Below are 288,358 nucleotides of genomic sequence, written 5' to 3' on the forward strand. Positions count from 1 at the left end.
TGCCATTTAGTCCCAAATAAACACACAGAGGCTTATATTAATTATAAGCTGTTTGGCCTATTGCTCAGGCTTATTGCTAACAAACCCTTACAACTTAAATTAACTCACAATTCTTATCTATGTTTAGCTTGGTACCTTTTCTCAGTAAGGCATTCTTATCTTGCTTCCTCTACATCTAGCTGTTGACTGTGTCTCCGGACCTTCCTCTTCCCAGAAATCTCCTAGTCTGCTAGCCCCACCCACTCCCATATACTTCTTGCCTGGTTACTGGCCTGTCAGCATTTATTGAACCAATGCAAGTGACAAGTCTTTACAGTGTACAAGAGCATTATCCAACATCAGTTATATATGTGTTTACATACATGTAAAGTACATGCATACTGGAATAGACATTGTATCTCAAAGATAAAATATTAAATACATTAAATGGCTACAAATGTCAAATATCAAAAATAATATGTTAGTGGGGATTTTGACAAGAATAAACCTATATCCTTTGTTGGTAGAAATAGAATAAGGGGCTGGAGAAATGGCTCAGGGATTAATAGCATTTATTGCTCTTGCCAATGACCTGAGTTTGGTACCAGCACCCACATTGTATCTCACAACTACCTGTACTCCAGTTCCAGGGGATCCAATGCCCTCTTCTGATTTCCATAGCATCAGACACACATGAAGGTAAAGCACTCTTATATGTGAAATAAAATAAATAAACATTTTTAAAATAATTACAATCGTAATAAAAATCAGCTGTAATGATAACTCTTTCTGCCAGCTGCCTGGGTTCTGTTGCCTCCTTAAGGCCCCCAAATAACACACAGAGATAAATATTAGTTACAATGCTGCTGGCCAATGACTAGGGTTTCTTATTTGCTAGTTCGGTCTTAATTATCAACCATAACTACTAATCTATATAATTTATAAAGACTTATCTTACTGAGGACACCAGCAGCATGTGTCCTCTCTTGTCGGTATGGCTACTCTCCTCTTTACTACATTTACTACATTTCCCAGAATCCTCCTCCTCTCCTAGTCCCTCCTATCATGCTTCTCTATTGGCCAACAGTGCTTTATTTATCAACCAATAAGACAAACATATACACAGAAGGACTTCCCCCATCAATCAGCAAAGAGAGATTCCTCAAAGATTAAAATTATAGTTGGTTTCATGCTTAGATTTTAAAGAACTTTTATACTTTTTTTTTCCAAAACACTGGTTTTAATTAAGATTCCAATCAGCAGTGACCAATGGGAGCTTTCCTTTAGACCACAATCTCACTGACACTGATCTCTTGATTTTTTAATAGACATTTTAACAAAAGTGAAATGATCCCTCATTGTGAATATGCACGTGCATTCGTACGGGAGCATGTGGATGAGCACAAACATGCCTGTGTGCCATATGCATATGTTTATACATGGATACACATGCAATGAGGCCGCAAGAGGTCATTGGGTGTTCTACTCCATCACTCTCTATTTTATTCCCTTGAAATAGGGTCTCTCACTGAATCTGGAGCTAGGCTAGTGGCCAGTAAGCCCCAGTGATCTTCCTGTCTCCACACCACACAGCACTGGGTTATAGAATTGCATATCCATACCCAGCTTTTTATGTAGGTATTAGGGATTTGAACTCAGGTCTTCATGCTTGCATAGGAAACACTCTTGCGCAATGAACTGTCTCCCCAGCTTCCTCATTGTGATTCATGATTTCCATAATGTTTAATATCTTTTTAATATACTGGTTGGCCATTTTATGCCTTCTTTAAAATATGCCTCTTCAAATCCTTTGCCATTTCTTAATTTGGCTATTTGGGTCGCTGTTCCATTATTTGAGTTTCTTGCAAGCTTTGGATATTATCCCCTTGTCTGATACACCATTTGTGAACTTTTTTTTCCAAAGCATGGGCTATTTTTTTTTTTTGTCTTATTGTTTCCTTTGCAATAACTGTTGGTTTACTGTGTTCCCACTAGATTTCTGCCTCTGCTTCTCATCTGGCTATAGTGTTAAGACCAATGTTAGGAACTTCCCACATATTTTCTTCCAGGAGTTTCATGGTACACAATATGAATATAATCTTAGTTAAGCCTTTCATCTATTTTGGGTTGATTTTTTGTGGATACTGTCAGGTAAAGGTCCAGTTCCTTGGGCTTTACCTCTCTCCAATTTAGATGATCTCTGTCATAAAAGGCATTTGATTCCTAATTATCACAGAAGTTCTCTTCTATTGGCTTCTCAAGAAAAAGATACAGGGTAAAGATAATTTTTGATGTTCATATGTCTGAAAATGACTTTAATTTGAATAATTAATTTTCCTATGTTTGGTAAGCTATAAAATTCTAGGTGGGACTTAGTTTTCTTAAGGAATATGAGGCCATTGGTCTTTAACCTTCTGGAACTACATGATGCAGTTAAGAAACCTGGTTGTGGTCTGCATTTCAGCTGTGGTCTGCTGTTTCCCTCCAGGAGGCTGTCCTCTCCAACCTTGGTGTTCTCAACATTTTCAACACCAGTTGCTGCTATGAGTCTGTCTCTGTCTGCTTTGTCTGGTATTCATGGAGTTCTTCCACTCTGAAACCTCATGTTCTAGAAAACACTTTAGAATCATGGGCTGAATTGTGTCCTTTTTCTCTCTCTTTTCTTTCTAAAGCTCCATTTGGATGTTGGACCACCAAGAGGATATAGCCTTTGGTTATCCTGGTTCATGTAATTCTTATCACTTCTTTCTCTCATGCAAGACTGCCTCAGTTTACTTTGCCAACTTTATTGATTTCAACATTTCTGTTACCTTACACTTTATTTCTCATGGATCTTTTCTAATCTTTCTTCTTCTACCCCCTCTTGCCTTTCCTACCCCTCCTTCTCCTTTGCACAGTCCTTTCCTCTCATCTTCCTTCTCTTCCTCCTGATGGGGATGGGACCTAGGGTCTTGCACATACTAGAAAAGGATTCTACTACCATGCCACATATCAGCTTCTTGGATATTCTTCCTCTCTCTCTCTCTCTCTCTCTCTCTCTCTCTCTCTCTCTCTCTCTCTTTCTCTCTCTCTCTCCTCTCTCTCTCTCTCTCTCTCTGTGTGTGTGTGTGTGTGTGTGTGTGTGTGTGTGTGTGTGTGTGTGTGTTGGAGAGCACTGTTGTTACTTTCTTCTAGTTTCATGACTGTGGTGTTTTCTCTTGGTTCTCTTGGGAATGTTAGTGAGAGTTATTTTGATTTTTCTCAATATTTGCCTCGGTCTACTGTTACTCTTTGTTTGACTTCTGTATGTCTTCATGGAGGCTTTCCTTAAACTCCCAATTGTGTTTAATTGTAAGCTTATAGTCAAGTTGATTCATAAGTAAGGACCATGCTTTTTTACTCTGGGTGGTCAGGTTGAGTACCATTCAGGAAATGCCTCAGGTCTAAGAATTTCAGAAAATCCCCCTTCAGACTGGTCAGAACTCTTAGTGAAGGTGAGTCTAGGCTCTTGCCTTAATAATCTAGATGAAGTTGACTGTTCTTTGGGCCTTGATGGGGAGCTTGGGTAAAAGAAGTGGAAGTGGGTATCATAGCACTTGATGTATAAATGGCTTACCTAGCCTGCTGAATTCCATCCCTTTACATTCCATAGGCCCTCTCTTGTAGTTCATAGTCTGTTCATTTTGCTAGCTGGTGTGTGTGTGTGTGTGTGTGTGTGTGTGTGGTGTGTGCATGCCTCTTACACTAATTTGTAGTCAATCCACATTTTATTTTTTTATTATTTATTTATTTATTTATTGTTTTTTGTTTGTTCAAGACAATGTTTCTCTGTGTAGCTTTGGAGCCTATCCTGGCACTTGCTCTGGAGACCAGGCTGGCCTCAAACTCACAGAGATCTGCCTGCCCCTGTCTCCTGAGTGCTGGGATTAAAGGCGTGCGCCATTAACGCCTGACCTCAATCCACATTTTAAAACTTTACTTTCACTTATATAATTCTGAAGTATCACCAGAGTAGGGTAGGGTGGGATGAGTCACGTTTGCTATGAATTGAGCTGTTTCCATGCCCCCCACTCCACCCCACCCTGGCTGGTAACTTTAAATCCAGCTTTCTGAAGTCTATTAAGTCAGTTACCAATGGCCTAATTTTCTCTCCTTTTCTTATTACTTTCCTTCTATGTCCTTAAGAATGTATACTTAAAATTTTTCTTTACTGGTATTTTGCTTTCATATCTATAGGAAGCAAAACTAAATTTTTCTGTTAAGTCAGATATTTGTCCAGTCATTATACTCTTTTGTGTATACACGAGATAATTTTCTTAATAACAAGGATTCTGTCTTTTGTGCTCACTGCTTCATCCATTGTCTCCAGTACCTGGCATATACTAGATACATATTAAGTATTTACTGAGTCCTACTTGGCAGGCCAGCTAACTGATTTGATTGGTAAGACTTCTGGATGCTATAGAAATTTTGACAAGGACATTGTAGATATTTCTACAAAGAAGAGTTTCAGACAGGAAGAAGTTGTATTCTTGATTATATCTTCATTCCATAGTGTATCTATTTCATTCTTTAATTACTGTGTGTGTGTGTGTGTGTGTGTGTGTGTGTGTGTATGTGTGTGTGTGTGTAATTGTGTGCATGTCGGACATCCTCAGTTCACCTGGCACTGGAGTTACAGCAGCTGTGAGCTGCCTGATACATATTCTGGGAACTGAACCTCTGCCCGCTACAAGAGTAGCAAGCACTTTGAGTCACTGCACCACTTCTCTGTCTCCTCACCGTTTTAATTCTTCTGGATTGTTTTCATTAGGAGCTTACAAGGAAATGAACTGCTACTAGGATACTAGGAGGTTTAGGAAGGCAGCGGTAGTTAGAATTAGCATGCAGATTTTGATAGCTTTTTGAAAATGAACTTAAATCTGTTGTTCTTATTTTGTTTTCCACTCTCACTCAGATAATACGCCAAATGCAGTGACTTTGCAATGACTTAATTTTCTTGGTCATCCATTCCTTATTGTTTGGATGACAAATTCCTAGTGTAGTTGAAATGAACCACTTTGTTCCTTAGAAATTTCTGAGTTCTGGTTTTGAATATGAACATAAGTGATGATAATGCCCTAACCAATGCAGCTTTTGAGTCTCCATAAGTGAAGGGTAAAGTATAACAGTGTGTGTGTGTGGGGGGGTGGTGGCTTGATGTAAAGGAAGTTCAGAGAAATGATTTTTGCTTTTTCAAACTAGGATTATGTTCCAGCGAGTAGCATTGTGTACTTGTTTTAATTCACTTAAGTGGCATTTGTTGAGCACCTATTATCCACATCAAGCTGTACTAAATCCTGAAAACACAACACAAGTCCTCTCTAGGCCTTCATTCCCATGCTGTTTTGGTAGGGGATGGGATCTAACCTTGCAATCATCGAACCTATTGTTAGCTAGGTTAAAGGTTATAAATTGTAATAGGTGATCAGTAACAAAAGGCAAAGAGAAAACCTACTTCTATCTTTAGGGTTTTTGTTTTAGTGTAGTAAGGACCCTTGAGTATAGAATACAAGTTATTAATTCTGTGCAGTTTAGGAAAAAAAAGAGGTTGAAACAGTAGTAGACATGACAAGAACGTGGCAAGACAGGATGGAAGGCAGGGCTCTTCTTCTGCTTCAGAGATTCGTGAGTGTAAAGTACCTCACTGAGATTTTTTTTTTCCTTTTTTGTGTGTAGGTCATTAAGAGTCATGAGCAACAGTCAGTATTAGAGGCTGGGGACTGACTCTAAGTTCCTCCTCTTTAAGAGTCTTCATTAATTAATTATGAATGGACTTATTTCTGGGGAGTGAAGTCATCTGTATTTGTTTTCATTTTTAGATTTATCAGATATAACTCCTCACAAACAAGATGGAGACAACAGTGATGGATTTTCCATTTAAAATGTATAACATCCACATATCTATGTACATTATCTTTTCTTCTTAGACTGTCTAATCTAAGGGACTGGGGTGTGTTTGTGCAGTTTTGATCATTGCCCTAAATCCCTTCTTTCTGGGTCTGTTTCACCTTCTCTTTGGCCCCCTCCCTTCCCCCTTCACCTCCATGTTGGTCCCCTCCTCCATCCCCCCTTCAGCTCCTCCTTTGCCCCCTCCTCCTGCTTGGCCCCCTCCAGCCCCTGGCTGGCAGGGCAGACCATCCTCTCAGGCAAGGACAGGAAGGAAAGTGAACTGCCCTCCCAGGAGGCCTGGCTAATGGGGGTTGTGTGGATCTTTCAGCAGGGCTTGTCAATGAGATCAGGCACTAGAGGGCTCTTCCACTGGCACTCTGACCTCTTGGTAAACTATTTGTTTTTCCTTGTATTGATTAAAAAAACAAGCCACCAGCGCTAACTCCCTGTCAACCAGAGCCTTATTTTTAAGACTCTTCACATTTTCAACTACACTACTCCAAAGGTCACAGGTACTCCATGTTGTTTAATTTCTGAAATTCAGGTAAGCTAGGCTACTAATACCCTCTTATAAAAAATTCGAAATACCTCAAAGAAGCAACCTGAACCACAAATTTGAATCATCAGAGAATACTTCCACTAGGAAGTTGTGGGGATCTAAAGACTGAAAAAAACATTTCATCTTATTCACACATTAGTTCTGGAGGGCTCTCTCCTCATTAGAGCTGATGCCAGTGATTGTTTTTCTTAGGCAGTAATGTGGAGTCCGCCTTTTCCTCCTTCTGTCCCAGCATGCTAAAGTAAAATTCAAGACCCTCAGGCAACTTGATCCTTGCCCATATGAATGCAGCTAAACTTTACAGTTGACAGAAACCTCCAGGTTGTGTACCTATGGGCGTTACTTAATAAAAACTAGCTAGAACCATGGTGCTTCTGGCTGTGTTTCCAATAGCTATGTGATTGCTGCACTGGATTGAGTTACCAGCCCTTTGAATGGTGACCTTCTGTCTGAAAAAGCTTCAGAGGTTGCCCTTTATTTTCCTCGCATTTGGGAGAGTAGGGAAGGGGGAGTGAATGCAGCTTGAAGGGAAAGGCAGCTCTATGGGTTGTTTTCTGCCATACCTGGAAACTTTTTTATAAAATAGTCAGAATTTCTTGATTTTTGAAGACTTAAAATCAACCTTCATGTGCCTCGGGTAGGGAGGAGTACAGTTTAATGTAATTATTTCCACAGTGAACAAATCAAGTATTTATCTTGTAGTAGCTACTAGAGTCAAAGCACACCCCATTGGATAACTGAAATTAAGGCAGGAAAAGGGGAAGAGACCCACAGTGGTAAAACAAGGGATCCATAGGGTTGCCAGGTGCTGGGCTTTTCCTTTCGACTTCAGAAAAGTTTTGAGGAAGTAGATAATCCCTACTTGAGGAGGGTAATTCACCTCTTTTAATACGTGGTGCCAGACACACCCATGCTTCCTGATTTGCTGATTTAATTTTAAGGAGTCTTCATATTTTTCCCCATTAACCATATTTTTGTGTTTTAACCAGTGAGCTAGTTTACAGTATGTCTTTATGAATAATCTGATGCTATAAAGTGAAGTTGTATGTTATGTATAACTACTCCCTAGACATATATGTATAACTGAAATCATACACACACACACACACACACACACACACACACACACACACACACCCCTATATAATTTTAGTATAACATGCATCTCTCTGGATCTATTAACTTTATTGCATTTTTACCTTGTTCCAGAATGATGACACCACCAGAAGCCAGCAATGTCTCAGTGCTCCATCTACTGTTTAGACGTGACTTTGATCAGCTACAAAAATGAGGCAAATTCCCAAACAAATAGTATGGGGAGGTAAAACACCCATCTTAATAAAAATCAGGATTCAGGCAGACATGAGGTCTCCAGTACAGTGCCCGACACACACTCAGTGCTTGGTTACTGGTCTTGCCCTTCCTCTTTCTATGAGCTGCTCATTGTTACTGAAGAATTTAAAAACTGGGAACTCAGCTGTAGTGAAACCTAGAAAACCCAAAGCAAATTTGCAGATCTTCTTACATGTTATGGGAGGTGCTGACAAGATTGGTTTTACCCATGGCTTAGAGAGAAAAAAAAAATGTTAAAGAGGAGACACCCCCAGCTTCCTAGGTTGCTTCATGTCAACAGAGATACATTCTACAGTGTGGAAAGGCAAAAAAGCTTGTTGCTGAGATTAAACATGTGCTTCCAAGAACAATTATTTACATATTTTTGACAGAATAAGAAAAACTAACTCTGTTTGCCATTTTGGGGAATCAGTTGATTTTGGAAGAGAAAATCTATTGTGTCATATTTTCTTAAAGTGCCTATAACACCCATACTCTTTCTTGAAGAAAAAAATAATAATTGCCACTGCCCATGCTTTCTTTATCAATACCAGAAGTGCTATTCAAAGTTCATATTAAGAGTAACAATTTTTTAAAAAAACATCCTATAGGCAGTCATTACTACATAGGATAACAAGTTTTCCTCTTTAAATAAATAAATGGTTATGATTCATACGTAAAAACCAACATGTTTATTATGAGGTCAGGAAATGGGTTCTATTTTCATATTGTGTTGGTATGAAGACTATAATATTTATGAAAATAATTTTCCATGGTACAGCTAATAGTTAGTAATTGCCTCCGTAAATTTACTGTTAAAAGCTATTCATGTTGGAGTTTGAATGGAAAGCATTTAGCAAATGTTGGTAGACATTTTGCTTGGTAGATTTAATATCATTTTTAAAATAAATAAAGGATGTTTTTCTTGGTTGTGTTTCAACTGAAGGGTACTTGGGAGCAAGACCCTCATTGTAGATTTCATCCCAGTGGGGAAAGCACATGGCATGGAAGGGGCCAGCCCACAGACCAGCAAGCATCACCACTTCAACTACTCAGCTACTACCCCAAAAGGTTCCACACAAAAAACTACCACTGTAGTGCTATAGTGTGGAGTAGAAGAAAGAGAAACATAACAGAAAGCAGGAAAATTTGAAGTATGGTATTTTGGAATATTTTCTTTCCCATTCTACTCCCAACAGTTTGAATTGTGAAACATTCTCAGATAGTGTTGATTTTAATCACATGCGAGGAGTAATGACAGGGACTTTGCTTTGGGAGAAAAGTGCTAATTATATTGTGAAACTCACTAACATTATTCTTGAGAAACAATCATCTCTTAAGAATTGTAGGTGCAGAGAAATCAGTAAAAGAACTATCCCTGAATGACAAGGATACTTAATCCATTCAGGGCAAAGAGGAATAGAAGGAAAACACATCTTTTATTGGAAAATTCAAAGCACTCATCACTCCTGGAATGGAAAAGAGAGTCACTTAGTATGCCTTGGCCTTTATTTTCTCACCATTTCTCATGTTGATATATTCAATCAACTGTTTACTCCTGTAGGTTGAAAAGCTTCACCTTTGTATTGTTCCAAGGACTCTCTTGCATTTGACCTTGTCTAAGGTCTTTTGTTGATTTTTGTGAGCACATCTTTAGTTAAAATTCTCTCCTAATCTAAAAGTACTGGAAACATTTATGGAAATGATAGACTTCTGTCTAACTGAGAGCATATCCAGGCAAGAGCTGCCCTGGCAGATAAAACCTGCTTGGTTTAAAAGCTCTCTGCATCTCTGTTAGGCTGTTCAAATGTCCCACTCAGGCCCAACTTTTCAGCCAGTTCCCTGCAACTATTTTGTAATCTGTATGGCTGACTTAGGAAACAGTCTAGTTCTTTGTGGTATGTGCTCAAGTTATATAATTATAGTTGATGAAAATTTCATAGCAATATCTTTTGGTTGTTTAGCATAGACTAACTTATTTTGGATTCAAGTTGTATATGAAGTAATTACTACATATTTGGAATATGGAGTTAGTAACCAGACAGAATTTATAGGTAAACATGTGATTGTTTTAATACATCTAGTTTTGTTTTAGAAAAAGGAAACTATTTAAAAGTGGTAAATATACACATGGCTATTTCTTTTAACCAGTAACTAAGTTGTGTATCACATAATTATGAGGTATGAGCTATATTATATCCATTAGTGGTCACATTAAATTCATCATATCTTTTCTAATTTTGTTCATAATTACATGCATCACTTCATTGAAGGCATTTTGTTTGGTTATTTAAATTAAAATCATTGAATTTCAATATAAAAGTACATGTAATATGATAAATTTGACTGTAACATAGGCAAGTAACTTTTATGTAAAACTGACATGGTATTTCTACTGCTTTGACTCCATGTAATTTGCATATTCTAGATTTTCCAATATAATCTTGAATGGATAAGCTGAATTTTAACAATGCACATCCAAAATAATTTTTAAACTATGGGAAGCATGAATGCATTAGCTGATTGTAAAATTTCAACCAGGGTTAAATTTTATGTTTTAGGAAGCTTAGTAAAAAATCTGAGTGCAAAAGAAGTTACTGTCTGGGTGTCTGATGTCATAAATAGAATTAATGTAGCACTAGATTTTACCTAACTACAATAGAAAACTCCATTAAAGACAGTTTTGGTTTCTGCATGTGTACTTTGGTATGTTGAATAACTGATACTTCTGGTCCAGGAAGAGTGGAGTGCCATAGGTGGTAACATAACTCTGTTTCTGGTGCATATATGAACAGATCCAATGGCAATCAACTGTTTTCTGGCCTGGCTTCCCAAATATGGTAGATGCCTAGCCCATGATTCCTTGCTGGTACTCCACAAGATGAAGTCCTAGGTGAGCTAGCACTTTAAGCTGTCTCTTAGGTTTGACAAAGTGCTCTTTGCAAGCAATCTAGACTAACATCCTTTCACCAGGAGAAGAGAGAACGCCTGCATGGAATTTTGGTCCTCAGCAGCCTTTAGTTGGGTTTTGTTTGCATCATCAGAATGGTGCTATCATTTACAAATTGGCAGAGCTAAGGTAAGACCCTGTCTAACTGCTCTATTAGTTGATGTGAAGTTATTGTAATTTTTAATTTTTTTTCATACTAAGGTAAGACTTTACAAGAAGGGGTGCACTTTCTTAAATAAAAAGAGCAAATATTGGTAATGACAAAATGCCTTTTTAAAATGAGTACACAAACTCTATTTTAGAGTGAATACTAGTTTGGATGCATTTGCACTTAAACTGTGGTATAGGAATGACAAGGTCTGTCCATACAAGAAGGGGCATTCTTTTAAGATTCCAAGTCAGCATAATGACTGAGGCCCTGACTTGGAAGTGGAGTGATGTGTGTGCATAAAACATGGTTTGTGCATAAAACATGGTTTCTTAACTGATGCTCAACTCCTAGGTGAATGTAACAGCTTATCACTCAGGTTCTGAACTGATTAACGCTAGATTTTTTTTTAAGGCTAAGTTGCAAAGCCAGTTCCAGACTAGACGAATCTCTCCTCAAGACTCATTGAAAAATGTTAATGGTGAAATATTATCTGGGTCCTATCCAAAGAACTGAAGCCTTTGCCCTCCTAGCAATCCTTGCAGAATCGTGTCAGCCAAGCTTTCATTGTTAAGCTGCTAATAGCTAACACGTTTGCCCATTCTCTCTCTACTTCATAGAAACAACTTTAATATATATATATATATATATATATATATATATATATATTATATATATATATATTATCTTCTCCAGACCTGTTAGTAGGTAGGTACTAGGAAGAAGTGTAAAAAGTATCCGGTTCCCTAAGTTTTGGGATCTCAAAGAAACAACAAAAAGTATGGGAAAAGTGTAAAAGATAACGTGAAAGTACTCCCCAAAGATCTTAATTGGGAGCTACTGGCGCTGGAGGATGTGTGTGTGTTGACAGAGGTTCCCACAAGTTCTTCCCCCACAGCTGTTTATTCAGATAGCATGGGGCGCGTCATTTACATAATAAATTTTTTTTTTAAGCAGCAAGGTTGAGTCAGTCCAAGCTCTGCTCCTCTCAATTGTTGCATTTAAACCAATAAGGTTAGGACAAGAGAATAGCTGTGGTTTGCGTTGCAAAAACAAAACAAAACAAAAAGCCCCGAGGCTTCGTGGGCAGACCTACAAGGCTGCGCAAACAAATCGGGGGATGAGATTGTGCCTTTTCTTTGTCTAGGCGTCTCAGATGCTATCTGCCGCTGCCGTTCGCTGGGGCGCAAAGCCGTTCCCAAACAGACCGCGGCGAGCTGATGGCTCCGAGCTTGCGGCGAGGTAGCGAGTGTGCAGGGCCACTTCCGACTGGAAACCTTCCTGTGGCGGTGCGCGGTAGCAGGGTCCTTCCTGGGGAAGGCGATCTAGCTCAGTCGTTCGGCAGCCCGAGACTGCAGCAGCTCCCGGGTGCTGTCCCCCGGAGCCGGGCAATCCCTGGTCTCCGTACTCTGCTGCCGGCCGCTCCGCAGCGCTGCTGAGAGTGCCTGGGTTCCCGCGTTCCTGCCCAGCAGCCAAACTATGTCAGGAATGGAGGTCTGCTAACACAGAAAACTCCAAGGAGCACACTAAACCGGTGGAGACAGCAGATGTGAGCGCTGTAAGTACAAGCTGGGTGTTTGAAAAATTGTAGTGACCGAGAACAGCTGTCCGGTGGGCAAAGCCTGAGATAACAGGAGCGCTTTTATTGGTGTTTTGATTTGTTTCCGAAGAAAAGGCATTATGGCTTGGGGAAAATGATGACACTTTGTTCCTGGGACTTTAGTAGCCACGGGCTTCAGTCATAAAAGTGAAATCCTTATTCCCTCCAAATGATCGGAGCCATTAGGATCATTAAGGATCATTGCAAATTAACTACTTTTGTTATGATCTTTATAAATAAGTAGGATACTGGATAATGTTCTCTGAGGGAGATTATTTCATATCTTTTCTCTCTTGCTCCACTAGCCTCGGGATATTATCGTGTGGTATTGAGCAGAGTGTTGTATCTGTACTTAGATGTATAGATACTTAAAGTATACATAGTGGCATATATTACTTAGATAGCTTTTCCTACCACTAGGTTGATAAATGACAATAGGTTCCTGATGGAAAACACAGCAGATGAACAACAAATAACAACCATGTTTTCAAGAAAAAAAAGCCTTTTTGTTCCATAACCGACATACTGAGCACCATATTAAACAAGCTATATTAAACACTATAATAAACAGGCTTATCTTCAGAAAGTGATGCAGTAAACCTTTGCCACCCCACCCCCGTTAATAATGTATTTGTGCCTCTCTGCCCCTTTATGTGATCTGAGCACACTTGGGAGTTAAACTCCAGATTTTGAAACTTTTGGATATCTGTGAAAAGGATTGCCCTTCCAAATCAGTATGTGAATCGCTAATGAGTCTCAGGTTTATACTTCTTGGGAGGAGTTTTGAACATCCAAATACAGAATCTGCAAGAATTCAGCACATTCTGAGCTGTCATTGAGTTTAGACAAGTGTTTTAAAGTTTCATTTCTTAAGATGGTCAGTGGTAGCTGGGAACCACGGTGTAGTTGTATGGGTTTGCAGTTGGTTCTCTAATGCGTCCTTCGGAGAAGGTTTTATTTCACGCTTGTGTGAATCTTTTTCCTCACTGTTTAGGGTTTGGGAACATGCACACATGAATAGTCATGCCTCTATACGATCAAACATTTGATATTTGACTTTCTCAATGCTTGAGTTCTCCTAAGGCCCAAAGTGTTTAGTAAGTAAGCAAGCAGCCGTAGACTTTCAGCTTTGAAAGCTCTTTGTGGTGACAGACGCAGAAGTCTAATTGAGCCACCGTTCAGCTTGAAAGTGCCAAGGGAAGTCAACCGCTCTGTGAGCTTCACAGGCATGATAGATGATTTTTGAAAAAGAAAATTTCCGTGGGAGTGTGAAAATGTATTTCCTAAGAGTCAATGGGAAGAAAAGAGAGATTTGCAGCAGCAGCAAAGTCTCTTTTATCAGATAATCAGAAGCATTTTGGTCAACATTGACAATAAATGCTAACTCCCAAAACAGCCCTTTCTCTCCAAAGCTGAAGACAGGAATGTTGTGTTTCTAATACTTGTTTGTTTTTGGTTTCACAAGGATTGTGTTTTCTCATTTTCTTTAAAGGAGATAATGCAAAAAGCAATATGGGATATTACATTAAGATAATCATCACCAGCATTTGAGCATTTAGTTTATTGGAAGCTCTGATAAGGAAATACAGTGCTAACATTTGACAAACATCTACTTCTCTCTAGAAGCTCTTTCCCACTTTAGGGTGAGGTTTTTGTTTTTAAGACTTGAGGTTTGTATTACAGCACTGAGAGCTGGAAATGTGCATGGAGGAGAAAGTAGCAAGACTATATTCTGTTTAAGAAGCAGTCTTATGAAGGCACTGCCCCCCCCCCATAAAATACATTCTGATTAGAAAATTACCATTGTCTTTCAAATTGGGGAGCACACAGGTTGATCTGTGTCAGACAAAACCAGCTTGCCTGCCAGCTCTACTTAGATCTAAGTTCAGAACTTTCACTTTGAAAATTTCTTTTCAGTTTGAGAAGAAAAAAAGTTTTAAATTATAGTCATTTTATAAAAATTGCTTCTAGCAAGCGAAAAAGCCCACGGAAAACCCATAATTTAGACAAGTACCTACATTTTATTTGCTCTGTGCTGCTGAGATTTAGAACCCCTTTCCATTTACAGTTTACTTTTCACAGAACATTATTAACTTTTTGGCTTCATACATGATCTTCTGTCAGATGCTTTTGATTGGTAATTTAGCAAAGTATAATAAACAGTGCAAAAGTCATGAATTTTGCTCTGTATCCTGAGCTCTGTGGTAGGGAAAATGTGATAAAATGTGTACCTTAAGTCTTGTTTGATGATCTCTCAAAGCACGTTTGCCTTCTGGAAATAATTTCTGGGGTTGAAGAGCATGGTATTAACAGATTTAATGTGGCTATTCAATGGATTGACGAAGTACTATGTGAGGTTTAACAAAATGAGAGAGACAAATTGAACATCAACAAAAGTTACATCTGTGAAGAATTATAAATTTAATTAGAAAAAAGGCAAAGTTAAAAGACCTCATTAACTAATCAGAAGTCATAGTTACTAGTGTAGGAGTCTTGAATTTAAATTCTAAGGAACTCTGTTATCTTTTTCCTTTTTCTTTTCAGAAGTCTGACAATATGCTACAACTGTGTGTATTCTCCGCAGAGTTTTTAAAAGGCATTAAAATGAATGACTCTGTTGTACTATGAGATGATCATTCATAATACAATGGGTGCTAATTTTGTACCTCTGAGAGTATTGGAATTAAAATAGCAGATTAGAATTATATTAAATTTACAGATAAAGCGAATAAGCAAACATACTGCTGCCTAACAGAAAGTTTTTAGAAGCCATGAACTCCTGCTTCTTTTAAATGAAAATACCCTTCATTAATTATTTTTGAAATGCACTGTGGTTTTAGAGCTTTAACACACACACACACACACACACACACAAAACTTCCATAGACATTGTCAAACATGAGAGGAAATTGCCAGCCATCAGGAATAGGTGTCCTTTTTAGATAAGCCAGTGAGGGAGTAAGGATGTCTCCCTACTGCACTGTAATCTTGCACTGCACATAAAAAACTAAAAGCATGTGAAGTGTAGCATTTTGTAAACTGTAACTAATTTCACTCACATCTGTGTCTAATTGTTGTCTGCATTCGCATTCTTGAGAGTAGATTTATTTTTCCTGGACCACGATGTGGGTTCAGCTGACCAGCCTAAGTGAGGATTAGTTGTTTTAAAGTTATTTTGATTAAAGAGTCATTTTTAAATACAGTAACACACAACACATGGTTTAAATAATCCTTCAGACACAAAAGAATATATCTGAAGTACACTTAATGAAAGGAAGATCGTGGGTACGGACTTGCAAAAACTGCTCTCTGAAAGTACAGTAGAAACTGGGCTGCCAGCAGAAAGGAAATACATTGCTAAATGGCATATATTTTTTCAATAAGGAAATACATTAGAATAATTCTTATTTGTAGGTTCTTTTTATTATTACTACCAAGTTTGATTTAAAAAACAAAACAAAACTGAGAAACGGCAGGTTTTAAACTTCAAATATAAAGACAATGAGGCTTTCAAAGTATAGAATGAAATACAAATTCTGTTTCTGAGATGATCTTTTTTAGCTGACTTTAAACGGGGATGTATTTTAGCATTGCACAGTAAGTATGCTTTAACGTACTCTTATGTAATTAAGCCAAGAGAGTTCTTAAAATGAAGTCCGTTCTCACCTATAATTTATTCCAGGTGTATAAAAGTAGGGGAATTTTATCCTTGAGATATATTGCTGCAGTTTCTAAAGGAAACTATTTAATCTTTTGTGAGAACATTAATTTAAAAAAAAACTGCAGAAACCTGTTATCAAATAATGGACATCTGCAGGCTTTAAAGTTAGTAACTTCAGTTACTCAAATGTCTTAAAAATTGTGTTTGTCCTGCACGTAAAAAAAAAAAAAATCCATACCTAGAAGTTCCACGTAACATTATCCCAAGACGTTTAAACAGAAATGATGCTTTATTCTTGCTCGAAAGGTCGTGTTTCTTAATTTCATAAATCATAATTAAAAACCAGCAGGACTCAACAGAAGATGTTTAGGTGGATAACTTTAATGTCATTTGAGACGCTTCAGCTCTCATCTTTGTTCTGCAGCCCTAATTGATGTCAGTTCAGGTTGAATGAAAATGCACATCAAAGATTTGGAATTCGGTGCCATTTTAAAAGTTAGACAGAGTGCTCCTTCCTGCCTGTCCAAACGTTGGTGGGAGCTTGCAAGCTGGCAGGAGCCAGGCTCACCTGAACCTCATTACCTGCTGTTGGCCCTTCCAACTGCCTCTGAAGGGCAATGGCTAGTACAAATTCGAACTAGTGAAGCTGTGTGTGAAGTTCCCCAATTCAAGTTTATCTGGAAACAAACTAACATGCAGGCTGCCTGGGCTGGTGAATTAGAGTACTTAAATATGCGTTCTATTTCACTCTAAAATATCACACACACACACACACACACACACACACACACACACACACACACACACACACACAGAGTTTCTTTCATATCGTCCAGCATAGCTGTATATAAATACTCATTAGGTTTTCACTTGGCATAGTTAAACAAGTACAGTGCTCAGCGGTGGGACTTTGGATATGAAAACCTGCCTTTGCCTTGTTTCTTGAGCACAGCATTGCCTGAAGCTGTTTCATTGAATCTTAAGTGTCAAATAGTAAGGGGCGAAAACCATCCCGATAAGGCTAGGGAATGGTCAGGAGGCTAAGGGGGTGGGCGGGCGCTCTAGTTCAGCTGGCTAGAACAGAAGATGAAAGATCTGAGGATGCTGAGAGATTATTGCCTCAACTGCTGCTGCTGTTAAACATACTCATTTGTTAATAGCTATCTTTTTTTTTTTTTTTTTTTTTCTTCTTCCCAAGCATCTTTTCCAAGCTCTGGGGCGAGACTGCTTTGCATGTTGATTGGGGGAGGGGTAATCCCGTTTGCAGCTGTCATAGGCTAGTGATGAATCACTAGCCCGTCATTTGACTGCCTTCCCCTCCTGACAAGGGGAGGAGGAGGACAGACCTGCAGGAAGAAACAACAGTTGAGCCCTCCACTTAAAGACACTATGCCTTTCCCGGCTGTCCTAGCCTCGTTTTTCTCTTTTGGTTAAAAGTGAGCACTGTGGGGTTCAGCCATGTGCTCTATATAATTAAGAGCTGACCCTGAAGCACAGTTAACAACCACTTCTGATTTTCTACCCCTGGCTACAGGTGCAAACATCTCACACCAGTTCCAGTTCCGATGTTGCTCTTTCCTCAAGTTGCAGGTAAGGATTTCGTTGATATTCAACATTTTTGTAGCTTACCTTTCTGTGACCCGGATCTATTTTTGTCTAGTATTTCTTAATTATTTCTATTAATAGAAACAGCCAGGGTTGGAAATGACTTAACAATTTGTGTGTGTGTGTGTGTGTGTGTGTGTGTGTGTGTGTGTGTGTGTATTGTGTATGCACGTGTACATGAGTGCACTTGTAAAAAATAATTAAGTATGTGGGAAAGGCATAAGAGACTTGGTGTGAGGTAATTGCTGTCTGTTGTTAGGAAAACTGTATGTGGGGTGATAATTAGGAATAACTGGATTTGAAATCATTTCTTGTTTGAATTCAGATACTCAAGGAAGTAAAATGGCTCATGAGGAACTATTCTACAACTGATAGCCAACAGTCAATTTCAGCGTAGCATATAAATTAAAATGACCCTAGGTAAGGCCAGGAGCATATATGAACATTCTATATGTAAATTAAACCCATTATTAGTTTTTAGACAAACATAATTTCTAAAACACAGTGAATACGCACTAGGCTTTAACATTTGTGCAGTCAGATTAAGCAGTATCTAAGCATCTAATTAGTGACTTTAAATAAGTCCTCTGTTCAGGAATAAGAGTAGTAAATATAAGCAGTGTCTAGTTCTGCTGTTGTCACTATGAGTCGTGGCTGTTGTGCCTTCTACAGCAGAAGTAACTGGCGAACCTAAGGCCATCTAGGAGGCATTGAACTGCTTTTTATACGGGGAAAAATGCAAAATTACAGCATTGCATAGAATTTTCTTTCTTTCCTTAAGTGACAGCTGAGGTACTCTGAGGGCTAATGGTCCCATAGACCCTCTGTGTGTTGGCCTTATCCTCTTTCAATTGGCTACGGTGTATGTAATCCACAAAGCAAACAAGTGGGCCGACACCATAATGTTTTAATGCTGCATTTGTTTCAAGGGAAACAGAGGAACAATTAAGTAGTATGCCAGAGTAAACATATGCATCAGGACAATCTCATTCCCTGTCACTGGACTGGAGGTTTCAAATGCTGTATTTGGTTTGGAACCCATTAAATAACAATTGGGTGTTAAATTATAAAGGGAGTCTCCAGTGCTAATTTATTAGATGAAACAGATTGCACAGAATAGCGATTTATTTCTATTACACGTGTTTCTGTATTTGCCTTTTCTTTTAGGAAAATCATACTCTAAGGGGATTGTTTTAATATAAAAACAGCTGCATGTTTTCTTCTGAATGTTAGAGTAGATGCCATTGTCCGACATTAACTTATGACTTTAATTATACAAGAAGGGGGAAGATTTTAAAAACTGCAGGTGAACTTTGGCCACCTAGGACGAGTGATGCCTTTTAGTAATACATGTGATGAAAGGACTGAAGACAGATGCAAGGTGAACTATTTCCAGTCGAAGAGAATAGATACAATGGGACTTTTGTGTGTGTTTGTTTCAAAGAAGGTGTTAAGTCGTTAGCACATTAAATAGTGCTCTTATGAATTTGGTACATCTGTCAAACGGAAGGCTTCTTGTCTTTAGGTCTATGGAAATGCAGGATCTAACCAGCCCGCATAACCGACTGAGTGGTAGTAGCGAATCCCCCAGTGGTCCCAAACTCGATAGTTCTCATATAAATAACACTTCCATGACTCCCAATGGCACGGAAGGTGAGTGTCATCAGTCTCTCTTACTCTGCCCTTGTTTCTTCATCACTGTGTGCCTCTTGACTGCTTGTGAACTCTGCAATCAGAGTCACCAAACTGTTCCTCTGTTTCTCAGTAATTTGACTTAATCCATGTTCCCCATTAATTGGGAGTTGCATATTACTGGATTTTCCCATACCATAGACTGGTCTTATTTTGTATAATAGTGTGTGTGTGTGTGTGTGTGTGTGTGTGTGTGTGTGTGTGTGTGTGTGTGTGTGTTTGTACTGAAGTATATGCATGTGGATACACAAAATACTTTTTAACTTAGAATATATTTCTTTGTATTGATCTAAATGTCCCCACCACCGTATTATTTTCCATCATTTTTCTATATAACTACTGAAAAATTTGGAATGATTTCATTTTATTTTCCATTTTCTTAGCAAATACAACCAAATTTTGAAAAATGTCAACCTCGAACTGGATTACATCGGATCAGCAAAGCAGTTTTTGAGTCTAGTATTCCTGTGGCTTTGGCCACTATAGTATAAACAAGAAGAACCTAAAACTTAATACCTATAAAGTATGCAAGCCTATTTGGAAAGTATGCATAACATTTATTCACTGTCTTGAAGATTGAGTAGTATACTTTAAGCATAGCATCATAATTATTTTAATATAATTAGTACATATGAATGTTTATGTGAATTGTATGAAAATAGAAACATCTACTTCAATCCATGCATATTTCAGTCTAAGCACAGAAGGCTATATGTACACATTACTGTCTATTATGCACAGCTACTTAGGTGCTATGCATATTTTTATAACTCAGCTATATGGAAGGATATATTGCATGTTGCTTTGCATTTATTTCAACTGGAGTCTATGGAAAAATCTTCACTGATATTGTTGCTTATTTACTTGTTAAGAAGCCATAAGGTGTTGATGGATTCCTGAAAGAAGTTTTATTAGAAGTTCAGTAGATTATTCATGCTATAATTCCATTCATAGACAAACCCTTATCCATCAATTCTCCAATCATAATGATTTTTTATCTCAGGTTTTTTAGAATAAGCATAATTAAATTATGTATAATTATTTTCATTTTGGTGTGGTATTTGAATATGTATCTGGGAAAGCCTTTTAAAACTTGTAAAGCTATAAAATTTATAACAGGTAAAGCCCAAAATTAGTTATCTTAGATATAATGTGTTTTAAGGTGTCTTGATTTTTCTACCATAGTAATTATTTTTATATACAACTGTTCTGTAGCTTTCCTTACAAGTAAATATATTCCTGCACAGTGTTTGTGGAGAATGACTGTTGTCAAAAGTAGAAACTTTGTGCTGATTTAGTAACATGGTTAATCTCTGGATAAAGCAGCTTTCCACTGGAAACTTGTAGTCACATCAATCATTCATCAAGCTGAAATTTACACAAAAGCAATTTTAATGTCTAAGTAGAGTGTATAGAGCTTGAACAGTGAAAACAAGTAATCAGTCCTCTTTTCCCTCTTGTTTGAATGTCTTCAGGTGGAAGCCTGTTAGCACAGATAAGGTCTGGAGACATTTATATGGCCCATCACAGGATCCTCCTCAACTGGGCCCAGGGGATTGTCAGGGTGCTGGGCAGCCAGTGAGAGGCCAAACAAACCCATCACTGTCAAGCTAAAAAAGAAAGCCACTTAAATAAGGAAGACTAAGTCCATTAAACTATTTTAATTAATAAACTTTACCAATATACATGAGGAGGAAGGATTATAAAATAATAACATTTTGAATATGATATAGTGAAATAGGAGTAAGACATTTTCATCTTTTCAACATGTTACTGACATGCCATCTCCCCCTCTCCAAATAAGAACCACCTACTGTTTAAGCAGAGTGTCTATATGTGTGAGGTGCTCCCTTAGATGGTTTTGTGTGAATGAGATGTCGCTTGATTTTAAAGAAAATGTGGAGCACCAACATATTTCTAAATATTTAGATTTCATCCCTTGCATTACATCTATAGTCATGAATATATTGCATTTTATAGTATTTGTATACAATTAAAATTACCTTGAAATAATTAAATATTCTAGAAATTTTTTATAATTGCTCGAAGAATTCAGTCTGTGAGCACTTAGAAAGTAATTTCTTTCTTTCTTCATCCCTCCCTCCTTCTCTCCCTTCCTTTTTCCCTCCCTCCAATTTTTATTTCTTTGGTTTTCAGAGACAGGGTTTCACCATGTAGCTTTAGCTGTTCAGGAAGTCACTATGTAGACCAGGCTGGCCTTGACTCAGCGATAATTCTGCTTCTTTGCCTCCTTCATTTGCTGGAATTGAAGGCATGAATCACTACCCCTGGTTCTTAGAACTAATTTCTTATCCTTAAAAAAAGAAAGTTAATTGTGCAGATGCTGATGAGACACTACAACCCCAGTACTATGAAGTTGGAGACAGGAGTTCAAAGCCATCTTCAGCCATGGAAGTGAGTTCAAGGCTAGCAAGGACTACAGGGGATTGTGTCTCAATGACAAAAACACCACAAAAATTTGATGGTGTTAGGTCTTGGAAATGAACTTTCAAGGTCCAATTTTATAGGTGTACATAACTATCCCTGGCATCCTCTTTTTGGGTTTTCTTTATCAGTGTGCTTACAAAGGCTATGGTGGGATGCAATAGGATAAGAAGCAAAGCTAGAGGGTTTCACTCTAAATTATTTAGAGCCCCAAAGGAATATATTTGTCAGTTTTCTGGAAAATTTAGAGCACCTTTTAGCATAAAGCTTAATATTATAGACCTGAATTTTCCTCCTGAGCTATGTTATATGACTTTAGATCCAGACATATAAAAAGTTCTAGATTACTGTGTGTGAGTCAAATGATCACGTTCCTTTTCTGTTCCATCATATTCTTGTTCATTTCTCTCAGCCACCACCACAGGAATTGTGGTTAAAATTAGTAAATTTATTAACATCTGGCAAGATTCCCTGGGACATAGTCACATGGATTTTCCTATTCCTCCTTTGAGATATGACTTAGTTTGAAACCTGAAGTGTTTATTAATGAATTAGAGGATAGGGAAGGAAAGAAAGAAATTCATTAAAACTAGCCACTAAAATAACACCTCCCTTCAATCCATAGCAAATACTTCAGCTCTCTGCACACACACACACACACACACACACACACACACACCATGATAGATATTTAAGTGACTTCCCAGCAGCCAATTGAAAATAATCTCAGCTCAATTTAAATTCATTAAATGACCAGCAAAACTTACATATAGTTTATAGTTGGCTTTGGCCGAATTTACTGAATTTGGTTTGGAGCTCAATTGGGTTGTCTTCTCTCACTCAGAGACAACTATTAAACTTCTTGCCACCACTTGTCTATATCATGAGACTAAAAAAACAGAAAATCTCCTTTGGAAAAAAAAAACCCATAGCTTCATCTTAAGAACAAACAAGGAGGGAATATAATGGAGAGGCAGAGAATATTAAGTTTCTTCTGAAGTGTGCTGCCAAATTTTTTCTAAGACTCTATGCTTATAGGTTCTACATTCATAGACTAGTGCCTGTTTTCATGGTTCATCACAGGGATAGAGACAGAAACACACCAAGCTCTGGCCAAGAACTGTGCTTTTTAGCTTTCCAAACACAGTGTTCTTAAGTTATAAGAACTGAATATTTGAATGCTTGAAAACGTTTAGCTCTTTGTATTTTTTTTAATGCTAACATCTCTGGTTCTTGTTGCAAGTTTGCAAGTTACTGCTGGTGTTGTCCAGTTTATAAGCCACCTTTGACATGTAGAATACAAGTAGGTAAAGTAGTTAATTAGTGGCACCAGTGAATACTTGACTGGCAGTGGGAAAGCTCTGTTGGGAGAGATGGATTTCCAATGGCATCAATGAATATTTCAGTTAGTGTTGAACAGGCTCATTCAGGAGACACAACCTATGTATGGTCCTGAACATTCTCCTCTAGTCTTTTGAATCATCTTCTAAGGTACAGTAGATTAGAAATTTCCTTTCAGGGGCATTAAAATATAATCTCACCTCCCTTCACTCTATAGCAAATACTCAGTTCTCTGTAAATGTGTAAGCGCGCGCGCGCGCGCACACACACACACACACACACACACACACACACACATGCACACACGCACACACACTCATGGAATTTAAGTGCAGTAATCCCAGCTCAACTGAAATTAAATGACCAGCAAAACTTCCATGCAGTTAGCAGTTGGCCGTAGCTGAATTTACATGGCTGGTCTGTTGTTATGTTAGAGCATAATTTTGAAGAAATAGTCTTTTGGGTAAAGTTAGCTGGATATCACAGTGTCCAGTGTGAAAGAAAGGGAGGCTTTCTGGTGTGGGCATGTGCCCTGGCTTGTGTTGTGAAAGCCTTGTGTTGTAGCCATTGTGTGAAAGTCATGGCAAACTATTCTTTTGAAGGATTCAGAGCCATAGTAGTAAAAAGGATTTTTATTTACACACCTAATTAGGGCCTTGTTTGCAAAGCACTGATTTTTTGCCATCATTTTTTTTGATTGTCTTAAATTCACAAGAGCTTGTGATTGATGAGTTCTATACTGCCAATTTGAGTGTTTATTTTTGGTTGTGTGGGGATGGGGAAGGAAAAAAAGAAAGAAAGAAAGAAAGAAAGAAAGAAAGAAGGAAGGAAGGAAGGAAGGAAGGAAGGAAGGAAGGAAGGAAGGAAGGCAGGCCAGGAGTGAGGCTCAGACCTGAAATCCAGTTTTCTCCATTGTACTGTACATTCAGATTCCAGCACAGGAAGCTTCTCCTGAAACAGACGAATGTGTTTAAATGATGTAAAAGCAGATGGAGCTGGAATTCTCACCCCCATTCATTTCAGGAATTCCTACAGTAATTCAAATAGTAATTTTGAATTTATGTATTAGGTTTCCAAGATTATGATCTTGAATTAGGTGGCTAAATTGCCTGCATTTAAAATTTATTCAATTGTGTTTTGCATATTTTAAGGTGGAGAGTTAATTCAATTACCCACATCTATATTACCAGAATCTATTTTAAAGCAGTCATTTCTATGTTTTGTCATTTCTACAAAGCTTGGAACACTGGAAAATTACTAGAATTACTTTTCTTCTCTCTATATATTTGAGTAAAATATAGTTCTGGCTGATGAGAATATCTTAAGCAATCTTGTTTACAGGAAGTCTTCTAAAGTGAGAGTGTAGAGTTAGAGTTGGAAGCTGCTCCTCATAGGAAGTAGTTGTGTATCTGTGCTCAAATATTCTGGGGTGAATAGAAACATGATAATCTAATTTCACCCCTGTTTACGTTCCACACTTAATTCAGTTTCTGTGAGATTAAGAGACACTATGAGGAAAGGCATTCCTAAAAACATTTTTGAGTTTTGTTGATGGCCACAGCATTGGCTTCTTAGAAATTACTCTAAAGCAAAAAATATGAAGAATTAAAATAATGAGTTAGAATTTAATATTTGCTACATGTTACATACATGAAAAATTCTCACATGTCTGTTAATAATAAAAAATAGCTGTTTAAGACTATTTTGTTGGTCATTTGCCACATTTTGGTTTTGTAAATCTTTAGAAAATTCCTGGAGCTGGCCAGGAGGATGGCTAAGAGTGTGGGTTTGACTCCCAGCTGCATAGTGTGCCAGCTGTAGGAACTGGGACAGATGAACTACCATGACTCAGTTCCCTCACCAGTCAAATGAGGAAAGCAACAGATCTCACATTAGGCTTTCCATGAGCATGTAATGCAAACCTTGTGGCATATTTGGAACTTACTAAGCAAGAACTTACTGTATCTATTAATATTAACTGCTAGGCCATATGTAAATAATAGTCACTTCTATGGTATGATTCCTGTTTTACAATGAAAGCTGTAAAAAGTTAAGTGCCAAGTTTCAAGGCACACAGCTTGTAATGGGCACCACTGGAATCTGTTCTTGTATTTTAAGAACTGTTGGCAAAACCTAATGCCCAGGCTTGGGATCATTGAGTTTTTCTCTGAAGACAATATATGATCTTTCTCATTACCTTCATCAATACCTTTCTCAATACCTTCATCTGGAGTGTTGGAGCCCCAGCCATGCTAGTGCCTTCAGCATGGAGGATACCCTTCAGTAGTGAACAGCAGACTACACACAAGTTGAAGGTTGGGACTTTTGATGGAAAATGGACTTCATGATAAAGATGATTACCTAGGATACTTGTGTCTGCCATCTTATATGAGACTGTGGGGATTTATTCTGTGTCCACACATGTCTAGCATGTTGCTTCAATTGCTTAACTTTGGGGGAATGGTCTCTAACTAGTTTTCAAAGCTACCGACTTAATTACAATTCTGTCAGCCAGCCTCTGCTTGCTTTAAGCCTCTTTGAGATGAAAAGGAGATGGGAAACTGACACTGCTTTTCATTACAATAGCCATTATTATATGCACATTTGTGAAACTCAAAAAACATTTTTGCTACTGCTCAGAGTAAATACCTTCTACTTCAGGAAATATTTTTCAGGGGAGAGTGAAGTGGATGTTCCCATGTCTTTTGGCTTTGAGAATCAGGTGTGTCGAGGATGCCACAGGAACAACTAGAAGCAACATGTGGTTGGAAGAGAGAAAGTGGCTGAGTTCAGAGGACTCATTCTCTCAATGGTGGCATGTGTGGACCAGTTGGGGGACAGTCTGTTTCACCTATCACCTGTTAATAAACCAGCTCTATTCTAGTAAGCCAGGAATCTAGATGCTTGTGAGGAGTAGGCCTGGGGTTTTCTAGTACCTAGGCTTCTTGTAGTGAGTAGATTCCAATTGTGTAGATTCCAATTGTGTAGATTCCCATTAAGTCCAGTTCTTCAGTTGCTATTAGAGAATCAGAGCTCTCTGCCTTGGTGGTGAGAAGCATGTACAAAATATGTACACATGTGTGAATCATGGAGAAAAGGCCAGGAATAATTAATTTTCCTCTCACTGACTACACAAATATAATACAAAAGAGAACAACCTATACAAAACTTTCCCATTTTGCCGTTTTTATTTTGGGAAGGGATAAAGGTAACCTCTCTTCTAATTCTACTTGGTGACTGGCAGAGCCCACTTTTATGAAGAGAGAATCTAAGCTAGGCAAAGCTAGCTAAGGGTTTATATGCAGTTTTAAGACCTCAAATGCTTATAAGTGAAAACTTAATATGGTAATGTTGGTGGATAAATAATGCTGGATTTTCAAGGTTTGTTTTTTTTTTTTTTAGTTTTATTTTGTGCCTCCACTATCCATTACACACACACACACACACACACACACACACACACACACACACACACACACACACGCACGCAGGAACATGCCCATACATGGAATGCCTAGCTAGCATTCCATCTTGAAGTAAGTACTCTCCACAATAGATATTAGAAATATATTTTCCTGTAATATGAAACAAAATTTGAATTCTTTACCAATGTATGTCTATTAATAATAAGGGAGATTTTGAGAGGAAAAATTATGAACTGAATGGGCTGAGTCCTTAACACTATGGGACCATTATGATACACTCTATGTGTTTAGTCATTTCATCCTCCAAATACATTTTAAGAAGAGCTTTATGCAACTCGTGTTAAAGCAGTTGAGTGATGGATCTGCTCTCACACAGCACATGGGCCGCATTAGGGAGAAGATGCATAGGCAATACTGTGATTGTCTCAGACCCTACGTCCATATTCTCTAATATGTGGGCTTTCCCACAGCACTGCTCCAGTTCTTGCTGAAATTCTTTACCTGCCTGAAAAATTTGTTTTTATATCACCTTGCCTAAGACTATGACCAAGATGAAAGGGTTTTAATTCCACATATCCAGTGGAGACTCTGAGCTCCTTGAAGGCAGGACAGACTTATTCACTGTCCTTGGCATCTGGCAGCTTTGACAACAGGTATCTGTTGAATGAATGCCCTTGTTACTAAGTAAGTCATGCAAATGAGGCATTACAGGAGCTGGGCATCCATTCATATTAATTAGAGGAGCAGACATCCATTCATATTACTTATAGCACATTAACTATTCAAGAATGATTTAAAGCTTCACTTTCAGTTCTTTGGAAAGTACTCGTCACAGACCAATTCACAAAGTAGTCGTATGCTCTCCATCCTGCAAACAGCCACAGTGAGCATCCATGGCAACTTTTGACATGTGCTACAGTAGCCAAACTGCATTTGACCTAAAAGAACTTACTGTTTCACAAGTAGAACTAGTGGACTTTGAATTTAACAGTGATGAAACAACTCCCACATAGTATGACAAAATTGAGTGACATAAAAATAAGGCTGTTGGTAAGCATAGGTTTAGCATCTTTAAAATATGGCAAAAATAATTTTAAGGTAGGGAACAACTAAAGGATAACTAATACACCCACACTTCAATCAGGTAAAGAGTGTGCGATGTGTACTGTCTCTTGTGTGCAATTGTGTATGTGTCTGTGTGTCTGTATGTTTGTATGTGTGGGCACAGAATACAGAGCATAGAGAGAGCAGGTGATACAGGCTCTGGGTACTGAGTTCAGAACTTGTGCAGGTAAATAGAAGAGAGTTGTGATTGGCTGTATGTTTTAAGCTATACACTTAAGCAGTATGAGCAGTCAGAAAGGACTCTGGTGGAGAAGTAGTGATGGTAATTTACTTGATGCCCCGGCACTTATTTATGTAGGATTGTCTAAGCATCAGAAGTAAGTGGGACAAGAGTAATACTAAAATTGCAGGGAAGTGGCATTGCATGATGTGAGAGCATATCAACGGAGCTCAGATTCTCAGTTCAGCTGTTTATGTTCCATGTTACAAAGTAGGTTTTCAGAGGCACAGCACAGCAGGCTGAAGGGGCCTTGAGGCCAGGCTGCCTCCACTGGAAGCTGGTCTCAGTCAGTCTCCAGCAAGCTAATGCAATACCTCCTGGCCTTTGATTCAGGCCTGTGAACTGAGATGAAAATGGTACCTACACAGAGAGAGTGCCTTTAGGATGGATCAGTAGATCAAAGACAGTCTTCTGTCTCTTTAGCAGTGCTTCTGTTCATTGGCTATGCTTGTTGCCTTCAAGCCTTCATTGTTCACTGGGGATTACTCATGTATTCTTGGTGATAGGACAATTAGTCTATCCAAAGTCCTGAGAACAATTACTGGCATCTGTTACATGCTCAAGACATAGTAGCTGCTTTGAAACAATGATGAATGTTCTATTTTAAGGAAGCATGTCCTTTGGAACTGGTATACTAGTGTCTCCAGAGGAGGTAGGCTTATTTGCTCCTACTCTGGGCGCTTGACATCACTAGACAGCTTATGTAGGTACTCATAGTGCTTGATGAACTCAATAGCACGTAGTTAATACTGAATAGGGGTGAGGTGAATGTCTGGGTGTTCCTGGGTCTTAGCAAAAGACAGGAAAGTGGTACTAATCATTTGGTGGGTTGATTGCATTTTGGGCAAATAAACCATTTTTCCATATTGATATGATTGAGGTTCTGAATCCCAGCCAGCTCATCTGCTTCCAATCTTCAAACACTGGTTGATTTTACCATCTGCTAATTTGCAATATATACTGATACACTTCTCCTTCGTGCCCTGCTATTCACAGACCAGCCTGTTTAGTGCCACTCTCTGATTATCTCAGTCTATACAGATGAGAAAACTCTACTTGGGGAGCATCTGACTCTTCAGAAGATTTATGAAAGAGAAATTAATTGCAACAGTGAGAAGCTAGCTTTGTCATCTCAGCTGTCACTTAACATCTTTAGGCTGCGAATTCCATATCTTTGAAAGGAAACAAGTAAAATACCTGCTCTTTAAGCCTACCACGGGGAGTAAAGGAGCTGTTGCTTGCTTGTAAAGTGTTTAATATGTACTAACCACACCAGAGGTGCTTAACACATAGAAATGTAATAAATTATCACTCCCCCATTCTAAAAGCTACACAATGCATTATTTATGTCAGAAATGGAGACTGGTATATCACTAAATTCTTAGAATGGGTTTTCTTTTTCTTTTTTTTAACCTTTTTATTAGCCATTGTGCCATGTTTCCCTTATAGCAAGATGAAAATATTTAGCTTCCACTGTGATTTCTAAAGGCTAGTATCTATTAGAAACCATCAAGTGGCATGAGTAAAGCCTGAAACCTTCAATATGGATAATTTTACTGAAAAGAAGGAAGAGGCATAAACACACATGGATGAGAATGACAAGAAATGTTTAGAAGAAATCTTTTACATATGCCACTTATTTGAGGATGGATAAAAAATGAGGTTTTTTTTGGTTTTGGAGTGTTTTTGTTTTTGTTTTATTTTGAGGACAGATATAGAAAAGCACAACAGTCTCCTATCTAAGTCACAACAGCACAGCAGTAAAATATTAATTACTGCCCCCAAATGGTAGGTTTATAGTGATTCATCTGATGGTCCTCCCAGCTTTTCTGCACTCTGATTAACGCCATCATACAATATTGAAACAGAAGGGGAACAAAATAAACAAAATAAATATTTGTTACCCTTCTGTCCCAATATTGCACAAAGTACTCTGAAGGAGGGTAGAAGTTGGATCATGAAGGATGCCAGTTGACCCCCTGCCTTAAGGAGCTCAAGGTCTGATTGAGGGAGATACAACTTCCAACTTTTTGGCAAAAGTAAATAAATAAATAAATAAATAAATAATAAATAAATTTTGGAGACTAGGACCTTCAGCCTATGACTCCAAGTTCCCTAGGAGCAGGAGAGTGAGTGATGAAGTTGAGAAAATGGTTTTGTGTATAAAGTTTTGTGTATTTGATGAGCACATTAGCATGTCATATGTGTACCTCTTTCATATGTGACCATCTGTTATATTTGCTCAAATACAAAGCTTTGTCATTTACTTCACAGTAGGGTTTGCCACTACTGTGTACTTTCCATATCAACAGATTAGAAAGAAGCTATCATTGGATTCTGAAATATTTTGGTGTCAGAAAAAAGGGCTTCATTCTCCAGCAGGTTAGAAGCCACTGATGCAAACAAAAGTGCTCTCAGGGTTCAGAAGAAAGGGCTCTTCAGCTTGCGAGGCCCTGGCCAAGCTTCAAGGAGGAGGTGGAATCTGAGCTGACTTAGGAAATGGGTAGAGTTTGAATAGGGGGACAAGAGCTGGAATGCATGTGAAATGAGGAGCACTATGAACAAAGGTAGGATAGTTTGGGGGACTGAGGAAGCCAGGCGAGATGAAGAAGCAATTGATAGGAGATAAGGTGAGGGAGTCAACTGGAGCCAAACTGTGGAGGACCTTGCGCATCAGGCTGAGGAATTTGGACTTCCTGGACTGGTAGGAGAAGCCAGTGAATATTTTGAGAAAGGGACTGGACCGATACTGTGAGGGTGTTTCAGGTATTAGTCTGGCACCATGTCTGGGGAGTGTTTGGACTGAGAGGAGGTGAGCTCCAGTATAGTCTCAATCTGTTCAGATATGATGTGTGGGGAACCTGAGTCAGTGCAACAGAAATGACACCCGCCCGTAAAAAAAGCCAGAGTTGTGAGCAACCTTTCAAGGGAATCTACATTTACTATTTCTTACTTCTTTTCTAAAAGAGGGCTACTAGCCTCAGCCTCTGCACAAGTTACTGTACAATGCACAATGACATGATAACATGCTCTATTTCCTGTGAATAACAGGTTTTGAAATTCCTTGCCATTCTTCTTGACTAGGTGTGTTGGTTAGGTTTTTCATTACTATTACTAAATGCCTGTCACAACTAGCTGAAAGGGAGGGAGAGCATATTTTGGCTTATAGTTTCAAAGGTTTCATTTTGTGGTCAGCTGGCTGCATGAACCTAAACCTGAGATGAGAGACAGCACCGTTGTGGAAGGGCATGCCTCAGCAAAGTTATTCAGTTCATGGTGGCCAGGAAGCAGAGGAAAGGGCCAGTGACAAGAAGTATCTTTCCAGAGCTGACTCCCACTTTCCTTATTCATCCATCTAGGCCCACATCCTACCTTCCACCACCTTCCAATGATGCTGTAATATTATAAGTCTATCAAGGAACCAACTAATGTGCTGATTGGTGTGAGTTCTCAGAAGGAAATCTTTACCCAGAAGCCTATCTGCTAGCATACAAGTACCCAATCCATGAGCCAATGGGAGACATTGTATACCATTCATACTCTTAAGTTCAAGTTTGGTCAACATGGTTTAGTTTTTACATAGCTGTATAAGCTGCTTTTGAAGAATTAATATTGTTCTTCCCTCTTGGGAGACAGAGAATATGACTTTAATATTTTGAGGATATCAAGTTGTAGTCCCAATACAAACAAAGGGACACCTCATCTTCTAAGTGAGGATTAACTGAAAGCAAAGCATTGGGTTTGTAGGTATATATACTTTTTGGTAAAGAAAAATAACATGGCAAGTTAATGTAATTCAATGATGTGTTTTTAAAGTCAGGCATATAAAAATGTACATTTAGGAATATTTTCCACTTTCATTTACCATGTACCAATTTTATTCATTTTTCACCACTTTCCCCATTTGCTGTAAATTGTTTCTTTTCTTTTTTTTTCTTTGAGACAGGGTTTCTCTGTGTAGCTTTGGAGCCTATCCTGGCACTCGCTATGGAGACCAGGCTGGCCTCAAACTCACAGAGATCCACCTGCCTCTGCCTCCCGAGTGCTGGGATCAAAGGTGTGCACCACCAATGCCTGGCATCTTTTGGAATCATTTGGTACTGTTTTTTTAAAAAAAAAAAAAACATGCATTTTCACTTTAGCGTATGGTTTAAGAAAAAGACTCCTTAAATGGATTAGTGATGTTGTCATTGAACCTGAGCCATTACACGGTTGTCCTTTTCCTTTTTGATCTCTACAGCATAATACTACCAAAGCTATGACAATTCATTTACCTGTCCCCGTATGAAGTCAGGAAGGGCACTCTCTAACAAATACCCAAATACCTTATTATTTGATGATAAGAAAATAGTATTCATTTGACAAATGAATTAAAAATGACACAAGTGTTTTATGTGTGTCCCACCCATGGGATACTTTGGTGAAAGAAGTTGTATCTAAGCTCCTGGAATAATAATTTGGGGGGGGGCTAAAATGGTCTGAGATTCAGTGGCATTTATATTTGCCTGAGCCATGTTTTTAATTGGTGTAAGTTCATTGAAACTGGTCTTCAGGTAGCATGCATCCCTCACCTTCATCTATTCCTTCTACAAGTACTGGTTCTATGAGCCAAGTACTGGCTTAAGTTGTGTAAAGACAGAAGAATTAAAAAATACTTCTTCTGTGAAAATAGTTATCATACATCAAGATGGATACGACTATGAAATATGAAGTAGGATAGAAGAGGATACATATGGGGATAAATAAATACATTAATATATTCTAAAGATATATACTGTGTATTCCATATATCATATACAATATATCTCATATAGTGTATGTTGTATATTCTATATACTCTATATTCTATACACATATACATATATTCTAAAGGTGGTGCAGACAAAGGTTTTGAAATTCAAGGGGAAACAATTATGCCTCAGTAGTAGATTAAGGGCAATATAGTAGGATTTGTAAATGAAAGTTGAAGTATATAATTCAGCTTGGAAAACTTATATAATACTTAATGTGAGTAAGAGACTGGCAAAAGTGGAGCTGGAAGGAAACACTGGCTACTGTAGTTTAAGTGTCTGTACATAGCGGCAGGTGGTACCTTTTTGAGAGCACATAGATTGTAGTGTCTCAGAGTCACTACAGATGAAGTTGTATGTTTTATAAGAGTTTAATGTATGATGACTAGGGAATAGAAACTTCATTCATGCCTATTAAATACTCACTGAAGACAGTGATATTGCCAGTATATTATACAAATCTAGGCCACCAAAATATAAAGTTTTCTACAGCTGAAGAGTGGAGCTAATGGTCTAATATCCCCAGTTTTATACCAGTTAGAAGGTAGTTAGGAAAGATGACAGTGGTAGAATTTACTATGCATGACTTGTTAGCTTTCTGTCACTGTAACAACTATCTGAGGTTACTAGATTATAAAGAACAAAGGTATGTTGACTATGTTTTCTGAGTCCATTATCAGGTAGACTCAATATCCCACCCCATCCCCATTATTGGAGGTAGAAGCCAGGATATTATGCATGTTAGGGAAGTGCTCTGACAGTGTTCCAGTGAGATGTATCATGGCTTTTCTCTGCCAGCGTACCAGTGGGCTAAATCATGGCTTTTCTCTTTCTACCAGTGTACCAGTGGGCTATATCATGGCTTTTCTTTTTCTACCAGTTTACCAGTGGGCTACATCATGGCTTTTCTCTTTCTACCAGTGTACCAGTGGGCTATATCATGGCTTTTCTTTTTCTACCAGTGTACCAGTGGGCTACATCATGGCTTTTCTCTTTCTACCAGTGTACCAGTGGGCTATATCATGGCTTTTCTTTTTCTACCAGTGTACCAGTGGGCTAAATCATGGCTTTTCTTTTTCTACCAGTGTACCAGTGGGCTATATCATGGCTTTTCTTTTTCTACTAGTGTACCAGTGGACTATATCATGGCTTTTCTCTCCCTACCAATGTACCAGTGGGATATATCATGGCTTTTCTCTAACAGTGTACCAGTGGGCTACATCATGTTTTTCAGATTCTGGTTAGGGTAAAGACATTTCATCAGGGTTGGAACATGTGTGCACAGGAAAATCATCCATCTCATGGCTGGATCATGAAAAGAGATGAAGAATAACAAAAATAAATGTTTCCTAACCTCCAGTAATGTCACAATGGGAGGGGGACCATATCTCTACACAAGCCTCTGAGGCATGCTTAAAATCCAAGCTACAGTGCCTGGTAGTAAATGTAAGAAATGAGGAAGCAGAAGGGAAACATCCAGTCTTTGTGACTAAAAATATTTTTATAAAACCTAAATCCTTCAGAGGGATGCGGTAGTGATATGTGTATGTGTACACACATGGATAGAGATTAAGAAGTCTATATAAAAATCATTTTCAAAGTCATGGTAAGGAAAATTATTGTGAAGGAAAATGTAGACAGGTGAGAAGGGAATGGAATTATGGATAGATAAAGGCAAATGATCTGGGGGTGGGGGAAGAAAGACAATACAGCAGAAAAAAAGGAACTGTTGTTATTGTTGAGTAATTAATGATTTAAAAAAACTTTCAAGGAAAAAGGTTTATTTAGAAGAGTTAAAGAAAGGTAAAACTGAGAGAAGGTTGAGCTAGGAAGTTGGAAGGGGCCATTAATGGAAACAGCAGATATGGAGAATGATATTGGGATTAGAGAGTGAGTCCATGATGAGGATATACAAAGAAATGCCCTGGAAACTGAAGTTCAAGAAGACAGCTTGAGAAGAGCCATCATTGAGAGACAATTCTCAAACATTTAAACAATTAGGAGAGGGGATAGGGACAGAGTACATGGTAGTTTAGACTTCTGTGCTTAGTTCTGAGCCCTACAAACAAAACGTTCAGGGAGTCCTGTCCACATCCCTGGGTACCAGAAAAGCAGTTTGGTGGAAGTGAAGATGCTGCAAAACAAAGCAATGGGGTATCACTACAAAGGAACCCTGGGAGAGATGTGGGGAATGAGGTAAAAGGAAACCCTGAAACTTTAAATTAGTCTGAGGACATACTGCAGGAAGAGGAGAAATTAATGCAGTTTCAATCTCTATAGAATATCTGGTGAGGGCATGCAGAAGGGAAATGAGTGAGATATGGTTTGGGAACTGAAGAAAGTGGGAAAGATTCAATGAAGCTATTTCAGACATCTGACAACTGGAAAACAGAGACTGCCCCATGATGGGATGGCTCCAGAGATGAAAAGGGGAAGACTCTGTTTAAGTGGAACTCATCAACATGGTAACTGGTTCAGGGCTGTCATGCTCACTATGCAGAGCAGCTGTGAAGTGTAGGCATTGAGAAGCTGCCCATCCTGTGATTACAGATGACTAGAAAAGGCACCTGGGAACATGAGACCACACAGCCCATGGAATAGAGACGAGACATGGTAGGCACTGGATTCCACACTGGCCACAGGAGGCTGATGAAGTTGGATTGGGAGAATAGACAGGAGTTTGGAAAGAGGTTCTAATGAGCATTAAGGGAGGGAGAAGGGAACTGGGATTGTCATGTAATTCAATCTTGCTTGTAATTCAAATAAAAAAATAAAATAAAATAAAAGAGTGATTCTAGCAGAAGTGAGTAAATGAGAGAAACGTGATGGTTCTTGGAGGCAATGCAGTTTTAGGCAGTGGTATAACAGGATCACCTCATAGGCAAACTTGAATGAATATAATTGAGAGAAAGGCATCCTGGGAAGAAGCAGTGCCTGTGTGTCTGAGCTTCTGCCAACCAAAAAAACTGTGAGATGAGCTTAGATACTGGCCCTGGAGTGGGGAGGGGACTGACTGCTACTCACCCAGCCTGCTGCCATTCCATGTCCATGTGCCTCTCTGGGCAAATTCTTCATAATGCACACTGGCTCTCAGTTTAGCAAGCAGACCTACAATTTGGGACTGAACCTGATTTGGATTTTATTAATACATGGGAAAAGTATCACTCATCAAATGGATTGAGCACTTCTCTGATTGCCTTCTAAGTTTGGAGATGTGTTTTCATGACCATAACATTTAAGTTCATCCAGAAGTTGATGAACATGGAATTATGGTGCCAGGGGCTAATTGGCTGATTGTCATAGCGGATCTCCCCAGGCTAAAGTGGTCTGATAGGCAAGTCTCCATTTACAGTAGAGAAAGAGGTTTTCTTGTTTTCATGGATCAGCTTACTGTAAAGAATGCTAGAACTTCTATGTGTATTTGGAAATTTCTGGTCACTGTTGCCTCGTTCCTCTGCTGACCTGCTCCTTCAGAAAAAGCATACACTGATGATGGTAATAGCCGAGGCACTAGTTGTCTTAATGTAATCATGATTGAGTCCCACCTTCTTGAGTTGTTCCCAAGATACCTTGCTTGATTTGATTTTGGCTTTTCTTAGGTAAGGCTTCAATGGTTGATCGTTTTAGATCCTTTCATTTCTTTTGGAAGGGTAAGCTTGACTTTAATGTGGGACTTCTGATAGATTTTTAACATTGTTATCTGTACCTTAAAAATGATTTTGGAGCCAGGGATATAGTTCAGTGGCCGAGTATTTTCCCAGCACGCAACTCAACCAGTGGAAAAGAAATTCTGATTTCTCATGCTTCCCGAGATACTGTAAAAAGAGGATGAGTGATTATAAAAGCATGGGCTCTGGATCTAGTGCATGGCTGAAATGGTGGGCTCTGGACCTAACACACAGCTGAAATGGTTATAATCTTTATTTATTTTTTTATTCTCATCTGAGTATAAAATACCCAGTAACAGATGAGAAAGCTGAGATAACCAAAACTGAGTGCCTTATTCTAGGTTTACATTTTTGGCAGTAAAGCTAGATTGAGGCACCATTAGTAATAAGTTGTGACTTTTAACTCTGAATACTGCTGCTGGTGCTATCAGGGATGGCAATGAACACTGTCTCAACTCCTTCTTGGTACCAGATCTTTCACATAACATGCTGTGAACCTCTGTTACATTTCAGTGACATATATAATTTAAAAAATCATGTAAAAAGATGATCAGAGCCAAAGAATTAAACTGTAGGAAGTCCAGCAGCAGGGGATTAGGTCCTCTGACCTCAACAGTGATGCTCAAAGGCATTAGAAGGTGGAAGTTTGTGGAACATCTAAGACCAGCAATGGTCCAGGATGGCTGAGGTCTGGAGTGTGTGGTTGCATGAAGAAGTTTCTGAGTGTCTTAAAGAACATCTATGAGAGACAGTTGGCCAGGATCAGATGGCAGGCCAGAACCTGAAGCAGGGGGAAAGAAGAGATGCAGGAGAGTCAATAAAAAAAAAAAAAAAAAAAAAAAAACAGCTACTTTGTAGTAAACTGAGGTCATATAACAAACAGAATAGTACGGGGCACATAATCCTATAGTTAGAAAACATTATTTATAGATTTTTGCAGTCTAGTCAGGAAGTTTAGATAGCAGAGCTGTCCTCAAATGTCACAGTATCTTTCAGAAGAAAAGTTAGCATGTGTAACTTAAAAATGTAAAGCTTGGGAAAGATGTATAGTGATGTCATTTGCAGCCTATTGGCTGCATGTGATCATACAAGTAAGATGAAGTGGGTCGGATTCTGGTGGGCACATATTGCTTTTGTCTTTTGAATTCTTCAGGCAGTGTATAGTTGGCCATAACAAAGCCAGAATTAATTAGACCTTTTTGGAGAGAAAGTTTTCCCTCAAGAGTGTATGTGTGTTTATATGTGTGTGCGTGCACACACACACACACACACACACACACACACACACACACACACACACACACACACACACACACACTGGTTATCTTCTCCTATCATTCTCTCCACCTTGCTTTTTGAGGCAGTCTCTTATTAAGCCAGAAGTCCCCTTTTTAGGCTAGATGGGCTGTCTAGAGAGCCCTTGGGTTCATCCTGTCTTCTCCCTCCTCCAGCACTGATGTTATAGGTGTATGCCACCACGACCAGTTTATGTGTGTCGTGGAGATATGAACTCAGGTATTCATACCTATACAACAAGCCCCTTATCCAGTGAACCATCTCCCAAGCCCCTCAGAGACTATCTTACATCACAATAAATCATTAGGCCTCTGTTGATCAAAGTATTTGATTACAGGACTGATATAATCATGCACATCCTGGTAGTTACTTTGTGGGTATCATCTCCCCTTTAACAGAGAGCCTTTTCAGAAACCGGATTCAGTGGGACTCTTTAGTTCTTAGTGTATAGATGGCTGTATTTGAACAACAGCAAAAGGCAATGATCTTGGGACCTAAAAGAGAGTATCGTCTTCCTTTCCTTTCTTTTTTGCCTAGTTTTAATGGATTTCAAGAACAATTGAAGTTCCTGGTTGGGAGTGAGAGTTGCACTTGATTGAGCTTGATCATGCAGTGATGTACATTTTAGGGGACTAGAGATAGAGGGGATTTTGTTGTAGGTAAACTTTCTCAGAGTAATTGTATAGTTCAAGCTATAGCATCATTGACCTTAGATTTGGCAGACTTAGAAGCAATTTGAACCAAAAGGCCAGGCAGTGGAAGAGTTCTTTCTTCATCCTCTCTCATCCTTTCTTGACATCAGGACAGGGAATTTCTGCTTGGGATCATCCGGTAAGCTCAGTGGTCTGGAAGCTCCAAGGGCAGAACTGGCAGAGTCATACTTTGTCATCAAACCACAGCTGGTGGCACCAAGCTGCCGCTGCCTTCTTCTAGCTCTAACTTTTGCAAAGTGCTACTTACTTTTTACCATTTCATCAAGCTTGGTCATGGGCCTGGAAAAAAAGGAGCTCCCTAAATGAAATCCCATTTTGGATGCTTCCTGACCTCTTAAGTTTCAGTTTTTACATCTGAGAGAGACAACAAGGTAATGCCTGACTAAGGAATTTCAGAGACCTTGCAGAGTTCCCCACATGATGATAACATCCATGAAGAAGCCCACCCATAGTATGTGTTTTACATGGTCACTTTCCATTTTACCTTGTTCTACCCACCACCTTGGCATGTGGTGTTTGATTTGGAGTTCAGCATCCTACTAGTGCACAGTATATAAAGTGGACTAGAGCAATTGGGTGATCTGCTGGGGGCATTGTGTCAGGTCTTTAAAGGAACATGAAGTATAATGTGGACATCTTGAACATGAAAGCCCCTAGTAGTTACTGTTGGCTTCTCTAGAGCTGTGGCAATGTAGTGTTTATGAAGAGCAAGAGCGTTAGGTGGCTGGTGGCATGGGGGGAGAAGGGAACCATCAGACTTCTGTCAGAATGAATTAGCATCAGCTAAGACTTCTAACCCAAAACAACTGGCAGAAAAGTGAAAACTTGAGTCAGAACTTGAGTCTCACTGCTGTGTGGTCTACATGAAAACAATCAGGCAGAATGATTTCCATTTGTCTCCATGGTTTTTCTTTTTTTCTTTTCTCCATAACTTTGTTTAGAAGCCATCTAAGTAATTAATTTTTTTAAATGACAGTGTGACCCATCTACTTATATCACTCATGGGAAAACCATTCATCATATGTTTGCAAAACGCTTAGGGCCAGGGATTGAGCTGGATGAGTCCTCTGCCTGGTATTTTTGACAAACTGGTGACATAGAGACAGAAGAGCTAGAAGAGCTGTTTTCTCCATCTTCTCTCCCATTCCAGAATGTTCTAACTTTGAGGGAGGAGCCTCTCTCCCTGAATACTCTCACTTCAGGGGACAGAGAGTTTCAGGTTGACTTTAGAATGTTAGTGTTACCCCCACCCCCGCCGGCCCCTTAAAAACCTGAAAATAGATAATAAGTCACCTCCATACACAGGTTAGAAGCATGCCAGTAATGGCATTCCACAAAAGGGATTATAAAACTAGGGAGGGAAAAGGCAGATGCTCTGAGTTCTGAAAGAGTATGGCTCTATCTGGTGGTATATGGGATTCTGTCATTCTGTTGGAAGTAGATTTAGTGGACATCCTATGGCCTATATCATAATGGTACTTCTCAATCCTTAGGAACTTTGTCAAAGGTTATATAAAAATATATATTATGTTTATATATTTTTTCCTCCTTACACTATCTTCTATTAATAGTATTTTTAAATAGAAAAATTCCTCTTTTCTTCATTGTGCAAAAATTATTGTTCAATTGGTCATATCAAATGCCTTAGTAATAGGAGTTCATTGGCTTATGGTTGTGTCTGCACCATATTAAATATCTAAGGAAGTGTGTGTGTGTGTGTGTGTGTGTGTGTGTGTGTGTGTGTGTGCGTGTAATATGTGCATATGCACATACTTGTTCTCAATCACCATGGAATCAGTTGGTCTTAAGGATGGCCATTTATTCTCCACTTCTTGAAACCCTTTTAAATTTTCCTTCTGATTGCCTGGCTAAATAACAGATTTTTGACAAACACCAAGAAATAATTTCACATTGTATATTGTAAGTAATGTTTTTACTAATAAGCAAATTAGTAGGTAGATACTGAAAATGAATTTAATTAATTTTTAAATTCTTCCTTTAAAGCAGTTGTCAGGCCTGTGGGTCCAGGTACCATATCAAATATCCTGCAAATCAGATATTTACCATACAATTCATAATAGTAGCAAAATTACAGCTATGAAGAGTAGCAACAAAATAATAATAATAATGAGGAACTGTATTAAAGGGTCACAGCATTAATGTTGAGAACCATGGCTTTAAAGGGTAATTTGTAACAGAAGAAGGACTTTCTTATAGAAAAGAAATTTAACATGAGAATTTTTCCAAAAGAGAATCTAGTAGTAACATTATTTAGGATGTTATATTTTCTCTCCCACACCTTTATAAATGACTACTAATTGAGTATGTGATGTGTGTTTACTTTTGTAGTTAAAACAGAGCCAATGAGCAGCAGTGAAATAGCTTCAACAGCAGCAGACGGGTCTTTAGACAGTTTCTCAGGTTCAGGTAAGGAACGAAAATTAGATTTTTCAATTCACACTAAACATTGTATTTCCTAGTTTATTATATAAGTGTATGTGTTCATGTAGCTGTATGAGCATTCACAGATACAAATGTAATTATAGCTCTCCTCCAAATTGCAAATTAACAATTCCCATGTTTGTAGTCTCTGTGAAGTGTTTACAAATAACGTCGGTGTCCAAGGAAGATAAAAGGACTTTTGTTCTCCATTCTTCAACCAAATTATCTTTATTTGTGAATGATGCTTCTCCTTTTATTATCTGTATTGTTTTTCCAATCATGCAAGTTTGCATGGGCAAAATTCAACTCCTCAAGACATCCTAAATGGACATAGTTCCCTCAAAGCTGACTCTCATCTGAACAAGGTCTATGCTGGGGTGATTCTGTTCAGCAGTGTTATATTCATAGGTTTATATCACTCTCACATTAGCAAAGCCTCTAGTAAACAGTACACATATTGTGTCTGTAGCAATCAAAACACTCAGAAGAATTTAACAGTGGCAGTACTTACTGTGAGACCCTTGCCATACACTTGTCAAAGCTACCCAGAATGTATTACTTTATTAAAAAATGATTTTCTATCAGAGACAATTCTTAAATTGTATGCCCTTATCATGTGCCTTCATAGATTTATGATTGATGGTCTTGTTCTTGGACTCACATATTTATAGTTCACCACAATGAAATCATATGCAGATACAAAATTAAGTATACATGTACAACTTTGGCACTAATAATATTAGGTGGAAGCAATAAGTAAACAACAGAGCACATTTTATCAATTTATTATTTCACAAAACATTAAATGCAATTTGGCTCATCCAGGCAATGTACTTTATGCCGCTATAAATTCATAGATGCATGAAAATGGTCCCAGTTCAGAACTTAATGGGATGAACAAATGAAACATTATCCCAGTATAATTTGACAACAGCACAGGGAAGACCAAAGATTGCAAGAGCACCCAGGCAGGGATCTAGTAGAGATCAGGCTAAGGTAGACTTTTAGGAAAGATGTCCCAGGCTAACACTCAGATTTAGGAGACAAATAGCAAAAGTTCACATGGGACCACGGAGGAGGACACTGTCAGACTGCCTACTCTATGTGAGGGGACCATAGTGCAGAGGGCATGGAAATGTGGGAGTTGACATTGTTCTGATATTCCTAATGGGTTCTGTGTGAGAAATGTGGATGTGCTAGAGAGGGATGGGTTCAGAAGCCAAGGAGGCCAGCAAGTTCTGCCTGGAGGTTATTTTGGTTTTGGTTTTGGTTTTGCTTTTGCTTTTGGTTTTGGTTTTCTGCCTCTGTGCAATGGGAGACAGCAAAGAACAGGCTGAAGCTTAGGTTTATGATTCATTCATGGATGCTGGGGCAATGTATTTGGGGACACCTAAGTTCAAGTGAGAGACCAATTTAAAAGTTTTGCATTAATTTGATTAAGAAATATTGAAGAGCAGGGTGGAGAGATGTCTCAACTGTTAAAGAGCACTGGCTGCTCATCTAGAGGACCTGGGTTTAATTCCCATCACCCACATGGTAGTTCACAACCGTCTGCAACAGTTGTGTCAGTGTAGCTGTAAGTTCTAGGGTATCTGACACCCTCACACAAATATACATGCAGGCAAAACACTGGCATACATAAAATAAAAATAAATTATTTTAAAAAGAAATATTGAAGAATTCTGGCAAAATTCTGGGAGAATGGGAAAATGAGGCATTCTTTACATTTATGGAGCTGAAGTCATCCATGACCCATGGTCATTGCATCAGTCAAGCAAGACAGAGAGGAGGAGAGCACGGCATATGTGGAGCATATCTGCTGCTTTGATGTGGGGTACTTTGAATGAGAGGTATGAACTATCAGAAGATGTCACAGATATTAAGCACCATAGCTCATAAAGTTTGCAGATGGGAAGTTTGGAAGTATACAGGGTGGTAAAGTTAGTGGAATTTATTAAAGTTGAAGACAGAAGATAGAATACCTCCATATATGAATGAGCTGAATAGGTAATCCTGTGGCAACAGAGATAATCAGAGATGTAACGATGAAGTGAGAATATTGAATTGGAAGTGAAAGCAGAGGATTTAAAAGAAGCACTCTCTATATGGCAGATTCATTCATACGCAGCCATCTTCTATGTGTGTATGTATACCCATGCAGAAATACTTATATGCAGTGAATATGTAGACAAACAAATCTTAGTTTTATGAAGTGAAAGGGTAGGCTATATAAAAGTAATATCTTGGAAACCTATGGTAATGCACAGCCTTAGTCCCAACACTCAGAGACAAAAGCAGGCAGATCTCTGAGTTTGAGGTCAACCTGATCTACAGACTGAGTTCCAGGTCAGCCAGGGTTACACAGAGAAACCCTGCCTGAAAAAAGCCAAAATAAAATAAAATAAAAAATAAAAGAGTAGAATCTTTATTATAATACATATTTTCATACATTTCTTTGTATGAATATATTTCTGTATGTATGGGGACAAAAATCATATTTGTGTCTAGGTAGTAGGATAAATTTTGAATTTCATTTTTTTCTTTTTCTGCTATTGTGTATTTTCCAAAATTTCCTTATTGGGCACATATATAGCACTTATAAATTGGAAAAAGTATTATTTTAAGACATAAGTTAGATAGCATGTGCTACAAGAAGGTAACAAAATTTGAAGGGATTCTGTCCCTTGTTAACCTTGTATTCTTGACACTTACAGTAGGCCATTCATCTTTGAACAGTGAAGTAACACATGGATAAGCCAGTAGTGAATGCAGTCTACCTTTTACCCTGAAGTGTCTCAAACAGGAGATTAGTGACAGGCTTGTGAATGTGTGGAGCTGGAGGAGACTGATGGAGATGCTCTGCCGAATAGGAAAGTATGACGAGGGGGCTTCCAAATGTCCAAGTGGATAGACAGTGCAGTCACATGTCCAAGCAAAACTGGAGCTCTTGAACTTGGAATATATACACACAGAGTGATTTTGCCCTTTAAAACAATGGTTCTCAAACCGTAGGTCGTGACCCCCACAGGAGTCATGACTCCAGCAGGGGTCACATATCAGATATTTATATTACCATTCACAACAGTAGCAAAATTACAGTTATGAAATAAGGAAATAATTTTATAGTTGGGTTCACTACATCATGAGGAATTTTTTAAAGGGTCGTAGCATTAGGAAGGTTGAGAACCATGGATCCAGAGTTATGAACTTGGCAGATAGGATGCAAGAGATAAGAGAATTGAGACTGTTTAAAAAGTAATTATTCGTGTCTCCAACTGCCTTAATGGAGAAGATACAGCCCAACATGGACAGGAGACAAAGATGGAGGGAAAGCTGCATCTCATGATGACACTGGAAGAGATGTGAAATGAGAACAAGAGAATGAAAATTCTGGAAAGAAAAGAGTCCCCCAACCAACAATCTCCAAGCCAGTGAGATACCACCACACAGCTCTATAGTTAGTTCTCCATACTTCCATGCTTAGCTTTCATCAGTACTTGAAAGATTGTTTTTCATTGTCTTCTTGTTTACTGTGTAGGCCTATGAGACCAGGGTGTCTTGGTATTATCCATACTTACATGCCAGTAGCCATGATAATACTGACTGTATTAGAGCTGCTTGAGATATGTTGCCTAAATGTAGGAATGAAATGCCCAATGTTATGTGGTTTGAGACATGAAATGAGGAAATAAAAAGTGTGGACTGTAGTCTTGAGCCAGAGTGAAGATCCAGACAGAAGGAGGATGATTATATTGGAACCCATTGGGAGATACTGTCAAATTCTAGTGCTTCTGCTCAGTACAAGGAAGTGACTAGGAGGTTGTCATCATCACATGGATGCTAGAGATTTCAGAGCCCCAGACAATGAGAGGTATTCAGAACAGCAGAAAACACATGCTTTGATGAGGCAATTTGCTGGGATTGTTGTATTATCAAGAATCTCAGGTATTTGGCAGCTGCTGCTTTGAAAAGACAAAGAGGAAAAACAAGGACCTAGAAAAGGGCTTGGGTGAAGACTTTAGGGACACCTTGCTGAATCTAGAAAAGATCTAAGTTTCTGCCGAGTTTCCCTTTGAGGGAAAAGAGGAAAGAAGTGGATGAGCTAGGGAGCACACATGGTGAGGTGTGAGAAGCAGAGCTCTGTGGAGACAAAGCTCTTTCATTCTGTTAGAAATCAGTCAACAGAGAGAAAAGGGCTAGGGGCCACTCTGGGGGTGGTGGCATTGTCACCTCTGTCTCATGAGGGGGGTTCTTTAGTGTCTTCCCTCCTGCCCTAAGTGTGGGGACATTAGAGGAGACTGCTCAGTTTGCCAAGGCATGTACTTGAAAATTGTAAGGTTGCTTACTGTGGTTTGAAACCATTGTGATGTTTCTCTCAATTACTCCTTACAGTACAGAGTGATTAATTGGTGCACATGTACAATTAATTAATTGTGTGTACTCATACATGTATGCACAAACATATGCCATGGTATGATGAAGGTCTGAGAAAAACTATCAAGAGTCTATTCTCTTCTTCCACCATGGTGATCCCAGGGGGCAGACTCAAGTCTTTAAGCTTAGCAGCAAGCACCTTTGTCTGCTAGCTCCCTCTGGCACAATTATTTTAGTCATTTGAAATTTTAAGGACCATAGGGATTGTAAACAATGTGTTTGTAAGGCCTCTGACTAACCTTCCAGTCCCCCCAATCTAAATTTGTTACTAGTTGTTAGTTAAATCCCTGTTGATGGCATCAATCAAACACAGTCTAGTATATCAGCAAATAGAAACAACTCAATAGAAGAGGAAAACATCATGAATGATCAGTGTGGTTTACTTATTAACTGGTTATGAAAAGATGCCACTTTGAAGGTCTGACTCTCAAGCAAAGAAAGATGATAAAAAATAGTAGAAGAGTCATTGATGTTCTTCTTTTAGAGTGAGGCTCCTGTGGAGGGGCATCTGAACACAGACCCTGGTGAATGAAGGGATGAGTTTTGGTTGGGGAACTTGGTGCTTTGGTTGGTACCTCAGGTTTTTGCATGATCTAGTTTTCATCCTTAAGGGGTCCCTTTTGGGCTGAAGAGACAGCCTAGTGGTAAGGTCTTTGTCCCACAAGCTGAAGAACCTGAATTAGATTTTCTGTACCCATGTAAAACTTCAGGCATGCAATCTCAAAACGTAATTTGGAGAAATGACTGAGGAAGACCCAGTGTTGGCCTCTAGCCTCCCCACATAAGTATGTGCACATAAGTATGTGCATTCTCTCTCTCTCTCTCTCTCTCTCTCTCTCTCTCTCTCTCTCTCTGTCTCTCTCTCTCTCTCTCTCTCTCCTCTCCCTCCCTCCCTCCCTCCCTCCTCCCTCCCTCCTCTGTCTCTGTCTCTGTCTCTGTCTCTGTCTCTCTCCCTTTCTCCCTCCCTCTCTCTCTCTCTCTCTCTCTCTCTCTCTCTCTCTCTCTCTCTCTCACACACACACACACACACACACACACACCATTGATTGTGTAGAAAAGGCTTTATGGGAACATGTTAGAATCAGGGAGTTCATTATTTCCCTGACTCCAAAGAAAGTTGACTGGTTTCTCACATCGTCCCAGAAAAGCCAACAGATCAGGAGTCACGTGCCAGGATCTTATTAGGGGGAAATCGTGGAGAAGAGAAGGAAGGAAAGACAGGCTAGGTGGAGCTGATCTAGGCTGTCTTCTAGTCTAATGCATTTCAGCAAGGCCACTGGGGGACTCATAGCCCTCCCAGACCTGCTGTCCTTCAAGAGCATTGTCACTGGCCAGGAGGAGCCATTGAAACAGAGGCATCACTGAGTCTATGCAGATGGAATTCTGAACCTGGCTGCACATCCCTTGTTAGATTATGTCTCTTCAGTAGAGACATGGTAGGTGCCCTCTCTCTTTGCCATGTCAGAGATTAGAGCCCAGCAATGAGGGAGTGGAACTGAGAAACTGTCAGCTTTGAGTGTTTTGAAGAAGGAGCTGACTGTAATTACAATTAAAGAGTATGTGAGTATGAAGGACAGAGAAGAGGAAGAGGGAAAACTCATGTCTGTGCCTTTCATCTGATTGGAGGAAGAATGTTGCCAGTTCTAATAGGGCTGGCTGGAGACAGGAGACCTCTGAGTGTCCTCAATCTGCTCAGTGGATTCTCACCTTTGAGATTGCTTTTGGCTGAATTCTCCCCCACTTCAAAACCTAAATTATGTGGTAGAAGGAAGAGAAAGACTAGAATAATCACAAGTGTGCTGACTAGGAGGTATGGATTGTCTGTGTGTGTCCAGGACTCTCTGATTCCTGTCATTTGGAGTTGATGAATGGAGAATGTGACTGTTGTACTTACTCTAATAACATAATCTTCAGTAATCCTCTTGCTCTGGGTTATTCTGGTCCTGGGACAGTAAAATCAATTGGGATTCCTGGATTACTGTTGTAAAAGTAGTTCAGGCAATTAAGGGAAGGGCACTTGAGGTATAACATGGTAGACACTAAACTATAGGCTACCAGAGATCTCAGGGGTTTAGATTAGGGGACATGTATATGGTATGTTATATGGCAGTTTGAAATATGTAGTGATTTTAGGTGCACACAGATATGGGAATAGCAGCAAGACTTCATGGTTCTTTGCTAGGTCATAGATGATACTGTTTTCTCCAATTTACAGATCAGCAATAAACCCAAATCGGGCTTGTTATGTATAGCCTAGAATATCAAATCCACCCTTAATTTCAGGTTTTAAAACCCACCTTGCTTATGACTACAATTTCATCTTATTTGTTAAAGTTTGTGTGAGGGGATATGTATGTACATATGTATGTATGAGGCCACACTTGTGCCATATGTGCATATGAAGACCAGAGGACAATTTGCTGGAGTCATTCTCCTTCCATCATGTGGATTTCAGGGATTGAACTCAGGTCATTGGTTTTGGTATCCACAGTTTACCCACTTAACTATTTCACAGGTCCATGATCCCATTCTTATTATGCAAGTATTACTAACTGATTATTTGCCATGTGCTAGATAGATCCTATCAGGTGCTGAGGAAACAGACATGGGAAGTCTCCAGCACCCAAAGTTCATAGTTTCCAGAGAAAAGTCATAGCTACACATGGAATTGTGCTAACCAGAATGCAATGCACCTAATGGTGCAATGTTCCAAGAAAGTGCAGAGAGAGAAGGTAGAGTGAAGAAATGTGAAGGTGTAGTGTCTATGGCAGTAGGTTTGTCAAACAGGGGCATGAAGAGCATGATAAAGAAGGGGTCCTATCTTGAAGAACATGCAAGACAAATGTAAAATGGACAATGCATATAGGAGTCCTGAAATCCAGGCAGGTTGCATTGTACCAGAAACAAAAGGGTATGGAAGCCTCAGCCTCCTGTATCCTCTTCCAAATAATCTATCAGTCATTCCTAGAATCATGTGAGTGGCTACGAGATTGCGAGCTATAGGATGGACTTCATTGAGACAGAATCTCTGTGGTGGCAATAGGGAGGGAGAGAAGTTGGGACATAATGCAAGAGTCCTCATGGCTACTGTGGCCATTGCAGTGTGACATGATGAGGACTTGAAGCAGGGCTGGAGTCCTGAATGAGGAATGGATGTGAGGATGAGGGCCAGAGCAGCAGGCTGCTTTAGGATTTGGGGTAAGGGAATGGAAGAGGGAACCAAGATGGTGACCGGGGTTTCTAGTTTCTGTGTAGGATGTAAGTAGAATGTATATATTTTGATGGAAAAGACAACAGGACATAGGTTAAAAGGTCAGTGTAGTTGTGTTGCCCACTCCTCTGTCTTCAAAGATGTTAGTTCTATCTATCCTGAACACCACATGTGTAAAATATGGATCAAAAATTCTACCAGTAAGCATTTTTCTGAACAGATAGTAATGCTGTTTATTGTGTAGAATTAAAAAACAAACAAACAAACAAGCAAACAGAAGAGAGGATAGGGAGATAGCTCATTCAGTAAAGTACTCTCATGCAAGATTGAAGATTTGAGTTTGGTCTTGCAACCCATGGAAAATTCTAGCCACCATGGCCTGTGCTAGTAACCTTAATTTTGGAGAGGTGGAGTTAAGCTGACCCCTGGGACTCACTGGTCAGCTTGCCTAATCCAATCAGTGAGTTCTGAGCAAATCAGAGACCCTGTCTCACAAAATAAGGTTCTGAAAAAGAACGCCCAAGATTAACATCTAGCCTTTGCCCCCCCCACACACTATCACACATATATACACCTGCATACACATAAATATGCACACATGTATACACACATACCACAGGAATCCAGAAAGAAGGGACAAACATGGTGAGAATCAGAGAAAGTCATTTATTATTTATGTAAGCACTATATGAATCACTTCAAATGAATTATCTTACTTAGTCTTCACAAGGCTCATATGTAGCCTAGAAGCAAGCATTGTTGCATCATTATATGGAAGCTAGGAGTGAATGACTTGAGACCATGTGACTTGACTTTCCACACCCTGTAAGCCCCCAGTTCTTATTACTTTCCTGTGTATACACACATACAGTGCAGATGCTTTGAACTCCAGTTCCATTAACTTATAGTGTGATAGAAAATCCTAACACCTCTCTTTATTTTCTTTGAAAAAAAATTGTTGGGTGCGACTTACTGAGATGATGATCTTTTCAAGAATTATGACTCAGGAGTTGAAAAGCAGATCTAGAAAAGAACAAAGGAGGGTCTTGTGGCTTCTCTCATCAGGTGGCATACCCTTTAGAAACACTCATTTTTGATGGTGATTTCCAGGGAGATAATTCCTTCTGCAGATAATTGTCTGCTTTGACCTTGGCCTCTTTTTATGCTTAGAGAAGGGGTGTGGAAGAGCTTGTCCCCAGAGGTGACCTGGAGAAGCGTCAGGCAACCTTCATAGTCTAAGTGTATTCTCAGCAATACCTCCGTGTTAGAAACTGAAGCATTTAACAAATCTCCCCACAGGTAGGATAGGGCTTGTCTTTTCCATGACTGCTCCTGCAGCATCTGCCAAGGGGCTTGGGACCAAGAAGGTATTCAGTAAGTGCCCAGAGTTTGGGGGACATGAGCCATGTGGTACTTCCATCTCTTTCATGTGGATTCTGTCCCTCCTAATGTGACACCAGCCGTGGAAACCTGGCAGTGTGAAAGGCCAGATGTCCCCATACCTTTTGGCAGTCCTTGGATTAGGTCTCATTTATTTGAATAGAGAAAGATGGCCCATATCTTCTGAGATTCTAATCAAAATTTCCCACTCTTATCCCAAGTACCCACTGGGACATGAAGTGTGACAAGCAGAAATGCATTACATGACAAATGAGAAAAGACATGACTCTCTGAGTGCATGGGACTTGACATAAGAGTAGGGGAGAAATACAGAGACTATGTGGCAGAGCCTGCAAACACACTGAGGTTAGTTACATTCTATAATAATTGCACCCAAACATTGCATTTTAGCCAGGGAAAGATTGGAAAGTTTGAGGGGGAAATATGTATTCATAAACAAATGTATATTGTTACATGTAGGTAAATTGTCCTATTGAAAATGTTTTTTTTTTTTTAATTTGAATGAGAGTCAAAAGAACATTTTATAGAAGCCTGGTGAATTTCTGAAATTCAGAAATCAGAGTCAAGAAAATCTGATTAAAAGGAATTAAGTTTTGCTTGATTACTGAACTGTTTCTTTAAGGGGGAAAAACCTGTTGGCTTGAGCATCCAAGTTGAATACATACATCTAAGAGAACAGAACACAGAACAAACAGGCTAGGCTTGCAACCTGAGACACTAAAGATAGCTGCAGGAATGCAGTTTTACTAAACAACATTGTTAGATCATCGACATAGGCAAATGTGGATCACTCCCATTTCCCTCACAGGAGAGATTAAAACACATTTCTTGTTAATTCCGTTTGAGCTTTGTGTGTTCCTGATGCATATACAGAGACCCTTTGAATTTTCTACTTCCCTTTCAACCTGGCTTTCCTGAAGGGGACAGCACTCCTCGCTGTCAAAGCACTCTGACAAGTATTCATGGCTGTATTTATATTTGCGGCTGTATCTTTGATTTTTAAGAGGCTATTTAAAATTAGAACCACTCAATCAGTGGCTATGAGTACCCCTTTTAAAGGTTTCATTTTATTTCATGTGTATGGGTGTGTTGCCTGCACATGTCTATATACCACATGTGTACATTGCCTGGGATAATCATAATGAGGCATTGGACCCCCTAGAAACTGAGGTTACAGATGGTTGTTAGCCAACCTGTGGGTGGGTGCTGGGGACCAAACCGAGGTCCTCTGGAAGAGCAGTCGATGCTCTTATTGCATGAGCCATCTCTCCAGCCCTTTTTTACTTCCTAGTAGAAAGACAGTACGAAATCACTATGTCTGTAGATCACAGAGGTCAAATGCCTGCAGTTATCTGTGGTGATGCCATAGTTTGTGACATCCAATGTTTTTCTCATGTTTAGTGTTCTTCTTGGGTTCCTATGCATCACTGTGTTTTCTTTTTCCTCAGCTCTCGGGAGCAGCAGCTTTAGTCCAAGACCAGCTCACCCATTCTCTCCACCACAGATTTATCCTTCCAAGTAAGATATATTTTCTCTTAATCAATACATGACTTTTCTAAGTAGACTTTACTCTGTTCCAAGTCATGTCTGTGCCCATGTTACATCTTAATTTAAGTGAAAGGAATTTTGTAGACGCTTAATTACATACATATATATATATATGGAAATGTATCTTAAGCACTACCTAGTAGCACTGAAGTACTTTGAAGTGCTTTGTCAATTTCTAGTGGAAAGTTGGACTGTAAGATACACTCTTTAGCTGGAATTTGTTATGTAGTTGTTCATTTTGACCTTGCATGTTTCCATCTAATGCATGGGCTTTCTATTTTCTGTCATTCCTGACAAATAGCAGACCATACCCACATATTCTCCCTACCCCTTCCTCACAAACTATGGCTGCATATGGGCAAACACAGTTTACCACAGGAATGCAACAAGCCACAGCCTACGCCACGTACCCACAGCCGGGACAGCCCTATGGAATTTCCTCCTATGGTGAGTCATTGAACCATTATTCTTGTGGTGTATTCTGGTGGGGCCATGTTGTGTGCTTTAGTACTACTTCCAGAGTGTTGCTGGTGGTCCACTTCAAAAATTGTTGTTACCCTGCTTGCTTTGTATTCTGTGTAATTCCTGCTAGTGAGCTTTGTAAAGACAGTGAACTCTTAACTTGAGGTCAGAGGTGGTGAGCAGGTTGCCTGGGTATTAGGCCCCTTGCTCTCCTTTCTCTCTACTTATATCTGAATTGGGCATCGGAGCACTTGACTCTGGAATCCAAAGTATTTTTGTGCATATTTGTGATAAAACTTCTATGAATGAAGTCTTTTGGGGTAAAGATCCATTTCCTGTTTATCAGATGCCTAGCTATGATTAGGGAAATACATGTAGAATTCAGCAAACTGTTGCCCTAAATGTTGGGGTGGTTACATGATCAAATTTCAGCATTATCACCCATTAGGAAAACTGATCTATATATCACCTCCTGGACTGCGCTTTGAAGACTTGGATCAGGAAGCATTCAAAGCTCACATGCTGTTTGTTCCTTCCCACCTGGAGATTATCTTTATCTTGGTGTAATTTAACTCAATTGTGATGGGGTCAATACCTGTAAATTAAAAATAAATCCAGCCAAATCCCAAAGTTCTATTTACAAAAGACTACAAATTTCAAAATACATTTTCTTCAATTTGAGTTGTGATTGCAGTTTTTCAACCAATTAAAGTACACTAATATGGGACATTTTATTGAGGAAAGAAAAACACAGAGAATGACAAATAAACAAGTATGAGTATTTGTAGAAAAAGACTAGACTAGGTCCTTCTGAAGGTAATAGCATTTTGGCAGCTGTTACATTAGTCTTTGTTGGTGTAGTTTTTGTGTTGCATACTTTCCAGCAAACACTGAAAACATTGCTATTCTGTCGAAGTTTTTCACCACTCAGTAGAAGTTGGGCAACTTTCTTCCATTTACTGCTGTCTCTTGACATCAAGGAATTTGACTCTCTATTAGTTTATGTTAAAATATATGGAAATAAAGTCTAACTCACATGTAACTCCAGTTTTTGTAGTTTCATCTCAAAACCATCAGAACTAAATGTTACTTTCTCTAAGGGCCTGTGACCCCCAAGATTTCTATATAGTACTGTGAAAATAAGAAAAAAAGAAAACCAAAAGATAGGCATAGATTTTCATAGTGAGAATAGCAGAGAGGACAAAAAAACAAATTTGTTACAACTTAGATTAGACCCATCTCTCATCTGCTCATAGGTTTCTAAGAAAATGAGTTTTCTCCCTGTGGGTAGAGGTTTGGGGGATAGGTATGGCTCTTGGTGTTTTCCACCTCTTCTTGCTTTTCCAGATCTGTTTTCATCACAGCATGATGAAAACATCCTGAGCTTCTGAGGTTGTCCAGTGAGGGCGGGAGGGAGAGCAGGATGCCCTTGGTTGGGAGGAGATACAAGGGGGAACGTCCCTACTGGTGACACATGGAAATAAAGGGAGTTTCTAGAACTGTCCAGCCACCCGTCTAGGGCAGGTATGTTTCCAGGAATCATTTACAAGTTTGAGTTGTTCAGGGGTGAGATTATCTGTACATAGCACATCACATTTGTTTTGACATGTTAAGCTTGTACTAAGTTTTCAATGTTAAGGTCATTGTGAAGTATTCAGAAATACCCAAGAAGTTAAAGTAGGATCTCTCAGCCAAATCAGATTCATCTGCTGCCTTAGGATAATTACCTAACTTCATTCTACCCATGAAATTCCCCTAAAATGGAAATAAACAGCAAGACTACTGTGTATTCTAGATCCTAAAGATATGATTTATCTTCAGTGAAAACCAAGATTATTGAAAAATGTGAATTCTCTTGGCAGGAATGTTTCTGTCTTCCCTCTGTGGGAGTGAGGGTCATTTTATGACTGCCTTTAACTACAGTTGAGAGCAGTGGCCTACCTCAGTGTTGCCATGTCCCAGTCTGGAATTAGTGTACCAGCCTGGTGCTTTGAAAAGTAATTGAGAACCACAAATAATTTTCTATAATTCTATAAAACATAAACTTGTATTTACATGATAATATAACTTCAAATGTACTTTTGCCTGCATTTAGAAGGCTCACACTTGAATACTTGAAAACAAGTAAGGACAAACAGCATGCTACTGGCCACTTGCAGGAATATATAGATCACTCTGATGTTTTAGAGGTTCAGTTCCTTGACATTCTGGTTTCTTAATGCTGCTTTACCAGAAAGATCTAGATCCTCAGGAGAAGAAAAGAAAGAAGCAGAAACTTTATTTGCCTAGAAACCTATGAGCAGATGAGTGGTGGGTCTAATCTAAGATATAACAAATTCTTTTTGAATCCTCTCTGCTAGTCTCACTATGAAAATCTATGCCTATCTTTTTTCCCTTTTCCTTATTTTCACCATTCTATGAAGAAATCTTAGGGTCACATGCCCTTAGAGAAAGTGGCATTTAGTTCTGATGGGTTTGATCTAGATGGGTTCCCCACTTGTTCATATCCTGTGTTGCTTCCTTTGGCATCAAAGTGTCCTGTGCACTAGCATCAGAGTTGGGAAAAAAGATGAAAATCCTAGAGACTCTGAGAAATCATATCTCAGGGAAAAGGAGACTTAGTGGCTTGGGAACAGTGTGTCTTATCTCTTGTTATGATTATTTCTGACTATGGCAGGATGACCTACTCTGGTAAAATAACAAAATGAACTGTGGAAACAATACCTCCCGAGTTCTACTTTCTAGAAAGTTGAATGCAGGAAAATCAGAGAGAATCATATGAATGAACATTCAAATCTAGACTTTTTAAAAGAAGAATTGAGCTTGTGGTTTATGGCATTCAACTGTAAACATTCATGCTCTGAATTCCTGCAGAGGAGTCGGGGGGGCAGTTGTGATTGGGCAGTTGTGGGAGTGTGGGCTTGTCTATATTCACCAGCTTCTGAAAACGAACAGATAGATCAGCTGTCACTAACTGATTTAGGTGCATTGTGGGCAGGCATCAAGACGGAAGGTGGCTTGTCACAGTCTCAGTCACCTGGACAGACGGGATTTCTCAGCTATGGCACAAGCTTTGGTACCCCTCAACCTGGACAGGCACCGTACAGCTACCAGATGCAAGGTCTGTATACAGCCTCTCTTTGCTGCTTTCCTCCAACTGTTGGCTGTTAATTTCTAAAGCAAATATGATGTTCTCATAACTGCAACTTGATGAGGCTAGTGGACTGGGCACAGAGGCAGGACAGCAACACATTTCAAATTAGATTCTTCACCTGCTGCCGTCTGGATCAGGATATCCATACTTATGTGAAGGAATCAGATGGAATGATGTATAAAAGTGACATTTCAAATGTTCTAGTTGTATTTTTAGTGCTCAAGTTTCTATTTTTGTTGTCTGCTACCAGTTACGAAAAGAGAATGGAAAGAAAGCAAAGTCAGCTACATAAGAGTCTTTAGTATGGTGTGCAGGAGCCCCGGATGTGGTGTAACCAGATAGCTTTCCTAAGAGGGATGTTTGGCTTCTTCATTGTAGTGATGGGTGGTGTTGGGCGACAATATGCTCTGCTCTACAAATAGAGTATGTGATGTATATTGTCTCAATGATCTACCAAAGACCAAATAAAATTTACACATAGCCAGCTGTAGCTACCCCACAGAGCCTCAGGTTAACTTTTCTAAGGACCAGAACTACAAACAAAACATGGCATAGGTGCAATTCAGGTGGAATGACAGCTCAGAGTGGGGTCATCAGAGCCTTTTTCAGACTATGCAGATAGCACTTGTAATTAGCAGATTGTTATCAGGCAAATGCATCTGTAAAGTTCTGGGAAATAAGTTTCACATAATTAAATATTTTTCTAGGACCTTTTTTTTCTCCCACCGAAATCAGCTTCACACATTATTTTAGGTTTTCTAACATGCAAAACAGTTGAATTGACTCCTCTGTCCTGCTTCCTAGCTGAAGGGATTCTTTTTGTGAGTTTCACTTTTCATGTTTATTATGTGGTTATTGTGTTATTTGTTGAGAATGAATTAGAAAACAGAGATGCATAAAAATAATTTCAATTATACGTGCCATACAATTCTTACTATTCTTTCCTATATACATATACCGCAAGCAGTTATACTACATAATATTGTTTTGTCATGTGTCGATTTTAACTAAGGAATATGTTTTAAAAATCTTTTTACATCAGTAAGTTATTTTTAAAATATCATTGTAGTGGCTGTCTGGTATTCAGGGGTACTGTCTTTAACTACTCCCTGTTTGTTATTGGACATTTATAACAATGCTATGCATATCTTATCTGTACTTACAATTGTTTATCCTGACAAATGCAAGTGTGGGATTTCTAGGCAAATTATTTTATGCTTTCTGAGAATTTGTTATATATTTACATGTGTAAGGATGCATTGTAGGGGAGTACATATGTTGGTGTTTGATAATAACTTTGATATTTTTATGTGTATTCTTTAAAACTAGAGATAAAATTGTTTTCTTCTCACTGGCATTATTCATATTTCTTCAATTATTTATTATATTGAGGTTCTTAATGTTTTATATCATTTCATAAGCATATTTTTAGTTTATGACTTTTTGTTTAGTTTTTACCATATATCAAGTTAAAATTCTATTGGTCAAGATCCACTAATTTTTCACATTTGTTTTTTGCATTTGGTATAAAATGGGCTTGATTTATAAAGTTTTGATATATTTAATGGCTACAAAATAAAACAGTCTTACAGCAGACAGGATTTATTGGTAGAAGGAAGCTTCTTATATGCTAGACTCCAAACCTTTTAAGCTATCTTGGAACAGGTTTTACACATACTGAATTTCAATTGAGTACAGACATAGGAGAAACAAGAGGTGATGGAGACATTTCATTGATGAGTTTTACAGACCTGGAGCAATGGAAGACATCATACAGTGAAGGCGAGGGTGTAATGATTTCACTAGATCCAAGATAAATGATAAATGGATCTTTATTGGGGAACACTTACACAGATAATAATAAAGAACTATGGGAGCACTTCTCTGCCCTTCCTATTGGATTGGCTGACCCAAGAGAGAGAGAGAGAGAGAGAGAGAGAGAGAGAGAGAGAGAGAGAGAGAGAGAGAGACAGCAAGCCAGAGACCATGCCTCACACTTTTCTTTTCCACTTCAGTTTGCCTGAACCCATGCCCAAGGGGGTGTGGCCACAGTGACAGGTTCACAGGCTACAATACAGTAAAAATCTATTTGCTCTCAGGATCTTGTCAAAGAGAGAAACAACCAAATACATTAAGCCACTGTAGATGCCTCCAGACTATGAGGGAAATAGAAAGTTACTATAGGGGTTCCATTGCCTACTGGGCCTCTGAGCCTGATGGAGCAGAAGCAATGCCAAAAGAGAGGAGACAAATGAAATGCCTTCTGAGCAGAGAAAGCCAATGCAGGCTTCTAGCAAAATTTATGTTACGACAAAATTTTCTTTGAAAACATATTTTATTGTATATGTGTGGGTGTTTTGCCTGCATTACATGCATGCTGGTGCCCATGGGGGTCAGCAGAAAAGTGTTAGGTCCCCCTGGAACTGTAGTTCTAGATAGTTGTGAGTCACTATGCGGGTACCTGGGTCCTCTAGCAGAGTAACAAGTGCTCTCAACTGCCGATCCATATCTTCAGCCTCAGACAAATGGTTCTAAAAAAAAAATGAATCTTTACATTCTGTTTTATTTCACTCTTTTATTCATGTCATATGGCCATGTTTTCCTGTCCATAGATCTATATGCTTTGAGAAATAGAAATTGGACATTTTTTACCAACATCTTGAGGATGAAATATTTGCACTGTCAGATGCTTTTGGATTTTAGGACATTTACATACACACACAAGTAGAGAAATTGATGTTAAGGATGAGGAACCACACATTTAGACATGAAACTTAGCGTGTTTACATGCCTGTCTCTATCGCCAAAAGTACTGGTATTTTTCAATGTCTGGATGCTTTTACACAAGTGTAAGGGATCTCAACTCAGGTCTGCATGCTTCTACAGCAAGCATTTTAGCAACCAGGCCATTTCAACCACTTCCAAATGAAATGCAGTGTGAAAACTGTCATTATCCCATTACTTTGTAAGGTTACTTGTGGAATCTCTTGACTTTGAAACATCTTTTCTGGATTCTTTCTTTCTTTTTTTGGTTTTGTTTTGAAATACAGTCTTACCATGTAGCCCAGGCTAGCCTCAGACTTGCCATGTAGCCAGGCTAGTCCCGAATTCCTATCCTCAGACTGCCTCAGCCTGACAAGTGCTGGGTATACAGACATGTGCCACCAGAACAAGCCTAAATATCTTCTCAATACATTTTTTAAGATTAAAAAATTATTTATGTGTCTAGGTGTATGTCTCTGTGAAGGTACATGTATGTGTGTGTGTGTGAGAGGGTAATGTCTGTATGATATGTATGATGGTATGCATGTATGTGGAGGGGGCTAATGTCTATGTGAGGGTATGTAAGTATGTGGGGGGGTAATGCCTGTGTGAGGGTATGTATGTATGTATGTATGTATGTATGTATGTATGTGTGTGTGTGTGTGTGTCAAGGGCTAATGTGTGTGTGTTAAAATATATAAATATGTGTTCGGAGGTAATCCTGTGTCAGACTTTGCATGTATCATGGGGGGGGGGGGTTTCTAATGTATGTTTCAGGGCATGTAAGTATTTGTGTTGGGGGTAATGCCTGTGTGAAGGTATGTATGTATGTGTGGGGGTACCTATGGAGTCCAGCTGGAGTTAGAGGTGGTTGGGGGCTTCCTAACATGGGTGCTGGGAACTGAACTCTAGTCATCTCCAGGAGGCGTGATCATTCTTAACCACTGAGTTTTCTCTCCAGTTGTCAGTACATGTCTTACAGGGGTTTTTTTGTTGTTGTTGTTGTTTGTCATCTATAAAATAACCTCCAAAATTCCTCAAATTGTATTAATTTATAATGAATAATATTGCTCCTTTGCTTAATTTCTTCTTGGGTTGTGGTATAGACTGGATGCTTGCCCAGTGCATGCAAGAACCCAGGTTTAGTTCCCAAATGAAACAAAATGTATCTGACAGCTAGACAATGGGTCAGAGAGTAGTTTAGCAATCTATGGTACTTTTTTAAATTTTCTTATCAGGAGGAACTTTTCAGTCTTTAAAATATAGGATGGGTACTCAGAGTTAGCTGCTAGGGTGTCATTGTCAGCAGGTACAACACTTTAGTAGTTTAGGTGACTCAAGCAAGCTGAAGTGTAGTGCATTCAATGAACTGGAAGAGACCAGCTGTCTGTCACCTCTCCCAACACTTTCAGACTCAGAGGGGTAGTGTAAAGATGCTAGAGCTTTGACTGTGGGTACAGAATATGGCTCCACAGCTAGACAGCCCCTCATGGATAGGACCCTCCTCCTGACTCCATTCCTTATCTCAGGCGCATAAGAGATGGCACCTCCCATGGACACAAAGTGAGGTAGCATTAAGATTTTATGCACAAATTACTCTGATCCATATGGAGTTTATTGTGAGAAGTCCTGTGGTGATTTCATACTTACTATTTCTTCTGTAGCGGTGTGGTAATTCAGTGATCAATGTTCATCATTATTATTATTATTATTATTATTATTATTATTATTATTGTTATCCAAATTTTGTGATAACTCCAGTTTAGGAAGCATCACCTATCTCATTTTCCAAAGGGGTAAGGGGTATATATGTGTGTTTGTATGTGTAATATATTTTATGTGGTATGTATTTCTATGTGCACATGTATATGAAGTATGATTAATGTTTATTGTATATAATAAAATATATTTCAATCTTTTTAACCAACAACCAAAAACCACAGAAAAGAAAGGAATATAAAAACAAAACCAGAGCTAAATCTAAGTAATGTTTTAACAGGAAGGGAAAATTACTACTAAGAAGAATCAGGGTTTTTTTTTTTTGTGCATGATGCAAAAGGGGTACAGGGAGTGAGCAGGTGGATAAAAGTAACCAAGAGCAACAAGAAGCAACTTGTAATAGAAGAAAGGTTGCACTGGCGACAGTGGTGATGGGTGTTGGTGAGTGAGAACAGCAGGAAGCAGAGGAGCCATTAGCAAAGAAATAACCATACTTCCTGTTACCCTTGAAATCACATTTCTACTTTGAGAGCACGAAATAAGTGGAAGGGAAAAAAAGAGAAGGTGGAAGTCATTTACACATCAAATTGTTTGTAATTCAGAAGTTGGGGGACATGGGGTATGGTGGAGTGTGCTTATAGTCCTAAGACTCAGCTGCTGAGGCAAGAGGATTGTTTTTCATCCTAGGTTAAAAAGTACTAAGGTTCGGCCAGGAGTTGGTGGTGCACGTCTTTAATCCCAGCACTCGGTAGGCAGAGACAGGTGGATCTCTGTGAGTTTGAGGCCAGCCTGGTCTCCAGAGCGAGTGCCAGGATAGGCTCCAAAGCTACACAGAAAAACTGTCTCGAAAAAATAACAGCAAAAAACATACTAAGGTTCATTTTGTCATATCATATCAAGACTCACTGTAAAGTAGATAAGGGGAAAAAGAGTTCAGGAAGAAAGTGGGGATGTAAAATGCTCTGCTATGTGGAAAACTTTAATGCCCCCACACACAATTGCTGGGACATTCATTGAGCCCTTTAGAATATCAAGGGCTGTTCTGATTATTTCACATATACCATCTTAACTTTTCCAACAACACTGAACAACATCTTGCAGAATGAAGACTGAAAACCTGAAGAATGTGTTAGCAATTCATTTAATTAGTATTTTATGAGTAGCTTCTCAAGGATAGCTACTTAAGGAGAACGGTGTAGTATTGTCCAATCCTGCCATGTTGTACACATCGGAGGGGGGGAGGCTTTTTTAGCCACAGGACCTTAGATATAGCTGCCAGAACTGCCTGTGTCTTCTGAAGGGCAGAAATGATCCTGGAAGCATGCCCACGTGTTGCACATAACTAACCATAAAGCCAGTTGGTTTTCTGCTTAGAATTCTCAAGATATGTTTTTAGAGAATTCATTTGTGAACCCTGTCTGTGTTTGAAACCTCCAGAGCTCCAGAATAACACTCATTCGGCAGTTCTTGGCTTTTATGTGCTGAGGGGCGTGGCATGCTGGGATGGCCTTTCTAAGTGCCCTCATTTAGTCCATATGCTCCTTCCTTGATGCCTGTGCCCTGATATTTGGCTCTTTTGTCATGGCAGCAGATTTCTGGGACTCTAACACTTGCCATATCTAGCTACCAGATCATTGTTTTCTATGCACTTCCCTTAAATTCCATGAAATAATATCCCTGCAAATGGAAGAATCTGGTTCTTTTACCTTTTCTATAAGATCACTAGGCAATTCTTTTCCCATCTTAACTATTTCCCTTGTGATTTTAGTGAGAGATTAGAAACTCAAGTTCAATTGAGGAAGACAATAATGTTCATACTTACTCTCAGTCACTATATAGAGTTCACCCTGAGAAAAGGACATCTTTGACTGTTCCTTCTGACCTGTTTCTGTTCCCTAGTGTTCCTTTATGTTTCTGGATGAATGTCTTGAATGGTCTGAAGAGACTTTTCTTACACACAAACCTTTTATAGATGAACAGGCTTGGCTGGGCATCCACCAGGGGCTGGAGGCTGGAGAATCTTCTGTTCACTGATTGGCTGTTTGCCTTCTGTTCACCGATTGGCTTCCCAGACTGTATGTTACCTATGTCATAAACCTTTCTATGCTTTTTATGTAAAAGAGACAGCTGAATTGCAATGAAGCTTTCACTGTATCTGTATTTAAAACAATTACAGAACTATTGCTGCCATTGTTGTCCACTTACACCTCATAGATCACAGAGATTATTGATTGCATTTAGCACAGAATTCCCAAAGTTCTATTGTGGGGAAAGTGAAATTTCTCTCAGTTGAGAGAAGGAAGCATAGAGTTGACTCACCAACAATTTTCAGACACACACAAAAACAATGAAAATTAAAAATGTGTCACTTAACTGATGGAGGCTCAAATGTGAGGGAATCTACTCTTTCACAGCAGCTTAGTTCTGTGGATCATAGACTGTTGAAGGCAGTAACATCTTTATTCATATTTTTATCCCCAGTGTCTAGCATTAGTATGTCTAAAATAACCACATTTTTGTTGGTGGTAGAGAGATCTGTAGCTCAGTGAAAGCTAGAAGGCAATATCCATATACTCTGATGATCATCATTTGGGGGAAATGAATTTGGGACTTCACATAGTAAATTTTCATTTAATTTATCACCATAGTATGCATTTAAAGTAACCTCTGTCCTTATTAGGACATGGATTTTCCTGGAAGGATGTCAGGATTATCATGGTAGAGGCATAGAATGCCTCCCTGGGATTTCATTCCTCCCCAGAAGCAGCAATGTTATGGGATATTCCTGTCATTCTATTCTTAGGGAAGGTGTTAGGATTTGCCATGAGACATGGAATAGGCTACAATGAAGAAAACACTAAATGCAGAGTTTGCAGAAACTGTTTCTTTTCTTTGGATGCCCATGCTTTAATAAAGAATTTTAAGTCCTCCTTTGTGGATGGTGCTTTTTCCACTAAAGAGACTGAGATTCAAACTAATGAGGGGAAACAATAAATCAAGGCAGAGGCATCCTAAAGGCACATAAAAGGGTGGACAGCCCACCATTCTCCATTCGTCCTGTGTGCAGGAATGTGTAGGGTGGGGTGAGAATGGTGTAAGACATCTCTGTTGTTTTCCTTTTCGTTCCTATCTAGAGCTCTTCAGAGGTATGCATGAATTGTTGCAGTGTACTAGTCACTTAGTAACTCAGAGGTGCCTTGCTAAACCCTTACATTTCAAGTTATTTGTTCTAAAAATGGTATTTTCCAAGAGAAATTCTTATCACAGATACAGTTTTAGGAAGATATATAGTAAATCCTTAAAAAGAAAAATCTATTAAAGTTTTTAAGAACTGTGCTTCCTGGCTCAGTAACACAATAAGGTTATGGTTGGAACAGAGCCTTATTTTTAATTTTCCCCTTAATTGCTTTAATTTCTTTGCCTGTCACCTCATACTTATTTTTAAGTTCTTGGCCTTTTTACATCTTTTTTTTCTAAGTTGCTTTTTTTAAAAAGTAACATTCCATTTCAGCTCTTTTGGCATCTTGTGTTATTTCAAGTGTTGAAAATTATACGGAAATCCCTTGAAATCTAGGTTTAGCAATAATTTGTGACCTTTACCAATTTTATTGTCTGTATGAGTTGTTTTTAGTTAAAATATATAGAAATATATCAGGAAAGATGAATGGATTACAGCCTTTATTACCTAAGTAAAAACTTTTCTTTGAAAATAAACTGGAAGAAAAAGGGAAACTTGGCCCATTAAGATCTGTCTTCTATGAAGGAGGCAGCCTGGTTTTTCAATAGCCCATCTGGCTCGATGAGGTTTCCCCCATGGACCTGCGCTAACTTCTGCCATAGAAATTGTGCCTGATGATGGACGTAGCCCATGGCAAAAAGGCCAGAGAAGGAAAGCAAATGGACTTCTGTGAAAAACCACGAGGGACAGCCGGCGTCCTGCTTGCTGAATAAATGCTAGAAAACACTTTAAAATGTGGGCAGTACAGACAGGCCCCAGCAGGTTCCAGCATTCTTATGTTGCCTGGGATTCCGGTTTTTAATGTGAGCCCTTGTTCTCTGTGAAGCAGACCTTTGACCTATATGTTACTTTTTTTTTCTTTTTTAAAGCTTTTTGAAGTTAGAGATGGCCAAAATTCTCCAGGTGAAATCACACACCAAACAGAAATAAATATAGGCTGTGTTCTTGCTAACTAAGAGAAAGTAATAGAGATATTTTAATGCAAGTTTCTTTGAGGGAATGGTGTGTTTTAAAAGTATAATTTCTTTGCACCTATGGAACTGGGGGACCCAGACAGGGTCTCCCAGAAGGACTGTTTCTTGTTGGCTATGGTTGACAGAGCTCCACCCATTCTCTGTAGGAACCTCTGACAATGGCAAGAAGGAACCAGAGCCTTGTGATATACTATCCCTGGGTGACTTCTGTTGTTTGCCAGCCTAATAAAACAGTGACAGTGAACTCTTTTAGAAATGAATCAGTTTGATTTCAAACTTATGTATTAAATTTCTTATGTGTCATTTTCTTTGCTCTGGTTTTTTGTGTAAACCAGAATTAATCCTAATATTTTGAATATCTGAGACCCTGTCACTGTTATTGATTCAGAAAATCTGGAAGAGTTTGCCTGGTTAATTAGAAAACAGAAAACTAGAACATAGCAATAATGGTTATTCTCCATCCTCTCTGTACTTGCTGTGTGAAGATGAGTATCCTACACATTTGGTAACTTTGGAAATAACTCAGGACAAAAGGAGGAACTATGGAAATATAAACACACTATAAAAATAGAGAACATGGGGGAAGGGTAGTCTTAAGCAAAATCAAGCAAGGCTGGAAGACATCACACTACCTGACTTAAGAATATACTGAAGAGTTATAGTGACCAGGACAGCATGGTATTGGCATCAAGGCAAACACCAGTGAAGCGAAACAAAAGTAAACAATTAACTAATTTTCAGCAAATGTGGTAAGAATACATGGTAAAAAAAAAAAAAAGGATAGCCTTTTTTAGTAAGTGCTATGAGAGAAACTGGCCATTCACATGCAAAAGAATGAAGCTATGGTCCCTTCTCTCTCACTACATACAACAATAAAGAAAACAAAATACAAACATAGGTTGCTATGGCATTCTGGATTTGAAGCCTTTCATATGCAAGCAAAACATATTTTCATCAACACACTTGTGATATGCCATCAGCATCTAACTTAACAGAGGGGATAACTTCTCAGGCATTTGTCTGCACCATGAGGCTGAAGTTCTGCTATGCTGCCAATAGCTGATACTGCAAACTCAGGCCTTCACATGCTCATGCACTCACACAAGCTCCCACACACAATTTGAGCATGCATGTGCATTACACATAGATATACAAGCAAAAGAAAAATAGCAAATGAATTTAAGGAATCAGCCCCATGGTGCAAAGACTGGGAAGAATGTGCTCTAACTTGCTCTAGGTAAGAGGTAAACTATGATTAAGTGAGCCAGAGTTCCCAGAACATAGTCAACACACACAGAATAGTCAAGGAAGGTGACCAGAAAGACAAGGATTGTCTAGACCTTGAAGAATGGGGAAAACAAATGATGGGGAGAGGTGTTAATTGAGGGGAACAGGGCCACACTAAGTTTTCAGAACAGCTTTGACCACATTCTTGATAATTAACATAATGGGCCCTGCATAGAGAACCTTGAGCAGTATCTTAGATAAGTGTTAGTGTCCTAATGCTTCATCCCAACTCTATACGCTAAACTCCATAACCTAAAGCCCAGCCTTCATTTCCAGGCCGAGATACACGTCTACCCTTACATTTATCATAGCTCCTTCACTCTTCCCCATCTTTGGAAGGAGAACTGTAACATTTCATGGGGCCTGCTTTACCAATATTGGCATGTTGAACACTAGGATTCTAGAATTTTCCCAAAGCCATTTCTTTTCCTTTGTTTTTTTTTCTTTTCTTTTCTCTTCTTTTCTTTAAGAAATAACCAAGGAACTCTAATAATTCACCTTCAGCTTCCCTTCTACTTCTCTATAAAGCTTTCTTTGTCTCTCAGATCTTCCATGGATGGTAAAATATAGTGCTGTGCTCCTGTTCCAGTCTGCTTGGTGGCTTCAAGCCTGAGGTGAGGCAGCCCCCTATCCAGGTTTCTCCTGTCTCCTCTAGCAATACTAACCAATGCTTTGCTATGACAGCTCAGCTCAGGGACAGCTCAGCTTAGTATAGCCTGGTCCGGTGGCTCAGCCAGTGCCCATGCTTCCTGCCAGCCCTGTCCTGTGTTATATACCTGGGATCCACCTGGCAGCAGACGACCAGTTCCTGCAAGCTGGACCTCCATGTGTGCACTGTGGCACTCAGGCACATATACATACATAAATGTGAAAAAAGTTGAAAAGAACCTCCAGTGCCCATACAGGCTCTGCCAATGCTTAGACTATGATTGCTCGCTTTGTGCCTAAAGACAGCTTATCTTGGTTACATGTTTTTGAAGCAGTTCCTAGAATATCTGGTGAATTTGCTGCTGAAACACGGTAGTAAAACTCAGGCTCTGTGGGGTTTTGGTAACATGTAGGCTTTGAAGTTATATAATAACCTTTTACCTCCACTGCCGGGATTCCTGAATCTGGGGAGGGTCTCAGATGGGCACCTTCCACCAGAGCCTCTTCATCACTCAGAGGTCATTAATCAACTGCATTTTGATTGTATGGGTTCAAATATATAAGAAAACATCCTTGCTACTCTGATAGTCAATGCACTATGGACAAGAATGGCTTCATGTCTAAAACTGAATGGCTTGATGAGATGGAGTCACACCTCTGCCACACTTGTCTTTTTTTATGATGAAGAAGGGGTTTATTTGGCTTACACTTTCACAGCAATACTCATCATTGAAGGAAGTCAGGACAGGATCCCAGAGGCAGGTGCTGATGCAGAAGCCATAGAGGGATGCTGGCTACTGACCTACTCACATGGCTCGCTCAGCCTGCTTTCTTATGGAACCTAAAACCACCAGCCCAGGGATGACACCACCATGGGCTGAACCCTCCCCCATCAATCACTGAGAAAATGTCTTACATCTGGATCTTATAGAGAAATGTTCTCAATTAAGGTTCCTCCTTTCAGATATCTCAAGTTGACATAAAGCTAGCCAGGACAATTGACCTGTTGACAACTTACACACAAACATATCACTGTTTAGCCATAACCATTCCTTTCTTGTTCACCCCCAAGATCACGCATTAACATCAACATTGCAACATAAAACATTATATAAACTTTAAAAGTCCCACAGTCTTTAAAAATCAAACACCTTAAAGTTTAGTCTCTCAGTGCTGGAGAGACAGCTCAATAATTATTAAGAGTAGTTTCTACTCTCCCAGAGGACCTGGGTTCAGTTCCCAGCACCCACATAATGGCTCACAACCATTTACAACTCCAGTTCCAGGGGATCCACACCCTCTTCTCTGTACCCCCACACCCAGAGAACATTGCATGCATTTGGTATACAGATATAATTATAGGCAAAACATCCATACACATAAAATAAAAATAAATCTCAATAAAAATTCAGTTTTTCAACCATGGGCTCCTATAAATTAAAGGGTAAACTAAATATTTCCTTACTTTAAGAGGGAATAACCAGGGCACAGTCACAATATGAACAAATCAAATATCAAACTCCAACAGTACACATAACTCACTGTCCAATTTCTAGGATCCACTCATGGTCTTCTAGGCTTCTCCAAGAGACTTGGGTCACTTCTGCTTTATCCTCTGTAACACACAGAGCTTATCTTCTAAGCTCAAGCTGATTCCACACCACTGCCGTTGCTGTTCTTTGCAGTCATCCCATGGTACTGGAATCTCCAATATTCTGAGTTCTGCTGCAACTGGACTGGCTGCACTTTCACCAATAGCCTCTCCTGGGCTCACTTCATGGTGCCAAGCCTCAAATTCTCTGCATGACCCCTTCTGTCTTGGCCCTTGAGCTGCGACTAAGACTGCACCTTCACATTGGCTTCTCCTGGCCTCTCATAGTTCCCAGCCTCAGCTGTTCTCCGTTACCTCTTCATGCCCTCAAAACCAGTACCACCTGGGTGCCTCTCATACTAACAAGCTCAGCTGCCAGCACAAGGTACAACCTTGACTGCCTCGGTAACACAGCTTCTGTGTGCCGACTCTCAGGAAACACTTCCCAGAAGATTTCACTGGGATAGATCAATAGATCAATGATGCTGATCTATTGGTTTATTTTTCCTTTAAAAAAAATTAAATTAGAAACAAGCTTGTTTTACATGTCAATCCCAATTCCCTCTCCCTCCCCTGCCCCCCACTGACCTCTGTATCCCATCCCCTTTTTGCTCCCCAGGGAGGGTAAGGTCTTCCATGGGGGAATCTTCCAAGTCTGTCCTATCATTTGGACCAGGGCCTAGACCCTCCCCCATGTGTCTAGGCTTCGAATATCCCTTTATGTTTAGTGGGCTTCCAAAAGTCCGTTCCTGTACTAGGGATAAATGCTGATCCACTACCCGAGGCCCCATAGATTGCACAGACCTCCAAACTTACATCCACTTTCAGGAGATCTAGATCAGTCCTATGCTGGTTTCCCAGCTACCAGTCTGGGATCCATGAGCTCCCCCTTGTTCAGGTCAGCTGTTTCTGTGGGATTCTCCAGCCTTGTCTTGAGCCCTTTGTTCATCACTCCTTCCTCTCTGCAACTGGATTCCAGAGTTCAGCTTAGTGTTTAGCTATGGGTGTCTGCTTCTGTTCCATCAGCTGCTGGATGAAGGCTCTAGGATGGCATATAAGGTAGTCATCAATCTCAGTATCAGGGAAGGGCATTTAAGGTAGCCTCTCCACTGTTGCTTAGATCATTAGTTGGTGTCATCCTTGTAGATCTCTGGCCATTTCCCTAGTGCCAGATTTCTCTTTAGACCTATAATCTGTCACACATCTTGTAACTCTGGGTGTTATCTGAACGTGTAAAAGGAAATGCTACTACCTCCCTCATGGGATGTATCTGACGGGGTGAGCTGAACAGATACTTGATTTGGGCAAGTGCAGGATGAGCGCCTGAGGATGTGAAGTCCCACATTTGTTTTTGTCACTTATATGGGACACTATGAGACATGTTCTGTGAATTTCCAACTCTTCATAAATCCAGACAAAAAAGAGGCAGGAGAGCAGTGAGTATACTTTAAAACCAAGTAAGCTTCTGTTTGACAGTCACTTTGATCCCATGAAAGCTGTAGTACCTTATCCTATCATTGTTTTATGTGAAATTAAATTATTAACCCTGCCTAGGATATCAAGTTGTAGGCTAGAAAGATGGGTCAGCAGTAAAGGCATTTGCTGCCAAGCTTGACAACCTGATTCAATTCCTGGGTTCCACAAAGTGGAAGGAGAGAACAGACCCTCACAAATTGTTCACTGGTCTACACACACACACACACACACACACACACACACACACACACACACACACTGTAATATTAAGTTGTGGCATATAATTCATGGAGAAGATGAGATTGTATCTAACATGGTACAGAATGGGAGTTACCATTTTTTTAAATATTATTGTATCTCTATATATGTTACTATCTGCCTGTTTTATATGTGGGGTAGAGATACTCCTGTTTTTCATAAACTCAAACATGTGCATAACCTTTTATATACTCCCATCTCACAAGTAGAGGATAGTAAGTATAATTATTTGTTTGTTTACTGGTGAATTGGTAGACATGATGGGATCATACATATATAAATTTATACATGTTACAAAGACAAATTCATTAATAGGTAAAAAAGATAGATAAATGATAGACAGAATGATTCAGCTTATGCAAACAGAGGCAGGAGGAGAACTAGAGAGGGGCTTTCTGAGGAAGGAGGTTTCTAGACCGTGTGCAATTGTTTCGTAGAAGTTAGCCAGTATTTGACCACGGAAAGGAGGAGCAGTGCAGATGGCATGCAGAGAACAACATGCTGGCTCATTAGGTAGGCTGGAAAGGTATCTGGGGCGTGGAGCTGGGGCTGCTAGGAAGAGATCAAACAAGTGTAGAAGATAAATAGGGACCAGAGCAGCTAAGGTCTAATAAATAAGCCCCATAAGGAGCTTGACTTTATCCTGGGGGCAACAGGGAGCCACTAACAGTTACTTTTCAAGTGGGGGTGGTGATGATCTGTCATGCTCATTAGAGGAAGAGTCTGCTGCTTCCACAGGACAGCAGGGAAGGGAGCTAGCAAAAACAGACCGTGGCTGACAGCAAATATTAGCAGCCTGGACTAGTTCTATGAGACTAGTTATGGGAAGCCAGGTAGAACAGCCCTGAGACCTTGCTTCTAGTAAAGCTAATATGGCCCAAGCCCCAGTCTCTAGGAGGTATACCTCTCCCTGAAGCAAGTGAGATCCTTTTGGAAGTTGCATTAAGTCCCTGAGGCCACTGGGGTGCCATTAAAGTCCTGCTTCGGCACACTGAGTGGAATGGAATCTTACCCTGTAAATGAGTATAACTGATGTTGGCTTCTAGCTAGTGCATAGTCCTAGAAATAGCATATGTCTGGAAAGTCACTTGGGTACCATTTGGAGTAGTGAACTGTGATTTACTTGGCCCTACCCTAGTGGCCTGTATGTGCCAATATAGCTTCCATGGTCTTTTCTACTTTGTTCCAGCGTATAACTTATGGAATGAAAATATCCATTTAAAAATATATTTTCTATATCTTATTCATTTTCTTGGTGAGTGGGGATTATGGGGTTTAGTATTTATTGCCCAAAAATGTGTCATTTAACTGAAAGTAGCAAGTCATAACCCAAAAATGAACAGTTTAAATTAAAGTTAGAGGTCATAACCCAAAGCATTTTTTCTTATCGACTATATATAATAGCTGAAGTTGAGAAAAGTGTACTTTTATACAGAAGAAATTTAGATTAGGTTCAGAAGGAATTTTTAAGTGCCTAATATTTTTATCTTTCTTTGTATATCACTATCATCATTAATTACTTGTTCTCTGATGTACAAATATAGAAGGAATCCAACCCATGGGATTCGGTGTTTAAAAAAACAAAATAAGATGGGTGTAATGGTGCACACTTTAATCCTAGCATTTGAGAGGCAGAAACAGGCAGATTTATAAGTCTGAGGCCATCCTGGTATGCATAGTAAGTTCCAGGCCAGCCAGGGCTATATAGAGAGGCCCTGTGTCAGGAACAAAAAAAAAGCAAAATAAAACTGACATCATCATATTAAGTCCTGTGTGGCCACAGTCTATGTGACAACCATCCTTTTATTCCCACAGAATCATCAGTTATGAACCCAACACTTGCTATTTAATGAGTATATGATTATCCTATGCAAATGAACAGTAATGTTGGTGGTTGTTTCTTGAAACAACATTGTTTGGAGGATTAATAGTGTGAAAAAGTTCCTTAGCCAAGAGTGGTTTTCTGGAGACTTGGAAGAATGGCTGTTTCTAAAATGTGCAATAGAAGGAACCTCAAACATTAGTCTGTGTGATGAGTCCATTTGGAGCTACCCTAGGAAATATTTTCCTCAGTTAATAAAAACAAACAAAATAATTGAATCTAGCTTTTAAAGTTCATCCTTAATAACTAAGAAAAGAATTTCCAATATGCAAAGAGATTAAGTATTTTTCTCATTTGGAAAACTAAAAAGAGGGAAAGATGCATAAATACATTGGAAAATTTTGTAAGTGTGTGATGGGATAAGCACTAATAATGCCTACCTTCTCTATGTATGGGAGGCGGGTCATTGTACTTTCTGAAATACTACTTCACACTATTTTTAAGAGCCCCTTTAAGCAGGATTTCAAGATGAGGAAATTATATTTTAGAGTAGTTAGGCGACCTAATCAGAGTCCAGGCAGCTCTTGATTTATGCATCAAAAACACTAACCTGGCCTGGGAGGTGGCTCTGTCCAACACTCCTAGCAAGCATGAGCTCCCAAATTTGAATCCCCAGAACCCAGGTAAAACATCAGCAAGGTGGTATGCTCTTGTCATCCCAGTGATGATGAGTTTGGAAGCCAAGACAGGGGACCCTCCAGCTTGCTCCGCAACTAGCCTGGCCTAACTGGCAAAGTTCCACCACAACCCTGCCTCAAGCCAAGGTTGTGAGATGCCTGAGGAACGACACTTGAGGTCATTCTCTGACCTCTGTGTACATACCTGTCTGCCTGCACATCCCTAAATAACACCCATACAACTGTGTTTTCTGATTGTTAAACCAATATTTAAATTTTTAGTGCTAAGTATATAATTGGAGAAGCAACCCCTGTGTGTTAGTCATGCATCTACTTGTAAGCAGTGAGCTTTCTCACATTGAAGACTCTCCTTGATCAGCCTGCACATTTTTTTGTTTAGCCACTAATTTGTTATACAATATATTCTCCCAAAATTGCTTTTGTTTTTTATCCTATAAATAAGACAGTACAAAATTTAGAAATGTACATTGGCTTCATAGATATACCATGACAGTGATTAAATGCTTCAGAGATAACATCCTTTTTTTCTCCATTTTTTAAAATTTAAATTAGAAACAAGATTGTTTTACATGTCAATCCCAGTTCCCCATCCCTCTCCTACACCCCTGTCCCCTCATTAACACCCTACCTATCCCAATACCATTTCTGCTCCCCAGGGAGAGTGAGGTCTTCCTTAGGGGGTCTTTAGAGTCTGTCATATCCTTTGGGATAGGCCCTAGGCCCTCCCCCATGTGTCTAGGCTGAAGGAGTATCCCTCTATGTGAAATTGGATCCCAAAGTCCATTCTTATGCTAGGGATAAGTACTGATCTACTACAAGAGGCCCCATAGATTTCTGAGGCCGCCTCACTGACACCCACATTCATGGGTTCTGGATCAGTTCCATGTTGGTTTCCCAGTGATCAGTCTGGGGGCCAAGAGCTCCCACTTGTTCAGGTCAGCTGTTTCTGTGGGTTTCACTAGCCTGGTCTTGACCCCTTTGCTCCTCCTTCTCTGCAACTGGAATCCAGATCACTTCAGTGTTTAGCTGTGACTCTTTGCTTCTACTTCCATCAGCTGATGGATGAAGGATCTAGGATGGCATATAAGTCAGTCATCAATCTCATTATCAGGGGTGGGCATTTAAGGTAGCCTCTCCTCTGTTGCTTAGATGGTTAGTTGGTGTCATCCTTGTAGATCTCTGGCCAATTCCCTATTGTCTGATTTGTCTTTAAACCTATACTGGCTCCCTCTCCGATGGTATATCTTATTTTGCTCTCCTCTATTCCTCCTACCCAACCTTCCTGATTCTTTATGTCCTCTTAAACTTTTTTTAAAAATAGTTATAATATGTGTATGTGTGTGGATGGATGTGAACCACAGCCCACATGAGGAAGTAAAATGACAAATCACCTAAGTCAGGTCTATCTTTTACCATGTGGTCAGGGGGACCGAACTCTGGTCAATAGGCTTGGCAGCAAGTGCCTTTACCTGCTGAGTCACCTCGACAGCCCAGTTTTGTACTCATTGACATGCTTATGCTTTCTAAAGTATTTAAACACAGAATAATTAAAAGTATTTTTGTTGTTTCATTTTGTACTTTTATAAAACAACATGAAAGAAATCTCATGTGGACAATACCACTAACCATCTTTAGTCAGTTGCATGGAGGCCCACTTGAAGGGTGGGGATGCTCTGTTTCCTTGTTAGAAGCACCTGTGATGAGTGTCTTTGCTAATGAGCTCCCTAAATAAACTCCTCATTTTTTCCCTAGAGTAAGTTCTTGGCAGTAAAGTTCTGTGTATTGCAGTGTATAACACATATTTTAAAACACACAGTTGTTCATTTCTGAGCTTGATCATTCTAGAAATTTAGAAATGCCTGCTAGTGAGATCTTCTAAAGTTGTGTTTTTGTTTGGCACAGCTCAGCAGCGGCATAGTGGATGATGTAAGGGAGGGATTCTGGTGTGACTGCACAGTGCCTACTGTTTATTGTGGAACAATGTGGGCAGCCAACACAGACAGGGCTGCTGTCCACCACACCTGTGACACATAATTCTTCCTCTTTAATCTTGGTAGTAAGAATCGAAAGTGCTGCCATTTATTCTCCCATGAAATAAAATGAGAGCCAACTCAAACCCCATCATAATAGCCTCCATAAATAAGGACATCAGGCAGCATTTTAAGTCCTTGGAAGTAGCAATACCGTTTCTGAACTATCAAGAACCTTAATGTTCAGCTAATACAATCACTTTATTTTATTGTAAGGAGGGAGAACAGATGTTTGTAAAAATTCAGTAAGGAAAAGAACTAGTGGGGGTGGAAAAGGATCCAGGGAAGAAAATACTCCAATTATGTTTTGCATATTTCTTGAAAAGACATGAAGAGAGTGTGTTTTGTAGACTAACATGGGAAAACTCATTGGCTGGTATTTTCACACAAATGCATACCTTTGACGTTAGTTTTTTCCTACATTATTCATGCACTCTGAAATTTCATCTTCTTTACTATAACATAGTACAAATTGAAATGATGGTTAACTATTTTTTGAATATTTAATTTTTAAGTTTGTACGGTGTATTGTATGTGAGTGTGTGTGTGTGTGTGTGTGTGTGTGTGTGTGTGTGTGTGTGTGTGTGTGTGTGTGCTGCTTCCAGAGGAGACCAGAAGTTTTGGATCCCCTGAAGCTGAGTTACTGATGTGGGTGCTGGAAACTGAATTTGGGTACTATGGAAGAGCAGCAAATACTTAACCATTTCTCCATCCCCTAAAATGGTCAAATAAGATGTTATTCATGAAGGTGGGTTCCAATATAAAAGATTATGCTGACTCCATCACTGCCTTATGGAAATGACATTCTCCTATGTCACTGCGTATGTCACTGAGCCAGCTGTCTTTCCACTCTGTTCCAGGTAGCAGTTTTACTACATCATCAGGATTATATGCAGGAAATAATTCGCTCACCAATTCCTCTGGATTTAACAGTTCACAGCAGGTAATTTAATTAGGGAATTCAATTTCTGAAACATTTCAGAAAACAGCATGACTTTATATAAAGAAAGAATTGTTTGTGTTAAACCGTGAGAGCTTTCTTAAGCTTTTTAATCATTTCTTTATACAATCTCTATAGCTGTCATTTATGGTGAGTCTACGGTTGTCAGATGGTTTTGTTTTGTTTATAGAATGTCTATGCCATTCTGTGGCATAGAATGGAAGCTCTGAAAAATACCTACATCCTTGCCTAGCATTTGCTTGCAAGTCTAAGCTCATGAGTGAATACACACTTGCTTATATGAGTTCAAGAAGGACATATAAACAAGCATTTATTATTCTGCAATGCAGGAAGTGAACAGCAATGCTTTCCCTGACAATGCTTTCTCCTGTGCTTTGATTTGGTAGGACTATCCATCTTATCCCGGCTTTGGCCAGGGTCAGTATGCCCAGTATTATAACAGCTCCCCGTATCCAGCACACTACATGACAAGCAGTAACGCTAGCCCAACGACACCATCGACCAATGCCACTTACCAGCTCCAAGAACCACCTTCTGGCATCACGAGTCAGGCAGTCACAGACCCCACAGCAGGTAATTGTGTGTTTTACTTGGTTCTGCTCGATTCTTAAGCTTAACTGCATTTTCCTGAGGTCATTAACTCAGGCAGTGGGTTGCACCCTTTCGGTAAATTTTCATAACTACTTAACTACTTTGGACTGCACAATTGTTGCACCCCTTTTATTATTGTTTATTTGTTTGAAAATTTTAATATAAGATGTAAACTTCTCAAACACATGAGAGATTTATTAATTTATTTGACAATATTCTCAGTTTTCATGGTCTAGTGTACATAGTCCACAGCCTTTAGGAATATACTTAGAAATAAGATTATTATTATTGATAAATAGACATAAGACTAATTTAATACCATATATGGAATATCCAAATGAATTATAATATTTAGAATTTAATAGTTTTATCATTGCAGTTTTTTCAATGATAGCAGCGCATTATTGACAGTTAAAAAAAAAAGAAGAAGAAAAAGAAGAAGAAAATTTTCAAATAATACCAAAGGGGAATTGTCCAGACCAAAAGCCCGGCCCATCCTTCCCCTCCCATGACATATTGGGGATTGTGTAACAGTGTGTCTGTTGTGGACATTTTTCATACTTCTGCCCAAGGCCTTGCATACAAGTGCTTCTCCATCTGTGGATATTTTCTACACTGTCTTTTTACTTTCTTTGCCTCCACAGGTTTGCTCTTTTGGGGACAAATAACCCTCATGTATTATATGTTTACCTGTCTCAATTAATCTTCTATTTCTTGCATTTTCTCTCAAACCTCTAAGCCCACTGACTTAACTTTAGAGATTGTAGCCCTTCATTTCATGGCTTATGAGCCCAGCTGTTATTCTCACATAGTAAGAGATTTTCCTGCTGCCTACAGAAGGAATTCAAAGAGTCCCTTCAGTGTTTGGGGGCAGTAACTTGCCTCTCTTCCTACCCTGAATGAAAAAAGGAACTTTAATGGTAAAAATTCATAAACATTAAATGAAAGAATTAGAATAGCTTATGAAATATTATCTGGTGGCTTTGAGAAAGAAATAAGTATTGACATTAACAAAGGTATACGTTTATCAAAATCATTTCAGGTGTTCTTTCCTTCTAAATTATATAGTCTACTGGGTTAAAGTCAGCATTCTGTAATCCTGGAAAGCTATATATAGTGTAGCTTCTACCTGGTGTTGTATGTCACTAGACCTTTCTATATTATTACATGCATGTGGTCCTCCTCACAACCAACATATCTGTTTTTGCCTTGTTCGTTGAAATTTTGTTGGACTGAAAACAGAAAGATAACTGGCACGGTTTCTTTTTTAGTAGGGGGAATTTATAGTGGCCAATTTATTTTACACTATGCATTTAATAATATTTTTATTCTTTGAAAATCTCACAATATGCTGTTATTGTATTCACCCCAACCCTTCTCAGATCCATCTCCATCTCTCCACCCACCCAACCTCATGTTCTCTAACTCTGCCATCTCTACCTTTCCCTGTATTTCTCTCTCTTTAAGCCCTGCAAGCACAGTTTGTATTCCCCAAATACTCTTGGGGGTAGCCTGGAGCATGGTGGACCTACTAGAAGTCAGAGCTTTAAATGAAGCTGATTCTCCCTCTCCAGCAGCTATCCAATGTTAATAGCTCCTTAGCTAAGGGTGAGGCTTTGTGCCCACTTCTCTCAGCTCCAGGGTAGTATTTGGTTTAGCTTGACATTGTTCAGGTATTGTGAATATTGTCACAATTGCTGTGAATTCATCTGTTGTGTGCCCTGTTGTGTCTGGAAAATACTATTTCCTTGTAGTCATCCATTGCTTCTGGCTTTTACTATCTTTCTGCCTCTTCTTCTGAAGTGACCCCTATGTCTGTAGGAGATGGATGTGATACAATTGTCCCATTTAGAGCTGAATACTCTGCAGCCACTTATTCCCTATACATTGACAATCTGGGGATACAAGTGTTTGCATATTTCCAGTCATTTGGGGTAAATACTTAGAAGTATGATTCTGGATTATATGCAAAATTTGTGGTAAGTTTTGGTAGAAAACATGAAAATGCTTTCCAAGATAGCTACAATTTTTCCATTCTCACCAATGGCATTCCAGTTGCTCCACATTTAAGTCAACATTCCATGTTGTTGGTATTTTTGGAGCCATGATCATAGATTTGCAGTGGTAGCTTGTTTTCATTTGCTATTCCCTATTGGTATATGTTCCTGTGTGAAACATGTTTTCATATGACTGATCAGTGCTGTTGTCTGCTTTTAAATCATGTTGTTTTCCTACTGTTTAAATAATTCTTTATATATTTTAGTTCCAAGATTGATGGCACATACATATTTTACTAATGATTTTGTATAGTACATGGATTTCTAGTGACAATATTTTTCACAGAGACAGTTTCACTTTTTAATGAAATCTGCCTTATCAGATTTTCATAAATCACCTTTGACATTGTATCAAAAATTCATTGCCAATACCAACATGGTTAAGAATGCCGCATGTGTTATTGCCCATGCACTTTGGAGCTCCATATTAATACACTCTGAATTAGTTTTTGTGCAAGACATAGGTGAGACTGCAGATTCATTTTCCTTTACATGTAGAGATCCAGTTGTCCTGGTATCACTTATGAAAAGACTTTTCTCTGTTATCCGGCATCTGCTCCTTAGACAGACATTAGTTGACCATACTGATATGCATTTCCAGGCTCTGTACTCTCCCCTGATCCTGATTTACTCTCCAGTGTATGTTGTCTTGATTACTGTTGTTCAGCACTAAGTCCTAATGCCAGAACATGTCAGTTTTGTGATTTTACTCTTCTCCAAAATTATGTTGTCTTTTCAAAGCTTTTTGTCTTATTTAAACCTTAGAATCAGTTTGTCAATATTCATAAAGTAAATGTCTAGAGCAGTGGTTCTCAATTTCTCCAATGCTGAGAACCTTTAATACATTTCCTCATATTATGGTGACCCCAAAACATAAAATTGTTTCCATTGCTATTCCATAACTGTAATGTGCTACTGTTATGAATTGTAATGTCAATATCTGTGTTTTCTGATGGACTTAGACTACTCCTGTAAAAAGGTCATTTGACCCCCAGAGGAGTCACAAGCCACAGTTTAAGAACTGATAGTCTAGTATTTTACTTGGAATTTTGTTGAATTTCTAGATCAACCTGGTACAAACTAGTATGTTTACATTACTGAATCTTTCTATCCATGGGCCTGGAATATCTTGGTTTTCTTTCACCTGAATGTTGTACTTTCCCTCATGCTTTTCTTCTAAATGTTTTATCTTCCCCTCTTTTCCTTCTACCTCTCTCCTGCTGACATACATGATGGTATATAAGAAAGCAATAATCTTATTTCTGTTACTTTTTATGTTTTAACCCTTTTATGATCAGCTATTTTAGAAGTTTTACTTTCCCCTCTTTATTGAAGAGGGTCATTCTTCAGTATTGACTAGGGGAATAGTTGTCATTTGTAAACTAATAGTTCATTTCTTCCATTACAACCTGTGTGTTCCTGGGTTTGCTTTGGAATAGTTAGGCTTTCCAGTAGAGCGTTGAATAGAGGTTGGAAAGGAGTTGACTTTTTCCTGTCCTTATTGTAGGAAGAAAGCATCTAGTTTTTCACTCTTTAGGTGTGAGGTTGATTGTATAATAGTATCATTTAAAAATACATTTTATAAATTCTTTAACATATTTTATTCATATTTAACCCCAGCTAACTTCTCTCCCATTTCCAACCATGGGCTTTCACCTCTCCCTGCCCCAACTATGTATTTCTTTTTAAAAAATAATCTATCAGCTTCAATTTGTGCTGTCCATATACTCCTTGCTGTGAGGCCACCCAGTGGAACGTGGGCACTATTGGTGTCTTTAGATGGCTGTTAGCAAGGAAAGAACCTTCCCTTTGATTCTACTTTTTCATGAGCGGGGCTATTGGATTTTGTCAAGTGCTTTTTCCACATCTGTTGGAATGTTTGTAACTTTTCTTCTTTAGCATATTTATGTGATGGATTGCACTTATTCCATTTTCCAGTGTTAAACCAATAACCTATAATACTCCCACTTGGTCACATTGTATAATTCTTTATATATATTCTTGGACCCAGTTGCCGATGAGAATCTTTGCATTTATATTCATGAGAGATCCTTGTCTAGAGTTTTCATATCCTGTGATGTCCTTGTCTGGTTTTAGTATTAACATAATGCTGACCTCATTGCCTAAATAGGAGCATCCATTCCCTCTGTATGCATTTTCTAGATGAGTACAGAGAATTCAAATAGTTTGTTCATTAACTATTTGATGAAATTTACTAGTGAATTGATCTGGATCTAGGGATTTCTCTTTGGATCTGTAATTAATTCACATATGTGGGTCTGTTTAAGTTATTGTCTTTATGGGAGTTTTGGCAGATTGTTTCTCTGCCAGATTGGTCCATTTCACCTAGTATACTTAATTTGTAAGCATGGGATTATTTATAATATTGTGTATTGTTTTGTTTACTTTTTTGAGACATGTAGCCCAACTGACTCCAAACTTTTGACCCCTGCCTCAACCTTAAGGGCAGTAACCATAGACATATGTGCCCTTGACTCATGATAATTTTATTGTTACTTTAATAGCTGTAAAATTTCTAGTGATGATTTTCTTCCATTTGTAGTATTAGCAGTCTTTACATCTTTGCTTTTCATCAGGGTTAGCTGGGCTGTGTGGCCAAATTGTTAACTGATCTTGTTTTAGAAAAGGAGAGGCTCTTTTGTTTCTTTCCTTCTCTTCATCTTTTTTTATAAATTTCATAGACTTCTTTAAATTTTGTTACTTTCTTATTTTTTTAATGTACTTTTGATTTGATTGGTGCTTGTATTACTGATCTCAGGCCTTCTTTCCTGGTTAGGTTTCCATATAAGTTCTGTTTTTTGATGCACCATTAAATTTCACAGGTTCTTTTTTATATTTACTCCAAAATATGTCCACATAATTTTTCATTGAAAACCTTTCAGTGAATTTATAAGAAAGAAAAATCTGAGAACATTGATGGTATATAATACTTTCACTAGCTACAATCCCTCAATTATTCCTCTCTTAACAATTAAATGGCTTCCTAGTATTTGAGAAAGTACTTTGCTTCTATGAAGAAGGGCATTTATTAAAAAAATTAGAATTCCACTATCTATTAAAAAAACTGGACCAAAATTAGCTCTATAGTTTCCTGTGCAATCCCAGGCAGAAAATAGTATCAGAATCAAATCATGATTTTGTTAACTTTAAAATGATAGACAGCACTTGCTTTCATTTTCTTTTAAAAAGACTTTTTTTAATAACTCAAATTTTTTCTTCAGTGTTTAAGATGTAGAAGGATGAGAAAAGAAATTTTGGGAAGCTTCATCTTTTGCTAATAGCCAAATTAACATACTATCTCATAGGCTTTTGGGTATAAATTGTAGTCTTATACGAAACTCTTAAATTACTGTAACCAAATGTATGTTTTCAAAAGAATGTATAAAATTAATTTAAAAACTTGAAAGTATTATCACAAAGGAGTTTTTAAAATAAACTGACTTTTCTCAAAGGAGAACCTAAGCCATTCTTAAAAAATAATATTTTAACCACATTAATCACACATACAAGCAGAATATGGGTGCTCACTTGAAACTCAGCTACTATTCCTTGTTAAGTAGATGGTTTTTAAAATATAATTCTTGTCCCAAATCCCCCAGAATAGTTCTTACTAATTATGTAAGTATCATCTTTATAATAATACATAATCAAATATACTCAAATGTAATTCAAGAGCTTAGAGTTATAAGTTCATTATTACACACCACAGCCCAAAGGTCCATTCTACTTGTCTCCATCTTACATGTTTGCCTAATGTTTTGATGAGTTCACCAGAAGTCAGAAGGTGCTAGAGAGTTGATTTTAGTACATTGAATTGGAAAGGCACATAGCTATTTAATGTTCAATTAATATTAGGTATTAAGCTAAGAATTTTGTGGCTGAATTCTTATGAAAGAAATCTTTACTTACAAGTCTTGTAATTTTTCTTTTCTTTTCTTCCTTTTTTTCTGCTATAAAGCAAATCAGAGTAACAGAAAAGGGCGTGTATTGAAAAACACATTTGAAGCTGACGTGAAATAAAAGCCAATTGTTTTTTATTAAGGGAGAATTTTAGTATGAATACCATAGAAATGTAAATTTTTCAAAAAGAAATGAGTTGGATTCTTCCATTAGCACTCACTGACCAAATGCAGACAAGTTAGTAGCTAAGGTGATGTGCAGGAACCTTGCCAATATTGAATTTCAAGTGACAGAGGAAAAATCAGTGTAAGAGGGAATTCAATATGCATGGGAAACCATTTGTTCCCTCTGCTTCTTTGATCCCTGCCAAGGCACAAGAAAGTAGAGCAAAGGACTTGAAAAATGGGACAGATCTTGTGCAAAGCCCAGAACTCTGCGCTCTTGCAGGAACTCGGTGTGACAGAATGAAAAGCTAAACTGCCAGACATCTCCCCATAAACGCAGGAGATATGGGTCTGGTATCTAGGTCTGAGCATGGCTGGGATTTCTTACTGCAGAAATGATACTGAGGTTTGCAATAGCATGCACCCCACTCCCTGCATGCTGGCGTGGCCTGAATGGTTGGAAAATCTGCAGGCCATACTAGCTCATTTTCACAGATGTCTGTAGACGTTGGAGAAGTTTGCAATTTGTTCAGCTCAAGAATAAACCATTTCAGTGAAACAATCTCCACTAACTTTTTTGGAAACATTTGTCAGCAAAACAAATGTTTGTATCTAAAATAGCCAGGCTATTAAGATGTGAGAAAGGGAAACAGATGTTTGTTAGGGGTTGTTGGACTTGTGTGTCTTGATGGCATTTGTTTTCTTCCTTTCTGTTTCCCCAGAGGACAGGCAGCGTTACCCTTAATGAGACTATAAACTACATGGAAATAAAGTCCACTTTTTATTTTATGATGTCAAAATATAATAAAAATGGACTTTATCATTTGGAAATTTTCCATTTGTTTCCAATTAAATATAGAAGGGAGGTGGCTAGCAACCACCTGTTTAGGTGTGCAATTTAAGAATGCATTATAAGGCTGGAACAGTGGTGGCATACGCCTTCAATCCCAGCACTTGGGAGGCACAGGCAGGCAGATCTCAGTGAGCTGGAGGTCAGCCTGGTCTACAGAGTGAGTTCTGGGACAGCAAGGACTGTTACACAGAGAACTCCCGTGTCGAAAAACAAAACAAACAAACAAATAAAAAAGAATACAATATAAGAAGTACAAATTCAGACTTAGAGAAATTGTCTATTTCATGACTCACTTTGATTTGTCTGAGTTCTTTGATGAGTTCAAAATATTCAGGACAGCTTACTGAGTCACTTTAGTGCACTGGAGTCCAGGGTGTTATCCTCAGCATGTAATATGTAATCTATATCTTGTACATCCATAATCAAAATAAAATCATACATTATTAATCTGATTAAGCTAACCACCCAAACACTCATTATTTCAGCTTCCTTCATAATGGATTCCTTATTTGAAACGTCATAAATTGCTAAACATCCTGTTGGACCAGCACAAATCCATGTAAAGTGGGATTGGTTGGTCAGAGGACATATGGTTATTTGTGTTCAGCATCCTTCCACTTCATTTAACTAGAATCAGATAGTTTAATAATGGGCTTGTTTGTTTTTTGAAGGGATAACAATCAAACCAAGGGCCTCTTGCATGCTAAGCAAAAATGTTCTACCATCCAACTAACCCCCATCCCAGTAAGTGGGTTTTGGATTAAGTGTTAAAGGTATGATTGGTAAGTTGAGATCTAAACTTGTAAATTCAGTTTGATGAATATTTTTAATTACTGAGCATTAACAATGCATTAACATAGTACAAAATGAGGAAGACTCAGCCATGTTTACAGAGAAGAATGAGTCTCCCCTTATCTTCTGGGACCAGGTCCTAAGTTGCTCTCACCTAATATAGAAGTTCTTTATCTACCACCCATCTACATGCAATTGTTTTATTTTTCTCTAAACATATTAACTTAATGAACTCTCACTCAGCTACATAAAATATGGGCAGTGTGGACACTAATCCAAGCTTCACAGATGAGAAAGCTAAGATGAAGTCAACATCAGTGCCCCAAACCAGCTCTAGACCCTTGGCATCAAGCTTGTCTTCTCAATCAATAAAGCATGCTGCTTCAGAGAGCAGCCTGGTCTAATCACTCACATGGGCAGAAAATCGAGAATACAAAGGAAGAGTCCTAAAAGGCTGCAGATATGTTATAGTTTCTTATGTCACTCACAGCATTCATCTGCAATCGGGTATTCTGTTAAGTAGGTGCCCAAGGTTTGAATGAGCAGCCACCCCCACAGGACAAGGCAGTCTTTATGTTCTTTAAGTATTTTAGAGTCTCAGAGTTCTAAAATTACTTGTGTGGATCACTTGAGGCTTCTTCCACTTTCTCAAGTGTGTCCCATTCCCTACTTCTTACGCTACCCACCATGTTTTGCTTAGGAAACAATTAGTCATCTTTCTATTATTTTCTTCCTTTTCCCTTCATCCTCAAGAGCCCATTCTCGGCCTTGCCCAACTACATTTTTACATTTTAAAATTTGATTTCTTCAGGTCATGGTTGATAAGCACTAAGTGCAGGTATAGCAATGAATTAATTGTTTCAAGTAAGATGGAAGCCATCCATTTTAGGGTGAAAGTGGAAATCTTAGCATCCTAGATTACTTTCTAACACTTTCAGAAGTATTTACAATGCCTTCTGAAATGTTATCAAGGATCTCTTCCAAAAATTAAAATCAAGTTTCTTTAGGACCATTATCTAAGAAATTTTGCTGCCTCTCAGTTCATACCACTGCTGCTATTTAGGGATTCACTTTTCTACTATTTTATATTGTGTGTACAGTTTCTCACCTGGATTATAGGTTGACTTTGTGATCATAGATTGATTTGGAAATCCCATCTACCATTGTTTTATGAGAAAATAGATGCTGAGTTTCAAACTGATTGAAAAAATGTCCATAACACACTTGTATTATAAATCAACAACCTTCTTATTATCTATAAACCCACTTTACACATCTCACATGAGTTGGGCAACTATTAACTATAAACCCAGGACTGCCTTTTGTCACCTTTTTGAATACGTAAAAGGATTCTAGAAGGATTAAATTTTTCAAAGAATCTCAGCCTATCCTCAGCAGAGTCTCCTGATGAGTGCTGAAATGGCTGCCTTGGCAAACAGAAAGGTATGGCGTGACATTTCCCACACTGCTCAGCCTTCCAGCAATGAAGATGGGTATTCTGTTGTTTTTGCAAAATCCCAAGGTAGAATAAGTTAGGGACATGGATTGTAAGGGCTTGTTACAAAGATCTTTCTACTTTTCCGGTTTCCTTCTAACTCTCTGACATGATGATGACTCTGGGAATGAATATAATAAACCTTGCTTCCATGACTACAATTATCTGGGTACCACTACCTACCCAACACCTCAGCCAGGGAATATCTCCGAATACCTCTTGGGAGTTCAATGTAGAGAAACTGAGATGGTAGGTGGGGACTTGGAGTTGATCTAACTGTCCCTGGGTTTGAATTCTGATTCTGCCATTTGTTCTTGGCAGACTATGAGCAGGAGATCTCTTTGAGTTAAAACTAGTGTAGTTTAAGCATCCCTTACATGAAGTTATAGAATCCAGAGGTGTTACATACTTGACTTTTCAAAATGTTGAAATGGCTTCATGTACATAATGCAAACCCATGGAGGTAGAACATGTCTAAATTGGTTTAATACATTCCTTGTATACCACTTCTGAAAGTGTTTTTAAGTAATGTTTTGGTGTGCTGAAATCCATCACATGAGGTTATAGGTAGTATTTTCCATTTTGGGATCATATTAAAATTAAAATATCTTAAATATGTGGAGCATTTTTAATCTTTTCATTAACATTCTCAACTTAGGTGCTTTTGTTTATGATGAAAGGTGACTGCCCAGGTTTAATGGATGGCCTACCAAAGTATCAAAGTATCTGGCATGTTCTAGAGCCTCAGGTGCTCCCTTCCTTTCATATGTTCACAGAGGATTTGTTAATGCTTGTCTGACAGATACCATGATCAGTGCTAGGGCTAAAGATGTGACAAAAAAAATCTGATCTCAGGTCACCAATGGGTTCTTCTTGCTTGAAGTTCATTAATACTGTGCATTGTGCTCTGTGGTTGTGTGAGGGAAACCCACCACCTGTTACCTGTTTTCTACACATAGAATAACAGCTGGGACTTGAAGCCAGCATCTGAATTATGTGAAGAGAATAAGGGACCTTTTGATCTTATCAACAGAGTATTAGATAGCAATGAACACACTACAGAGAAGATGGTACTTTGTTTAGTCAACAGGATGACTGGGGCATTCATTTACCTAGAAGACCTCAACTAGTGCCTGTGTGAAAGGGGTATCACAGTCACAGAATACATGGAATTCAAGGCAGTCCTCCACAATTAATTCAACCAGCATTGATTGATCCTGGACTGCTGGTTTACTATCTAATACCAGCCAAGAAATTGATGTGCCATTAGTTGATTTCATGCAAGAGTTTATGGGAAGATTCTGCTTCTGACAATGCAAGTTATCAAAATTCTTTAAGTCTTCTATCTTTTCATTCTGTTTTGTGCAGTAATGGGAGTGCATGCATAGGGGTGTGGGGTGTGGGGGTGGTATTTGCACAAACATATATATGAGTACATGTGTGGAGGCTAGAGAAGGACATTGGGTGTTCTGTTCTATACTATCCACTTCATTCCCTTGAAATAGTTCCTGGACAATGATCCTGAACCTAGACTCATGACCAGTGATCACCATGGCCTACCCTCCCATAGCATGACTAGCAGAGGTTTTTATACGGATGCTGGGGTCTAAAATCAGCTCCTCATGCTTGGACAATAAACACTCCTACCACCGACCCATCTCTCCAGTCTCAAGTCTTACATTTTTTTGTAAGGTAATATTCACGGAGAATCTAAAAAGCAAAAAGAAAAAAATTGAATGTAATCAAAGCTTTATTGAAGTCCTTTTTCTTTTTTAATTTGCATATTTCTTCTTTCCTGTTTGCCAGGATCTGATAAAAGGGAAACAAAAGGGTGAGGGCTCCATGTACATATGTTCCTGGGAATACTGTCGTGGGTAACTGTAAAAGTTGATGACCTCTTACTCTGGCATCCCTGTGAATCTCAAATGCCTTTTGAGGAGTATCACAGGCTCTTTTAGGCCTCTGGCCTTCTTCCTGGGTCTTGGCAGTACCTTGTAGTTTTCCTAAGAGAATATAATTTTTCTCTCTTCATGGCTAACTTTAATGTCTCACTCAACCCAGAAACTAATAACTTCCAGTGACATAACTCAGTGAATAAAGATACCTGCAGCCAAGATTAATAATCTGAGTTCAGTAACTAAGATCCACATTGTGGGAAGACAGAACTGACTCCTTCAAGTTGTCCTCTGGCCTCACACGAGCCATTGTCTAGTAGTGACCACAAATCCTGGGGCACAGAAACCTGTGTGTGCCATGTCCCCTGACATCCTTTCCCTTTCCTGAAAAAGTGGGTGGGGGTGTGTGGAGATGGCTCTGTCAGTAAAGTGCATAGCATCCAAATATGAGGACTTGGATTTGATCTTCCAGAATCCAAGTAAAAAGCTGAGTATGGTGATGTACACTGAGGCAATAGCCCTGGGGATGTGGGAGCAGGAAAATCCCTGGGGCTCTTACCATGTGGATAGCTCTGAGGACTGAAGCCTGGGCTTGACCTCAGGCTTTCATATGCATACACACTTGGAACACACATTCATGTGAAAACACACACAGTCTAATATTTAGTAGGTAGGTTATTGTCAACCTTTCTTTGAAAAGTAGGGTGTAAATCATTCAAAAAATAAAATTAAAAAATAAGGTGTTTTATTCAACAGTCATTGCATTCTCTGGAAGCACTTGTGTTTGTATATTGAGTCACAGCTCTGGGACTGAATAATGTCACCTCTTTGGATAATATGCACATAGACCAGTTTGAGCATTGCTGTATGTTAGCCAGCTTCCTGATACTGTAATGGGCTACCTGGAAAAATCAATGTACAAAGGAAAATGTTTATTTGGGCCCATGGCTTCAGCAGTTGTCATCTATGATGTGTTGGCTACATTGCTTTGGGCCTGTGGAGAGGGTCACATTTTGGGTGGGATGTATGGCAGACCTAAAACACTCTCAGGAAGCAAAAGAAAGGAGAAGAGGGATGCAGTCCCAGAGTCTTCTTTGAAGGTGACTCCCAGTGACCAAGACTCTATCCCTGGAAGGTTTCAGTGATGCTGCAGATGTGGCTCAGAGGTAGAAGCAAAAACAGTTTTCACTACTTCACAGTAGTGTGACCCTAGGGACCAAGTCTTTAGCAAATGAGACCCAGACAACACTCAGTATTCAAACCATAGCATCATTTAGTTGTAGCTTCCCAAGAACAGACACTATTCCATCTTTTCTTCTTTACAGTCAGAGTCCCAAACCTCCTTAATTCAAATACTTTATTTTTAATAGGGCATTGTCTATGGCAGAATAAATCCCAAATGTAAAAACTGAAGGATTTGCAATACATATTTGCTTTATGTGTTACCCTACACTACCCCTCCTTCCTTAGTGCATTGTGAGGACTGCAAGATTTGCATGGGGTTGTTTCCTCCCCAGACTCCTTTAGGGTTTTCCCTACAGCACTCATTTCAGAAGCTATTCATCTAATGACCTCCTCAGATTTAGCTTCTGAGATAGGTAACAGTTACAACAGAAGACTATATTTCCCTTGAGATATATTTATTATGCTATTATATTGCAGTGCTCTGTTCCCTAGTCCCAGAGAATGTAGAAAGCACTATTTCTTCTATGGACACACTTGAGGATTTGAAGATGTACTTCAAGGGGCCTGAGGATGCTGCTCAGAGATAGAACACTGGCCTAGCATGTGTGACATCTCAGTTTAATTGCTAGTACCTTCCTCACCCAAATAAAGGGGAGAGAGAGAGACTGAGACAGACAGAGACAGAGAGAGATAGAAAAAGAGAATATATATATATATATATATATATATATATATATATATATATACACACACACTTGAGCTAGTCAATTGTCCATGTTCTGCCCTGGGTTTGTGTCCTGGCTGTGATTCATGCTTGCCGGCACCTTCTCCTTTTACTATATGAGGATACTAACACATTCCTGACCAGTCTAATTGAAGTAATCCTAAAGTCCACAGAGAGTCCTATTCTCTCTACTCCTCCAGTTCCCAACTCCACCACAACCTCAAGGTCTCCATCTAGCTCTATACTGTTGGAATCTGCTGAAGCAACAGGGTGGAAATGAACCATGTTTGATGTCTCCTGTCATAGCCTCCTCAAATAAAATGAAGATAAATCAAGGAACATTTACCTGGGACATACCTCCCAAGAAAATGGTTAAATAGACTCTGTGTGTGTGTGTGTGTGTGTGTGTGTGTGTGTGTGTGTGTGTGTGTGTGTTGGTGGTTATCAATGATCGGGTGTATTTTGTTGTGTGAACCATGGACTGCGCCCCCCCCACAGGTTGTTAAAAGAATGTGTTTTGAACCTCAATAGCTTCCAGGCACAATTCTGGACATGAGAGACTTGGCAGTATGCAAAATGGAGTAATGGTTCTTGGGAGCTTATGTTGGCTGTTGGTGCAGGAAGTATGAGTATACGATGGGCTGTGATCATCAGGGTCTGGAAAGATAAGCATCTGGATAAGGAATGTAGAATCAGGGCAGCCAACCAGTTTTCGAAGACTTACCTGGTAAGGTGACTTTAGCCAAAAGGTGAAGTTGGAGAAGAAGGAGCCACATTAGTTACTCTGGAAGACTGTTCTGGGGAAAGACAACAGCATGGATCAAGGCCTGGAAACAAGACTGCATTTGGTGGATTCAGAAAGTGTCTGGAAGGCCAGGATGAATGGGGAGAAAAGCAGGGGTGAGGATAGGGATATAGGAGTTCATTATAGAGTAGTAGGAGTGAGGATAGGGAGGTAGTGTGTTCATTATAAAGAAGCAGGGGTGAGGATAGGGAGATAGTGAGTACATTATAAAGAAGCAGGGGTGAGGATAGGGAGGTAGAGAGTTCATTATGGGAAGCATTTGGGAGAAGTTATCTTCCAGATGAGCAGAGATGGAGACATGGGAACCTAAACAGCTAATCTAAACAGCTAGAAGGAAAACACATCAGCAATATGTAGAATCCTTTAGAGCCAAAGCATCCACTAGTTATTCCCTTAAGTCAGAACACTAAGGAAGAGGATAGAGAAGAGAACCGGTAAACTGAGCAGTGTCAGGCATTGGGGTCCATTGCCAGCACAGAGGGGATACTAACCACCATCTAGAAAAAAAACAGATGAGGATTTAACTCAATGAGAAAGTATATATTTGGCATGCATGAGGCTCTGAGTTCAGTACCCACCAAGTACTCACAGGCACAAGCACAACATGGGGAAACCATTTCTTTCCATTTTCCAAATTCCAAGAGCTACAGTTAGTACAGCTGCTTCAGACTGATTTGTTTCCAAGATTGTTTTTACAAAAGAGTTTTATATTAAGGCCCTTTAAAAGAAACATTTCAACATTGTTCCACTTTTATTAATTAAAAAAAGCAGGGGACCTGATGGAATGTGTGTATATGCATTTGTGCTCCACTGACAGCATTTGGCTTCTATGGTATTGAGTCACAAGAGAATTCAAGTATGGAGTGTAGGTCACTGCTGACATTTCTTTGGGGATTTTAAGAGTGATGGCAACTTCAGGTTTCAATTCTGACAGTCTCCGGCCACAGAGCATGAATCCAGACAGCCTTTCCCCCACCTGCTTTGTGGGAAGGGATGACTATTTCATGTAATGGCTAGCTATGAGGGGCATCTGTCAGATTCAACAGTGAGAGCTCTTTTGAAGTCACAGAAAAGTTCTCAGTGTGTAGCCTCCAGCTTCTTTTCCCAGCTGTCTCTTCACCCTGGTTTTCTACTTTCCTAATAGAGTGAGCAAGACTCTTGGCCCCAAGGTTTGCTTTTCTGGGAAATGATTCACTCATTACCTGGTGGCACTGGTATGCTTATCTGCTCCTTTGGTCTGTGCTTGTGCCAAAGACATGGATGGCTACAACAATGGGGTTAGGCCCAAGAATAGTATCCATCTTGCATCAGAGACATTAGGCATGGGCTGTGGACATGGCTATTCAGGAGATATGAGAAAACAAACTCACTTGTAAGATGAATGTCTGATGCCTTTGTTAGCCCCAGTTGTATGTGTGTGATCTTCTATGTTGACTGCTACAATGGAGGCAGTGAGAGTAGTTGTAAAAGGGAATATGTGAGGAGGAAGCCTGAGATGTTTACCATCTGACTGTGTTAAGGAAAAATTGACTGACCCCTGTTTAGAACATTAAAAACAAAGAGGGTAGGGGAAAGAATGAAAATCATAATTAAATTGTATGAAAAAAAATTGTTTCTGCTGTAATTTGGATTAAGTACCCCATTGAAGGCCCACATACTGAAAACTTGCTTTGGTTGTTAGAGTTGCTCCAGTTGTCCTAGATGAAGAGTCTAATGAAGACAGTCAGATCACTGGAAATGTGCTTTGAATGGGGATCGTAGTCTCTAGTCCTATCCTGTTTCTTCTCTGCTGCTCAGTCACCTTTAGGTAAATAGGTCTCTCCCATGGCATGGTTCCACAACCTGAGCCATCATAAGCACAAAACAATAGGACCAAGACTTGTGAATAGAAACTCCTTATCAGTCAAATTGATCTTTTCCTTTACCAAGTTGATTACATCATGTATTTTGTAATAGTGCCATGGAGATAACTGATAGTCTCCATGTCCTGCAGTGGCCCCTACCTGGCTGTCCCAGGGGATAATTTCATTACTATTAAGTGAATTTTTGTATAATTTTTAAAATCACAGGTAGGTTTTGACAGTGCATCCCTGAAATCAGTTCCAATATCACTTACTGTAATGTAATAAAGCTTACTCCACAGAACAATGTTAAATTTAAACAGAAACATGTCCAAAATCCTAATATGATTCTTCTGTCCAGTATCATCTTCATTTCTGTGAGAACCAAGGGACCTGTGATGTTCCTTCCTATGAATTAGAGTTCACAGCCCCTGCCTTCTTTCTTTCAGCCTTTCTTGTGAGCTTGGTTACCATCTGTTGGATGATATTTTTGCATATAGTTAAGTTGATTTTGAGAGTCTTGAAGTTCAAGGCTACCTCTCTGTCAACCACTGTCTGGAACCTACTTCATTTTCAGTGATGTGATATATGTTTCAAGGTCCCAGACTCAAGCCTGGTTTAGGAAAGTGGTATATTATGTTCTTTTTTGGGGGGGAGGGGTTTCGAGACAGGGTTTCCCTGTGGTTTTGGAGGCTGTCCTGGAACTAGCTCTTATAGACTAGGCTGGTCTCAAACTCACAGAGATCCTGCCTCTACCTCCTGAGTGCTGGGATTAAAGGCGTGTGCCACTACCACCCAGCAATATTATGTTCTTGTAATCTAAGACCCATGTTAGCCACAACTACAACACAATTATCAATAACCATGCCGTGTTCCCTGAATTCAGAAAGTCTTCCTAAGAATTTTACAGGAAGTTCTTCACTTTATCCAGTGAGCTGTCTCATCTTAGCACAGGGCCTCTGGACACAGCCCAGTGTCATTGTCCTTGTGACAAGAGCTTCCTCAAGTCATCACTGTGTTCTGCTTAGGGAGCAGTCTTTCCCCTCACTCAGACCAGAAATGAGCAAGAATGAGGGTCTTCCATCCTCCCTGAACACAGAAGCCTTCAGGAACCTACATTTCTGCTTTTACAACTCCAGTCCCCAGAGTATCAGATTACAGCAGAGAGCCCCTGCTTTTGTGGAATATATGTGAACACTTATCCCTAAATTTCCAGGGAGCCAACCAGGCCTTCCTGCTGAGCAGCAAGATACCATGCAAATAAAGAACTCTGTGAAGTAAAATATAATAAGGAAATCTCAGACTTGGAAGAATCCCTTCAAGTATGAAAAGAGTTATGTTAATCAATAAAAGGTTGTTTATGAATTGGGTTTGTATAGTTCATGGAAGAAAGGAAATTTTAAACAAATATTTACACATGCATAATGCCCAAATAGTAATGCCTTCTTTAAAGTATGGAAACCTATGTGCATGAATAATCTTACAATAAAACTAACTTCACCTAAATTAATGTAAGCCTTCTGAAAATAATGTGGCACTGTGTGTGAGCTACAGATGGCAAGTTGAGGACGGCATGATGTATTTGGCCAGAATGTAGCAGGAAATAAACTGGGAGGCTATACTTCCCCCAGGAGACTCTTTTATTTTTATGTTGACTACACTATTGCAGGGGAGACCAAGAGCTTACTGTTAGGAAAGTTTTACCACTGCACATCCAAAGATAAGAGAACTTTAAAGCTCAACACCCCAGGCTGTGTCCTCAGTTTGATAAGGAAGGAGACTAAGATCTGGGAAAACTGGAAACCACATTCCTAAAATTCAAGTAGAACTACGGGCCAAGCTGGACTCTTTTGAGTTCTAGGCCTCCTGTTTTTCTTTTCAAAGTTGAAAACTTAATGGAAAGCTTCTGCAGTGTTTTGGCAAATGATGAATTCTATTGGTCCTATATCAGGTTTTGGTATTAAATAACTATATAGGTGAACATTAGCTTTTAAGTGAGCTCTTAAAGAAGATGAGACCTTTCCTTCGTGTGATTTGCCTAGCTGATAGAAATAGTGGGGTAACCTGCTCCATGGTAGTAAAGAAAGAGTTAGACATGAGAAGCACCTGTGTATATCAAATAGTGGGCCCACTAGACTTCATCAGATAATTCCAGACCTATATTTACACTGGAAGTCCTTAGGGTCACAAAAAAAGGGGGGAAAAAGAGGCATGGATACAGAAAAGAAATTTGTAGGGAGTTGGTGGTTACTTGGATAGACAGGAAGAAAGAAATGTCAGGAGTAAGAGTAAACATGACATATAACACAAATGAAAATGCTAAAGAACAGTTTCAATCACTAAAATTATGATGAGTTGGTCAACAATGTAGCAGAGAGGGGAGATAAGTTGGCAGAGCTTAGGAAGAAGTATAGAGCTACCAGTAACCATAGGATCTTTCCTCCTGTTTAATTTTCTACCCTCTCAAGCCTACATGGTTAGCATTTTTATTCAATATCTCTTACTCTAAGGCTATGCTCCTGTTGGGTTCCATCTTTATTTTCTTGTCTCTCAACTTATCTGAGTCCTCTCCTTCCTCACAAACTGCTTCCTCTCCATTCCCCTTAGTTTCTCTTTTCCCAACCCCACCACCTCTCCCTACCCATCTCTTCTATGCAGGCTGCATTTCTTCCCATTCCTTCCTTTAAGTTGGTGTCAGTTTTTCAAACTTAAACCCTGTCTACACTTCTCTCCTGAGCTTTAGTAGCCTTACCAAACATTATATGGATGATCATAACCTCTTCAAACTCATTATTTCCAAGCTAATCTTGAGGTTCTCCTCTCCTTGGCAATCCGTTCATCCTCAGTGTTCCAGTTTACCCAGTTGGAAAATCACAGTCACATGTATCATCCTTGACTTCTTTTGTATCCACTTAGTTACTGATTGTGCCTTCTGATGGTGACTCAGATCGATCACCACCCATATGGCAACACCTGTGTCCAGACCACACTCCTCCCTCTTGTGAACTCCTAAATTATCTGCTCCTTTATCTCCTACTCTTGGGTATAACTTGTCTTTAGTCTCCTGCCATCAAAGAGCTAACGCTTCCCTCTCCTTGGCTGAATTCTTCACTGGTTACTCCAGCTGCCTTGTTATACACTCTGTAGACCCAGATCATACCATTTTTGTTGGTTTGTTTTGTCTTTTCTTTTTCTTTTCCTTGACATGCCCCTATCCAGAGCACATTTCACTTCTTTCTCTCCTGGTGCATCTGTCCTGATTAGAGTTATGTGGATGTCCTTCATGGTCTGAAGAATTCCACCTCTCCTGTATTGTAACCATTCCCTTTGATTTTATCCCCTTGTGTTTATTTATGAGTCAGTGAATTTTCAGCCCTTAAAGGCAGAACTTTGGTCTAGGCCTGTGAGCACCACATGGAACCAGTGTTTCTTAAAGGACATGAATGTTCTTCACAATATTTTCACACCCACATCTCACTGTGGGTAAAACTAAACAATTGGAGAGGGTTTAGGGAAACATGAGTAGTGGGTGGATTAGAAGATTAAATTAGCTGAGTTGTTTTGCACAAGTAGCAGGAAGAAGACATTAGAATCAGTAAAGCTGGTTTCCAGTTAGAAGCATTTAATTCTACTCCATAGAACACAAAGGAAGAGATGTTTATAAAACTAGCTTGTATCAGTTTTATTGTCATCTCCCTCCTAATAAAGAGAGGTTTCTAGGTTGTGAAAATATATGTTTTAATATTAAAACATGTCAAACTGTTAATCTTTTAAAATCATTTTTCCTCTGCAAGGAAAAATAACAGCATAATTTTTCTTGTTTTGCTCAATGAACTCAATTAACTATATTTAACTATAGTTTATTTCCAAAAAAATTATGGCAATATTTTTTAACTTTAATTTGTATTTTAAAGACAAATATACATGAAAAAGATAAAGTGGTAGACAGTAACAAAATTTATGGCGATAAAATCTAAGTTTGATATTTGTGGACAAAGTAAAGCAATCTGGAAATCCATACAGATGTCACTACTTGACAAGATACAGCACTAGATGTCTTCAGCTCCTCTCAGATAGGCTCTTCACAAGCTGGGGAGAGTCCCCAGCTTATGGTAGATCTTACAGTGAAGAACTTAGATTACAAAGTGCATCTGATGCCAACTCTGCACAATGAATGCTTCATGTTGAAGCCATGGTAGTGATGTCCATATGTCCAATGTTACATGAGGGCCACCCATATTCCACATTGTATAATATTTCTTAAAGTGCAAGGATAAGACATTTTCTTCAAAAGTATAACTTTAAATCAGTTTGACCACTAAAATATATTCATTTGGAGCCCACTATTCTCTCTAAAATACAGAAAGGAAACACTTGCTTAGAATGCCTTAAAGAGAGGGTACTTGTGCCTTGCCAGTCCGTCTTTGCAATAAAACAATGTTAATGTTGGTTTAGGGGATGATTAGCTACATATTACCTCTCTCTCTCCCTCCCTCTCTCTCTCTCTCTCTCTCTCTCTCTCTCTCTCTCTCTCTCTCTGTATGTGTGTACATATATACATATATGTGTACTTGCTCATCCTCCTTCATCTTTGTCCCCGTCTTCACAATGAATACACCCTTTGTGCTTTCACATCACAAGTTTTTAATCCGAGTTTTGAATATGACAGAAAATATACAAAATTTTGTCTTTCTAAATCCAGACTAGTTCTCATGACTTGATAATCTCCAGTTTTGTCAATTTTCCTGAGAATGACCTAATCTTATTCTTCTTTATGTTTGAGTCTAACATTTCTGTGAAATGAGTTAGCTCAAAAATTGAATTCTAGCAATTTCGTACTTTCTGATGAAAACAAGAGAATAACTTGCTTGTCCATCTTCCTGGTTATTTCTGGGTGTGAGTCCCATGGCCAGTTTATATGAGGATGTTTACCATTTTCTTGTGATGGAAGAAGACATGCAATGCCCTCTCCTGAGATCTGGGCATCTGCTGAGTTACTAAGATTTAACAAGAATTGCAGAGCATGTTCAGGAGAGTTAGAAATGGAAATGACTTGTGGACGTCTTCTGTCCTGTATCGTCTTTCACAAAGCTTCAGAGCAGCATTTCTGGGTTTGGAAGTAATGGTAGCATCCATGTTTTTATCTCGGAGAACCTGGTGTAGAGTTAGGCCTGAGGATGAGATAGAGTTAAGACTGAGGATGAGGTAGAGATGGGCCTGAGGATCTACTAGTAAAGGCTTCCATGCATTCAATTGCCCTTCATAGTTTTTGTCTAGTAAAGTATGATCACCAAGATTACAGTTAGAAAGATTACAGTTAATATTCATATTAAATAGATTCCCATCCCTATCTAGTAAAGGAATGTGGCTCAAAGCCTTGTGGGTTGAGCCATCCCAGGGCCATCTGAAACTTGGGTAGAGTAGAGATTATCTGATGGGAATAGGGAATATAGTAAGAGGTGAAAGTGAGTGGGTTTTGTTCATTCTGGACTCAGGATAAAAATCTTCTACAAAATCTAGAACTGTTCAATTCTTCCTTCCAGCCTTTTTGGAGTTGTTCTTTATTAGTTGTGGTTTCTATGTAATTTTTCCAGTGGTTTCTTTGAATCAGCCAGATGAATGATTTTAATGTTATGCCTGATGTTGGATGTTTGTTTCAAAGAGATTAAGACACAAGAAGGGCCCAGGTGGGTACTAGACCAAGGTGGGCTTTGTCTAAAAGTCTATTCCCCTTGTCAGGTCAAACTTGTATTCTCATATAAAATGAGGGAAAAAGTGGTGATTTTAAATTTTGGAAAGAAAAATCTGTCCTGTGACTCAGATTTCCCTGCCCTGGGGCTGGTTGTCTTTTAATCTCTCCCCATGAACCAGAATCCTGTTTGTAACTAGGGGAGCCACAGCTGAATCAAATATCAGGCTCCCCGGGTGGCCAGGGCCATTTATGGAATCAGATAGAAGTGGTACAGACCATTGGGAAGGAGCAGTGGAGACCATTGGAGAAGGAGCAGTGGAAACCATTGTGGAAGGAAAAGTGGAGACCATTGGGGAAGGAGCAGTGGAGACCATTGGGAAAGTGAGCAATGGAGACCACTAGGGAAGGAGCAGTGGAGACCATTGGGAAAGGAGCAGCGGAGACCATTGGGAAAGTGAGCAGTGGAGACCATTGGGAAAGTGAGCAATGGAGACCACTAGGGAAGGAACAACATCTTATCACGGGATGCCAGGAAAATAGAGGCAATGCAGTACAGCCTGCTGTGTCACACTCTTAGTTAAAGTTGAATGGCTTCTGACCACACTGCACTTTCAAAACAAGTCTTAGATTCTCATATCTCTTAAGCTGTTTCCAAATGCAAATAGACAATAATGTAGGATTTAAACTAAGTGGAATGAGCTTTGCTTTTTAAGCTTCCCTGTGAATTAAAACAGGGCTCTTCTTGGCACCATGGTGGTGGGACTTGAAAGTTCCTCTTATGTTTTTACAGAGTACAGTACGATCCACAGCCCTTCAACACCCATTAAAGATTCGGATTCAGATCGTCTGCGTCGAGGTTCTGATGGGAAGTCGCGTGGCCGAGGCAGGAGAAATAATAATCCCTCACCTCCCCCAGATTCTGATCTTGAGGTATGTCATTGTCCATATTCAAATAAGGAATGAGGTGACACATTGCTCACTAGTGGGTCAACAGAATTGGCCTGTGAACATCAGCAAATACCCCAAAACTTTGGTCATTGCTTGTTGTTCCTATTAACAAAGTAAAACAATTTTTCCTCTTTCATACATAGTTTTCATAGTTGATACACTTTCCTAGTGGCTATTTCTGCTGTTGTTCTATAGCACAGGGGATGGAACACAAGACCTCAAACAACCTGCATACGTGCTGTACCATTGAGTGTCTTCCTGGATTTATTGTAATTTTTTACTTCTGTATTTCTTTCATAATTGTCTATACAATACAGCATCTATTTCCTTTTTTCTCAAGAAATATAGTAGCCAGATGTGGTGATATACACCCATATTCCTAGCACATAGGAGATAAATGTAGAAGGATCAAAAGTTCAAGGTCATTCTTGGCTCATGGTGTGTCTGAGACCAGCCTAGGCTACATGGCATTCTGTCTCACTCAGAACAAAACACAAATCTAAACAAACTTTGCAGCTCTGCTTGAACAAAACTGTACCACACCGCTGTGTATAACTGCCATTTCAATTAAGTAAGTGCCATCTGAAAAGAGCTTTTCTAAGCTGTGTACATTGAGAAAGGGAAATCTGGAATGTTCTAAACTGAAATGATAATCAGCTACTGAGACATGTTTTGGTGTAGTTCAAAAGCAAGAGGATTAAGCAAGAACTGACAAGGTGGCAGATTTCATTGCCTTTGAAACCATTGCAATTAAGCTTCTGCTTTTTGCAGAAGTAAAATACGATGGTGGAAAACTTCATTATTTTGGCTGAAAAGATGAACATTTTCCAGCAGCGTGTATGTACATGAACATGTGTGGGTTCGAGGAGGAATAGGTAGGAGAGAAGTAAGATAGGAAGACTTTGTAATATCTCAAAGGACTTTTTGAAAATGAACTCCAAATCCAGCTCAAAATACTGCCCCCTTGATTATATAAGAGTATTATGACTTGGCTGCTTAATTTTGAAGACTGAAAACACCCAATGAAAAATATATAGTTGCCCCTCAGTATCCACAGGGGATAGGCTCAAGGACCCTCCTGTTGATACCCAAGTTCACCAGTGCTCAAGTCCCCCATATGCAATGAGCTGTTCACACATGCCCTATGCAGTCTCCCTGTTGTTTGCTGCATATCTTGGAAGCTGAAGCCAAGGCCTGACTAATGCTAGGCAAGCTGTCTACCTCTGAGCAGTATCTCACATCTCCCAACAGTTTTAACCTTGTCTGGACTACTTATAATACAAATTAAATATAAATTATATGTAGAAGGCTTTGTCCTGGACTGTTTATAGAATAATAAGTATAAACATGTTCAGTTGAGATACAGTTTGTTTTTCTAAGTATCTCCACTGCTGGATGCAGAACTCATACATACTTAGAACCAATCGTATAACCCATCCTTCTGATAACTGTCTAACCACTCACATAAGGTGAATGAACTAGGTAAAGCTTCAAATTCTGTATGAAATATTTACTCTTTTAATCAATTAGAGTAAATCACAACAGTTATTTTTAATTCTTCTCATCTTCTGAGGTAAGGTCTCTTTTGAATGGCTTTCAATTCTGGATCCTTCTCTCTCTCTCAAAACTAAGAAACATTCTAGTTTCAAGTCACCATTCATCTCCTGGGAACTGAACTGGAGAATTAATACAGGATAGAAAAGACATACATATTCTATCCCCTTTCTATGATTATATTGACTTTATGAATACACTGCTCCTCTTGTGCCTCTTCCGAGATTAGACGTGAAAAGCTGGATGACACCATCAGGAAGAGTTGTGTTTGAAAAAAGCATAAGTTCTGATTTTTCTTTTGTATGTCCTTTCACTACTGTGTCATGTCCAAATCAAGTGACAGCAGTGTTCCCAACAAGAACAAAGATGCATTTACCCGGTTCTTCCCTTGTAGAGAGTGTTCATCTGGGACTTGGATGAGACGATCATTGTTTTCCATTCCTTGCTCACGGGGTCCTACGCCAACAGATACGGGAGGGTGAGTACCGCTTTGAATTGCTGTAGAGCAAGTGTGCTAGAATTTACTTATTTACTTTTGTCCAATGAATGGCATTTAACTTTAAGCAATACATTTAAGTTTTAAAAAGAAGCATGACTTATTTGTGTAGACAAATACACACGTAAGACAAAAACCCATAAATGAAGAAACAGAAAGATTATTTTCAAGTCTTAAAAATGAGATAGTTTTTGTTCAGTTCATGCTTACTTCAGATTTTAGTGAGGAAAGTGATGGGATGATATTTAAAATATATAAGAAGATAAGACCCTTTGGTTGTTCTTTTTCTACAGGCCTTGTCCTTTATTATTAAAATATTAAGTGGGGTAAGTGTTGCTTGCTGTTGTCTGCCATGATTAGGAGGGTTGGTATTCTGCTTTTAAAATATCTACTATGAATACTTTTATGTGACGGTTGGGTGTTGGGACTAAATTAATGTAAATAGTATGTGACACTAAGATCCTGAATGGCAGTAGCAACAATGCACATGTATTTGAGTTGTTTAATGTGTATAGTATGATATTTATTTTGGTGAGTTGGTAAAGAACAATGTCTCAGCTCACCTCCTATGAGTGCACTGGTACTTGGGTTTCTCAAAACCTTAGAAATTGTTTGCAGTGTGTTGCTTGCTGGTTTTAAAAATACTTTTCCCAGCAAAACCATGCTATTTGGACTGGACATTAGGCATTTTCTAAAATGACCATGTGTATATTGTTTTTCATTTTTTAATGGCTAAGGAAATAATGAGCCTTAGGTCCTTGAAGCTAAGATTAGTTTAGATCCCAAGAAAACAAATTCAAATATCAGTGAAACAAGAGATTTATCAACATCAAAGCTGACACTATAAAAATAAGCTTTCATTATAAATATAACCATGTATTCATTTTTCAAGATACTTACTTCAATAACTACACATTTAATCCCTAATGTTGACTTAAGTCTGGAGGTAAAGTGTAACATTGTCCCTTAAGCTTCAGTGTCCACCTTTCCTAATTATTAACAATAGATTGAATCACAAAAATTATTGGAGTGCTTGTGCATAAACATGTGCACACATATTCTTATAAGGTCTGGACTATCGCATCATTTGAGTTTGTATTCAGTGGAATTTGTTAAGTTCTCTATGAGAAGACAAGGAAAATTATGTCAATGATCCCATGAGTCAAAAAATTTAAAACAGCCTCTGCTAGGAAGTGAACACAGGAAGGATTCTCTGAATTCTTGCAGGGTTATTATTGATAGTGTTCATTTTTGTATTAGTATTATGCTTATATCAATCTCCATTTGAAAAGCTAAAACATAAAGGCTAATTATAATCTACTAGTAGTTAGTAGAGCCTTGGTGATCATCTTATCTAAGACACAGGATGTCCCTACACTTAAAGAGGAAAGATGGCAGTTCCTAGAACTCACACTGAAGTGTGGAGAAGAACAACTGTTTACATGTATGGCTTTTGGAAACCACACAGATAAGCACAAGTTCCCACTAAACCACACTGATGCACAGAGAAAGTGGCCACTATTCTCAGAGCCACCAACAGGGCCAACTTAGAATAAAGTTGTGACACCACACACCCTAGTGACCTCCTGGAAGCCTGTGGCCATTAATTATTGGTTTGCATATGGAGTTTCCACCAAGCTTGGGACCATTGGCTTAAATTGTTTCCTTAAGATTCTCAGCAATCTAGAGGCAAAAGGCTCTCTCAGTAATTCCCTATTTGTCAAAAGGTTATTTTTTTAAAGTGTCAGCCATTTGTATTTTGAGACTTAATCAAATAGGATTCCATCTGTTATTTACTGTTATTGTAGTAGGGCACATGATTAGTTTGGTTTTTGTTGTTGTTTTTCTATCATATATCTTTCAAAAGTCACATGCATACAGTTTGTAGACTAGGGCTCTGATTGGTTCCTCCATAACTCTACTCTTCATTGACACATTGATGGGGCTTAACAAGAACTTCAGGAAGCCCATTTTGTTTTTCAATTTTAGCTTTTATTTATTGTCTGTGTGTACATGGGCATGAATGTGAAGGTCATAGGACAACTCGTGGGAGTCAGTGACAAAGTACATGGGGAACCTTAGCGAATTCCATGTGGGGCTCAAGGGTGAGAGAGGCAGAGGGACAAACATGCCAGGCCGACAGAGCTTAAGTGAGAAGTTTTATTAGAAAGGGAAAGGGGGGAAGGAAAGTTAAAAGAGATAAAGAGACACAGAGACAGAGGGAGGACAGACAGAAGAGGGAGCCAGAAGTCCTGTATGCCCTAGGGGAACAGCATGAAAGGGAGCAGGAAAGAGTGCTAAGCAGGCAAGTCTTTCTTTTAAAGGGGTCCTTTGCACCTGCTTGCAGACTAGTACTCATGGAACCCTGGGCTGACCAGAGTACTGCCTGAGTGCATTCTGCTAGGTGATGGGGCAGGACTGCATAAATGTCTGAATCCTTATAGTCAGTTCTCTCTGTCCACCGAATGGGATCCAACGACAGAACTCAGGACTCTAGACTGGTTTCCAAATGTCTTTTTCTTGTAATCTCACAGACACCAGGCAGCCTGTTTGAGGAGAAACTCCCTGCATATAACTTTGCATCTGAAGCCAGAATGGCCTCAGGTCACTGTGACCATCAGAAGAAATTGTTTTAAGCAGAAGAAACACCAAATGCAAGGGTTTGCTATTTGAGGGATAAAGGTGCTTGAGTGACAGTGGGGTGGTGGAGATAGAGCCTTTCTACAGATGTGACCAGGGATGCCAACTGAGTTCACAGGGCCTCCCAGACATCTGCATGAAGGCTTTCACTGTAGGAAACAAAGGAAGTCATGGGATATCTCAAGGGAGAAGGTGATTTACAGCCTTTATATCACTTTGCACAGGCATGGAGCGTTAATGGCAGGGAAAGAAAGATAACTGGGTTTACTATCAGTCCAGAGAGAATGGTTGTATTTGGGGTTGTTTTGTGAGTTGAGAATAGGATGTAGAAGTGACTTAGATTTGGGCAGAGATGGTATATAACACGTAAGAGAGAAAGGTGATTCCTAGGTGGTGTCCTGAGCAATGAACAGAATAATAGTGTGTATTTTGGGAAAAGGATGAACTGATTGTCAGGAAAACCTGAGGATTTGGGCTATCTTAGATAGTTTTGACACCTTTGCTTGACAAGCAAGAAGGCAGCTGGCAGGTAAAGCCAATGTTCTGGGAGAACTGGGCAGAACTGGGGTACCAGCTTTAACATAAACATTGTGAAGCTTAGGACCAGAAGCACCTCAGGCCCTTGACTGATTTCCTCCCAAACATTTACCCAGCATCTTCTCTGTGTTGGATGTTACTATCAACCTGCAGTCCTTGCCTGGTGATGGAGTTCCTGGTCAGAGATGCTCAGGGAGTGAATTGCTAAGGCCATTGGGAGGCAGCCAGAACTGTTCAAGAGAACTTCTTACTATACTTATTAAGGGACACTAGAATTGGGCAGAAGTTGTTCTCAAATTAGATAATCAATCCTTGAAAAAATATGAGGTTTGTTCAGAATTCCTCTAAACAATGAGAATAACCAAGCTGACTGGAATGGCTTGCATCCCTTTTGTTCCTCAGTCTGGAGGTAGCTTAGTGGCAATCTGCCTCTTTTTGGAGTGCAGATTTACTTATGTTCTTGACCATTGTCAGGGAAGTATGTGGCTCCACCTTCCTCTACATGCATAGAAAGAAATAAATGCCTGACAATGTGGTGGCTGTTCTGTCTCTATGGGAACCAGATACTTGAGAAGTAGCTTAGTCACAGTAGCTTAGGCAACTCAATGAGTGGGTCATTCAGTAAGGGGATACAGGATCTGGTAGATATAATGCAAAATTAGGGCATGTTATAGCAATATATAACCCCCTCCAAAGGATTGAGACTATCCCACCTTCTGTGTAATCCTAGCTGTGGGAAGAAGGCATGCTGGGTATTATAGGGAAGTGTTGTTTTGTAACAAAGGTGGTGGGGACAAAAAAGAGGGTGCTCTGTACAGCCCAGCTAAGGCAGAAAAAAGAAAGTACACATTAGCAGGAATTAGAGTCTGTGGGTGTTAACTGTCATTAGGGTGTTTCTAGCAATCTGTATTCTAGCTGCTTTTGTTTAATGCATTTTAAAAACACTTTTTCCCAAGTATACCCAAATTCCTAAATTTCACTAGGTTTTTTTCCCCCATAGAATGTTCTCCTTAAAACAGACAATATAATTAAATTTTCAATATTGAATTATAAACCCCAAACTTAACAATATTTAACTTACTATTGTGTCAATGACTCAAGCAGGGTCCTTGCTCATGAGAAATTTCCGGAAGTATCTTTACCCAAGTGCCTGGTCCCTTCAACACTTCTTTTTACTTCCTTAGTGGCCCTCTCTCCTGGAATTTTGGCTAGTGCAGATATTAAGAGTCTTACAACTCATTCATCATGTTATGAAAAAGCCAAAGCATAAATACTTAAAATAGGAGAACATGGCAGTTATCTTCGCAGGTTTAACTGTGGGCCCTGTTCAAACTTCTTAACTGTCTGATATTCATTGAGTTCAAAATGATGCCATGAAGCTCCCTTACTGGACCACTGGGCTGTATAATCTGGTTTTCATGTTTGTTTGTTTTGTTAGCTTGGTTGTATTGTTGTTTGAAATAGAGTCTTATGTAGCCCAGGTTGGCCTAAAACTACCTGTGAATCCAAGGAAGTACCTTGAACACCTTGATCATCTTGCTTTCACCTCCCAAGTGCTGGGATGATAGGCATGCACCCCTATTCCTGGCTTGCTTCCAGGGTAATTTCTAGGTTATGAATTGACAGGATTTGAGGTCACACATAGAAAATATTTAAAACAGAATATTATGTCTAGCTTAAATTATTTGATAAGTATGTATATTTGAATGTAGATGAGACTTTATTGTCAAAAAACTAACTACAACAGCAGCAAACCCATTGATTTAATTGTCAGCAACAAAATTCTTGTATCCTGGCAAGGTTGCCAGTGAGTGATAGAGTGGCAGTGGTTTCAACCTTATGAACTGACAGTGTGGCATGTCCTGTAGTGTGATGGAAATTGGAGATTTAAATTCAAGTATATCTGTCTCAGTTCCAAGCTCTTGACCTTGGACAGATTGTTTATGACAATTGAGAGTCAGCTGCTCACCCACAGAGTCAATTGCTTGGCTTGTAGGATTGCTCCACCACTTGCATTAAAGCTTGAATTCAAAATCATTCAGACCAATAGTAAGTAAAGCGTGTCACCTGCTGAACTTATAGCTGCCCTTAGAGTATTTGTTGTAGAACATGCCCAAGTTCTAAGAGGCTCTTACTTTGACCTTACGCTGTCCTGTCTTAGCCTCTCTAGTGGGTGTGATCATTTAGTACATGGAGCAGGAGATGTGAGAGCAGTTCTTCTAGCCCACTACATCTGGATAGACTAGTTGCCCAGTGGTGATAGTTGTTCCTTCCTCTGTTTGAGGGGACAATGTTGAACTCCCAACGGGTCTAATTGCTGCTCTTCTTTGAAGCTAGAGGAGGCTACAACCAGGTTGTAACTACTGCACTCTGTCCTGACACAGATGGGAATGGTGTGGAAACAAACAAACATGGCAGTGTTCCAAGGAAGCCAGATATGTACTTTCAGAATTTGAATTTCATGCAATTACCATGTCTCACAGTTTTTTCAACATCTAGACCAGAGACTGATAGATCCTACTCTGTAGGCCAAATTTGTTCCACTGCCTGCTTTTTGGAAGATCTTTAAGCCAAGAGGATCATTCATTTTTGTAAAGTATTGTTTTTAAAACCTAAAACATAAAAACATGTGCCAGAGATGATATCAGTCTAAAATATTTATTTTTGTCCCTAAAGAGAAAGGTGGTCCCCACTTTATCCTCTACTCTGAACTTTGAGCTGATTCCTCTTCCTCCTGCCTTTGGGTATGGGGATCGTGGCAGCATTGTGGCTGACTGTGCAATCAAGCCTTGTAAGTACCGGCTATATCAATTTTCAGCCCTGAGGAAGCTTGGGTTAGCAAAATCATTAGAGAAGTTGCAATTTGACTTAGCAAATGGGTGTAATATAATGGTACAAACAAATTCAATTTTTGTCTCCAAAACATGGTCTTAGGTAGCCCAGGCTGGCCTCAAACTCATTGTATAGTTGAAGATGACCTTAAGCCTCTGATCCTTCTGCCTCCTCCTCCTCCTGAGTTGTGGAATCAGAGACTAGGGCAATGATATAGACCCAACCCATGGCCTCCTGTATGCTTAGCAAGAATCCTACCTACTTGCCGCATCCCAGCTCTGTGATATATTTCTTACTCAGCACACTGTTGAGTGTATATTCCCAGCTTTGTTTAAGCAAGGTTTGGCTATGCAGAGTTCAGTGTATAGAGATTTCTGGGATCTTTGTCATTGTCAATCATCAGTCAATAGGGAGAAAAAGCAGAGTTACATGAGTGAGATATTGTAGACAAGGCTAGAAGTAGTACCCAGCTCTGCTATGACATCTCTCACTGGACACAAAAGAAAGAGACCATGGGTTTAGTGAACAGATAGCAGTCACAGCAGCTGTTCTCAACTCTGACCAAAGTGTGAACCGAAAAGTCATTTCCACATCCCCTGGGGGCCCTAATTACCCTAGCAGAGAGCACCAACCCTGTGTCTGGGGAGCTGGAAGGAGATGAATATCTTATAGGAAGATGTTCTGATTTTGTTTTTTATTTTTATGTTAATGTTAAATCGGGTTAGAGTGAGAAGATATTGTATGGCTCCAAATACACCCTCTGGATGCTATGTAATGACACACATTATAAAAACCTCAACACAGAGGAATGAAAAACATCATTTTTTGAATATCAAAGACATATACTACAGCTGAATGAGCCTTCTTTTCCTTCGTCTTCACTTTTGTCCTGAAGCCACTCTCTCTCCCTTTGTCTTCACTCAGAACTGTAGGACACACAAAGTGGCTGCCTTAATCAGTATATACAGCCTTGCTTTTATTGTTAACCACTGTGAAATGGAAGGCAACTTATGAATAAGAATCACCATAGCTTCCCCACCATTGTTCAGACCTGCCACCACTGACCATTTCACTTTCCCTGAGGCTTTTCAAAAAACACTTTGGATCTCAGTTACTTTGCTCCCTTAATAATCCCATCTAGAATGTGAAAGCAATCCTGGAGATTGCTGGAGAGCAATGCAAAGCTCCCAGAAATATACTAATGGGCACTTCATGTCTGAGATCTGTTATTTATTTTTGGGGTCCAGTGGATGGGGATGGAAGGCCATGTATATTTTGTTGGAACAACAAAAATATATGCACGAAAAAATCACATCTGTAAAGCATGGAGGATCAGCCTTGGAGAAAATGAATAACAGCAAAGTGTCAATATGGTAATAAAACTAGTGCAACTTCAACCAACTTCTAGAGTTTATGCTGCTCTCATACTTTTTATTCATCTACTTACTTCATTTTTCAATGAAGAAATTTGGAAGGGAAAAATAATTCACCCAGGGAAGTACATCTTTTACCAGACAATACCAAGAATATAACATAGTCTTCAAATTGGCCCATTGCCATCAAAGATGAGCTGTGGACAAAATTTAGTGCCAGGACCTTACACTGTGAGAAGTGGAATGCCACAAGCAATGTCACACACTGTACTGACATGATGGATATGTGCAGATGAGATTAACATGATAGCAAAGAAAACCATTGTGTATTGCTTAGGGTAGGAAGGAATTAAGGTCTAAACAGTGGCTGTAACACTAGAAAGGAGAAAGAGATAGGAGAGTGGTCACAAATGAGATCTTGATAGGTCCTTTGATTGGATTTAATGGTGAGTCTTGCCCTTGGCATCTTGTGGGCCCAACTGTGGAGGCCAATTGGCTGGATCTACACTAGTGTTCTTCTTTTCCCTTCTTATTAATTCCACATCTTGGCAATTGTCCTAAGTTTGGGATTCATTGGGTTTTCTCCACAATTAAAATTAATCTTTGCAAAGGCAAAGGTCTTTCTCTTAATTCTCTAGTAGTATATTATTTCCATGATGTCTAAAGGGCATCACTTAAGTAAGGAGAAAATGAACACAGGCTAGGGTCAGGTAAAATCAGTAAAATGACCTGATTAACACCATCATGGGGTTAGCTTTTCTGTGTTCAACTCAATCAGGCAATAGTTCAACCATGATTTGCTTTTCAAAAGTGTCCAAATTCTCATGGATTATTTCCTCATTGACAGCAAAATAAACAGCATTTCACCCTAGATGCCAATGAGAGGTCCTTCCCACCCCAATCACAGCCACCATTCCCTGGGTGCCTCTCAGGTAGAAAGAGAGACTTTGGTGGAGACTTGAGTCTTAGAAGTAGAACATCCTACTTGAATAACATTTTTATGAGGAATCCTCAGAAATCTATGGGACCTCCTGTAGAAGCCCAGAATTTATACCTAGCATAGGTGTGGACTTTGGGAGCCCATTCCACATAGAGGAATACTCCCTGAGCCAAGACACACAGGGGTGGGCCTAGGCCCTATCCCAAAGGATACGAAAGACTCTGATGACAACCTATGGAAGACCTCACCGTCCAGGGGGAGCAGAAAAGATATGTGGCAGATAAGGTTTTAGTTGGGGGGGGGGTAGGGGAAGACAGGTGGGAGAAGGGAACTGGGATTGTCATGTAAAACAATCCTGTTTCTAATTCAAATTTAAAAAGTTGGAAAAAATGACATTTTTATAATGTTTTGTAAGAGAAATAACATTTCACAACATTTTTCTCTCTTCTCAGATAAGTGAACAATTTACAAAGCTTATCCTCAGTCCCTGCCCTGTGAACAACTAGCCTTAAAAATAAACCACTTTGGTACTCAAAGTGCCCATTCCTGTTCTTCAGCCTCTTTTTCTTCCAAAACAAAAGCTCCTGAATAGGGAGAATTTTTAAATGACAGCCAGGCCCTGTTTGTGGATGTAATATTAGCATTCTAAATAAGGGATTGTTTAAGGGGCTTAAACATTTTTTTCTTTCATTTGATTGATATTCCCCCAAAGGTTTGTGCTTGATTTGAGCATACTTAGCAAGATTTTCACATTGAACAACAAATCCTCATAAACCTGCTTTCATTGTTTGCTTCATGCCTCACTGGGCCTGTCAGTAATTGCTGCCTACCCAGCTTTGCTGCCCACATAGAACCAGTACAGATAACATTAAACAGACTTAAACTCACTTGCATGAATTCAAGATATAAGTATTTATACAGATGACCTGCTTGGGATTTCGGCAGAAGTTGAACTGTGTTGTAGAAGCTCTTTTTTAACCTAAGATGAATAAATAGCAACTTAAAAGCTGTGATATAATTTATTTTGTGGTCCAAAGCAACACAGCAATTTCTAGGAATTGGCATAGACTTGATCTGAAGGAATAATAGTAGGATACACACATAGGAATAAGCTATACAACAGACATCATATATTTAAAAATTAGTTGTATATTGAAAATTGGAACATGATAATAATGTGAAAAGCAAAACTCAGCTTTTTTTGTTTTAATTAACTTATCATTTACTGGGTAAGTTATTCTGGTTTTCAATTAGACATGGCTTATAAGCCATCATCAGAACTGGATCAGTTTGTCAGACTACCCAAGCAATGAAAACTCTCTAGCAGCATTTTGGTGCTATCTAAAGATAGTAAGTTTCTTATAATAAAGATAATAAAGATCTTTATAATAAAACTGAAATGACTTTTAGACTGCATAAATCTACTGTGATGTTGTTTGGCTTTATTTATTAAAATCAAACCTAAAAATCCTGGGGTACACGTTTTAGAATGCAGTTGCATGCAAAGCTGTGATCATCTGCCAGAGAAATGCCTAGTTTTAAGCTTTGTAGACAAAGGAGAAAAGATATTTTGCTTCTATCTATGGAAACATTCAGGATCCCATCTGTAACAGCCAAAGAGAAAAAGAGAGTTTCCTTCAAGTTTCTGTCTTTAGTTGGGTCTTGAGGAGTGACAAGCACTGAGCCAAGAGTTGATTTTTTTTTTTGAGAAAATGAATAATTTTCTGAAGCAGCCTCAGTTCTGTGGGGTTTGTGCTTACCACTGAACACAGATGTCATGTCACCTAAAGCTGGCTGGTGAGGAGCGTTACATTCTTCTTGCCTTCGCTGTTTGTGACCACTCTATTCAGTGTGCAGCTTTCTCATCTCCAGCAACATAAAGGACAGGCACAAGCTTTGCTGAGACATCCCTTTTTTTGTGGGTTATTCGCCACACTGTGCCTGATGGGTGCGCCTCCACTGTGATGGACATGTAGAAAGTTCCACCAGTGAGAACCCAAACTGATCCAAGACTAGTGGAAAAGAGAGTGGGGGGCAGTGAGCCCTCAGGAGGTGCTCTGATTGTTAAGCAGTGTGTTGGGACATGTGGTGTAAACTATGATCTGCCAGGATGGTTCAGTTGGTTCTGGATAGAACTCAGGGTCATTGAGATGAAGCCGTTGAATTTATTGGAAAATTATGTTTACTTATGCAAGACTATCAGTAAACAAAGTGTGTGGCTCCTTGGTGATTTCTCTTAAAAGCATTGAAATCCATTTTCTGATTGCTTCACCAAGTTGTGCTCCTTATAGAGTGACTAATCAACTCTGTACTATCATAGCTCAGATGTCCAGTCAACACAATTAGAGAATTCCTGTTGGTTCTTTCCCTAGGTGTGTAAAAGCTAATCTTATGGCTGTGACATACAATAGGCTGTGACTTACTAATGAAGGCAAGATAATTGGGGATGAAGGCCTAGCATCTTCAAACAGCACTCATTGACACAATAGCTAAGCTAAGTTCAAACAATATGTGCAAACACTGGATTTCAGTAAAGATATTCCTGAAACCACGGTCCATATAAATGAGCAAAAATGTAAGACAGAAGCAGGGACTCCAACTAGTCATCAGAATCAAGCAAGTCCTAAGTAACCATGAACCTAATATCCTTTCTGCCTCAGAGCTCCAGGAGTTTCAGGTTTCATTTCTGTGTGCCATCCACTGCTAATATCCTATTGGGACTACCTAACTTTAATACTCCAGAATTTGTCTGACTAGAAATAGTGGATGTACCCAATATTTAGCTCTGTATCATAGAGTACCTCCTCTATGGTTTGTTATCATTAAAACATGCCTGAAGTAAATCAGAAAGTTGGACTGCATATAAGTGACTTGCTCAAGGGCATATATAAAACCTTCAGGGCTGTAGCCACTCTGATACCCAGAACACACACGTCCCCATGCCACCATTTCAAATGAACCTAGTCTGAGATACTAATGTCCTGTGTGTTATAGGCACATAGCTACAACTTTTACCCACAAGGAACGTCTTAGAGACATTGCTGAGTGATGAATAAAGCTTCAAGAGATTGTCAATGGTGTAAGATGAAACCAGTGTCACTTCACACAACTAATAATGAAGCTGCACAGTATCTGCAGGACTAACAATGGTGAAGAGGCATCCTGTGTCCCTAAATTGGCCATGAGAGGTGCTTCCTAGAAGCTACAAATGTGTGCAGAGTGAGAAATCCCTTGCAATGGAGGTCAAATGATGACTCTGGTATTGGGGGCATTGGGGAAGGCATTCAGGATCTTTGGGAGCCTCACATAAAAACCTAAATGCCAGAGGCCCAAGTGAGGCTCTCTAGTGTTACTGAAATTCCTGAATGACACTACGGTTTATCCTCTTCAGCTAGTTGCCATTGCAGCATGATACTAGCATCATAAATGAATGATATGGAGATGCTGTGGCTTGAGTTGAGTCTCGGGCTTTCCTCTGTCTCCAGGGAAGAACAGTGTATGGTGAAACAAGCCAAGTTAGCACAGGCAGAGCAAACATTTAGCTCCTGGGTTATGCTAAGGCTCTCTCTTCTGGAACAGATTAACCAAGTCCTGGCATGCTGGTTTTCATGTGGGTTTTTTAAATCTTTGTAAAATAGTTTAGGTGTGATTTAACATTTTAAAAGTTCTTTTCAATACAATTTGCCTCCACCTAAGGAAAAACAATACTGTCCCACATTCTGGCTGTTATCATTCTTAGAATTATAGACATTTTTCTAGACATCATGGGTATTAACCTGTTAGCAGGTATAAGAATTCTATGTTTTTTTTTTTCTCATTTCAGGAATTGCCTTTTCAATTCAGTTGATTGTGCCATTAAATACATATAAGGTTTTAGTTTTAAGGATGCCAAATCTGTCTGTTTTCTTTTGTTTCCTGATTGGTGTCACATCAAGAAATCATTGCTATATCCAACAACTCAAAGGTTTTCTTCTTAACAACTTAAGATTTAGGTCTCATATTTAGGGCTTTGATTTATTTTGAGTTGATATCTGTGTATGTGTTGAAGACCCAACTTCATTATATTGCATGTGGCTGTGCATTTGTAGAGAAAACTATTGAATAGACTTAACACCCCTGCCACAAATAATTTAGCTGTATGCAAAAAGATTTATTTCTGATCTTTTCTATTCCACTAGTGTTAAATTTTGAAAATACATTGCTTTGTTTTCAAGATGTTTGCTTTGTTTCTAAGATTTTTTCTGACCTCTTAATTTCCCTTTAAGGGTCCTTGTTCATTTTAGGATGGTTTTGGTTTTTTATTTCTACAAAAATAATGATTGATAGGGAGTGTACTAAATCTATAAATCACTGGGTATTAACATCTTGATAGTGTGTCTTATATCTATGAACATGGGATATCTTTCTATGTATTTCTATCTTTTTTGCTTAATTTTTTCTTTTAATAATAATTTCATTTTATACTCCACAAATATTAAGTGTTTTTTTTCCTTGGTTTCTTCATAGCTACATGCTTACTTCTGTAGTTGTAATTGTAAATGAGATTGTTTTAATTTCTGTTCCAGATTAAGTATTAGAGAATAGAAACACTACTAGTTTGTGAATCTTAAAACTATGCTTTTATTATTTATTGTATTTTTCAGTCTTTTGGGCTATTCTACCTATAAAACCACATCACGGCAAATGGGTCTTTTTGCTTCTTCCTTTACAATTTTGATGTCTTTCATTTGTCCTGTTGATTTGCTCTGCTGAGGAATTCTAGTACTCTGTTACATGGATGTGACCAAAGCAGTCCTTCCCCTATTGTTGATCCTAGAAGGTTTCCAGACATCAAACATTGAATGTAATATCAGCTGTGGACATGAAGTGTGTCACCGTCAATTTCAGGTCATTCTCTTCTACACTTAGTTTGTGGAGTCTTTGTTAAATGTTTTCATTCATTTATTTCTATAGTTTATCCAATTTGTTTTTCAATCTGGGTGTTCTTATTGAATCCTTTTTTTAAATTTTTCTTTTAATATCATGATTGCTTCTGTTGAAGTAACTAGATCATCTGTCTTCTAAGTTTGGGTTTTCTTGATTCCATGTCTGTGGTACACGATCCTTCACCTCACATATTTCTATAAACTGCTAGCTAGAATTAGAAGCTTAATCAGATTTGACTTATTTCATTTTTCCTTTCCTTCCTCTCTCTCCTCTTCCTTGTCCTTCCTTTCTTCTTCCTTTAGGAATTCGATGTTGTTTGTTTAGGTGTATCTCTCCAGTAAGAAATGCATATGTCTGTTTGTTCTGTTGAAGTCAGTTTTTGGCTTAGACAGACTCTGCCAACAGTCAATTATGGGATGTTCTTCCTTACCTTTTCTAATAACTCTCTTAATAGACCCTTTAATAACTGACCAACCTGCATGGGCTCATAGATGCCACATTCCTTTATGTCTTTCCAATAAGAATAGTTTACCAGCAATATTTTCAAGGAGCAACTGTGCCTACTCTTTAAGTATGCCTGATACCTGGGAGCTACTTAGGAAGGTCTAGCTAATGACCCATCATAGTTGAGTCTGACCACAGGCATTTCTCTAGAGGTATTTTCTTCGCAAGTCCCAATGTGAATAAAGGTATCCAGCAAAGATTTAAGTGGATCTACACACTTATCCTGATCAGGAAGTGACTGTGTACATTAGGGGAAATCATAAACGTTCCTGTGAGAGTTGGGGGATGGGATAACTTCATCTGTACTCACTTGGCTGCAACAACTAAAACTGCTATTTGTGGGAAAAAGCATATGCTTTATGTTTTTGAATAATTTCCCAAAGATGTTAACACACTCACCCTTTGGTGAAGCTCCCCAGACCAAATCACATGGCCTTCCACTGAGTGTCAGAACACTAGATACTTGATATAAATGCCCTGAGCTGACTCTAGAAGATCTCTTGTTATTTTGCTCATATTTTGGTAATATATTGGTATACTTACAGAGACTCTGAAAACTTTTGTTTTGATCCACCAATAAGACTTACAGAATCATGCATTACTAATAATCTACAATGAAAGATTCATTTTGAAACTGTTCAAAAATTTTCAAGGGTTCTACATTGAGAGTCCCTCAGTAAGTGGAGTCAACTAAGAGGCATAAAACACCATTATAAAGGAGCCATGCTACTTGGCTATGCAAGCAAACCTTTTGTTGTTGTTGTTACTTTCCTTTTAAACTTAATTTTCTAAATCAGCAAAATCTGTGTTAGATGTTTTTGTGATATTTTCAAGAAAAATGTGTTGTGATCACCTTTTCACTACATCTCCCACCCCATTAGCCCTGTTCCTTCCATTTAGCAATCCCAAGTACTTTTCCTCTTTTGCCTCTCAAATTTCCTTTTGCCCACACCCCCACTCTTTATTACCTAATATTGCCCTCTCTTAGTCTCCTTGAAGAACTATTTTTAGATTTTACCTACATGTCTGTATACCTCTTTTTTGATGAACCCTTTTAGATTTCATTGACAAAACTTCTATTCCAAAGTTTCTAGATCTTCAGGGTATTGGGCACCATTGCCAGCATCTTGGAGTTGTGTCATCTTCATGCTGATAAATACCTGTGTGCCCTCAAGTTTGGCTGGCACCTTTTGGGAGAACTCATGAAAGTTCCTCCTAAGAGTGGTCATGCTGGATGTTCTCAACTTAGCTTCCACCAAAACCAGCATTCTCTTGACTAGGCTCTTTAAAACACGGTAGTCTCAAAGAAACTGGCCTTAAAAGTTGGTAGAAAGTGCCTGGTGTAATAACTACAATAGAATTGAATTCATGATTCCCTAAACATTCGCATTGGCACTGATAGATGATCACATTTCTCAGCACTCTAACATTGTAACAAGGCTTACAGTTTTGGAAACAGTCATCTAAGCACTGTTTGGGTAGGGCAGCACATTGTGGTAGGAAAATTTGACAAAGCCAAGCTAGTCCTCATATGGCTGGGAAACTAAAGAGAAGGCCTCACTATCTACTTTGGATACATAACCAACATGACTTGAAAACCTCCCAGTGAGGCCAACCTCTTGAAAGTCCCACTGTCTTCCAACATACTATCCATAATGGTCAAGATTTGACCATATAACCTTAGAGAGCCTTCAAGATCCAAACTATAGAAATGATTCCTTAGCTTTTGTCTAACAAAATTTAGAAGATGGGTTTTCTTGGGGCATCTATTACTTTTAAAAAGCCTGGAAGTCACATCCAGACTGAATGTATAATATTGATGTATCTCTTGTAACCATGGCCTGGAGTCTGGGGTTGGACTACCACACACAGCTATGGCTATGATATCAGTGATAGAAATAACATTTTAGTGGGAACAGCCTCAGCTGCTTACACTTTGTCAGATACTGGCCTATAACTTCACCTGTACTTCCAAATCTAATTGGCAAATAAAATGGTTTTACTCCCACATTACTAGAGAGCCTAGAGGGGAAAAACAAATAGGAGATGTTGATGCAGACCTGGAGGAAACAGTGTCAGGGTGGGTAAGAACATATGGATTGGTCAGAAAAAACAATGTAATGTGGAAAACCTCTGGGGATAGGTCATTTGATAGCAGTTCCTTTGCCTCAGTCATATGGTAAAAATTTATCTAAACACATAATACATTCAAAATTACATACCACTTGTTCATTTGAATTTATATTTATTGGGATTGTTGTATTTAAGTTATATTTAAAGAAAAGATTAACTATCGCTATTACAACACATAAATATAGCCATAATACAGTAGGTATTAGTCTTCTCACTAGGTATCTTCTGAAGAAAGTATTTTGTGACAGAGACCACAAAAAGGACATACATTGGAGAAAAAAATGAGATATGTATTGGTCTTTTGTTTGGGATATAATGTGTGGGTATTTGGTTAAAAGAAGTGGGACAAGAGTGGCTTAGGAGATAGACCCCAGTGATGGACACAATTGGAAAGATCCATGGCTGGAGAAAAAAACACAAAGAAGTGGGAAAAGGTAAGGAGGATGGATCTTCTCCAGGATGAAGAGTCAGGATGCTGTGACTGGCTTGTTGTAAGGATAAAGAGGCTGTTTATCAAAATGCCACAGTTTGAGATTGCTAGGGTATCACTCTTGTGAAGAAGGGATACATCAGGTTTTGGAGAATATGATGAACTTGATTTAACATACGTTGAGTTTCGGATGCTTTATGGTTATCCCAGGTGAAGTGAACAATAGCTGATAGATTTATGATCCTATAGTCAAGATCTCAAATCTGATATGATTGGGGACAGGAGGTATTTGGGTCTCACTGTCGCCTGAACTGACTGTAGAACAGATGAGACCAGAGTCCTAAGGATGATTACAACATGATGGGTGATCAGATTCTAAGAGGATGCCAGGAAAGATTGATGATGTCCTTGATACCATAAGAGGAGAAATGTCAAGAGAGTAGACAGCAGTGGTGAGTGCCCATGACGGTCATATGGGATGAAGGAAACATTTGGAAATTAAGTTTTCTTAAAAGGAGATGTTACTTTGAAAAGAGAACAGAGCTCTAACATTCTCACAAGTGATGTGAGGGAAAGCAGTGCTTCAGAAATGCCAAGAAGAGAGTAGACAGTGGTGGCAAATACCCCAGAAGGTCACGTGGAACAATGGAAACATTTGGTAATAAGTTTTTCTTAAAATGAGATATTACTTTGAAGAGGGCAGAACTCTCAATTTTTCATAGCTGCAGCCCTGGAATCTGTTATTGCAAGAATAGACATATTTCAAGAAAAGTGAAATTAAGCCAAAGGCATGGTGATTTCCACGTCTCACTTTTGGTCCAAGAATGTAGAGAGTTTGTTTGTTTTGTTTCTTCTTCTGAATTTTCCAAAATAAGCCCTCAAGCCAAGACTAACTTACTAATTGTCCAGGATTAACTTTCTTCACATTTTATTTACATCAGGCATGTTTGAAAAATATAAAGGTATTAAAATAATATTTAGTATGATAGGAAAATAAGATTGGTTATAATTCTGGCTGCTCGAATTGTGTAGGCAAATCCATGCAGGCTGGCTGCCTACTCTTTTGCTAATCCCCCTGGGGTGAAACAGCTAGTGTGAGGTGTCTTTGCACTTGACAGGTCAGTTTCCATGCATAAATCCAACACTTACGGATGTCAGGGACGGATCTCCTAGGGATCTGCTTTGCATACTATAAAGTGAACATGGAAAACATCAGAGGATGCTCCAGGTAGCAAGAAATGTGTTTTGCCAAACTTGTATTTCATTTTTGTATTTCTGCATTTCTGTAACAGTTGAGAGGGTCTAAATGTGTGTGGAAGGGTAGGGAGAAAAGAACTAGGTCATGGTTTTGTTTGTTTCTTTAGTGTGATTCTTCTTAAAACATGTCCATAAATACTACTATCCACAGACCTCCTTCCTAGTTTAAATTTCTCCCCTCTGCTAACTGCCAAAGTGTGTGTGTGTGTGTGTGTGTGTGTGTGTGTGTGTGTGTGTGTGTGTGTGTTTTCTGTAGGAAATGTTTCTGAAACAGCACCATGAGGTAGCAGGTATAAAAACCGTAAAAGAACGATAATAACAACCATCAAACTGTTTCTGTAGTTTATGAAGAAAAGTTAAATCACACCACATATTAATAGACAATAGAGTGATTCTTTTGATGCCCATGTAAATAAGCAACCATATCAAGAAGAAATAAGGCTTTTTAACAGCAGCAGTATTGTGGTACATGTATTTCACGGTTGGCAATTAAAGAGATGTGGTAAGTCTCTACCCTCACCACATGAAAAGACTTGCTGGCAGCATTCTATGGCAAGTCAGGGTGTTTGCTTTGGCTTGAAGTCTCTAGGGCAGTGATTCTCAACCTGTGGGTCGCATCCCTTTCACAACGGTCATATATCAGATATCCTGCATACCAGATATTTACATTACAACTCATCACAGAAACAAAATTACAGTTATGAAGTAGCAGTGAAATAATTTTATGGCTGGGGGTCACCACAACATGCGGAACTGTATAAAAGGGTTGCAGCATTAGGAAGGTTGAAAACATGGTTCTGGGGCCTCTGTACACCATAGTCTGGTGTTCTGTTTTAGAAACAACTGTTCGAACTGCCCTCACTGATCAATCCTATTCTGGATATTTGAGTGTTAGCTTCATCCACTACATTTATTGACAAAGTCCTTGTGAACAATTTCCTCTAAAACTAGAGTAAGTGGGTTAGTTGTTCATTTGTTTTACTTATTTGTAAACTGTATTTAAATTCTTGTGCAACATGAGAATTTTCTAAGATACTAGGAGGTATTAAGGACAGGGTAACCAGTCAGAATGACTTGACATGGAGTGTATGGACATTGGTCTCATTTCTCCAACTCTTGACTCTACCATCTTCTGGCCCTTTTCCACTGTCAATTAGCAGGACAATGGAGAGGCTAAGTTGTCATCCTTCCTTATTTCCAGGTCATCTTCCCTTCCATGTCTAAAAAGGTAGGAATTAGGTGGTGTTGGGGTGGAGCTAACAATGTGGGTGGAGCTAGTGAAGTGGGTAGAGCTGCTCGCAGCTCTGCTCACCTGGTTGGCATGAGAGGAATGCAGAATTTGCTTTCCACCCCTCTATCCCAGTTTCCTTCTCTCTGCTTGGTGTATAGAGATGGTGTGATTGTAGCAAGCTGAGAGACAAGATTTTTATTATTATCATTACTCTGTTATTCAATGAGAGAGCAAAGTTAGGCCTTGGCTGGTTGGTCCAGGGCTCATCTTCTATACTTGTTAGAGCCTCCCAAGTCAAGGATTGCTGAGTCCTGTGGTGGACACTCCAGGACATGCTTTGCTGAACACATGGGCAGTGGTCAAAGTTGTGAGCAAGTCTTGAGATCTACCATAGAACAAGAAAACCATACAGGAAGTGTGCATCATCCATGTTTGGCAGGAGTGATAGAGGGGAATATTGTTTTCTTTGAATTTTATTTTTTGAGTCAAGACTCTGATGAAACACAAGTTCCATTAACCCTGCCAGATAGAATAATTTGTCTATTTACAATTCTCCCATTAGGTATATTTACTCCAAAAGTTTGATAACAAAATATATTAAAGAATATTATAAGAAATTATTATTATTTGGAAAAAGTTAAAATACTATACATATAAAGTGGTTATCAGGGTGCCAATAAATGCTCTAGAATCTGATTTTATATATTCCTTGTATAGTTCCTAATTGGGGATTTTTTTTATCTTCTTAGCATAAATGATTGCATCCAGAAAGCATAGTGGTTCCTGAATTTCATATATTTAAAATGCAGTATTTTCATAAAGAACAAAACTATCCCCCCAAGGTCATCAATACCACTGGATGTTGTTAAGACCTAGGCATTGAGGAACAAATGGACTGGACATGACTTGAAGCATTATAAAGAAGCTACTGATCCTCTTGGCTTAGTGCTTCCTTCTGGGTAGCATTATTTGGTGGCTGGTTATGTCACAGCATCAGCCCCTAGTAGTCAGCTCAGCCAACTTTCCCTTGTTGAGAAAACTTGAATGTGGTAGGCAGTCTGAATACATGCAAAAAGACAGCAACTTACCATCTAGAGTAAGATTTCTGCTTGTTGCCTCTCTGAACTTAATCTAGACTGTATGTTCTGGTATTTAGACAGTAAGTGCAGATACTGTTCATGGATAGTGGCATAAATTCCCTCTACTTCGCATATCTAAGAACTTTATACCTTATTTTTTTAATACTTGGGTACAAGCTATTTCTTTATGATACTTGGTAACTTATGGATCACCTTTCATCCAGGAGGTCACTGAAGACCACACATGGAATACATGACAGTACAGGCAGCTGACTTCCAGCTCTCCTGGGGTGGCATGTGTTCCCCACCTTTCCTGTCACTGCGTCCCTTTAAAATGGGACTGCCTTCCTCACAACCTGGAGATCATACCAATTCCTTACCTGTAAAATTTTCCTTTTAGGATCCACCCACTTCAGTTTCCCTTGGACTGCGAATGGAAGAGATGATCTTCAACTTGGCAGACACACATCTATTTTTCAACGACCTAGAAGTAAGTTATAATTGTTTTACACATACTTTGTGGAACATATTTGAATATAAGTGGCTGATTCTGGAATAATGATTGGCTATTGCTCTTCTCAACATATAACTGGAATACTGAGACAAAGTGCTTGTAAGGCAGTGTGTTTCCCCTTTGTGGTATTTATTACACTTTAAAGTTGGATCCTATGATTAAAATTTGGTGACACGATTCCTAAGTGCGATCCCCGGAAGCTTTGTGCATCATTATTGCAGCCGCCTGTGCTGCCCCTATCCAACTCTTCCATTGCTTTTCTGTCCAATCTGATTGTTTGGAGCTGGTTTGAATGAGCCTTTACTGTCTGCGAGGCTAGCGACCTCTCATGTCTTAACTGTAGCTGGTTTTATTGGGGGAAACATCTCTAAGGTGGCTGGCTGACTGAATGGACGGCAGCAGGCATGATCTTAGCTGCATTCTTAACAAAGAAGGGCATTGTTTTCACCTATCTACATTATGACAAAACATGACTATAACTCCACTGCCCTCCTCCTTCACAGGGATGGTTGTTTATTTAACTCTCACTGCTAAGCAAGCTTGTGGTAGGGCTGCCAACAGGCATTAATCATCAAGTTGTTGCTTTGCTAGGTTTTATAAACGTATGTTATTTCAGACAGGAGAAGAATCTCAAAGATTCAAATAGAACTTTTACTGATCAAAGTTAATTGGCAGCAATTGGCCTTTAAATATTTCCTGATGTTTCCCTTCTCAAAATCAAGCAAAATGCACCTTATTTAATAGAGGAGCCAAAATCACTTGAAAAATGCCAGTGTGTGACAGAACCTAAATGCGGTTTGTTCAACATCTGTCCTGTATTTTGATTTCTTTTCATCTGCAATGAAACAACTCACAGGCGAATTGGCAGCTTCCAGTGCAATAAAATGATTTAAATGCACTTGATTTTTTTTCTCATTCCTCAGAGAGATAGTTATTTTTATATTTAGAAGTGAAGTGCAATTTTTATTTTTTTTCATTTTTAAGTGTTTGCTTTCCTCAAGGACATGCAAGGCATTATGATTTTTCATGGGGGAAATTCTCTCTGAGTGACAGCTTCAGCATTACCTTTGTCAAAGCTTCATCATCAACACTTATTTTCAAAACTTGCTTCTGACTTGTGATTGTGTTTCACTTTGCAAGAAGGTGACACAAAAATTCCATATTTTACTTGCCTGTTAAGATTCTTTACCCAGATTTCCATTTATCTCTAAAGACACAGACAGACTAGGCAAGTATTTTACATTTAGTGCAAACTTGTCCTTCTTATTGTTGCCCATCAGTATCTGTACCTCCATCAAGACTTGACAAGGAATACTTTGGAATTGATTAAAATCTGGCTTGTTGAAAAATGTCAAATGGTATGCAAAAAGTGAGAAGTTAAGCAAAATAATAATTTATGATTTAATTTATTTTGGTTCTTATGAAAGCTTCCAAACTCAGCTTTGATTTAATACAGTTTTTGTTTGTTTAATTTACATTATTTCCACTAAAATACAAAGAGAGAGAGAAATGGCACTCAAATACCTTAAAAGTACATACTAGAGATTCTTATGTATTCTTATTATTCTTTTTGTTTGTTTTTTGTTTTTTTTTTAAATGGAGTGTGCTGTGACACAGGGTTTTAAGGAGTTTGACAATCTCTTATTGGGCATGGAATATCATCCCTGAACTCTGGTTGGTGACATTTGCCTTTACTTCTTTGTAAGGTCTTAGCTTTTTGACAGCTTCCCCTTTGCATGTTCTGTTTAGCTCATATTTGCTTAATAAAACAAAAGGTTTGGGGCTTCCAGTGACATGTGTGGTACCCTCAAATTATGTGTATGCCATGACTATTAGACTATGATTTTAAAGACTTAGGGTGCAACTTTTAAAGGAATTCAGAAATATCATCATGAACTCTAAAAAGTAAAGTAAATAATAGCCCTATTTAGTTTTTAAAGTCTTGACATCTCAGTGACTTTTTATTTAAAGTATCAAAATTCACTTTAATTCCATTGGTACATTAGAAAAGTAAATTTAAAAGAAAAAGTTTTGTTTCTTTGTGTCATTAAAATTGTCCAATTGTTGAGGAACAAGAACGATAAGGAGACATAACTATCATGGGATATAATAATTTCCGCAGTAGAGATGGGCTGAAATATTAGTTACAAAGCATACCTCTGACTCCCTGCTTCCTACCCTGACAGACGTCCCACATATCACTTTACAGAAAGCCCCTGCTTGTGATCTAATGATGCTTATATGGAAGTCTTTTTTTTTTCTTTTTTCTTTTGTAAATGACACTATGGAACCAGAACGTTTTTCAGATTTTTTTTCAATGTGTGAGTTTATAACTGAATAGAGAAAAGAAGGTTTTGGGTTTGTTTTTTTTTTTTTCTGTTGGATTTGTTCTCAAAAGTAGCTATCTGCAAACAGTGACAGCAGTAACATTGGGTCTAAGCCACATCCTGCAGGTTCCCCTCCTGGAACTTTCCACATTTAAAAGGAAATACTTGGTGCAGATGTTTATGTCTAAATAGAAACAAGGCATTCAGTTTGTCTTGAGCTTTCTCTTAGCACTGAATAATACTCATTGTCATGGTGGCTGTCATGCTAATGCATGCACTCCATATGGTGGCTATGAGGAGTAGGCAGAAACTGTGTTCATATGTTACCCATGGAGAAATGAAGGCCAGGAGATCATGGAAACACTCCCTGTGTCTGTGGACACAGCATATGAGGCCATTGCCCATGCTACTCATCTAGGCAAGTTCTCTAGTGCATTGTTTAGTTGGGTGTCCTGGTTAGAATTTTTGTCAACCTGAGTAAGCCAGAGCTAAGAAGAAAAAACTTAATTTAGAAAATGCCTCCAGAATATTGTTTCAAGGGCAATGAAAGATCCCAGTTCACTGGCGATGGTGCCATCCCTGGGCAGGTAGTCCTGGGTTGTATAGCAAAGCAGATACAGCAAGCCATTGAGAGCAGGCCAATAAGCAGCATTCGTCCATGGTCTCTGATTCAGCTTCTGCCTTGAGTTCCTGCCATGATTTCCCTCAATGATGGAGTATGACCCAAGAGTTCTAAGTTCTGAGAAATAAACCTTTTCTCCCTCCAAGCAATAGAAATGTACCTAGGACAGATGTGACAATCCGTTTGAGTTTCTGCTGTATACAGTCCTAGCACAAATTGACTCTTGCCTAAGCCAGTTTGTCTAGAGTCTGTTTTCTGTTTTGTTTGGTTTTTTAATACCTATACTTATAGGCCTGCTGTCACTCCCCTTTTTAACTAAGAGAAAGAATAGAGGACCTGGCTTCACTAGGGTCTGGGTTTGACAAATCCAAGGTCAATGTGAGGAACTTGTGGACAGTATCTGGTTAACACCAGAAGGGACCGTGGAGATTTGTCTTGTAAAGAAATGTGTGTGTGCCTTGGTTTAACTCAGTCTTTAAGTGTGGTGTAAGTTTTATTATTTTAAAATTCAGGTTAGGTAGCAATTATCTTAATATATCTTATTTAGACATCTATTTTTATCTGGGAAAAATATCTTTCTTCAAACTGTCAGTCAGGCCAGTGTTGAGTGATTCCTAGTGATGCGTGGTTTACTGGCCTACTAGCATGTGCTTCCAAAAGCATAAAACACTGAATTCACAAGTTGATTTTTTTTGAGTTTAAGAAATATGATTCACCTAGAAAGTACTTTTTGTCCTATAAATAGAGGCTCTGGTGCCCAGCAACCAGCCTTGTGGATGATGGGAGCCTTGGTTTTCAGCAGCCAGAGAAAAGGGTTGCTTGGGTGCTAATGAGGAAGACATGTAGAAAAGAGCCAAGCTAGTTTCTGTGTTAAGTCACATCCATCAGCCCAAAGTAAGTGTACAAAAATGTGTGGGCAGGTCAACTGATAAAGCCCAAACATATATGTCCCACTGAATTGCACACAAACACAGTCATACAACTTGTCATTTTTCAGCTCTGTACATAGATTTTGGTGTCTGCAGACAAATGTAAGGAACTAAAACCTTCATGATAGCTTTGTACATACTGATCATTAAAGTTTTGTTAGGTTGAATTCGTGTGCGTTTTCTTAGAGTGAAGCACTGATTCTTGCTTCCTTCCCCAGAGAGATTAATTGGTCTAGCCCGTGTCTCTAGTTAAGAGTGACATAAATACTCTCAGTTTAGGGAAGAATATGTTTTGTAATCAACAAATGATTGCTAACACAATGAATTGTATTGAATTTGTTTTACCTATTTTACAACTATTGTACAGTAAGAAGCTTTTATGTTATCCATTATTCTTACTAAAATATCATTGTTCTTTTTATTTTGGTTTTGGATTTGAAGACAGGGTTTTTTGTGTAGCCTTGCATGTCCTGAAACTTCCTCTGTAGACCAGGCTGGCCTCAAACTCACAGAGGTCCACCTGTCTCTGCTTCCCAAGTGTTGGGATTAAAGGCATGTGCCACCACCAGCAAGCATTATTTTATTGTTCTTATTCATTCATAATTTATTGTAAGATTGTTGTCATTATTTTACCTCAAATTTAGCATGGAAATATAATGCTATATCCAAATGCTTGATATTTTGATGTTTATAAAAAAATTAAGAGTCAACATGAGTAGTGGTTAACATAAGAGATGTTTACTGGACTAAAGACACAGAGTGCTTGCCTGGCATGTATGAGTCCATTGGGTCCAGCCCCAGCACTTCAGAGAGGGAGGGGGTGTGAGGGGAGGGAGAGGGAATGGGGTGGTAACATTTGTGGGAGGGAAACCCAGAAAGTGAATTGAGAAGCAGCTGCAATTGTCAGGTGAGAAACCATTCTGAGAGAAGAATGGCAAACACAGTGGCCTTGTGGCAGGAATGAGCAAGACAACCACATGGTTAGGGCAGACAGACAGAGTCCGCAAGGGCCACTGGAGACTTTTAAACATGGACTTGACAAAATAGCATATTTTTAAAAAGTAAAAATCAGCCTTCCTATCAAGTGAGGAATGAAGGTAGAGTGCAGTGGAACCAATTAGAAACATTTGCAGCCAAAGGGGATGGTAACCAGGGGAAAGGCTGTCACAGTTCTGACCCACTGGGGAGTCCCAAGATTTATAATTCATCTTGGTGGAGGTGCTGGTGGGAGTTACTAGTGGAGAGAGGACAAAAATCTCCAAGGACTGCTAGGCTGTTGGTTTGTTTTGTTTTTAAACCTGAATCTTAGTACTATGGGTCTGTATCTGAGGAAGAGGAAGACTAGGTCTGGATGGTAAGGGGTGTGAAGTGTGTGTCAGGGTGGGGTAAAGTCATGTCTTCTGTGGAAGTTTAACTACCTAGTCAGCACTCATGTCAAGAGAAGGAAGAGAGAAACTTACAAGTTTCTCAGCAGAGAGACACAAATTTGAAGGTATAGTTTGGGAAATTATAAAAGTCATGAGGACCAGGTGATATGTCCCATAGGGGAAAAAGTGTAAATTGAGAAATGTGTCAAAGACTGAGTCTTAGGCACACTGCCAGTTAGAAACAGGAGCTCCAAAGAAAACTGAAAGGAATGACCAGTGAGACATGCAGGAACATAAAAAGACATCAAAAGACCTTTGGAATTAGAATTCAAGATCTTTCTATAAGAAGGGGTGTTACTATGTCACATGCTGCCTGGAGTATAAGATGAACACAGAGTGGTCCTGGTGTGACTCAGAGGTGAGCTTCTGGTGTCATGTGCTGTCTGGGGTGTAAGATGAACTGAGCAGTCCTGGTGTGACTGGGATGTTGGCCGTTAGTGTGTCTGATAAGCACCATTTCAGTGAAACAGGAGGACATGAACCTAACCTGAAAGGTTCAGGAGAAGAGGACAGGAAGTCATGAAACAATATGCAGAGATGGTGGAACATGTAGGAGATCATAACATCAAGAAATGGCTGCATAGGGTTTTTCTTTCTGTTTTTATTTTGAGTATGTTTATGTGCTTTGCATATTAGTACACACATATGTGTGCATATGGATGTGGAAGCCAGAGGTTGATGACGAGTTTCTTCCACAGTCATTCTCTTTGTGACATGTTGAGACAGGATCTCTTCTCACCCATCAGTTCAGCCAGTCTACATAACCATACTGCAAACCCTCCAGGGTTGGTTCTTCCTCTGCCTCTCACCTGCTTGATTTAGATGTGAACCATCCAGCCCAGCACACTGCTCAGCTTCTACATGGGTGCAGAGGATTGCCCTCTAATTCTCACAAGTGGGTGTCAGGTGTTTTTACCCACTGTGCCATCTCCTCATCCTCCAACCTGGGTTGTAAGTAGAAGATAGTTAGGACTACTTGGGTCTTCATGGGAATGATTCAGGTGAAAGGAAAACATGTAGCAAAGGAAGGGAGGAATATGTCCTGAACACAAGTCCCAGGACCCATCTTAGGGAAGGAACAGTTAAGTCCCCACAGGTACAACTGGAAGCAGGATTCAGTAAAGGTAGGAGAGGGCCTTCCTTGCTACAGAAATTATGACACTAATCTATGATTTTTATTTTTGTGTCCTCTATCACCCAGTAGGAAATCTCTTGAGACCAGAGACCGTTGACTATCTACTTGAACTCTAAGGTGTTTATCCAAGATTCATTACATAGAAGGCTCTCTTTATTTTCCTTGTTTTCTTCCAAACATTTTCAAATTGGTTTATAATGAGGACTAGTAGTATGTATGTGTGGTACCAGGAACTCATGGTGTCAGGCATGTTAGGCAAGCTGCCTACAGTTTAACCTCATCCCAGCACCACTCTCTATAATCTGAAAAGCTAAATTTTAAAAGCAAATTAAGATTCATCACACTCTTAAGAACAATTAACACTATCCAAAATCTTTTCAAAGTCACATCACAAAATCTTAATTTACATAGGGAGAGGAATAATATCAAATGTAACCACTATGGTTCTAGTTTAGGGTTTAAAAAAGAAGGTGTGCACATAAAAAAATAGGGTAAAAGGATTTCACTCATTAAAATGTGAGAGATAAATAATTTCTATAATAACTTGTTTGTTTCTGGATATTGGAAATGACAGATTGTTTGCTTTTTAAATTTTATTTCCTATAGTAAATAGTTTTTATTATTAATAGATTAATAGAACGCATTCATAGAATTCATTAGATATTTACATACATACATACAACATCAATAAACATATCCAACATCCATTCTTTTTTAGACTCCAACTTCTCCCCCTAACACTGCAATATTTCCTGAGATAATATTGAATATAATCATGACTCTATTCACTTTTACTGAAAGACCTTACTCATAAACCTATGGTTTATCTTATAGCTTTAGAGGCCCAAAGCTTGAACTTACTCAATTATGAGGTCATACTGTACCTCACCTTCCTACCTATCAGCCTGAATGGAGATACACTTCTTAAGGTCCATGTGAGGTCTTTATGAATTAACGCCTACAAAGCACATTCTGGGCCTTAGTATACAGGAAACACTAAGGATGTCATAAGTGCTATTGTTGTCTCTTTTTTTTTTCATGAAGACCACTGGGCTGCACTGTTAAGGCTAAGAGGGAGAAATAGAAGTTATTGAAGAAGGGGCTAGAAATGAAGGATGTGAGGCATACATGCTTTGCTGCCCCTCCCCAAAAAATCATATAGAATTCTAAACCATACCGGATCTACCAAAACCATGGCCAATGGTTAGTCTGCAAGGACCACTTATGCTAGGCACACCGCTGAGTCATTCTCTTGTTCTAGCCACATAGATATCCTCCATCAGCAATTGTATGGGGAGGCTGATGTACTGTTAGCAATTAGATAGCTACTATAGCCAGTCATCACCATAATGAAGATCTTGTCTTTATGGGAAAGGGTGTGTCTTTGTTTAGAGCTGACAAGTTTCTCATTACATGTTATCTTCAGAATTCACATCTTGAAGGGTGGCTTGTGGAACTTATTGGCAGTGTTACAGTAGGGAGAAGAGCCTTGTGGTAAATGAAGTCACTTGGTCAGGCAGAGAGCCCTCCCTGTGGAGGTAGTGCAAGGACAGCAGGTCCAGTGGGCTGATTGGCTCAAGCTGCCAATGAAATAGACAGGATGGAGGACATCAGACTTCAGGGAGTGCCTCTCCAGTATCTCAAATAGCATTGACTTTGACTCTCCAACAAAACTATGAATTCAAACTTCTTAGTATCTGCAGTATACATGTGGATGATTGAAGCGGCATGGATTTGCCCAAAATCACTTGCTTAAGTAAAAGGAAAGCTGGCATGGAACTCCAGATTTCTTTTTCAAATAGGTTTGCACCAAACTTGTACAGTTCTGTCTCAGAACCTGGCTCATCGTCTTGAGCACAATACAAATTGAATGTATGCCCTCTCAGTGCTGCCACAGAATGATGGAGAAAAGAGCCCCAGTCCCTGGTCGGTGCTCCCTCCAAGATGGTTTTGAAAGCAATGCTTGCTCTGTCTTCCAAATTGACAAACCTAAGTCAATCAAGCAATCTTGTTTCTATTTTGGATTTACTAGGAACAGCTCAGTAGACAGACACATCCACATTCCTATTGTTGAATATGGAAAACCATTATTTTAGGAGCTTCTGCATTACTGATAAAGAGGTACTTCCCTCTGACTGGTGTTGACTCCATTCTGCATATTAGCCAGGCATCCAGGAAACAAAGTCCATTCAATATGCAGGGTCACAGAAACACTGTGTACTTGCTAATTTTCTCATGGCTGGGACAAAATACCTGACAAAGACCACTGAAGGGAGGACTTTTACTTTTGTTCACAGTTGAAAGCATGATCCATCTTTGCAGGGGAGGTACAACACAGGAACTTGTGGCAGCCAGTCACATTCCATCTGCCATCAGGAAGCAAAGGGAACGAATGCTGGTGCTTAGTTGCTTCTCTGTATTCAGTCAGGGATGTCAGTTCCTGGAAAGGTTGCACCCCCATTTAGGGGTGGGTACTTTTTCCTCAGTTACCCAGGCTGTAAACTCTTCCACAGTTCTGTTCAGAAGTTTGTCTCCTTTGCTGGGCGGTGGTGGCACATGCCTTTAATCCCAGGACTTGGGAAGCAAAGGCAGGCAGATTTCTGTGAATTTGAGGCCAGCCTGATCTACAGGGTGAGTTCCAGGACAGCCACAGCTGCTACACAGAGAAACCCTGTCTAGAACCACCCCCTAGCCACCCAAGAAGTTTGTCTCCTAAATGACAGATGGTAAAGGGACACAATCAGATTTGGTGGTGACAGTGGCAAAGACATGTGTGGGAGCTTGTGGAGTCCAGTCTAGGTGAGAGGGCTGGAGAAATAGCCCCTCTGGAAAGTGACACAGCATTATGGCATGGCTTTGGGGAGCAGAGTTTGAGTGGGTGCAGATGACCTCTCAGAGGTCAGAGGATGGGAAAGAAGAGAAGGTTCTGGGCAGGGCTTTGGGGAAGCTGGTGGTGTCATGTGAGCCAAAGGTTAAAAGAGAAGTTACAGATATTTTTTATGGGTATGGAAGTGAACTATGTAGTCAGAGGGATCAGTCATGTAAGTGGGAGAGGGTTACCTCAATGGAAGAGAAAACAAGGCAGGTTAGACAGCTGTTTGGAAGTCAGCTGTAGCATTTATAGATACATGCAGCCCAGGAAGTAGGAATCCAAAGTACTAGCCCGACTGAGCAATGGTTCAGAGAATCCAGGAAAATGAGCTATCCTAGGAAGGATGGTCCTGCATTTAAATTGGCAGTTTGGGATATGCAAGGCATTCCTGACATGCTCAGAAAGTATTTTGATGCAGAGATCTGAAGCTCAACAGAGAACACCATGCAGGAAGTATCACCCATGAGGTTGTTTGCAGTGTCCCAGAAATGACACGTTGGAGGGAAAGGATAGGTATCTCAGGGGAAGGTGCCTGCCCACAATGCTAGTTTGGCAAAACAGAATCTGAATGTATTCAGATTTAGGAACTAGAATGGCATAATAAGCTGACTGGTCACTGTATCTGTAAGTTTATGAGACTATAGCTAAGCTGTCAGTGAGAGTCTAGCTCTACTATGCACTGCTTGTCATTATGTAACATGGGGCCACAGAAGGTGAAAATCTGAGTACAAAGAGAATGCTCAGAGATGGAGATGCAGCTGTAGCTCTTCCTCTCCACTGTGTTACCTTCAGACTGTAGACTGACAAGACCCAAGAGAGCAACAGGGATGGGGTGGAGTTCCACACTCCTGACTGGGCACCCAGCATAGGACAGTACTCCTAAAGAGGAGAGTTCTGACTGCTCTTGAAGAGAAAGATGACTTTTTCATTAGTAGGCTGTGCGAAGGTCAGCTTGTTTCAAAATTCTGCAAAATTGTCCTATTAGTGTTTTCTATGTCCACTTTCTAGTTTAGACCTTTGATTCTAACAGGTGATGAATCTCCATCAGTCTCAGAGGAGCATGGGCACTTTGGAGAACCAGAGTGATGCCAGTGCCCCCCTAGGGAGATGGAGTAATAGAGAAAGGAACTCAGGCATCTCTCCTCTCTCTCTCTCTCTCTCTCTCTCTCTCTAGGAGCGTGGGCACTTTGGAGAACCAGAGTGATGCCAGTGCCCCCCTAGGGAGATGGAGTAATAGAGAAAGGAACTCAGGCATCTCTCCTCTCTCTCTCTCTCTCTCTCTCTCTCTCTCTCTCTCTCTCTCTCTCTCTCTCTCTCTCTCTCTCTCTCTCTGTCCCTCCCTCTCTCCCCTTTCTTCCTTAATATTGAATAGCACAAGAGAAGGCCTGTAACTCCAACTTCCCACAAATGTGTTTAAGCTGGGTCCCCGGGGGCTTCTCCCATTTCAGTGTGGCTACAATGGAGCCTCTATGTGGGCCCCACTCAGTATTCTAACAGTGTCTCCAACAGGGACTGTCTAAATCCTCAGTTCTTCTCCTTGTTCATGCTCAGCTACTTTTTTTTTTTTTTTTTTTTTTTTGTAAGCAGGTGGAGGGCTGGGACCCAGGGAAAGTAGTATTCTTTTGTCAACTCCTTTTGCCTCTTTGGACATGACTAAGAATTTCTGAGGGGGCCTATTTTCACAAAGTTAAAGGAAACATGTCTAAGGCACCATCCGTTTTAGAGCTTTATGTCTCTATTAGCACAGTCTTACTGGACTTGAAGATGAAGTGTTTCTTTAAGCAAAAAGTAAAAGCAGCTTTGAAAACTAATCATCAAAGACAACATGTTAGCATGTATGAAGAGCATGTCAAGGCTTCATGAAACAGAAATCATCTTAATGCAGTAACTATAACACTTACTTTTAAATGTAGAAGAAATCATTTAAATAATGGGGAAGATGAATAGTTCATCATTGTAACCATATTCCCAGTCAAAATGTTGTTAGCAGAAACCCCCCTCTTAAGGTAGCCAAGGCCTCCTGGAAATTGTCCAGATGTACTTTCCAAAAGTTCAGGGAAGATTTTTAAAGTTTTATCCATGTTGAAGTAAGAAACTAATTCTGTGGCACTGCCATTTGGGATAATGATAAAACAGATGAAGACACTCCACTCTCAAGGGGTTTATAATGTGGTAGGATTGAGGCTAAGGGTGCAAAGAAAGCCTGTGTGCATACTTAGAAAGACTAGAGTAACAGGGAAGTACCTGCCACTCAGGGTTAGTGGAACGAAACAATGCCGAAAGGAGTGGGCTTTACAAATGAATGTTGCAAGCTAGATGTAGACAGTGAGCAAAAGCAGACAGCTGGGTGGTTGTTAGCAGCTAGAAACACCCACAAAAGATGGGCGATGGATGGATGTCATATATCAAGCCATGCACATCACAGTCATCTATTTCAGCCTTAAAGAGCCACACCTGTGAGCCAAGAGTTATTTTAATACTCTGAATTAAGAAGTATCAACTTGTTTGCTATGCTGCCCACCATCGCTTGGCTAAAAGAAGTACAAAACATGCACAAAGAGGAATGTTACCCAGCAATTCAAATGACACAGGCTGGGCATTGTGGACACACTATAATCTCAGCACTCAGGAGGGAGAGGCAAAAGGATTGAGAGTTCTAGGCCAGTCTGAACTATTAAAGAGAGCATGTCTCAAAAACAAAACAGTGATATAAATCAAGATAATTCAGAGGTATATATTTGCCTAGCATGCACAAGGCCCTGGGTTCAATCTCCTGTGCTGGGCAACCACACACACACACACACATACAGAGAGAGAGAGAAAGAGAGAGGGGGATAGGCAGGCAGGCAGGCAGACAGACAGAGACAGATGTAGACAGAGGTCTAATATAGGTGATCAATTGATATCATAGGTGTTGTCAGATATTATTGAAGGAAGGGAAAATTCATCTTAATCAGGATTTACCTGCTTGTTTGCCCACATCCCCTGACAATGTAAGCTTTATAAAAACCACAAGCAATTTTGGGTCAATGAATGAATGAGTGAGATGGTGGGGCATGATGAGAGATGCTTACCAGTGATTGTTTCTGACACATGCAAGAGAAGTCAGCATCATTTATACATACATTTTCTATGAATTTTCTGTGTGGGCTTACATCGTTTTACAATCAGTAACTGTATTTTCACAAACATTCATATATTAATGGTGGCATGCAGTAACATTATCAGTTGGCTTCTGATTGGGTCTGCTTTCCTAACTCAACCTTGCTGGGCAGACCACCTGAAAGGCAATGTTCAGTGATAGCCACATGCTTAGTCCATTGTTAAGAAATACATAGGGACAAAAGAATAAGTGAAAAATGGTGTATGCCTCCACAGACATTATTATATGGCAGGGCACCCCACTATAGATGTCTCATTATTGTCTATTAAATGCAGAGTTTTAGGAAGACTGGAAGGAGCACAGGACAGGTTCTCACCCACAGTAGCTGCTCAACAACGGCAGTGACTGTTATTCAAAGGGTGAGTTACCCAGAGGACATTGGACTTGCAGAAAGAAACCTATAAAAGCTTAGCTGAGGAGTAGCCTGGAGGAAAGAGAATGGAGAAAGAATGCATCAGAACAAGATGGAGATGAGCCTGTTGTCACGGGGAAAAGGGGACTGAAAGTGCCAGGCAGGTGTAGGCCAGTCCTGACTGCATAGGAAGGACAGGGCTGTGCTGAGAAGCTTTGGGTCATCAAAGGTCTGGCTGCATTGGAAAACACTAACCATTTCTAATTTAATTTTTCTGACAAACCAATTGAGTGAGACAGAAGCAGAAGTATAGTGCATTGCTCTGCCACCTCAAAGACTGTGTTCTGCATGTACAATGTGAAGTTGCAGCACAGATGGATCCAAAGAAGGGTTATGCAAGTATTTTAGCACATTCCCTGACAGAAAGGCATAGCGGCAACCACTTGCACCAATTCTCTTCAGCCATTCTCTATGTCTATACAGCTGGACCACCAAGGGTAACATGTTACTTGTTTGTGTGTGATTCATGCCTGGGATATAAATAGGTGTCTTTAGCCATTACTAATGACATGCAGGAAAAAAATAAAAGAATTTGGAATGTGCCCTATATGTACTCTAGTGCTACTGGCATGGTTCACACAGAGTATGTATAAAAGTCATGCTTTATTGACTTTTATTATGCAATGCAGTATTGTCCCTAATAACATACATACCCAATCATATCTGTGGCTCTAATTCTGGAGAAAGGACTTTATAGATAGTGGGAGTATGAGCATGAACAAAATGTTTCCTCAGTTTTCCTTATAGACTGTCAATGATTTGGGGCTCGTGGGGCTCCTCGGCCTTGTGGGAATGGATCTGGTGGGGCAGCTCTCACCAAGCCTAACGGAGCTGAGTCCTTTTCCCTCATCTAAAGACAGAGTCTTCCAACAAAAGACCTAGGCAGACTGGTATGTGGTTGTGGGTCTCCAAACTCACTGGTACTTGGAGCAGATATTTTATGAGAATCCCCTCAGACGGCCTCCCTGCCCTCAGAGCCCGCTGATGAAAGGTGATGACGGGGCCCTTCCTGTACCTCACAGGGAACCTTTCTCCCCTTTCAAGTGCCTGTGTCCGGTTCTGCATATTTTTCTTTCTGGAGTCAGTAACAATTCCATGACAGAGAACACTGGTTTAGGAATACCATGGATACCCTGAGAGCCAATTCATTTTGATATACACAGTCCTTCAGTCACAACTGAATATTGCTTACCACTGTAAGAATTTCTGGCTGGATAAGCTAACTGAAGTTTATAAACCACCTTCTTTTCAACTTTCAAACTTTAAACTTTAGTCTAACCCAACCAAAAGGAGGAAAATTACATGAGAATATTTCTTTTAACAATTGTATTGATATATGGTTTTCAGTTAAAGGTTAAACTGTGGCTATGAATAGTGAAGAACTACAACTTGCATTTGTTGTAAAGAACTAGAAAGACTGCAAACTTGATGCAGGGGAAAAGCATATACTTTTTTTTTTTAAATGTCACCTATTGTAGTTTGCAGCTTATTTTTTTTGTATATATCAACAAAGCAAAACTGTTCTGTGTAAATTAAAGTGTCCTGTTAAACACTTTGTAGATAAATTCATGCAAGACTCATTTTCCTCAGGTGGCAGCAGGGATAAAAAGAAAGTGACTACAGAAAGGGATGAAAGGTCCCCTGGCCTGGGTGTTTTTCCAGACACTGCCAGCAAGGCTGTGGAGTAAAGAATGATTCTTAGGAGAGAGCGATTATTCACAGCAAGCCTTGAGTTGGTGTCACTGTGAAAAATTCTTCTCTAGTACATACTCTCAGCAGGAATAATAGATCTGAGAGAAAGGAAACAGGGCTTACTAAGACACTGTGACAAATTATGTGTGCAAACACGATGGGCAAGCCCATCACAAATCGACAAATCGGTTCGGCGGTAAATCAAAGGCTTGCGCTGAAGAGTAGCTGTGAGTTGACATTCAGCAGTGGTACTTTCATTAGATGTGCACTGAATCCTCTTGTTGTAATGTTGTGGATAATCATTACTTTTTACTTTAACTTAGTCTTTTAGTCTTTCATCATGACACTTTAAAGTACATAGCTTAGTATAAAATGCATGCCATAGTGAATGATAAAATTACATACTTTAATTTGAAATCAACTCCAACACCAACTCATCACCTGTGCTGTAAAATGCCACAGCCTCTTATATTAATTATATAATAAACAAGCTGTGTACGGTTATCAGCCTTTACGTATAATATCAATGTTGTAGGCAGAACACACTGAAACACCTTGTGCTATTGTACAAAACCAATTAAACCATCAAAGTTGCGTAGCCCAGAAACAGAACACAAATTTAGCAAATTAATAAAAAAAAATGGATCTCACACCAAATTGTAAATATTCATTGAACTTTTAAGGAAAAAATATTTAAGTATTGATATCATTAGATCAAATGTAGCTGTATCATAGCTGTCAATTAGATTAATCCGTTAACATTAAAGACATAGCATGAAAACATTTTAAATAAGCCCACTTTGTCTTAAAAGTTTATTTTCACTTCTTTCTGGCTTATTTTAAGCAAGACTTTTCACCCTAAGTTTGAGAGTGTGGATAAAGACAGATAGATTTAATATAATCATGCGGTAAAGGAAGTATTCATGGTGAGAAGGAAGTCCAAACCAAGAGAGACTTACATGTCGTATTTATTAAGACTGTGCCTCCAAAAACTCATGACCTTCACATGATCCCTCTGTGACATGGAAAGCCACATGCTGAAATAGTATTAAATTGACATCCTATTTTAATTAGCATATTTTAAGGGGATTAATACAAAAATACTAAAAATTTGAAATTTTTTCTAGTTATTAATAAGCATAGTTGTATTAACAGGTTTTTTTTTGGATATTTTAGGGATCATAAATACCGGTCCCAGTTACATCTTATACCCAGCATACAGCTTAAGTGCTTCAACTTATCTTTTGCCTTAGCATGCCATCTGTGGGCACTTTCAGTAAATACCTTAATCTCTGTGTATTTTAAAGCTAATAGTATAAACAGATTCAGAACAAAATAGCCAACAGCTCCTTTGTTAAAACTGCCATAAATCAAATCTTGGTTTTCTAATACAAGAATTCTAGGTCTTCCTCCTAATGTAACCATAACTGGAACAAAATTCCCCTCTTACTTAGGTAAATCCCAAAGGATAGAGTAGGCACAAATATAGTCAGATGCTGTTTTCAAAGTGAGAAACAATACAAACAGAATATGTAGCTCTCTACAAATGTCAGAGTGGACATTGCAGTGGCTCTTAAGTTTCTGAGGTTTGAAGTCTATTTTTTTTCTCATTGCCTTGTGTAGTTGTATCATCCTATCAAAGCAGATAATTTATATTAAAACACTGATCTAAAATATGCTTTGAGGCCAGTGGTATACTGGGAAGATCATTTAGAGCAGGAATTTAAGAATCTATTTTCTGGGTTTGTTTCAATTCTGTAACTTGCATGTTCACAAAATCTCAAACATGAAGGTAAGTTTCAAAAGTCCCTTGTTCTTCATTGCCACGCCCCTAGCTGTAGGTTATGTTGCAGAGGGGCACCAGGAAGCTGTGACTATCACTGGTGTGTCCAGAGAGATGATAGGTAGGTCTGACCAGCTAGGACCAGTGTGAAGGGGCTTTGAATGTCTTGTCTTCCATGTCACCAGGCATTGGGCTTGTTCTGTAGCGCTAAGTAAGGGAAGTACAGATAGCTCTTAATGTTTCTTGTGTCTGCTTGGATGTGCTAAGGGTTTGGGCACATTCTAGAGAGCCTTCAGGATTGAATTAGTATTTATAAATACAATCTCAACTGGGCACACTCCTTTTCACAGACAGGAGTAAGCAAGTGAGAAGTTGGTCCCTGCAAATTAATGTCTAGAGTGTAGGAGCTCAACTAGAGATGTTAGATTTAATACCAAGTCCAGTCATAAGCTAATTAGAAGCAGGGTCCTTTACCTCTTCCATCTATGGGCTTGTTCTGGGACCATCTCTTTCCTTCCTTAGACTTTTAGAATCATAGATATTCTTGGGAAAGCAGACATCTGGGTCACGCCCTTTACCTTGGTTTTCCAAAGAAGTTATTAAAACATCCAAGGAGTCAGAAGCTATTGCCCAAATCACCATGGAGTAATCACTCTCTGAAAACATGTCACTCTCATATTGCCAACACTGATCACCCTGAAAGGCCGTTGTATGAGTTTCTGTGAAGACAGTGTAAGCAGATCTACAGGCTTCTTGTTTTGTGTGGTTTCTTGTTTGGTTGTGTTTTAAGTACTACTAATAATTTGTGAAAATCAGCTTGATGACCATTGGTGTGGGCTTGTCTCTAATGCACTGCGCTACATTTGGGAGTTTCATATTAAGAAATATGAGAACTACTTTTTAGCAACTTAGAGATGGCACAGATCTTGAGCAAGTGTTTGTATTGTTCTATAGGGAGTTCCTATCTATGAATGTAATTGTGTGATGGAAGATAAGAGAAGGACACAGAAGCCAGGGTTGTTTCTTCACCTTGACTGTCCAGCTGGTCTCAGTAGGTATACTGCTGTCAAGATGTAGTGGCACATGGGGCTGTAGAGATGGATCAGTAGTTAAGAATATTTGTTGTTCTTGTAGAGGATGCTGGTTCAGTTTCCAGAATCCACATGACAGCCCACAACCATCTGCAATTTTAGTTCCAGGGGATCTGATGCCTCTTTCTGACCTATGAGGGCACTAATAATTCTCAGGGTGCCCATACATACATGCAAGCAAGACTCATAAACATAGGAATAAAATAAATATTTACTTTAAAAGAGGCAGTAGCAATAGCTAGCCATCCCATGACTTCTTCCATGTTCACTCTGGACAGGACGATATTGAAACAATTAGAAGGCAGGACAGTTGTCTGTTTTCTCATGGTATATTTGGAACATTGGCAAATGCAATAGGGGTGCTAATAATGTGGGCAGGGTAATTCGGCCTCTCTGAAGACAAGCTTCTAGCATTCTTATATTGTTCTCTTTAGTAACTTCATCAGCATCTTCTTAGAGCCTCTATTTATTCAAAGGCTCCAGATTTACTCCAAGTTTGTGTTTCCAGGTTCATGTTCAGAGGTAGAGAGCATCAATGTGCTGCCCATGACGTCCATCTACTTGGCAATGAGAATAAGGCCCATTGTAACTGTCTTAATTCTCTTTATTAATTTTCCTAAACTAGCCTGAACTGTGTGGTGTATTTTTACATAATTATGGTAGAAGCAAAAGGCTTGGGGGGAAAGAACAACCACTACAGTATCAAAGAAGAATAAATATTTGCAGAAAAATTCTGCCATAAGTTAATATTTTGCATAAGGGGCCTTGTACAAAATCTGAGTTATTCTCAGGGCTTGATCCAAAAGAACAAGGTTGTGGCCCACCCCTAGACACCCAGAGATGATGACGGATCAGAAAAAGGTCAGCTAGAGATGCCATGCCAAGAATAAGACAGAAGGGACCAAAAAGGCAGAAAAACAGTGCAGCAAAGTCCTAAAAGCAAAAGCTTGCCTGCCGATGACCATTAGTTTCTAACTCAGGTGGATCTCTGCCAACTCCCGCACCGAGCTGTGTTCTGTGGCCTGGTGTGTTGGCTGGTTCCCCAGCCATCCATATGAGCATTTTACAACCTGGTTCTGTGAGTGTTAGAGGGCTACAAACTGAGGGCCAGCAGTGTCTGGAGCTCAGTTATTTTATCTCTTAGTCCTCTGTGAATCATAGTGAAGGAAAGTGGTAGAAGTAGAAATTTTGGGTTCTGGTTGTTATTGTTTATCTGAAAGACATGATCCCTATCCAATTCGTTAAGAACTCCAGGGCCCATCCCCATATCTAGACAGCTGCTATCTGCCCCAGTTCTGCTCCTGCTATTGAGATGGTAGCTTAACTTGTGTTCCTGGCCTTCGTATTTTTCCCATTCACAGTGTGCCAGTGACAATGTAACATGCTAAAACCACACTTTCACCACATACATTCACTCTCTGTATGTACTTTGTCACCTGGTAAAAAAACCCAGTAACTATGTGTGAATGTGTCTCCTTCAGGACTATGCCCTCTGACATGTCAATCATTTAAGGGCCTGGTGTTGAAATAAAGGGTTAGAGCTTGCACTGGCTGATAGAGGCTGCACATTCATGCTCTAGGCTGGAAGAAACAAACACAGTCACACATCTTGGAAGTATTTTCTGCAGGCAGTGCAGGACACACTTCCCAGCTGGAGTCCCCTAAGCCCCAAGCAACTGACAAGTCACCAAGAACCCTGGTCCCAACCGGCAGTGATGGTCCAATGTCTGTGTCCCATAAACTTGGGGGATCCTGGAAAGATGATACGAATTGGAGTCCTAGAACTCTGAGCTTCTCACAGTCTTTGCTTCTCATCTATAAATTAGATTAGAACACTAAAAGCTCTTGAATTTTCTCCCACGAACTTGAGTATAACAGGTACACATGAAATATTAGTAAATTTTCTGTTTAAAAAAATAAATAAACTTGGGTCTCATTCCCAAGTTATATCACTATGTATACACAAACATTCCATATTTTGAAAAAAATTAAGAACCCAACATTTTTGGTTCCAAACATTTTGCATAAGGGTTGCTTGGCTTCCATTGCTCTTACAGGAATTCCACAAGAAATGGAAGCGATGTTCAAATTTAGTAGTTACTAATAAATTTTCTTAGCAAAAGACAATCATAGCTTTGCATTGGCCCCTATTCTTCCTCAGGACTGTTTGCACTATTTGGCTCCATTTGTGACTGGTCAAATTGAAATGTCAGTTATGGGCTAGTTGCTGTCAGCCGGTGAAGACCTGAGTTTGAACCCTGAGACCCACGTGATGGAAGGAGAGAACTGACTCCAACAAGTCATCCTCTGACCTCTACACATATGCTGTGGCACCCATATGTCTGCATACACATATGTCACATACATACACACACACACACACACACACACACACACACACACACACAATAAAAATGCATTTTAAAGTGTCTTTAAAGTTATAATTCCATATGCTTGGATCAAATTGTTTTTCCCTTGTGCAAAGTTTCTGGTTTAAAAGTCCTTAGAATAAATAACATTTTCCCCTTCACATATCATCTATTTCTAACTCTACACCAATGCTGTGTAGATTTGGAGATTCAGAGAAATAGGGTGTCTTCTCTGTCACTGAGTGCCACTGTAATTTTTGAGAAAGAAAATGAAGCCTTGCCCAATAATTACCCCTTTCTCTGCCCACCCCAAAGCTATTAGAAGGAAGAGGTCTGGCAAGCCAGTTTTAAGACCCTAAAAGTTGTCTTGGCCTGTTATCACAGTTCAAGGGACCCTTCCTAAAACACCACCCTTTCTCTACATAGTAGATTCCTGCAATCACAAAACTAATGAAGGCAAGTGGTGGCCTGTGCTGCTCCTTGCTAATGGCAGTTCCTCAGACCTCTGTGTCCTTAGCAGAAGGGGGTTCCTTTGGACTCCACGAGCTGCTATTGCATTTACCACAGGTAGAATCAATCTGTCTTTGTGAAGTTAGACCAGACCTTTTCCTGCCACACCCTAAGTGCAGCCTGCAAGGGCTGTTTGCTGTGACCTCTATGCCCAGTGATTCTCTGGGTTCTTTCTTCTGCCTCGGGGATTTTGAACTTACTGTCCCCTTTGCCTACAAGGCTCTTTTTTTCTGAACTCATGTGGCATTGCATATTCCCTTGTCCTGCTGCATGTGTCCTTTGCTTCAAATCCCTACCAGACCGACTAGGTGGTTTGTTTGCCTGTCTTTTTCTTGCATGGCTTCCCTATGAAGAGGCTAGTTTTCAGAATGAGGATTTTTGTTTCATTCCCCATTGTTTTCAGACTCAGAAACAGTAGTGAAAGAAAGCTGCTCTTCATAGACAATGGCTGGAGGAGTGAGCCCCAGCTTGTCAGCCTGCTCCAGTGGGCAGAAGTACAGACCCTGTCTGGAGTCCTTGCAGTCACTAGCTCTGGGTTCCCCACCCCTTGCAGTCACTAGCTCTGGGTCCCCAACACCTTGCAGTCACTAGCTGTGTGCCCCCACTCCTTGAAGCCACTAGGTCTCAGGCGAGAGAGTGGGAGTCTCTTCACACTCGCCAGCCCCAGTACTGCACATTAATGTGTAAAATATGCCCACTTAGCAGTGGCTTCCAAAAGCGTGAGCACTGCCCTCGGACTTATTCAGCAGCAGTTTCAGCGGCTCATAGCCCATCTCATATTTTCAAAAGAACATTGTCAGCATGTTTGGTATGCTTTTGGAATAAAAGCTTATTTCACCCTTGGAATCCTGTGTGCCCTGCTCTGTGTAGTAAGCACCCAGTTTGAGTTTTTTCAAGACTGATTTTGGCACCTAGAAATGGATTCAGCTTCTATTTCTGTCTCTCAAATCTATAGACTCCTGTGGCTTTGAACTTAGGGTTGTTTCTTGGAGCCAGGGCCCACTGAGCTTAAAACCAGAGGCTGTGCAGAGGAGCCCTGACCTCCCTCCCCACCACAGCCCACCTTACCCTCCACTCCTCACCACATTATCTAGTTCTTTAAAGCAAATTTGGAAATTTTAAAACAAGCAAACCCAAATGATAATGAAAGCCTAATAGATTCTTTCAAAACAACCCAAAGGCTTCAGAGGGCCCTGAAATACAGAATGGCTTCTGAAAATGGAGAGGAAAAAGGTCCATCCTCTGGGACAGCGAGTTTCAGGAAATAAGAATGAAGGCAAGGGTTCCAGTTTGGTAGTAAACACACTTAGGACAAGCCAACACATGGCATGTGTAGTGGATTGCAGCCTCTTAGTGTTCTCCAGATTTCTGGGAGTCTTTGAAACTTTTTGGTATTTTATTTTGTGTGTGTGCACACACAAAAGCTAGGGATATCAACGGAACTTCACACATGCTAGGAAAATGCCCTACAACTGAGACACACCCCTAGCCCCAGCAAACAGAACTTTAATACAGAGCAATTATACCATTACTCCTTACTCCCAAGTTCACAGTTTTCAGAAGTAAATGGATCCTTCTTAAGTACTCTGTATACTTGAGCTTAAAGCACTAATACACTTTTTCTGTTGTTCCCTAAACAAACAGAGGCATTTCATTCTCCAAGGTGCTATCTGCACCCATTTAAAAGCACTCTTGATTTTTAAAAATCTTTTTCCATTAAACTCTACAAAATTCCCCTGATAATGAGAATGCCATTGTTACAGGAGCTTTTCTTTGAACCAAGTCACCTTGGAGAAAACTCTGCACTGTCAGTAAAAGCTTGAAGCTGTTGACTTTTGATTAGAGCTAAAAGATACTAAATAAGTCTTCACGTGGGGGTCCAGCCTGGAACAATGAGTCTTAAAGACAGCTAGCAGGAGAAACAAAACACTTTGAGTTGAAAAACTGTGGCAACAATGGGTCCTCCCTTGTGTTAGCTCACTTCTCAGTGGGTGGAAATTTAAAAGTAAATGACTTTAAAACAAGCTTCCTTACACCCTGCTTTCCAAACAACCCTTCCCATCCTTAGCAAGGGAACTCTGAGCCAGTTTTGAGTCCTTGAATTAAATCCCACCCACAAAAAAAGAGAAAAGATCCGAGGCACTGCAGGTTTTCCTTCCTCCACTAACCGCATGCTTTTAAATAAAATAAAAAACAACATAAAAATTGCATTGCTTGATAAGCTTCTGAGATTTATTTTCCTGAGTTAGAAACCCTTTAAAGCTAGAATTATGTTGTTGAACACATGAACAATTATTCTATCTTGTAGACTAAGACTCAGTTGTTAATGCTGAAAAGCAATATGCCTGCTGTTTTCTGAGAATGACTCATTTTGCAAACCTTAAATTCACAGTCAGCATCTAAGGACTCTCAGCCCTGCTTCTCCTTTTTTCTTATCTGAGGTCAAAGACCTCAGGAGAGCCTGAGGAGGGTTACAAGGTCAAAGTCTTTTCCTCCTTGGAACTTGCTGCTTGCTGGGAGAGGGCTGCCTGCAAAAGAGAAGCTTTGGGGGGGAGGTTGGGGGTGGGTCACATTTTTAATTCTGTGAAGGAACAGCTGGTTTGAATTTCTTTTCACTCCTGTCTCGAGCTGCCTTCCTCACAAACCCATGGAGAGGAGGATTTATCCAAAGAAGCCAACAACATGAAGAATCCACCTTCCATTACTATGAGGCTAGACATGTGTTGTTTTGTGGCATAGCTGAATTTGTTCACTGGCAGAGAGGCTCTAGACTTTTTGGAGTTAACTCTGTCTGAAACCTGCCAGAGCCTTTGTCTGGAGAACCCTCTTCTAATAATATTTTTTAACTAAAACTCTAATGGAAATAAGTATCCTAAGATCTGGTGGGTTATATGAAGACTGAGTAAAATGGCAGGGTTGTAACCAACCTATAAAAGCAAAAGTGTAGGGATTACTTCTTTCTGTGACAGCCGCCATCTCCATTTCTAAGTCACTCATAGTGACAGAGGGCCACTTCTTCCCACAGTAGCCACAGGGGCTGGGCATAGAGGAAGAGGATGTTCACTCACTTGGTGTTTCTATGTGAACAGGTGCAAAAACTGGGGACCTAGTAGCTAAGCTCCAGCCCATGGCTGTGACTAGATGCTCTGAACAGTGCATGCGCCATGCCTGCTAACAATAGCATTATTCTATAAAAACTAATAAATCCAGTGCTTATGTATGTACCATGAATATGTAACGCTAGCAAAACAGTAAAAATAACAGGAAAATGTTTGGGGAAAACATGCCATATGGCTTGATTATTTTTATTTAGTTTTCAAGTCTTCCACGCTTTTTAAATCCTGAACATGTGGGTGCGAGTGTACACACACACACACACACACACACACACACACACACACACACACACAGAGAGAGAGAGAGAGAGAGAGAGAGAGAGAGAGAGAGAGAGAGAGATAAAACTCACATCTCTCAAATAAATAGTAAACCAGTAACAGATTTTTGTCTAGGCTCCTCGGCACACTGGCCTGAGGCTGTGTTGGTGTGTGGCTCAGCAGCAATCAGAGGTCATAATTTCATTGGCAGTTAGCATCAGGTTTAATTTTTCTAGCATGTTGCGTTTACCAAAATGTCTGGTTTCAGTTAGGCTAGCACTCAGTTACTTAGGCTTTGAGTAGTATGGTGTGTTTAGGTACCTGAGGTTTATGGAACACACATGCTAATTGTTTTCAATCACTTTCCTTTCTAAACACAACAATGTGTTTTCTAAAGCTGAGTAACAGTAGTCCTTGATGACATTGCTTGGTTCCTATAGAAAAGGGCCCCAAATAGGTAAAAATGCCAATTTAACAAGGCTGCCACCTACTGATGGACACAATTGGAAAACATGCCAATTAAGGTGTTTTTTAAAATACTGTTGTTTTTTTTAAGGTGCTTCTTAAAAATTAACACACACCATTTAAATTGCATTTTAGGAATGTGACCAAGTTCATATAGATGATGTTTCATCAGACGATAATGGCCAGGACCTGAGGTGAGCACCTTGGTACACAAACTGACCATTCCTCAGTTACGAGTTTAATTGCTCAGCTAATTGAGATCTATCTTCTGTTTGATTAACTCTGGGCTTCCCTTGAATCTAAACAGCACATATAACTTCGGGACAGATGGCTTCCCTGCAGCAGCCACCAGTGCTAATTTATGCCTGGCAACTGGTGTCCGAGGTGGTGTGGACTGGATGAGAAAGCTGGCCTTCCGTTACAGACGAGTAAAAGAAATCTACAACACCTACAAAAACAACGTGGGAGGTAAGTGGCTGATGGATACCTCAGTGGGCTGATTTCAGATAGTCTAGATAAAATCTGCAAAGTGCCACTCACTCTGGGACTTGCCTTGTTGGATATAATAGAATTAAGGATGGTTTCATCTAACTGATGAACTTCTACTACAATTTTGTGACAAATATGACAAGAGCCAGCTGCCCTGGCTACCTAGTGCCTCACTCTGACCAGTGGTGACCTGGGGTGAGCTCCTTGACCTCTCCAACACTCAGTGGTCCTTTTAAGAAAGCCTTGTCCACAATTCAAGATGGGTTATAACTTAACACTCTTCCCCACCCTGTGCTATGCGTGTTGGCCTGAGACTTTTCAGTATAGTTCACAGAGGTCTAAGTGTCTTGAGTATAAAGGTAATAATAGGTGATATAATGTGAGGTGTACAGATAAGGCTGTACAGTATGACTGGGGCCAGATGCTCAAAACACATGGTGCCTTCCTCCCACTAGGAGCCAGTCCTAGGTCAGTCATTCACAGGAGGTGGCCAAATGATGACCCGTAGTCCCAGGGCTTCTAATTCACCGATTAGTCCCTCAGCTGGAGAGGGGAAAACATCATTCCACAGAGTCAGACAAAATTCCAAGACTCACTGTCCCTGGCCAGACCAAGGACACTCACCTACCCTAGAGCCAGAAGGGAAGTCCACTCTACCCATAGTCCATGATTAGAGGTCATTCATCAGAAGAAGGGGTGCTGGGAATGTCAGGACAGATGTTCCCTGCAAACTAAATACTTTTGCAACTGAATGATATCTGAAACAATTCGGCTTAAGGATCATGATGGTCTCTGTAAAATGTTTCTTCCTTATGGCTCTGCATGAGCATGTGGGTGAGCACGCAAGTCTCATGGGCCTTCTACCCCTCAGGTCTGCTTGGCCCTGCTAAGAGGGAAGCCTGGCTCCAGCTGAGGGCTGAGATTGAAGCACTCACAGACTCGTGGCTGACCCTGGCCCTGAAGGCCCTCTCACTCATCCACTCCCGGTGAGGCGCCCGTGGGCATGGGCTGGGAAGTGGGCATTGCTCAGGCTTGCTTATCTTGAAGACTTATTTGTCAACAGTCTTCCTTTCTTTGGGTTCTCATAGGACGAATTGTGTGAATATTTTAGTAACGACTACCCAGCTCATCCCGGCATTGGCAAAAGTCCTGCTCTATGGATTAGGAATTGTGTTTCCAATAGAAAATATTTACAGTGCGACTAAAATAGGTGAGCTCTTTATGGTTTTAACTAATCCTTTTTTATGAGGCCTGTGTGAACGGGAAGGCAGTGAATACAACTTGTTTTCAGAATTCTTGCTGTGTCCGGAAAAAAAGGAAGAAGCATGGGAAATATCAAATATAACCCACGTAACTGAGTTACTTTACTGAAGAAGGTGAAGGTGGGGCATTTAAGGTACAAATGATTTAACTTAAGTTCTGAGCTATTGTATTTATTCTTTTAGATAACTTCAACACAAACATTTTGTAAGCTGAAGCAAAACTGTCCGTACAAAGTATCTCTATTTTACTGGAAATGGGTTTTTGTTAGTTTTAGCTCAGTATGTATAAAAAATAACCTCTCATTTTAATTCTGGGAAGATAGAAAAAGGAAGCTTCCCACAAGGAGAATACACAGTTGTGAGGGTCATGAAGTCTGATAAGAAACGTAGTCAGGATATAAACTAAGAAGAAAAAGGATGAAAAGTCCTGACTTGTTCTCAAGGGGAGCAAATAACCATCTGTGACCCATTATGACAAAGAGATATTCAAATGAGCCTCCAGCAGGCTAGATGCAGAGAACTGTACTAGGCAGTTTGCATATTCATCTTTACATTTTACAAATGAGGAAACATAAGTAGCCGGGCTTAAGTTGTTAAGGTAAATGGCTAAGAGCCAAGCCTCATGTCACTCTGATTCAAAATCCTCTCCACAAGGAGATGATATCCTGCTAAGTGCCTGGCAGTGTGCAGGGCTGAGGAAGCTGTTGCATCCAGCCAGGAGGGATCAGAGGTCAGTGTAAGCCAAAGCTAAGGGACAAAATGGTATTTACTGGGTAGAGAAGGACAAATAAGAGTGTTTATTGAACATACATGCTAATGAGATCAAGGAAGCAGAGAAATTCCATGTCAAGGGCCTTGTGATTGTCCCTGAGTAGCTATTGTGCAGTACTCATGAAATGCTGAAGCCAGGGATCAGCCATCAACATACATTAGTACCCTGCATATCACTGTAAGACAGCAAAAGAATGGGTATGTTCACACATGGAAAGAAGGCTGCCCTCCGGTCTAACTTCCATCTTCCTATGCTTTTAGAACCTCGTATGTCTCCTTTGAAATTCTTTATTTGTTTATAGTATGAATTTCCCATCAGATTATGTTCCTGGGGGCCTTTTGTCTCTCTTTGTCATCACAATTGCTCCAATGCCCAGCATTTGGTATATACACAGGAAAGGGTTTTGAATGAAAAGGATAAAGGCCTATGTACTGAAGGAAGCTGACACAGAGTTCTTATAGGCAGTGGGGTCAGCATTGCCATGGTTCACCAGGAACATGAGGTTTGCCATGACAGGATAAGTGCAGAGAGCCTAAGCAGAGAAGTATGCCACCTTTGAAATCTGCCTTTCTGAAGTATAAGAACTACTCATGCTTTGCAAGCTAATACATTTTTTTAAGATATATTTGTTTATTATTCATACAGTGTTCTGCCTGCATGTGTGCCTGTAGGCCAGAAGAGGACACCAGATCTCATTGCAGATGGTTGTGAGCCACCATGTGGTTGCTGGGAATTGAACTCAGGACCTCTGGAAGAGCAGTCAGTGCTCTTAACCTCTGAGCCATCTCTCCAGCCCCAAAGCTAATACATTTTTATGTTAAGTTAAATAAAATAGAAATTGAAAGCCCCATGATTATTGCTTATTGTGTCAACAAATGAAATCAATGTGGAGGTCACTGTAGAAAAGGTGCCAACTTGATTTTTTTTTTAAATATCTCATGTGAAAAAAAACCTATATAACCCAAAGTTTACAATAAAACCTGTAGGTGACAGTACAGAGGCAAGACTTTTTCTTTTCGTTTCCCTGCCAAAACTTTACCCTTAAATAATCTTTAAGGGATTTACGGGGAAGGGAGTTAGCTCAGGAGAAATTAGCCTCACCTGTGAGAAATGCCCTGGGTCTGATCCCTAACACTGTAAGAAATAAGAAAGAACAAAGAAAAAACTGCTCACATTGACATAGCAATCAACTTAATCTTCCTTTCTGCACAAAATAATACAGCTTTTCAAAATTTCCAAGTGTTTTCCATCCAGAGGAAAAAAAAGCTGTTTCCCTATTTGTTTCTTACAGTGATTTAAAATTTCACAGTTTAGTGGACAGCTAAAGCACTGAAAGGCATCTTTGACTAGGGCTGGCTGTATTACATTCTGTCGGATGCAAACGAGAGATCTTAGTGCAAAATACAAATATAAAGCAGACATTTGTTTAAGCAAACAAGCAATTTGTTCATGTGTATATCTGATCCTCATTTGAGAGAGGTGCAGGCCCTGCTCAGCCACTCATGGAGGAGAACTATAAACTGTCCCATTGTCCATTAAAATGACCTTATTGGCAGCTGAGACCTGGAACACAGATCTCTTCTGAGAAGAAACAATGCTGGCATTAGCCTCGGAGATGTGCGGACAGCACAGCCGCCAACCAAGCCCAAGGAAGTCCTGACATGGGAAAGATAGTAGACAGATAACGGTGTTCTGTTACCTGTATCCTGCTTTGCCTCTAGGAAAGTGCTTGGTTGAGCAGGAGAGGGCCAGGTGAGGTGGCAACAGTCTTGTATAGCACCCATGCCCTCGATAGCTGGCATTTATTATAAGAGGACATTCATGAGACATCATTAAGCAAAGACATTAGGCCTTGCGTGTCTTTCTCTAGACCTGCATGTGGAGAGAGAAGCCTATGCCAGTGTTTGATTTCTTTTGCTATAGCAAGTTGGATTATTGTTTTTATCACTCTCACTGGTCTTGCATTATGTTCAGCTTGATATAACAAGTTTTTAATTCAAGTTAAAATAGGCTGCCAGAATTACATGACTTTTAGGTCTCAGCTTGTAGGGAAAGAATGTATTACTACAACACAGCATTCGTGTACACACTTGTGTGCACCTACACACACATACACACTGCTATGTTTATGTCATAAGTTCTTTAGGAAAGAGTATTTCAGTCGTGGTGTCCAATATTTTGGCATTGAGATGTGGCATTGTCAAAGTTCATGCTTAAGAATTGTACAATGGTACAAACAAAACAAAACTCAGATTTTAAGTTTGTGATTTTGTGTTAGGCCATATTGATAGCCATCACTTTTCAAGAGACAGCAAACATACTGCTAATGAATCCACATCCTTTACCACATTGTATTGTGTTCATATCATTCAAGTAGCTAGACTCATTTCCTTGGGCGGGATGAGTTGAATCCAAATCATGAACAAAGTGTCTATTTAAAGCTTCCCCGAATTGTCACACTGGGTTCCCAGCTGTTACACTTCTGTAATTTGCTCTGACTCACTAGGAAAGGAGAGCTGCTTTGAGAGGATCATCCAAAGGTTCGGAAGGAAAGTGGTGTATGTTGTCATAGGAGATGGTGTGGAAGAAGAGCAAGGGGCAAAAAAGGTAAGCCTCCCCAAGGGTGCCTTTTGCAACTTCTGTCCTCCAAATCAGCTCCTTTTACACATGGGCATTTTTCTACCACTGATTATGAAATGTGGAGAATTGTAAGCACAGAAACGGGCTGAGTAGAACCCTACTGACATGAGTGAGCATGTTCAAATGGTGATTGGTCAGAAAAGCAAGCATAGCATTGCAGCCACCCTCCAGAACACAGCTGACATCCATGCTATCCTTATATCTTGCATGGAGGAAAGACGCTGTAGGGTGACTCACATCTTGCTACCCAATCCTGAGGCAGCCTCAGACCCTTTCAGGTATCACTTTGGAAATGTTTTGCTAGCAGTCAAAGCTGGCACTCGAAGACATGAATTTACTGCCCTAGAAGACTTGTACCTTCTTTTTATCATAAGGACAGTACCTGCCTTGCTTGAAGCACTGGAAAGGGAAGGGTGGCCTTGACAGCAAAAGCCTCTTGAAGACATGCCCTGTGACCCATTACTGGCATCACAATTTCTGCATCTATAATTTTAGTGTTCCCTTAGCAGACACTATCTCCTTTGGCTTCTCGTTGCACTTGCTAAAGGACCTCGAGGAACCTATTCCCTACTCTCACTCAGGGTTTTCACAATCTGCTTACCACTTGTCTTGCTGACTTCTCTCCCTCCATCCAACACTGCAGATCAAGACCTATTGTCTTGATCCATTTCCTATTACTATGGCAAAATGCATGAGACTGGATAGTTTATAATGAACAGATTGAAACCGGGCAGTGGTGGCATACCTCTTTAATTCCAGTGCTCGGGAGATAGAGGCAGGCAGATCTCTGTGAGTTCACAGCCAGCCTGGTCTACAAAGCCACACAGAGAAATACTGTCTCTAAAAACAAACAAACAAACAAAAAACCAGATTGATTAGGCTTAATTCTGGAGGCTCAAACATTGAAGAGTATGGCATCAGCATCGGGTGAGGACCCACTTGTTATATCATAAAATGGCAGAGGGCATCCCCAGCGGACACAGGGCAAGGTCTTTCTTCATCTTTGTAGAATGTCAGTAATACCACATTTCTCTTTTTCACACACACTATCCAATCACATCATGAGCTCAATTTAACTAATCCTAATTATTGCCTACAGTTCCCACCTTCCATTAATATCACCATAGAAAATTGAGGATTATTTCTAGCATGTGAACTCTGGGAGACATATTCAAACCATTAACACTTCTCTTTTACCATGCCCAACACATTCCTCCAGAATATTCCTGTCATTATCTGGCTTGTTTCTCAAAATTCATGGCATACATCTGGTGTTTTTAGGGTTCTCTTTATACTAGTACTCACTTATACTAGAACTGGAGATGGTGTAGTGGCAATAGATTGTATGCCAATCCAGGCTACATATGATTTACGGCTTTGCTGTCTACTTATTCTGTGACTGAACCAGTTTCATAAACCTTCTATTTCATTTTATGCTGTCTCCCCCAATGGGGATTACCACAGTGCCTAGTTCCTTGATCTCTTTGACCAATTAGATTCACTAAAACATGTGAATCTCATAAAGACAACAAATGGCAATTAGGATTACACAAATAATTGTGAATGTCTGTTTTGACAACTGAATGTGATCTTGGGGTGGAGATCTATTAGTGACTCTAACTTCAACCTTCCTGAACACCTCTAAATTTTGGTACAGTGAACTCCATGTTTCTTCAGGGACATCTGTCATGAGATGAATAAAGCCCACTCCTTTCCCCACAAACTCATTCATAGGAGTCTGTTTCCACCACCATGATGGACACAGCATTTTCAGTTCTTGGCCCATTTTCTGGTTAGAAACAGCACCCAAAGTTCCAGGTCTCAGATGTAGCACTGCCGGGTGTGACATGTAGCAGCTTTCTCGTAAGCTCTGAAGATGGCTTCCTTCAGCTCCAGTGCCTCTGAATTCTAGTAAGAGCACAGACAGGGGCCCTAAGTCTGTCCATGACAGAAGATGCCACGGATGTGCCTGGCACTAGCTGCACCTACACACATTTGGCCTGTTAATGCTTTTAGGTGCCACAACTGTTGCTGGGCACATCTGTCAGCTCCAGACTAAATTAGAATTCCCCCAACTCAATCCTGGGATTTGATGAAGAATGGTTGGTGGGAAGCCAAACTCAGGTTGTCCGCCTTGGAAAGCTCCTGGAATTCCCAGGGCACTCCTACACAGAATCTCCCAGTGGCCATAGAGGCCTGGGAGAAGAACAATATGGCCCTCACAAGCAATTCTCTCCGCTCTGGCCCTGAGCCAGCTTTCCAACTGCTCTCTGAACTGGGCCTTCCAAAATTTAATTTCAGGAGAAAGATATGGGAGTGTGGCTTTTCGGTTTGTGTTTCACAGGAGGGGGATGTAAATGTGTTCACATAAATTGCAAAAACAGATAAAATCCCACTATGGACGTGTCTCTTCCTTGGTCTTTCTGAGATGTTCCTGAGATTGGTAGCCCTGGTGAGCACAGCATGGAAGGCAGGTGCTCTAGGTCTGATGCAATAATTCAAAGGTGTAATAACACTACATTTTCTGTCTTGGGGTGGGGCAGATAAAATCATTTCCACTATTTACCTTCGGACATTTTTTTACACCAAAAAGAAATTAGGTACCCACTGGCAATGAACATTCTCTTTTAATTTTCATTTATGAATCATCGAATCGTCTTTACTTTGATTTTTGAGAGTGAATGAATGTATGTGGTAAGAGGGGAAAAAACAGAAAGAAAAGCTCCTTGGACCCTATGATCTACCTCTGTGTGTGTAAAAATGTCAGCTTTCAGAAAGTCAAAGTACTATTGAAAACATTGGAAACTATTGGCTTAATCCCTCAGTGTATCAGACTACCCAGTCTTTTCGATACAATGTTTGAGCTGGCCCTTAAAAGTGGTTCTTGGTACATGAAGGAAGAGACAGGTACCTGAGAACTGGCGACCAATACTAAACATATTTAGAGCTGAGTTGTGCCCAGAAGCAGAGACTATTTAATAATTAACTTGGGGGGGGGAGAGTAGAAAGTCACAGTGTCAGCACATAGACAAGGTCAAAGGAAGGACATGAATAAAATGGCTACCCATGCTGTGGCAAGATCAGTGCTCAATAGGGAGCATGGGTCACCAGATCTGAAACTCCATCCCCCATTTTCAGGCACTCCCCTCCAACATCTCACTATAGCTTCACAGTGATGCTATGAAGAAGTCTCCTCTTTGACCCGTTTGACAGAAAACAGACTCCGCTGGGCCTGGTGACATATGCTTATATTCCCAGTACTCAGGGGACTGAGGCAGGAAAATGGGAGCTCAAGGCCAGCCTGGACTAGAGTAAGATCCTTTCTCCAAGAACCACAACCAAACCAATGGGGGTGGAGTGGCTAAATCAGAAGCGAGGTACTGACCAAACTATGATTTGAAGCCAAACTATAAACTCAGACATTCCAAGCATGCTAAGATTTCATTTTTAAAGAGTTATACGGCTTGTTCACACAGTAGGCTTTTCCCCCCCCTCTGAGCCATCTGTCGAGGCAGATGTTTGCACACAGGCATCTAGAGCTCTGTTCTGCCCGTCCTGCCCAGTGACAACATTGTACTTCTGATCTACTAGTTACCAAGTGATTGAAATTACTAAACAGAATTAACAGCGAGTACCCGTCCATCCCCTGGAGAGTTCTGCACATTTGAGCATTCAAATCAAAATCACAACATTTTGCCTTTCTTCAAAACCAATTTTAACTGCTTAGCTAGCTTCTCAGTTTTTCCTGTTCTTTTAAAAGTGCTATAGCCTTCTCCCTTCCTCCCTGTAGAGATGTCTTTTATCTGCTGGAATCATACTCTTCAGCTAGAGAGGGCTTTTTAAAGCCAGAAACCAGTCAGCACTCTCCAGGTGCCCACCGAGGACTCTTCTATCATTCTGATTCACATTGCCAGTTCAGTCAGGCTGTCCTAAGTAATTCAATCTAACTCCATAATCGGTATCATAAAAGTACTTCCTTAGAAATGAAGATGCAGCGTGGCTTGAGTAAAATAACTAAGCACGGGTATAACTTAAAGAATCAGAATGGTGAAGGAGTGATACCTGGTTTTCATTGCTATTTTAATTTTTTAGATAGCTATTTTTTTTTCAATCTCTATTGAGTAAGCAAGCACCCATAATTCTGTGTTCTGACCAAGATTTCATTTAAAAAAAAAAAAAACTGTCCCTTTTAAATGTGCGCTCCAAAACTTGCTGGCCAGTAGGGCCTCATTTTAAACTCCAGAGAAAGCCACCTTTGTTGGGAAAAAGACTAAAGAAATAATTGTAATACAATCTGATTTCTTTGCATTTTATTTAAGGGGGCATAGAGATTAAACACTAAGTGAAGATTAGTTTATTATAGCAAAGTCATTTGTTTATATTTAGTTATCACATACTTAATTATCATGTGCTAGGTCTTGCCTAAGACCAACTGAAAATCCAGATTCTTATATAACAATTCATAAACTGCAGCAAAATTACAGTTATGAAGTAGCAGAGAAAATAATTTAATGGTTGGGCATCACCACAGCATGAGGAACTGCATTAAAGGGTGGCAGGCAACATTAGGGAGGTTGAGAGCCACTAGCCTAGAGGGAAGCAGAGGCACGGGGACTAAATGTGCTGTGCTGGGCAGTATGTTTTACCGAGAGCTGTTACAGTCATCAGTCTTTGGAGGTCTCTTTATTTACAACTGCACAAGTATCTGAACTTCTGTGTGTGTGCGAGCGGCCTAGAAGTCATATATGCACAGCACAGAGAGGTTTTATGTTTTTGAAACCCAGATGGTAATTCTGTGTTCTGTCTCTGCCTTTCTTTTCTCACTGAGCAATCTGTCCCAGCAGCTCTCTGTACCAGAACACAGAGCACTGCATCACTAATCCTTTAAGTGGCTATACCAATGTGCTACTGTGTGGGTGTGTTATTATTATTTTACCAGCCCGTTGGGGCTGAGCTTTTTGGAGCTTCTCGAATTTAGTGTTACAAAGAAGGTCCTCAAGGAACATTCTGTGAGTACATTCCAGAAAGTGCAATATTTGCACCATTGAGGACACGCTCTTAGATTGTAGGAGACTTTTATTTATGCATTTTTAATAACTGTGCAAACTTCAGTTTCCATGTGAACAGCTGTGTACATAGCTTTTTTTATAGGATGGATGTCATGTGTAACCAGAAGGAATAAATGCAGAGTTTTGGAGGGAAGGAGGTTTGAAGAGTTGTACCTATAGGCCAGAAGAACAGGAATGACATGTCATTGTGTTCCCCTTGGGACATATTTTGGTTCTAAAGACTCCCAAACCTGTACCCCTTGAGGCTTTGTTTCCTATTAGCTCCCCTTGCTAGGGATTTCCATTTCTGCAGTGTGCCTCTCAGTGTCTGACCTCATCCAATGAATTCAGGTGTCCCCAGCCACTGACCATTCAAATGCCTCTCTTCTCTGCAAGTCTCCTGTCCTGCATACTAACCAACACAGCTTTCTCTGTGATGAGCTAGTCACACCTCCAAAACTCCCTTTCTCTGGCCCCTGAATAGTTTTAAATCCCTTCTTCCCAGTGTTTTCAGGCATTCAGCAAATATTAGCCTCCCTTCCCATTCATTTACAAGATAAAAATCTAAACTCCTTATATTCTCCGGGCATTCCCCTGAAAAGCCTCCTTCCTTATTAGTCTGTGTAATTAGCAGAGCATTCCAGCCTGTTGACATTCCAGGCTAATTACAGAAGATGCTTCCCAAACCCCTTTTATCTCATCACCTTTGTGTATCTAACCAAGAGTTCCACTCCTGCCCATTGACCCATCTAGCTTTGTTTATTCTTCCGAGTCTGTGTAGGCCCAGCTTGCAGCTGAGCCCTTCTCTCTTTGCATTCATCACTTTTGTTCTTACACCCACACTGCCCCAGTTGTGATGAGATGGTTTTCAATAGATGTGTCTTGTTGGCTCAGCGGTCCTGAGCCGTGTCCCCATGCTCTGTGTTATGTATTCATTCTTCCTGCAGCTAAGGTGCTCTGCAGGTAATGACATTTATTTTATTTTAACCATAACCTAGGAAGCAACAATGAATCAATTATTCTACTTCATTTACTGATAAACTGGAGCTTTGGGAAGATGGTGCCATAAAGGAACCTCATTTGGCTAAGGGAAGATTCGACGAGCTCAGGCTTCTTCAAAGCCATGTACTACTCTTTTCATCTCTTGGCACCCTATCTTTCTGGTTTTATGTAAGAAATACTTTTTTAGTGGCCAAGAGTAATCTCGTACACACACACACACACACACACACACACACACACACACACACACACTTCATTGCTCCAGTTTTCCCCTGTAGTGTCAAATGTAAAATCTTAGGTATGTACTTGGGTAGGGAAATATTACCCTGTGTAATATTGATTTGATGTAACAAGAGTCACTGGCCTTCTTTGCTAGGCAGCTTTCTATGAACAAGCCACTTGACTGTGGACACTGCTCCCTCTGGTTCTATGAGAATGAAGCTGTTCCCCACAGCAGACATCACTACCCATGCTTTCTAAAAGCAGATGGTGCTGAGACTGGAGCTGACACTCTCAGTGCAGCTAGAGCTAGCTAATGTTCTCTAGGGTCTGTCAGCTCTCATCCAAAACCTTTGGCAGGTTTATTCCAAGGAGTAGCTTCAATGCCCCTGCACCAAGCTGAGCTATCTTACACTACTGGTGTAGTTTTCAGGGTACAGCTTGGCCTGAGTTTATTAATGCTCTACAGGGGAAGAGTGAAGTTCCTTCACTCTCAATGCTATAAAACAATCCAACTCAGGACTATGAATAATTTCTCCTTTCTAGATATTGTTATTTAGATTTAAAGTTAAATAGTCTAAGCATGCTCTAGGCTGGCATCTAATATACCGGTATGAATGAGACACAGTTCCCAGAACTGCTTTGGCAGCCCACGAATCAAAGTGCCTACTTTGCACCGTAATTTGTCAGTGGAGTCACTGGATTTTTTATTTCAGTTCCCCTTTCAATGTCTCTGTCACTCATTTCACTCTTCACTCCACAGTGTACCAGTAGCTTTCAGATTTGAACTGATAGTGGTGGTATGTAAAGAGGACTTATCTGAGGCAAACATATTTACCTCCAGAGCACGCAGGCTTCCACAAGTAGTCTATGTGTTTGAGAAAGTGAATGTTGTAAAGCTGCTTCTGGCTGGTCATCTAAAGAGCCATCAGCATGCTCCCAGCATCCTGAATACCTATACTTAATAAGATGGATAGAGATGAGCAGCAGGTTTGGAGAATGGTTCAATGACAACCGCATAAAGTAGTGTCTGGAGAGATGGCTCAGCAAGTCAAGAACACTTGCTGCTCTTGCAGAGGACCCAAGTTTGATTCCAAGAATCCATGTGGAATGGCTCACAATTGCCTGTAACTTGAGCTCCAGAGGGCCCAGTGCCCTTTTCTAGCCCCCAAGAGCACCTGCACTCACATGCACACACCCACACATATACACATAAAAATGCAAAATAAAACTTTAAAAAATAAAGTGTGGAAAAACAAACTGATTGCAAAAACAAAGTCTATAAATACAGCTACTATGGAAGCACTTAAACTATGGGTTGAAACTAACGAATATCTTTCTTTTTAAAAATTATGTATCTAAAAAGAGCATGCTGAGTAGTAAAAACTGTACATATGCATAATTTTGTGAGTACATATATCAAAACATAGATATGCTTACAGTGGTCATTTTAGTTGTAGGGAAAGAAGTGGTTTGTATTTATTTACATTGTTCCATAGTCTTAAAGTGTTTTACAATATGCAGGAATTTGTTCTAATAAGAAAAAGAAAGCCTTTTGTATGGCAGCTGATCAGTTTGCCACCCTTCCCTATGAGTCAGTCACTCAAACAAAGTATCTGCTATGAAATGGGATTATGTGTGCATCTGCCTGTGCTATGGGACTGCAAGTTTGTTCAGCTACAGAAAAAGGCCACAAGGTACAGGGAGGGGAGCACTGTAGCATCTAGGCTTCAGACTTAGCCCAGACCCGGTAGGAATCCTACTTTCAGTCCTTACCTGCTATTATTTAAACCTCTCTCTTCTCTGCCTTCCATAGCAGAATAATGACACTACCATTAAGTCACCTTACCCACAGCCTGACAGAACAGCTATTGTAGCATAATTCATTATTATCTATCAGGTGATTTGAGCTTTCCAAGATATGTACTATCTGTGGCCTGAAGCCACAGAGCGATCAGTATCCTTCCAAATGGTCACCTCTCACCATCAGTTCAACTGTCACTTTATTCTTTGGGGTATTTCCCTGGTTTCCTAAGCAAAGATAATTGTGCCCTCCTACTCATACTAGCACACTGATGAATACCTGCACTTCACAGTCTAGAGGGTGAGCTGGCACTGTCTGTCTCAGACTCTTCTGTTCCCAGACCATGGGCCCAGAAACACAAAAGATAATCCTTGCTGAATAAATAAATGAGCCATGGTACAGATTACAATCTAATAGTGCCAAGGGAGCCATCTTTCTTTACATCTGCAGAGATTTTAGGCATTCATTTCTGGACTATTCTCTTATTGACACATAACAAAGATATATGAATGCCTGTCAGAGGACTAAGTTTGGAATGCTCGATATTAGAGTTAGAGAACACAGTAAATGACTGTAGCAGGTAATTTGAGCATATTGACACTATTAACATATTGTTTATAAGTGCATTAAGTAATGTACATGCCATTGTATAGCAGTTCTATGAGCTATATAAGGCTACCTACAAATCTTTGAAATCCAGCTTCCATGAGCTTTCTACTTTCTATGAAATTTCCTCAAATTCTTCAGAACTGTAATTGCAGATTGTATATCTACCTCTAGATTATTGTGTGTGAGAGAAACCTGTTTTACTGTGAAGAAAACAGAATGTTCTCAGATTAAGATTATGCCACTGCACAAATACTTTTTCAAATGTCTGTGAGCAGAGGTCTATTTCAGCCTCCGTGGAAGGAGGAACACCCTCTTTCGAGGACAATTGGTTTGTTCAGGTGTTCTCAGACACTTCTGTCTGAACTTGATTTGTGCCTTAATGGCTTAAACAACTGTAGATACACATACTCACACTAACCTCAGTTGCTCATTTACAACTTTCCCCACATGGAATAGTCATGAAAAAGAAAAGCTGCTTCATCTATGAGCAAGATTGTGTTTAGGAAAAAATGCAAAATACTATCAACCAAGGAAAACTTCTCAACCATAAATTATAAGCTTTGTAAACTTTCCACATTGACAACTACAAAGGACATACAGGGAAAAGCCCCAGCTTCTTTTCAGTGACTTTTATTTAAAGTTCTGAATTGTCATTCAAATCACAGTGGAGTTCTAGTGGAAAGAAGTAGACATTACACTCACACCATTGTTCTTGGGGTGGGGGGTAGTGTCTTAAGTAGATGTGACATGAATATGCTGGCTGGCAGTATTTACAGTACTGAAATGGGGGAGAGCAGGGCAGTGCCTCTCTAAGGAGATGTGCTTCTTTATGTCAGTCAGGTTTTCTGTCCTTACCATTTGTCTGCCCCCTGCAGCATGCTATGCCCTTCTGGAGGGTCTCCAGTCACTCGGACCTCATGGCCCTGCATCATGCCTTGGAATTAGAGTACCTGTAACAGCCTCCTGCCTATTTGACACTGCGCAACTGCCCTGTGGCCAGAGACAATCCAGCAGGCCTCAGTCTTGTGTCAGTTCTGGTCTGCAGAACGTACCAGCTTCAACATATGGATGCTGTGGTCTTGACTGCTACCCTCAAGGTTAATGGAGGAGGACCATGTGTATTTCTTCAGAACAGCTGTTGACTCTAGTACTGTGAATCCAATGAAAAGAAGCCATGAGAATGTTCTAGCACAGTGTGATGTGTCTTGGCTACATTAACTACATGGTTCAAACCTGTGAAGAAAAGACCTACAGACACTTTGGTTTTCAGCAAATGTGACATGAACAGCTTCTCCAACCCAGCAAACTTGATTCCACAGCAAAGACTGAAGTGTGTCTCCTAGACAACAGTGGAGGTATTTTTTCAAAGGTTTACTTTTTGGTGTCTCCTACCCAGGGCAATCTGTACATCGCTACTTATTTATGAAAAGACTTTCGAAAAACAGATTTGCTGAGGTATAATTCACTTACCATATAATTCACCAAGACAGACTTCTCAGTATCAAATAGTTGAAGGGACAATAGCATAAGAAATAATCAATTAAAGGAAGGCCTTTGCCTGACAGTGCAGCAAGTACTTTGAATTTTAGCACATTGCAAAGTAGTTTAAAGTATGTCTAATTTAAACATGTAAAATGTACATCACTGAGACAATCGTGTACAGAAAGAATTTTTGGTGTAAATTTGTAATAATGGATGATTCTTTTACATTCTGTGTAGGGAGATGCTATTATGAGGTAGAAATGCCTTCATAGGAAGCTTGGGCACTAACTCTCACAGTGCCTTAGCTAAGTATTGGGTATAAATATTGTAGATAATGGATCTTTTTGATAATGTTATCTAAGACCAAAAGCATGAATGTCAAGTGTCAACAAGGATTTTATTTTCCCAATCTTTTATCCCATCAATTTTTCTAATTTTTTTTGTGTGTGTTGGTTTTAGAAGGGCCTTGATAAAAATTACACAGCAGTTTGATAACTGAAAAAAGCTTAAAAGTCTTCCGGCCCACCTCACTCTCTCATTTCAATATTAATGTATTATATGTAACTACTTGGAAAAGAGTGATTATTCAAATGCTTCATCCCACAGAAAGAATATAGATGATAGAATATATTTTATTAATAAAATTAATTGGAGCCTAGCAGAGTTTCCATGTGCTCACAATTATTATTGTGTCTGGGTTTCTTGTTTGTATCAATGAAAATTACCACATAGCTCATCACTTGCTCCACTCAGTCTTTTCCCCTCACCCCTCAACCCCCCCCCTGCCCCAGAGAAGGTTCATTACCCACAATGGGTAATAAACACTAATGTTGCAATATCGCTCTCTATTTATGGCATTACAGACATAAATCTGAAGCTGGTTGGGGGTGATGACAAATAATCATGTTTGTCTTGTTATAAGATTCTTCCAAAATGATGAATTTGTATGGGCAGGAGTTTTTCTCGTCTTGGGCTTTGTGTTGCCATGAAATATTGTCTAACATTATATCGGGGGTACTGGGTTTGACCCAAAGTAGCAGACAAACCACTCTACCTTTTCCTTTACTACAATTCCATGTTGCTGCTAACATTAGTCCTTGTGAAATTCTCCAAATTGTGCAAGTGAATAATGGAATTCATTTCCTGTCTCACATGGTGTAGACAGAAGTGGACAGTTTTTAAGTCTCTTCATTTGATGTTTTTGTACTCTGCAGACTGAAAAGACAACTTTGATCTTGGCCTTTCTGTAAAAAAAAAAAAAAATAGGTTTGTTGTGTCCACAGTTGTGTACAGATTTTTTCTTCATTAATTTTGTGTTTAAATTAATAAACTTGATTTGTGCGGTACTGTATGCTCCTTGAATGTCAGTATCATCTTTCTGGCTTTGGTTATGTGGAGGAACAGTGTCTTATTTGCATTAGAACCTTGCAGCCAATGGAAGTCATATGGATAACCCGGTGATGGCTTTATCAGTCCTTTAGGAGCTGAACTGGAAGGCAACAGCTGGTTCTTTGATCATCATAAGGACTGGAGAATGGAAAAGCTCTTTATTTCTCCAGACTATATCAACTCAAATTTATCTATGAGAGAACAGAATTAAGCATAAATTATCTTGGATTGCAGAACATAGATCTACCTACTTAAATACCTAAGGGAGAGCAATATGAGGCAGTTTCATCAAAAAAGAACACTCACAACATATATCTCTGTGATTTGTCAGATTAATCACTGACAGAGAGCTATAAAACTGTACAACCCACTTTCTCTTGAGAATTCAACCCGAGAAACACAACATTCATATATTCAAATACATGACAACCAAACACACACAGTTGCCTGGCCCGTTCATCAGCCCTGTGATGTGAACTTTTCATAGGCACTCACTACATCAATTTGCTTGAATAACTAGGTGTACATTATGAAAATGATGAGAGTTGAAGGGAAATCTTTGAAGAGGCAGAGGTGGGAAATGATGGTGTTATCAGATCTCAGTTCTCATATGAAAAATATGCAAAATGGGGGTTATATACTCAGAAGATAAATACTCTGCCACTTCTCATATGGCACAGACCCCAAGTCCAACCATTTTAAGGGCTCCCCCTGACCATTAGTTTAAGCTCAGATTTCTAGTATTGCAAAGCTTCCAAATACAGCTTTCTTCTCAGCATTATCTCCCATTGCTGTAATGAACAAGCCTTCTGTACTTCTGGTCAGCATATAGACCAAGAATCCCACTTCATCTTTGCAAGAACATTCTAGCATTCTAGCCTCACTCCAGCTACACCACAGCCAGCCCTTTGTCCTTGGCAAAGCTCTTTCTCCTAATATCACAAAGTTTTGGCTCCTTCTCTTGAATGTGTACTCCATTTAGCTCTGCCTTTATGGGGAGGTCATATTCCATCCCATGGGCTTGCCATCCCCAATGTGGCACTGCCCTAGACAGCATGGGGCAAGATCCAATAACTGACTTCATGGTAAAGCCGGTAGAAACAGATTGTGAATGACTTAGCCTGTGGGTGAGTAAGCTACATTCAGGTTAGAAAGACTACTTATGGAAACAAAATTTATGGATCCTATTCTAAGTGAAGGAGGCATCACTCAGGGTTAGACATGGATTGTCGCTGGATCTGATTTCTTCTTGCAATGATCACCCTGGATTAGTATACAATGGGCTATAGTGAAGGTGGTTGGTGGAGAAAGAGAAGGTGTGGAGAAAATCGTTATTAGGCACAGGGAAGGCCAGTGAGCAGTGGTCTGATTAGGATGAGGATGATGGAAATCTAAAATCTGAGTTTGTTTGTTGACATAATAATAGTCAGACAGAGCAAGGCATTACATATAGGGAAAGTGAGGCACATAGGAACATGGGTGAGGTAAAGAGAGTCATTATCCACACCATTGTGAAACAAGTCATTCTTGCTGTTTGCAAACTCAATTCTGTGGGCAGACTGCCTGCAGTCCCAGCAGAGCAAAGTCAGCCAACCATTTAACTGTATTCTTGGTTGCCCAAGATGGAAATAACAATGACTAGTTTCAAAGATTATGAGAGAAAAATTAAACTAATATTTACAAAGTATTGGACCACTGCCTAGCAGATTGTCTAATGTTGCCAACTATTATATGCTAAGTTTGTATATACATCTTTTCCTGCCCACATGAAGAATCAACTTCTCTAACACAGTAATAACCCTGTAGACATGCTCTGCATTGCTGAGTCTGGGCCTAGAAACAAAGTAAAAAACAGGCCCCTGCTCTCAAGTCTTTGGCTGGTGGATGTTAGAGAACTCACTGACATTCTAGAAAGGTCTCTGTGAGCAGTGCTAATGGAGACCAGCAGTAGGCTTGCACAGGCTCCTACAGACTCAAAGCAAGGAATTGGCCTGAGCAAAACTTGGCATAGAGGCGAGACTGATAGCAGGCTAGATTGGAAGAGTAATACACCAGGCTAAACTGGGAAAGGGTTCCAGCTAGCTGATAAAGGGGAAGAAAACCTCAAACTGGAAGCCTGAAGCTTAAAGAATGGATGAGTAGCCAGGAGACAAAAGAGGCTAGGGTGAAATGTAGGCTCAATGCTAATTAGAGGAGCAAGACCTGTTCCTATCATGGGAGAAGGAATAGGAAAATGAACAGAAACAATAGGTGGGCTAGCGAAAGGCATTCCCTGCCTTTCCAATGTGGGTACTTTCCCAGATGACTGCTTACAGTGCTAGGGCCCAGAGCTGTCTAGTTTGACCGGCTGCACTGTGTAGATTACAGGACTTGGGTTAAATGCTTTCACTCAGGGACCATATCCTCTCTCCTCCCCATGCAAAGGTCACAGTCACATAAGGGAAAGTCAAGACCATAACCCTCCCTGCTGGATCATGGAGATACCCTGAGCTGAGCTGTGAGGCCAGTCAAAGTTGGCTTTGCCACCTTAATCTGTCACTAACCACCAGGCTGAGTTAGAGTCCCAGTCTGGGTTTCAGGGCCTCCTGCATCCAGTTATTACACTTTCTCATGTTTAATGAATGCGTATTGTTTATAATTGAAAATATTTTTCCTACAATATATTCTGATCACAATTTCCTTTCCCGCAACTCTCCTTGGATCCCCATGTCCCCAACTACTCAACTCCACACTCTCTCTTTAGGAAATGAGCAGGAAAAAAATGAATGAGTGAATGAATTAATTGAAAGAATAGGAAACACAAAAGAAAACAAGTCCCCCCCCAAGCAGCCCCCCCCACAAAATCAGAAACTATAATATGCCTGCAAAAGACCAGTAAGATTAAAAAAAAATGCCCAAACCAAGCAGTGAGATACAAAATTATCTACAAAAATATCATTGAGTTCATTTTGTGTTGGCCATCTACTGCTAGGAATGAGACCTACAGCTATACGTGGTTAACATGCCCAGTGAGACTCCACTGGAGTAAATTAACTTTCCTCTGTGAATGGTTGTCAACTGGAGATAGCTTCTTGATTAAGGATGGGGGCTCGTATCTTTTTATTTCTTTTTAAACCCAGCGTCTCAATCCCAGGTCATTCTTCTGCTTTAAGATTTTTTTCTTCCAATCAGCATTTACAAATGCAAGGTAAATAGACACATGTTTCCCAATAACATTTTAAATTTGGTTTTCAAAGCATTTGCATGTGACATGGATGCTTCTCAATTCAAAGAACTATAAAGGAGACCATTTGCTTAACAGGACCTGGAGAGGCTGCTGGTCCACTTCAGATGCAAAAGGAACTTTCCAGTAGACACAGACAGCATCAGTGATGACAGACCAGCCTATCAATGCAGAGCCTGGTGCTGATTCCCAGAGCAGTGCCTTCCTAAGAGCTCATCTTTCTTTCAGTGTCTCCCTGAGCATTTCCATTCCCCTCCACTCCGTGAGATCATCCAAACTGACAGGATGACTTGTGGCAGAAGAAATGAAAGGGTTTGTAATTTAGGAAACCTCTGGCCCCACTGACTGAAAGCAGGCTGTTTGTAAAAAGGAAATCCTGACCTCGGCTAACTGGCAAACTCTGTCAGAAGCAATAGAGCAAAGCAGAGGAGAAAGAACAGTACTGGGATTTTTATTGGCAACAGAAGAAAAATGGATGCTCTGCCAAAGGAGGCGAGTTCCCCATCAGAGGACCAAGACATCCCCAGCCCCTGACTATGGCTACACAGCAGTGGGGATCTGCTCCAAGAGTTGCATCTGGGAGCTTACTGCTCAGGACAATAGCTAGGTCAGTTACCTTGAACATGAATTCCCTCCAGTTTGCCTAGGTCCGAGTCCTCGTGCTGCAGGCAAGGCATGGCCTACCTACTCTGTCTTTATCCCAGCTTGACTCAAAGTACCAAGACTCCAGCCACCAGAGCTGTGAATTAGATGCTGCATTAGTTATTTTTCTCACTGTTGAGACAAAACACCTGGCAAAGGCAACTTAAGGAAGGAGGGCTTTATTTGGGTTTACAGTCTGAGGGTACAGGCACTCATAGCAGGGAAGTCATGGCTGTAAGCATGTGAGTCATCTGGTCACATAGCATTCACAATCAGGGAGCAGAGAAACAGAAATACTAATGTTCAATTTGCTTTCTCAGTTTTCACTCAGTAGAGGGCCCAACCTGTGGAATCTTATGTCCTGCCTACAGTTAGGGTGGATCTTCCCACTTAAAATTATACCCTCACAGACATGCCCAGAGATGATTTGAGATGGGACTGCACTGTGCTGTCTTTTTAGGAGCCCTTCCTGTCACCTGGACCTCATCCTTGTCTCTATCTGAATGCTGTCTGCCCAGCCACTGGGTCCTGACCACTGAGCGTCCAGGCAAAGAACAAAAGCCTCTGCACATTGAGTTCCAATCTCCAGAGGTGCTCATTTGGCTACTTTCTCTTATGCTTTGACAAATCCCCCAATTGAGTCCAGCCCATTTTCTGTCTTGGGTGGTGCTTGAGCTGCAACTGTTTAATCCGAAGTCTGTAGAACAGGCCAGTGTATGAAGGATGCTTTCTTTACCATTCCCTTCTAATACATTTTACATGGCCATATTCATACCCCTAAAATCCTAATGATCTAACATGACTTCCCCCACTGTCTGAAGGAGTTCCTCTAGGGAGGTGGTTCTCAACCTTCCTAATGCTGTGACCCTTTAATATGATCCCTTATATTGTGGTAACCTCAACCATAAAATTATTTTTGTTGCTACTTCATAACTGTAATTCTACTACTGTTGTAAACCATAGCATAAATATCTGATAAACAAATTGTCTTAGGTGACACCTGTGAAAGAATCATGTGACCCTCAAAGAGGTCACAACCCATAGTTGAAAACTATGGGGTCCTATGCCCATGGTGCCCATAGGAACAATTATGGTAAGAGGCAACCTGTGATGGGGACAGCTCTGAATTTCAAGGAGGTGGGCGAAAGTTGCAAAGAACTTGAATTTGTGCTGGAAATCCCAAGAGCACAGCATTGAGTATGACTGGGAGGACAAAGTCTGAAGAGGTAGTGGTTTGCTCAAAACAAGAAACTGAAAGATCCAAGCCAGTGCCCAAACCTCCCTGAGGGCCGCAGTGATGGCCCCAGCTTAGGGGGGACCACACAGGACAGGCCTCCTCCCCAGGCATCCTCCGTCAAGGGATTTTCCTGCAATGTGCCTGTTTTCCACACTCATTTCCCTTCAGTCCGCTGCTGTGTCCACATCTATGTCACTGGGTATCCTTTCAGAGCTCTTACATGACCCTAGATGTCTCCACCCTGACCCTCTGCCTGCATAGTAACCTGAGGAAACTCTTTCAAGATAGTAGTTGGGCTCTTTGGTGCACTGCTTGACACCCCCCCCACCCCACTCCCACTCCACCAGTGTGCTCCAACCCTCCCTCTGCTGGCTTGTTCAGTGTTTCCTCCTCTAAGGTGCTGGTTGGTTCTCTGAAGTCCTGACTGCATCACAATGTCACAGCCTTTGTGTGCCCCCTCTGCAGAGGACTCCTTTCCACTCTGGTATCCCCCAGCCTCCAGGTTGCAGCCTAAGTACGGCACCCTGCATATACCTTTCTGGCCAGTCTATGCAAGACATGGCTGTCCCCAAGACCCCAGCACCCCTTCACTAGCACCTCTGTTAGATTCCTTCCTGAAACTTAGATTGTTGGTTGTTCTGCTCTTATTCATCTCTTTTAAGAAAAACACAAAAACAAAACTCCAGAAAGAAAGGATGTTGCTGCCATTGAATTCCCAGGGGCAATGCTGGGCATGCTAATAGCTTTTATGTTTATGGTAATAAAACTAAGGCATTTGTTGACTACATGGATAAACAAACAATGGACAGATAAGGGAAGATGTTGGGAATAGAGGGGGCAGTGTATGTGGGAGTCCTTTTAACTGTTCATTGAAATAAAGCTTTGTATGGGAAATGGAAAGATGGTAGAGGAGAGGAGAGAAAATCTGAAAAGTTGATGGGACCTAGGGTCTGCTCTCAGACTCTGGGGCTGGGGTTTCATCTGTTATGATGAAGCCACCAAAAAATCTTAAATGATGGGGGGGGCGGGTTGACAGTAGGATCCACATTCATTTGATTTATGAGGGGGAAGTGGACCAGAATAGGAGGTTGCCAGACATGTGGGCGGTGGTAGTCATAATCCAAGCATGACAGAAGGAGACCTTTTCCAAGGGAAGCCCCAGGGACACAGAGGTGGAAGGAAGCCACACAGCAGGTGTGCCAGAGGCAGAGCGGGTCACTACAGGAGGGCCAGGCATCTAAAAACCTCTTCGTTCCCCTTACCTTTCCATTGCTGGGAAGGAACTTGGTGGATGTAGCCAAGCTCAGAGTTGCATATAATTAAGTCAGGTCCAGTGTGTGTGTGTGTGTGTGTGTGTGTGTGTGTGTGTGTGTGTGTGTGTGTGTGTGTGTGTGGTGGGGGGGTGTTCATTCTAAATTGTTTCTCTGTTCCCAAACTGGAAGGCTTTGCTGTCTGGAAGTAATTTCATATCTCATTGAAAGTCTGTGCTGTGGTGAAGTGGGGCGGTTGGGGGGGGGTGCTAAAAATTAAGCAGCCCAACTTCCCATAGGGCTCCAGCAAGCAGGCTGGAATGTTTTATATGCAATTGAGGAAATGTCACTTTCCCATTTCCAATGGGGTGAAGAGACTGGGTGGAAGGAAGCTAGAAAGACTTAAACCCTCTACATGGACAAGAACTCTATTATCCATCCCTTCATCCCTACTGAAGTCATAGCAGGGATAGACTCTGGACAGATACCTGACAGCCTCGGTCCTCTGCAAGTCTCAGGACCTGGGAGGGATGTTGTGTCATTCAAAGTGAGCCACAAAGCTACTGAGCAGAGGTTTCCTTTGAACCTGCCCCTAATGTTTATTTACAAGCAAAATGCACAAGAAAAGAACAGAAACAAAGAGAAGAGAAATAAGACAAAGGTGCAAAGAGGACTCCTCCGAGTTTCCTTCAACTCTAACACAAAGGAGGACTGGACAAGCACCACCGGGTCTCAAGGATCAAAGCCCCTTTGAGCATGAGAACAGCCAGCTAGGAGCAGGGAGAGCAGAAGGGAGCCATGTGGCAGATCAGGAAGCCTGCTACCTCCGGACCCTTCTGTCACCACCTCGCTGCCCCATGTCTCCCACTGTAGGAACCTCTCACTGAGAAATCACCACAGGCCTCATCACCTAGCTCACTTAGTGGTTCAAAAACACCAAAGCCTTTCCAGAACTTCTTTTCTTCCCAAAGTAGTTAAAATGCAGGAAGGAGGGGGCCCAGTGGGTGGAAGGGGCTCACACCCTTGCTGGAACAGACTTGTTTTGAAAAACTTCTGCCCTAGGGCTTGAAAGCGTTTCTTGGCCCAGTGGAATCAAGAGGTACCAAGACAGCCCCAGAACTGTTTCCAGCCCCTGACCTTGATATTTATTTGCAAAGCTTGACAGGAAATCAGCTCCGAGGGTTCCATGAAAAACAAAGGAAAATGCAGGAATCAGAAAAAACAACAGGCTGTTCTAAACAACCTCAAAAAGACAGAACTTAAAGATTTTCCTTCCGAAGATGCCAGGAAAATAGTTCCTCTTGACATGTAACCATGCAGCATGGTCTGAAGACCTACTGTGTGCATATTCCTGGGCTAGGGGCCAACATTCCTTTTTCCCATGGGGTGGGGGGAGGGGTCACATGATACTGTTGAAAATGTGGTCAGAGAGGGGCTTGGGTGTTTCTGTGGTGTGCAGGAGGAACAGGAGATGAAGTGCAAAAAGATGGCAAAGGGTTATTTTGGGAAAACTCTTTGGACAGCATACCAATTAATCTGTATTTTAAAGAACAGGTGGAGTTTCCTAAAAGAGGAACATGGGGGCAAGGTGAATGGATGACATCTAAACAGTGTCAGAAATTGAACCTTAAAGTAACTCTAAAAGCATGGCATTAGAAGACCTGAGAGTCACTGATAACCCATTTTGCTTCAGTTTATGTGTGAGACTCTTACAGCATAGAAAAACATGTGCCATGCACACTCATGCCCAGGCAGACAGCAACCAAGGCTGGAAACTCAGATGCCTTGCTCTGCAAGTCTGATGACCTGAGTTCAATCCCCAGAATGAACTTAGGGTGGAAACAGAGAACCAGCTCCACAGTTGCCACTGCACCACACAATTAATCAGAAATTATGGATGGGGCTGTACAGAGTTGGCCCAGCCCCTCACTGGCTACAACACTAGGGAGAACCTGTCCTGCAGCTCACCAACTGAAGCACTCAGGAGAGAAGGTCCTACACCTCACACAATAGAGTTGACCTTGTAGACAGGGATGCTGGTGAGGCAGCCCTGAGGGGGAGAACAGTGCATAGCTGGTAATGCCTCCCCCATCTGCAGTGTGGTGGTGGTTGTGAGGGAAAGACACCCTTCCCATTTGCCCCCATCACCTCCAGCTGACAAGGGAGCTGATCCTCCCCTTTATTAGCTGCAACACTTGGGAAAGTCCATCCTACACCTCACCTGGGCACCATAGATGCCCTGAAGGTGTAGGTGTGGGAATCCCACCCTGAGGGTGTGAAAGCAGGAGAACTGCTCCCCCCCCCCCCCCCCCCCCGCTTGCTCATTACTGCAAGGAGTAAACTAGCCAGGGCAATGCTGGAGAGCTCACCCTGGTGGTGAAGACAGGGGACAGTTGGCGGGCTAATGAACTCTGCAACTACCCAGGCCCAGAACCAGGCTTATGAGTTGGCCCACCCCAACATCCACCTCATCTGTGATCTACTGGAGCATGTGAAGGGGCTATTCCTTCATACCCAAAGCTGAAGGATCTCCATGACACAGGGCAACATATCCAAGAGGAGTCCCACGGAGGGCCCAGCATCAATGGGGTAGCAGAAACCAGAGGCCTAGAAACAGACCAATGATTCTTTGCAATGAACACTTGCAAGTAAAGATACATGGATACAAGGGTTTACTGTGTAACTCACTGTGTCTCACTACAACTTCCATAACTAGATTTTTCCTCTTTTCCTTTTTGTTTTAATTTTCTTTTTTTCTCTTCTGTTTTATTTTATTTTGGTGGGGAGGTTTTGAGGGCAGCAGGTGGATACGAAGGTATGAGAAATGAATGAGATTAAAGTGTATGATATGAAAGACACAGAGAATGAATAAAAAGAAAATTAAAAAAGAAATTATTGGGACAATTAATAAAAACAGTCAGGTAATAAAAATATGTCTGCCTGGAACATCTAGAAAAATTTCATGTAGAAACTGTTATATAAAGGTGGGATTTATTTAAAAACAGTTCTGCCACATGACACAAAGATTTTTACTTCCATAAAAAATGTGGAGGAATTTGGCTTCTTAGGCATCTGACTTCCTATGCTGTGTTACAGGCCTGAGGCAGGGTCCAGAGATTGCTAATGTTGTAAAATACTTAACATAGTTCTACTAGTTACCAGCTCTTTTGGCACATGAAACTACTAAATACATGAAACTACAAAGTATTATTGGCAAAATCAAAGTCTTAAATAAACATAAAGATGTACCATGCTCATGAATTAGAACAGATGATATTATATTCTCCTCAATCTGATGCTGATTAAATTTTACTCTATAGAAACAGGAATGACAGAAGGGATTGTGGAGATGACTCAGTTAGTAAAGTGCATGTTGTGCAAGCATGAGAACCTGAGGTTCAGGTCCCAGCACCCACATAAAATTCAGCTATAGCAGCAGTTTGCATCTGTATACACACCTTGCTAGGAATGCCGAGACAGGCAGAACCCTGCAGCTCACTGGCCAGCCAATCTACCCAATCAGTGAGCTCCAGGTTCAGAGAGAGACCTCATCTCAAAAATTAAGAGGAAAGAGATTGACATTTGACCTCTGGCTTCCATCTGCATGTGCACAACACTTGCATGCACACAGGCATACACCTACACGAGCATGTACACATTCATACAACACCACACACACACACACACACACACACACACACACACACACACACACACACACACACACACACAAGTTCCTGAAAATAAACAAAGCTGGAACACTTATACAAATAGCTGCTAAAGTTGAAACCAAACCAAAGCTACTGCAATGAAAACAGTGTGACGTTGTCACTGGAACTGATCAGAAAAGAAAGGAGAACAGGAAAAGAACAGAGAGAAGAGCTATGCATGCCTTGCCACTTGATAAGGAGGAGGCAGGACAATAGGAAAAGGACAGAGTTTTAAACAAATGCCATTTCAGCTAAATACCCATGGAGGCGGGAGGAGGGAGGGGATATCTGCCCTGTTTCTCACAACACATACTCAAAATAACCCCAGTTGTGAACCCAAATGTAAAATAATGCAACATAGCTGGAAATACATCTCAGACTTTCACAGACAGATCCTTAAATGGACCCCATGAGTAAGCACTAACCACTATAAAGATGACAAATTGGATAATGCAGACACAACAGTGCTCTGCTTACCAAAACACAAATTCAGAGAGAAGAAGGGCAAAGCTATTGAGAGAAGATATTCACAAGACACATCTGTCAGAACATAGGAATAAGTAGAAATCAATGTGACATAGACAAAAAAAAGAACCCAAGATTAAAAATAGTTCAAAGGTTTGAACAGACATTTCATTGGAACAAGATGGGGCCAAGCTCCTTCTCTCACTCTTTGGCTTCCCAATTGCCATAAGGTCAGCAGCCTCCTTCACCAGTCACTTCTACAGGTTGGCCATGGACACAAGAAACAGGGCTAATTAAGGATGGAGTGAAACCTCTGAATCTGTCAGTAAAAATGTTTTATTTATTCCTCTTAAGTTGATTATTACAGGTATTTTGCCACTTACAGAAAGCTGGCCAATCCCATCAGAAAATAAATGACACATGACTGACTATATCCTTGCTTTTATGATAACCTGATGGGGCTTATCACAGTCAGATCACAAAGACAGATGCTTAATGACAAACACAGAGGTAGTAGGAGTATTAACCAATGAGTTTTCCAACAGAGTGGGGACTTCTTCCTCTGTGCTACTAGAGAAATGCCTTCCAAAAGTTAGCAAATGTATTTGGTTTGGTTTAACTACCTGAGCCCCATCTCTGAAGCACAACACAGTGTCAGTGCCAAAGCAAATGTCATTAATCTTTACTTCTGAAAGATTTACTTACATTTGAGCTTTTCTGTCCATGTCTTTAGACCTCTTTGAGTTAATTTTTATATATAGTGTAATATGAAGGTACAGCTTCACCCAAACATGGATATACAGGTTCTCCAGTATCCTGGTTGGATTTGTTTGTTTTTTGTTTGTTTTTTTTTCAGCTTAATAAAAACCTAGATGTGTCTGGGAAGAAAGACTCTCCAGTTGGCCTGTAGACAAACCTGTGGGGGCATCTTTTTTTTCTGGATTAAGGAATAATGTGGGAGGTCTCAGTCCACCCCTGGGCAGATGGTTCTGGGTTCTATAGGAAAGCAGGCTGATCAAGCATGGGGAGAAAGCCAGTAAGCAGCATCCCTCCATGGCTTATGCTTCAGCTTCTGCCTCCTGGTTTCCACCTGGAGTTCATGCCTTGGCTTCCCTTAGTGGACCGAGACCTAAGATATGTAAGGCAATTAAATAGTTCTCTCTACAAGCTACTCTACGATGTGATGTTTATTACAGCATTAGAAAAGCAGTTGATACACCCCACATCCTCAAGTGGTCTTAGAACCCTTGCTCCATAATCCAGTGATCATATGTGAGTCTGGTCTATCCCATTGGTTCATAGGCTATCTTTTTGTTACCCAATGCCATGTTATTTTGATGACTCTCACTTTAAAGTAAATTTTGAAACCTCACTAACTTTGTTAGTCTTCTTCAAGATTGTTTTAGATAGTACAGTTCCTTGACAGTCCACATACATTTTAAGAAGGATTTTTTGTATTTTTAATCTTTCATTATTTTTATTTTCTCTGACATCTATAGTAAAAACATGTAGCTCTTGTTAATTATAAAAAAAGGTCAGTTACTTTCACATTTTTGCATCAAAACACCCATCAGAAACAAAAGAAAAAAATATTTACATTGGCTTGAGTTTTTCAAGGTTTTCATCCTTTGTCACTTGACATTTTCGCTTCTAGGACTATGGTGAGTTGAGTTTCCTGGGAACATGTTTATAGCAAAGTAGTTCATACCATAGTGGGCAGGAAGCACAGTCAGGAAGATGGAAGGTGTCAAATACAAGGCCCTCCCAGTAACCTACCTCCTTCAAGTAAATCCACCTCCCCAAATGTCATACTATGAGAAACATTCTAAAACGTCATTGAAATTTTAAAAGACTTCAAAACAAAGACATTAAAATTAATTTGTTACTAGTGTTGGGTGTTACCAGTATACCCCTACTACACTGTATGCATTTGAAAAGTAGCTGTTTGTATTTTATCCCCCATACAATCTACTTTTGAGTTGTATACTAGCCAGTACTTGGAACACATCCCTGGAGGAATCAGGGTAGCAGCATCAGAATCCTTGCATCTCTGTCTGATAAGAACCAAGGCATCTTAAAAGCTGAAGCAAAATGAACTGAAAACAAACAGATGTCTCTGTTGAAGAGACTTGGGATTTCTCAGCAAAGTAAAACAAACTTGAGTCTTGGTTGGCACACTTCAGCTGTTCCATGATTATGTAAGAGCTACAATGGACCCAAAATAAGAGCTGAAGATTTTCTCGACAGTTTAAACAAGTAGAACCTTCCCCCACCCACTGGCCTCCTTCAGCCAACTGTAGCTTAATAAAATCTAAGGGTGACCATTAGGGCTAAGTGGTTTATTATTTCTAAGGCTATATTACCAGCTGCATACTTATTGTAACTGCTCATAACTGGACATGGTTTATTCTATTTATAGCATTTAATACTATTTTGTAAGTTTAAATAAACAGCTTGAAGAATTGGAGTCTGCATAGCAATGTTTTTACATAATATTAAAGGTATGAAACACAACCTTTTCCTTCCTTCTGTGGAGTCTAATGAAACTGCCAGTTGTTTATTTTAGCACCAGACACCCTTGGCCAGCAGAGCACAGGAAAGACACAAGAAAATCTTGCTTTGATCTTTCTAGAGTTAACCCAAGAGGCCTTATGGACCAAGATAGCAAAACTCCACTGTGCCCACTCCCTTGGCAAATTGGACTCCTAGCTCACAAAGGAACAGGTCTGCAGTGGGCCCATGAGGGAAAAGAAGCCATGTTGATCTGTCCTGGGAGTATTAACCTTTTATGGTATGGAGATTTCTCCAAAATCTAAGAGAATGTGCCAGTTCTGATCCCCTGCCCCCAACAGACAAAGACAGACACACCTACCTAATAGTATGTGTGATTTCAGGGGTTCACAGACAAGAACCTGCTCCATCACTAAGCTCCAGCTTTGTACTATATTCTGTGCTAAGTGAACTCATATGGTGTGATGCACATTAATGTGGTAAGTGAGAGATGTGTGACAGAGAGATAATGTTGCTGGATTTAGTGAGTTGGCCAAGAAAGTAGTCCCAGAGGTGGAACACCTAGTGATAGGGAAGAGATCTGTCAGGACACAGTATAAAGAATTCAGCATTGCCTAACAAGAGGTCTAGTCCTACCTGGGTTTCTAGGAGGCAATCCATGTCATACTTGACAGGAAAAATTTCAATTAGGAAAGGAGAGGACTACATTAGCCCCTAGAATGGGAGTTGACTGACACAAGATGAACTATGTGCCTGGAATTTCTAACATTGTGATGATTAATCTTTTAAAATGGTGTGTGTGTGTGTGTGTGTGTGTGTGTGTGAGAGAGAGAGAGAGAGAGAGAGAGAGAGAGAGAGAGAGAGAGAGAGAGAGTTGAGTGCCATGAGTACACCTGTGAAGTCAGAGGACAACCTCAGGTGACAATCCTTCTTATCCACTTTGACACAGGTTCTTTTCTTTGCTGTATATGTAGGGAGGGCTGACTTGTAAGTATCTGGGGATGCTCTTGTCTCTGCTTCCTATATTACCATAGGAACACTGGGATTATACACACAGTATTGTGTTTGGCTTACTGTAGGTTCTGGGGTGCTACACTCAAATCCTCATCTCCCTGTAATGAATTAGTCTTTCTCTGTCCCACCAGCCAGTCCCCAAATAATAACAGGGGAGACTTCTTATTAATTATAGATGTTCAGCTTTAGCTTAGGCTTGTCCTGCTAGCTCTTATAACTTAAATTAGCTTGCTTTTTATTAATCTACATTTTACCATGTGGCATTTTACCTTTCTTTCATTCTCTATGTCCAACTCCTTCCATGTCTCATTGGCATCTCTTCTATGCCTCAATTATCTCCTCCTGCTTCCTCTCTATGCCCAGAAGTTCCACCTATACCTCCTGCCTAGCTATTGGTTGTTCAGCTCTTTATTAAACAAATCACAGCAATATACCTTCACACAGTATGAAAAAGATCCCACAACATCTCCCTAGCCATGATGATTTGTCCTGCATGCCTATTGGATGCAATTAGAACTTGTCTTGGAGACAAGCACCAGGTATTTCCATAGAGTTTTATCTGAGGTCAGAGGAATGTGGACAAGAATGTGCTGGGGTCCTAGACTCATCAAAAAGGAGGAACACCAACATTCTATCTCACCCTGCTTCCTGACTGAAGACCCAGTGTGACCAACTGCCACACACTCCAGCCACCTGGGAGACTGTATCCTGAAATCCTGACCCAAACAATCTATCTCTCTCTCTCTCTCTCTCTCTCTCTCTCTCTCTCTCTCTCTCTCTCTCTCTCTCTCTCTGTGTGTGTGTGTGTGTGTGTGTGTGTGTGTGTGAGTGTGTGTGTGTGTGTGTGTGTGTGTGTGTGATGTTTTTTGTCATAGCAACAAGAAAATTAACTACCACTCTGTTATTTCTGCCATACCAGAATGAGAGTCAAAGCAGGAGATTAAGTGGAAATCCTTAGCCCTCTGCTCCTAAAGCACACCTGAGGATTCACCTTTACTGCCAGATGAATAATGTATACTTAAAATATTATGCTAAGAACTTGAGGTAGGAAGCTATGGTTCATGATTCTCAGGATGCTACTTTGAAGTACTCACAGCCTAGAAAATAAAAAAAAAGACCTATATCCACCCAGGAATGTAAGAAAAGCAGAAGACAATGGAGACTGCACAATATACCCCAAATAGTTAGTTGGTTCTGGGATGCAGAAAGAGACGTCACTCCCTTCTGAGATAAACAGAGAAAGTGCTAGATTTAAAATGACATCAGACAGGCCTGGTTTGGAATCATCTGTCAGCCATGTGCCTGTGGTCAGCCTCAGTCACTTGGGTCATGCCATGCCTGTTTCTCAAGATAAAGATAAATAAATAAATAAATAAATAAATAAATAAATAAATAAACCCTTGGTTATATATAACCCAAACATCTTTCCTTTAGTCTCAGTTGTCTTAGTCTGGTGTAGGTCCTCGTATCCCAAGTCTCTTCTTACATGCCCTGATTTCTTACAAGACTCAAAGGCAACAGAAAGTTTCAAATCAAGCCAGGTGTAGTACAGGGTTTAAAACATAACCTGTGCTAGGCATGCTCACAGGAACTATTGTTAGGTTCCTGAAGGATAGGAGCAACTCTGTAAAGAGATGTGCATGTCTTCTCCCCTCTTTGGACATCGTTCTACTGAAACAATGGACTCCAAAGGATTAAAATTTCCCAGGAGTTCCATCCTTGGAGAAGGGAAAGCTGAAGCCCTGATAGCAGCCAGAGAGGGAAGAGATCCTACAAAGTTCTGAGACCTTTCCAGACAGACTGCAGCAGAGACAAAAATGGGCCAGTAATGGGTGGGACCGTATCTCAACCAGGACTCCTCAGTTATGAACACCTCATGTGTTTAAGTATAAACCTTATACCAGAACCTGTCTCCTTTCTATGCTTTTCATGATTTTTCATCTCTCTGATTGACATATTGGGGATAAGTGGTCGAGTCTAACTTGTGGGGACTGCCTGAGCCAAGGCTTTGAGCCTAAATACTCTGGTGACTGTATGACTGGGCTTCATCAAGTACTTGCAGAAGCAGAGAAGTGGAGCTGTGTGAGGAAGATGTAGGCAAGAGGCTTAAGTGACCAGAAGAGTGACAGAGTCATCTAGGACTGTGTCCACTGACTGCTCTGGAGTAGGGCTGCAGCTTCTAAGAATCCATGGTGCTTTTGAGTAGACCTAGTTCTGTGAGAACCAAATAAGGCAAAGGAAGAAAGAAATGGTGCTGCTGGTTTGTAAGCCTATACCTTTAAATCTTAAAGCTACCTCCCTCAGATCAGTAGACAGATATGTTCATTCAGACAACATTACCTTATCGAACTCAATAGTATGAAGTAAACAGAACACAGTTAAAATGAGAGTCTGGAAGCTGGATCAGGTGGTCCCACTTACACAAGAGATAGTGGTATTACCCAAAGACACCTCCTCACATGATGGGAATACTGTCTACCGACTGCTGTCCAGTTGGAAGCACTAACCCACAGTGGCTGCTGAGCATCTGAAATGCCAGCAGTGGCTGCCCAACTGGACAATGTGCTTCTAGAACAAGCAGTATATTCAAAGACATCTAGGGAATACTCTCTGTAAGCAAACATGTCTCCAAACTGATTGGACAAAGAAGATAAAAACTCATGAAAGGAAATTGGTTGATTGACCAAGACTGAGTCTCCATGATGCTGTTTCTGAGTGTCAGCATGTGCATCTCTACCTCAGAAAGAATGGAGTACTGGGCCAGATGGGCAGAGGTGAGTCAGAGGCTTTGTGGATGGATGAAGTATCTCCTACATTTCTTTTGCTCTTACTACTACTCATGTGCAAACACGGCAGCAGCGGGGAATTCCAGTGCTCTCTCCAGCCTGAGAGGAACTTGTATTCTCTGGACTTGTTCTATGAAAGCAATTGTAAAGCTTAAAACTCTGTCCTGTTCAATGCAATCCCAATCAAAACACTGGCACAATTCTTCACAGACATTGAAAGAACAATAATCAACTTTATATGGAAAAACAAAAGACCTAGGATAACCAAAACAACCCTGTACAATAAAGAAACTTCCGGAGGCATCACCATCCCTGATTTCAAGCTCTATTATAGAGCTATAGTCCTGAAAACAGCTTGGTATTGGCACAAAAATAACAGATAGACCAATGGAATCAAATTGAAAACCCTGATATTAACTCACACACTTATGAACACCTGATTTTTGACAAAAAAGCTAAAAGTATACAATGGAAAAAAGAAAGGATCTTCAACAAATGGTGCAGGCATACCTGAATGCTGCATGTAGAAGACTGCAGATAGATCCATATCTGTCGCCATGCACAAAGCTTAAGTCCAAATGGATCAAAGATCTCAACATTAATCCAGCCACGCTGAACTTCTTAGAAGAGAAAGTGGAAAGTACTATTGAACGAACTGGTACAGGAGACGCTTCATGAACATAACACCAGTAGCACAGACACTGAGCTCAACAACTATTAAATGGGACCTCCTGAATCTGAGAAGCTTCTGTAAGGTAAATGACACACTCATAAAGATAAAACAACAGCCCAGGGACTGGGAAAAGATATTCACCAACCCAACATCTGACAGAAGGCTGATCTCCAAAATTTACAAAGAACTCAAGAAGCTAGTCTTCAAAATGACAAATAATCCAATTAAAAAGTGGGGTACAGAACTAAATAGAGAATTCTCGATAGAGGAGTCTAAAATGGCTGATAGACACTTAAGAAAATGCTCAACATCCTTAGCCATCAGGGAAATGCAAATCAAAAAAACTCCATCTTACTCCTGTCAGAATGGCCAAAATCAAAAACACCAATGATAACTTATGCTGGAGAGGATGTGGAGAAAGGGGGACACTCCTCCACTGCTGGTGGGAGGACCAATTCATACAGCCACTTTGGAAATCAGTATGGAGGTTCCTCAGGAAAATTGGAACCAGTCTACCTCAATATCCAGCAATTCCACTCTTAGGCATATACCCAAAAGAAGCACATTCATACAACAAGGACATGTGTTCAACTGTGTTCACAGCAGCAATATTTGTAATAGCCAGAACCTGAAAGCAGCCTAGATGCCCCTCAACTGAAGAATGGATAAAGAAAATGTGGTACATTTACACAATGGAGTACTACTTAGAGGGGAAAAAAAACAATAGAATCTTGAAGTTTTCAGGCAAACGGATGGAACTAGAAAAAACCATTCTGAGTGAGGTAACCCAGTCACAAAAAGACAAACATGGTATGTACTCACTCATATATGAATTTTAGACATAGAGCACAGGATTACCAGCCTACAATCTATACCACCAGAGAAGCTAGGAAACAAGGAGGACCCTAAGAGAGACATACATAGTCCCCTAGATAAGGGGGAAAGGACAATATATCCTGAGCAAGTTGGGGACTTGGAAGGAGGGGACAGGGAACCAGGAGAAAGAGAAGGGGAGAAGAGGAGGACATGAGGGAGCAGGAAGGTTAAGTCAGGGGAAGAATAGAGGATATCAAGAAAAGAGATACCATAATAGAAGGAGCCATTGTAGGTTTAAAGAGAAATCAGGCACTAGGGAAATGTCCAGAAATCTACAAGGATGACACCAACTAACAATCTAAGCAATAGTGGAGAAGCTACCTTAAATGCCCTTCTCTGATAATGAGATTGATGTCTACCTTTTACACCATATTAGAGCCTCATCCAGTAGCTGATGGAAGCAGAAGCAGATGTCCACAGTTAAACATTGAACTGAACTCCTGGAATCCAGTTGCAGAGCAGGAGGAGTAATGAGCAAAATGGTCAAGACCTAGCTGGTGAAACCCAAAGAAACAGCTGACATGAACAAGGGGGAGCTCATGGACCCCAGACTGATAGCTGGGAAACCAGCATAGGACTGATCCAGACCCCCTGAACATAGGTGTCAGTGAGGAGGTCTCAGCAATCTATGGAGCCTCTGTTAGTAGATCAATATTTATCCCTAGCATAAGAATGGACTTTGGGAGCCCATTCCACATAGAGGGATACTCTCTCTAGGCCCTGCTCCAAATGATATGACAGACTTTGAAGATCTCCCATTAGAGGCCTCACCCTTCCTGGGGAGCAGAAATGGGATGTGATAGGGGGTTGATGGGAGACAGGGGAGGAGGGAAGGGAGAGTGGGCTTGATATGTAAAACAAGCTTGTTTCTAATTTAAATAGGAAAAAAAACTGGAGCATACTGGATTAGCTAAGAGGCATAATCACCCAAGTCTTACCTCTGTGAGGAGATAACTGTGTACTATTTGTCTCCTTCCTAGCAACTTTCCCTTCTTCCATAGAGAGTCAAAGGCTGTCTACAGGGCCCAAGAGAATTCTGGGAAGTGGAGGCTTACTGCCCAGTTGCTATGGTTCTACAACTTCTTCCTTCTGCAATAACTTGAGAAAGGCTGCAGACATGTGACCTGAATGCCACAGTGGTGCAGTTGATCTTTCTGGTGCTCTTCCAAGGTAGGTTGGGACCAAATACCCAGGGAAACACAAGAAAACTAGAGAGGAATGGATACAAACAGCAATAGAAGGAACAAGCCCACTAAGAAACAGAGGCAAGCAAGATGAAAGGCACAGGGACCAGAGACCACAGCCTCTTCCCATAACTACCTCCATGTTTCCTGTCTGTAGATGGAGATAGAAGTCCTGAGGAGACACCTTTTGCATTAAGAGATTTTGCAACCAAATGTGCCACGTGGCCTTATTTGGATCCTTATATGAAGGAAACAATTAAAAGAAATAATTCTGGGACTTATAGGAAAGGGAGACACACTAGGTATTAGTGATACCAAAGAATGGTTATGCATCTTTTAAGAAAATGTCCATATGTTTTAAAGATTTATACTAAGATGTAAACAAGTTCCAGAATTTGTTTTCATATATTTATCAACAAGGGAGAGAAGCAAAGGAAAGAATAAGTAGAGTAGGGGGAGAGAAAGGAGTTAGGGAAAACAGAAAAGAAGGGAGAAAATGGAATTAGACTATACTATGAATTTATGATCCACCTGCCTCTGTTTGCTGAATCTTGAATTACAGGTGAGTGTTTAAATAGCCAATATATCTACAGCCTTCTCTAGAATATGTTGTCATATTTAAAGCCAAGCCTTCCTTAACATTCTCAAGCATGAACCACACAAGATGCTGGCTCCTAGTGAGAGTTACCTATAGGTATTACATATTCTCAAATCAATCACTTGACATTTTTACAACATCACAAAATCTACACCTTTGCTCTAGCCTAAATCAACAACAAAACGCCAGCCAAGGCTGCATATATCACAGAAGCCTTGTAAATCAGCAGTTGCCTTTAGGCTCCAGGGGCCTCCAGATTTGACCAGCTGTTCAAAACAGTAAAATCTCATTAGTTCAATGTCGAACCACTCACCAGTTAGACTCACTTCAAAGTCATAAGCACCCAGAATCCAAAGAAAGAATAACCAGGAAAGTTTTGTATTTTTAAAGTTCATTAACAAGCTGAGAATTGGACTTCTTGTCAATAGGTAAAATAAAGCAGCATGGCATTAAAAGGGCTTTTCCCTCTAATTACCCCTTTACTTTTATGAGGAAGTCTTTTTATTTCATCTGGTGGAAAAGAATAGGTAGGATTCTGTGCCCTTATGATCAAGGTGAGAAATTAGTTGTTAAAGCCATTCACTGCCGTCTCATGCTGACTTGTTTGAATGTCGTGAAATTCCACTTACGTATCATGTGGACTGGAGCACCAGGCTCAAGGAATATGGCATCAAAGAGCCTTCTGGAAAAAAGAGGCATTCTTTATCAGCTTTTTACTAAAATCAGAGAGAGCAATAATCTAGGAACATACGTCACAAAGCACTGATACAGTTCTTGGCAAATATATTGGCCACCAAATCCTATCTGACATCTATCAGATGGTGACTGTCATGAGGGATGAGGGATGAGCATGGAAGGGTTTATTTTGGGGTTTTTACTTTTCCTGGATTGGGCTTGGGAGCTTTCAATTCAATTCAGTTTACATTCTGATCTTTGGTAAATGGCAGATGCAGAAGACAGGGCTTCCAATGTCTTCTCACCTTGGCTGTGGTCTTCATCTACCAAAAGGAAGATTACAGAAATGTTTGGGACTGTGGGTATTAGATGGGGGGCTTACAGAAGCAGGGGAGCCATCAAAGGTGCTAATGAGGCAACAGAAGGCAGTTAACTTGGCTGTGTGTCACTCACTGTTGACCAGATAAGGGACTCCATAGTGCATGTATGTCACTGTGCAAAGCCCACTAAGTGAGAATAAACACTGGAGCCAAGATTTATAAATGGGCATCCATTGCACACCTAGCCACACCAATAAATCCTTCCTCAAGTGTGTTCTTGTTGTGTAGACCACTACACAAACTACTCATGAGGCTTGTCCTTCATGCTATCAGTGTGCATGACACCTGGAAAATCTCAGCTTTAAACATGAGGGGCACCAGAGCCCTGGAATTGTTACTTTTGCAGGGGAAGGGTAAAACCCACACATCACTTGTGAAGCTTAGTGCCTTCTATTCAAATGAACACTGTTTTGTGGTTTCATGAGACAAAGTTTGCTCCAAAATGTGGTTTATTTTGTAACTTTCTACATCATTTGTATAGAAATCCTGTTGTGGCAAAGTAAGTGTCAATAGATATTGCTTGAACAAATAAATGAGGTTGGTTTAGATTAACTTTTTATTGCCAAAGGAAAGTCCATTTGCTTTACAAGGTCAAGTATGTCCAAGTATGAACTCCTCTAAGACAGTCCATTGCTTTTCATCATGTTTCTCTCATATGATAACACTTTATGCCCTCTATGGATCGTACTGATTTGTTTGTCATGGGAATGCCAAATACAGTTGCCGCAGTAGGAGCAAGCAACTTTGCCGAGCACATTCTGTGTTCTCTAAAGAAAGAACACAGAGCCCAGCACAGAAAGCCACTGTCGAAACATTAAGCTGTAAATTCCTGTAGAACAATCGGTGCTCACTGGCAAATTTTCCAAATTACTAGAATGGTTTTGGAAACCAGACCAGAGACAACATTCACGTATAAAACTCTGCCAGATTCTCACATAAGCTTTTAACATCACCCTCCATATTTGAGACAGATGAAAGGGTAATTGGAGGCCTGTGGAAAATATGAGTAGTGGGGTTACAGATTCTTCTTTGCTTCTCACGTATCTTCCACATTCTAGAAGGGAAGGAAATGGCTTATGTAATGTCATGCTAGTGTTAGATGACTATTGTTGTTTCCATGTTCCGCTAATCACCTTAGGCAGGTCTGGGTAGAGATCCTGACTTTTCAGCCAAGGGAACCACAGAAGTCACAAGTACCTCATGGTTTCATTTTTTTTGTTTTGTTTTTTGTTTTCCCTTTTCAAGAATCCAATCTGGACTGAGCACTGAGCACATACACATCCAAAACCCCCAGGTTCCTCTCTTCTAACTCAATGATGTGCTTAACAGGAAAAAGGAAATGAAATAACAAAAATGGGTTTCCAAAAGCACTGTAGTTACTGGCCAGCTAAAAGTCCCCAAATGTTAACAACCCATGATTATATCCTTGGTAAAGGATCATCCAAAATAGAAGCCATCAGGAAAAAGACACATTAGGCCAAGTTATTCCTTGAAAGGGAACCCCAGCCTTGACCCAAGCAGCTCCAACCTGCCTCACAGCAGGAAATGGAACCCCCCCCCACCCCTCGCAATGTGGGACATGAATCTATCAAACCAAAAACCTATAGCAATGCCAACTTCCCAGCTTAGAAAGATGAGAAGGGCTCTGCAGAAGAAGAGGTATGTGGCTCCATCCCCAAATGCATCCTGAATTCTTCTAAGGAAATTTAACATTCAAATACTTTAGGAAGCATGTTTCCAGACCAGTGCTGAACTCCAAAATCATGAGTAACCTTTTATTTTTTATTTTTTCTGGCCAGCATGCTTTCTTGTGGCTAATACTGTAATCATTCATTCTGTTGCTTTGTCATCTATTTGTTCATCTGGAGCCTGTGTGATTAGCATCTTTACTTACACCTAATACCCTAAGTGTAACTAGCTTTTCTGTCTCACCTTGTACTGGTTGATTGGGTCAACTTAACACAAGCTGGAGTTATTTGGGAAGAAGGACTCTCAACTGAGAAAATGCCTCTGTAAGATTGGCCTATAAGCAAGTCTATCATCCATCTATCAGTCCACCTCTAGGATAACAGTATTCCTTGTATAAGAAAGCAGGTTGAATAAGCCATGAGAAACAAGCTAGTAAGCAGCATTTTCCATGGTCTCTGCTTCAGTTCCTGCCTCCGGGTTTTTGTCTTGACTTCCAGAGTTGTAAACCAAAATATTCCCTTTCCTCCACAAGTTGCTTTTGGCCATGTGTTTTATGACAGCAATAGAAGCTCTGAAATGCGTGTTGTGGTGATTGAATAAGAATGGCCCCCACAAGCTCATATATTTGAATCCTTAGTCACCAGGGAGTAATACTATTTGAAAAGGATTGGGGGTGTGGCCTTATTGAAGGAAGTGTGTCACTGGGAGTAGGGGTTTTGAGGTTTCAAAGTCCATGCCAGACCCAGTCTCTCTCTTTTTCTGCTGCCTGAAGATCAGAATGTAGCTCTCAGCTACTTCTCCAGCACCAGAATGCCTACTGCCATGATTCCTGCCATTGTGATAATGAATTAAACCTCTGAAACTGTAAGCCAGGCCCCAATTAAACACTCTCCAGATTGGCCTTGGTCATGGTTTGTCTTCATAGCAGTACAACAGTGACTAAGACACATGTATCAAAGCTCTGATAACCATTGTTCCTACTGTCTTTTCATCTGTTACTTATAAATTTTCCTCTGTGTGTCAACACAGAAAATTCACTCATGCAAAGCCAAAGACTGACAGTGAAGATGGGAACATGGTGTGACACCACTCAGATGCTAACAGGAAGCAAGGGAAAGTGGAAGGAATTTGGTGTCTAATTCTCTTAGTTTGTCATATTGACAAATGAACAATACAAATAACATATCCCTATCCTAGAGCTTTGAAGTGGTGAAGAACATTAAATCCTACAACTTGTACTGTTTGTTTATGGACTAAAGTCCAAGAACAAAAATATGTTGTGTCTAGTGTTTCCTTGATATATTTGGAATACATATTTAGATAGCTGTCACTTATTTATGGAACAGAATGTTGCAACATCTCAGGGTATAGTGTTCCTTACATTACTGGTCAAGTTTGAATTGTGATTCTTCTGTTTAGTCAAAAATTTTGGGCACCTATGGTGTGACAGTTACCATGTCACATGCTTGGAGGATAAATTTAAGCTTCTCCAGAAATCTTATGCCACATCTCCCCAAGGCATAGAAACGGTTCAAACAGTGTGTGCACAGATCTGCAAGACAGGGTAGGAGGCATTCCACCCTATCAGTGCAGAGAATGTTCCAACAGCCCAGAGAAACACTGAGAGGAAATCAGTTTCCTAAAAGTCATTTTGAAGGTAAAGGAGTGAGCTCAGGAGCATATGTACTGTATGGGTGTGTATAAAATCATGAAGTGTTTTTAAAAGATGTGTTGTCACCATTACACAGAAGGGAAGGAACACTTCAGTACACTGTAGGCTTTTTTTGTTGTTGTTGTTTCTCTCTGATACACAGGACAGTACCTGGAATGTGTTCAGTACATGTTTATTGAGTGAATAACTATTAATAATGAATTTGGTCATGGGGAGAATTCCAGTCAGTGGCCACAGACAGCCGTTGATTACAGACAGATTCTTTTGATTCCATTATTTGGCAAATACAGAATCTTTCGGCTATGAAAAATAAAGCAATCTGTTTCTTGTTCCGTTTTCAAGTTTATTTTTATTTGAAACAAACTTCCTTGTCTCCTCCGATTGTCCTCCTCCAGTAACTGCTGGGTGTGCCTACATATGCTGAGAGATAACAAGACTTGAGGTACAAATTTCCTTTTCTCACCCCATTTCTTCAGCAGCTTCCCAACTGAGTGGGGCTTCCTTTGCAACTTCTCCAAAATGTGGGAATGTTTCCCCAGGGCTGCGCCAAGGATTAACCACAGTTGGGAAAAGGTTACGGGAGATTTTGATGAAAATCCCCAAGGGCCTACAAGGTATTAATGCAATGGAATGTTGAGGAAATCATGCAGCTTGTCTCCACTCTTCAGACTTGTAAGGCTGTTTGGGAGTAAGTGTTCTGCTCCCATTTCGAACAGATCCTAGTCCAGTTCTATTCCCAGCATGGGAAAGGCTTATGGGAGGAGAAGGAAAAACAAAGGCCTGGAACCTGCCTCACTTAAGTATCTGTGTCATCCAGGGGCAGGGGGAATTGCGGATGTGGTAAATATCTAAATGAAAAGTGAGATCCAAAGAAGCTGGGGGCAGATAAAAGAACAGTGACGGTCCCTCCTTTTATGGAGACTACTTAGGCCTGAACTGTCCCCGATGCTTTCCTCTCAGCCCCGTTTATAGATGTTAAACGACAGAGAAAACCCTTTTATTTTTAAATAGGTTCTTAATGGAAAATTCATTTGAGAGGTGATTGAAGTTGTTAGGTCAAAGCCTGTGATCTCAAAGTCCTTTTAATTAAAGATCCTAACTTTTGTCCCACAAATGGGGAGTGTCAGAGAATGGTGTTTTCTTTAGAACTCTGAACAAAGTCATATTAATAAGATCTTACATTCAATGACATTTGGTAGTCTGCATGTTCATATTATGAGCTATTGGATACTCACTGTGCCCTAGGAAGGTCATAAACCCAATATTTTAATCCCCATATTACAGATAAAGCAATAAACTTAGCATGAAAATGCAGATGAAAGTAACCCCTGTGCTTGCTGTCCATGGTGGCCTGAATTGAAATAGGGGAATTCATGGGTAGAGAGAAGGAAGCAACGAGGAAAACAGACTCATTGGAGTCTGATTTGCTGACTTCATGGAATTGGTAATTTGTAATAAAGATTTCATGTATGTTATCTCACTCAGTCTTGCCCACAGAAGACATATAATCATCCCCCTCTACAGAGGACTTCTCTCAGTCAGAGAAAATGGAAACTTGGAAAAGCAAAAGCAATCATCCTATGAGGTTATTTATTCACACTGTTAATCATTCATCAGCACATATACGGAGACCTACTGGGTGAAGCAATTTTCTGGGGACCAATAAACATGATCGTCAGTGGCATCTACTGGCTCAGCACAGAGATATAGATAAATGGCCCCAGTATAGGCACATGTTACTTGTACAGGTTCCTATAGCAGAGACTGCATGGAACAGCCAGTTTGGTGTGCTTGAAGTTAATCACCAGGGCTTAAGCTCACAAGTGGAAAGAGCCTATATGTTTTGAGTACATCAAGCACCCGTCAAGTGTTTACAAAAGTCATTGCCAAGATCCTCCTGCACTGTGTAGTTGGAATCCAATGACTACATCCTAGAAGAACCACCCCCAGGCCTTCTAGCTAAGAATTTCTTACCTCAGAATACTGTTCTCAGCTCCCACTGTTAGAAAAAAGAAAAACAGAGGTGTAGCTGTTCATCCTGAATTATGTATATGCATGTTTTTTTCTGTAACACAAAGAATCAAATGACCTTGATCTAAACTTAAATTGTTTATATATTGCTTTAATGTGAATTCATTTCAATTGATACCCAAAACACAAAAATTACAAATATCTACAGGGTACCATGTACTGTTTCAATACATGGTCCATCATGTAATGTTTAAAGCAGAATAAACATCCTATCTTCTTAAATTGTTGTCATTTCTATCTACTTTGCTTAAGAATAAGCTGTGTTATATGGACTTGATTAGTTACATGGCTTTGTACAATCCCACCATTAGCTGCCTCTTAGGGAATTCTCAGAGTGCTATGCTACCACTCAAGTATTTTTTTCTCTCTACCCTACTTTTTAAAAATGTTAATTGATTTGCTCCATGAAATCCCCTGTAAAATGGCCAGATGTTGTAAGAGAATCTTGATAGTATGGGAATTCAGCAGGAGACGCCAACAGTACAAAACGCTCCTCAGGTTTCTCCAACTTTCAGCAGGGGTGGGGGGGCAACACAGGCTCCCACTTTCTGTGGGATTAAAAGGAATCTCCTGGATTTCACTGGTAGTGTCTAAAGAAACCTTGCCCACCACTTACTTCTGCCACTAAATGCATTAAGCTGAGGTTTGTAAACACAGAAATTACTCCAGAGTGTCAGCCTAGGTTAGTTCTGAGCTCCATCACTGCCTAGCTGTGTGATCCTGGACCATGAACACACTCTCAGAATCTCACTCTCCACTATCAAGATGAATGTCTGACAAGGTGAGCCTGCTTCCAATGCTTGTCTCAGCTATCGTGACAGCAGTGCTGTCAATTGTGCTTTGACCAATACAGTCTGGCAGGGAGAGGGATATATGACAGTCTACTCAAGGGTGAAGGGAAACAGTGTGTCACCACTCAGAGTAGGGAAGCAAGGATCTAGCATGCATTTTGTTGAGGTTCCACAGGCCTCCTGTCACTTCCTCAGCTGAGTTACTATGTATGTGTTAAAGTGTCAATGGGATGTTTTATTTCAATAAGACAAGATTTTTAACACAGGATAAGTTGTCTGGGAAAGTAAGACTGGTTAGCAGACTAGGTAGAGAGTCACTGGTATACATCAGATGAGACCCAGTAGGTCTGAGTTTTAAAAAGGTAAGATTGGAAGATATTTCTTGAAATGTCAAAACTTCATGACCAGGAAAAAAAAAAGCTTAAAAACCGAATCTCTAATGATTTGAGCAATAGGTATACATACAGACATGTGTGTTCTTAAGAGTACTGAAACAAACATCGAAGGAGAACCCATAGGGATAGTGAAGGAAGAATTTCTGCATGTCGACGGAAGCTGAACTAGATGACTTCTCAATGACTTTCTGATCCTATTCTGTCTGACAAAGCTGTGACACAATTGAGAAGAGCAATGATAGATTCATGTGATGTTGAAATGAGGGGTCTAATACTTGAACTACAGAGCCAGCTGAAGTTTATTTCAAAGTGTGAAAGGGCAGCATAATAAAAAGACAAGAACTAAGGCACTTCTGTGCCTTTCCCCATCTACTGGTTAGAGTAGATGCTGCCAGTAGAAACCTCATCACACATAACACAGTTTTGTACATAGACACTCTGTCTTCCTCCTCATTAATCAGAACTTAATTCACCTTTTAAGGAAACAGAGTTCTGGTTTGTCAGGTTGCTGAGTACAGTAAAAAGACCCCAATTCCAACATCAGAATCATCAGGAAAAAAAGACACTTATATTCTAATGCTGGCATGGACATCTTACAACGGACTGTTTTTAACCAAGAGAGCATATTATACATTGGCAACATTTCGCTGAGAAATGCTTCATCAGTACAGGAACTTGATGCTCTGATAGTGACAGAACATGGTTCTCTCAACTTAGAAGACACTTTACCTCTGTGACTGGGTTAGAAAGGCCTTTGAAATACACAAAGGACTTCAAAAATAGGAGTGTGGGGCCTCAGGGAGTACCGCTAGTTTAAATAACACATGAAAAGTATTTATGAGCCTTTTTTATGAGGTGGTCAAAGAGAAGACCATCCAGCATGTAACATAAGACTGGCTGGAGAAGAAAACATTTTCAAACCACATTGGAGAGTTAAGCACGAATGGAATTTTATTTCAGTCTCTATTGCTTATTTAAATTAATGGTGTTTTCAGATGGGGCCTAAATGATAACGCAGACCAAGGTGAGGCTTGCCAGGCAGAAAATATAGTAGTCTATTATTCAAAGAATGTTTCTGGGTAATGTTGAAATAATGTGAAATATATAGGTTTAGCAAACAGAGGCTTCCTGGACGGCGTATGTGGTTGTAATATGCCCAAGTCCATTTTGAATCCTGTGAGCTAAATGTTTAGCTCAAGTAAGGAAGGGCTTTGGGATGACCCTGCGTTCAGCAACTGGAGACTCGTCTATCACCAATATGGACCAAAGCACTGTACACCAAAAATCTCACCAGGCTGTAACTTAGGATGTGAGTGGCTGCATAATGTCCTTATGCCATTTCTCAACCAGCTGATCTTTCTGCAGAGCACATGCCTGCACTTTCTTTCTCCCAAGTGGTGGTAGGTCTGAGCTAAGGTCCCTGGTCTCCTTCCTGGACCTCTCTGTGACAAAGAGCATGCCCTTATGTGTGACAGCTGGCAAAGGTTATGGTTTGTACAGGCAGCCATAGAGTAGAGCAGAGATAACTGGCCCCTGGAGGCACTAAATTGAAGTCTTTGGCCTCCCTAATTCTTGGGTTATAATGAGCATCTGCCTAGTGAGTTCTATCAGTAACATATTTTACCAGTAAAGTGTTCCCTCAGGCTGTCAACTGACTGAAATCTATAGTTGTGTCAAGAGTATTAATGTAGTCAGTCAATAAATGAACGCTAACAACTCCTAGCCCTTCACTCACTTGTTCCACAATACGGACTGAGCTCTTACTGTATCCTAGGCTGCCCTAGGCCATCATCAAACTTCCATAACTTCCTACCACACTGTTTTTGGAGAACACAAGCACAACACAATGTACCAGATACACAGTTAGGCATTTCTGGATCTGAAAAGAGAAACTGTCCGTTTAATAGCTTAAAATAAAACCCACCAGCTCACTAACTAGCATCTTCCTATGAAAAGCTGAGTTTCAAGTTTAGAAGCATCAAGCCAAGTTACACATTTTATAAATCCCAAACTTACTATTATACCACTGAATTCAACTTAGAGAAGGAAACAGAATCTTATTTTGTCATCTTTATATCTACACAATAGCTTTAAAATATTAGGGAGGTAAGGAAAATGGAAATCAGGATTAAGGAAATTTGGTTTTCAGCAAATTCAATCTAACCATTAAATAACTTTTCATTCCCATTCCTAGAACCAAACCAAATTTATATAAATTTCCCTTTAAACCTCTACTTCCTTTTTTGCTTTCTCATCTGCCTTCCTCACCCCAAACTTTTGGTTTGTGGTGGACAGAACAGCAATGAAAATGATGGATGCATACCAGCCATCTGTCATCTACCCACTTAAAAGCTAGGGTCCAGTGCAGCTTGGCACACATATCTCCCACTTCTCTGGTGCCTGCCCTTGGCTTCCCTGTCCTCCAGTCCTCCTAGACAGATGGAATAGTAGTTTATCAGCAGGAGGGAGCTTCCATCCTGTGACTACCACTATGCAAGACCGCTGGATACTTGAGAAGGAGGTGTCTCCATTCAGCAGTTGTCAAGCCCAACCTGAGGTAAACCATCACTTCTTTATCTTGAGGCTGGGAATAGGAGCATTTTCTAGAAGGTGGAGACAAAAGTGTGGTTTGCTTTTGTGTAGAGCTACTCTGAGGCTGAGGGGATAGCATGACAGTTGAAAAACTGAAGACTGTGAAAGTCTGAGGACCTGAGTTCAATCCTCAGAACCCACGTAAGGAAGTCAGGCATGGCGACACATGTACAAGGGAGGTAGAGACAGGCAGAATTTCACAAAAGCAGAATGAAGTTCAGAATACATTCTGCAGCACCATGTAGGCATGAAATACAAATATGGATGTGGACCCCATTTTATTTATAGTAGCCTTTGTCACACTGAGCAGGGCTGGCTGAAATCTCAGCAACTACTGTAACAATTTATTCCAAAGCTCACTAGCCCAATGCTATGGGGTAGGAGGGGGTTTCAATATGATTGTGGAATTCCAGTCATATTTGAATGGAAGAACATTTTAAATTAATCTAACTTACAACTTGGCAAAGGATTTTTGCAAATTTCCAACGTGTTTATTTTTTTTCCTCCATATTGATATGTATCAATACCCCACAGCTGCTCAATTAATTGGCGGTCATTCTACTTGACACTGCTCAAATTCTTCATTTTTGTTTTTATCAGCTGAAGCCAAGTGCCGCCTCAGTTTCTCTGCTAATATCAATGAATTTATCTAGTTGTAACTCTAATCAGATTGTTCCAGCAGTTTAGAGATCACACACATAAAATCTAACAGTATTTTCCCATGAAGCCACCCCAAGTGTGTCCTCACAGACAAGTGACGAACATTATTTGTGCAGCCAAGTTCCAGCAGTATTGATTTGTGATTGTCATGACTATGAAAAACATACACTGTTACTCTTGGCTCATCTGACAGCTAAGTCCGAGACTATATTCTTATATGCAATTTTTCCATTTCAAGAAATTCCACAAGTAAATGGAGAAATCTTAGCCATTAACTGGCCATAATTCAGATACTGTATTCACATTATTCAGACTATGCTGCAACGTGCCTCTTCCATGTGGGCTGCACTAGATGCTAGACTATGTGGGTTGTACAGGTGGTGTGGCCACTGAGGCATCCAGAGATCTCTGAAAATAGAACCACCACTGACTTTTCTCTAATGAATTTTCAAAGAGAGGCACTGAATCCCTCATTCAGTCACTCACAACAGCATGCTTTTTTGTATTTGATTTTGTTTTCCTTTTTTATTCCAAATTTGGACCAGGCACCACTCTATATCCTGGGACCGTTCTTCCTGTAGAAAAAAAAATGATCCCATTCTTAGTGTGAACATTTTGTAAGGATCTCAACACAGTTTACCACATCCAAAAGGACCATTGGTTGCCTGGAGCCAGCAACTGTCCTTTGGTGCTGATGTTGTCTAGATGAGACCTGTTGGCATACATGGCATAGAAGGAATTATCCCTTTCTAAGACATATTAATGTACAGCACGGATGACTTGGTGCTGTGCCATTGGAAGTGTCAGATTCGAAGATGGAGTGTGGACACCCTCCAAGTGATGTCTCCATAGCATCTCTAAACACTCCCAGCAACCCATTCCCCCAAGCACACACATGTGTATTCTAGTCACAGGGCAGAGAGTTGAGATAAAGCCAATGGGCATTTATTATGCTAATGTCATCCACAAATATTCCTTAAAGTATTAAGGAGTTTAAGGCTGAAAGCTAATGATTTTAGTCAAATCTTATTTATTATACTTTGGGGAAGTGAGGAAGTGAAGAATGGTGTGGGAAATGTTGACTTGGAAAGTGACTGAGTTCCAATTCTAGTGACCTAACTCAATACTTCAGCATCTCATGCCAGCTTCCTAACCCTCAGTCACAGCACTGGGCAGTACACAGGTATGAAAATGTCAGAGTAAAACTCTTTTTTTATTTAAAGGAAGTTTTAATGGTGTGCATTTATAGGGGTTATATGTGTGAGTATAGATGCTAGCAGAATTCAGAAAAGTTCAGAACTCCTGAAGTTGAGGTTACAGGTGGTTGTGAGCCACCTGATACTTGACTGTGGCTGCTGGAAACTGAACTCAGGTCCTCTGCAAGAGAAGTACTCATTCTTAACTGCTGAGTCATCTCTCCAACACCAAACCTATCAATTTTAGAAAGTTATATAATGCTAACAAAATAATGCATATAAATGCATAGAAGCTAGGTAGCATGCCTATACAAATGTACTAACTAACAGGCAATATTATATTTTATAATCTATGAGTATGAAAATAAATGTTTAGAAGGTAGTTTGTCCATTAGCAGAATAATCATAAGTGTTTCCCTAGGGCTTCTAACCTCTGGGCACAGGCTTTTACCCAGATTTCCAGAATTAAGTGTAAATTACTCCTTTGGGTTGGATCTCAAATCTATAGATTCCTATTTTGATGACTAACTTGAAGAAATCACTTGCAATTAAAGAGTGTGTTGCATCAAATAACATAGATTTTTTTAAAAGACCTCACACACAATGTCCTTACCCTCATACTATTCATACTATTCTAAGTGTTAAAAGAAACAGACATGCTGAGCCTACCTTGGTGGCTAAGTAAAATTGAGGCTTCATAGCATGAGAAGTCTGTCCTTTCCTCACTTACTAGAACAAAAGTGTGTGTCTCCATGCATAGCTGGGAAGTAACATGGCATATCTGGGTCAGAGGTCTATAGTTTGCAGTAATACAAAAGTCTCCATAGTAATCAAAACTCTTTTTTTTATGCTATGGTCAAATTCTGTGTGAAAGGTGTCAGCCCAAGAGGCACAGTGGGGCTCAGGTTCTACATCGTTACAGTCCTTCAACCCCAGAATGGATGTGCTATATTAGATGAAGCTTTGAATCAATTGTTTAACAAGTATGTTTGAAAATACAAAGATTGTTTTACACTTCCTACGTATGTCTAATTTGTTGTTAAAAGGCAGGATTCCAACCCCACAGTCAGAAAATGTGGTGTTTAGGGTGGCAGTTATAATACTGTGACTATTTCTCAAACCATAAATTGACATGTGGTCTGACAAGCATAAAGTGTACTTCTTGAGACAGTGGGATAGAATATTTGAAATCAGAACTGGAAAATTTGGGACATATGAAGGCTATAAATAGTGGGCAGAGACTGGGCTGTTTCCAACAGAGCTCAATTCCCACTAAGAACCACATAATTAGCCAGCCCCCAGTTGTCATACATATAAATACTGGTACATATAAGAGGCAATTTAAACCAGCATGGTAAACAAGCCATGCTTGTGCCAGAGACCTGCCTGGCACACATGCTCCTTGTTCTCAGAGTTCTACGAATCCATGTGCAGGATAAGTCTGCCCTCAGCAACTGACAATACAGCTGGGAAACAACACAGGCAGCCATTAAGAGCCAACCACACACATCCAGCACGGTATGTCCATTGACAAGAAATGATGCATTTTGATTGGCATATCCTCCTTCATGCAAGAGAAAGACAGAATTATTTTCAACTAGGAAGTTCTCAAATGTGCTTCTTCCTGGTGAGAGATTTTATTCTGAGGGGGTCAGAACAATATTCTGATTAGAACAAGACAGAGGTGGTGCCGGAGATGTAGCACAGTGGTAGAACACTTGTCTAATTGAGGAGATTTGATGTGTAGAGTAATCACAGGACACATCTCTCAGAGCCTTCCTCCAGGAAGTTATATACTTTTTAGAATATTGACATTGTTGCTAGGAATAAAGTGCAACACCACTGAAAACTATACTAAGGACCAGGCTGTGATTTTTCTGATAGCAAATAGCAGTGAACAAGAACTGTGCAGGAAACAAATTTATCAGACTAGAACAAGAACAGTCCAACTGATGAGCATCAATCATAACTAGTGCATAATAGACCATCCATTCTCTTTGGCCACCATGGCCATCTCATCCTTCCTAATAAGCACACAGAAATGAAAAATCATTAAGAGAAATGTGCTCAGCTTCATGAACTTCCTTTGTGCAGCACATCCCAAATTCAACCCACACCTTCTAACTCCAAACTCCAGATACAGATACAACATTTACAGCAAGGGGAAGCATATTCCCAGCAAGAGCAGAAGAGAAATTACTCTTCCTGGCCAATTCTACCTCACCACACAGGCATTACAACCACTAAAGAATGTTCTAGAAATTGAGATGGCTGGGTCCCATGCTCGAGTTTCTGACTTGAAAACCTGCTCTCTGTCTGAGCTTCTGTATCCTAAAGACACTTTTCTACACATACTGGCACTTCCATATAAACAGACTACAAGGAACTTCTTGGCATGCACCTATATCTAGCCAAATTTCTACTCCTTTATTTCTGTAAAAGGATTAGGAATTAACAACTATTGTTGCTATTTAGCCTGTATTGTTTGGTAAGGCCACCTTTGAGAATCATTAAGAATCAGTCAAATGGCCCCAATTCTTTAGTTGTTTTGAGAAGTCTCCAAAAATATATTGAGACTTTTATAGGTTTACAAATTAATCCCTAGATATTTTATATTGACTTGATGTCTAGGTGACTCATTCTTGGTTAATTATAAGAAGCCAAATCAGACTAAGTCAAAACTAGATTAAATAGTCCTTTTCAGTCCCCATCATAGCCAACTTATGAAAAGCTGGATGGGAGAGGCAGCAGAGTATAGTTATGTAAGCACTATGCAAAGACTACACAAACACAGCTCAAGTGGCTTTGCTTTTGGTAAACAGAATGTGTAAATATAAATGTGTGGCTCATGTACTTCAACAAAATAAATTTACAGACTATAAATCTCTACAAACAACTCAATGTAAGAAGGCAAAAGAGATGCGAAAAATAGTCCAGTTCTGAAGTCTTCATTTGAAAATGTTTGGTATTGCTGCCGTGGAGATGAATGTGAAAAGGAAATTAGACCAAAAGATTCAAATCTGGTATTCCTGAATGACTACCTACTATTTCATGCCTTAAATGCATCCAAAGAATGCCATTTTAGGTGTTAACTTTGTTCATCGACTTGGTCCTAGAAAAGAACATGGTAACTGGCAAACAATAGCTGATGTGTGGATGTGCCTCTGCTCTGTTCAGAGATCTAAGTATCATCTTGTCATCTTCCCCACAGTACTAAGTCACTATGCTATTAGATAAATTCCTTTTTATATTAGAACAAATCAGAAAATATTGCCAAACCACTATGATAGTCAAGTGACACAACATGGGCAAAAATAACTACTCATTCTTTGCTATGTTTTATATGTATGTATGGGTGTGTGTGTGTCTGTCTAAATAACCAGAAGTCAAGCCAGGTGTCCTTCCTCAAGAGCTATTCCCCTTGTTTTCTTAAGGTAGTAGAACAATGGCCTGGAGATTATCAATTAAGTTAGGCTGGCTGACCAAGGAGTCTTAGGCATCCACCCATCTCCACATCCCCAGCTCAAGACTGAAAGCACACACCCCCACTCCTGGCCTTGTACGTGGGTCCTGGGGGTATATAGGTCCTCATGCTTCCATTTTGCCAATTGAGCTATCTCACCAGCCCAAGTTTCCAAAGTTTTGAGAGAACTAATCATTCATCACTTGTGTGTGTGTGTGTGTGTGTGTGTGTGTGTGTGTGTGTGTGTGTGTAAGAGAGAGAGAGAGAGAGAGAGAGAGAGAGAGAGAGAGAGGGAGGGAACACAACAAAATTAGAAAATTAAGGAACTCTGGGTAAATTAATGAGAAATACATAGATATGTCCATTTGCTGATCAAAAGTTCTTTCTTACTTAGCTTCAATGCCTCAAGTTCCCAACCTGAAAACATGGGGAAGAGAAAGACGGGGAATGTGGGCAGATGAGAGACACCACATCTGTCCTTTACTTACGCTCTAATTGCAAACTACCCACAGTTATTACATTCTGTTTTATGTGCTTTATGTGAGTCAGATGCGGAATTCCCTGTGGTAGTGGTTGCTTTAACTCTCTAGAAACTTGAAGGACCTTAGAACTAAAGAGAAACGAAAGAAATTGGTTTTAGGAATTAAATGTTTTGAATATTTCCCTTCCTAATTTGTTCTGTAGAGAGAGGGAGCACAGTCTATCATCAGCAGAGTGCTTTCCCATGCATCATAATCACAAGCATGTGTAACACCATCAGGGATGGCTACATGTGCAATTAAATGCCGAATTACACTCAAGGAGGCCTTGCGTTCTGTTCTGTGTGCCTTTACCCTCAGGAAAACACAGTTGCCTTCTGACTCAATAATAGGTTCTTTGGAATGAGTTAAGTACCCTGGAAGTACAATTGTGTGCCCAATTAAGGGTATAATTTCAAGGTCAAATTATGGTGCTCAACCTTGATATGTTGGCTACCTCTCCAGACCTTGGTACCAACCCACAGATGCCTATTAAGTTGATTCCTTCATCAACCTGGGGCTCCAAGAGGAATGTTGAATTTGTTATCCTTTACCAACCTGAAAGATAGCTGGGGAAGAAAGAATCAAACCTGTGTAGTTCTTCATGCTTCTTCATCAGATTTTTTTAAAATTTATTCTTCAAGTAAATGAAAAGTACTTTTCAGCTACTGCCCTAGTGCTGTGGAAAAAAGTTGGTGGGGTGAACAATGAAAAGAGAAAGATGGGCACACTTCCTTTAATTTCTCTCTTTCCAATGCAAATCCTGGTCAGGCTCCTTTTCAGTCCATTGAATAGGAATTTCAAGGTAGACTCATAGCTAGGACCCCACAATGAAATCAGCATGGAATAAGGTATTAGAGAGTTGTATTTGGAAATCACAGATTTTGTCAAATGGTATTGAATCTTCCTTTCAGTTTCCTTAAGTGATTGTTAATGTAGTCTATCTCAGAGTCAAGTGCCAGCAGTTATACAGCCTGTCACTGCACGGTTACCCAGAAGGGCAGGCACTGTCTGTGAATGAGAGGAAGAATGGAAGATGCTTTTGAAGAACCTGTACTGAAGATGGAAGGCTACAGTGTGCTTTTCTGGGGTTAACTGAGGTGGGGCAGAGGAAGGGCTTTGGGGTCATGAGACAGCTATACATCTAGGCTTCCCTGATGGAGCCAGGAAAAATAAGTGGAGAAGAGATCAAACAGAAAGTAACAGCCGTGGAAGTGGTACTTATAAGGCAAGCATTCAGAGATAATGGAAAAAAAAACTGGATAAAGGTGAACAAAAGATGCCCCACAGCCCAGCAGAGGATGAAGTCCAGGAGCTCAGGGCTGGTTCTGAGAATGAGGAAACCAGGTGATGGTACTGGGACCACCCACTTCAACTTTTACAGACTAACAACTATATATTATCTGTTTGATTTTAGTCATTGATGCTGATATACAAAAGAAATTCAGCTGATTAAAGTCATGGTCAGGAGGGGAACCGAGGAGGGGCCTGAGGTGCTGGACACCCTCCTGCTGTGGACTCCGGGAATCTTTTAGCTGCCTTTGCAGATTCCAGCATCTCAATGACGTGTAAGTGGTTTCAGCTGGGGAACACAGAACTGCTGGAAAAGGGCTCCTGTGGGCACAATGGGCCTCTGACTTCCCAGTCTGTTTACTTTCTTCACTTTTATTTTTGTCCAGGCTGCTGCATCTTTATGGACCTACTTGGAAAAAAAAAAAAAAAACAAACAAAGAAAAAAAAAGAACAAGGCTGCCTTAGCCAGTATTGCCTGCTTCCTATTTGGCTTACAAGCAGAAGTTCCAGCTGTTGATATTTTGTGCCATATCATGCCACACAGCGTGCCCTCTTACTGATAGAGCTTCTGGCACTTGTCTCCCTGACCCTGTTTCACCAACTCTATCCTCGTCCTCTCTAGGAGCTCTGTGTGACACTGTCATGAGTCATGAGCAAAACAGTTGAAGTGATGAAGTGGCAGCCACAGTCTCAGGGAGAAATTCGATGTTCATGTATAAACATAAAGCATCAACGTGTCATTCTGAAGTGATCTGGACCAATGCTGTGGGATTCATTCTTCTCATCAAAAAGATACGACCTTGGTATATGGTACTGATAATGTGGCAGGGATCAAAGATGCTTTCTTGGAATACTTACAGTTGTGCATGACAAGAGTAAATATGGAATGCACTGACAACTTAAGGAGGGAAGGAGCAGGCCGGGTAGTAGTGTGCTTTACATTATCAGTGAGGTACTAGGGAAACCCTTTTAGGAGATCTACATAGCTGTAATTGGTTATTAATGGATCTACCCTACATATATGACCTCCCCCAAACCAAACTGTTGAGTCACAATAGCTATAGAGCTTCCTTTAAATTGAAGAAAATTTACAGCTGAAGCTTCACTGGTGTTGTAGGGAAACCACTCCCCCAAGGACATGGACAGAATATTGAAGTGAGGGGATCTGCTGCCTAGGAAGACAGAGCCATGTAGAACGGGATTATCTTGGAACTTTAAGTGTAAGATGAGTTGAAAAAGACCAAGAAAAGACTTGGGTTCCTGTTGTGCATTGGACACCTTTTAGGCTTGTTTTCAGTATCCACAGACAGAAACCAGTGCTCTTCTTGTTCACAGCATGCCATGGTTCAGATCTATACACCTTCCTTTGCATCCTCCTCTCTCTGCCTGAATGAATCAGTAGGTTCCTGATGATCTCATACAGTATTTCTCTTCCTCATGGATATACATTGCAGAATAATCTAAAACACAAACATTTGCCCAATAACCTCAAAGCTCAGAGATTCCTTTCAACCCAATAATAATTGTAGAGACTACTAATTGAGTTCTGGGTTTCAATGCTTTGCTTTGATGGTTGTCACTCTCTTAATGGTCATGTAAGGTGAGGGATGTCATCTGGACATTCCCCCCCAAAATGACTAGAAATAGTAGCTTTAGTGTTCATGAGCAAATTTATCCCATTTGAAAGCTAGAGGTCCCTCTTAGCTCCAATACTGCCTCATTGAATAGAGCAAGCAAACAGCTGCAAATTCCTACTTTCCTGGCATTTAAGATGGTCTAGAATCCACACTCCACAGATATTTCAGCTGGATCTCCCCAAACTGCTCTTTCTTCTTCTTCTTCTTCTTCTTCTTCTTCTTCTTCTTCTTCTTCTTCTTCTTCTTCTTCTTCTTCTTCTTCTTCTATTGAACAAATGACATGAAGTTCCTTAGATAGTCATAGATCCACTCTGGGGCTCAGCCTTGGATTCTGGCCCCATCTCTCAGAAAGTTTCATCTCCTTTAAATTCCCTCCACTAGTTTAAGGTGTGGAATGATAAAAAAGTTACCCTTTCTACCATGCCTTACTCTGAACTCCCATGCACTAACAGACATGATGTAAGTGACTTCTCCTTTCTCAGATCTCCCAAGGGCCCTGTGATAGTCTAACATGGCCCATGACATCAAATGGGCTCAACAGCTGTTTAGAAACCAGAGTTGTCTACCTTTTCATTTAATACTAAAAACACAGGAGTTCTGCAAGGCTGTCTCAGATTCTTTTACTGGTTTTGGGACCCTACTTTTCATACTGGATCACCTTGCTCAAGGTTAATACATGGGGAGGTGCTTAGTCTTATTGCAACTTGATATGCCATGTTTTGTTGATACTCACGGGAGACCTGCCCTTTCCTAAACAGAAACAGAGGGGGAATGGGAATAGACCGGGAATGGGGGACTGGGGGTAGAGGATGGAGGGGGGAAACTGCAGCTAGAATGTGAAATAAATAATAAATAAATTTTATTTAAAAAATACAGGAGTAAGAAAAAATTACAGGAGTTCTGATTTCTCATGTCATAGTATTGTTTGCATATTCACTTATTTAACCAATGGGAAAGAGAGTAGAACAGCTTGCCAGAGGCAAATATTAAAATGCCTACTGTTTTTCTTAAGATGGCCGACCATATGATTTTCTGACTGCAAGCTCTTGGAAGAGGAATAGGCCCTCAGTAGTGTTTCTGTTCTGTGTTCAGTGCTGCACAATGTAGTTTGACAAATGCATAATAAGCATAGTAGAGTCTCCCACATGCATTCCAGTAGCTGAATCTTGTGCTTGAGCCAATAAAACTGCTGCTCCACATTTCTGGGCTGTTGCTGTCTATTTAACCCACATAAGTCTGAGGTTGATAAAGTCACAATTAAAGGAAAGAAAATACCTAAAATATACTTCCCACTTTCTATACATGGATGACGGAAGGCCCACAATGCCGGTGAACTGCCATAACAGAGAGGCTACTGAAGTAGCAGCAGGGAGATTTGTTTGGGATTTATACTGGTATCTGTTATGGTCTGAATTTGCAATGTCCCCGACATAATTTTGAACACTGTGGCATTAGGTTGAAGCCTGTGATGCTTTGAGAGAGGGTAAACTTGCTGGTAGAGGTAGATTACTAGAGGTGGGTTTTTTTTGCCCCCAGATCTTTTTTAGCATTTATTTGTTTATTAATTTATGTATACAGTTGTCTGCCTGAATGTATCCCTGCAGGCCAGAAGAGGGCACCAGATCTCATTATAGATAGTTGTGAACCACCATGTGGTTGCTGGGAATTGAACTCAGGTCCTCTGGAAGAGCATCCAGTGTTCTTAACCTCTGAGCCATCTTTCCAGCCCTAGGGGTGGGTTTTAAAGGTTACACCTACCCCAGCTTTAGCCTGTGCACTCTGTTTCCTGATCTGCCAGCATATCAGCACTGCTGGGTCATGCCCCTGACACATGGACAAGCTGCTCTACCAAGCCTTCCGTGTCGTGATGGGATTTGTAGTTTCTCAGATAAAGGAAGTGCTCTTTATTAGAAAAACAATTGTATACCTCAATTTCCACCCTAAAATGAGATTCACGGATAATCCAGCCAGCCTCACACACATTAGAAAACAGGAGACACATGGTATAAAAATTAGGCAAGCCTGAATGCTTAGACTCCAGAAAGTGTGTTTGGGTTGAGAGAGAGAGAGAGGAGAGAGAGAGAGAGAGAGAGAGAGAGAGAGAGAGAGAGAGAGAGAGAGAGAGAGAGAGAGAGAGAGAGATTGTGTTGTACCCAATATTTGGTAGTTTGGCATTTTGCTGTGGAAGTCTCAGTAACTGATGTCTGCAGCAGTATGTGACACAGAGTCTGCATACTCCGAGTTTCTTTGGAGGATCTGAGAATTTCACAAGTCAACTAGATTTTGATTAACTTTCTAAAATCATCTATGCCATTGTGAGCTGCCCAAGCATCCATTCAGTCAGGAATCTGTTTTTCTGTCTTAGCACTAGAGTCTGTGTCCTTGGACAACCAAAGGGGTATGTAAGCTACAAAGCTGTACTTGAGAACTTGAGCCTGGAGACCCTGGCAGAGTGCCACTCACCAAGTCACATGGTACATCTATGGGCTCCATCAGTCACAACACAGGACTGTTTCTCCAACTGGTCCACCATTGATGGTTAATCCCTATTATCAACTTGAATGGATTAAGAGATGCCTAGGTGATTGGCAAAGCATAGCTCCAGGTGTATCCATTGTAGCATTTCCAGAGACCATAAGAGGGCTCTTACATAATCAATAAATTATCCCCTTAATGGACTCATCATATTACGGCATTATCAGAAAGTGGTAAAAAGATAGGAGGTAAGACTGGGTTGAGGGAATAGGTCACTGGAGGCATGTCTTTACAGCTGTGCCATGCCTTGGCCTCTTCCCATATCCCTTTCCTCTGTTTCCCATCTGAAAATCACTGTATACTCCCCCTTCCATAACATCCTGTCCAAGTGCATGGGACCCAGGGACAGTAGTCTGTACCCTCTGAGGACAGGAGCCAAACTACACTATCATTATTCTGTCACAGCAATTTAACAAGTGACTAATATGTACATCCAGCACTGACTTTGCTCTCTTATTCCCACAGAAGTTCTCATGAGCTATGCACAGCTTGGCTTCACATCCCACACCCTTCAAAACCTACAGTAGCACCCCCCTTTCTCAGTGCTCCATCAGCACTGTTGTACACATGTTCAGAGCCTTTAGACAGGTTGCCTCATTTCCACAGACTGAGGCATCATTGTGTGAGCACATTTTCCCAGGAATCTAATAGACACCATGCCCCCATCATTACTTGATTTTGTGGTTCCAAACAGTATCACCCCAAAGGAGCAATTTAGAAATTAGTGGCTGTGGCTTTCAGGGTCTTGCAATAATTAGGCACATTACAGCCCTTGGTGAGAAGAATGATAGATACCCGTCCTTCTGTGGTGTCTGGGGCAGTGCTGCACAGTGGATAATTGCCCCTTACCCTGCATAACTTTCAGATGTCTGGCTTAATTTCATGGAGAAGAAAAACTTACACACGCTCTCAAAAATACATACTGACTCCCTACTATGCTCTAAATGTTCTTTTGGGGATTCAGGATGTGTAACATTCTCTGCTTTCTGGTGCTTGTAGAAACATGCATACGTTCTCCGAGGCTGGAATCTAACTTGATTTTTAACAGACGGTACTTTTGTGCTGTCTGAATACCCAGTGTTTTCCTGAAATGTAAACCACCATGCAAATCAAAGGAGTGTGGTGATTTTTATTGTGAGCTATTCCAAGAATTGTTCACTCTATCAGGAAACCACATCACAGTCCTCAGAACAGCCATGCCACTGGTACAATGTGTCTATCCAATCCACATTGATCGGTGGCATCAACAGGGTCCCCTGGACGAGTCACACATGTTCCACCTTCGGGTTTTTCTTACATACTAAGAATGAGAAACTGGTATTGCAAACATCCATTAGCTCTAGCTGCTTTTCTGCCTAATTTTTATACCATGTGTCTCCTGTTTTCTAGTGTGTGTAAGGCTGGCTGGATTATCCGTGAATCTCATTTTAGGGTGGAAAGTGAGGTATACAATTGTTTTTCTAATAAAGAGCACTTCCTTTATCTGAGAAACTACAAATCCCCCGCTTAATTATTACGTGACCAGCTAGTCTTCAATAGGGATCCTCTCTCAGGGTGTCTAATAAAGTCTGAAATAGGAGATGTTTCAAATTCCATGTTCAAAACTTAGGATCCCTGTCAGAGTAGTGAATTTGAGGAACATTCTCTTTAGGAATCAAATCCACCGGAAGTCTTGCCACAAAGTAAAAAAATAAAGTACATGGCTATTTCTAGTGAAATAAAGAGCACAAATTGAGCTACACAGACACCACTTGAATTTCAAGCTAAGTTAACATCCTGAAACTCTCACACACTTCTATGTCAATGGAATAAATTATGAAAGTATGGGATTGGGGATTTAGCTCAGCAGTTGAGCACTTGCTCAGCAAATACAAAGCCCTGGGTTCGGTCCTCAGATCTAGGAAACAAAAACAAAAACAAAATTATAACACACTGAGTGATGATTTATTAAATCAAAGAGCACAGGCTAAGTCTTAAGATGTTTGGGAAGGTCTTGGTGTTTTATAGATACACATGACAAGCTGCATAACCCTTTGCTATGCCTTGACAGACCCAGGACTGCTGGATCAGGCAGAGAACCCCAGCCTCCAGGAAGACATAGAGCAGTCTGGCAGGAAAGAGAAACAACAGCATTGAAGAATAGCCTTGCCTCTTGAAGGACTTGCATCAGCCAGGGTTTAACCAGAGAAGAGAAAGAGCAATAAGAACACATTTTGAGACTTGCTAAAAGGAGGTGCCATATGTGGTCATGGGGGTTGAAGAGGCAGTCCAAAATGCATAGTGCAGGCCATTGCAGAGGGCAACCTGGAGGCCAGGGCATGAATTAAGCTGCTGTTCACAGCAAGAATTTCCTCCTTTTAAGAAAGTCTCAGAACTGATTGAATCATGTGACTATGGCTGGAACTGAACTCCCAGTGCCACAATGTTGGAAAGAGGCATCTGACAAGAGATGATGACATCATGATGGGTCCACTCTCATTAGTAGATGAACGCTTTGTCTAGACAGTGTGTGGATTACCATGAGGAAGCTGTTACCCAAAGCAAGTGGATTTTTGCTATGGTTCACTGGACCTTCAACCTTCATTTGTGTAATGACCCATGTCAAGGACCTGGACTGTTGCTGCCATCTTGATATTGGCAGGTCAAGACTCCACAACAGAAACAGTTTTCTTTCTTTTATAAATTACTCAATCTGGTATTATGTTAAAGCCATACAACACAAAGACATAAGCCCACTTGCACTATACACTATGCAATCTATGAAACACCTTTGTAGAAACATACAGATTGGTATTTGACTGAACTCCTGGGGACTACACCCTAAGCCAACACAGCAAAGAACACCCAACAGTACACACTTGGCCCATCTGATACCCACATATATCTCCTAAAAGCAAGCATTCTCCAAATAAGGATAATAATAAAATCACACTTCCACCTTTGTTATGGTATGCCTTCCATTCTGTGATATAAAATTCACTACTATTAATAAAATTTAACTGGAAATAGAAGGTGAAAACAAGGAACACGGGAAACCATGGAACAAGGATACTTTGTAAGTGCTACACCAATACTGTCCTCACTTGTAATAATAACAAAGACCATTTGACTTTGTCGCTACAGGAACTACTGACTACAAGTAGCCACAACATTGGCACCATTATAAATAAAGAAGAAACTGATAACAGCACCAAGGTGAGGACTGTAACTCAAAAAAGAACAATTAGGAGGTTTTAGGAATAAACAGAGAATTAAGAAAAAATGTAGCCAGGCAGTAGTGGTACACACTTTTAATCCCAGCACTGGAGAGGCAGAGGCAGACAAATAACCAAGTTTGAGGCCAGCCTTGTCTACAGAGCAAGTTTCAGGACAGCCAAAGCAACACGGAGAAACCCTGTCTTGAAAAACAAAGTAACCCAAGAAATAAGTGTAGAAGTGAGTGGTGTTAAAATGGTAATTACTAACAACAATCTATAAATATTTGTCCTTATATTACAGATAAGTTTACTTATCACCTTGATCAAGGAAACTTCTCTTTGCAACGTCTGAGACCACTACAGAAAACCACAATCAATCAATATGCACAGTTACGGAGCCCAATCCCAACCCATACATCTATAAAACACTCCCACCCGAAGACTCAGGAAACATTGCACAACAGGGGACAGAAGGATTGTAGGAGCCAGGTGATCAAGGAGTTGGCTGTGAGATTGTGTCTCCTGGAATATCAGGAGTTACACCCATAACGTCTCATCAACAGGACTGCCTAAATATGAGCATAACAAGAAGGATACGACTGGATAAGCCAGTCTGCAGGGGGAAAGCCTTTGAGACCTCAACACTGCACAAAGAATTATAGGCAACTAAGGAAAGCTGGGAGAGAGAGAGGTGGCCATCGGAGAGGACAGCACTCCAATTGATGGTGCCAAATATCCCTAAAAACATACACACAAGTGACATTATATGCACTTAACAAGTTGCATGTACCCATCCAATAACAACTAGTAAAAAAGAGGTATGAATTTGAAGGAGAGTGGGTAGGGGTATAGGAAATGGTTTGGAGGGAGGAAACGGAAGGGAGAAATGTGGTTGTTAAAATACAGTCTCAAAAATAAGCAAAATGGAGGCAATTAATAAATGGTTATTTCTTAGAAGGAAATAGGTTCTTGGACAGAGAGACTGATTATTTTCTGAATGTGCATGCAGAGAGGAAAGCTTCCCTTTGGGGAGCAAAGCTGGTTCTCATCTGTGAAACACCTACATTTCATCTTTATTGGTGAATAATGAGTTATGAGCAATGAGGCTTTTCTCTCTCTCTGCACCAACCCCCCACCCCCGTCACCCCAACCCAGTCCAACCAGCAGTGAGAACTCTTGGTAAAAACTAAGAGGGGGCTGAGGATGATTTTTCAACATGAAGGCTTTATTAAATCTGGATGGCTGGAAATAAAAAAAAAAGACAAGTCTCACAGAGAGGAACACATGGAGATTCTGAGAGGCAGGAAGACCAAGAGACTGGGAAAGAAGCAAAGGCTGGAGGCAGGTGATGTGTGGATCAAGCCAGATAAGTAGTCGCTCACATGGAAATGACTGACAGTGAGGACCAAATGCATCAGAGCTCAGACAATTCCCAGGGGTGGGGAACCACTTTATTATATAAACTAATTCTATTACAGCCGATTTTCACATATCATTAAGTGGTCATATATTTTATGGATATACAATTATCTTAATTGTTATACATACAATCATCTTAATTTTGTTTTGTTTTTGGTTTGTGGTTTGTTTTTTGAGACAGCATTTCACTGTGTATCTCTGGCTGTCCTGGAACTCACTCTGTAGACCAGGCTGGCCTCAAACTCACAGAGATCCTCCTGCCTCTACCTCCCAAGTGTTGGGATTAAAGGCATTACCACAATACTCAGCTTTTAATTTTCATAAAACAAAATATACTTCAGTAAAACCAGTTAGTAGCAAAATACCATCTCCCTCTTAGTACTGGGAGTGATACTTGTATTAAATGGTCTTGTATTTTCTAGTTCTTATGACAAACATTGTGATTTTTTTCATCACAAAGAGTAAAATCTTCCTGAAAGACAACCATTTCCCACCAAACTGATGCTCCATACACAGAACAGTGCTGGCAATTTAAAACAAACAAACAAACAAAAAAACAAAAAAACCTCCTAATTTCAATTTCACATCTGCTCATGAACAAGTCTTCATCCATTGTTTTAGTTGCTATATAAGCTCCAGTTTTTTTCAGGGTCTTTGCTTTAATTTAAATACAAGCACAGTGGATACATCCATGAACAGCAATGCCAACATTTTCTTGTCTACAGGTTGAAAGGGCAGAGAGACTTGAGTTTCCTCTGGACTCTGGTAAAGAATTCACCGTGGGGCCTCCACAAAACAATTTCCATGCCGCAGCATGCCCTGCTATAAAAGGAGAGCCATAAGCCAGACTGTCTCCCAAAGGCCCCTGCAGGACTGCCATCCTACCATTTATGTATTCCCTGGGGAAGGAAGAGCAAGCAGGCTGAGTTGTGTCCTCATGGCCCTGTGATAGAAATCACACCTCCTGCAAGCCCCATCTCTCTGTTTCTCCATTTCATCTCACCCTCTTAGCCTGCTTTCTCTTGATGGCCATTTGGCAGTAAAACTTCTTTTTCACTCTCAGCACTTCAGCAAATTCTGGCTGTTACTCACATACTTCTACTCTTATTGCTGTCTGCTTAGCTCTGGCACTCCATGGGGGTGTGAATATTTCCTGTCTTCTCATCTGCAACTTCTTCCAGCCACCTTTCACCCCTTTCTTGCTGAGAGCTTGGCTAGCTTCTCCCCATGCTCCTTGTTGCTATTTTAAAAAGTGCACGTGAAGCCGCATCCAGGCTCCCACTTTTCTTGCAGATCTGAACGCCTCCAAATCTTAATGCAATTGTATCTACTTTCAGGACTGCAGTCATTTGTCCTTGGCTCGATGTTTCCCAGAACTGACTGGCACAGGAAGCCCTTTTGGAAGGGCGGTTGGCACAAGGCTCGATTGGCAAGTTTGGGGGAATCATTTCGGTTACACTTTCCTCTGCCAAGACTGTATTCCCTGGTGCCCCAGTTTGAATTTTAAATTTCCATCAAGACCACCTGCCTGGTGTTAATTAGTTATGGTTTTGTATTTTATATGCAAACTTATTTTCCCATCCATGAGCTGGCACGGCCCCATTGGGCTTCTCTTCCAGTTCTGCACAAGCAGCTTTCTCAACTGACCCAGAAGCAGGCTGTAGTCAGGTTGGAACAGTGCTTACACAAGTCCAAGGAAGGAGATGACAAGGGTCAAGTCAATCCCAGCAAAGCCAGCTTGCCTCTATTTTGATAGTCGTGTGTAGAGAGATCCGGATACCTGTACAGATGACCATGCCCAGTTGGGTGTGGTCACAAGTAAGTAGAAGGGTAGGATAAAGGGCAAGGAGGAGCGGGGTTTGCTCTCTCCTGGGGTTCAGCTCTTGGAAGCATCTGGGACCGGACTTCTGGGAGTGCCAAATCTGATTACTGGTTCCCTGTGTGAGTATATCTTCCCAATAAATTACCAGTTAATAACCTATCTTGGGTTGGATCTTTGTTCCTCATTACTCGTGTCTTGAGAATGTTGAGTTTATATTTTGGGGTAATTCTTTCATGCCCTACATCTCACAAGACACCATAACCTTTCTAGTCATCTACACAGGAGAGCCTTGGATATGGAACAAACCAACTGATTTTAATGCTGTTTTAGAGACCTCTGCCACTGCCACTCATTTGTGGTACAGTTACCAATCACCAGTTAGTGAATCTAATTGATTGAGATTCCTTACTTTATTTAGAACCAAGAGAAGAAATGACATTTTCTGCCAACATGGAAACATTAAGAGATGAATGTTCCTTTCTTCCAGTGGTATGAGTGTGGCAGAAGACATGTTCTGACCAGATAACTTTCACACTACATTTTTTACTCAACTAACATTACTGAGAGTAAACCCATTAAGATGGTAGATACACCTGCTCTCAAAGGGGAAAAAAAGAGTTGACATAAGCATATAAATGAAACAGGGTATAAGAATCCAGCTTTCTACCACAAGCAAAACAAGCAAACAAACTGAATCTGAGGGAGTAGGTCATCAGAGAGCAACTGTCAAAGAAGGGCTTGTATCTGAAAGTACAATGTGGCTCTGATGCCATGGCTTCCCCAGATTCATGCGTTAAAACCTTCTCCATCATTGTGATATCAGGAGATGGTCCTTGGAGGTGATTAGGTTATGAGGGTAGAACACTAATGAATGTGATCAGTGCCCTTAGAGACTCCAGAGAAGAACCAAGAACTCCTGCTGTCCCCCAGGATGTACCAAGACTTCCATCTATAGACCAGGAAGCAGGCCCTGGTGAGATGCTGAATGAACCAAGGACTCCAGCCTCCAAGACTGTGAGTTTACATGTCTATTGCTAATGAGCTACTTGGTTTGTGCTATTTTGTCATCACAGCTCAAATTAAAACATGGCACTTTGCTTTTCCATCAGTTGGTTTCCATAGGATTTTAAAATAAGATTTAACTGATGTAGAAAAAAAAAAAAAAACAACCTGCTATTGTTCTCATGTGGACATGTACTTGAGTTGTCCTATCACATCTAGCAGAGTGACAAGGAGGGGCATCTTTATAGAAATGCTGCTGCTGTGTCTGTGGCCTAGATAGTCTGAGTTTTCATCCTATTAGGCCAGTGTCTAAATCCAGGGCTAAAGTGACTGAAAAGTTAGAGTATGGAATTATTTTCCCATCATAATTTAATAGACACTTTTCTGGGTGCTAAGTATTAAATGATTTTAGGACATGATAGAAAACACTAGTCCCAGGAACTGAAGGATTCCATTTCTCCTTTTGCCTCTTAAGACCTACAAATAATGAGGGACTTGCTGACAATAAGAAAAACCACTGGCCAAGCCAACCTGGCCTTCCCCGATGGGAATGATTGTAGGACTCCTCCTTACATACATTGTCCCAGCAAGCCTTCAGATGAAGGAAGGAAAGAGGCTGTGCCAAGTGAGTAAGATTGCTCAGCTATCACTATGACAGATCGGAAAAAAAATCTAGCTTGATGCTGGATGACAAACCCAAATGCACATTTTCTAAAAGCAATTGTGTTATGTCAATAACATAGTCCATATCAGTTTTCATACATTATACATACTAATTAATGATATTTTAGACACTGTAACTTAGAAATTATATATTCTTTCAGAATTGATGATAGACTTTGCTAAGCAGTTTGTCTATATACCTATCTATTTATTTAATTTTATGTGAATTGGTGTTTTGCCTACATTTATGTCTGTGTGAGGGTGTCAGATCTTGGTGTTGCAGACAGGTATGAACCATCATCTATGTGCTGGGAATTGAAGCCATGTCCTCTGGAAAAGCAGTCAGTGCTCTTAAACACCGAACCATCTCTCCAGGCCCTGGCAATAACTGTAACTATGGGAATCCCCAGCACTTGCCACAGCTATACTCATCACTTTCAGAATTTGCATTCATCACTTTGGTGAGCTCTTCTTTGAAAGCAATGCAGGAGAGACTAGAAAGAGTGAGTATTTTAGTCTAATCGTGCTGTCTCCCCCCACTTGGTCTGTTTCTCAGGGCAGAGGCATACTCCTTTCATGGCTGGTGACTAAACATCATTCCATGGTCACATGCTGGGGACAGTTGTCTGACACAAGCAGTTTTTAGTTGTTCCTGCTGTTATGAGCTAAATCCCTTTATCTTCTGGGAGCTGGCTGGATTTCCCTTTGGTAGATGGAAATCGGCTTTGTAATAATTGCTGTTTTGTCATTAATTCCCTTCCTAAAACATTTCATTCTCTAGCCCACTGACTTCAAACCCTTTATTTAAATTGATACTTTATACATCTTTCATCTGTATAATTCAACTTCAACTCTGATTTCACAACTTTGAGATAAAAGTCTAGCCAGAGCGTGGTGGCTCCAGCCAGGAGGTTGAAGCACAAGTGCTATGGACTGAGGTCAGCCTGGGCTACATGGCCAGTTACAGGGTCAATTTTCTTTTAAACAAAGTGGCAAAGAGTGGATAGACAGCAAAATGGATATCTCTTTTCAAAACTCAGCACACTCAGTCTTCTCCGGGAATGAAGACCCCTGACAGGTTATCAGATCCCGAGTGATCATCCCTAAACACATTTACATCTGAACAACACTAAAGGCATGCAACAACAGGTTGCATTCATAAATTTATATGTGTGTATAAAATGTAATGATAACAATTAGAAAATAAGAACCCATGAATTGAGAGGAATCAGGAGAGGACAGGGGTGGGAAGAGGAAGAGGGAGGGGAGAGAGAAGGGGAGAATGATGTCACATAAAAAAAAGTTACTCATCCTTAATTGCATGTTGATAAAGAAGGAAGAGGAACTATAGAAGACCTCTTAAATATGGCTAGTTATCTGTCCAAAGCTATCATAACATCCATATTGTCAACAATGGGGAGAGGAAAGTGGAAGAAGAAGAAGAAAAGCATCATTGGCTGCAGAGGGCAAATCTTCCTTAGCCTTAACTAGACTAGTCAGCTCAAAGCAGCAGAAGCAGAGAAACCCTACTGGGTATTGATCAGCACTGGAACTTAATACCTGGCAAGAGTCTGTAACTGGGACTCAAGCTTGACCCTAACGATGACTAAACTGTAATTGCTACACAGGTTACTGATTTGAGCTTTAATGTTTATATTTCTGCAATTCTTCATCTCCTTTTACCTTGTATCCCCCTCCCAGTTTCTTTTTTTAAATAAGTTTTTATTTAAATTAAAGCCATCTTATTCTACATACCAATCCTAGTTCCCTCTCCCTCCTGTCCTCCCATGCCACTCCTGCATCCACTCCCCAGGAAGTTCTAATTGTTAAATACTTGCATCTTCAAAATTTGATTTTTATATCAAAATGAAAACTAAGTATTGTTTTCAGTCTACCTTCATCATATTGAGGAAGACGTCCTGGCCCTTGTGCTGAGTGTTTCCAAAGAGCTGTGTGTACCCACCTTCCCATACAGGTAAACATCCAGAGGTGGGCTGATCCTTGGGTCAGCAGGTTTTATAGATGGGTATATAAAAGAAGGAAGATGTCCATAGGTCCCATAATGGTATAGACTTCCATTTTTTATGGTTTCATATTAAGTTACTACTATCAAATGGGTTTTAAGAATTGTTTTTTATTTTTATTCCAATTAGAAAGATTATTTTACATGTCAATCCCAGGTCCCTCTCCCTCCTCTCCTCCCTTGCCCCCCCCCAACTAACACCCTACCTATCCCATACTCTTTCTGCTCCCCAGGGAGGGTGAGGCCTTCGTAGGGGGTCTTCAGAGTCTTTTCCTTTAATACCAATTTTAATGAAACAAATATTTGGAACATTTTCAATGTTGTTTATAGTTTTTAAAGTACGGAAAAATTATGTCAGCAAACATACTGTTTTTAAATATTTCAAGAAGAGTTTGAAAACATACAGTAATTTCTCAACATTAAAGAGGTATATCTATGTGACAGTAACTGTACATATCTCCAGTGTAGAATATGACATCCATAGTCATCACTTCAGACACACATCATTTTTCTGTGTTGAGAATATTCAAAATCCCAGTTACTGTTTTACAGTACACAGTTGTGTATTTTCAATGTTTTTTTGATGCTCCTCAGTTGAGCAAAGTTGTCGTTAGTGGCCACTTGGGCTGGCTGTGACTGGGAGCCTACCATCTGACTCTATCTGTCCTGCTGCCACTCTTCCTCTCACTCATATATGGAGCCATTTCAAGAGCTACCTGTGCTACTGTTGAGGACATTTTAGATTGGTAAACACTGGCACAGGCTGAACATTTGTAAGCCAAATTCTGAAATTCCAAAATTTCCCAAATCTGAAATCCTTCAAGTAGCACAATGAGACTAGAATGCACAATGCCATGACTGAGGTTGAGCAGGGAGTCACTGTCATTTTGTGAGTGCAAAGTGAGTGTCTAGACTACCTTCAGGCTGTGTGTAAAAAGATGCACATACATGAAGTATGAGGGAATCTGTGTTTCAACTTAGATCTCAGTCCCAAGATGTCTTATTATGTATGGATGGATAATCTATATTTTAAGAAAAATAAAAATCAAACCATTCCTCATCTGGATCTTTTTGGATAAGACAGTAACTAAAGCAGAAAACGGCTGAAACAAAGTATTCCACACACACAAATGTCTTGTTTGCCTGAGATCTGGGGAAACAAAAGTGCTTTCCTAAAAGATCTAAGCACTAGTTAACTGTCAGACATTTTACAAGAAGTAATATCCAAATCAACTATGTCGTATTAGATACATCAAAACCCTTGAGTATCTTAAATTCCACTCATCACATACACAAAGCCTTAAACAGTCTTTAAGACTTGGCTTAAACTCTGGGTGATCTTGCATCATCAAAAATAGTATGTATCTTTTTATAACAGTTCAACACAATCAGAGTCTTTCACTGTCTTTTTTAAAACCTTGCTTTAAAAAAAAAAAGAGAGACACCGTGTCTCCAGATTATAAAGCATGAAAAGCCCATTTTCCCTAATATTTTTGATTAAAAATAAAACCATAATTTTAGTCATCTTTACTAGTAATCAAATAATTTTCCAGGAACCTGGTCCAAATGTTCTACCTAATATATACAATCCACATGATCTCCATAAAAATCCAAGTAATATGTTTTATGAATAAAAGATTGCTACAACTTTACTATAAAGCCAAAATATTTTTTGTAAAAGTCACTGTCATTAGAATCCAGATTGTTTCTCAACATTCCCTCAATATGTCTAGGAGGCTGAATTTATCTTTTATGAAAGATATAAGAAAAAAATCTATTTGAGTGATTAGAAACTCACTGTGAAAGTACTTACACATGTTTTTTTTTTCTTTTTTTAAATGTGATTAGAGTAAAATAACTTTGAAATTTCAAGAATTTACAGAAATGGAAAGAAACCTGAGCAAATTTGAATTTTCTCAAAAAAAAAAAAAAAAGATTGGATGCCATTTTGAAACACATGCACCCATGTGTTTGCCAGCCTGGATCTGCTTAACAGCCACCAAACCTCCCAAAATGTCATCTAATCTCGATTAAAGACAGGTTCCTCCAAACTCACTCTTTCAAATATTCATAAGAAAAAGACATAAATTCTTTAATATTGTTTGACAGAAAGGGTTCAAAGCCAAACAGAGGTGGAAGGTTGGAGCTGCTTGCTCTCTGTAGGGAAGAACTTCAGCCCAGCATTCTCACAGGAACTCATGACAGATACCCTCCCCCACCACACCCATCCACAAAAGGAATGTCTGTTTCTTACGGTGTTCTTAAACTTCTCATTAAATGAAGGATGCCAACATAACTACTAGTCCTATAGTGTCATGCTGATTCCTGGAAATGCAGACATGGAAACCGTGGTAATATCATAGCCCATTTGACATGGAGCAGAGCAATCACCCAGAAACCGCACAACCTTATTGGGGCCGGGAGTTGTTGGATGACTTCAAGAGCCACCAGCTACCTGAAGCCCACAGCATATCAGAGACAGGATGCATAAGCCCTCCCAGATGATCAAAACTGAATGTGAAGGACAACATGTACACAACACACTGGACTTTAGAAACACGCTGAATTTCTTTGAGTCCTTGAAGGGAATTAGTGCAAACATTGGAGCCAGAATGAGTAAGAGCAGGGATCAAAGCATCAATTTCTTCATAAAGGGACACTCTCATCTTTGTTTCCTCAGGGCTGCGTATAGTACACACAACTCTAAAACCTACCCTCCTGTCAAAGTAAAGGAAGGGTTGCCTCATCCTCTAGCTTCATAACTGTAATTTCTTTCTCCATAGAAAAAAATTCCCTGAAACTCACAACAGGAGCTCCGGTCTCCTACACTCATGATTCCTCCAAAGTGATGCAAACCCCATACACATTAGGGTTTGATACTGAACCACTCCACTGTACTTATGAAAACCAGTACAGCCATGAAGTTCGTGATGTTCATCTACCAGGAAAAGCAAAAACATTCCCTGTCTCTAAACAGGAGATGTACCAGCCTCTTTGAAACTGTGGCAGGCAACTTTGTTGTCTGAAGATTCAAATAAAGTCTGATTGTTCACAGTTCTTGACAAATGGCCAGCATTACCACTGACCAATATAGGATCCCAAGGGAAATGAGATGGAAATGTGATGAGTTTGGTTTTGTTCCTATTGATCTGAAAGTGGTTATGGAGATGAAGAGTTAACCATACAGGTCAAAATTCCAGGAGAAAGACTTGAGTCAGTAAAACACACATGAAAGTTCCTAGCATCTGTAAAATGAGACCTTGAAAATAGAGAAAATCCTGGACAATATTAAAGTGGTATGTATGGGGCAATAAAAGGAGAGAATGCTTTAAAAGAGACAGAAAAAAATCAATAGAACAAGCCGGGTGTATGTGGTGCACGCCTTTAATCCCAGCACTTGGGAGGCAGAGGTAGGCGGATCTCTTCGAGGCCAGCCTGGTCTACAGAGCGAATTCCAGGACAGCCTCCAAAGCAATACAGAGAAACCCTGTCTCCAAAAACCAAAAATAAATAAATAAATAAATAAATAAATAAATAAATAAATAGAACAGATTTGAAGCACTGCCTCTCAGAAGTCAAGAGAGTTCCCAGGATGGCATAATCATCAGTATAATCCAAAAAAAAAAAAAAATCTAGTAAAATTACCCAAAACCTCATTGAATTTGACACCTAGGAAATTGCTTATTATCATTGCTAGCCAGTTCCTGTCAGTTAGCCTCAGATTCATTCTTACTCTGCCATGATGCATAATCCACACATCTGTTTTGGGGACTACATCTCACAGGCTCTTGGCATCCATAATTCCCAAGGAGGCTGAGTTCAGCCAATGAGAGGCATTGTGGAGGAGAACAGAAAGTCCCTGCCTAGTCCCCTCTGCCTCAGATAGCCCTGTCTGCACTTACCGAACTGCATTCCTTTCTGAGCTTTCCTCTGGGCTGGTCAAATCTACCAGTCTACAGTTCTGGGACTGTGTTTCATCATTTGTCCCTCCATTATCCATGTCCTAACTACTCCTAGCTATCACTGTCTCTAGAAACCCACATTCTGTTTGTTTCTTAGTTCTACCACCCTTGATTTAATCAGTTTCTGTAAATTATTTTCCCTTTACACATTAATGAAACAGTTTCCTTTTGTCTAGTTGGACCTCAAATGGTATGAGTGCTAAAAGCTGAATATCATGAGATAAAAAGTGGAAAGAAATTACTGGAGACCCAAGTATAGACTGTTTTTCTAATGACCAGGATAAAAAAACAAGACACCCTTGATGGTTGTTGGATCTTGATGAAGCATAGATCTCTTCACTTGATTTGGAATTAAATAGGCCAAGGAGAAGTCATGTCTATAAAGAAGAGATTAGAGGTAGAGAGGCTTAAACTTGATCAACAGAACACAGTCTTGGAGGACATCGAAGAAAGCAGGAGGTTTCAATGAACCTATACTCTGAGTTTGCCATTGAATGGGCAGAGAGTGACTACTCTGAAGTGACTCAGAAGTGTTGGTGTGCCTACACAAGTCATCCGGAAAGAAAGATCAATGAAGTTTTTGGATGCCCTCCATTTGTATCGAGCTCCACAGAGATAAATGGGAGGCAGCAAGCTGGAGGAGGGTGGCAAGGTCAGCTGACGGATCTCTGGAAGTTTGCTGGATGATACAAAAGGCCAAGATAGAGGAGAGCTGAGGGGGTTTAGTGGTGTTACCCCATCTAGTTTTACAGTTTAGACTCTCCTTCCTCTTCAGATTCCAGTTTCTTTGGGCAGCAAATACCTAAGACAGTGTTGGAGTGTTGCAGGGAAGATTAGAGAACAGAACTGCAGAGAAGGACAGGCATGGGGGCATTTGGAAGGATCTCCATGGAATATGGGCAGCAAGTCAAGCAGAAAGAGGGCTCAGTCACTGAGGCCACCAGGATTGGTTCTGCTGCAGTTCCTAAACCTCGTTAAGTAGCCTAACCTGTCTAAGCCAATCCCCCCAACCAAAAAAGAGAGCAAACACCCTTTAAAGAGGCCACGAGTTAAGTGAGAAAACATTTGTGGAAGGTGTAATACAGAAGCTGTCACAGAGAACTCAGAGCAGGGCAGCAGATGGGGAATCCCACTGTTCAGATCCGTAACCATGCACTGAAGCATAGTCCTAGCCCACAGTGCCTCGTGGAAGAAAATGACTGGAGATGTAGCCCTTCCTCCATCCCACCCCCATCCAATTTCTCACCCTCTTCTTCGATGTGGTGAGGAGCATCTGCTTCCTCTGTGATGTACTGCTCCACCACATCCAGAAGTGATGACCAAACTACCACTGGATGAAAGTTCTGGAACTCTGAGCCAAAATAAGCCTTTCTTCTTTGCAAGCTGTTTATCTTGAGTAGTCTGTCAGTTCTGGAACAATGCACAACACATGATCTCTGCTCAGAATGAAGATCTGGAGATCTCTTTGGAGATGGGTCCTGGAGACCAATTTTGCAACTTCCCTGAGACTCTCCACAAATGACTTTGACTTTCCCCTCTGGCTTTGACATAAATAAGAGAGTCTACTGAGACTTGAGCTCTTCTGTGTAGGAGAGTTGTGGGAAACCCTGCATTAAAACTCTAACAACATGGAACTTAAGCCCCTAAGAAAGCTGCAGATCAGGTAAGTCACTTAGAGTATAAACAGGTGACCCTTCCTGGAGAGAACACTTCCTGGGACAGAAGGCTCAGGTGAGGAGCTGGGGAAGGGAGGCACAGGCACAGGGATACTCTCAGACTAAGGGTGCTTTAGGTGTAACAGCTCTTCTCCAGCCTCCAGCCATTTATCCAATCACTTGCTCTCTTGGCTCCTCTGGCTCCTGTTTCTTTGCTTTTTTTTTTTTTTCTACAGATTCCTTTTTACCTCATTGTTATAACTGATGGGGAAAGGCCTCACTGAGACAGCATCCTCAGATGGATCAGAGGATACGAAACACATAACAGCCTTCCCCTTCCCTACCCCCCTTGTCTTTAACATTGTTAAAGGAAAAAGATAGTGCATCAAATGTGCCTTTTGGGAATAATCTGTGTACTTATTTCATCCATAAATAAGCATCTTTAGTCTATTAATTTGACTCTGATCCCCTGCCATCAGCTGAGATGAAACAATGATCCAATATTTGAAGGGAAGAAGTGCTAAGGCCTACCTCCTCATTCTGTTAAGGAATCTTGGTAATATGAAAATGATACCCATCATTCTTAATACCCAGGAACCAAGGAGAAATATGCAAAAGTCTTAATGAAGAGATGAAGAAAGGGGACCTGGCAATAGATTGTTCTGGCTAGGGACTGAGACAATCAACAGAAGGGCTACCGGCCAAACCTTCTTCCAATGCTGGAAATGCTAAAAGCTCCACCCAGCGTCAACTAATGCTGTGTTCTGAGGAACAGTGTCTTTGGGGACAGATATGTTACCCATCAGCAGGCTTGTTTCATCTGACCGCTCACTGAAGGCAAGTTAAAGGAGGCTTTGTGTACCTGCTTTCCAACAGAAACTGAAGTCTAGTTGCAGGAAGGCTGAGCCAGCCCTGGGGCCCTGAGACAGACAACCTACCCACAGACACCGTGTACACAGCATGATGCAGGACTTTGGGCTCTTTCTGCATTCTGTGTTTACTGAAGAGAACGGGGAGTGAGTTAGACACAGGTTGGAAATTTATGCCTGGAACTTTCACTTCCTGTTTTCCTGTTTCCAAGTCAGAATGCCCTTCCTTTAGAATTCCATGGGTCTCATCATAAAGATAGCACTGTATTGAAGGTAATTGAAGACTTAGCATGACAGTTAGGCCCCTATACAGCACGCCTACTTTACACAAACACATTTTAGTGTCATCTGAACAAAATGCAACATCCCATTTGATTTTGTTATACATCTTAGCATGGGATACCAAAGGCCATTAGGGAATACTGATGGAGACAGGCCAGGCCAAGCTAGCTAGTTAGGGCTATTCTAAAACCTTGGCTGATCACTGTAAACATCGCTGTACAGGAATGGACTACTAGAGCTGAACAGGTGCCCAGAGGCCTTGTAGGGCTCAGCTATGTGCTAACCTCTCTTAGCTACTGCACATACAGGATTGTAAAGACCCTAACAAGAGGAACCTCTAAGAGCAACTGTTCCCAACTTTTGGATCACAACCCCTTTGGAAGTCAAATAACCTTTTCACATAGGTCGAATATCAGATATTCCTGCATATCAGATATGTATGCTATGATTCATAACAGTGGTAAAATTACAGATATGAAGTAGCAACAAAAATAATTTTATGGCTAAGGGTCACCACGACATGAGGAATTGTATTATAGAGTCAGAGCATTACGAAGGTTGAAAATCACTGTCCTATAGCCTTTGTTTACAAGCCTCAGCCTGGGCTAGATAGTCCTTCAAGAGTTCCTGGCTAATTAAGGGAAAAGAATTTAACATCTAGTCCTAAGAACCATTGAAACTACCCACTGTGTCATTCAAGATATGATCTGTCTGTAATATCAAGGCCTGCAACACTAATGTCTTCATTTTTTCTCTTTCTTTGTACCAGAGAGTAAGGAGAAAAACCTTACAACACCAGAGTCTTACCCAGGTACTAAAAAACAGCAGCAAGGCATTTCAACACGCTGTGCTGTTGACTAGAGTTGCAGTCTGCTCTCTTTTCTGCCCATCTCCTAGGTAACAAGCTGGAGGGTGGGGATGGGGGGCAGAGGGAAAGAAAAGTTTCTACAGTGGTACACAGCATGAAGGCAGCCTGGCTGAATTTAATTTGCTGTGGCGGTGGGACAATACTGCAAGGTTGTCATCAGTCCTGAGTCTTTCTGATTGTTTCTGGAGTAATTTGAGGAGAGTTTCTTCATAATGGTGCCCCTTTCACACAGCAGGCACTTTCGAATACCACCTGTACACCAGGGAGCTCAATAGGGATTTTTGGTCCCCACCCTTCTCTTTTATCTCTACCTCCTTCTCAGTCATTTGAAAATAAAAGTCTCCCTAATACTTACATGGGAAAGCAGCTTGGGTTGCTTTGCTCCGACAGCAGCATGCTAATTTTTGAACAATTTGTTCACTGAAATTCAATCTCCAAGAACCCATGGTTCTACTTTAAAAAGAAAAAGAAAAAGAAAAAGAAAACCTCCATACTAATTTGTGGTCAAAAAGATGCAAAACTGGTACAATATTATATTTTTGGCATTTCCTTCATGCTACTCAACTAGATCAGCTGAATGCCATATATTCAAATGAATTAGGCTCTATGTATTGTTTAATTTCCTCAAACAACTTGAAGTTGCCTTTCTCTAAACATAAACATGAAGTATTTAACTGTCATTTATGTAATTATATATTATAAAACTATCTGGCTATATTGGTCTGCATAGATATGTTTCTCCTTCTTTGTCTGTGTGTGTGTCCATTTTAAGTTGAAGTCATTAAATGCTCTGGTTTTGTATCAAAGAATCAAGCTGCTTAAAGTTGTATCGATAACATACATCTACAAGCGAACTTGTCATAATTTAATAATGTTTATGATACAGACAGCTTTAATGTCAAACTGTGCTGGCTTCATAAATTAACTGTAATATATCTGTACAACAGAGAGTAGCCACTGTGAGAGATAAGGTACATTAACATTCTATGACCTGGAAGCATTACAAAGTAGCACCAAAAAATACAAAGGAATAGACATAATATCCCATTTTTTTCATGCCTGCCTAGGACAATTTATTCAGACGCATAGCCATGATTGGTTAGTAATTACATCATGAGTAATTTTCACTTATCAGTCCCCAACATTCTTCCCAAAACCCAAATTTTACTTCAAATATATTGAAAATTGTTAATTCTCAATAGTAATTACATTGTAAAACCAAGACCCGAAGAGATTTCATCCTAGCAACAGGCCCATCCTTAGACAGTACAAGCCTGTAACAAAGTCACTGGATTAACAAAACCTCAAAGGTTAGAAATAAGTTCACATCAGGGACCAGGTGAGATCAGGGTTGAGGTTGAGCTGAGCAGGTGGGAAGCAAGCAGCATCACTCAGGAGACTTGGCCACTGTAGTAACCTCTTGTCAAAAGCAAGAAAATCTAGACCCTGATTTGTTGGTTTGGGGTCTATTCTGTGCATTATATGGGCAGCTTTAGCCTTACCCTCTACATCTAAAAAGCAACTACAACAGTTGTGACAATCAAAGCTGTCTCCAGACATTGTCAATCACCCTGTAAATCACCACTAATAGAGAGATTAATCAGTTCTGAGGAAAGATCTACAGGATGCTGAGCGAAAGTACAAAATTTAGTATACATGTAAAACTGAGGTGCAATTGAAAGGCATTGAAGGCCCAGCATGTTAAAGTGGGCACTCTGCAGAGGAATAATAACCTGAGTATGTCTACAGATCACCAGCCTTCACCTTGAGGACAGTTTCCATCCAATTCTAAAACCCTGGATGCTTTCTTGAAAGTCCGAGAAAAGCAAAATCAACCAGTACCAGCTAAAGCACCCCTTCCAGGGAAATGAAATCTTATATTGTCCTTCCTAAGATCACGAAGTGGTCCCCTAGATAGAACCTGAGTTGAATTTCAGTATATGCTACCCAGTTAGGTGCTGGGAGTAGTAAATTGATACTAAAACTATTATGAAGCATTCATTAAGATAAATGTTTTTATTTAGAAAGTAGCATCAGGCAAAAATTCCCTGATTTCCTGTGGTTTAGTCAGGCTCCTGAACTGCCTAAGCCTCTAGGTTTTAGCAAACAACCCGCTACGTGATCCTGAAGTCTCCACCCACCCCATAGCCTGTCTGTTCAGCATGAATTCTATAGGTCAGTTTCATCAGAAACACTCTCTCTCTCTCTCTCTCTCTCTCTCTCTCTCTCTCTCTCTCTCCTTTACATAGTTTCTCTTCATGATTTTCTATTCACTGATTTACTGACCCTCACTCTGCTCCTCCTTAGTTAGAAGTGCATATTTGCTCATACTTTGCTCAGGGATGAGCTTGCTCTCTAATTGAAAAAATGCCATCACTGTGGTCCCTATACTTATCTTGATGGTCCTGAATAAAGTCTTGCTTATCACTCTTTAACAAGCATTGTAAATATTTTTCTTTCATAAACAAAACAACTTTCTGCAAAACTACTGTATCAATTAAAATTGCAACCATCCAGCTGGAGAGATGGCTCAGCCATTAAAGGCTAGACTCACCACCGAAAAAATTGCACCCATCAACTATTCTAATATCATTACAAATGTCACTAAAACATTATTTCTATTGCCATGAAATCAATAGACTCAGCATGATTATCTAAACACTCCACTGCCTTTTAATATTTTGTGAATACAGATCTTGTAGTTAGTTTTAACTGTCAAGAGTCAACTGGAAAGGGAGTCTCAACTGAGGAATTTGCCAGAAAAGACTGGCCTGTGGGCATGTCTGTGGGAATTGTCATGATGTAATTGACTCCGGAAGCCCCAGTCTGCTGTGGGCAGTCTCTCTCTAGGTGGATAGTACTGATCTGGGTAGGAAGTGGCTGAACTAAGCCTGGAAGGGAGCCGTCGGTAGCATTCTGCTATGATTTCTGCTGTACTTGTTTGGCTGTGAGTGAGTTCTCTGGCTGGAGGTAATGTTGCATGAAATATCAAGCAGCCCTGCCTGTGTTCCTGCCCTGACCCCTCTCAATGACAGACAGTGACCTGGAAGTATAAACCAAACCAATTGTCCTCCCCTGCCTTACTTTTGTCATGATGTTTGTCACAGCAACAGAAAGGCAACAGGAATAGATCTAAATTTACTTTTTCCAGTGGTAGCTCATTTATATTCTGCTTTTAAGAGCATATTTTTGTCATTAGAGCAGAATAAATAATTTTGTGAAATTTATTTGAAAGGATTACGGTGTTTAAAATTTTAGAACAAATTCAGAATCTAGTACATTTTTTTCCTTCCAATGTTCTTCCCTTCTCTGGTTGGTACACTAGCCAAAAGCAGGGGCAGACATGGCTGAACACTTTGGCTTAAAGACATGAGAAGATACATTATTTTCTCATCTCTGGTCTCTGTGTATAGTCAAATAGTCTTGACAAATATGACCCAACAGAAGGCTGATGTTTATAGCATGTAAAGAACTTTTAAAAATTAGTAAAAGAACAAAAATACTGGAAAATGATCGAAACACACTTCAAAGAATTAGAAAGGGCCAATAAGTACATAAAGAGTCCTCCAACATTATTAGGTATCACAGAAACATAAATCAAAACTACACTGAGACTCCATCTCACTCTAGTCAGACAGCTATTAACAAAAATAATTAAATAATAAATAAGCAAATAAATAAATGCTGGTGAGGATGTGGAGAAAGAGGTATCCTTATACACCACATGGGGATGCAAATTTGTTCTACCATTGTGGAAATCAGTTATGGGGGCTTTTCAAAAAATAAAAAATATAAAACTACCATATGATCCAGATATAACACTCCTGAATACATGTGTAAAGAAAACGAACCAGCATATGAAAGAAATACCTACATCTCCACGTTTATTGCATTGTTATTCAGTAGGGATAAGATGTAGGATAAACCTAGGTATCTATCAAGAGAAGAAAATATGGCATGTATACACCATAGATCATTATTAAGTCATTAGCATAATGAAATCATTATTTCATGTTTGCAGGAAAACAGATAAAGCTTGAACATAGCATGTTAAGAAAAAGAAAACAATTATCTTGTGTTTTATCACATATGTATAAAATGAAAGGATAAAGGAAGAAGGGAGGGGAGATGGAAGAAAAAAGACAGAGAGGAACCTGAAAGTAGAGGGAAGACATTAGATATGGGGACAGGGAGGCGGGGGGGGGGGGGATGGCAAGTGAGGCGAAGGAGAGTGTAGATGTGATCACAATGTAATATACACATGCACACAAATGCATGAAACCCATTAATTTGTACAATTAATATGTGTTAATAATCATAACAATATAAAGTCAATACCTTAAAGGTTAATTTTTCAAAGCCACAGATTGCATTTAGACAAGAGTTAAACCTACATCTACCCCAGCTTGAGATGTTGTAGAGGTGGGACAGCAATTCCACAGCAGTGCATCCTTCAGGGGAAGATGGTTTAGCAGGAAACTGTAAGAATTAAAAAATAGCATAACAGCTCTGAACACTAGGTAGAAAGCAGAGCTCTACATGAAACCTTCCAAGAACACCAGCTTCTACTGCATTAACAAAGAAAACACACGTGACACCTCTGACCCTCAAATCACCACTCAAGCATGGGTGGTGATTTTCCCATTCCATAATGAGCAAATGGACCTACAGCGATCTTGTTGGAGGGTGGATTCTAACACTGTAAGGCAAGGCTGGGTGGGGACAGAGAACTGGTACTTCACTTAACCTCTGAAGGAAGCCTGTTGCCTATACTGTCTCTGAGTTACAAACCATACCTAAATAGCAAAGCCGCAGACCTCTGTTGCATAGCATAATGAGTGAGGTGAATCCAAATGCAAATTCCAGGACCTCATCCTGAGAGAAGCCCTAGGTTTCCTTTAATGGTAAGAGTGATGGGTCGCTGGGCAATGGTAGAGCATATCTTTAATCCTAGCACTCAGGAGTCAGGCAGATCTCAGTGAGTTCAAGGTCAGTAAGGTCTACAAAGAGAGTTCCAGGACAGTCAGGGCTGTGACACAGAGAAACCCTGTCTCAGAAAACAGAGAGAGAGAGAGAGAGAGAGAGAGAGAGAGAGAGAGAGAGAGAGGGAGAAAGAGAGAGAGAGCGCCAGGTCAGTCATCCCAGGGTCTAATGATCGGGACTTTGATAACATGGACTAAAATCCTGGCTCAATTATTTCTAAACCACAGGAAAGAACCTTGAGAAAATTGCTCATCTTCTGTGAGCTTTCATTTCCCTATCCTTGAAAATGAAAATAAACTGGGGACCATGGTGGTGGTACATGCTTTTTAATTTTAGTACTCAAGTCAGAGTTAGGCAGACCTCTGTGAGTTCAAGGCCAATCTGGTCTACAAAGCAAGTACCCAAATAGCCAGGGCTAGAAATTCAGACCCTGGGGAAAAAAAGCATACAATACATTCCTCAATGGATCGTATTGAGGAACAAGCAAGAGTATCTATGGGAAGTATCTATGATGTTAAGGGGTAGTTACTGTAATGGCACCAAGGTCATTAGAATGATGTTCATTTAAATGGTGAGAAGATTAACTCACTTATTCAAACTAGCTCTTCAATCAAGATTCAAACCTAACCCAATGCCAAAGCCATGCTTATTTTATCATGCCAGATTTCACATAGCAAGCTGTAGCCAGCTCAGCTGTTTTTATGAAAAACACCCAAGTCACCCTTTCTCTGTCCCTACCCTGTTAGTCTGTCAGTGTCCTCCCCCAGGACTTTGAGCTCAGTCACTTTCCCCTGTGCAGTGCTCTCTGTTCCATGGGATCTTATTTCCAGGGCTTGACCTCCAGGGCTCTCCATGGACTCTCTGGTTCTACTGGTCATGGGTTCCCAGGGCAAGGTGTCCCATTCTGTCACACAGTGATAAAGGCTAAACTGACCTCTGTCCAATAAGAAAGCCTTGCACATAATAGATGATAAATAGATAACAAATGACATCTAATTTTAAAGATGTACACATAAGTATCATTAGGTTCTTTATATAGTATACAGGCTCTATGTTTTAGCATTCTTGTATTTTTAGGACCAAAATTATAAAACAAACTTTGAGACAATGTCAATCGTAGTTGAAATATATCTAGTGGAGATGATTCAAAGTGGAATTATTTGCCTATTGTACTCTAATACAAAGGAGAAGATACAAAGTATATTATAGAGGTAACACAACCCCATAAAATACATGACAAGAAAAGCCACAGATTTTCATTACTACTGCTCTGGCTGTAAAGCTATTTCTTGAGGGACTTAAACACTTTAAAAATGCTGGAAAAACTCAAGATCCTAAATAAGCAAATTGTTTTAGCATTTCTGTTCCAAGCAGTAACATTCAATGACTGCATGGAGATTATTTTCAATAGAGATTTTATGGGAAAACTGTAACTGGAAACAAAAGGAATACCCGAGCCATAAACTTGACGTATCTCTTGTTGCACATGTTGGTGATGACATTGAATGAGATCTCCTAGCAAAATAAGAGTTATGATGTGTGGTGTCAGCATAATAAAATAAGACTCTTCCCTCTTCAAGGTCAATCTAGAGCTTCATAAAGATATACAGGATTTCATAGCCTGAAAGCTATGTCAAAGGGACTGACAACCAGATGGCAAGAGTTTTACAAAAATAAAATAGAGCCTCATGCCCCTGCCTTAATTCAATACAGCACAAATCATTGTTTTAAACTACCCATTTCAAGTCTTTTAAAGAATAAGTTCATAGACATAAATTCTCTTGAATAATGTGTCCATACAGGGAAAAACACTTGCACACATGAGAGTTGAGCTGTCAACTTAAACAGTCTTCATGGCTTGTTCTGTTTCTGTGTCAGGATGATCAACTTTATAAGGCTATTTATGTTACTTAAGCAGCTTTCAGAATCCATTTACATTTCTCTACACTAGTACAACAAGTAGAACATGGGATTTTAAAATGGAGTAGACAGAGGTTAAATAGAAATAAGACATCTCAGCTAAGAGTTAGCCTTAGATTCGCTCCCATACTGCCTCACTTGAAACCCCATATCAGTCATTTATAAGCTACTGTGTCCTCAAAGTAGGTCTTAACTGAAGGGTCAGTTTTCTCATCAGTAAAAGGAGGGGACTAGTGAGCTGCTCTAAGAGGACTGTTGTTGTCGCTCAACAATATAATGAACAGATTTGTCAGGATAACTAACTCATACCCCCCTGCTCTTTTACATGTATTTACATAGACCATACACTACTCATTTCACTCCATTAAAGTATATGTGTCAGAGTTTTCCAATATCTCCATTTATTGAGAGTTGTACTGCCATCACCACAGCTAACTTTAGAACACTACAAGAGATCTGGCTTGACATGAAAATAGTTATCTTGGTTGTAAACAAGATTTTATCCACAGGTGACCTGGGCTCATTTTCCAAACTGGATAGGAAAAGAAACATAATTTAAAAAGTCAGGGAATAACATCTAATCTCTCCATCCAACCAGACCTTGAGCTCCTTCTCCAGGGTCTAGCCCAGTGGCTCTTCCTAACCTCCTTATGCTTGCACTCCCCCAACCTGCCAGATCCAGTACCCCAGCATAATCTGGCCATCTCTGCCTTCACTCTAGCCAACCTCTTGATTTACCCCAGTACCCACCATGGCTGCAACCACCCACAGGCCCTTACATCTCCCCCCCAGGTTGGCTTCTGACTTACTTTTCCAGGGTCTATCCCAGTGACTCTCCCTAACTTTCCCATCCACACCTTTTCTCCAGCATGACAGATTAAGCCTGGGTCCCCATCTAGTGCCCCAGCATAGACTGCCCTGCCCTGATAGCACCACAACAAATCTCTAACCTTCTGCCAGGATGCTCTCTAACTATTTCCCAAACAACACATCCTTCCCACATCACACCCAATCTTTCCATTCAGCCAGATCTACCCCTATGCTCCAGGCTTAGACCAGAAGATACATCCTATACACTAGAGCAGTCTCCTCTTTCCCCCTGGCTTTATTCCACTCAAACATTTCCAACTTCTAGGCCCAAGCTGCCTGCACATTCTCTCTTCAGCCTCAACCTGAGCTGTCCATATAAGACTTAAACTAATGAAAGAAGTCCACATGCTCAGGCCTCTTTGCAGAAATACAAACAATATGAAAGATAAAACCAATGTGTTCTCTCCAAAACATAATTCCTTCATAAATGTTTACCTATTTATCTATGTGAACTCCAAGACATAGAACTTAAAGGAACAATGATAAACATCAACAAAAGAATTCTAGGATTTTATGAAAGACATAAAGAAACAGCTCAATGAAATTGAGAAGGAACATAAGGAGAAAGAAAGCACAGGAGTGATGCCCAAGAAAAATATATAAGAAATGGCAAAGACAACCCAGGACATAAGTTCAATCAGGAAAAAAGGAAAAGGAAAAGCCCAGTAACTCCACTAGAAAACTCAAAGGAAAACTGGCAAGGACTTTGAAGATAAAGTAGGGAATTTAGACCAAATAAACAAAAACTATGAAAACTATTTAAAAATCACAGGAAAGGAAGACAAAGGAAATGTGGGACACAATCAAAAAACTAATCTTTCAAATTATAGGCATAAATGAGTAAGATGAATCCCAGGTCAATGGCATATAGCAGCTCTTCAATAAGATCACAGAGTTAAACTTCCCAAACTAAGACACAACCACACAGATACAAGAAGCACACAGAATACCAGACAAGACCAAAAAAGAAAATTCTCATGACGTACCATAATTCAAATACTAAGTATACATAACAAAGAAGATTGAAAGCTCCAAGAGACAAAACACAAGTCACAGATAAAGGTTAACACATCAAAATAATAGCTGATTCCTCAATGGAAACTTTAAAAACCACAAAAGCCTGGACCAATTCATTCTAAGTCCTAAAAAACTATGATGACCAACCTAGACTAATATGCCAAGCAAAATTATCTGACATAATCAAAGGAAAAGAAAAACTATCCATGATATAAACAACCTGAAAAAAATGTATGTCAACAACAACAACAACAACAAAAAAAACTAGAGAATATACAGGAAGCAATATTTCAGGCTGAAGAGAAGAATGAACATAGTAGAGACACCATGGATAGCAATAGACATCTATAATTATTAAGACACAGAATACCACTTAGAACACAAACAACAATGCCAACAATCAACAACACAATAAACAAAACTGACACATACATTTCAATAATAACTTTAAAAGTAAATGGTCCCAATTCTCCAATCAAAAGATACAGACTGACTGAATAAATAAAGAAATAAAATTCATCTGCCTGCTATTAGCATGAAACATACCTTAGCTTTAAAGATTGGTACCAGGTAGAGGAAAAGTACTTGAATTCCAATGAAACCAGGAAGCAAGCTGGCATCACCATATTAATATTTGACTTAAGACTTCAAAGTAAAACTAACCAAAAGAGATAAAGAGGAATATTTCATTCTAATTAAGGTAACAGTTAACCAAGAAGCCATCACTAAACATATACACAATAAACTCCAGTGTACTCCAATATCTTTTAAAATGATTACTAGACTTAAAGGCACAGATTAATATCAATTCACTAATTGAATCAATATCCTATTTCTTCAATACATGGATCATCTAGACAAAACTAAACAGAGAGACATTAGAATTAATTGACATCATATATCAAATAGATTTAATAAATAGCCACAGAATATTTGACCCAAACATTAAAATATATGCATTCTACTCAAAAGCACACAGAAATTTTCTAAAATACACATCCTAGAACACAAAAACAAATATTTACAAATTTAAAAACATAGAAATAACTTCCTGTATCAGACATGACTACAATGCAGTAAAACTTGAAATTAACAGCCAACAAATTTCTAGTAAATACACAAATTCATGGTGATTAAACAACTCATTACTGAATAGTGAATGGGTAAAATAAGAAATCATGAATTTTATTTAATTCCTGAAACAAAATGAAAACACAACAAAATCTCTGAGACACATTGAAAGCAGTACTGTGAGGAAATTGATAGAACTCAGAGGCAATAATAAGAAATAAGAAAGAACACAAATAAATCTCTGAATGCTGCAAATCAGAAGTTTGGAAAAACGAGAACAAACCAAATCCAAACCCAACTAATATCAAAAAATAATTAAAAAAGTCAGAGAAACAAAGAAATAGAAATAAAGAAAATAACACAAAGAATCTAAGAGCTGTTTTTTCAAAAGATAAGCAAGATCGACAAACAATTGTCTCAAGTAAGCCAAAGAAAGAAAGATGACCTAAATTTACAGAATCAGAGATGAACAGTGAAACATTACAACAGACACCAAAGAAATTCAGAATTCTGTAAGGGGATATTTTAAAAACCTGTATTCCATTAAGACAGAAAACCTAAAAGAAATGGATAAATTTCTATATTCAGACAAAGTATCAAAATTAAAACAAGAAGTCAGCAACCTACATAGACCCATAACAACTGAGAAGATTAAATAATAATAAAAAGTCTTCTAGCTTAATAACAATAATAATAAGTAAATCTAGGTCCAGATAGATTCACGGAATTCTACCAGACATTCAAAGAAGATATCCATGCAATCCTTAAACTATTAATAAACAACCTCAACAACTAGAGAGAGACAGAGGGAGCACTCTCAAACTCCTTCTACAGAAAGCCCCATCACTTCAATACCCAAGCACAACAAAAAAACTAAACAGGCATTCTTAGACAGGGTTTCTATTACTGTGATAAAACACCCTGACCAAAAATCAAGCATGGGGAGAAAAGATATATTTGACTTAGTCTTCCATATTGTTATTCATTATCAAAGGGATTCAGGACAAGAGTTCAAACAGGGCAGGAACCTGAAAGCAGGAGCTAATGCAGAGGCTATGGAGGGATGCTTCTTACTGGTTTTCTTCCCATGGCTTGCTCAGCCTGCTTTCAGATAAAACCCAGGACTACCAGCTCAGGGATGGCATCACCTACTATGGTCTGGGCCCTCCCATATCAGTCAATAATCAAGAAAATTTCATGCAACCAATTCTTATTAAGGCATTTTCTCAATTAAGTTGCCCTCCTTTCAAATAACTCTATTTTGAATGTCAAATTGATGTAAGAGTAGCTGACACAAGGCCAATATTCCTAATAAACACAAAGTCCAAAATGATCAACAAAATATTTTCAAATAGAATACAGATATTCATCAAAAAGGGTATCCACCATGACCAAGTTGGCTTTATTCCTTAAAGGCAGGGATGATTCAATATGTGTAGCTCAATAATTTAATAACCCATATAAATGAATTTAGTGACAAAAATCACATTATCATTTCAATAGATAGAGGAAAATGTTCTTGGTAAAAATCACGTATGCCTTCATGAAAAAAAAATCCTAGAGAATATAGGGCTATAGGGAACATACCTCAACATAGTAAAACATATGTATGACAAAACCATAGCCAACATCATCCAAAATGGAGAAAAGTTTGAAGCAATCCTATGGTGTCAGAAATGTGGCAGAAATGTCCACTATACCCACTCCTTATCAATATTGTGCTCAGGTAGTAGAAGGAACAAAAGAGCAAGGCAGGAACATTAAAGGAATACAAATAGGGAACCAAGTGAAACTATCCACATTTGCATTTGACATAATACTTTACATTAGAGGTCCCAAATTCTACCAGAATAGTTCAGCAATGATAAACAGATACAGCAATGTGGCAGGGTACAGAATCAACTTGCACATGTCAATAGTTTCTCTTTTTTATTTTAATTGAAAATGGATTCTTCCATAGAATATATCCTAACCACAGTTTCCCCTTCCCCCACTCCTCCTACTGTCTTCCACTGCCCCTCTCCCCCAGATCTACTCCCTCTCCATTTCCTCTTCAGAAAAGAGCAGGAATCCAAGAGACAACAGCCAAACAGCACAAAACAAGATATAATAAGACAAGATAAAAGTCCTCATTTAAAGGCTGTACACAGCAACCCAATAGGAGGAAAAGAGTCTCAAGAGCAGGCAAAAGAGTGAGAGATACATCTGCTCCCATTGTTAGGAGTCCCACAAAAACACCAAGCTAACAGCCATAACATATACTCAGAGGACCTAGTACAGACCCATGTAGGTTCTTGCTTGCTACTTCAGTCTCTGTGAAACTCTATGAGCCCTGCTTAGTTGATTTGGTGGGCCATATTCTTCTAGTGCCCTCCATGCCCTTTGACTCCTACAATCTTCCTCCCCCTCTTCTGTGAGGTTCCCAAATTCAGGGAAGGGACAAGATGGAGAGAAAACTCTAATTTAGACTCTCTGCATAATATCTGGCTCAAGGTCTCTGTACCAGCTCCCATCTGCTTCCAGAGAAACCCTCTCTGATGATGACTGAACAAGGCACTAATCTATGAGTATAGCACAATATCATTAGGAATCATTTCATTGTCCTTTTTTCCTAGTTATGTTTGGTTCTACCCTAGGTCTCTGAACTATTCTATTACATCAAGAACAAGCATACAGAGAAAGAGATTATGGACATATTCCCATTTATAATAACCTCAAAGAAGATAATGTCTAGGAATATGCCTAACCAAGGAAGTGAAGGACTTCTACAATGAAAACTTTAAACCTATGAAGAAAGAGATAGAGAAAGAAAGAAAATGGAACGACATTGCATGCTCATGGATTGGTAAGACTAATACTGTGAAAATGACCATTTTCACCAAAATGGTGTAAATACCAAAAGCTATTTACAAATTCAATGCAACATCAATCAAAATCCCCATCTCATTCTTCACAGAATTGAAAAAAACTATCTTAAAATTCATTTAAAACCACAAAAGCCCCCAGGTAGCCAAAACAATTCTGAGTAAAAAGAACAATGTTGGAGTGATTACCATTCCAGATAAAATACATTACAGAGACATAGTACTAAAAACAATATGGCAGTGACACAAAACAGATATGTAGAACAATAGAAAGAAGAAACTGAAACATGAGTACACATAACTTCATGGATTTAATATTTGACAAAAATGTAAAAAGCATGAACTAAAAAAGAAAGCATCTTCAATAAATGTTCCTGGGTAAACTGCGTCTCAACACATAGAAGAACAAACTCAAACACTCTCTCTGCATAATGTCTGGCTGTGGATCTCTGCACTCACTCCCAACTGCTGCTGGAGGAAGCCTCTGGAACCTTGCATAAAAAAGTAACTCCAAGTGAATTAAATACCTAAACATGAAATCCAAAACGCTGTAACTGCTAAAAGAAAACATAGGCAATACCCTACATCATATAGATACAGGAAAGGTCTTTTTGACTATGACTCAATTTGCCCAAGAAATTTCTGCATGAATATCCATATATAGTTGTGGTAGTTTGACTAGGTATGGCCCCACAGACTCATGTGTTTGAATGCTTGGTCCATACAGAGTGGCACTATTAGGAGTTGTAGCCTTGGTGTTGGAAGTGCGTCACTATGGGGTGGTCTTTGAAATCTTAAATGCTCAAATTTGGACGAGTGTTACTTCCACTTCTGCTGCCTGTGGGTCAAGATGTAGAACTCTTAGCACTTCCTCCATCACCATGTCTGCCTATACACTGCCATATTTACCTACATGACACTAATAGACTAAACCTCTGAAACTGTGAGCCAGCACACTGAAATGTTTTCTTTTATAAGAGTTCTGAGCTGGGCGTTGGTGGTGCATGCCTTTAATCCCAGCACTCAGGAGGCAGAGGCAGTCAGATCTCTGTGAATTCGAAGCCAACCTGGTCTCCAGAGCGAGTGCCAGAAGAGGCTCCAAAGCTACACAGACAGATTCTGTCCCGAAAAACCAAAAAAAAAAAAAAAAAAAAAAAAAAAAAAGTTTCTGTGGTCATGGTGTCTCTTCACAGCAAAAATAACTCTAACTAAGACAATACTTTAAATGAAAGTTCTCATCTGGCCTGACAGTGATCCCTCTAAGAGTCAAAGACCACCTAAAAAAACAAACAAACAAAAAAAATCAGCAACAACAAAAACCCCAAACACCAGGTTTGAGAAGCCCTCTTTTGAGTTATTGGACTCCAAAATACAAAGGCTATTGCTATTGCCCTTGGTTGTTCCGAGAGGTAAAAGGTAAGTCCTTATTGCTACAGACACCATACACTTCAGCCAAAGGACCAGAGGACCTGAGCTGGAACTGGCCTGAAAGTCTCCTCCCTAAGGACTAGCTTTCATGCTAGCAGAAGGTGCTATGCAAGCCTCCAAAGGAAGAAGGCAACCAACAATACTACCAAGCTATGATGCCTATCAACTACATCAATGGCTAGCCTAGCATGATAACCCTTAGAGTACAGTAGTGGTACATGCACCTTGGTAACAACCAACAGCTCTCTAATTGCTCTTAAGACCTACTCAGAAAGAGGGAGCCAATGCCTGGGATTGAAAACATAGCCAACAGCCGGGCGTTGGTGGTGTACGCCTTTAATCCCAGCACTCGGGAGGCAGAGGCAGGTGGATCTCTATGAGTTCGAGGCCAGCCTGGTGGTCTCCAGAGCAAGTGCCAGGATAGGCTCCAAAGCTACACAGAGAAACCCTGTCTCGGAAAACCAAAAGAAAAAAATAAAAAGAACACAAAGCCAACTGCCCAGGGTTAGTGAAGTCATAAATTTTACTATACCAGAATAATCCCTGACTACACTCAAAATATGCCTTTATATACACAGATAAATGTAGTCCTCACCTCTCATCAAAAAAAAAAAATCAGACAGAGACCATTATAGAAAAACAAAACCAATCAAAATTCAGAGTTGTGGAGTTCAGTTCCAATAGATACATCTACAAATCAGCTCATGCTTCTAAGGCACATGAAACATTGCAGAAGTGGGGTTGGAAGGATTGTAAGAGCCAGAGCATCAGGGATTTGCTGTGAGACTGTTTCTCCTAGCAATGTTAGAAGCTATACCCGTGAGGGCTCACCAGCATGAATACCTAAACTTTAGCTGCACAAGGACAATAATAAACATTCCTAAGTGGACCAGGCCATATAGTCCTCAACTATATACAAACTACAGAATAACTATAGGCAACTAAGGACTACTGAAAGTGGGAGAAATAGTATTCCCTGGAAAAGAGCACACCAGCTAATTGGTTATCTAATACTGAATGGTATTAGTCCTGACACCATATACACAAGTAATATTATACACTGAGCAGGCTTTATTTAAGAATATATGTGTGTGTGTGTGTGTGTGTGTGTGTGTGTGTGTGTGTGTGTGTGTATGCATGTAGCAACAATTGATGAAAAATAGGTTATGGATCTTGAATAGGAATAAGGAGAAATATACAGGAGAACTCATAGGGAGGAAAGGGGAAAATGCTGTAATTATATTATAATCTCAAAAATAAAAGAGAAAATTAAAACAAATAAATGGACAAAAACACATACAATCAGCCCACATATTTTCGCGTTGGCTACTGATGGCCTAGACCCAAGTTCTCAACCTGTCAGTATTTACCCCTTTGGAGTCACATATCAGATATTTACACTGTTTTCATAACAATAGCAAAATTACTGTAATGAAGTAACAATGAAATAATTTTATGATTGGGGGTCACCATAACATGAGGAACTGTATTAAAGGGTCACAGCATTAGGAAGGTTGAGAACCACTTTTCACTCACATTTGACATGTTAATAGTTTTGAGAAGTTTCAGGTCTATTCCAGTTGGCCACAGCTGACCTTTGTATAGCTTAGCATATATCCTTCTCTTGTCTCAGAGCAAAGAGATCCTTCTGTCTAGCTGTCTCCCAAGATTTGCATCTAAGTTTCTAGTCCAGTGCACTGCTCATCACCCTGAACTTTCTATTCTTCCTTCAGTCAGTTGTCACCCTGTTCCTTTGCTGTTGAGCTCTCCTTCAGCACTTTGTCCCTTCATAGTCACTCCCATTTCCCCACAATGCATCACTAAGCCCCATCCACTCCACCCTTCATTCCTGCAGCTCTAGACAACCGTTCATCTCCTTTTTGCATTTCTGGATTTGTCTACTCTGGGTTTTATTTTATTTATTTATTTTTACATAAATTATGACATGTGACTACTTAAAAGGTTTTCCAAGTTTAGTCTAGTTGTAAATGGTGTGTGAACTTGATTTGAGCTGGACTGTGCATCTTTTCTGCTCTTTACATTGATGTTCTTAGTTCTTTTTTTGTAATTTTTTTTTAAAAGAAAGAGTTTATTTAGGAAAGTTCCAGGCCAGCCAGGACTATGTAGTAAGTAAGACCCTATCTTAAAAGATGAAACAATGCTTCATAACCAATCCAAGAAAGCAAGAATTAAATTTTATTTCACACTGATAGAAACTGTGAAAAACATGACATATTCCAACATTATAGCCCAAGAATTCAATGGGATATTTCTTACCACAAATAAAATTTTACTGATGGTATAACTGATGTAAGTTTATGTTCTTCAAAGTAAAACAAAACAGTAAATGATTGTTTGAAATAGTTTTAAGTTGAGACATAAGCATATGGCTTCATTATCAACATCCTATTTAGTCCATACCCAATGATCTCCAGATCAGTTAGCACCATTCATAATGATGCTGCTTAGCATGGTGATGGTCAGTTAAGCAGCAGGAAAAGCAACAGTTCAGAAATGACCATAATTTTTGCAACAGATTCAACTGTATGGTAGCTACACTATATATATAACTATAACTATAACTATAACTATATATATATATATAGTCAGTCTTTATTACCTATAAATTCATTTTAATAATTTTCACCAGCTATTTTGAACAGTTGATTTAAAATCAGATGATTGCTATCTTAACGTTTGTACAGGAAACTAATTCTCAAAAATGCCTTTACCTAAGATGAAAATTTCAAATTAGTTACTAGATACAAATAAGTTTCTGATTGCTCATCTTGAACAGTATTTGGTTTTAAATATAACACATGTACAGAAAATGTAAACTTAAAGTCTGCTATAAGATGTAACTGTTTTAGAAGTTAGACTTCAAAACTGGTCTTAAATACTTATTTTTGAACGTGCCAAGATACTATTTACCCTTTAAGGTTTGTTTTATTTTGTTTTGTGTTTACATAGAAATAAAAACAGATTACCAGGACTGACGCTTCTACAGTCTAAAGTAGGACTGAGGTGCAGTTCATTGAAATATGCAAGATTAAATAATGTTTGATTTCTTTTCACATTACCTAGATTTGAAATACCATATGTCTATGATTCAGAATGACAATTATAGTATATATTGACAGGTTTTTTAATGGTAGAGTGGCAATATTGGTCTCTATGAAAAAAAGAAAACCAAACTTTTGTTTCTTTCTTTTTTAATTTATTTTTTTTAACTTTTGTGTCTTGAAAGGAGAAAAATTAAGTAGAAGGAAAAGAATAGCCTGGTCCCTCAATAAAAGGGCCATTAATTGGAGAAAGCCGTCTTACTTTTCTGACACTTAAAAAGTATTATCCCTAGTATCAAGGATAATGTAATACCATCTACTTCTTATATATTAGAGTCACGATATATGAACACACATATAAAATACAGACACTGCATGGTGACTAAAGAGCTGAGGAATAAAACCATAGTATAATTCACAGCATTTACAAGTCACTTACAGATGATCTTTAACAGCTTGTTTAGACCTGAAAAAATTTCAGTGAGCATACTAGTAATTTTCAAACAATGTCATAAAAAATTCTGGTTGTGTTATTTTATTTTGTTGAATTAATTTGAGAAAAAGAAACTAGCTGCTTCACTTCACTGACTTTAATAATAGTATCTTATGGATTGCTTAATACAGATACATGTATAGAAACTTAAAAGAATCATACATTTCCATGAGGGAGATATCATTGATCATTGGTATGTATATGCATATGCAAAACATTTTAACACTGTGAACATTAGAAGTTTTATGATCAGGCATGGGGAAAGGTTTATACTCTACAACAGTGATGCTGGTAACCATCTACACAAGGTCTCTTAGTGACGTCAATCAATTGGAGGTAGGAGTTTATCAATGAATTGCTTGACATCCATCATTTCCTGCTGACATGAGCTATGCATCATGCCTTCATAGACTTTGAAGGTTACATTGGATGGATTTACCAAAGCTTTTAGTTTTTCAACAGTAAGAGAACCAAACATTAGGGGAACTAAAGGGTCACAATCTCCATGGCACTGGTGAATAGAAATATCTCTATTAGTGCTATTGATAGGACCCTGCGGAAATGAAGCCCGGAGTGGAAGCCAGCAACTTAGCGCAGTGACGCCAGCCAGTTTCTGCTGTGTGGTAAGAGCGGTGTATAAAGATAAAGCGCCTCCCTGAGAAAATCCTCCCAGAATAATTCTGTTAGAGGGAATGCCATTCTTCACCTCTTGATCTATCAAAGCTTTTACACTTTCTGCTGCCTGTTTAATTCCAGATTCATCCTCATGAGAATCTGGTGAAAAGTCCAATAATATCAAACCAAGAAGGCATAGCCATATTCATATTTAATGTAACAGGCATAACAGGAGCATGTGGACAGATGTATTTGATGTGGGAACTTCTGATACCTGCAAAGGCTTCTGCCCGTCCGTGCCCAGTATCTCCCAATCCGTGAAGGAAAATAACCGCGGCAGTGGCCTTGCGGGCAGCAGGCACCTCGGCAGCGGGCAGCGGGAACAAGCTGGCTTCACATGTCAATCCCTTCTTCCTCTCCCTTCCCTCCCCCATCCATCCCCACCTAACCCCCCACCCCATCCACCCTCCACTCCCCAGGCAGGGTAGGGCCCTCAATGGGGGCTCCCCAAAGTCCACCACATCATCCTGGGCCAGGCCTAGGCCCTCCACCTTGTGTCCAGGCCGAGAGTGCATCCCTTCACATGGGATGGGCTCCCAAAGTCCCTTCTTACACGGGCGGGTGTGGGGGGGGGGCGGATACTGATCCACTACCATGGGCCCCCTAGAGTGCAGAGGCCTCCTAATTGACATCCATGTTCAGGGGTCTGGATCAGTCCTGAATGACTTTCACAGCAGAAAGCAGCTTCTTAGAGAATATAAACTGATGCTCAGCTCTCAAGCAAGATGAGAAAATATTGTTCACAGACAAAGGACATGTTGAGAATCCTGGATGTTTCATACCGTGTTACTAGAACTAAAAGTTTACAGTCTCAAACTCTCCTCGTTACCACTCCCTCACATAAGCTATGTCCAACACCAGCATGTGACTTCCATTCACTTTTCTTCCACAGACTTCTCAGCCTCAGTCTGCCAAGCTTGACATTGGCTTGTCCTTGCTAATGTTAGCATGTGAACTAAAGAGTTAGCATGCCATAATGTAAGAAAAACTAAGACTGGTATCTTAAGGAAATATGAATTGCTGACAGGATTAAATAGCCTTCCTATTTTGACTAAGTCCTTCTTAAAGGCAGACACCAGTTTCTATTTATCTCTGAATCAGACCCTGACCTGAGTGCTGCTGGTAAAGCATTGATAAATAAATGTGTTGCTGAAAGGTAAGTTAGACACACCTGCTTTGCTCCCATATCATACTGATGTCTTGACACAATTTTAGTGAGTTCTTTTAAAAGCCATGGTGCCACTCAAAAAACATTTTAACATCTTGCTTGATGCCACATCAATGGAATTTGTACCTTTGAAACAATTAGTAATGTTGCCTCTCTCTTCTCTGTCTCTGTCTCTGTCACTCTCTCACTCATTCTCTGTGTGTATATTCCACTAAAAGCTATAATACTGCCCATCACATTTCCAAAAGTCACATTCAAGCTAAATAACACAGTGTCCAACCTCTCAGCACTCATGAATACCATATAACCATAAGGAAATAAGACATTGGCAATATCACAAATGAAATGCTGACTATTTAAATATAGTCAAATATCTATCATTTACACAAATGGATTCAAATTACTAACATATGTTTGGATGTGGTCTTTCAGGTGCATAATAAAATGTCAGTATAAATACCAAGTCAATTTTAATAAACACTATTTGTATAGAGTCTGGATTGTGCTATATGCTCAATACAAATCTGTTGAACTAATTAAAATAACAAAGTCACAGTGTATCCATTAAAGTAGCCAAGAAAAGGGTGTTCATAATAAAACTCCTTTTACCAGATAAAATGAAATAGACATTTTTTTCTGAAAATATAGCATCAAATTTGAGTGTAGACTCCACATTGATCATCATGTTGACCAACTAGTCGGTTTCAATAATGAGTCAAGGCATCCATTTCAGTCTTCTCTGTGACTATGATACAAGCACTGCATCCTAAACAGGTAACTGGATGTGCTAAACATTATTTCCATGGCCCGGTGAGCATGATTCTAATTATTTTTGACAATATGGCTAAAATGACATTCCCTTAGCTATTAGTAAGTTCCATATTGAATATTAAGGGGTCTCCCTAAAAGCTTATGTACTACGAGTTTGGTCCCCCAGCTAGTGGTGCTATTGAAAAGTGATTGGATCTGGACATCTTCAATCAATTACTCCATTGATGCATTCAGAACTGAGTGGACAATAGAAGACAGGAGTCTAAGGGAGGGAACGGGTCACTAGCTATCTGCATTTCAGAGGTATGTTTGTCCTCAGACACTTCATATTCGACTCAACCAGATAAGATGAGCAACTCAGCTCTTACCTCTGCTCCCCACCCTGAAGTTCTGCCTTAATGGGGGTTAGGAACCACAGAGCCAAGACCCTCACACTGAAGCTCCCCAAATTGTCAATCAAAGCAAGCCTGACCACTTTCTAATTTCTGTCAGGTATTTTTTCGCCAAAACAGAAGGCTAACAAGCACTGGGTACCTGAACACACGCTATTCTAAAATCACAGCAGACTCATCTCATTTGAAGATGGGTGGAGCAGGCTTTATTAGCCTGATGTTATTATTATTCAAATAATAAAACTTTCCTTATTTTCATCTTTATTCAATGAGCATTCTTTGGATAATAACTGACTTTCCTTGTACACCAATGTACACTTGCACTTGCACAGACACTAGTTTATAAAGTACAACACGAAGCATGTATGGAACCAGTGTATCTGTATCAAGCCTTGCTGGTGCTGTCTGAAGTCTGTGACAATTACAGTTATAACCGTCCATTAGTAAATGGGAATTGTGATTTAATCTTGAACAAACTGCTTTCCCACTCACTTTTGTTCATTTGCTGTAAACCACTTGGAGGGTGGATCATCTTGCAGCACCTTGATGCCAGTGTTGTTCCATGAGGGCTGACACATATGGTACCAAGGGAAGGAACAATTAGAGGCACGGATAAAAATTAAGTGGCTAGGGAGAATAACGTAAGTGTGATTGTATTATTGGAAGGTTCTTCCATCAGGAAAAAATGAAAGCTAATATGGTACCCTCACAATGAGGAACCCAGGAGAGCTGGATCCAAGTCCCGAATTAAGCAGAAAAAAAGATGGGAAGGAAGAAAAGAATGAAGGGGGAAAGGAAATAAAGAAGGAAGGACTCAATTCCCTGAAGTGTTAGGGACAAAGTGGTCTTTCTTTGCTTTGGCTTAATTGTAGTATATTTTGCTTTAAGGTTCTGTTAGCGATGATAGACCTGTCATTTTAAATTGATTGATAGCTTAACTATCTCTCGTTTACATATAGTTAAGTTTCTTTTACAAAAAAACTCCACCTGCAGAGGAAGTTTGAAAAGGATTAATAAGAGCTAAGAATAATTTTCAACTTTGAAAATATGGCTTTTGGTCTCATTAAATAACTCTGGAAGCTAGCCAGGAGTATATTATCTCCCAAATTTCACAAATGTCTACATGTTACTTCAAGTAGGAAGGTGATTAGCATATTTTATATATTTATAATCAAATGGTGGATATTATCAACAGTTGAGTCCATCATGATTCATCAAAGTTGGATGGTATGTGCTGTGTTCATGGAAGTTACCACTATTAAAACAAGTGAAATAGTATTTTGATTCTTCTGTGTGAATTTAATATTGAAATTTTCAATACTGGAGACATATTTTCAAACCAGATTTCAAAATGTAATATAACTCTAATCTTTTCATAAATAGAACTTATACAATAATCTCCAAAAGTAGCAGATTATCTCCAAAATCAGCAAAGTTTGATATGTTTCTAAGATGTTCATTCCCTAATGAAGGCAATAAATGGTATTCCCATCTTTTAGAAAAATATATAGTCGATGGCCCTTTTTCTTTTTCTTCCACCCATTAATCACATAGGAGTTTTGTCCATTTCACACTAACTACAATTAACTTCTGTACATTATTGAATTTTACAAATGAACACAAGGAAATAACAACTAGGCTATATCATCACCTTCTATTCTGACACTTTAATAAGTAGATGTGTTTTAATTATTTATGATATATCATAACATGCCAGTAAATGCTCTCTAATGCTTTTTGTAAAGGCAATGAAGTCTTGATAATTTTATAACTATCAGTCCTTGCTATTAAATTGTTCACAAGAAATGGAAAGTGATACCACTGATTGAATTATGAGAATTGGATCTCTAGATCAGCAAAGTTGGAGCCATTGTAAGGTTACTATTTCTGTAACTAATTATCCTAGGAAGTGCTTCATTTTGTCTTGTGCTGATGTCATATTCCTCCTTAGAATGACCTTCCTTTCTGAACATTTGTCATTGCTAAAAGCCAAATGCCTATTTTTTGTTTATTCCAGTGACTGGTATTTTGGGGACAATACTAACTTTCAATCTGCCATGACTGGATCGGCTACTTTGGTCAACTAATTTCAATTTTCTAGGCTCTTGCCTAGAAAATATTCAAAGTATAGATTGAGTCTAGGCTCTGGATGGAGTCTAGGCACTGATTTGGACACCCAAATCAGTGACTGTTACATTAAGGAGAAGAGCTGACTTCTCCTTGCTTCCCCATCTGCAGCCCTGTGGCTGGGGAACTCTTGCCTGCTTACACTAATACCCCTGACTCTATCCCCCAGTTCATTATTAGACTCTCACTCTCACATGCCTTAATGTGCTTCCATGACCTGCCCAATGTTCATTCATTTTCTATTCTGGACCCTCCATTCCCAACCAAAACTTTCAGGGCAAACACCCATTTTGGCTCCCATCTTGTAGAGTAGGAAGAGGATCAGATGAAAGCACATACACACACACACACACACACACACACACACTAAGAGTTTTATATTTAATCTATTCTTTACATTCAGATTAAAGATATTTAGAATATTATGTTGAAAAGCAAAAATAAGATCCAAATGTACCTAAATGGAGAGTAATTAGCATTTGGTTAAAAAACTACTACTTAAATTAAAATCCAGTTGTTTGCATACACTAATATGTTTTAATAAATGTACATAGCTACCATATGCCACAGTCAGTCTGGTTCTTTAGTAGAACCTTTGCACCATTAGAATTCCACAGTGGAAGGGATGGAAAAGTGTGATAGTTTACATTCATGTTTTTATTTGTAACTAATAGCAAACATTCAAAGTAGAGCCTTGTCTTAGTTGCTTTTCTTGCTACTGTAATAAAATACCCAGATTAAAGCAAGTTAAGGGAGATAGGCTATTCTGGCTCACAGTTCAAGGATACATAGTCCATCATGGCAAGGACATCAAGATGTAAGGTCCTATTGCACCCACTGCCAGGTGGCAGAGTTAAAATTCAGCCATTAATATTTGGAATTTAAATACTTATCTGACTGACTCTAAATGTTCACTCAATTATATTCTAGATTCATAAGTCCTAACAGTATGAATATGTTCTTTGGGATGTAATTTTGTAGATGATGATCTGTTTAAGCTTCTTGATTTCATATATGAGGCTATCAAGGAGAAGTGTTTTAAGGTCTAACCACTTGTCAGTGACAAAGTGATGGCAGGTCACAATGCTGTTTCCCACAAGAGTTATATCACATCTTTGGGAATCAATGGTTTGGTGCCAAAGTTATGGACAAAAGAAAAAATGGATTAATATTTGTTGACTCTTAGCTTTATGCATAATCCTCATTATGCAAATAAGGAAAAACATAGAGCTGATTTGGTGCATTGATTACCTGGGCCTTTCCCTTGTTTTGAGCAGTGGTTTATCTTAATCATCATAATCACTGCACCTCCATTTATTTCCTCCATGATTTACCGACCCTTCTGTACCAGCCTTTTTCTTTTAGGGCCACTAACCAGATCCCAAATCATGACACAGAGACTTGTTATTACCTTTGAATGCTCGACTTACCTTAAGCTCATTTCTGGCTAGTTCTTTTAGCTTAAATTAACCAGTTTCTCTTTATCTACCTTTTTACTTTTCTGTCCTGTATTTCTTACTTTCACTGCTTCTCAAGTCTGCTGGCTGGCAACTGTCTGGCTTCTTGCTCTAGGTATGTCCCTCATTCTCTCTTCTCTTCTTCTCTCATTCCCCTTTTCTCTCTTCTCTCTCCTACTTATTCTCTCTCTCTGGCAGCTCTGCCTATCCTTCGCCTGCCTCGCTATTGACTGTTCAGTTCTTTATTAGACTAATCAGGTGCCTTAGGCAGACAAGGTGAACCAAATCCAACACATCTTTACATAATTAAGCAAATGCAGCATAAACAAATGTAACACATCTTTACACAGTTAAAGTAATATTCTACAGCATAAACAAATGTAACATATCTTTTCCCAGTTAAAACAATATTCCACAACAACCTTCTTCTACTCCCTTGATACCCTATGCAGTATGGAAGTAGTATGGTCCCCATGCTGTCCATTTCTGAGTTATTTACTCTGTCATCCAGATGATGGATTTTTTTTAAATGTAGCATTGACATTTGAATTACCTGTAGTGATAATAACCAGTGATGCTGGGATGACCACTTAAGGGGTATAACATATATTCTAGACTTGCGGCTTAGCTGCATTACCAATCCTTTAGCAGTTAGAATATAAATAATCTGAAAACTCTTCTGGGAAGCTAAACATCTCATAATTATAGCCAGTGATTCACTTCCAAAGTTACTGCTCCCTGAAACTAAATTTTGATCTGTTTATTGAAGCTTTTGATACCCAACTGATGAATATTCAATACCTATGTATGATTTCAGTTGGCACCGAAATTATCCTTCCTTTGATCAAATTGGTTCTGCTTGACCTTGGTTTAAAATTTGCTAGGGAAATTAGAATTGATCAGTTTAATTTCCAAAATCACCATACCACATATGTTTAGAAAGTAGTGGTGGAATGGAGTTGACATTTTATAGCTGTCCTCACAAAACTTTCTCTCAATGTAAACCCATTTTACACACTGAGCGGTGCCCAGGAGCTATGTATGTAATGTACATACAGACATCCTATAAAGACCTGGCTGATCATCCTACACCTGACACAAGACAATAAACTCTGTGGATGATCCCCTACAGTAACAACCCTAGAACACAAAAAATGGTAGAGACGGGTGGAAGGAGAGGAAAGGAGAGGGAGAAAGAAATTGATTTTTATTATGTTTGTTATTCTTACAACCAAAAATATTAACTACTATAGAAGTCTTATGCCATTTATTTTGATGTTGCTGTTTTCTTGGTTTTTGAAACCGGGGTCTCTCACTCTGTAGTTTAGACTGGTCTCAAATTTATGGTAAACCATCTGTCATCCACACATCTTGTCCTACTTTTAAAGAAAATCTAAAACACTAAATTGTGATGTGACAACTCTCTGAAACTCAGAAAATCATCCCCATTTCATAAAAAGGAAGTTGGCATCTAACCTCATGCTTTTCCTAACACCTCATTCCCAGGATTCAGAAGTGGAGCTGGATCCAGAAGTGCCATCTAAGTACATGACCATGAGAAACATGGTTGACATGTGAAACCAATATATCCACCAACTCTGTCAGAAAGCTGGAGCTACCACCAAAGGAGCAGAAAGAAGCAACGCCTCTTCTTGACCCTTGGAGAGTGACATGAACTAATTACAAAACAGCAAAATGAACATATGAATATATGTGGATGATATGTGAATTATAAATTTTAAAATGAAATGTGATGGTATTTTTTTGGACTGGTAGAATTTTATATATACATATATATATATACATATATATATATAATTTTTTATATATTTGAATTACAAACAAGATTGAATTACATGACGATCCCAGTTCCCTTCTCCCTCCCTCCCTCCTCTACTACCTCCCAACTAAAATCCTACCTTTCATATGTCCTTTCTTCTGATCTACACCTGACTCAAAATTTCTGCTTCCTCATGACCTTTGTATCCTTCCTTTTCTTCCCTTCTCACTCTTATGGCTTCCTCCCCCCTCTTTGCATGTTCTCAATTTGTTCAGGGAATTGTGACCCTTTCCCCTTCTCCAGGGAACAAAGTTTGTCTCTTTTGAGGTCTTCCTTGTTTACTTGTATCTCTAGCAGTGTGGATTATAGGATGGTAATCCTTTACTCTATGTCTAAAATCCACATATGAGTGAGTACATATCATGTTTGTCTTTTTGTGATTGGGTTACCTCGCTCAGAATGGTTTCTTTGAGTTCCATTCATTTTCCTGCAAATTTCAAGATTCCATTGGTTTTTTTTCTGTTGAGTAGTACTCCATTGTGTAAATGTACCACATTTTCTCTATCCATTCTTCGGTCGAGGGGCATCTAGGCTGCTTCCAGTTTCTGGCTATTACAAATAATGCTACTATGAACATGGTTGAACAGATGTCCTTGTTGTATGAATGTGCTTCTTTTGGGTATATGCCTAGGAGTGGAATTGCTGGATCTTGTAGACTCATTCCCATTTTCTTGAGGAGTCGCCATACTGATTTCCAAAGTGGCTGTACAAGTTGGCAATCCTACCAGCAGTGGAAGAGTGTTCCTTTTTCTCCACATCCTCTCCAGTATAAACTGTCATTGGTGTTTTTGATTTTAGCCATTCTGACAGGAGTAAGATCTTATCTCAGAGTTGTTTTGATTTGCATTTCCCTGATGGCTAAGGATTTTGAGCACTTTCTTATGTGTCTTTCAGCCATTTTAGATTCTTCTATTGAGAATTGTCTATTTAGTTCTGTATCCCATTTTTTAATTGGATTATTTGGTATTTTGGAGAATAGCTTCTTGAGTTCTTTGTATATTTCGGAGATCAGCCCTCTGTCAGATGTGGGGTTGGTGAATATCTTTTCCCAGTCTGTGGGCTGTCATTTTGTCTTGCTGACTGTGTCCTTTGCCTTACAGAAGCTTCTCAGTTTCAGAAGGTCCCATTTATTAATTGTTGATCTTTCTAAATTTAAATTAGAAACAAACTTGTTTCACAGGACAATCCCAGTTCCTTCTCCCTCTCCCTCTCCTCCTCCATGCCCCCCACTAATCCCCTATCTCTTCCCCTTTCTGTTCCCCAGAGAGGGTGAGGCCATCCATCGAGGATCTTCAAAGTCTATAATATCATTTGGAGCAGGGCCCTCCCCCAATTGTCTAGGCTGAGAGAGTATCCCTCTATGTGGAATGGTCCCCCAAAGTCCATTTGTATGCTAGGGATAAATACTGATCTACTACCAGAGGCTTCCATAGATTGCTGAGGCCTCGTCACTGACACCCAGGTTCAGGGGTCTGGATCAGTCCTATGCTGGTTTCCCAGCTATCAGTCTGAGGGTCAATGAGCTCCCCCTTGTTCAGTTCAGCTATTTCTGTGGGTTTCACCATCCTGGCCTTGATCCCTTTGCTCATCACTCCTCCATCTCTGCAACTGAATTCCAGGAGTTTAGTACAGTGTTTAGCTGTGGGCATCTGCTTCTGCTTCCATCAGCTACTGGATGAAGACTCTAGTGTGTCATATAAGGTAGTCATCAATCTCATTAATGGAGAAGGGCATTTAAGGTAGCCTCTCCACTATTGCTTAGATCCTTAGTTGGTGTCATCCTTGTAGATCTCTGGACATTTCCCTAGTGCCAGTTTTCTCTTTAAACTGGCTCCTTCTATTATGGTATCTTTTATCTTGCTCTCCTCTGCTCTTTCCCCAACTCAACCTTCCTGCTCCCTCATGCCCTCCTCTCTCCTGCTCTTCTCCCCTTCCCTTTCTCCTAGCTCCCTCTCCCCTCCCCCCATGTTCCAAATTTGCTTAGGAGATCTTGACCCTTTCCTCTTCTCTCGGGGACCATGTGTGTCTCTCTTAGGGTCCTCCTCGTTTCCTAGCTTCTCTGGCAGTGTGGATTGTAGGAGGTAACCCAGTCACAAAAAGACAAACATGGTATGTACTCACTCATATATGTATTTTAGACATAAAGAAATGTGATGGTATTTTTAAGTACATATCAGAATCTTTATGAAACTGTGATGACACAAGTGCAGTTTTCCAATTAATAGAGAACTAGTAATTACTATAGGAAAAATAGTACACAAAAGGCAAGACTCTAGCAAGTCATACACAGATACACTGGCAAGAACACATGTTTCCAAAAATGCTGTTAAAACACTTTGCTCTCACCTGACTGAAGAATTTATCTGTGACTTTCTGCTCAGCATTAACTTTTGAAGTACTTTCAAAAGTACTTCAGACAGTGTAGTGGTAGCCCTGTGTCTAGGCCATAACCTCATTAGCTCAAATTCTAAATCCCTGCAATTTAAGGGTGCTTTATTATATATAGTGTTTAATCTAGAATTGACTCCTGGCAAAGTCAATTCTAGAATATAGCTAATGTCAAGAAGGAAAAAGAATCATCTGTAAAATATATAAAATAATGTGTCCAAGAATATAGCAATGTTCCACAGAAGTATATTATTGTTAACTTAAAGAAGCAAGCAGATAAAATTTGTAATTTATTTATTTTTTAACAGTTCTTACTTAGTTTTTATTCACAATCATAAACTTAACTCTGCAATCCAGCTAGACTTGGAGGGGAATGAGGAAAATATGGAACCCAAAGAACTTCAGTGACAGCAAGATTACAGGGCATTGTGAGCAGATGGGGGTGCTCTCCTGAGCTACAGATGGAATGGTCTGGTAGGTAAGAAACCTACAAGTCAAAAGAATTAGAGTTGCCCACAGTCGGAGTACACAGTGGGGTTGACCATGGCTGCTAGAAGAGGCGACAGGGGACATAGGCATTTGCAAACCAGAAAATTTGTAATTTGTAAATAAACAACAGCATTAGTGGTACTGACTGATTATACGACAGGAACTTAGAAGATTTTCTTCTTTTGACTACAGTCTTTACACCACTGTGAATCAATCACCTTATCCCTGAGTCAAGCCTCTAGGCCAGATTACAATTTAATTTTAAAATTTAACATTCAAGTCTTGTATGAGCTCTGTTGCTTTATCAGTTTTCTGTTTTTATACTTAAATAGACGATAAACTCTTTAAGAAATTGTGTTTCACATTCCCACCTCCCTACATGAGCTAACACAGTACTTGGTAAGCAGTGGATTAGAACTAACATAAAAAAAAGTTCCATTTCCCATCTCTATTTTACCTGTAGTAATTCTGGGAAAATATACTCAGAAAGACAAGGGACTAATGACTAGACTCCTGGAAAACAGGCTGAAGTTCCTAGGTGATAGCTGCCATGTTCATGAGAGGCACATGTACAAATGAGAGGTAGCAGTACAAATGCCATTGGTATTTATGCCTCATTCACACACCTTCATTTTATACTGCTTCACTGAATAAAACATGGAAGCCAGGTGGAAAAGTGACTATAGTTCAGTTTTACTACGAAGTTTAATTTTCATTTACATTCATAAAATTATACTGCATTAATTCATTATTAATCATAAGCTCAGTCAGCAGAGATTGAAAGGCAAGGCAAAACTAATCAATTCGTTAGATTTTATGCTCACGTTTGACCTGTTCTGAGAGATTCTTCATTCAAAACTAATTTGCCTCAAACCTTCACCCCTCTATCTGGAAGATGGCAGCCTTGAGGGTTCTCAGAATATATGCACCTGAAAGTACACACTGCAAGTGTCTCAAGGGCAAATGGAGCAGGGGAGCCTCATTCCATCGAATAGGCATCCGAGATCTGATACTGTGGAGTCAGCACTACTGATGAAACCAGAGTTTGCTAGCCCCAAGTCAACATGTGCACCTTTCTAATCCCAACATGTAGTTCTAATAAGGAAGAGAAGAAACAATTACATCTATTCCCTCACCCCTGAACACACTCATCAAGCCTGACTTGCACACCTCTATGAGGAGCTCTGTATAAATATACCTGTCTCTTTTCTTGTCTACATTTCAGAGGAAGTAAGGTTGTTCATTGTAGGTCACTCTCTGACAGGAAGAAGGTAGCTACTGGACAGGACAGAGTCTGTTGCTACTGATGTTTGTGTTTTGTATTATGGAGAATGCCATAAAGGAATTGGTATCCTAGGTAGTTTTTCACTACAAGCAAGCTAGGAAAAATAAGTATTCATCCAATGGCATAAAACAGTAGGATTGCCAGGCAGTGGTGGCACACGTCTTTAGTCCCAGCACTCGGGAGGCAGAGGCAGGCAGATCTCTGTGAGTTCAAGACCAGTCTGGTCTACAAGAGCTAGTTCCAGGACAGCCTCCAAAGCCACAGAGAAACCCTGTCTCAAAAAACCAAAAAAATAAAACAGTGAGAGTAAAAACCATCACTGTCCTAGTTACTAATTTCAGCCCACCTAGGTGTACTTACCAAAGCTCAAAACTTACTTATAATAAGTGTTATGTCAAAGGGTCTGATGAGGCATGAATCTAAATTCAAATTCTGTTAAGGCAGTTAGGTTAGCTATTTTAACTAAGGTTAAAATACAAAATCTCATAGTGTTTGGGCTAAGATACGTACATTTTTTTTAAACATGGATATTCCTTAGAAAAAGTCATTAAAACCTACAAATTTGATGCTGGTTGCCCATACCCAGCACCTGTGCCCCGACACTGCAAGTAAAGTCCACATGACACAAGGTGGGTGGCCGAGAGAATCCACAAGGCCATTAGGGTTGACCCCAATTATCTTTTATTGTAAATGGGCCATATGTCAAATTCCAAGATAAATTGGAAACATTTGATCCATCTCCTGTCCTAGATTCATTTTAGGAGTTCACTTTCCATTCTTTCAGATCACTCATTTAGAACACATAGTCTTTGTTCTTTAAGGAAAAAAAAGTACTTGCCTTTGTAGATAGAAGAAGACTGTACCATTAAGTAGAGGCTGAAAATAGAATTTAACAGCCAGAGAACACTCTATGAAATAACAGAAAAAAATGACTACACACAAGATTTTAGATTATCTTTTTATATCATATATTCTCTATACCAAGTTTCTTCACTGGAATATACATTTACTAGGGAGAAAAAAAGGAAAAGAAAAAAAGCATTACCATGCTCACCCATGATGACTGCTTCAACAAATCTCCCTATTTTCCCAGGCAAATCCCTGCTATCTTCATGCAAACCTACACAAATAAATATCCCACATATGAAAAATAATACCTCAGTGAGTCTTTGAGGTACGTTTGGAACAATGTTTCCCTAAGATAGACTACTAAAGCACCTACAGGACTTTAATTTATTCAAAAATGAAAATAATATTAAACCAATATGAGCCACAACCAAATAGATACTGCACACATGACTCTGGACAATATGATTTTCATAAAACAATTTGGCATTAAAACTAAACAGCATAGCAAAATATGATGCTCACAGCCTATTCCCCTACCCAAAATTATCGTAATCTCTATGTGCACTTCTATGTTTTAGACACATATTAAAGTTCCCTTAAAAGCAATGTTTTTTTTTTTTGTCCTCAAATTTAGGATGGAATAAGGTTTTTGTTTTAGCATCTTATTTGAAATGGTTTTGTCACTTTCACAAAATGTCTCCGCAATTAGAGAATTTGTTGGTATACAAGTTACTAAATGTGTTTTCTCTTTTTGTTTTTCTTTTCTATTTTATTTTGTTTGGGGGGGCTTTTCTATGTACATTAGCCTTAAAACCATATGGCCACTTCTGTAGTCATCCAAATATCACCAAGTCATTAATTCTAAAATCAGAGTTCTCATTTCTCCTTTACAGATGACACAAGCATTCGCTTCAAGCAATGGGAAGGTGGAACAGAGCAAGAAGGACAAGAACAAGAAAGCAATGACAGGCTTAGTGAGGCAAAGAGGAGCTGGCTGTAACCAAAGGAAGGAAGAACCCTGATCAGTTCCTGGCTGACCTCAGGTGCCGCTTAATTTTGAATTTTGTGTCATGATACTAAAGAAGTGATGAGAGGTAACTGTCGAGGTAATGACCTCAAATGCCCTTTGGGTGCCCTTGAGTCACTCCTGCTCACATCCACTGGCTGCCTCCTCACTGTTCCATGCCCGGCTCCCCGCACATAACCCCATCTCCTTTCTGCTAAGCCTTTCCTTCCCAGTGCCATCCTTTATGTTGTATAAATCACTGGATGCTGAGAAAACAGCTGAAAAAGAAAATGTAGAAATGTCTAATTTACCTTAAAATGTGTGTGTGTGTGTGCAACGCAACCCTAATAGTCTTTCCACAGTAAAGCATTAATAGGAAGGAAACAAGATCCTCATAGTTTCAGTGGTCATTAATGATGTATTCATTATCAAGATGTGTAAGTGTGAGATTGATGATGTATCTCTATTCAAACCTAATTAAAATATTAAGTAGCAGGCATGCATGATTAATTTATTTTCCTAAACAGCCTGGCATTTTTTATTAAAAATGCATTTCTGTAGTGGGTATCTTATTAAGCTGATTTAGAGGCTTTGGCCATATGAATTCATCAGGACTGGTACTTTAAGAGGAAAACAAATGAAAATATTAATTTCATGAGAACAATGAAATAAACTGACCATCCTTTGGACAGAGAAAAAAGTAAAGAATTGTTAAGTTCCTATTTGTTTATTCAGCCAGTCTTGATGATTCAAATATGATCTGAAATACATAACACTATATATTTATACAAATATAAAATATATAAAAGTCAGTTTTCTGAGGCTTCTGGGAGAGTGAGACTGGTTCCTGCAGCAATGTTGTCTTCACAAACTTCTCCATAGACCCAGAGTTGGCATTTGGGATAACCTAGAGATGGTAGAGTTATTATGCACATAAGGCTCTCCAAGGAGCTTCTGCTACATCATTAACCACAAAAGTAGGCTTCATGCTAAGAAAACATTCCTCCAGTGGCCACATGAACCCTGAATTAGAAGCTCCTAGTCTGGGGTACCTACCTATGGTACTGCAGCTTCCCAACAGATAACCCCTGGCTATTGCACAAATGACTTCAAGTTCAGGGTCACTCTTCATGCAGCCATAAAATGAGGGTCCCTAACAGACTCACACTCTGAAAACAATATTGCTCAGTATAAATTAGTAAAATGAATAAATCACCCAGTCATTATTGGAATATCCAAAATTTAAAAAACAATATTATGTATTTCTTTAAGATTAATGAACAACTTGTCTAAAATATGAAATATGCTATTCTGTTATTTATAATAGACATGATTCCTGCATTGTAGAAAAGTAGGGTGAAATGGGAAAGATATAGTGAGAAGACGGGAGGAGGAAGCAAAAAAAAAGAAAGAATAAAGAAACAGGGAGGGTAATAAAACAAAGAAGGAGTGAGGGAAAATGTGGAAGAAAACCCCAAATAAATTCAAGAGGACTATAGTTCTTAGTGGTTTCTGTTTTCTCACAAAGAATTAAATCCATGTATAACCATAAGCTATGGGAAGAGCAGAGGCTGTGTGCCATTTAACCCAAGCTCCAAATGCAGAAGGTAAGAACCATCACAGTCACCCCAGTGTCTTTAATGCATCTTTATAAGCACACCTTTAAATGTTAATGGATATCTAAAACACAAATCTTACACCTTTCCTCATTGCTATTTTGTGACGATCCCTTAGAAAAATAAACCCCCAAGCTCTCCCTCCCCTATGACCTGGCAGTCTACTTCAGTTCAAAATACAAGTGAGCTTATTGAGCTCCTGATGTGCTCTGGGTAGCCATCTAAGGACCATGAGGGGGTAAGAGAAGTAAGCAGGGTTTCTTATCAGCCATTTAGTACAGAAGAGAAACAGCAGGTGGCTTTTGTCAAGTGAAGCACAGGGCACAGGAAATAGAATTATGGAAGGAGGAGAGCAGGTTGAAGCCAAGGTATGAGAGAGAAATATAAGAACAGAGAGGGATTGGAAATTAAAATATAGCCCAGGCTTCCTGTTAATCCTGCATACCAAGTACATTTATCCAAGGGTACACAAATCATTCCTTGTTTTCCCCACAACCCATTCACACCACAAACTCACCTTTCTATCATCACCCCATCTGACACAGATATTATTCAGACACTCTTGGACAAGAGATAGTGCTTACAAATCACCTTTGGATTTTCTTTGTCCTGAAATCCTAGAAACCCTTCTCCCTGGATGTATCTTCCACAGGGCACTCTCTTGCCAACTCCATCCCTGAATTCAGATCTTCATTATATATGACCAGAGCTGTTAAGGCTCAGCCCCAGTTGAACTCAGCATTTCTGCCCCACTCCATTCTGAATATGACTTCTCACACCCATCTGGGACCCTCATTAAATCCTCAAAATGACAGTGATAGCTTGCAATATCACTTCCATGACCCAATCTGTGATAGTTATGTTTAATTATCAACTTGATACAACCTATAATCAACTGGGAGACTCTCAATGAAGGGTCCTTCTCTCTGCTCAGATCTAATATTGCTGGCTGTTAATCTGGAATGGTCAGTGAAAGCAAACTCTCCCTTTTGTCAGGATATTATTTTATCACAGCAACAGGAATAAAACTGAGATACTGTCTTTTTCCTCCTTAGTGCTCTCTGCAGAACTCTGGCCCTGTGATCAAAATGCCATCTCTTAGGTCCACAGCAACTATAAGAAGTCTTGATTGGGTGAAGCTAAGGAATCCTAAGAAGAGTGCTTAAGAACAATTGACAAAAAATGATGATGGGATCTTGAGAATGATGGCAGAAGGTAAAGACTGGGAAACAATAACCAAATGTGCTACAAGAAAAGCCTAGACCAGTCAACTCCTAACATCTCTCCAGATCTGCTTTGACATACTCCCCTTGCTGCATGCATTCAAGTCTATCTGGCTTTACTGAGCACACTTGCAGGTCCCTCATTTGTGGATCTCCCTATTGCTAAATCATTTTTGATTATTTTTGACCCACTGAGAGCCATGTAGTCACCATAGCAGCCTTCATCCTACAGGGACCAGCACCTAGCCTCCAAGGCCAGCTCACAGGCTCCAAAATCTCCTGGAGGCTCCAGATTTTCTTCCACAGTCCTTAATGTCTTCTGTACAATAGCAACTACCTGCTACCTGGCAATTTACAGTTGTGGTAGGTCTTACCAGTCAACAAAGTCTTATTATACTGTTGTGGAATATTATTTTAACTAGGCAAAGATGTATTATATTTGTTTATGCTGCAGAATATTATTTTAACTGTGTAGAGGTGTGTCACATTTATTTATGCTGCATGTGTTTAAAGATGTAAGGATGTGTGTTTAATTATGTAAAGATGTGTTGCATCTGTTTCACCTCCCAGCTTAAGGCACCTGGTTGGTCTAATGAAGAGCTGAGTGGCTAATGGCTAGGCAGGAGAAAGGATAGGTGGGACTGACAGGCAGAGAGAATAGATGGGAGGAGAAATCTAGGCTCCAGGGGAGAAACGAGAGAAGGAGGAGAACAAAACAAGGGAGATGTCTAGCTCCAGAAGCCAGGCAGCCTGCCAGCCAGTAGACATAAGAAGCAGTGAAAGTAAGATGTACAGAAAGAAAAGTAAGAAGCCTTGAGGCAATAGATAGATAAAAATAAACAGATTAATTTAAGTTAAAAGATCTAGCCAGAAAAAAGCTAAGCTAAGGCCAAGTATTCAAAACTAATAATAAGTCTCCATGTCATGATGTGGGAGCTGGTTGGTGGCCCAAAAGAAAAATCTTGGCACACCATACCTCTTTAATTTATGACTATTGTTGAAAACATAATTAACAACTTCATTCTGAAATGCAGTCCTGAAAAGGACTGACCAGGCCAATAATAATCTGTGACCAAGCACAGATGTCAGAGGTAGAAGCAAGCTGTTGATGTGTGTCCCTGTTACAGGCTCAAAACACCCAGGGCATTCTTATAAACAGTGAAGACCTGCCACGGTCAGTATTTCTAATTTAAAACCTTTTTATAGTCACAGAACTTGTACATTCCTAGGTAGTCTGATCATGTGAAAGTCAAGCCCTGATATTGCAGATGAAATGCAGACAAAGGTGAGGGGTAAACCAAACATCCATTCTGCTACAGTAGGAAGTATCATCACCATATCTTTTCTAGCCTGTTGTCGTAGACTCGTTGGCAATAAATTATTATTTATTATATGACTGAAAGTGCTGAAGCTACAGAGCAGTGGATGCTATCTAGTGCTTTGTGTAGGAGAATAACAGAAAATGGGCAAAGGAATTGCACAAGTGTGATCTTCCTAACAAGAGTGCTTGAGCAAATGTGCAAGCAGGAGGGAAGAGGGAGATGGGGGCTTTAGCTAGAGAGAAGCAGTGTTTGGTTGTTAAGAACAAGATAGAACAGCTGTAATTGTGCCCAAACAGAAACTGGGTTGAATTTGAGTATGAGTTAAGACTTTCTTCCATCAATATGTACAGAGGCTTCAGGTTTTCTAATACTAAAATGAAAATTTTATACACATAGCCTTGACAGTACATAATGTTGTACAGTCATAAAAATACAGTTTAAAAAGCACAGAGTCTGCCCTCAACCCCTGGAGAACAGCTAATGAGAAGACAGGTTGCCAAAAGTCATTTGGCTGACCTATCACCACCAAAATTTTACTTCAGGGTTAGAGGGTTGAGTACGGTTTGTTTTGTGAAAAGTGCCATTGAGTTAGTTTCTAGCAGGAACTTAAAACCTATTATGCTTGGGTGATGCCAGGATGAAAGGTGCTATATACGAAAACCCTTGAGTTTCACCATATGCTCCAGTCACTCACAGAGGTGAGAAACAGCTGGTTCATCTTTGGGAAACAAAAATCTCAAGTCTCTTGAGTCAGTAGCTTTTAAGACCCATATTTTCTTCCTGAAGAATTTATTTGAGATTTTTGTTTACACTGTCCATCTATTTTCTATTTACTTATCTGCATATACAAATTTTCTTTTCTAATGGCACTTAAAATGTTCTGGAGGAAAATAGAGAGCACATCTTTGTCACCCAATTGAAGCATATCCATATAGGCTGGTAGCATACTAATCTATCAATATCTAGAAGTATTATGAAGAAACTGTTTGAAAATTCCAGAATAGTACCAAAGTTTCATTCATTCACAACATGATTGATTGCGTATACTCAGCAGAAATGGATTCATATTTCAGAATACATGTTACTTTATATCCCTTAAAGACAAAATACATTTGCACTCAATACGCATTTACAGGATAATATGACACAGGTGTGGCAAAGTTAGAAAGAAGACAGCCAGCCATAAAGAAGAAAAATAAAGGCTTTCTTAGGAAGAAACTCAGATTTCAGAATGGAGTTCTGAATTTGGAAGCAGGAAAATAGCCAAGTGTGAAAGATGTTTTTCATATTAGAGGGAAACCTTGGGCAACCAAAACGTCTCACAGGCAAACATCTTAGCAGGACATGTTATAAGACAGAATTACATTTGTGACATCTGAGATGCTGAGTTAAGCCATGGGAGCCCTACAGACAAGTTGAGGTAGGAGGTGGCTACCCAGTACAGAGGAAACATGCAGAAGACATGCTGAGGAGACAACATCCCACCCCTTAGCATCCCATGTGACTGCCATATTACAAGGCGAGCTGCTGTTGCTAGAGAAGAATTCAAGATTGATATAAAATTTTAGATGTGCCAGTATTTATAACCCATCCAAGTCCTTTCTATATAATCATATTTATGTGCATTCTGATTAACAATATTACTTCACATTAATCTTTAAGACAGAACTCAAAGATTCTTAAGCTCTTTTCACTTATTATACATGTTAGTAATATATAAGATGGGAAAATATATCATACTAGACATTAAATCAAAGATACAAACTACAGTGTATCTTTGCTGTCAAGCTTAGAAACCACACCACAGCACCTGTTTCTGCAAAGTGCTGTAGCTGAAAATGCCAGAAAGAAGTGTTTGAACTACGAACTACTTCATACTTGTGAACAGATCTTGGGGTGATAAAGTGAAAAACATGGAAAATCCACTTGTCAATGTACCTGGACAACCAAGGACAGACATCAAATAATGATGAAGAGGACAGCAATGGTGGTAGCATTTATAGAACATTCAAATGGCTTTAAGTAGATCATCTTATTTAATAAGGTACTGTTATCAGCGTGGATTCTGTATTTAGTCATTGTAACAAACATACCAGGTGGATACCCTAGAATTCATGTTCCCTGAAAGCTTTCAACTCAGTGGTTAACCAGTTAAGACTATGTGCCCTGGAGTCAGGTTAACTTAGTATTAGTCACACTACTAGCCAGCTGGATGAGTTTAGACAAGCTAATTAACCTTTCTGTTTTTGTAATTCCTTTCAACAGAAGAGGAAGGTTAATGAGAAGCGATTGCTACTATACATAAATTGTCTAGAGGAGTGCTAGAATATGTTGAACCTTCAAGCATGATAGTCATTATGATTATCACTGCTTTAAAGTGGGAAGACTATGAGAGGTTCAGGAACTTAGCAAAGATCATGCAACTTTGAATTCCTGCAATTGGACCCTATAGCTGGATCTTCTAGGCATATGTCACCATGGTTTTTCTAGACTTGGTTTTTTTCTCTGTGTAACAGCCCTAGTTGTCCTGGAACTCTCTCTCTCTCTCCCTCTCTCTCTGTAGACCAGGCTACTCTGGAATTCAGAGATCCAGCTACCTCTGCCTCCTGGGTGCTGAGATTAAAGGCATAAGGCACCATGCACAGCATGTATGGAGTTATTAAATGATTAGCTTTGCAATTGATGAAACTTATGGAGAACCAGAAGATTTGAATCAATGCAACCAATAAAAGCATCCAAACCTTCCTTAGACTAAGACTTTCTGCTTGTTTTCCCTACAACACAGAGATGGCATACTTTAAGAAACACTTGGTGGTAAGCTGGACAGCATTTTGGACTATGAGAAGAGAAAAAAGAAGCTGAAGAACAAGTCAAAGGGGCCCAGCCTGCCTGGCTTTGGGATGGATTACTCAAACAAGAAGCACTTGATGAGAAGATGTAAGTTTCCATGGAGAAGATAAGTGGCACGCAGTTTCTGCTGAGTACAGAACCATATTTAGGTTTTTTGCAGTAGGCTTTAGCAATGAGAAGCAAAGCTAGGGCTGGAAGTCCAGAATTCAGACTCATTGGCATAGAGGCAATATAATTATTAACTAGAGGAGGTGGAGGAGAGAAGGGGAGGTGTACAACCAGAAGTCGATGGGCAGAACAGAAGGATAGGTTGCAGAGAAAACAAAGAGAATGGGCTCAGGGAAAGCAGAAACACAGTGGAGAAATTTCAGACATAACACTGCTGCCCATGAAGGATATTCACTCTGGAAAAGCCAATCAATGTTGACCCTGCTTAGGAGGTTCCAAGATGGCAGAGCAGGTGGCTGTGTGCTGAAGAGCAGGTCAGTGAGGAGTGGGAACTCGTGTTTAAAAATAAAACAAGAGGATGGGCTCACACCACCCACAGGCTCAGAGAGATGACTAGGAAGCCTGGAGCAGTTCTGTCTCTGTATCTGTGCTGGGAGAACAACTTCAACCTAACCCTCTCAGGGAAAATCATGCTCCTCAAAGGTCCTGGTGGACTGTGAGTAATCCGGACAGTCCCTGGTGGGGCACCAAAGAGTCACTTTTTATCTAGGTCCATACAGTAGATGAGGAACAGCTGTATCTGAGATTTCCTCCTGGAGTGAGGCTCCTGGCTCCAACAGGAACTGAGCGTCTGTTCTGCTCTTTTCCATCTCAGCATGATATAAAATGAAAAGCCTACACAGTATGTACTTGAAGGGTCAAAGTCAAATGAAAAAAAAAAAATTCAATAGTAAAAGTCCAGCCAAGCCAGGAAAGCTCAAAGGCCCAGAGTAAAGTCTGGATGAACTGGACGCAGTTCCTAGCTTCATTTACATGGCTGCTTGTGCTTCTGCAACAGATAGCTGAGACAGGAAAAGCCAGTCTTAAGACAAAAAGTAAAGCACATCCACCACATCGTCGTGTTTTCAAAGGTGGCTTGCTTTATTTGGTCACGGAAGATGTTAGGCGCTAACCACAAAGTGATAATATATGCATTCATCAACATTGGAGATGCCTAGAAGAGCACCCATTTGCCTTCTATAAAGATGTGCTGTTTCCCAGAATGCTCTGCTACAATATACTTAAATGTGTACATTTAGGGTTTGTTAATATACTGGGACCTCCAAAGGCTATGATAGACTCTGATGACCCCCTATGGAAGGCCTCACCCTCCAGGGGGAGCAGAAAGGATATGTGATAGGTAGGGTTTTAATTGGGGGAAGGTGGTAGGAGAGGAGGGAAGGGAGAGGGAACTGGGACTGACATATAAAACAATCTTGTTTCTAATTCAAATAAAAAATATCTGCAAATATATATATATGGACCTCATGCCTTAAGATCCTATTTTGCCTCCTGAAGGAGAACCCCTGTTGTCTATCTGGTGGACTCCTATTCCCTGTCCTGTTTCATGAATATATAGGCTAAATTGATTTAGATCGGCTAGTTGCAGTTGTTTCTGTAATATCAGAGTGTGATTTCTTTTCAAACCTTCTTGCCTCTGTTTGTTTTGCAGCTTGCCAACACATGCTCTCACAGAAGGAGGAAGTGCTCTTGGGGAACTTTCCTCATTCACCCAACCTGAATTTAGCAATGTCTTCCTTGGAATGGCCAGAGCACCTAGCCATTGCATCTCTCAAGATATTTTTTCATCTAATATTTGTATAGATTTTTTTTAAAACTTAGAGTAGATCTCTCTCTGTCTCAACCTCTAAGAGCCGAATACAGAGATGAGGAGCCCTTAGTCACCTTTTCTTGGTGCAACTGGCCCTGCTACAGTCAACCTGATACCATGAAATAGCCACGTGTGTGCATCCCAGGTATGGTTTGCATGGATCCAGACACACCCTGCCCTATAAAACCAGGCCATCTTGTTCATGAAATGAGATCTCAGGCATATCAGTGTGGGTTATACAGTGTCTGTGAATAACAACTCAAAAAATCTTCTCACCATTTTAGAAAACTATTTCTATTTAGGTTTTAAATAGAAAACCTAAAATTTAGTAAAATCATAAATGCCTGCTTGTGTGATCCAAACAAGCACAGGAATGAAAACTCATCCAACCCTGACTCACCTGACGCTGAGACATCTGATTGCTCACTGCATCACTAGAAGACACCTCACTATCATTAGTCACAAGTGACACACTGACGTTTCACAGGCAGAACCAGAGACCGTGACAGACACTCAATCTGGCAGAGCCAATCGACGATGCCCTGCTTGAGGGGTAGGGTTCTGAGATGGTACACAAGGTTGTTAGAGCAATCAGATTGGGTATTTTTGATAGCTATAACCAGATACATAAAAAAGTCACCTTTGAAATTCTGCCCGTGATACAGGAAAGGTAGGTTCACTATGAGGTTCGTAAAAATAGTAAGAAGGTGTTCTCTGCCACATCTGTAACTCAGTTTGGGCAGCTGAGCCCCAACCATGACTACAAAGGATTACACCAAAGCCTGCTGGCAAGATTAAGAAAATGAATAATAATACCAAGATATAGCCCGTGCCTGCTCCTGGCCAGACCCAGGGCCTCATGCCTTATACACATTCCTGCTAATCCTTGCTATATCCCTACAATGTGAGCATTTTCATCTCCCCTCTACACAGGAGGGAACAGAGCAGTTTACTCAAAAGTCATAACATTTGCAAATGTACCCGAACAGCTGTTGGGATTTATGTGAGTGTTGGTTCAGAGTCCCCCTCCTCCTAAAATAAATCAATGTCAGTCTAAACTCTACTTCACTAAGGCCCACTTGTATTCACTACCTAAACTGGAAACACTGATATGAGAATAACTTGCTTGGAATTTTGATTTCTGCATCTCACCTCCCCTACTTCACATACTTCTTGTGGTTTTGAAAGGTGCATTTCTACTGTAAATAAGTTAGCACGATAGCGAACTGAATATAAATGGTCACCCAGAAACTGGGGAAACTACCCTGCCTTTTTTTTTATACTCAGAGTTCCTGAAGACTCGGGGAAGGTTAGTTAATTCTCAGAAAGTAGAGAGCTTCTCCTTGAGTCGTCTTAACTGCCAAAGGATATAGAAATAGTGTAAGGAGACATGGAAATAAAAGAAATGTCAGGCTGGGTGGCCACGTGAAGAAGCCTACGATTGTGTGGAATGTAAAAGAGAGTTGGGGGAATCAATAAAACACACACACACACACACACACACACACACACACACACACACACACACACACACAGACTTCAATCCTGGGTTGGTTGGTTATATTAGATATGAAAATTTTAGGGCACTTGTAAAATGAAATTGTATCCTTTGGCCACCACATCAAAGCTGGTGTTGCTCACCCCCTGTAATGAGCCACATACCCTAGGCATCTACGTGAGAAGCAAGGACCACCTTGATCAGCACTGTGATTCCTAGCTGACAGAGTCTCCTGGTTGGTGAAGGATTGAGGATGAAAACCTCACTGAATTCATTCTTTTCTCACTACTCAGTATCAACAGCCGCCCTGTTAAACAATTGTGGGGCTTCAAAAGTATGTGTTGGTTTGGGATAGTTACTGGTCACTTTAGAAATTCTGAGACACTCCTCAGAATATCAAAGATGGGTGCATAGATTTCATGAACATAGGCTATTGCTTCCCAAATGTAATGGTTAACCTTTCTTGTCACCTTGCCTTGATTTAGACTATGAGGATAATCCCAGAAAGTTTGAATTGAGAAAGGAAGACACAGCTAGCTCAGGGGCAGTTCTACTCACTTAGAACCCAGAGGCAGGTGGTGCAGGTTTTCCAGAGCTTTCACATCCCTAAGCCTGTTTGCTTTGATGACAGAGTGCCTCAGCTCTGGTATCTGTTAAGAAGTAACTTACAAGTCTCATCCCAGATATGTAGAATCAGAGAGTCTCTTGAGGAGAACCCACAAATCTCTAGTTTTCACAATGGAGCGTGAGGGGGATCACTGATCACTGCTGATTGTAGATGAGGCTAGAGAAGCTTCTCTAGAATCAAGAGGCGTTGACAGAGGGTCTTTTATATTTTTGGTTGAGAGCCTAGCCTTCAACAGCTGAGCCATCTCTCCAGCCTGACAGAGGGTCTTTTCATCCTTGCTTGTGTTACTTTGGACTAAGAAACCTGACCTGAGAGGAAATAAGATGCTACAGTGATGATGATAAAGGCAGTGGTTCTCAACCCATGGGTCACAACCCCTTTGGCATTGCATATCAAATATCTTGTGTGTCGGATATTTGCATTATGACTCAAAAAGGTAGCAAAATTAAAGTTATAAATAGCAATGAAATAATTTCATGGTTGGGGATCACCACAATATGAGGTACTGTTGCAGCAATAGGAAGGTTGAGAACCACTCATAAAAGGGAAAATGAGGAGTGATGAGTGTTTCCTCCAGCATTTATATACTCAAAAGAAGGCCAGGAATGGTGATGCATCTCTTTAATCCCAGCAGTCAGAGACAAGTGGATCTCTGAGAGTTCTGCATAGTGCATTTCAGGATAGCCAGGGCTATAAAGAGAGACCTTGTTTAAAAATAGTAATAATAACAACTCAAAACACTGAACAAACAGAGAGATGAGCACAGGCTGTTTTATTAGCACACATGCAAACATGAAGTACCCACCTAGTCATTCTCCGGAACTTTTAAGTTTAAATCTTATACTGATTATTTGTTGTTTTAAACAACATCAGCTTATTCTAATCAACTCACAAATCAAAACTATACACAACTAGTTTAAAGAAACCTGAATTCGTCTCAGTGAACTTCCATTTAGTTAAACAGCCATTTGGAAGCAATGGAATTCTACCTAGGGTGTCACAATTTCACTATCAATTACTGAATCTTTCTGTGGGCCCTGCTACTTCAATACCCAAAACATTGAATTCATTTATCCACCATGATAAAAGAAAAAGAGAAAGGACTTGAAATTAGGGGAAAAAATGAAAAACTTTGTAACTACTTTCATGATTCATGTGTCCTTCAGTTTATACTATGTCCTCCACCATCACCTATGTTCTCTTTTCTAAATGTTATGCTATACCCACATGTACGCCTGTTTACAGATATACACGATATATTACTTTGGCAGCATGATAAATGTTTTTCTACTAGTGGCTCCCCAGTTAAATCTCTGGAAATGTCCAGTCAAAATGGGGACACAGAACTAGGCATTCTCGTACATCCAGTCATCATAGGGCTGAAGAGGTGGCTTAGCCACTAAGAGCACTAGTTGCTCTTGCAGAGGACCTGTGTTTGGTTCCCAGCACTCGTGTGGGTAGTTTACAACTCCAGTCCCAGAGGATCCAAGGCCCTGTTCTGAACTCCCCAGCCACTAGGCACACATGTGGTGCATATACATGCAGGCAAAACAGTCATACATATGAAATAACTAAATATTTTTAAAAATGAGTTTGTTCCACCCTTCACTAGAAGAATGTTATTAGAATTAGCAAATAAGAAATCTACTCTTCTTTTAGAAAGTAACTTCAGTAATCACTGGAAATGAACCTGAAGACATGTTATGTCCGCCAGGGCTTGCTAGAATTTGGGGACTAAAATAAGAATCTCTGGAATAGAACTCTTAGTTGTAGACATCTAATGTATTTGAGATTTTTTTCTGATACAGTAAAACATTATTATAGCTAGGAGAGTAAAGAGCTTTCAATGCTTCCTCAGTGGCCATTACATTCTCCCCACTTCCCTTTCAGTAGAGCTCCAATTTTTCAGGATGGTTCCAGTGTGTTCAGTTACCAAAAAGTAATAAGCGAATGTATTTTCCAGCCTCTTTTACATCATGGGGTAATTATATGAGATGGCTCAGAGGGTGGCAGAGAAGCAGAGAAGACTAGACAGAACTTTAAATTTATCATACTAAAGTAATATAGCATTTGCTTTTAGATTTTCTAGTGCAGTATTAGCATAAATAATGTGATGGATGGAATGATTTTATTAAGAAAATAATACAATAGCCCTAGTGAGTGGTCGTGGAGAAGAACAACACTGCTGAACCCCAGTATTATTGTCAAGTACTATATTAGAAGCCTTAGTGTATATACTTCAATAACCGGACAACGTGGACATGATTTTTTTTCCTTTATTTTTTTCAGGCAGAATAACTGAAGTTCAAAAGAACATGTAACTGGTCCCAGGTCATGGAAGAATCAGAATGAGTTGGTTTTTTAAGCTGTACCACCAATGCAAGCAGGTCTGAGAATATGCCACCACCATCCAGAATCCTCAGCTATTGCGGTTCCTGCTCAGCCCCCATTGCTATAACATCTCACTTGAAAACCAAGAAAGGATGGGAGCCACAGTATTGATAGACGATGGGTAGGAGGAGCCACTGGTGTGAAAAGTCAGCTTCAGCATTTTGTGTCAACTTTAATGATTTAAAGGAGTGAGAAATACCCGGGATGACTCTTGCCACTCTTCGGCTGCTTCCTCTTGGCAAATGAACCTCCTGCCACCACTGTCTTGCAGAAGACAGAAAGATTTCTTTCTAGTAGCTTCTTTGGCTCTTGAGCACACAGGAATAGTTGGGCTACCTTTTAAAAATCCATTTCCTCATGGATACTAAGGGGTGTTGGGGATGTGTAGGAATGCAGCTGAGCTCAGATTCAGCCCAAGGTTGCAAGGCTCCCTGCCAAGTTTTCGCCTATATCAAATCATTCAGCAGGCTTAAGCACTCTGCCTCTACCCCAAGGAAAATACTAACATGATTTAACTACAGTTAAGAATTCCAGTAGGCACTTACTAAATGAGGCATAATGCCTTCCACTGCACAGACTAAAGGAAGTCATCTTGCTGATAGATACCTCACACCTAATAAGTACGTCTCAGAACTCAGTTCACCCATCAAAGCTGGACCATTAAATAAAGTTCAAATGTATTAGGTATTAAAGATGTGATTATGGGAAACTCACAAATTCATAGATACAAGGTCTCTAAAAATCTTACATGGCTGAATTACATCAACCAGATTAAATAATTAAATAATTTTCTTTTATGAAATCATTATAGCATTCTGCTCCTAACTTCTTTTTGACCTCATCATTTATTTTATTCGACAACATGAAATGTGTGAAGAGGGCTGAGCTGCCAATGGAAAGAGAAGGGGGAGATTCCCAAGGTAAAGGATAAGGGCGAGTATCTCCAGGACTGGAGAACTGTGTGAAAGGGGAGAGGGGTCTGGAAGAAAGCATGATTCTGGATAGAGCTCTGGGACTTCAGACAGTGTGATTATAGTGGGCAGTTTGCCTGTGATCTCTTGCCAAAGTCAGATGACTTAGGAATGGTAAGAATAATGGTGTGACTTACCTTACAACAGATGAAAGGTGTGACTTACCTTACAACAGACAGTGAAATCACTTTTCAGTACTTTCTTGCAGGCAATGGGATATTAAAGACAATAACACAGATTTATAATGGAAAGGTTTATACTGAAAAGCTGGAGCAGAGAAGTGGGACAAAGAACACAAATGCAAAACAAAATGAAGAGCAAAGTCTCAAGTTAGTCTCAAATACATCCACTTAGAAAAGCGTAGGCAAACATTCCAGTTTAAAGGACAAACTTAGGAGCTACTGCTTCAGCTAGGATGGCTTTGTAAGTTGTGACTTCAAAGTGAGACTTACAGTAGTTGAAAGGGGGCAGATGCTGTGGGTTTCTCTACAGCAGAGTTGGGGGAGGGGAACAGGTGGTGGCCATCAACTTGACTGCCTCTTTGGGAGGATGGTGTAAACCATGCTGCATGCTAAAGAGTAAACCATATAAGAAGACTTAAGGAGGTGTTTAATGCTCTGGGTTGTTAGATGGGGTACTTTAACAGTAACATAAATGACCACAGTGATGGAAAATTCTTCAAAACTAGCCATGGACGAACAAAACCAAAGAGCTCACCGAGCTTTCTCAAATCCACAGAACTTTGCTCTCCGATTGGATGGAGGGAGGGTAGAGGACAAATAAAGATGGGGAATATTATCTGGGTGACTTAGTGGTTGAATTCACTCTATGTTTTGTTCTGAGATAGTAAAACATTAGTATAGATAGGAGAATAAAGAGATGCTAATACTTCCCCAATGACTATTCCATTCTCCCCGCTTCCCTTTCAGTAGAGCCCCATTTTTTTCAGGGTGGTTCAAATGTGTTCAGTTTCAAAAAATAATAAGCAAACAAATTTTATTTTTTGCATGAGGGAATGATCACATGAAATATTTCAGGGAGTGACATATGAGCAGAATGGACTGGACAGAATTTCAAAAACTCTTTTGAAGTCTGCAACTAGGACATGGATGCTTTGCCCCTTCCCTTTCCCTTTAGACACATATTAGGTTCCAGATGTCATCTTAGGAGACTGAGATAAATAGATATGCTCTAAGGATGGAGAAGAGGAAGCCCAAGTTCTCTGTTTCTCATGAAGTTACCATGGTAACCCTGGACCACCTTCTTTCACTCTGCCTTGTCAGAAGAAAAGAATGATCTCTATTTAATTAAGTAAGTCAGGCTTTGGAAAATGGTAGAAATTGGGGTGTGGGATCTCTATTAGCCACAGCTGTATAATTCTACACGTGTTTGCATATAAGGCACATATTTGACATTTCCTGTATCCTGGCTGTATATTAATTCTTATGGCTTAATGTCTCAAATATTCATAATGTAAAATTTCCAGGCAGGATCATGTTAAAGTTTCTGGAAGTATCTGGTCTTGTTCTGTCAAAGGTAACTGTGTACCTAAAGGAAAGAACAAGAATCTTAATTTTAAAGAGTCCTGTGTAGGTTCATTCTCCAGGAAGGCCAATTAGAAGTATGGTACAGTGCTGAGGCTTGCAAGCAGCTCACCACCACTCTGAATTTCTCCTCATCTTTATGATTACAGCTGAAAAAATACTTTACTCAGTGTTTCAAAAAAATCAACTATTTAAGGATATAAATCTTTCTAGCAATCACACTCAGAAAAATTAAAATGGTATTTAAAATAGTTGTGGTTAAACACAACTGAGAATTTTAGGTGTTCTTCAATGAAAATTTACTTATAGAAAAAGGAACAAAATTACTACAGAGATTTAAGAAATATTTTTAAACAATTTCTACTAAGGCATTGTGTAAAACAAAATGGAAACTAAAAAGAGAAAGAGACTTTACTTTAAGGTGGTTCAACGGCTTCACTTTTATTTCACAAGTTTGTGTTATAAGATTCTGTATTTGTGCAAATTAGAAAGAAAATTGGAAGCAACTTCAAGTCACTTTTCTAAATGACTCTCTGAGTCTCTATGAGTTCAAAATCTAAATCAGATACTGCTTTTGCCTGAGTTTTCTCTGTGCAGTTACTGCAGGTAATGGAGACCTAACTTTAAGAAAAATCCAAAAGAGGAGAAAAAAGTTCAACAGCATCCAAAGATGTGTCCTCACTGTCTTACTCCTTCTCTTCCCACATCACCTACTTAAAGTACTTTATCGAAGCTGACACCAGACATCAATCCAGTTCTACAGGGCTGATGGTAAGATGTGGAGAAAAACTAAGTTTCTAAGAAATCTAGCAACCAATTGAATTCCTCCCCCATACACACATACACACATCTCCTTATAGAGCACAGACATAAAAGGGGAAGTGGGCTATGGACTTAAATAGACATCTATTAATGGAATTTTTGATCACATGCTTGAAGAAATGCTAATTAAAACCAATCTGAGATATGACCTCACACCTATCAGGATAGTTAACTCTCCCTACAAATGGCCAGAGTTGAGAATGTGAACTGTATAGGAAGAAAACCTGTGTACTGTATAGGTGGAAACTGTGGATTCTTCCAAAAGTTAAAAATGCATTAAGCATGTGATCAAACAATTCCAATAATAGATATTTATGCAAAAATAATTTAAATGAGATGTCCTATATTCAGGGTCAGCCTGTAGACTGAGACTATTACAGAAAGCACAACTGATCAAAATAGAGAGAACCAGTGACCTCAGCATGCCTATCCCCAATTGATAGATGCCTCTACAACACAACTGCTACATCTAAGGCTTAGGGACCATGGCGGGAGATGGGGTAGAAAGATGTGAGAGCCAGAGATCTAGGGAGTCCCTGGGAGACTGTGTCTTCTAGCTATGAAATGGAGGCTACATCTATGAAATCTCCACCGCAACACAGCTGCCTAAATAAGACCTGAGCAATGACAATATAGATGAGAGAGCCCCACCTCAGAGGAGAAGCTACAAGCAGGTGACAACTGGTGAGAAAAAAGAATGTGTCTTCTCCATGGATGAGCCACCAGACTGGCTATCTTACACCAAATGGTCAGACCGTAAAACATATACTAACAAACAACACTAAACAAATTCAGCAGGGTATATGCATGCTCATGCACCCCCTTGTGTAGGGGGAGTGGGTGTGTATGTGGGGGGGGTTGTTATAAAATCTCCATCTTCCACTACAGCCTGATGCCAACCTAATCTTCAGGGAAGTGAAGACAATGGAAATAAGTTATGAAAGAGAATAGAAAACTAATTGTTTTCTTTTTCTTTTTCTTGTTACTGTTGTTTTGTTTTGGCTTTTCAAGACAGGGTTTCTCTGTGTAGCTCTTACTATCCTGGAATTCACTCTACAGACCATGCTAGTCTTGAACTCAGAGATCTGCCTGTCTCTACCTCCCAAGTGCTGGGACTAAAGGTGTGTGCCACAACCACCTGGCTTGTTTTTCTAGTTCGAATTCTGTCATGGAATTTTTCACTTTTTCTGGCAGTGGATAAGTACATAAAAATATATTGAGTGGTGAAAATGCAAAATTCAATGTGAAGCTTCATAGCTTCAGAATGAAGTGTATGGGCGTTCGTGTGTACATGTGGTATATGTGCATGCATGTTTTCATGTGTGTACACATGCATGCATATATGGGCATGCTGTGAAAACTATATGTTGATGTGGGAAAGTTTCCTCAATCACTTTACCTTTTTTAAAAATGGAAAATAGATTTTTTCATATCCTTTATTCTGATTACAGTTTCCCCTCCCCCAAATCCTCCAAGTTCCTCCTTTACATTCAAATCCAGAATTTTTCTGTCTTTTGTTAGAAAAAACAGGCATCTAAAGAATAATTTAAAAGATAAAATGAATAAAAAAACAAGTTAATAAGAATAACAGGAGGAGTCTCACTAGTTGCCCAGGTTGGAGTACAGTAGCTACTCACAGACATCATCCTACTACTGATTAACATGAGAGATTTGAGCACCTGAAAAGATTTGACCTGGACCAATTCACCCCTCCTTAGGCAAAGTGGCTGTTCCCCTGATCCCTGGATATTGCCAGTCATATTCATGCCAAACTTAGTGTGGACATTCATTCTTCATAATGCAGTATAGCCTAGAATGCCTGGACTTGAGCCATCTTCCTGCCTCAGCCTCCAGACTGGCTGGGACTACAGGTGTCTACCACCATGCCCAGCTCCAACTTACTTTTGAGACAGAGTCCCTCAGTGAGAAGCTCACCTATTCAACTAGGCTGAATGGCTAGCAAGCTTCAGGGATCTGTCTTCCAGTATTGGGTTCTGGGTGTGTACAAACACAGCTTTGTAACATGCTTGCTTGTTACAAACTTGGGTCTTCATTTATGCATTCAGCAAGCATTGTACTGACTAAATCATCCATCCAGCCAATTACCTCTTAAACTCCCCCACAATGTCTGTTCTTGATGTCTGAATTCCACTCTTCTCTTTACATAGGATTCAAAGAGCATCACAATATCATGCTGTTAAGAAGGCATGGCCATGTCTCAGGATGAAAAGACTGTCACTAACATTCAGAAGAAAGAGATGACGTCCAAGAGTGAATGAGGGAGTGCAGAGCCAACCACAGTCACAGGGCTGGCACAGGGTTCTCTGGGGACTGAAATAAAAGAATTAAAGTAAGTGAACAACTGGAAAAGCATCTAGACTTCCCTAACGCACCAGGTCGGTCGGATGGAGGTTTACTTTGAGAACAATTGTGAGATGGTTTGGGTATGACAACCCTGGGATGGAATTCCTCTGTTATAATTAACAGTGAGTGGAAGTTTTAGAGGAAACTCTCACTGTCTTGTGGTCTCAGGAGAGCAGCCATACATGCCGTTAGGGAATGGCTTGCAAATAGCTGAAAGGAAAAACCAACCTAATGGGAGTGGGCTATGTGGCATTTGTATCCCAAACATACTTTTGCTTCAGACTGATTCTGATTAACCACTTTGTTTTCTTAAGATGTTTTCACATAGTTGTTAAGACTGTAACTGTAGTAGTTGTCCATGTCAAAGATGATCTGTGTTCCATGTATCTATGCATCACCTACATACCTAGGTCTGTCGCTCTAGATTTTTTTTGACATATTTTTACAATGACTATTAATTTATAACTGCCATGATACAGATGGCACTAAGGCACCTTCCAGTGTCTCCCCTAGAAAAGAACAGGCCATCCTGCCTTGGCAGTCTTAAAAGGCCCTGAAAATGGAGCCCCTACGAAGAGGGAGGCAGGCCAGTGAGGTGAGATGCGTGACCAGACTGTCCTCATATGGCCTCAGAAAAGGTTCCGAGGAGGACAACGTGAATGAAAATCAATGCAGACCCTGGAGTGGAGGGTAGCTCAAGAGACTCACCATCTTATGGATTTGTAGACTGACACTGAACAGAGAGATGAGAGAGTGAGGTTCTTGTGACCTGGGCCCCCTCAAATGCACCTGATAGACTACTGTGAATGTCAGCTAGGGAAGAAAATGTTGGTCACACAATGTGCTTTTATGTTGTTGTTGTTGTTTTCTGATTTCTGTACCAACTAGTTTTTTTCACATGACATTTTTATATTTATGGTAGAAATTTCCATAAGGATATGTTCTAGTAACCACATGTAAGACTTGCTTTTGGGTTTGGAGTCACTCGTGTGGGCAAAACCCAGCATTTGTAAAAGCATAAGTGAGAGTAGTTAGGAATGCATTCGCATTCCACTACTGGTGGAAAAACCCAGCTCATGAGATCAACATCCCCACAGCGGCGTCAGCCTGGCACTGAAGGGGCTGTGCCATGTTGCCTCAGGCAGACAGCCAAGAGCAGGTGTCTTTCCTTCAAAAGCCTGTTAGTGCATTCCATGTCCAGAACTGGACCACTTACAAATTATCCCAGGGAACAGAGTTATTTCTCAGGTTACCCACGTGGGAGATTCCTCCAAACTGGGCCATGGCCTCATCGGATGGCTGCCACCAAAAGCACTTTGCTACTGAGTCCAAAAATGAGAACATGCTCTTAGAAGAAAAAGAATTCTCTGATTGCAAAATGATTTTTCTCTCAAAAGAAAACTAATACCCATGTTTTTTTTTAAAAAAATCATTTGGTTGCCCATGGACCCCTTAGCATCTTTCTACAACTGTGTAACGATTTACCATTTTGTCAACTAAAACCTAAGGAATATTTCATTCCTGCAAACAATATCTGAAATACTGTGATCCCTAAGATGTAACTTTAAAGTTTCATCTTCAGATTCATCTTCTTTTGATACATGGGACCACTGAGTTTCTCACACAAAACCCTTTGTTCAAATCTTGGGATTCCTGTACAAGTGTCATCCTTCAGATGGGACCTCAACAAGCGCCTAGTTCTGCCCATTCCTCCAACCAGGAAATGACCACTAGCAACTTTCACTCTGAGTCTTTTCAAACACATAACTTTCAAATAAATATTTCCCTCATCAAGAAAGAAGGTCAATGTTTTCCAATGAAGCTTTTTTCCTACATGTGACATTTTTCAAGAAGCAGAGGATCCAAGCTTACCACAAATGTATCTTTTGAAAGCCGGACACACTATAATTATGCATGACTTATGGAGTGCATTAGGCAACAGTGTGCGTAAGCAAACAGAGGGGCTAGTAGCTGTGTGACTCAGGGTCTCGTGGGGAAGACCACAAGTTCTAAAAAGGTGGTAAGTACTTTGTAGAAGACAGTAAAAGAACAGAGTTCTGCTTTCACATTAGCTAAGCAAATCTTATATTTGTGAGGAAAATGGAATTCATTCAAACAACAGTCTCATCCTAATGAGGATGGAGGACTTTTCTGAAAAAGATGCTTTCTCAAAGGCATTTAGTTAGTCTGGCAAAACAAGAGTCCTCTGAGATGAGGAAACATCAATTGAGGAATTGTGTCCATCAGATTGGTCTGTATACAAGTTTGTTTGGCACTGTCTTGATCAGTTATTGATGTGGGAGGGCTAAGATCACTGTTGGAGGTCCCATCCTTGGGAGGTGGTCCTGAGTTGTATAAGAAAGTAAAAACATATTGGCATACTGATAATGGTTTCCTTTGCAATATTGGGAATGTCTACAGTTTGCTCATTTAATTCAAGAATTATGTCTGCCATTACAGAAGCCAGTTATTTCATGTAGGAAAGAAAAGTAGGAAAAGTAGAAAGAAAAGGAAGTGAATGTGTTGAGTTCTTGGAGATTCCACTACAAATGCACACAAATCAGGCAACATGAAATGAGAGAAATGCATTTTCTGTAGTTCTGTAAGCCAGAAATCATAAAACCAATTATCTGCAGATTCCTTCCAATGTCATGAGAAGAGAGCCCTGCCTGGCCATCTTCAGTGGATGAGTGCCTCCATCCATGCCTTGACTTCCAGCTGCATCACTGCAATGCTTGCCTGTTGTCACAGAGGATTCTGACCTTCTGTGTCTTTTCCTGTCTCTTAGAAAGCAGGAGTCATTGGCTTATGGCCACCAGGACTATATCATGTCAAGGTCCTCAATTACATTTGCAGAGGTTATTTTTCAGGTAAAGTCACACTCATAAGTACCAATGTTTTGCACACATTGACATTCAAAGTCACTACAGCCCAACCAGATTGAAAATAAGCCAAGTATTTTCTCAAGGTAAGAAGTATGCCTTAGCATATCTTGAATTAATAATTTTACTATTGATCATGTCTACTGATGTTTCAGAATGGATCAGTTATAACGATGATCTAATTAAAAACTAACTCTCAGAAAACCTGGTCTTTTCAGAGAATGCCAGAGAAAACTTAGCAGTCTCCATCCCAAGTAAACAGCATGGGATATTGCAGATAGTGGAGGGCTGGGACAATTTAAAAGGTGTGCCCTTACAAAAAACAATTTTCTAGTGTTTCTATCTTTGTTGTCTCTTCAGGGGAACTAAAGTGATCACAGAACTCAGATGCACCTCTGAAATGGTTTGAAAGAAAGTGGCTCCCAAGGGCAGTGGCACTATTAGGAGGTGTGGCTTTGTTGGAGTAGATGTGGTCTTACCAGAGGTATTACTGTGGAAGCAGGCTTTGAGGTCTTATATATTCTCAATATACTACCCAGTGTTGTAGGATATTTGTAAACTGTGTAAAGATATATTACTGTGATTGTCTTAATACAGAGATGAACAGGCAATAGTTAGACAGAAGGTATAGGCAGGACTCCCAGGCAGACAGAAAGGAAATAGGAAATGAACATAGGTGTGCAGAAGAAGCCAGTAAGACATGGAGAGAGTGAGACATATAGAATGAAAGAAAGTTAAAAAGGCTTAAGACAAAACATAGATTAACATCAATGGCTTAATTTAAGTTATAAAAGATAAGAGGACAAGCCTAAGCTAAGGCTAAACTTTCAAAATTAATAAGAAGTATCCATGTCATTATTTGTGAGCTGGAAACCAGCAACAAAGCTTGCTGTATATGGTATCCAACATCAGTCCACATATATCCACATAGCGCCTGAGAAAAACAAAAAAGAAAAAAAAAATCGTAACATGAAATCAAACTCAGCTTCCTTGTACAGATTCCTGGTGACTATAGTCTCTCCAGTAGTAAAAAGGCACCGCTATATTTTTAGATGCCCTGTTGTGCACTTGAGCAGCCTGACCTAATAGGTAAAAGTACCTGCCACTCAGACCCAGCAAATTCCCAGAGCTGGGGTGGTAAATGCAGTTTGTGTGGGTGCCACCATGAGGCTAGGCTCTTACGGAGCCAAGACAGCTTCTAGGGCTGTGCAGTAGCTGGTGTGGCCACTTAAGTTTTGTCTTTCAATCAGAGACCACTGAAGATATGCAGAAAATCAGGACCAGACGGAGAAGAACCACAGAACAGGTAGAGTATGCTCGAGAATGTGCTTAGATGTTAAAGAAAGAAAAGACATGGGTACAGACACTCATAGAAAAATAATTTTAAAATACTAAAGTCTTTAAAAAGAGAATAAATTAATATAAAAATAGCCCATCGAAGAATGGAAAATATTATAACACAGGGAGTTTGAACCTTATATGGTGCTTTGTTTAAATTTTTTGGATGCTAAGGAACAGACAACAGCTGCTGAGAGACATTGGATTGTGGAAGGGGCTGCTGAGTTAAACCAGCCTATATACTTTAGGGATGTCTTGGCTTCCAAATGAAAGTCAAACAATGTGTTGCAATGGGAGAGAGGTTATGCTTTCATTTCCACAGTAAATGAAAAACTATGGATTCCTTCAAAATTCATCGAGATCAGATTTGAACAGGGAAGAACTCTTAAGGATCTTGGCTACAGATATGAGGGGAAAAAAGCAAAGCAAGACTATAAGACAGGTGATGCACAAGCTGATCCCTTGACATGGGAACAGCTCTAAGACTGAATAATACATGATAAATCTTGTTAGCTACAGAGTCCTCATGACTTATTATTATATGCCATCCTTTCATATGGCATGGTTAGAGGCAAGGTTATATAGTCCAAACAGACATAAAGTTGGCAGATGCCTTTGAGCTGCTCAAATCTAGAACAAAAACATTGTCTATAACTGACTTGTGTACACTACACATTCCATACTTGTGTTAATACAGATACATATGTTACATTTAAAAGTTTGTGTTTTCAGAAAGAAAAAAGGACCAAACACTAATGAAAACAAATAGCTCAGGTGATCCAGCCTTTCAGAATGCCTCTATTGCAGTTTCCTCAAAATTCTGCATCCAGAAAAACTCCAAAGCTACTAGCTGAGATTGTCAAACCTCACAGATTATCCAGCCAGGACTTCAGATAATCTCTGCATTTTCACACAGACTGGACAATAATGATACAGTTATCTCTTCCAGGATTTTATCATTATTCCTATTTTCTCAGGGTCCCCTAAAGATGCCATTGTCCACAGACAAGAGGAAAGAATCTAGAGAACACAAAATCTACATTTCCTAGAAATGGAGTGGGTCATTTTTGGTCTTTGGTGGGTTATGGATATTTGTTGTTGATTAGAGGAGGGTTTGTTACAAATTGTTATTGGCAATGATCAGAAAAAAAAGCTAAACAAAGGATATTAGATTCAGGGATATCTTTCTGAACAAAAAAGGGGAGGACATAGTATAGAATGATGGGATAAAAGAGTGAATTGCTGAGTTTTGAATAACTACTAGTCTCAAATATTTTACATTGGTATGGAGTTTTGTACATTGATACAAATTTAAAGTTATTTTTGTTATACTGTATATATCTTTCTACTTTTGTTTAAGGTATTGTATCTGTGCGACTCATTTAAAAGTGTAATGTATAATAAGAAATACAGGTTAATAGTCATCAATAATAATCAAACTTATGTAGGTATGTTTTCAAAGTCATACAGAGATATATTTTAGATAGTTAAGAGAGGTGGTCTTCAAACACTTCAGAGACCTATAGAATATGACATTTAAGACATTTTAATAACCTAAGGCTGTTCATGACAGTAAGACATGTCTGCTCCTGGCAGCACAAATTTACTTCAAAAAATAAAAGATGATTGGCATTGAAGAACCTCCAATAGAGTTTGCTTTTGTTGTGGCAAAGTTAGCCCTGGGCAAGAAACTGCCTTTGCCTCAATTGCTGACAGTATGCTTTCCTGGTTGGACCAGTAAGACACAAAAGAAGGCAACTGCCAAACTTTGTCAAGACAAGGTAGGACAGTCCTTCAAAATTTTTACTTCACAGAAAAGTCTGTCAGATATTCTAAGCCTATTGGGTGGCTGTACAATCATCTAGCTGTTTCTGTCATTTCTATAATTTTGGAAGTTGGTTGCTCTGTACTGCCTGTTTACTTATATAAAATTATATCCTTCTCAGGTTTCTGAAGTAATTGAAGATGAGACAGTTATTGTTATAGTTTTTATTGTTAGCAAATTCAGAAAAGACTCTCAAAAAAGAGGTATAAAATGTGTATGCTGAGAAACATAAAAGCTTGAACTGTTTAAGAAAATGTTTTGAGGTCTAAAAAGATAGTTTTGGTGGGTAATACTAGTTAGGATAGAAAGTGAATTAGGTACAAAACTTTGGGCTCACTAAGATATGATAGATAATAGAGTAGTTTGTTTGAATTTGACAAGTACATATAGACTGGACATTATAAATGTAATTCTTACCTAAAGTTGTTCTTACTATATATAATTTTACTCTGTTAGAGTTAAAACCTTTCCTTTTTATTTAAACAAAAAGGGGAAATATTGTGGAATATTTGTACATTGTGTGAAGATATATTATTGTGGTTGGTTTAATAAAGAGCTGAATGGCCAATAGCTAGGTAGGGGGTATAGGCAGAATTTCCAGGCAATGAGAAAGGAAGTAAGAAATGAATCTAAGCATGTGGGAAATGCCAACAAGACACGGAGGGAGTCAGACATACAAAATGAAGAAAGGTAAAAATCCACAAGACAAGATGAAACATAGATTAATATAAATGTGTTCATTTAAGTTATAAGAGTTATTGTGACAAGCCTAAGCTAAGGCAAAGCTTTCATAATTAATAAGAAATCTCCATGTCATTATTTGTGAGCTGGCAGTTGACAACAAAGCTTGCCACACCTGAGTGTCTCAGACCACTTCCTGTTGCCTGCAAATCAAGATCTAGGACATTCAGCTACTTCTTCAGCATGATGTCTGCCTGAACACCACCATGTCACACAATGATGATAATGGACTAAACCTCGAAAAATGTCAGCCCCCTCAATTAAATGTTTTCCCTTTATAAGAGTTTCTGTAGCCCTGATGTCTCTTCACAGCAATAGAAAACCCCTAACAAAGACAACCTTCAAGAGAAAATACATGGAGACAGCCATGGCTCATGACTTCTCCAAGATCTTAGTCAAGGTGACTGTCATTGTCAATGTTGTCATAAAGAGGAGGTCCCTGTGCACAGAACCTATTTTTTTCTTCTATTTTGTAAGCAGGCCATAACAAAATCCCTTCGGTTGTGGCTTAAACAGAAGACATTTTCTCATTATAGTGGAGGCTGGATGTTTAAACTCAGATTCAGTGTGGTCAAGATCTAAGCAAGCATCTTCATTCTGGCTCACCGGTGTTCCCACAAGGCCTTTTCTCTACTGTGTAGAGAAGGATGGAGGGAGAGAAAAGGGAGAGCACTCAATACTGTTGGATTAGCCCCCCCCCCCATTATTACTGTACTAAACCTGAATGACTTACTGACAGCCTATCTCCAAATATTCCCAGTGAGACCCAGAGCTCAAGTTCTCAGTGTATAGTGTGTCTCTTACTACCTTATGTCAATAAAGAGGATTATACATTTCAAAAATGCTTTCTATCTTACTTAGTCTTCATGACTTGGAGAGAGTTGGGAAGCTGAATTTTATATAAGCTGGATGGCTTTGGCTAGCCAGTTGACTTCTTTGAGCCCCAGTCTCTCAATTAAATAGAGCAAATCAGAAAGTTATAGGAATAAATAAGATGGACAAGCACCTTTGAAAAAGTATGATATTCAAAACATACTGTTTGTTCTCACTCAGAGCTCTTTCTCTGACATTAACATTGACTTTTGCATTGCTTACTTTCCAATATTATCTTCACAAAACGTCTACAGACAGCACAAAAACACATGGCTTCTAACAAGGTCTCATGTTGTGATTCGCATGCTCAACCATCTGCACATTAGTTACTTGAACCCTGAGAAATGGAAACAGCTTACCATGTCATCTGTTCTCACATGCACTGACTTGAGAGGAAGAGATCCAGCTGTTCTCACAGTAAGCCGTCTGGTTCTAAAACAGAGTCATTAAGGAATAAATGATTATTCATGTTGCCAATGGCATGTGCGTTTTTGAACAAGAAAATATTATGATGAAGAGTATAGGTGGAAATGGATACAGATTCATGGAATGAGTTCCTCAGTGAAATCCCTGATGTTAAATATAAAAGTTGCATCCTTCCTTTTTGAGATATCAAGATTTCAGCAAATGTAAACAGTGCAGTGAGAGACTGGGGAGATGGCTCAGTCTGAAATGTGTTTACCATGGAAACGTGAGGACCTGAGTATAGATTCTCAATACCCACAGAAAAGCCAGGTCCATCAGTGAACATCTGAAGTCCACGTATTATTGGGAGGTGGAGACAGCTCAGCAGCCAAACTAGTGAACTCTGGGTACAGCAAGAGATCCTGCCTCGAAGAATATAAGGTGAAGAGTGATTGAGGAAGAAACCGTGTGTCAATCTCTGGCATACACACACACACACACACACACACACACACACACACACACACACACACACAAGCACTCATGCAATCAAAATGATTACTGACAGTGTTATACATTTTTACATGATTTTAAATATAAGTTTAAAAGCAAAAGATCTCCCCAAATTTTTAAAACTATCATCTGTATTTCCTCAAAAGCGCCAGGGACTTTTATAGGCAAGAGAATACTGATATTATTATGGGAGTTATATCAGATATATAATAATAAATACCTAAAGGTAAAACGCTAGAGGTAAATGGTCACATTTCAAACACTTCAACAAATGAAGTGAAATGCTCTGTATCATAATGAAAAGTGTTACTTTGTATATTAACTGAAAACTTCAAAACTATTAAATTAGTGGTCTGTTCTCCAGATCTACCAACAAACTTAGTCATCTTACATATCATCAATCTATAAAAGATCATCTGAGGATGGGTAGGGTGGTCCCTTACAGTCTATATTTCTCTTTCTAAAGTGATGTCTAAATATTCATAATTCAAACATCTTGGAAGCAAAACATTACTACTGCATTATTTAATAGTATATGACCAGCTGATAGAGTATGAATGATGAATGTAAAAAGACATAGGTGAAGATATAATTATATATCTGTTTAGAAAAACACCTCATTCTTCCCATTCTACTGCTATGAGTACATACAAGTTAACTAATAGAATAATCAGAACAACATGAATTCTCCCTAGCTTCAGAACTGAGAAAAAATTATTTAGAATAGGATGGGCCAGTTGGATTGCAATAGCTAGCATTATTTATATTGTGACCCGGGGTAAAGACAAAACTTCAGAAAACTTGGTCCAAAGCCACCAACAATAAACACTGAATTTGATTTGAATGGGGAGGAACAGCAAACACACATCTATTCTATATAGACTTCAGCATAAAGAACTTGCCAAAAGATTAGCATTTTTTCCCCAACCCTGGGACAGTGTTTTTAAAGCCAAAGTAGTTTGTTGTGGGGTTTTGTTGGTTCATTGGCTCTTTTCTTTCCTTTTCTTTCTCTTTTTTTGTCACTACCCTAACTTTTTTCCCCAATATAAAATACAGGAAGCCAGTTCAGAGCAGCTAGTAAATTCTACTTCGCACACCCGCACCCTAGGAGGATGGCAGCCAGCTAGAGGACAAAAGTGACCTCGAGTTTAAGTGGAGGCTTTAGCCTTCCTGGGGGGCTCTTACTCAAATAAAGCTTCCTCTTTTACTACTCCTGTGAATGGTGTAACTGTGTGAGGAGCCAAAACACCAGGAAGGCAAATCTGTCCCACACTGGTGCTCCTCCCCAGGCTCCTGGGACACCATCTTGCTCTGGAAGCTATTAGTCATCATCTTCCAGTTTGCAGTTATCACAATAAATTTATTATTTTATTTGACAAATAAGTCTGCAATTGACCTTTCAAGATTAGAGAATTTAGAAACATGTGGGTTAGAAAAGATGCTAACCCTTGTAAGGGAAAAGATGGCTGAGCCTCACCTTATAGGACAGAGACAAATGAGGTGTGTGGAAGTGGTAGAACACATCTGTGAGCGCTCACACACTCATACAATTATCCTGGGAGCCCAGAAGAGAAAATGTGTGGTTTCTACCTGAAGTACGAAGGGGCCGGAGACAAAGGGGCAGTGTAGTCAGTGGACGGCACCACAATTTTAGGAAACAGTAAAATTGCAGATATATTATTTTCCTGTTAATAAAGAAATAAGTGTTTCTTTTTTTAAGTGTATTTTTAAAAAATTGCCCTGCTCTGGAAATAGCTCACTATTAGCACCTGGCCCTATGGTTTCTGGGTACTCAGATATATTTTCCCCAATAAATCTCACTCTAAAAAGAACAAAATCTGTTACCAACTCCACTGTAGAAATTTGGGGTGAAAAAGGTCAGAAAGCCCAATTTGAATTGACTTAAAGAAGAAAGGATACTGGTCCAGAGGCTTAACGATGTCTTTGTGTAGTGTCTGGAATGTTTGCCATCCTACTTTTCCCACCACCTGGGTCACTGGGCTGAAATTCCACTTTAGAGGGATTAGGAGCTGATGGCTTTAAATGGTTATTGGGGGTGTAGGCTTGGGAATCTCAGGAATGAGATTAGTACCACTGTCAAGGGGATCCAGTGAGACCCCTGGTCTTTTCTACTAAGTCAAGGAATAGTGAAAACATGGCCACCTGGGAAGCAGGCCCGCCCCAGAGCCATTGGTCTTGAACTTCACAACATCTAGATCTATAAAAAGTAAATTTCTGTTGCTCAATGACATGTGTCATAGCCATCCCAACCATCTAAGGCACTGCCCCCCCCACACACCCTTTCTTCATAATGGCTCCCCTGGCAGACAGGTAGATAGACGCAGATATGATGAGCAACAATAGCAAGAACTGTGTCCTCTCAGATTTAAATCCCCGAGGAAAGAAAGTTTATCAACTGTATTTGTGCTAGAGAAGGGCCTGGTTCCAGGTTGTTTGTGTGGTCTTCTTCAAACACACTAGTTTGACCAGGAAAGACAAAGAAACCTGGAATGCCAGAAAATACCTCTTTCATCTCTAAAGGTAGGTGTGGTGGCTTGAATGAGATGCCCCCATAAATCTCAGGCATTTTAAGACTTCATTTCCAGTTGGTAGCTGTTGGGAGAGAGGTAGGAGGTATGGTTTGCTGGAAGAAAAATGTCACTGAGTGGACTAAGAGGTTACAAAATACTGGGGCCTTTCCCAGTGTCTGGCATATGAGACCTCAAGGAGTGATTATTGGTCTAACTGGAATCTGAGCCCCAACTACATAAATGTAAACACAATTCTACTCCATTATAACCACACATCTTATTCTTTCCAGTAAAGAAACCAGAGGACCTATTGTAGATTAACATTATGTAAGATAAGTAAGTTTGTTGGTAGATCCAGAGGACAAACCACCAGTTTAATATTTTATATTAAAGTTCTTAGGGAGTATAAAAAATAATAGGTTTCATTATGGCAATCCATATTCTTAGCTCTGATTCCCTTCCTCCTTCCAAAATGGTCGTGACCAAGCTATTTATTTATATTTATCAAGCCTTTGTTTACCTACAAAATAGGGACAAGGACAAAAGTAAAGATGGGATAAGTCTCTTGTTTGCCAGATACTGCTTATTAGTTTACTTATACAGCATGTGATATTTGAACTGTTCTAATTGGATGAACTTCCTCAATGCCTTCTTAAAGAGAAAGAAAATATTTCCCAGTTTTCCTTTTTACTCCAGATAGTTGGAATCAAGTAGTTGGAAAATAAGCCCCCCAGCTTAGAAACAGTATTCATTGCTGTCCATAAATGTTCTCACTTGAAACCATAAACAAAGATGAAGGCACTAGAGAAGGGAGCCTTCAACAGGTCTCCTGAGGCTCCATGACACCACTGCCCTGGCAATGCAGTGATCTGATTGCTCCCTGAGCCTGATGCTGTTTCTTTCTAATTAGGGCTAGCTACCACAGTTTCCACCATTCAGTTCAGCATCCACTGGAGGTTGTAAAGTAGAGACTGTTCTCCAGATTCTGGCCACAATATGTCCACAACAAAGATAGCCAACTTCAATATTCACAAATACTTGTTTTTAGTTTTTGGAAAAACTAGCATTTTCTGTAGCAATGATAGAATCACATGTGACTAGTCACATTTCTTCAGCAGTACAGAAACTGGAAAACTGAGTCATTTCTCAAGACCACAAAGCACACGGGAGACCAGGGTTTTGCCAAAATAATGGGGTGAGCCTAACCCAAAGAAATCTCCAACTTATTAGCAAAACCAGGTTCCCAAGATTTTGTCAATGAAGAGACCAACTCCCTACCCCTTGAAAGTATGTTTTAAAAGTCAAGCAGACTAAATAGTGATGACATAGCACCAACTCTCTCTTTGCCAGTTACTCCCAGGTCTAACTTCTGTGATAAGGGATGCCTGTTACCATGGATACTGAACTTTGTGTTAATGGAAGAGAAAGCTGGTACTTCACACTGACTCTCAGTTCTAATGTGAGTTTAATCAGTTCCTGGGCACAGCCCTCCTTTCAGGACACTGGAAATATCTCAAGGGAAACAATAAGAGCAAGAAACTCAGAAGCCTTTCTTCCTCTCTTCTCTGCACGCATTTTGACCCAGTGCCAGTTGCTAAGTGCACACACTTTTGGCAGAGCCAATCACTTTGGTATGCTTTTCCCAGGGTTCAAAATTGGAAAGCTAAAACAAAGAACTTGTAACTTCACGGGAGCAAAGGTACCCAGGAATTTGTGAGGTAGCTCGTCTTTACCTCTTCCACCAAGGGGAAGGCCTCCACTGTGGAATGAGATCACCTTGACAACAGCTTCTGAGGGAGCAGGTTTGAGGCCCATGGGCATTTGCTGGACTGCTTCTCAAGCCTTTGCAGCTACTCTTTGCAGGTAAAGCAGAGGACAGCTCCTGTTAGCAAAGGTTGACACTCCAGACTTTTGTTTACTTTGGCATCTTCTCCTCAGTTTGAAAAAGTATTACTCAGTTCAAACTGGTTCTTCAGAAGCATTTGGGTTTCCTGTAAAGATACTTTCAATGAATGAAGTTGGACAGAAAAAACCAAAATAATCAATGGTTTTCTTATATTTTATTGGAACAAATGGAATGCATCTAAATCAAACCTTTTTACTTACTAGACCCTAACTACCATGGTAATGCAGTTATTCCTTCAAATATTACAGTTTTTATAATCCAGATTCAAATGTTGAGGAACAAATGGTATGTGATGGGGAGGAGTTTGAATATATTAGCCATGTCCCAAGTATCTTTAGTCACTTCTCTGAAGCAATGTGACATTTCTAGCCTTGTTTCCCCATCGGAATGAGACAGACTTCAAGCAGAGTGATGACTTTTGGATCGTGTATGTCTCTGGATATTTGCCAAGAACGTGAGACGTAAGAAATAAAACTCTTCTTCCGTTTTTGATGGAATAGGATGGATGCCAAGAAAATTACAGCATAAGTCACAGGCCACCCTGCTGGTGCACCAATGACATCATAATTGGAGCTGAGTTCGGAAACCTCACAGGATCTCAGTGATCACTCTCACTAATTCCTCATTCAACCTAATAATTTTCTTCCCACTCTCTGCCAATTTGGGAAAAGGGAGGGCATTGCCTAGCCTCATGGGAAGATGTAACAGCTGTTCTCCACAGATAGATGGTGGAAGAAAAGGGAAAGACTGCCTGATCCTCTGTCCTTGATCTTTTCTTCCCATGCTGCAGGTGAACAAGATCAAATAGAGGTGCCAGCTAGTTCAGGCTGAGCTTGCTTGGTTGCACCCTCTGAAGTGATGCATTTTAACTCTGGCCTGGCACACACCTCTGCACATTCAATACTAATGTCTATATTCTTAATTGACTTAGAGTCATCAGCTTCTAGGGACAGGATTGAATCGAATACCCCAGGAGACCCATTTGAAATGCAATTTATTAGAATTTATTAATAATTTACTAAGTTTTCTTACAGTATTATAAATCCTAATAGTCTTGAGCATAGTAGATCATTCTTTTCTCTGGAAGAAGGGTACATGGGAATTATGTCTTAAGAGTGATGCAGGTGAATACAATGTCACATAATGCTAATACGAAGCATAATCAAAAGGTGATGATCATTGTGTTTCTAGAATTAGGTCTCAAAGAGAACAAAAGGGAAAATCAAAGGCCCACAGAAAAATCTTCCCAAATTAAGCTGGGCAATGACGGCACACACTTAATGCTAGCTCTCAGGAGACACAGGCAAGCAAATCTCTGAGTTTGAAGCCAGCCTGTTCTACAGAGTAAGTTCCAGGACAGCCAGAGATACACAGAGAAACCCTATTTCAAAAAAACCAAACCAAACAACAAAATAAAAACCTTCCCAAATTAAACTTAATGTCTTTTTTTTTTTTTTTTACATTTTTCACTCTGTGATGTTATGGTATATGTGTGCATGCGTGCATGCTTATAGATGCCAAAGAAGGACATCGATGTCTTCTTTTACAGTCTCTACCCTATATTTTGAGACAGGGTCTCTCATTGACCCAGAAGCTCAAGTTTTCAGCACGAATTGCTGCCAGTGAGTTCCTGCCAAGAACCTCCCACCAGTGCTGGACTAATTAACACACATGGCTATGCCTAGCTTTTAAGTAGGTTCTGGGATCTTAACTCAAGTCCTCTTGCTCTTTCAGTAAGCACTCTTACACACTATAGCAGTGGTTCTCTATCCTTCTACTGCTGTGACCTTTTAATACAATTCTTCATGTTGTGGTGACCCCCAACCATAAAATTATTTTATTGCTACTCCCTCACTGGAATTATGCGACTATTTTGAATTGCAATGTAAATATCTGATATGTGACCCCAAAACCTCTGCACTAGACCATCTTCCCCACTTTTCCCTAGAATTCAAATAAGTCATCACTCCCCTTTAAAGATAATAAAATAATCTCCTGTAATGATAAAACTTTCCACCAGCTGCCTGAGCCCCATTGCCACATGGTTGCCCAAAATAACACAGAGAGATTAATATTAAGTACAATGCTGCTGGCCAATGACTAGGATTTCTTATCTGCTAGCTCAGTCTTAATTATCAATCATAACTATTAAACTATATATTTTATAAACTTGTAGAGGATGCCGGCCTTATGTCCTGTCTTCCTGGAGATCACATGGTGACTCCACAGAGAGGAGGAGGAAGAGGACGACTTCCTGCTTGTCCCTGCTTATATTCTGAGTCTGCCTGCTATGTCATTTCCTGCCTGGATCACAAGAATTTACTACATTTCCCAGAATCCTACTTGACTCCTAGTTCCACCCAACTTGCTGACTCATTGGCCAAACAGTGTTTTATTCAACAACCAATAAGATAATCATATACACAGAAGGACCTGCCCCATCAATCTCCTTATACATAGGAAGCATCCATTGAATAGAGTCCACCATGCCTTTCCTGCAAAGCAAAATGCTACAAAATACTTATAATACCGACAGACCTGGAGGAATATAGGGGGTATCCTACATTTCCTCTAGGCATCAGGGGACCAAGTACTTCACCAGCAGTGTACAAATTAGATCCTGCACAGAAGATTCAGTTCTGTTGATGGTCAGATGTCTAGCCTGTCCATAGTGTGTGTTGTCCATGTTAATCTTAATTTCATTAATTTTTAAATTAATATACAAAGCAGTGGGATTACTGTGATATATATATATATATCATATATATATGTGATATATATATATATACACACACATACATACATATAGATACATACACCTATGTATATGTGTGTGTTCTTTATTCTTATTCTTCCTCCAGGGCTCTCTCATTCTCCTTTTTCTTCTCTTGCCACATTTAGAAAGTTGCTTTTTCCAGACCAGCTCCAATATTTGTGACTATGTCTACCACCACACTTACTGTGAAAAATTCTTTTGTTACCAGCGAAGGATAGAAGTAGTATGTGCTTTAGCCACTAGCAGTGCTTGTGTCCATCAGGCTTCATTTCCAAGGAAGAAGCTTCTGTTCAATAATAGAAGAAAGAGGATTCCAGAGCATCTCCTCCAACCAGAAAGTAAGTCAGGCATAAAACTGGCATAAAAGAACCAAGACCAAGAGCCAACATGGCCAGAGTAATAAGTGGGAGAGATAATCCTTAAAGGTCATTGCATAACTTGTGTAATTCAAAGTCTCCATCAACTTTCCCAATATCTAAAATATAGCACAGAACACTATCAAAAAAAATAAATAATTCTTCTTTTTCTTCTTGGAGTAAACTTAACCATGGGAATTTTTGCTCAGCAATAATGAAAACAATTATTAATATTTATCAGGCACTCGAGGTTTCACTGCACATATTCTATCAAGATCAAACACAGACCCTCACAGTCATATCATGAGTTAAGTGCCATGATTAACTCTAGCAGACCTTAGGGTGAGGAACCTGGACAAGGTGCTTCAACTCTGTAACCCTCAAGTTTACACAGCTTGAAAGTGGAGGGGCTATTGCTTAAGCCCAGGAAATCTGGCCCCACAGCTGGCCTGCTTAACTGCTCAGCACCATGCCTTCTCAAAATTTTACACTCTGAATGCTTGTGTAATTTGGCCTGACCCATTATATCCATTAATATTGCCTCCATAAACTCGATTACTGTGCCAGTGTTTCTCATTCCTTTTTCTTTTGAGAGGAAGAAGGAAAATGTAAAGTTAGAACAGCCCCCTGCTCCATTTCCCAGTGAATGACTTTATTATCATGTCAGCCAAGATCAAAA

General features: G+C 39.8%; 1 protein-coding gene and 1 pseudogene across 8 annotated transcripts; one reads left to right on the forward strand and one right to left on the reverse strand.

Moving 5' to 3' along the window:
• The first annotated feature begins 17,398 nt into the window (after positions 1-17,398).
• On the forward strand, positions 17,399-160,837 carry Eya1 (EYA transcriptional coactivator and phosphatase 1). 8 transcript variants are annotated; one of them, XM_027398822.2, is made up of 18 exons: positions 17,404-17,575; positions 17,674-17,729; positions 19,270-19,397; positions 40,809-40,886; positions 51,396-51,465; positions 51,797-51,942; positions 54,941-55,078; positions 74,476-74,558; positions 74,963-75,149; positions 97,382-97,521; positions 99,488-99,571; positions 119,872-119,961; positions 144,292-144,350; positions 144,464-144,624; positions 145,517-145,631; positions 145,734-145,855; positions 149,186-149,286; positions 158,877-160,837. In XM_027398822.2, exons 3-18 carry the CDS (start codon positions 19,274-19,276, stop codon positions 158,955-158,957), a joined length of 1,779 nt encoding a protein of 592 aa, XP_027254623.1. In that variant the 5' UTR covers positions 17,404-17,575; positions 17,674-17,729; positions 19,270-19,273; the 3' UTR covers positions 158,958-160,837. The 8 variants fall into 8 exon arrangements, with proteins under 8 accessions (XP_027254626.1, XP_027254625.1, XP_027254624.1 ...); XM_027398825.2 differs by having other exon boundaries at positions 17,399-17,729; positions 51,800-51,942; positions 54,956-55,078; XM_027398824.2 differs by having other exon boundaries at positions 17,401-17,729; positions 54,956-55,078.
• Positions 160,838-238,276: 77,439 nt separating this feature from the next.
• LOC113833772 lies at positions 238,277-241,622 on the reverse strand (annotated as a pseudogene).
• Positions 241,623-288,358: the final 46,736 nt, after the last annotated feature.

This window comes from Cricetulus griseus, chromosome 2, assembly GCF_003668045.3.
Source record: "Cricetulus griseus strain 17A/GY chromosome 2, alternate assembly CriGri-PICRH-1.0, whole genome shotgun sequence".
NCBI classification, from domain to species: domain Eukaryota; kingdom Metazoa; phylum Chordata; class Mammalia; order Rodentia; family Cricetidae; genus Cricetulus; species Cricetulus griseus.

Coding starts and splice junctions, on each gene's coding strand:
- Eya1 (XM_027398822.2), top strand. CDS start 19,274: ATGGAAATGCAGGATCTAACCAGCCCGCATAACCGACTGAGTGGTAGT. Junction 119,962..144,291: donor TATTTTTCAACGACCTAGAA/GTAAGTTATAAT, acceptor ATTGCATTTTAG/GAATGTGACCAAGTTCATAT. Junction 149,287..158,876: donor AAGAGCAAGGGGCAAAAAAG/GTAAGCCTCCCC, acceptor TGCCCCCTGCAG/CATGCTATGCCCTTCTGGAG.